General features: G+C 41.3%; 6 protein-coding genes, 6 long non-coding RNA genes and 2 pseudogenes across 16 annotated transcripts; 2 read left to right on the forward strand and 12 right to left on the reverse strand.

Moving 5' to 3' along the window:
* Positions 1 to 5,868: 5,868 nt before the first annotated feature.
* Positions 5,869 to 12,072, reverse strand: LOC145425290 (uncharacterized). The gene is made up of 2 exons (XR_013905951.1): positions 10,127 to 12,072; positions 5,869 to 8,240 (listed from the first exon to the last, which is right to left on the reverse strand). It is a non-coding gene; the product is annotated as an uncharacterized LOC145425290 (long non-coding RNA).
* An 844-nt stretch (positions 12,073 to 12,916) lies between these two features.
* On the reverse strand, positions 12,917 to 36,807 carry LOC145422948 (protein NLRC3-like). Its single transcript, XM_080294962.1, has 5 exons — positions 36,796 to 36,807; positions 35,872 to 36,100; positions 33,170 to 34,937; positions 14,201 to 20,288; positions 12,917 to 13,525 (listed from the first exon to the last, which is right to left on the reverse strand). The coding sequence occupies exons 1-4, from the start codon at positions 36,805 to 36,807 to the stop codon at positions 20,093 to 20,095; spliced, it is 2,205 nt and encodes a 734-aa protein (XP_080151088.1). The 3' UTR covers positions 12,917 to 13,525; positions 14,201 to 20,092.
* Positions 36,808 to 45,733: 8,926 nt separating this feature from the next.
* Positions 45,734 to 46,196, reverse strand: LOC145425336 (uncharacterized). The gene is made up of 2 exons (XR_013906003.1): positions 46,061 to 46,196; positions 45,734 to 45,948 (listed from the first exon to the last, which is right to left on the reverse strand). It is a non-coding gene; the product is annotated as an uncharacterized LOC145425336 (long non-coding RNA).
* Positions 46,197 to 67,830: 21,634 nt separating this feature from the next.
* LOC145422953 (neuroligin-2-like) lies at positions 67,831 to 72,711 on the forward strand. Its single transcript, XM_080294965.1, has 4 exons — positions 67,831 to 67,869; positions 69,504 to 69,737; positions 70,306 to 70,619; positions 70,925 to 72,711. The coding sequence occupies exons 1-4, from the start codon at positions 67,831 to 67,833 to the stop codon at positions 71,769 to 71,771; spliced, it is 1,434 nt and encodes a 477-aa protein (XP_080151091.1). The 3' UTR covers positions 71,772 to 72,711.
* Positions 72,712 to 74,484: 1,773 nt separating this feature from the next.
* LOC145422955 (stonustoxin subunit beta-like) lies at positions 74,485 to 78,306 on the reverse strand. Its single transcript, XM_080294975.1, has 4 exons — positions 78,288 to 78,306; positions 77,480 to 77,630; positions 77,109 to 77,296; positions 74,485 to 75,138 (listed from the first exon to the last, which is right to left on the reverse strand). The coding sequence occupies exons 1-4, from the start codon at positions 78,304 to 78,306 to the stop codon at positions 74,534 to 74,536; spliced, it is 963 nt and encodes a 320-aa protein (XP_080151101.1). The 3' UTR covers positions 74,485 to 74,533.
* A 6,057-nt stretch (positions 78,307 to 84,363) lies between these two features.
* LOC113017624 (protein NLRC3-like) lies at positions 84,364 to 237,675 on the reverse strand (annotated as a pseudogene). Its single transcript, XR_013904110.1, has 10 exons — positions 237,580 to 237,675; positions 237,147 to 237,199; positions 236,271 to 236,383; positions 231,253 to 233,041; positions 228,398 to 228,574; positions 226,477 to 226,653; positions 224,144 to 224,320; positions 221,654 to 221,774; positions 210,502 to 210,675; positions 84,364 to 85,844 (listed from the first exon to the last, which is right to left on the reverse strand). The product of XR_013904110.1 is annotated as a protein NLRC3-like (transcript).
* LOC145426156 (NLR family CARD domain-containing protein 3-like) lies at positions 96,331 to 99,736 on the reverse strand (annotated as a pseudogene). The gene is made up of 4 exons (XR_013906893.1): positions 98,169 to 99,736; positions 97,563 to 98,052; positions 97,350 to 97,522; positions 96,331 to 97,162 (listed from the first exon to the last, which is right to left on the reverse strand). The product of XR_013906893.1 is annotated as an NLR family CARD domain-containing protein 3-like (transcript).
* Positions 105,452 to 109,843, reverse strand: LOC145425271 (uncharacterized). Its single transcript, XR_013905928.1, has 2 exons — positions 109,439 to 109,843; positions 105,452 to 107,008 (listed from the first exon to the last, which is right to left on the reverse strand). It is a non-coding gene; the product is annotated as an uncharacterized LOC145425271 (long non-coding RNA).
* On the reverse strand, positions 117,645 to 142,491 carry LOC145425234 (protein TANC1-like). Of its 3 annotated transcripts, none has more exons than XM_080298212.1 (6): positions 142,367 to 142,488; positions 141,149 to 141,756; positions 138,953 to 139,061; positions 138,593 to 138,715; positions 137,151 to 137,387; positions 117,645 to 117,916 (listed from the first exon to the last, which is right to left on the reverse strand). In XM_080298212.1, the coding sequence occupies exons 2-6, from the start codon at positions 141,634 to 141,636 to the stop codon at positions 117,875 to 117,877; spliced, it is 999 nt and encodes a 332-aa protein (XP_080154338.1). In that variant the 5' UTR covers positions 141,637 to 141,756; positions 142,367 to 142,488; the 3' UTR covers positions 117,645 to 117,874. The 3 variants fall into 3 exon arrangements, with proteins under 3 accessions (XP_080154338.1, XP_080154339.1, XP_080154337.1); XM_080298211.1 differs by lacking the exon at positions 117,645 to 117,916 and adding an exon at positions 128,041 to 128,850; XM_080298213.1 differs by lacking the exons at positions 117,645 to 117,916; positions 137,151 to 137,387 and adding an exon at positions 121,274 to 122,693 and having other exon boundaries at positions 142,367 to 142,491.
* LOC145425243 (protein TANC1-like) lies at positions 147,943 to 151,477 on the reverse strand. The gene is made up of 3 exons (XM_080298269.1): positions 151,358 to 151,477; positions 148,665 to 148,946; positions 147,943 to 148,373 (listed from the first exon to the last, which is right to left on the reverse strand). Exons 2-3 carry the CDS (start codon positions 148,912 to 148,914, stop codon positions 148,141 to 148,143), a joined length of 483 nt encoding a protein of 160 aa, XP_080154395.1. The 5' UTR covers positions 148,915 to 148,946; positions 151,358 to 151,477; the 3' UTR covers positions 147,943 to 148,140.
* LOC145425301 (uncharacterized) lies at positions 153,734 to 158,336 on the reverse strand. The gene is made up of 5 exons (XR_013905965.1): positions 158,204 to 158,336; positions 157,892 to 158,113; positions 156,595 to 157,803; positions 156,277 to 156,413; positions 153,734 to 156,190 (listed from the first exon to the last, which is right to left on the reverse strand). It is a non-coding gene; the product is annotated as an uncharacterized LOC145425301 (long non-coding RNA).
* On the reverse strand, positions 167,658 to 174,696 carry LOC145425277 (uncharacterized). The gene is made up of 4 exons (XR_013905936.1): positions 173,617 to 174,696; positions 172,461 to 172,487; positions 170,197 to 170,227; positions 167,658 to 168,655 (listed from the first exon to the last, which is right to left on the reverse strand). It is a non-coding gene; the product is annotated as an uncharacterized LOC145425277 (long non-coding RNA).
* LOC145425332 (uncharacterized) lies at positions 196,884 to 198,338 on the reverse strand. Its single transcript, XR_013905999.1, has 2 exons — positions 197,971 to 198,338; positions 196,884 to 197,298 (listed from the first exon to the last, which is right to left on the reverse strand). It is a non-coding gene; the product is annotated as an uncharacterized LOC145425332 (long non-coding RNA).
* Positions 237,676 to 251,827: 14,152 nt separating the features above from the next.
* On the forward strand, positions 251,828 to 256,487 carry LOC113035162 (mitogen-activated protein kinase kinase kinase kinase 2-like). The gene is made up of 6 exons (XM_080298262.1): positions 251,828 to 252,071; positions 252,160 to 252,231; positions 252,307 to 252,393; positions 252,476 to 252,546; positions 252,650 to 252,705; positions 254,963 to 256,487. The coding sequence occupies exons 1-6, from the start codon at positions 251,885 to 251,887 to the stop codon at positions 255,048 to 255,050; spliced, it is 561 nt and encodes a 186-aa protein (XP_080154388.1). The 5' UTR covers positions 251,828 to 251,884; the 3' UTR covers positions 255,051 to 256,487.
* The last annotated feature ends 31,871 nt before the right edge of the window (positions 256,488 to 288,358 follow it).

The raw sequence follows: 288,358 nt of genomic DNA on the forward strand, positions 1-288,358 counted from the left end.
GCTTTAAAAAGATTTTCTGTGTATTTAGCAGGTGAAACTCTGTCAGCTGACTTCAGACTGTCAGGAAGCTGAAGAACCTGAGGCCAACCACTGAAACATGATGTGGGCAAAATGAACAGAGGGAGGGATTTTAAAGGTGAACATTTAGGACTTACTGCAAATGTTACTATGTCAAAGTTACTGTGACTCAAACAGAGGAAATTCTGATTTTCTTATTTCCACACCCAGCATGTTTTGGGTGTTATATACTTTTAAATAAATTAAAAAGTATTTAATAGCATATAACACCCAAAATATGCTTCGGTTCACATTTAACTCCAGAAAATCATCAATCAAAACATGGATATTACCTGACCACAGATTCGTGGTGACGTCACTGCTCTTTTAACTGTTCGGTGTCTTTGTTTGTTTGCTGGTTGTAGAAATGGTTTATATGAGCTTTGAGCTGAGAGTCAGAGGTTTCTGTGGACACTGCTCATGTCGGCACTTATATTTCTGACCTTTTCTTATAACCGATTAAACATGATCTCCTCCCTTTTGCCCCCATTTTTGGTGGTGTAGGTACAAATGATCAGGCATGACATTCTCATAATAAATAAGATACTGCAAATAATTATTTCTGCATTTGTGCGATTGAAGTGAATTGAAAATGTGTATGAAATGACACTGTTTTAAAGATTTGGCCTAAATAATTTTGGAGTGAATGAGTCTAAACATGATGACCTAACTAGTGATATCCTGACACACACACACACACACACACACACACACACACACACACACACACACACACACACACACACACACACACACACACAGCATGTTATGCCAGTTTCAGCTGAAACTATGTTTCAAACCATGTTCCGGGCTTTTAGTTCACCATTTATGAGGCTTCAAGAAGAAAATAAAAGACAGATCTGAATGTTTGAAAATGTTTTGGAAAGATTCTGTAAAGATGAGATGAAAAATACTCAAAGGATAAATTTAATTGGTTTATTATTTAGATAAGTTGAAAAAAGTTAAACAAGTAAATGAAGAAACAAGGCAGAGGAGAGAAAAGCCCAACAATCCCCTCTGAGCAAGCAGTTGGCGACAGTGGGGAGGAAAAACTGCCTTTAAACGGGCAGGAACCTCCGGCAGAACCAGGCTCAGGAGGGGACAGTCAACGGCCGGGACTGGTTGGGGGGGTTAACAGAGGTGGAGCAAGACGAGGCTACATCAGGTGAGGAAGCAGTAGCCTCTCTCCTCCGGAACAAGTGGAACCATTTTTTCTTTTTTTTCATGGACTTTTCCACGAGCGCTTTTTTCTCCAGGATGAGATTTCTCAGCTCATCGATGGTTTCTGCGTTTTGTTCTTCAAGTTTCTCACATCTTTGTTCCACCTCTTCCAATGTTGCTTGTTGTTCTTCAAGCTTGTCTTTGAGTTGTTTGGATGTTGCCTCCTGTATCAGCTTGTCCTTGTGCATGTCTGCATTTCTCTGTTGGACCTCTTTGTGCTTGTCTTCTAACTGCTCGTTTCTTTTCTGGATTTCTTGGAGCGTGAGCTGCAGGTCTTCATGTATTTTGTCTTCTTGTTGTTTTTGCGCCTGCATTTGAGTGTTTTCACGCTTCAAGTTATTGAATTCCACCAAAATCCCCTTAACGAGCTCGGAGTTGTTTCTCGCTATCTGATCGATCCTTCTCTGCATCTGTGAGCAGCGTTTCTCCAGTTTGTCCTTTTCTTCTTCCACTTTAGTTGCTTTGTCCTCCAGCTGATTACAAAACTCTTGCAGTTTTAGATTTTTAGACTCAAAGTCCTGGACGATACGTTTTCCTTCTTTCAGTCTTTCTTGCTGTTGATCTTTCTGTTGAAGAAGGTCTTTATTTTGGCGCAGTGTTTCATCCAGGCTTTCTTTCAGCATGCGGTATTTTTCCTGCATGCTCTTCAGTTCGTGCTGCATGTCTCGTTGCTTTTTGTCCTGCTCTTCCTTCTGTTGGAGGAATTCTTTCTTTTCTTCCACAGCTTCATGGAGCTGTCTTTGGAGGAGCCGATTTTTTCGGTCCATGTATTGGAGATCCCGTTGTATCTTATCAGTCATCGTTTTCTTGTCTTGGAGCTGGTTGGTCATTTCTTTTAGTTCTGCACTCTTTTGCCTGTTTTCTTTAATGAGGTGCACAATCTGCTCTCGGCTCTGAGCAAACTTGATTCCCCAGCCCTCATTAATAATTTTTATGTCCGGCTGGCGCTGTTGTCTTTCTTCCAGCTCTTTATTTTGGGCTTCCATTCGTCTACATTTGTCCTCCAGTTGAAGTTTCTCTTCTTCAATTTGTTGCATTTTTTTCTGGAGAAGGTAGTTTTCCTTCCTACTCTCCTCTAACGCCCTTTGGAAGGATGAGGAGCCATTTGGGGAAATTGGCCGGCCACGCCAGGAAGGAGAGGCGGCGTAATCTTTTTGAATTGGTTGTTTTTTCCTTGGAAACATGTTGGAGTTTCTATACGATGACTTTGAAGAGCTTGTGGTGAACGTTTTGTAGGCTGCAAACACAGATGCTGCTGAAACGAACTAAAACTTGCTGTTTCTCACCCCTACTTAAGGAAAAACATCAAAGGACTTAAGATTCTTAAGATCTATGACATCATCACTCCCTAAGCCAATGAGATTGTCACAAGACATTTTGGAATGGGGTGTTTTTTTTTAAACTGTTTTCAAACTTAACTTAAAATTTCAGTGTTTCCTGGTTGTGGACTATTGGTTAGTCCAGCCGATTAAGAAATTAATTGTCACAAACATCCCTAATATTATATAACAGACGACAGAAAACAAGACAGTTTTTTTTTCTACGCAATAGCGGTATAATAAAAGTTTTTTTAATTATCCTACTTTTTAGAAAAGAGAACATTTATTGAAGAATATGTATTTAATTAAAAAACTCTGTTCATCTAAAGCAGGGGTCAGCAACCTTTAAGACCCAAAGAGCCATAATTGGCCTATCTGGGGTTGAAAGGCTCGATAAATGCACGGCGTTTCGCCGGGTACACCGGCTTCCGCGAGTGTGACGCTTATTTTGAGCGATGAAAAAATAAGAAAATATAATTTTATTTGTATATTGCAAAATCACAATAATCTTCCAATTTAGAACTACAAGTTAAAAAAAGAACTAACATAAATAAAATACAGGGAAACAACTGAAATATGAAATAAACACACATGTAAGCTAAGACTCTCTAAAGCATAGGTGTCAAACTCTGGCCCGCGGGCCAAATTTGGCCCGTAGCCTAATTACATTTGGCCCGCAAAGCCATACCAAATTACTATTAGAGCTGGCCTACTGGTATTATACAGCTAATATATATATTGTTTAGTATTAAGCTTTGCTTGTTCCATATTCGGTTTTCCAGCAAAACTTATTTGAGTCCATAAGAAAAGATTCATTCTTATATCTGGAGGAAGATTTGTTTCTCAATAAATATTAATGTTAGCCCGCGACTTTGTTCCAGTTTTGAATTTTGGCCCACTGCGTATTTGAGTTTGACACCCCTGCTCTAAAGAAACAGCATTGTTGTTGTTTGGCTTTTCATTTCGCCATTTGTTGATTCACTCTAAGAAAGAGAAACGTAATATGGGCCAAGTGATCAGTTTGATATCAATCTTTTGTGATAAACCGTCGTATTTACATTATTTGTACAGTACCAATGATTTGCTTTGGTACCTCCAGTTCTCCTCTGTCTGCCTGGCTGCGCTTCTCCAACAGCGCACTCGCCGGTACCACCTGCCCCGCCCCCTCGCTCAGTCACTTAGTGCCTGAGCTCGGATCATACCAATATTAGGGGGGATTTACGCACAGTCGTAAATTCCCACAGTGTGCACTATGTGCTTCGAATATTGTGTGTAGTTTTTGTTTTATAAAGTTGTCAGCCAGGCATCTAACTATGAAAAAATTACACTCCAAAAGACCCCGGGCTTCTGACAAAACAACCCGGGCTTAAGCCCAGTAAGTCACCCCCCCCCCGCTCCGCCACTGATCTACACACAGGGTAGACTCTTGATGGAGTGATGAAGATCGGATATCTGCAGACATACCTAGGGGGTCAGAGGTAGTGATGTGCGATACCACTGATTTTCTTTGCGATCCGATACCAAGTAATATTCAGGGTGGTATCGACGATACTGATCTGATACCAATACTTTGTACAAAAACTTATTTTATTTATTGTATCTCAAATTATAGCGTCATAATGATTACAGGACATCAGATTTCTTGTTCTTATCACTTAATAATGCAGAGTTCATCATATAGAAATAAAAAAACTGAAGTTGTTATAGTTAAGAGTAGTTAAGAATAGTTAAGAATGACTTAGACTACGATTTAATATGAATGAGAACATGTTCATAAATGGATGCAATCAAAGATTTCATCAATCCCTGATTTAGAGACAACAGAACATTTGGTTTGATTTCACAAGATAAGAATGACGACTGAGTTGGAAGATTGTTTTACGTTTAGTCAAATCTTTCATACATAAAGTCGGATTACAAAATCATCCCCTAAATTTGTTGTTTTATTCAAGGAATTGAAATTATAGAGAAAATCTGTGAAATGACTTAAAGAAAACAAACCACAAAAACTCTATGATGCTCTAAACCTCCTGGTTTAGGTCGGACACCTTTCTGATGATGAGTGCATCTAACATTTCCTCAGAAGTCAATGTGCCATATGATTGCATTAGCAATAAATTACACACTATATAGAACCACTTTATAGGATTATATTTGTGCGCAGATGTTTGCAGCTATCAGCGAATATTTATCTGCTATTTTGAAACAAAGAAAGACTTTTTATCCATAACAGCAAATGAAATGTACAACATAAAATACAAATGCTATTTATGGTCTCCTCACAACAATGATAAGAAAAATAAACTGGGCCAATATGTCATGTTTCTTAATACAGAGACACACATGTTAATGTGATCTCTGGTCTCCTCTGATTCATGTTTGTGCTGTAATGTGACAAAATGTGGGAAAGTTCAAGGGGGCCAACACTCGGACCGGCGGCCGCCTCGGGTCTCTGCTCCTCCTGCCTCCCCTTTCCCTCATCCACCTGCTGCCTCTGTGGAAGCTCCGCCATAGCCACCACCAAACAACTGACTTATTTTTACACATCGACCAGCATCCGGACAATCCGCCATCTTTCATTGTTTATACCGTTACAAAAAAATAAAAAAACATCATCAGCCCATAAAAACGAAAAATCATCATCGGTATGCCCGATGGCCAGTCCAGCTATGGTCGTGCCATCAGTTAACCCTTCACGTGGCAGCTGTGACACGCGTGCCCAGGGTTGCCGACCCCTGCTCTAAAGAATCTGATTTGGATTCCTGAGATCAAATATATTTTCCTTTGGCTTTGTTTTCTTCCATTTGTGGCTTTAATGTAGTGTTACATCCTGTTTGTTTGTTTCCCTCTGTATACATGTCCAGATTCACTGTTATGTTTCTATTCTTACATTGCTGTGTGATCACTGTTCCCTCTGCTGACTGATGTGACCTTTTGTATCTCACACTGATACTTGTCATATTTGTATCTGCGCCTAAAAGATAAAAAGTTTTCCATGCTAAAACACAGCTCCACCTCCTGCAGTTCTCCCTCTGAACCACTAGATGTCTCTTGAAGGAAACGGTTTCCAGTGCCTAATCCATGGATCGACTTCCTTCGAGGCATGGACGTCTATCAGCAGAGAATGTACCTTCACCTATCAGCAGAGAATGTCCCTTAGTCTGTAACACAGCCAAATATATTCTCAAGTAATATTCAAGCATGCCATTCAGCGTGTTAGTACGAGCTCGGCAGCAGCTTGGGAGAACAAGAAAACAGAGACTGCTTTAGATTGTCTTCCCAAATTGACTCAACTTTATTCACAAGTACAACAGTTTATATAGAGGGTAAAATTCATGAGACAGCAGATTATCAGTTTAAACCAGTACAGACCAAGATAAGGGAGCGTCTTCCTGCCCTTGGGTGAAGAAGCATCCTTTGTGTAGTTTATCAGTTCAGCTACAATTGTGATTATCTCAGCGACATATTTTCAAGGCACAAAATAAAGAGTTCTTACATTAGTGAATTCTGAAACAAACCATCTGGCCTTCAACAGGCGTCTCCTAAGAGATTAAGAAACTAATGTAGCTGAGGGAGTGATCTCTGTGGTATTTCAACCTTGTACCAGCCTGTGATTCTCACACATCAATTCTTGGGTCAAAGAGAAAAACACTGAAACAAAGGGGCCTTATTGAATGACAGAGTTTTCCTGCATAATGTCACTATAAAACAATATCCAGTAAATGCTCCCATGGTACTAAAATACCTAACAGTTCCCCTCTTTTATTATTTTTAAAAATAATAACTCAATAGAAAGGAAAAATCACAAATGTAATAAGATAATATAAAAAGCAAATCATAAAATGTAACTGGTCTGTCGAGCAGGCTTAATATCAAATAAAAATCCTAAGGTTAATGCAGTAGATATGATTAATAACCTAAATATATAAAAAACACAGTTCTTCAGTCGTCTCCTGGCCTGGTCCCAGGTTCGAGAGACCCCGTATAAGCGTCGTGTGATGACAATGGGCATTTCATTTTCTCCATTATCAGGATGGAATGAGTCTATCTTTATCAGGTTAGACATTGTGTGGTACTCTAGGCTTTCTGTTCCTGCTGGATGTTCGAGTACCTTGTTGTTGTTCAGGCGGGGGATCAAAGGGCTTTCTGAGTCTTGGCTCTTTCCGGCGTTGTGTGTTAATCAGTGATTGTGTGTGTGTAGGTGTATTGAATCCGGGCGCTGGCTCGCCTGAGTCGTCATCTGTAGGTGTATTGAATCCGGGCGCTGGCTCGCCGGAGACGTCATCTACTTGATCCGACGCCTTAGGTGGTTTGGTGGGGCTGGTCTTAACCCTGCTGGCATGAATCCACTGAGGTTGTCCGTCTGTTAGGATGCTGGTTCTCGTCACTGCAAGTACAGTCTGGGGGCTGGAACATGCGCAGCCTCCCCGAATTTCCTTGGTTTTAGCGACTTCACCAACACCGCATCTCCTTGTCTCCACTGGTGGAACTGTGGAGGGGAAAGGCTGAGAGAGACAAACTTTCTGATAGTTATTATTCAGTGTTTCTACCAGGTTATGAACATAGTCAGACAATGCAGTGTCTATGTCCCCTTCCAATAGCGGTGCCCCTCTGGAGGCTGACCATGGTGTTGGAAACGGTCTTCCCATGATTATTTCAAATGGAGATAATTTGGTTGCTGCGGATGGAGTCATTCTAATCTCACAGAGGACTTGAGGAAGTAATTTGATCCAGGTCATTCCTGTTTCTATCATTGCTTTAGTCAGGCGGTTTTTTATGGTCCTATTCATTCTTTCTACAACTCCTGAACTCTGAGGATGGTATGGCACATGATATTTCCAGTCTATTGCTAGAGTTTTAGCACACTTTTGAATTACTTCTGATGTGAATGAAGGTCCTCTATCACTGTTAATTTGGTGAGGTATTCCAAATCTGGGTATTATTTCATTGCACAACTTTTGACAGACTACTTCTGCAGTTTCTTTTGATGTTGGATAAGCTTCTACCCATTTACTAAATTGGTCCACTATTACCAGTAAGTACTTGATGCTTCCTTGTGCTGGCATATGTGTAAAATCGATTTGTAATGTATGAAATGGGAAATCTGGTTGTGGTAAATGCTGATGTTTTGCTTTTGGTTTTCCTACATTAGTTCGTGCACATGTTAGACAGGTTGCTAATATGCGTTTTACTGCGTGTGATGTTTTCTCGATTACAAATCTTGATTTTATTGCTCCTATTACCCCTCTTTGTCCGACATGACTCACACCGTGAAAATGGCAGACAAGGATTGGCAGTAGTGAAGATGGGAGGGCAATCAAACCCTCAAGGTTTTTGTATAAGCCGTCTCTGTTATCTAAGGTACAATTATTACTTTCCCAGTAAGTGTAATCTGAGGCAGAGGCTTGCTCTTGTATGAATTTTAGGTCAACATTTGTTTCTAAATAGTCTGGGAGTGTGACAAGTGGCAGCTGTAAAGGCAAAGATAATACTTCCTTTCTGGGTGGTTGCTGTGAGGCAGCAGCTGCTTTCGCGGTTACGTCTGCAAGAGCATTTCCCACTGCTTCGTCTGTGTCAGCCGTGCTGTGCCCCTTCGTTTTAACAACTGCAATTGCCGATGGCAGCTGTATAGCCTGCAAAAGTCTTTGAACAAGATCAGAATTAGCGATCGATTTTCCATCAGCAGATGTGAAGCCTCTCTGTCTCCACAATGTGCCAAAGTCATGCACCACACCGAATGCATAACGGCTATCAGTGTAAATTGTTACTCGCTTATCCACATGTGGCTCACAGGCGCGTATTAAAGCCATGAGCTCTGCTTTTTGTGCTGAGTGAAACGGTAATGAGTGAGCCTCTAGTATGATGTCAGGCAATGTGACCACTGAATAGCCACAAAGAAATGAGTTGTCATTTGGTTTTGAACAGGACCCGTCCACATAAACAATGACTGAGTCTGGGATTGGTGTCTGCTCTAAGTCTGGGCGTGGTGCTGTGGATTCCTGTATACGTGTCATACAATCATGATCGTCAGGGTCGTCTGAACCATCCTGTCGGTCAGAGGAACACAGCATACGAATAAGTAAGTGTGCTGGCGAATTGGGTGTGCTGTTTGCTTTTATAGTGAGATTAGCTGTTGAAGTCAGTGTAGCTTCATAACCTGAGCGACGTTGTGCGGTCATATGTTGTGTAGTTATGTTTGCTAGAATGGTCGTGACCTGGTGATTGGTGTGTAGAATAGTGTCATGTGAGAGTGTGAGCTTCTCGCAGTCCCTTATCATGATAGAGCAAGCTGCTACTGCTCTCAGGCAGGCCGGCATCCCCTGAACTACCGCAGGCAGAGTCAGGCAGACCCAAACAAGGGGCGGAGGTCAGCGCTCCCTTTAATGCATTGAAAGAGGCAGTCATTTCTGTGGACCACAGTATTCGAGGAGGCTTGTCTTTTTTGCAGCATTCACGCAGAATGTGGTCATGAAAAGAACAGTCTGGTATCCACTGTCTGCAATAGTTCACCATGCCTAGGAAGGACAACATTTCCTTCTGTGTAGTGGGCCGAGGGACGGAGGTCACAGCTTTGACCCTGTCTGTAGTCATGGAACGTTGTCCGTGAGACAGTGTAAATCCCAAATATTGAACAGAAGTCTGACAGTACTGCATTTTCTTTGCTGATGCTTTGTGGCCAGTCTGTTGGAGGTGCTGGAGTAGCATGTGTGTAGCAGTTTGACATAGTTTTTCACTCGGAGCACAGAGGAGGAGGTCATCCACATACTGGATCAAGGTACAGCCCTGAGGAGGAGTGAAGCTGTCCAGGGTAGCACGGACCACCATTGAGAAAGCAGCAGGGCTGTCTATCATGCCCTGAGGCAAACGTGTCCAGGTGTACTGCTTATTTCTATGTGTGAATGCAAATATCGGCTGTGTGTCTTCATGCACAGGTACTGAGAAAAAGGCGGAGCACAAATCCACCACAGTAAAATGTGTAGATGTTGCTGGAATAGCTGTCAGTATGCTGGGAACGTCTGGGACGAGAGGTGGCAGAGGCATAATGACTACATTAATTTGCCTTAAGTCTTGTGTGAAACGCCATACGCCAGGTTTGTTAGGCTTTGGCACAGGATTGACAGGAGTGTTATATGGAGATACTGTGGGCTTTATTACTCCAGCTGTCAATAAATCTCCTATGATGATGTCTAAGGCTGCGGCTTTTTCAGCGGAAATGGGATATTGCTTGACATATACCGGCTTGTTGTTTTTCAGCTGAGCATGATAAGGTGTACAGTCAATAAATCCTACATCATTCTCACCTCTTGACCATAATGTCATGTTCTGATATTCAGCTGGCAATGTGACAGCAGAGATAGTACAGTGTATGGGGTAGGTTAGATCTATGTGTCGACATGGTGCAGTAATGTCATAACCTATGTCTGAGTTATGTGACAAAACCACTGTTTGGCCTTCACTGGTGTGAGCAGTTATCATGTTGTTGAACAGTGTGAGAGAAACAAATATGTGGCTTCCAGGCATGGGGCTACCTGGTAACGGTGTTTGCACATGTTTTTGACACAGAGTGTGACGTGGGATACCAGTCAGATGGATATTGAGTTCATTCTCCGCTGAGGCGTCCAGCTGACACAGAGGCTGTTCCTTCTCCATGGTGTCGGTGCAAAGGGCAGAGAAAACATAAGCTGTTATCAGTATCTGCAAACATTTCACCCTTTGTGTTAAATGAAATACACAAGTTCATTTTTGCCATTAAATCTCTGCCTAATAGATTCACAGGCGAGTTTGGAATAATTATGAATGGATGATATGTAATTTCATCTGGTTTTGGGCCCCAGCGTGTCTTTAGAGAATGAGTTTTGGGGCATTGCACTAGAGTTCCGTTTATTCCCATGGTGTTGATGCACACAGAGGAAACAGGCCCACTATAGAATTTTCCAGACAGTGAACTTTTAGTGGCTCCACTGTCAACTAAAAAAGAATAAATCTTTTCACCTATTTCTATATCTAACATGGGCAAGCTTTCTGTGTTACGGGACAATTGCAAATGCAGCATTGTGTGTAGTGCTTCACACTGTCCCTCATCCTCACCTGGGCCTCCCTATTGTCGGTCCAGCCTTTCGTTATCATATGGGTGGGGATTAAAATGTGGATTATAAGGTTGCTGCCGAAGTGCAAAGGGGCCATTATTTTGATGTGATTCCTGTCTGCGTTGCCAGTTAACTTGTCTGGAAGAGCTCTGCTGACGCCTAGTGGCAGGAGCTGGTCCTGCGTTTTGTGGTTGAGACCCACGTGCTGCTGATTTGCATTCCCTCCTCCAGTGCCCTATTTTTCCACAGTAAAAACATACGTCTCCACTCCTATCTCTCCTTCTGAGATCTCCCTGCTGCGCTTGTTGAGGGGGCGGGGCCCCTGCATACATCATTTTCTCACTTTCCTCTGAGCCTTCAACATCAAAATTCAACATCATCTTAACAGTTTTAGCCTTCGTGCTGTTGGGGAAAAGATCTGCACCGGCTTTCGTTTTGACAAGTGTGATAAAGTTCTTTATCTTCATGTCATAGAGATTATCAGTGGCAGTCAGCTTCAATAGTTGTGAACATTCTGGATGAATATTGTTTAAGAATGTTGTTATGAAAATCTGATCATTTCCACCTTCAGGCATGCATGCCTCATTAGTCCAGCAGTGCATGAAACGTTTCATAAACACTAGAATAAATTCATCTGGCTTTTGCTTGCACATGGTTACTGCATTTAAATCGATTTTATCTCTAGACATTGTGAGCAGAAATTTCTTTAGATTTTGAAAAAAGGCTGTGATTTTGTCATCGTTTATCCACAAAAACGAGGTGGTGTTGGCTGCTTGGTCATTTTTAGGGTCTAGTTCCTCTACTTCTTCAATAAGCTGAGATTCAGTCACACCTGGGATTCGTTGACATAATATATATCTAAAATCAGGCCCACCCAAGTGGTGGTCCGCTATTTGTGATTTTATATTTTATTTTTTTCGGTTTTACAGTTAATTTTGATTTTTTATCGGACCCGTCTAAGGTCTTTGAATTATTCTGACCCATGGTCAGTGATTTCCAGAGGGGTTTAGACGCTTGAAGGATTTAAGTTAGTTTTATTTTGCTGTGGCACACCTGAGGTTACTTGATTTTTTGCTAGCAATTTTATCTTTTTAGTGAGCAACTTCTCACTTTTTAACGAGCAACTTCTCGTTTTATGACCACAGGCAACTTCCTGTGTCCTTTCTGCTGGTGAGCAACTTCTTAGTTTATGACAGCAGGCAACTTCCTGTGTCCTTTCTGCTTTAATTTACAAAACAACAGGCAACTTCCTGTGTTTCTATGTGGGCCACTAAAGAAGGCTCCTCAGTGTATCCCACTTGTTACTATGTGGGCCACTGAAGAAGGCCTCGTCAGCGTATCCCGTTTCTATGTGGATCACTGAGAAAGGCATAACACAGTCTTATAAAATAAAAGACACGTGCCTACCTTCATCAGGATCCCACTTCTGACACCAAAATTGAAGGAAACGGTTTCCAGGGCCTAATCCATGGATCGACTTCCTTCGAGGCGTGGACGTCTATCAGCAGAGAATGTCCCTTCACCTATCAGCAGAGAATGTCCCTTAGTCTGTAACACAGTCAAATATATTCTCAAGCAACATTCAAGCATGCCATTCAGCGTGTTAGTACGAGCTCGGGAGCAGCTTGGGAGAACAAGAAAACAGAGACTGCTTCAGGTTGTCTTCCCAAATTGACTCAACTTTATTCACAAGTACAACAGTTTATATAGAGGGTAAAATTCATGAGACAGCAGATTATTAGTTTAAACCAGTACAGACCAAGATAAGGCAGCGTCTTCCTGCCCTTGGGTGAAGAAGCATCCTTTGTGTAGTTTATCAGTTCAGCTACAATTGTGATTATCTCAGCGACATATTTTCAAGGCACAAAATAAAGAGTTCTTTCATTAGTGAAATCTGAAACAAACCATCTGGCCTTCAACAGGCGTCTAAAAGATTAAGAAACTAATGTAGCTGAGGGAGTGATCTCTGTGGTATTTCAACCTTGTACCAGCCTGTGATTCTCACACATCAATTCTTGGGTCAAAGAGAAAAACACTGAAACAAAGGGGCCTTATTGAATGACAGAGTTTTCCTGCATAATGTCACTATAAAACAATATCCAGTAAATGCTCCCATGGTACTAAAATACCTAACATCTCTGTTATCTAAATGAAGACGTGCAGCACAGCAACCACAGCAGCGCTCAGATCACACGTGTCCTGTTATTATGTATAAAAGCATGAAACAGGTGAGACAGGTGGGATCAATATTAATGTTGTGGAAATATATGAAAAAGCAACAGAAGAGTGAAAACATTTCGTGTTTCTAGAAAGATCTTTCAGCTCACAGCTGCTCACAGACTGTATTTACAAGTGACAAACTGCAACTCTACAGTACATCTACAGTATATATCAAATATATTCTGTATTCAAATCTATTGAGTGATGTTTGAAAGTCTTTCCAGGTGAGTTTGATCCAGGAGGGTCTGAAGCCAGAGTCAGACAGAGACTGTGCAGAGACTGTAGAAGGACAGAGCAGCAGCAGAGCAGTCCAGATACACTGATGATCCTCTGTCAGATCCAGAGGGACACACAGGGATGATGCTGGACTCTACATTGTGTCTGACAGTGGAGCTGTTCTCAGAGCAGTTCACTCTGCAGCACTGACAGTCATCTGCACTTCTTCTCATTCCTCTGTCAGTCACTGCTGGATGAAGCTCTCCTCTCCACCTCCCAGTAACATGGCCCAGTCAGAGCGTCTCTACACACAAGCTGCTGCTGCTTCAACCTCTCTGGATCATCAGGACACAGCTCCTCCTCTCTCAGCACACACACCGTCCTGTTTACCACCATAGCCTCCACCTGCAGAGAGAAGAAGGAAGAGCAGAGGAGATAAACGAGTGTTTCCAGAGACTCTTCATCAGCTGTCAGTCAGTGATGCAGCACATCCAGTATAAAGAGCAGCAGGGACTTCAGTGCTGGGACTGTACTAGGACTCATTGTTGCTTCATTTTTTCTAATCTTTGGATTTTTATTGAAGTTGATGAAAATGTTTTTCCCTCCTAGTTTGAGTTTGGACTTTCATTCATTAGAAGAACCTTGGTGTGTCCACTCTGAGCTCTGTAGGAACCCCAACAACAAGCCCAACAATCCAGATGGACGGTTCCAGCTGTTAACTGGAGGAATTCCATCCAAACATCTGCTCTCACTAAATTCTTCCTCACCTACAGACTGTGTTCTTCACTGCTTTAAACTTGGAAATGAATGCAGTCATTGGTCTGAGTGCTGCTTTGTTCAGAGAGCTGATTGGCTGTTGACAGTGTTTGATCAGAGCGTGTCAGCCGTTACCATGGTGACCATAAAGGTCAGAAACAGGAAGTGTTTGTGTCCAATCCTGAAGCCTGTCACCATTCTCCTCTCACAGCTTCACTGAGAAGCTGCAGCTTTACAGGAAACACTGGATCTTTGTTTCATACTGACTGTGTTTAGTACAATACTGCTGACAGCACCACCCACTCACTCCATCACTCTACTTACTCCAGAGTCTCCAGTCTGTAGTCTGGACTCTGCTGAAGATCAGACAGCTGCTTCACATCTGGATCCTTCAGGTTGTTTCTCCACAGGTGCAGCTCTCTCAGATGGGAGGGGTTGGACTTCAGTGCTGCTGCCAGATAATCACAGCTGATCTTTGACAAACCACAGCTCCTCAATCTGTATAAAGAATGAAAGATGTAAGTTTATTAGACAAAGTGTGAGCTTGAAATCATTCAGTGTTTCATCATCTGTTCAGAGCTGAAGAAGGTTCAGAATGTAGAAGTTTAGAAAATGGAAACTCCAAACAGCTGAAGCCAACAGGAAGCAGCTTCAAACAGGAAACTGTGCAGAGTTTCAGACTATATGTCCTGATACAGCCAGTTGGATTTTGGAGATTTGAATCTCTGTTCTGTGACTAAGTCCTTGAATCATTTCTTCCAGTTGGTCCAACAAGACAGACTAAGTGTTGGACATGTGTTGTGGCTCCATTAGGGGAGCTTCTAAATGTGATGTGATGGCCCCTCTGGGTCTGTCAGGTCACAGGACTGAAGAGAGCTCAAACTGGGCACACAGTTGTTCCAGTCTGGACCAAAGACTCTATACTGGGACTGAGGGACTGCTTTGACTGCACCCACTGGGACTTTTTAAAGGCTCATGTTCTCACTTAGATCATCGATTTCTACTTACATTTCTTTCTGGGAAAAATGGGGATTACTTTGGAAACAGGAAGTATTTTCCCCAATAAGCAGCCCTGGATTAGTAAATCACTCCAACATGTTCTCAGGCAGAAGAAGCTGTCTTGTTATGAGGGAGAGAAGAAAAAGATTGAGGCACAGAAACTTGTTGAAAGAGAGATAAAGCAGCTAAAATCAGGTGTCAAAGTAAAGCAGAGGATGAGCTGAATAAAGGACACTCAAGGCTGGCTTGGAAAGGAATGAAGTCCATGGTGGGGATGCAGAACAAGGAGCAAAGATGAATGTGATGCTGAATCAGCAGAAGACTTGGACTCATTTGATTCCAGCTTTGATATCATTGATTTCAATGAAGAGCTTTGTGATTGTAGCAAAGGGCTGGTAGCTCTGAGAGTCCCACTGATGAGGTGTTTGTGTGGAAATCTCTTAGTGGGACCAAAGAGAGAAAAAGCCCTGGTCCTGATGCTGTGGGAGGGAAATGATTGAAGTGTGCTGTGAGGAACTGACTGGGAGATTTTCACACATTTTCCAGTCCTCCTTGGAACAACAGGAAGTTCCCAGCATATGGAAACAAAGGTTAAGTGTCCTATGGCACTCAGTGATGATGGTGCTGTGGCCCCACCACCTCCACCTCTTTGTAAAGGAACTAACTGTCATCTGAAGCTTCAAATGGAACTAAGACTTCCTCCACTAGGTGGCAGTGTCTGATGAGAAAGTGTTAGTGGAGCTGGCCTGGAGTCAGAAACAGGAAGATGCAGGATTTGGGCTGAAATGGGGAAAAGTGGTTCGCACTAGTGCCTTAAAGCAAGAAGGTTGTAGGTTGAAGCTTGTTGGCCTTTCTGTGGAGGTTGGATGTTCTCCCACAGTCCAATGAAATGCTGCTTAGGTTCATTGGTGCTTCTAAATTGGCTGTAGGTGTGGATGTGAGAGAGTGCTTCTCTGTCTCTCTGTTGGCCCTGTGATGGACTGCTCACCTGTGCAGGTGGACCACGCCTCTTGCCCTATGACAGCTAGGGCACAGGCTGCAGCCCTGTGAGCCTAAGCTGAATAAACAGTTAGCAAAAATGATCCATAGATGGCCTGAAATCCCCCAGTTAGCAGTTTGGTAGATAGCTATGACATGCTAATCCCATCCAGCAGCTGTATTCTACCTGTAAGCTGATCCCTGCTGAGCCAAAGCACTTTTTCATATACAAATTACAACCTTTAATAGAAACCTATTGGTCAGCATCTTATTAGCCTGCTGTTAGCTTCATTCTACAGAAAACTGAGAGAAACTAACAGAGTTGATAAAGAATAAAGAGAAATGTGCTGATTTAAAGCCTTTGAAGTGCTTCAGATGATCTCTGTCCACTTCTGTCCACTCATTCATTCATGTAAGCTTTCTAATGCAGCTTTGATCTTCACAGTCTGCTTCATGAAACTCATTCTAACCCTGAATGTCAGAGTGTTCCTCCTTCTCTTTCCCATCATTCATGCTGGCAGTGGAGGAGATTTGGATGTTGGACTGTGTTTTGGATGATGTGTGTATGTTTGTGTTGGACTGCTGTCTGTAAAGCAAACGCACATTTTGCTTTGGATTTCAGTGTCAGACAGACTTTAAGGTGGAATGAAGAGTTGGAGAGTTTCACAGTGAATTATCCAGTGGAGGATTTTTCTTCTTCTTTGAAGGTTTGAAATGTGAACATTGTTCTGCTGCAGTCAATGGACTAAACCAGAGAAGAAGAAAACAGACTTTACCATGAAGATCCTCAGTGTGGATCAGTATAATATCAGCCTGATGTCTGCAGTTTAGTGTCAGCACAACTTTCACATCATATTCATCTCAGCACAACTAAAACATGCTGACTGACCTCAGAGTTTCAAGTCCACATCCTGGACTCTCCAGGAAACCACACAGATGCTTCACTCCTGAATCCTGCAGCTTGTTGTTGGAGCTCAGCTCCAGCTGTCTCAGATGGGAGGGGTTGGACTTCAGTGCTGCTGCCAGATAATCACAGCTGATCTCTGACAAACCACAGTCCCACAATCTGTATAAAGAATGAAAGATGTAAGTTTATTAGACAAAGTGTGAGCTTGAAATCATTCAGTGTTTCATCATCTGTTCAGAGCTGAAGAAGGTTCAGAATGTAGAAGTTTAGAAAATGGAAACTCCAAACAGCTGACAGAGTTCATACGCCTTTGTCAGGGTCAAATTCAAGCAAGACCATGTGAAAATTAAAACACATCATCCTAGGTGAACTTAAACACCTTTGTTCCCCTTTTGTTAAGACATAGAAAAGTACACCACACAAAAATACTGCAAAAGGAAACGGTCGCCTTATATACATAGTGTATAAACTCAAAATGCACATTTCACTTCAAATTAAGATTAAGGCTTTGAACAGATCACATAGTTCAGTTCAACATATAAGACTTTAAGAATGCACAAGCATCTACTTAAAATCTATTTAATTTATCATCCATGATATTATTTTGTACAATTCCAATGTATTTTGTTCATCTCCCTTAAATAAACAGGCAGTCTTAAAGTATGAAATATTCATATACAAACACATATAAATGTGTGTACTGTCTCAGTGGCTGATAGTACCCCACAGGCCTCAGTGTGAGCTTGAAGACATTTATAATGTTTAAGTAGTTTAATGTGCAGGTGCTGACGATAAACACATTTTGAATGAAAGCCGGGGAACTTTGGTAGCACAGAAACAAGTGGCTATTCTTTGTGACTATATGGATCACTCACAATACCATTATTTCACACAAAGGCACCAAATTAATACTCAAAAAAGCTGCAGCAATACACACAAATATAAACAGTACTTGGTGACAACTTTGCTTTTAGCCTTTAACCCTTCTTGACTACTTTTGATGTGGCCTCTATATTTTACCTTTAAAAACAGTTCATCTTGCCAATCTGTTATTTTCTCATTTTGACCAACTGTATCAGCACAATTTATCTAAATTCAGACAAAATTTAAAATACATGTAGAAAGTGATATTTTGACTGTAAAAACCACACACATGTTTAACGAATCATCTTCATAACTTGAAATGCAAATAGAGATTGTACATTTTTAAAAATACGCACACGTTTTGCAAACAACAAAGTTATATGGTACTATTTACCAAAAAATGCAGCCAAGGCTCAGACGTTTTTCATATAATCATTTCAAACTATTTACAGAACAATCAGGTGTCAAACAATAGTTTGTGTCACTCTAACACATATGAGAACAGCACAGGGATAAACCTGCAGGTCTGACAGCAGGTGTGTCACTCAGCGTTTACACTGCAATCTGCCTTTGTTGGCTTTAAGGCAGCAACTGTGACGATCACTAGTAGAACTGACACACAAAACAAAACAACAGCTACACACTAAATACACAAGACAACAAACTAACTTGAGACCAAACACGGTAAACGTCACAAATCTCTCACGTATCAAAACTCTCTCTCTCTTTCGCTCACTCGCTCTCTCTTGCCGGTCACTCCTAAAACTTCCCCCTTTTGCTAAACAACCAAATGTCATGTTTCCATATCATTTTTGATTGGTCGACATGGTACATTTTCCCACCTATAGGGCTTTGGAGCGTGATGTCACGGGAGATGGGCCATGCCCCCTTCCGCCATGACAGTAGGCCAGCCAAAGGATACCATTTCAGCTATGGATCGTACGTGTTGTGTTGTCGGTTGCAACGTTAGATCACACGATCGTGAAGGCAAGAAGCTGGATAACGGGCTCTCTTTTCATCGTTTTCCGTCCTGGAGGCAACGTGAGGGATCCCATGTATCCGATATTACTAAACAAAGACGTCAGGCTTGGATTGCAGCAGTGAGACGAGGGGATATCGAGTTCTCTGCAATCCCCAGCTTTTTGTTGGTTTGCTCACGGCATTTTCTTTCCGGTGAGTTCTAAATTAATTCATATCACTCTTGAAAAGCTTTTAGTGTGATTTTCAATGTGCTGAGGTCATAGATAATGAGATAAAACATGCTAATGTGTGATGCTGCAGAACCACATCATGTCGACTGAGTAGCTTATGATTTGGCATTATTGCAGGCAAACCAGCATATGAAATGGATGTAACAAATCCAGACTGGGAACCAACACTGCACATGGGGCATGACGACATACCTGTATCAGACTCGGACCGGCACTCAAGGCGTACGCAACGGAAGCGAAAAAGAGCACCCATCGGAGGTAAACAACCCCCCCCCCTCTAAAAACATACTAAATTGCTATCACTGTACACTAATCCGCACATAACTTCCAGATGAATCACACACCTGTCATTGGAATATTGGTGTACATTTACCTTATGTCTAATTTTATCTTACAGGCTTTCGTTATGCAGCTGCAGAGTCTGAAGGTGTGCCCCGTGCAGAAGTGATTGATGAAGATCTGACAGAAGACCAACAGCAAAATCACAATGTCATGGAGGCAGTGGACAGCAGTTGTGTTGGACAAGTGGAGGTTGAGGTACCAGCTGCAAATGTGGATATACTGAAGAAATGTAAACCTTTTAAAATGATGACAGATTACAAACTCTCAGCTGTGTCTGTAATCAAACCTCTGTAACTTTGCTTCACTTCAGCAGCATCAGCTCATGTTCACATGTTGATTCATGGTTTGCTTCAGTTTTTGATGGACTGCAGAATATTTTGAAGGTTATCTGCTATAAAAAGCCAGAACAGGAAAATCTGCTTCATGTGTTTCTGTTTGATCCTCAGTGACTTTGACACAAAGGCCTCTGCTGTGATGATCACACCTCTGATCAAGTCTCACAGTGTCAGCTTTGTTTTTATACATATGGATATGTGCTGATAAATGATCAGAGTTATAATATTTCCCACTGCCTGCTGTGTGCCGTGACCTTTGACCTGCTAAAGACAGTCAGCTGTGGATTATTCATTGTTGTGTCTGATACTTAGAACTGTGAGGAAGAACACTACACAGTTAATCAGGGTCCCCTCTCTCTGAATCAGGAAAGGTGGGCAGGCCGCGTGTGGGCCGCGGGCCATACGTTGAGTCTCACTGTTTGAAATGTGAACATTGTTCTGCTGCAGTCAATGGACTAAACCAGAGAAGAAGAAAACAGACTTTACCATGAAGATCCTCAGTGTGGATCAGTATAATATCAGCCTGATGTCTGCAGTTTAGTGTCAGCACAACTTTCACATCATATTCATCTCAGCACAACTAAAACATGCTGACTGACCTCAGAGTTTCAAGTCCACATCCTGGACTCTCCAGGAAACCACACAGATGCTTCACTCCTGAATCCTGCAGCTTGTTGTTGTAGCTCAGGTCCAGCTCTCTCAGATGGGAGGGGTTGGACTTCAGTGCTGCTGCCAGATAATCACAGCTGATCTCTGACAAACCACAGCGACTCAATCTGTATAAAGAATGAAAGATGTAAGTTTATTAGACAAAGTGTGAGCTTGAAATCATTCAGTGTTTCATCATCTGTTCAGAGCTGAAGAAGGTTCAGAATGTAGAAGTTTAGAAAATGGAAACTCCAAACAGCTGACAGAGTTCATACGCCTTTGTCAGGGTCAAATTCAAGCAAGACCATGTGAAAATTAAAACACATCATCCTAGGTGAACTTAAACACCTTTGTTCCCCTTTTGTTAAGACATAGAAAAGTACACCACACAAAAATACTGCAAAAGGAAACGGTCGCCTTATATACATAGTGTATAAACTCAAAATGCACATTTCACTTCAAATTAAGATTAAGGCTTTGAACAGATCACATAGTTCAGTTCAACATATAAGACTTTAAGAATGCACAAGCATCTACTTAAAATCTATTTAATTTATCATCCATGATATTATTTTGTACAATTCCAATGTATTTTGTTCATCTCCCTTAAATAAACAGGCAGTCTTAAAGTATGAAATATTCATATACAAACACATATAAATGTGTGTACTGTCTCAGTGGCTGATAGTACCCCACAGGCCTCAGTGTGAGCTTGAAGACATTTATAATGTTTAAGTAGTTTAATGTGCAGGTGCTGACGATAAACACATTTTGAATGAAAGCCGGGGAACTTTGGTAGCACAGAAACAAGTGGCTATTCTTTGTGACTATATGGATCACTCACAATACCATTATTTCACACAAAGGCACCAAATTAATACTCAAAAAAGCTGCAGCAATACACACAAATATAAACAGTACTTGGTGACAACTTTGCTTTTAGCCTTTAACCCTTCTTGACTACTTTTGATGTGGCCTCTATATTTTACCTTTAAAAACAGTTTATCTTGCCAATCTGTTATTTTCTCATTTTGACCAACTGTATCAGCACAATTTATCTAAATTCAGACAAAATTTAAAATACAAGTAGAAAGTGATATTTTGACTGTAAAAACCACACACATGTTTAACGAATCATCTTCATAACTTGAAATGCAAATAGAGATTGTACATTTTTAAAAATACGCACACGTTTTGCAAACAACAAAGTTATATGGTACTATTTACCAAAAAATGCAGCCAAGGCTCAGACGTTTTTCATATAATCATTTCAAACTATTTACAGAACAATCAGGTGTCAAACAATAGTTTGTGTCACTCTAACACATATGAGAACAGCACAGGGATAAACCTGCAGGTCTGACAGCAGGTGTGTCACTCAGCGTTTACACTGCAATCTGCCTTTGTTGGCTTTAAGGCAGCAACTGTGACGATCACTAGTAGAACTGACACACAAAACAAAACAACAGCTACACACTAAATACACAAGACAACAAACTAACTTGAGACCAAACACGGTAAACGTCACAAATCTCTCACGTATCAAAACTCTCTCTCTCTTTCGCTCTCTCTTGCCGGTCACTCCTAAAACTTCCCCCTTTTGCTAAACAACCAAATGTCATGTTTCCATATCATTTTTGATTGGTCGACATGGTACATTTTCCCACCTATAGGGCTTTGGAGCGTGATGTCACGGGAGATGGGCCATGCCCCCTTCCGCCATGACAGTAGGCCAGCCAAAGGATACCATTTCAGCTATGGATCGTACGTGTTGTGTTGTCGGTTGCAACGTTAGATCACACGATCGTGAAGGCAAGAAGCTGGATAACGGGCTCTCTTTTCATCGTTTTCCATCCTGGAGGCAACGTGAGGGATCCCATGTATCCGATATTACTAAACAAAGACGTCAGGCTTGGATTGCAGCGGTGAGACGAGCGGATATCGAGTTCTCTGCAATCCCCAGCTTTTTGTTGGTTTGCTCACGGCATTTTCTTTCCGGTGAGTTCTAAATTAATTCATATCACTCTTGAAAGGCTTTTAGTGTTATTTTCAACGTGCTGAGGTCATAGATAATGAGATAAAACATGCTAATGTGTGATGCTGCAGAACCACATCATGTCGACTGAGTAGCTTATGATTTGGCATTATTGCAGGCAAACCAGCATATGAAATGGATGTAACAAATCCAGACTGGGCACCAACACTGCACATGGGGCATGACGACATACCTGTATCAGACTCGGACCGGCACGCAAGGCGTACGCAACGGAAGCGAAAAAGAGCACCCATCGGAGGTAAACAACCCCCCCCCCCCCTAAAAACATACTAAATTGCTATCACTGTACACTAATCCGCACATAACTTCCAGATGAATCACACACCTGTCATTGGAATATTGGTGTACATTTACCTTATGTCTAATTTTATCTTACAGGCTTTCGTTATGCAGCTGCAGAGTCTGAAGGTGTGCCCCGTGCAGAAGTGATTGATGAAGATCTGACAGAAGACCAACAGCAAAATCACAATGTCATGGAGGCAGTGGACAGCAGTTGTGTTGGACAAGTGGAGGTTGAGGTACCAGCTGCAAATGTGGATATACTGAAGAAATGTAAACCTTTTAAAATGATGACAGATTACAAACTCTCAGCTGTGTCTGTAATCAAACCTCTGTAACTTTGCTTCCCTTCCGCAGCATCAGCTCATGTTCACATGTTGATTCATGGTTTGCTTCAGTTTTTGATGGACTGCAGAATATTTTGAAGGTTATCTGCTATAAAAAGCCAGAACAGGAAAATCTGCTTCATGTGTTTCTGTTTGATCCTCAGTGACTTTGACACAAAGGCCTCTGCTGTGATGATCACACCTCTGATCAAGTCTCACAGTGTCAGCTTTGTTTTTATACATATGGATATGTGCTGATAAATGATCAGAGTTATAATATTTCCCACTGTCTGCTGTGTGCCGTGACCTTTGTTTGACCTGCTAAAGACAGTCAGCTGTGGATTATTCATTGTTGTGTCTGATACTTAGAACTGTGAGGAAGAACACTACACAGTTAATCAGGGTCCCCTCTCTCTGAATCAGGAAAGCTGGGCAGGCCGCGTGTGGGCCGCGGGCCATACGTTGAGTCTCACTGTTTGAAATGTGAACATTGTTCTGCTGCAGTCAATGGACTAAACCAGAGAAGAAGAAAACAGACTTTACCATGAAGATCCTCAGTGTGGATCAGTATAATATCAGCCTGATGTCTGCAGTTTAGTGTCAGCACAACTTTCACATCATATTCATCTCAGCACAACTAAAACATGCTGACTGACCCCAGAGTTTCAAGTCCACATCCTGGACTCTCCAGGAAACCACACAGATGCTTCACTCCTGAATCCTTCAGGTTGTTTCCCCACAGGTTCAGCTCTGTCAGATGGGAGGGGTTGGACTTCAGTGCTGCTGCCAGATAATCACAGCTGATCTCTGACAAACCACAGTTGATCAATCTGTATAAAGAATGAAAGATGTAAGTTTATTAGACAAAGTGTGAGCTTGAAATCATTCAGTGTTTCATCATCTGTTCAGAGCTGAAGAAGGTTCAGAATGTAGAAGTTTAGAAAATGGAAACTCCAAACAGCTGAAGCCAACAGGAAGCAGCTTCAAACAAACACAACAAGAGAAAAAACTCTGAATGTTTCACATTAAAGTCGTACATTTATCATAAAAACAGGACAAAGACTTGAAAAAGTCGTGTTTTTCCTTCCAGGAACCACAAGGCTTCACTTTTAAAGGTGAAGTGTGAAAGAAATGGACATATTTGAAGTCCAACACCTTTTTCCAGTCACATTATTAAAGCAGACAAACTACAAGCTCATTTTCATTCCAACAAGTCATCTTCTGACCTGGACTAACAACACTGGTCTCTATGTGCAGCTGGCTGTGAGACCAGTGCTCAGGGACCGTCTACAAAGTGCAACACTGAAAGAACATCGCACACTAGCTGTGTCCCAAAACGTCGGCTGCATCCTTCGGAGGACCCGGTATTCGCGGTCTACGTGGGCCGGGTCCTTCAAAGACCGAAAAGGCTGGAAGTGCGAGGCTGTGAAATGGGACGGTCTAGCCTTCAGATTTGCGTCACCGCTGTCTTTGTGGAGTTTAATAAACTCGGCCGTCTGCTCCTTGCTATCTAAAATATAACAGGACACTGGCGTAAATTCTCGACCGTCTCACACTTCTGTTTAATCAGTTTCCTGTTTAACGTTTATTCAGCTGTGTGAAAATCCCGGAGGAACTTTGATCTCAGCCAAACCGATTTACTCCGGAACAAATAAAACACAGAAAAAAGGCAAACAATTACATTTTTAAGTTCTCCGAGTGACTTATATATCGTGTTTCACCTGAGTAGCGAAAGAGCGGGGTCTGAAAACGATGAAGCCGGGCGTCCGCTGCTCTCGCCGGCTGGAGTGACCATTGAACCCCCCGGCTTGCTAGCGAGCGGGTGGGGAACAGACGTCTCCGAAAACGTCGGCACACTTTTGCAAATATGCGATGTCTTGATAAACCGAGCAGATATTTGAAGTTTACACAGCTACTTTCTCACCTGAAAATATGTTAAAAGTTTATTTTGTGACCCAGAAAGATTAATAAGAGTAATTTGAAAACTTAGTAGCTGCCGCCATTGTTGGCAGCTGAAATTTGGCTGGGCCGCGCTATGAATTCTGGGATATGGTGGGCCACGAAGGACACACCCGACGAATCCTTCAAATTCGGGGAAATGAAGGACGCATTTGTCGGGCACATTTGAAGGAGTCGACAAATACGGACAGCCTTCATCGCCTGGCTGTGACGTAATCGGCCTTCAAATGCAGCCTCTGGAGGATGCAGCCGACGTTTTGGGACACAGCTACTAATTTGCTTCCATCATCCAACCTGAAGAGGAAACAGAGACGCCTCCCCTTCAAAGTAAAAGCTGCTCCTTTTGGACACAGTATCAAAGAAAGTCTACAGTATAACATAGAAAAGACAGAACAAAGTTTTGGTTGTTTTTAAATTGTGCAGAAATGAAACTACACTAAGCTCAATTATGTGACAGACATTTCATCCTATGTCAGTTTGGCCTCATCCTGGGCCGGATTATCCAGCACACACTCTGACCACAGGCCCAGGGGCCACGCACAGCTGGGCTCCATCCAAGAGACAGCAAACAAACCAACACAATAATAAAAAGCACCATGTGATCTTCTTACATCTTCAAGACAAACATAGTAAAAACATGAGCATATTTGTTTCCTGATAAAATGATGTGACAGGTAGAACAGAGTAAAGTGGTGGTGTTACAGCCTTTCTCCCCTCTGCTGCCGAGGCTGTTAGTCTCTCCCAAACTCAGCTACAGGACTTCCAAATGAATGAAAGCAGCAGAAGTGGCTTTACAAATGAAAGAGGAAGAGGAGAAGAAGAGGAGAGGGAGGCCACCCTGACCATCACTCCAGCTGAAAACATCACACTTCCATTAAAGTTGGTGAGAAAATGTTGAGCAGGATGAGCTGCTGGCTAATCTGGAGGCTGTAGCAGCAGCTCACAGTCACAGTGGATTTCCACTCATGAAAAAGCTCTGGCTGCTTCATTTCTCATCTCATATCAGAGACTTTAATGCTTCACTGAAGCTGTACTGTGATGCTTCCATATTCCAGTGAGGCCTCCATAATGATTTCAGCTGTTCTGTACACACACTGTGTGCCCTGTATGGCTCAAAGTCTCTGCAGCCTGTTTTTATCTGCTATCATCAGATCTTCATCATCCTCATTCACATCCCTCACACACTCTACAGCCTCATCAGCACTGACTTCATCTTCACTGACTGATGGAGCACAACATGAACCTGTGGAGGCTGAAACACTGTCCTGTCAAACATCTCCCCGTCACCACTCCACTTCTGTCAGCCTTTAAATGAACCCTGCTCAAGTCTGTCACTTCTGTTTGGAGCCAAAAGAGGTTAAAGATTATGCCACTACATTCTTGTCTAGAAAATATTAAAGTGTATTTGGTGACACACAAAAAAGGGTAAAAGTATAGTTTGGGTCCACACATGTCCAAACCCTGGTGTGTAGGCCTACTTAGTATTGAGAAAAGCCCACTAAAAGAACGCCCACCAGACCAAAGCAATGGTTTTGACTTGGTCAGCATTAACCCCGCCCCCTGACTTTGATGGGTGAAGCTGACAAATAAAATGTATTTATGAACAGCGATGCAGGGCCAGGAGTAGCAACGTGAATTAAATAAATACATCATTAAATAATTCATTAAATGTGTCAGTAAAATAATTAAAATAGAAAACAAACCAACAAAATATGTAATTAACTAATTTGAATTGTACATAAATACTTAATGAATTATTTTAAATGAAATTAACCGATAATTCATTGTGATTTTGTTTTGTGTTTTGATGAGCTAATAATCAGCTCTCTTTTTCTCATTGTTGTTCTAAGCCGCTTATCCAAAGGTAAGGCACTACCTGTTGAATTATTTCCAAAGTGTACCAAATTGGACATTACAAATTAAAGTCTACTCACTGAAATTACTGGGGAATGTCTGCTTTGATTTTGATGAGAATCTCATGACAGTACTGAGGATTTAATGCAGTTGGACTGCTAAAAATGATTGAATGCGGTTGGACTGCTAAAGGATTTAATACGGTTGGACCGTGGAAAGCAGTTGGACTGCTGAGTGATTTTAGTATATTAGGGAATTTGGTTATTGTTTGGGGTGGAGCCCGTATTGGTTATAAGGTTGGACCTGCTTCAGTCTTACACTTTTTTGGCTGTTTTACTGTTGTTCCAAAGTATTATAAATTATTCAAGAACGTCAGTTGGACTGATAGGAAGCACAGTGCTCAGAGGTAACGCTTGCCAATGCCAAGGACGCTTAGGCATTGTCCTCGAAGAGGGATAGTCAGTTGGTCACTGTGGAGCTTGGGGCACTCCAGAATAACTAGGAGTTAGAGTCTCCTTACCGTTTGGAACGGTAGTCTGCGCTTTTTTGGCCAGCAGAAGTTGGACTTCGGGCGTGTAACTTTAACTTAAAACTTCGGGGTAAGCCTTGGCTGTGAAATGCCAAAAATAGAGCTTCAGGCAAAGTTTGGGTTGGTTGACGCTTTTAAATTGAGTTAGGGATTTTAGAGATGAGGCCAGAAACTGTTGGACAGATACTGGTTAATTGATCACAAAAAAGTTGTACTTTATCGGTTGGACCGTTAACTTAAATTTGTCGAAATTGTTTAGGCGCTAAAGCTGACAGATGTGACAGTGGTTGTAAATATAAGACGTCTTTGTAATATAAAATAAGAGATCTCTGTGTGAAAGGAGTCTGAGGCAGTGCTGGAGCTATTTTTAGACTGTGTGTGTGTGAGTGTGAAAATGCAAATTAGTCAGCAGTGAACTGTTTAAACCACAGTTGGTTTTACAAATACTGCTGCAAACATTGTTGAGTGTGTGTTTAAGACGCCATTTATGTTCATTAGAGGGCTATAAATAAAGTTTTGAGTTGCCGTAGTGGATGTATAGTAATTGACTGAGTTTTGATATATAAATATAGTGAGTGCACTGTATATATTTAAGACTAACATATTACTTTTAGGAGTAACCTCTCATCAGCAATAAATGCTGGTGTGTTTTATTTTTTCTATTCTATGTGTGTGCTGTGAGAATTAATAGAGGTTTCAATTGTTTTCTTTGACTTGCTCTTTCTGATTATGAAAGGCATGTCTGAAATACTCTTAGGAAAGCGTGTTGTGAGTATATTCCTCAACTCTTGTCACAGTTTAAGTGTGTGAATGCTGTGAGTAGCAGGTTTTGAGTGATTGGGTGTGATTTGTACAAAATAATAAATAATAATAACACTATGAAAGTTGATAGTAGAGTGAGTGCAGAAGTGGAAGTGTGAGAGAAAAGGCGGTGTGTGTGTGAGACGATCTGACAAACGCAAAGAATTTAGTATATTTAGAAGTGTGTGCGTGAAATAAGGGTGAATTGTTTTAGATCAAGACTTAGTAAAACAAGAGTTTTATTAGCCTGTAAAAAAAACAAAACAGGAGAGATAGAAACAGAAAATATGGTTCTGAGCAGCTGCAAGGTTGACAGGAAATGGTGTGTGTGACAGGAACTTTGCATGCCCATAAAAGGAACTGACTGTGACAAGTGAGCACACAGAGAGAGAAACATACGAGTTAAACTCCAGGCAGATGAAGCAAATGGAGGTTTTAAGAAAAGAAATGAAAAGGATATTAATTGTATGCTTTAGTGTGTCAATACAGGTGGACTTCTTTCAACCTAGAATCTTGAGTACAAAACCATTGATTAACAGAATTGGGAGGAAAACAGGCCAGATTTTGGCTTAAAATTTTACAGCTTGACCTCCCACTTGTCCCGATCCTGAGAAGAAGCTCATAGGACAGTTAATCTCCTGATGAAGACCGACAGAACATCGTGGACTTCAAGAATTAACAGCAGGCAAAAGACAGTGCAACTGAAACTACACTGACGATACCAGCAGCAGCATGGAAGAAAAGCACGTGATGGAAAATGCACGGTGAACTGCAGGCTGGTAAGAACAGTGTGACATAACTGTTTAAAGACACTGAATGGGATATTTTGCCAGGCTGGGATTTAATCTAAAAGGAAAATACTAAAAAGAGCAACGGAGAAGAAACAGAGAAGAAACAGACTGTGTTTGCTGGGGATCACAAGACAACAAAGGACACTAAGAGAAGGGCACAGGGGCCAGTGGGAAGGTGAAACCCAGACGAGTTCGACTGCGAGAATAGAGGGTACAATTGGGTTGAAATTGAAGCCGGAACTCAGGATGGTTTAGGGATGTCCACGTCACAAACAAAGAGGTAAACAAAAAGAAGGTAAAATAAAGAGAGAAAATAACTGACAATTACATTAATGAATAGAAGACACACATACAGATATTACATAGATTTATTTTTAGGATAAAGGGGAGAGCTTATACGTAGAAATGACTTTTTATACACATATTGCATTTTGTGCCTTTAAGGGAGTTGTGGCTCAATTCGTCTCTTGTGGGTCACGAGCCTTTGGCTAGCACTATGATTAGCCAATCTACTGTGAGGATGATATGACTTATTGAAGGATTGCACACGCTTACAGACACAGAGTCCATAAACACACATGACAGTATTGATTCCAGGCAAAAGGCCTCAAATTAATTTAGCGTTTAACTGAACTTGAGCTGGCCCTGTAATAAGTGACAGAAAAGAGGAACTGAATAGGAGTTTCTTGCTTTAGAGAAGGACCAAAGGAAGGAAAGCATATATTTTGGTTAAGTCTGATAAACTAGAATGAGAAGGTATTGTTACATCAAAGGAGCAAGATGAAATAAAAAGGCTGTACCAAAAACAGGTTATAACATAGGAAATGTGAGTTTTAAAATGAAGTTAGTGTTAACACACAGGAGTTGTTTCAAGGCAGCGTTTAGCTGTGATAAAATGTATGCAGGAGTAATTGCTTATATGTTTAAACTTAATTGATTAAAGTGGTTGTTTTTTTTGGATCTTTTAGTAGAATAGGCGCTTATAATGATTTTCTTGTGAAAGGAGATTCTAGGTCAGAGTGGAGGCCTTGCAGCAGCGAGACTTCTGTGTACAGGATGTTGATGATTAGATAAGGCAAGCGACAGGAAACGCATGCAGGGACGTGAAAGCAGCGTTTTAAGAGTTTTAAAATGATGAGTAACGTTGAAGAATATATATAAATACAAGTCAATAAGTCAAGAAGATAATTAGGATCAGGCTTTTGATTAAAGAGTCCCAAAGATGATAAGTTAGGGAGGTGCAGGAAAAGGTGTTTGGTTTGCTTTGCAGAAGATCTCGGTGACCACAGGGGGGTGAGGATCCTGGAGGCCCGAGGCATGATGGACCACAAGAGAGGGACGCAGAAAAAACCTAATCTTATGCATGGAGTGTTCTCGAGGGGGAGCTGGTGTTTATTACTGGACCACTTAGATGACATGAGGTTGTCTGATTTGCTGAGCCAGAGGACAGCTAGAGAGGGTCAGAGCGGGAGTGGTGACCCCGATGTCCATGATGCCATGGATGGACATGGAAGCAGCTGAGTGGGCCGAGGAGTGACCCAACACAATGTATTGCGACCTCTGGTGTTCCAGAGGTCGAGAGAGGGAGTATTGAGATTGGAGAGATATTTTGCTGCTATTGTTAATAATCATCATCATTACCATTGCATTAATAATATAATCTACAGAATTGATATTGCATTCAGATGTTTAAACAGTGTGTGTCTTTCAGAAAGACTAAGTTGCAGGCTGACAGGAAGTTGCAGGTTTGAAGAGTGTGCCTTTTGCAGAACTGAAACCGAAAGCAGAGTCTAAGTGCAGGTTATTTTGAGGAGCCTTTAAGGACGAGACACACACTTAGTTAAAGAGAATCATTTATAGGCAGTGTTGGGACTAACGCGTTATTAAGTAACGCGTTACAGTAACTACGTTATTATTGTGGTAACGAGCACGGTAACTAGTTATTATGCCAAAATCAGGAACGCGTTACTCGTTACTGGGATTTAGATAGGGTCGTTACTCGTTACTTCGTGTGGTGTCATCGCGGAGTTTCCACAGATTCAGTAACATTAGCAAGTGGTGGAGGCAGCAGGTGGATGAAGGAAAAGGGACGCAGAAGGAAAAGAGACCCGAGGCGGCCGCCGGTCCAAGTGTGAACTGAACTTCAGGTAAGAAGTTATGACCTGCAGTCTCTCTGGGTCAGATATGAACCAAGCTTAGGTGGAGTTTATTTTCGTTATTCTGACTTTTTCCGTACTGCGTGCTAGCTAGCATGACGGAGTTTCTATACAGCTGGGTGGGTGCTATGAAGTTAATGATGTTGAACCTTATTTTGTTCATAAGTTATTAGAGTTGCCAACCGTCCCGTCTGGTATTCAGAGAAAATATTACGCGTTTCTTATTGAGGTGAAAAGGAACAGTTTGTCCCGTAATTCAGCTACAATGAAAAAGGCACAAAGCTGGAGTTATTCTGTGTCTTTGCTGCACAGCTGCCTCTTCTTCTCTCATTCTCCCCCCTCCCTCTCCCGTTTCTACTTCAATCATGAAAACTGATCAATGATCAGCTGATCGGCTCTCTTGTTTGTTTATCGCCCACTTTGCACCGAAAGAGGAAACCAGCGGATGTCGCGCTAAACAACAGCAGCACGTTTAAGCTTGATCAGCTGTTGTTAGAATTTATTTAATATTAATTTCTAGTATCAGCTGATGTTTGCTGGAGCCACAGCTGCAAAAAAGCTGCTGGTCATGATATGGTTTGGTTATCTGGTGAGAGGGAAACATGAAGATGAAACCAGGAGATGTCCTTACTGGATCATCAGAGCTGAGCAGGTGATGGAGAAACAGGTTTACCTTTTAGGTGACATGAATGAGTTGAAGGGAAGTTATGAACTGTTTCTGAGAGACAAATAACACCAGGATCCTTTTCTAAGTAGCTGACAGCTGGTAACTGTGCAGGGGCGGGTCTAGCAAAGCGTTGCCAGGGGGGCAGGTAGGGCATTAACAGGGAATGGGGGGCACAAAGAAATACTTTTCTTTCTTATTCTCATTTAAAATGTCTAGCTTTTAAAAAATAATTATCTGAATCTTACAACAAACGATTGATAGATTGATGCATATATACCATCAAAACAGTGTACATCACTGTCACAACAGTGTTTGTTTTCATTCAAAGGCTTTATGATTTTTCCTATAATGGTGGGCCAGTTTCTAGTCAAAATGCCCGGGCCAATTTTCTTTCCCAGTCCAGCTCTGTATGCAGCTCATCTGCAGTCTGGTGTTGCCTACATCTTCCTATTCGGAAGGCAGAATTTCCGAGTTCTGAGTACAATCGAAAGCACCACGACTGCAGTTTTTGTGTTGGATGTAAAAGGCGCAGATGACACTGTGACGTAGGCTAGAATCATGGCAGCGGTCAATGACGGTCCAGGCGTGGGATTTCTCTCGTGGAAATATGCACATTATCTTTTTCTTTCTATTGGTAGGTGGCACAGTGCACTTGTGGCAAGTAAGCAAGCTAGAAGACTGGCAAAGTTATGGAAGCAACACATTAACAAGAGAATTCTGAGTAAAACCAAAGTTACTTTCCCTAGTAACTAGTTACTTTGAAAGTAACGAGTAACTTGAAGTAACTGAGTTACTTTTGAGAGAAGTAACTAGTAATGTAACTAAGTTACTATTTTAAAGTAACTTACCCAACACTGTTTATAGGTGGAAGTTTAATCATGTTTTGCTCGGGGTTGCAAAAGAGCAGTTTGTCGCAGAACTGCTGCTGATGTGTCAAGATGATAAGCGAGCATCCGGCAGTGACAGGAAGTACCTGCCATGAAGATAGGAGATAATGTTCTTTTAAACTGTGTTAAAAGTCATTGTGGTTTTGATTTGACGTATGCATATATTCTGTTTGTGACGTATGAGAGGGCGTCATTAAATTCAAGCCCTGATGGTATAAAATATCTGTTTATGCTTTGATTAAGTCGGAGATCAGCCCGGTCTGCGAACGGAGCTGGTCTTCCCACGCGTGTATTTCATTAAAATCGTTTGACCAAGTTCTGGACCATGGTTGTTTGTACTCTCCTTCCCCAATATTTGAACCTTAACATTAGTTTACTCAAAATAATTTTAAGACATCAATATTAAAGGTTAAGTTATGATAATGAATACATGCAACTATAACTGATGGCATAAGAATTTGGATTTTTTAAGCTAAAGCGAAGGTGCTGACTCACTTGGCATGTTACTCTCAAATCCTCCCTAATAACAAGAACATAATTACACTTTAGCCACAAGAGGGCAGCAGCATTAATACAAGTCACGTGTATATAAAGGTACAGTGATTATATTACAGTGATTTTGACAAAAACAAAACAGAGGTTCATGGCAGTGTGTTTTTCATAACATACCAACCAAATTAAATAATAAAAACTTTATAACTTACAGAGCTTTTTTAGAGGCTTTGACCACTGGCAGCAGCCTCAGAAGAGCCTCCTCTGAAGCAAAGTATTTCTTCAGGTCAAACACATCCAGATCTTTTTCTGATGACAGTAAGATGAAGACCAGAGCTGACCACTGAGCAGGAGACAGTTTATCTGTGGAGAGACGTCCTGAACTCAGGGACTGTTGGATCTCCTCCACTAGAGAACGATCATTCAGTTCATTCAGACAGTGGAACAGATTGATGCTTTTCTCTGCAGACAGATTCTCACTGAGCTTCTCCTTGATGTACTGAACTGCTTCTTGATTGGTCTGTGAGCTACTTCCTGTCTGTGTCATCAGGCCTTGCAAACGAGTTTGATTAGTCTTCAGACCCAAGAGAAAACGAAGGAACAAGTCCAGGTGTCCATTGGGGCTCTGTAAGGCCTTGTCCACAGCACACTGGTAGAAGTATTTCTCTGTCTGAGAGCTTGTTTGTTGCTCTTCCAGCAGATTGAGTCCAGAGTTGATGAAGGTCAGGTGGACATGAAGAGCAGCCAGAAACTCCTGAACACTGAGATGAACAAAGCAGAACACCTTGTTCTGGTACAGTTGTTTCTCCTCTTTAAAGATCTGTGTGAACACTCCTGAGTACACTGAGGCTGCTCTGATATCGATGCCACACTCTGTCAGGTCTGGTTCATAGAAGATCAGGTTTCCTTTCTGCAGCTGATCAAAAGCCAGTTTTCCCAGAGACTCAATCATCTTCCTGCTCTCTGGACTCCAGTGTGGATCTGTCTCAGATCCTCCATCATATTTGATCCTCTTGACTTTGGCCTGAACCACCAGGAAGTGGATGTACATCTCAGTCAGGGTCTTGGGCAGCTCTCCTCCCTCTCTGGTTTCCAGCACATCCTCCAGAACTGTAGCAGTGATCCAGCAGAAGACTGGGATGTGACACATGATGTGGAGGCTTCGAGCTTTCTTGATGTGGGAGATGATCCTGCTGGCCTGCTTCTTATCTCTGAATCTCTTCCTGAAGTACTCCTCCTTCTGCGGGTCAGTGAACCCTCTGACCTCTGTCACCATGTCGACACACTGAGGAGGGATCTGATTGGCTGCTGCAGGTCGTGTTGTTATCCAAAGGCGAGCAGAAGGGAGCAGGTTCCCTCTGATGAGGTTTGTCAGCAGCTCATCCAATGAGGTGGACTTTCTTGTTTCAGTCAGGATTTTAGTTTTGTTGAAGTCCAAATTAAGTCGACACTCATCCAGACCATCAAGTATGAACACAACCTGGAAGTCTTCAAGCCTGCAGATTCCTGATTCGTTAGTTTGATTAAAGAAGTGATGAACAAGTTCCACCAAGCTGAACTTTTCCTCTTTCAGCACATTCAGCTCTCTGAAAGTGAATGGAAATATGAACTGGATGTCCTGGTTGGCTTTGTCTTCAGCCCAGTCCAGGCTGTATTTCTGTGTTAAGACTGTTTTCCCAATGCCAGCCACTCCCTTTGTCAGCACTGTTCTGATTGGTTCGTCTCTTCCAGGTGAGGCTTTAAAGATGTCTTCTTGTCTGATTGTTGTTTCTGGTCTGTCTGGTTTCCTGGATGCTGTTTCGATCTGTCTGACCTCATGTTCATCATTGACCTCTGCAGTCCCTCCCTCTGTGATGTAGAGCTCTGTGTAGATCTGATTCAGGAGGGTTGGGCTTCCTGCTTTAGCGATGCCCTCAAACACACACTGGAACTTCTTCTTCAGTTGGGCTTTAAGTTCACGTTTACAGAGTGGAGCAAATTCTGAAAGTAAGAAATTCAGAAACAAATATTATGTAATAAATATGTCTGTGAAGGTTCTCAGTTATCCAGGTCATCGTAGTCAAAGGAGCTTGCAAAGAAAAGCGTCTGGACTTCTTTAAGTTGCTTGAAGACGTTTCACCTCTCATCCGAGAAGCTTCTTCAGTTCTAAGGTCAAATGGTGGAGAGTCCCAGATTTAAACCTAGTGGGAGTAACCCCCCACAGAGGGACAAAAGGACCCCCTGATGATCCTCTAATCGCCTGAGCCAAGGTGTGAAACTGGGTGTGGGTCCCAATCAGCCAGAGTTTCGGGTGAGTTCATTATGAAACCTGGCCCCACCTTATCATGCGAATTCCTGAGGTCAGATGGCCCAGGATGTGAGTGGGCGTTAAGGCGTCTGGGAAGGGATCTCAAAACTGGATTATAGATGGCAGAGATTTGGTGTTGTAAACCACCGCCTCTGTTCAAAGATGGTCGCTCACAGTGGACATAGATGGCTTCTTTCACTCCTCTTTCAAACCATCTGTCCTCTCTGTCCCAAATATTTTGGACATGATAAGGTGGGGCCAGGTTTCACAATGAACTCACCCGAAACTCTGGCTGATTGGGACCCACACCCAGTTTCACACCTTGGCTCAGGCGATTAGAGGATCATCAGGGGGTCCTTTTATCCCTCTGTGGGGGGATACTCCCACTAGGTTTATATCTGGGACTCTCCACCATTTGACCTTAGAACTGAAGAAGCTTCTCGGATGAGAGGTGAAACGTCTTCAAGTACACCTCTAAAGAAGTCCAGACGCTTTTCTTTGCAAGCTCCTTTGACTATATAATAAATATCATAGCCTTTCAGTACCCTGAAAGGATGAATGTCTATTGGTCCATTTCTTGAGCTATTAGGAAAGATCAATATTCAGTCTTTAGAGAAATTCTCTTACTGCTCTGCAGATGGTCAGCCATCTCATGCTGCTTAAGTCTCCTCAAGAAGTGGAGTGTGATCTTCAGAAATGCTTCTCTGCAGCTCTTTCTTTCATCTTCATCCTCACCTTCAAATATCTCCTCATCCTCCTTCTGGCTTTTTATGGTTTCTGGGTGATCTGGACACAGAACCTTCTTGATTTTCTCCAGCTCATTCTTCACAAATGTTGTGATGTGTTTCTCCAGCCGCTGGAAAAGAAGACTATATGAATTACCCAGTGGTAAATGGACTGGTTCTTATATAGCTCTCTTTGATACTCTGTGCACACAAAGCATTTTATACAACATGCCTCATTCAACCAAGCACATTGTTCTATGCTTAAATACTTTCTTTCACACTCTGATGGATGCATCAGAGGGCAGCTTGGGTTTAGTACGTTACCCAGTACATTTGCCAGCCAGGGTTTGATTCACAAACCTTCTGACTAGTAGCTGACCTGCTCACCTCCTGAGCTACAGTCACCCCAATCTGACTGAAATCATGGAGCCCAAACTCTGATGTATGTTGGACACACTGACAATCCTCTGGTCCACAAAGTGCAGCATAGAGGTGACTGAAAAGAACAAATGTAAACGTAGTACTACAAACCATAACCACAGAGTCCAGGTGTGTTTGATGTTGCTGTGCAGACTGACCAGTGGAAACCTCTGCTCTCTGCTGGTCCACTCTGTGGAGGAGTAATGTATAATTAGCTCATGTTATGTCTGTCCACACACAGACACAAGCTAAAGGTCCATGAAGTGATGTTTGGATGGGTTCAGTCAATCAGATGACTGTCATGGTGAAGCTTTGCTAGTCCTGCTGATCCCACTGAGAATTAACAACTCAGTTTCCAGATGTCTGTAGTTTTCTGCTCAGTTTCTTTAGTCCCAACAGCTCTTACCATCTCCTGCATAAAGCTTTCCCTCCATGCTCAGATGCCCTGGAACAAGGTGCTCTCTTTATATCAGTGACTGGTTTAAAGTGCCAACTTGCAGTGCTCGCCAACCTTTGTGTCAGCAAAAGTAGTTCTAATGTTTCTTACATTTATTACATTTTTACATTTTTACACACACAAATCAATGAACACAAAAACATAAACTTTTCAGACATTTTGTTTTACAATGTTACAAAACTCAGTTCACAACTACACAGTCTGATTTACAAGTACAAAATATTTATGACCACAGTTTGAGCCGATGTATGTCCCGAGTCTGTGGACTCAGTGGTTTTGTTTTGATTGTTATTGTCTTTTGTTACAATTTCATTCTGATTAAGATTTTCTAGTTCTGAGGTTTTGGTTTCTGTGTTCCCTCTGTACTGTGTTAGTATTGTGTCTCTGTGTTCACTTCCTGTTTTATTTTGACAGTGCCATGTCCTATGTTAGTGGCTGTGTCCCAATTCAGGGTCTGCATGCTTGAAGTACGCATTTTAAGTGCAATTACGTCACTGCCACATGACAACGGCTGTCCCAATTCGAAGTGTACTTCAAATTCATACTCCAAATGCGCCATTGATTTTCCCAAATATCAAGCGTGGTCCGGTGCACGCTTCGTGGTCCCATATATCCCACAATTCATAGCGCAGCGGTGGGTGTGGATAATTTTGCCGCAAAATACGGCAGAAGGGAGCGGCCAAGAGTGAACTGTCAAAAGTAAGTACTGAATATGACGTCACTTATTTATGTGCGAATGTTTAATAACGAAGAACATTAAAACATCACTGTTGGCCACATGTCGGCAAAGTTGTGTGACATTAGTGATGTTTGTACTTTCAGCGTTAACTTAGTTTTAAAGCCTCTACTTATTGATATATATATATATATATAAAAAAACACCCAGCACGCCCCTGCGGGCGGTTTATCCTTCAAGCTCGGGTCCTCTACCAGAGGCCTGGGAGCTTGAGGGTCCTGCGCAGTATCTTAGCTGTTCCCAGGACTGCACTCTTCTGGACAGAGATCTCCGATGTTTTTCCCGGGATCTGCTGGAGCCACTCGCCTAGCTTGGGAGTCACCGCACCTAGTGCTCCGATTACCACGGGGACCACCGTTACCTTCACCCTCCACATCCTCTCGAGCTCTTCTCTGAGCCCTTGGTATTTCTCCAGCTTCTCGTGTTCCTTCTTCCTGATATTGCTGTCATTCGGAACCGCTACATCGATCACTACGGCCGTCTTCTTCTGTTTGTCTACCACCACTATGTCCGGTTGGTTAGCCACCACCATTTTGTCCGTCTGTATCTGGAAGTCCCACAGGATCTTAGCTCGGTCATTCTCCACCACCCTTGGGGGCATCTCCCATTTTGACCTCGGGACTTCTAGGTTATACTCGGCACAGATGTTCCTGTACACTATGCCGGCCACTTGGTTATGGCGTTCCATGTATGCCTTGCCTGCTAGCATCTTGCACCCTGCTGTTATGTGCTGGATTGTCTCTGGGGCATCTTTACACAGCCTGCACCTGGGGTCTTGCCTGGTGTGATAGACCCCAGCCTCTATGGATCTTGTACTCAGAGCTTGTTCTTGTGCTGCCATGATTAGTGCCTCTGTGCTGTCTTTCAGTCCAGCTTTGTCCAGCCACTGGTAGGATTTCTGGATATCAGCCACCTCCTCTATCTGCCGGTGGTACATACCGTGCAGGGGCCTGTCCTTCCATGATGGTTCCTCGTCTCCCTCCTCTTTCTTGGGTTTCTGCTGCCTGAGGTATTCACTGAGCACTCGGTCAGTTGGGGCCATCTTCCCAATGTATTCTTGGATGTTCGTTGTCTCATCCTGGACTGTGGTGCTGACACTCACCAGTCCCCGGCCCCCTTCCTTCCGCTTAGCGTACAGCCTCAGGGTGCTGGACTTGGGGTGAAACCCTCCATGCATGGTAAGGAGCTTTCTTGTCTTTATGTCAGTGGCTTCTATCTCCTCCTTTGGCCAGCTTATTACCCCAGCAGGGTACCTGATCACGGGCAGGGCGTATGTGTTGATGGCCCGAATCTTGTTCTTACCATTCAGCTGACTCCTCAGGACTTGCCTGACCCTCTGCAGGTACTTGGTGGTTGCAGCCTTTCTAGCGGCCTCTTCATGGTTCCCATTTGCCTGCGGGATCCCCAGGTACTTGTAACTGTCCTCTATGTCTGCAATGTTGCCTTCTGGTAGTTCAATCCCCTCAGTTCTGACTACCTTCCCTCTCTTTGTTACCATCCGACTACACTTCTCCAGTCCGAACGACATTCCAATGTCATTGCTGTATAGCCTGGTAGTGTGGATCAGTGAATCGATGTCTCGTTCACTCTTGGCATACAGCTTGATGTCATCCATGTACAGGAGGTGGCTGACAACTGCTCCGTTCCGTAGTCGGTATCCGTAGCCAGTCTTGTTAATGATCTCACTGAGGGGGTTCAGGCCTATGCAGAACAGCAGTGGGGACAGAGCATCTCCTTGGTAGATCCCGCACTTGATGGTAACTTGTGCTATGGGCTTGGAGTTGGCCTCTAGTGTTGTACGCCACATCCCCATTGAGTTCCTGATGAAGGCTCTTAGGGTCCCATTGATCTTGTACAATTCTAGGCATTCCAGTATCCAGCTGTGGGGCATTGAGTCATAGGCCTTCTTGTAATCAATCCAGGCAGTGCACAGGTTGGTCAGTCTGGTCTTGCAGTCTCGGCTGATTGTTCTGTCTACCAGTAGCTGGTGTTTTGCACCTCTGGTATTCTTGCCAATTCCTTTCTGTGTCCCGCTCATGTATTGACCCATGTGCCTGTTCATCTTAGCCGATATGATGCCTGACAGGAGCTTCCATGTAGTACTGAGGCAGGTTATTGGTCGGTAGTTGGAGGGGACCGGTCCCTTCTTGGGGTCCTTGGGGATCAGGACCGTCCGGCCTTCAGTTAGCCATTCCGGGTGTCTTTCGTTAACTAGTAGCTGGTTCATTTGTGCTGCCAGACGCTCGTGGAGTGCAGTCAGCTTCTTCAGCCAGTAGGCGTGAACCATGTCGGGCCCTGGTGCTGTCCAACTCTTCATACTGGAGACCCTTTCTTGGATATCTGCCACTGTGATGGTTACTGGACCCTGTTCAGGGAGGTCGCTGTGGTCTGCCCTCAGATCCTCTAGCCACTGAGCATTGCCGTTATGGGTTGCATCCTTCTCCCATATGCTCTTCCAGTATTGCTCCGTCTCCAGCCTTGGTGGTGCTATTCTCTTATTGTTCCCTTGCCACTGAGAGTACACCTTTGCTGGTTCTGTGGAGAACAGCTGGTTTATTCTCCTGCCTTCTATCTCTCTGGTGTACCTCCTCAAGCGGCTGGCCAAGGCTGTGAGTCTTTGCTTGGCAGTTTCCAAGGCCTCAGGTATGGACAGCTTGCTGTATTTCTTAGGCACCTTATTTGTCGCACCTAGTTGGCTAACTTCCCTCCGTGCTACTTTGATCTTGCCCTCTAGCCTCCTTCTCCATGGAGGGTACTGCCCCTTGTGGCTGTTCAACTTGTAGCCAAGCATCTCACTGATCACTGCTGCCGTATTGTAGATCAGCTTGTTAGTGTCGGTAATCGTGGTTGTAGGTATTGCCCGTAGTGCTGCATTAACATCATCTAGCAGACCTTCTGAGGGTACTTCACGTAATCTTGGTAACCGGCTACGGGGGATCCAGGTTTCAAGCTTGGCCATGATCCTATTTTTCAGGTCAGTTCCTCTGGCACTCAACGATCCTTCTCCTATCGCACTTGGGGCTATGTACCCAATCTCGGGTGGGGGTGATGATATCTCCCCCCTGACCTGGCGTCCTGACTCCTCCTTGCCGTAGCATTTGTGTTGTACCTCGTCAATCTCTAGCTGTGAGAGCAGTCCCTTCTTTCGAATGTTGGAACACTGAGCTACTAGTTGTTTCGCCGTCATTGTGGATGTTGGGTATCGAAGAATCCATAGGTCCCTCATCCTATTCATGTAGCCCCTTCCGCCGGGGTTACTTGCGTAGTAGCATTCCAACAACGCCCTGTTTTCGTCCCTTGCCCACCGATGCCTTCTTGTTCCAGTAGCCCACTTTTCGTCAGGGTGCCCTGGTTCCTCAACACCTGACGCGTATTGTGTGTATATATATATATATATATATATATATATATATATATATATATATATTAGAGGGGGGAATCACCATACATCCCACGATACGATATTATCACAATACTTAACGCACGATACGATATTATTGAGATTTTTAAAAAAAATATTTTGCAATATTCAGATTCTGTACATAAAGTTAAACTTTATCAATATTCATTTTATCTAATATCAAAGTCTCGCACTCAGTCTTTCTCTCATTTCAGTCAGTTTTATTGTTGACAAACTGAACGGTTTGTATTACAGTCTAGTCCAACTTAACTGAATGCAACCATCTGGTACAATTATAGCTATTCTGAACTAAGCAATTTATGAAAACTATGCAGCCCATTCAGAAACTGAAGAATTTTAAAGTAAATTAAAACAAAATATATATTTACATTAAATAAAAAAAGTTTTAAACTTAATTAAAATAAAAAATGTCTTAAATTAAAATAAGTAAACTGTCATGTTTATTTGCCAAAAAAAAGTTAAACACATTTGGACAGTGAAGGAATGTCAGGATTCTTGCTCAGAAAAAGGATCAACATGCTCTGAGCACAAAAACCGTTTTTGTAACAAAATATCGATTTCTGCTGTCCCTGTATCGATACATTATTAGCAAACAAAATATCACGATATATATATTAGGGGTGGGGGAAAAAATCGATACTACACAGTATCGATTTTTCCCCCCACCCCTAATATATATATATATATATATATATATATATATATATATATCGTTAGCTTCATAGCATAAGTGCCTAAGTCATTGACTTAGTCAAATGACTTAGGCAATTATGCTATGAAGCTAACGATATATAGCATATTATGCTTACATTACCACAGTGAGATGATTTTAGTCTCATGAACAACATTAGCTAATTGTTATTTACTAACTAATCTTGAAATGACTGTTCAGCACAGAAATGAAGCCCAACAATCATGTTTTACAGTCCCGTGGTCTCAGGCTCAGATACTCAACTAATAAAGTGATGTCATGACAAAAATGAATGACCAACAAAACATTTTTTCTCCTTCATTTCTGTCAAACAATGCTGTATGTAACGTTTCTCGCGGTTAGTATCATGGTTGCTAGGCAACCTGAGCAGCACGGCGAAGGCTAGACCGTCCCATTTCACAAGCCTCTCACTTCCGCACTTCTCGTACTTATAGTACGCACTGTACGTAGTACGCGTAGTGCGCATACTTCAAGCGTGCAGACCCTGAATTGGGACACAGCCAGTGTGTCTACTTTTGCTTCCCCTTGTCTGGTTATGTCCAATGAATCCTGCTGTGTCTCCCTTTTCTCATTCCCTGATGGCTCTTTTGTGTATATGAGCCCTTTGTTTTCTCCTGCTTGTTGCTGGTTCGTCTGTGTTGTCTCCCCGTGCCTCCGTTTAAGGTTTCAGGTTAGTTTTTTGTTTTTTTCAGTAGAGGTTATCTTAGCTTCTGCACAGGCCATCTCCACTGCACTTCACCGTTTCAATAAAGCTCACTCACTTCACAGCAGTGTCGGCATCTTGGGTCCTTTATTAAATTCAACATGGCTCGTCCCGCTAGCCGTGACATAAGATGTGAAAACAATATCCAAAAAACATGAGGGACAAAGAGGGAATAGTTTTAAGGTGCAGGGCCAACAAACTGAGTCTAGCCATGAACTCAGAGTTGATTGAATTAGCATTTTGAATTGGCTGATCTGAGTTACTTCAATCAAGTCTATGTTCACTTTGAGTTAAGATTATACGTGATTGATGTAAAAGAAAAAAGCCATCATCAGCAACTGATTCTGATTTAGCAGGTTTTCAAATCTAAACGGTACCCATCCCTAGCTGGCTGTAGTTAAACCTTTACTTAAAAAGCATCCCTAGACCCAGCCGTACGGCTTATCTACTGAGCAGCGCAGTGTCAGAGTGAACAACACAGGAAAATGATCAGAGATGCCCAACTCAGATATTTCAGTGACGCACACATCCCGCCCGTGGGAAAGCTCCAAGTCTAGTGTGTGACCTTTTTCATGCGTGGGACCAGTAACCCACTGGGTCAAGTTAAAAGAGTCAATAATATTTAAAAAGTCCTTGACCAGAAGTTTAAAGTCACAGCAGACATGGATGTTAAAATCACCAAGGCAGCATCATCAGAAGACATAGCACACCCAGCTCTATCTGTCCATGAAGCCAGATAACACACACCAATGAGTTAAACTGCAGGAATGTCTTAAAGACATAAAGACCTGGATGGCCGCTAACTTTCTGCTTCTTCATTCAGATCAAACTGAGGTTATTGTACTCGGCCCTGAAAAGCTTAGAAATATGGTCTCTAAGCAGATTCTTACTCTGGATGGCATTACCTTGGCCTCCAGTAACACTGTGAGGAACCTTGGAGTCATTTTTGACCAGGACATGTCCTTCAATGCACATATTAAACAAATATGTAAGACTGCTTTCTTCCATTTGTGCAACATCTCTAAAGTTAGAAATATCCTGTCTCAGAGTGACGCTGAAAAACTAGTTCATGCATTTATTACTTCCAGGCTGGACGACTGTAATTCATTATTATCAGGATGTCCAAAAAACTCACTGAAAAGCCTTCAGCTAATCCAAAATGCTGCAGCAAGAGGACAGGGACAGGGACTAGAAAGAGAGAGCAGATTTCTCCTGTTTTGGCTTCCCTTCATTGGCTTCCTGTTAAATCCAGAATTCAAAATCCTGATCCTCACATACAAGGTCTTAAATAATCAGGCCCCATCTTATCTTAATGACCTTGTAGTACCATATCACCCTATTAGAGCACTTCGCTCTCGCTCTGCAGGCCTACTTGTTGTTCCTAGAGTATTTAAAAGTAGAATGGGAGGCAGAGCCTTCAGTTTTCAGGTCCCTCTTCTGTGGAACCAGCTTCCAGTTTGGATTCAGGAGACAGACACTATCTCTACTTTCAAGATTAGGCTTCAAACTTTCTACTTACTTAACGATTAAGTCCCTGTATTCCACCGTTATATGGAAATCAGCCATTATAACTTGTGTCAAATCTACTTGTACCTCACAGTTTTCTAAGTGCACAGAGAGCAGTAAACCTCAGAGCAGCAGCACATCAGACTGTGCAAAAAATCTAGAAGAGAAAATATTTTGACCCATTTCTAAATGATTCTTGTGACCATGCTGCACCACAACACCTGATCTCTGGTTTCCTCACCTCTTCAATCCCACTTTAATACTTGACTAAACTCATTTTCCTGTTTAGGTGTTGAGGCAAAGCCGCCCATCTACAATGCAGGCAACAGCAAACGGAGCTATTTTTGATTCCCTTTGGGTTTTTTCTACTTTTGTGCTACAAAATGTTCAAGCTGATTAAATTCATTAGAATAAAAGTTCAGATAATTTTCTCATATTAATGTTGGAGGTAGAAATTCAGGGAACTTTGCACAAAAACTGGCAGAAATTTCCTTCAAAGATGGAGTTTTTACTTTAATACTGTGAGTACATTTCAGAGCCTGTACTCTTTTACCTTTACTTGAGTAAAGAAGTTGAATCATTATTTCAGCTTTAAGAGGGTATTTTAACACAAACATCAGTCCTTCTACTTCAGTATGTTTGACACTTTGTTTAATCATCATTTTTAATGATCAAATATAATAATTTTTGTTATTTGTGGATTTTAAATGTCCTTGACAGAGACAGATGATGATCATTATCCTGCACTGTGCTCTCAGGTTTGGTCGAGCTAGCACAAAGAATGGCTATGTTGAACTTCCTCCTGGGATCTACACTAAGAAGTGAGTCCAACATTAGCAGGGTCTCTTTCCTTTATCTGGATTCACTTTAGCATTCACAGTCACGTGAAGCTTGTTATTAACTCGATAAGTCAACCCAGGGTTTCAGCTGAGCGCTCACATGAAACACATGGTGTTGGCAGCATCTGATCAATCATATTCATGGAGACGTGTATCAGCAACAGAGCAGCTGAGTTTGCAGAAGGAAGTCAAACTAAACCACAGGAACAATATGAGGAGATTACACACATAATAAAATACTAGCAGTAACACAGCTGCTGCAGACAAATCAGTCGTGTGATCGTGTGTGAGAGGAGAAGGACTGTAAAGGAGTTTGGTGTTAAAAGCTCTGTATGAATGTGGGAGACTTTGAAGGGCTTTAAAAAGGCCAATATAAAATAAAAGGCAGCAAAATTGCTGAGTGTGAAAGTCACCAGACTTATCAGAGCTCTGTGATTAAGACCTGTAAGAACACCTATTTGTACTTGTTGGCATTATATCAAACACACACGTATATTAAGCCTTTGTTTGAACTCTGGTTGAATTTGTTACTTTCAGACTGTGAAACATCACAGAGGCTGCAGCTGCAGATCTTTTATTCACCTGGAAATTTACTTTAAATGTTAGATGGAAAATGTATTGCTCAGTTTAACCAAAGTAAGAACAAGAATCCATAAACCTTCATAAAGACAAACATCTCCCAGAACATTGAGCTGCTGAAGTGTCACTGAAGGGACAAACTATTTGTCCTCCTCCATCCAGCAACACCTGAAACACCTGAGTGGAAGCTCCTCCCTACACTGTGTTTGAAGCAAAGCACAAAGGAGACACCTGCTGGAGCAGCTGGAGTCCTACAGACACTCAGCCTCTTCACTACACAAACACCTCCTACAACATCCACTCTTTCCACTCTGACTGCTGTGTTTGTGGAAACACTCCAACACACACCGCTTCACATACCAACATAGAAATGTGTGAAAAAGAGCTGAGCTGATATTAAACATGAGGATTTATTCAAAAATACAGAGTCAGGAACAACATCTAGACACACATTACCTCTCAGCAGCAGAAGAACAGCCTTTAAAGTAAACACCAGCATACTTCGACCTGTTGCTCTTTAAGGAAACACAGCTGGGTTCAGGTCCAGGCTCTGGATTAGTTTCAGGGTTTTGTCCAGCTGAGCCTGGTACGCCCCACAGCTCTGGGCTTTAAAACAACACACACAGAGGTATGAGTGTGAATAATGATGGAGCAGTGATGTGAGTGCTGAGCTGTGACATGGAGAAGAGTCATGGACAGTTAGAGATGGTCATCTCACCTCTGAGCTTTGGTCTGGCTCTCATGTTCCCCACACAGAGTGCTTTTAGAGGGAAGGACTCCCTCCTCTCTGTCCTCACACTGATCCATGCTGCTCAATTCACATCAGCTCACACACACTTTCTACCTTCACCTGCAGAGGAAACACAAATCATTCATGTGCACATCAACTGAGAGTTGCAGAGGTCGTGTCTGATGTGTTGGACTAACATCCATCTGAGACGCAGCTTTCATCAGTTCACTACAAAAAGTGTCACAGAGCCGAGTTCAGCCTCCAAATCCTCCATTACTGTAGTCCTACAAAGCAGCAGGTCAAACATGGCTGCAGAGAGCAGCTTTATGTCAGTAACCATGTCCAGGACCGAGCTGACTGCTTACAGAGTTCATACTCTAACTGCTAGCTGCTCTGCTAGCTAAGCTAACTCAGTAACAGTGACTCTGACAGCAGTTACTGTGGAACAGCGGCCGAGCTCAGGACACATTCAGTGTGTTTAGTCTGAGTCCTGGACTCTGATTCAATGGATTCAATCCAGCTCAGAGTTTCATGTGTTCATCAGAATAAAATACATGTACTAATATAACAGAAGTAATGCTCTGAATGCAGGACTGTAATGGAGGATAAATAAGGTTTTTACAGCCTGAAAGAAACATTCAGTTCATATATTTGTAGACAGTGAAGCAGTTTTTAATACTGCAGCTGTTTCCTTCACCTGTGTGTGTGTGAGCCACACCTTCATGTGCTGCTTTAGAAATATGTGGTCTGACTGCTCAGACTGAGTCTAGGAGGAAAGTTCACACGCTGGAGAAAGTTTTGTTCCTAACTTTGTCAGAGTTCGGCTCCAAAGACAAAGAAGACGGAGCTCACAGTCTGTAGATGGTCCTCAGTGTGTGTGTGAAGCACACAGGAGTGTGTTTATGTCAGCAAATCAGTGTGTGTGAAGAGTCTGAGGGAGTGTGTGAATGAGACTAAACACTGAAACCAACAGTCCAAGAAAAGCGTCTGGATTTCTTTAAGTTTAACTTAAAGAAGTCCAGACGCTTTTCTTTTTGTCTCCATAATGTCTCCATAATGCTGCAATGTTATCTGCCCCAGAAACACTGTGCAGAAGCTCTGATGGTGACACAGAAAAGTCACAGTGGAGATACTTCTGTCCACCTTTGATTAGACTCATTATAAAAAGGAAACAAAGTTTGAACACAGTCATGTTTCCAGTTCACTGACTTACATTTATTCCATGGACACTCACTCTAACCTGAACCACAGCTACAACCCAACATTGTTGAGGCCTCATCTCCTCCTTTCCTGACTGTAGAGGTTAAATATGCAACAACCAACAAATAAAAGAATTTGGTTCATTTCAAAGAAATTCACACGGTGACCAAGTAAAGTAACCGTAGTAAAGGAGACAACATCCCGTTGATGGTGGGATTATTTGAAAGATTTGCTTTAGTCACGTCACCAAATGCAGTTGAACCACCCGTGGATCCATGTTTGACCATTCTACCACTCTGAGCTCTGCTTTTGAATCATTTTATTATTATCATCATTCATTTATTCATTCTTTGGAGGGGGGCTATTTCCTAATGCCGCCCTAATAAGCTGATGTTCAAGGGGAAATATAACAGAAACTCTTTCAGTGTTATTCATTAATAAATTAACAGATAAACTGTGAAGAAGAAAAAACTGAGATTTAAAGGAGAGAGTGAGAAACTTGATCATCCATCCTCATAATACATGTTTATCAGTATCTGCTGTGACCATACTGCAGTAATAACTACAAGTCTACATTTCTGTGACTGTTGATCAATCACAGCAGGAATCTGAGCTCATCTCTGCACACAGAGCAGCTTCAGCTCTGGGATAAACTGCTCGCTTCACGTCCTTCTCAGCTCACAGACACTCATCCTGATATTTTCCTTTAACATTTGATGGTATAATTCATCTGAGTTTACACTTTATCTGCATAAATACAGAAAAACAGACCCAAACACCAGAAACCATCAGTTTCACGTTCAACGGGAAGTGGCTCAAACGTCACAGTTTCATAACGTCACCCTGAACTCCACTCACGGAGTTTCTGTCGCCATTGTAGTTTTTAAAGTCCCGTGATAAAGGCGGGTCTTTCTGTGAATCCGCACGCTCATTGGCTAATAGCTCGAGATTGACACATCGTTATCCAATGAGCGTGCGGGAACTTCCGACATAAAGTTGTTTCCTTTGAAAAACCAAAGTCTGATTATTTTTGCCTCCACTGACGGAGCCTGTTGTTCCCGCCACAGAGACACAGTAATGTCAGAGCGGTGTTAACACTCACCCTGCCTCAGCACAGCTCTCACTCTCCTCCTGCTCTCTCACACTAAACGGAGGCTCAGCTAAACTCACTTCCTCTCTACTTACAGGAAACCAGCGCTCAGAGGAGCCGACCGGCCTCACATTTCACCCACAGACACGAACAGCGTGGAATTATTTTATGTCATAAGAAGAAACATATTCATGTTAACACTCACCTGCCTCAGCTCCACCTTCCTCCTCCTGCTTTCACTTTCACTGCTGCTCCCTAAACACAGAGGATGCTGGGACTTGTAGTTGTTTCCTTCCGGTGCGGTCTTCCTCTTTGTTTGTTTGTGTTTGTGTTCAAGTTATTTCGATCATGTAAACATCAACAGAACACGTGAAGCCACACAGAGTTTGTATGTCGAGGTGGGTAGGAGGGTTTGAGGGTTTGGGGAGGGGTCAGAGGGAAGAGGTCTCTCAGTCTTGACAATCCACATTGATGGCATTGCATCTTTCAACGTGTTTGTGGGTCGATTTGGATGCTTCAGGTGTGAGAGCAGCCACTCAGCCTCTACTGCAGATGTGTGTCACAAGTTCATCTAGTAGTGAGACGGTGGCGCAAGATGGCGAGTTGAGCAGTCGCACGAATTAGGAGCTCGTTGAACTTGTCCCAGAATTTACTTTGTGTTCGTTATTGTTTCCACTCGAAAGTAGTAAAATGACTGCCCCAAGTATAGTTAAACCTGCTAAATTCAAACTCGACCTCAAAAAACAAGAAACAACATCGCCATGTGATGGAAAGGAAGACAGCAGAGAAGGAACGGATCATGACTACGTAGAAAAAACCTACCTTGAAAAAAGAGTGGACGAGCAGCTAGCTGACCTGAGTGTGCAATGCAAGCAAGCTAGTACGATGCTAGCCAGCCTAGCCAAAGCGGTTCAGTTCAACTCGGAGGAGGTGAAAGAATGTAAACAAAAGGTTAAAGAGTTGGAGAGACGAAACGAGCAGTTGACCAAAGATAACTACGATCTCAAGGAGAGAGTGTGAGAGCAAGAAAGGTACAAAATGAGGTGGTGCCTCCGGATTAAAGGATTAGAAGAGAAAAGAGATGAAGGTGTCAGATCGCTGGTTATTGGAATTCTTGGCAAGATCGCACCTGATATGATATCAAAGCTTGAAGAATCTGTGGATGTGGTGCATAGAGTTGGGAAGAAGATTGAGAACAAGGTCCGACATATCATCATTCTGTTTGCTCTGAGACACGTGAAAGAGGAGATTTGGCGTCGCACCAAAGATTCGGCTGTCTGTAAGAACGGGGGTTTCCACTTCGCTGAGGTACTGCCGCGGGAGGACTGGGAAGAGAGGAGGCGGCTGTGGCCGCAAATTGAACAAGCCAGACGGGCTGGGAAACGGGCCTTTTTCCGGGGTCTTCATGGATACATCGAAGGACGGAGGATCATCGACGTTGAATGAAAGACTTGATGTAAGACTGTATACAGTGGAATATTATTAATGGGACAAAAGAGTTCTACTTAAAGTTAAAGGTTATTAGTCACTGAGTTGGTGACAAGTGTTACAATTTAAACTCATGTTTATATATTTTTCTTTTCTTTTTAAAAAAAAAGTTATTTTCTTAGCATATTCTTATTATGGTTCACTCAAAAATTTCTTTTGGTTCATTAAACGTTCGGGGTTTGAAGGAAATTGTTAAGAGAAAGGCACTTTTTTTATTTTGCAAGGGGCAAAAATGTCACTGTCTGTTTTTACAAGAGACTCACTCTGTGGATGCCGATGTTACCTTTTGGGCTAATCAGTGGGGAGACAAGATTCTTTTCAGTCGTGGATCTAACAGATCTGGAGGTGTGGCGATTTGTTTTAATAAGTTCCCAGGGGAGATTATAACATATAAAGCTGATAGTGAGGGTCATTGGTCAACTGCAGCTTGAAGAGCGAATGTATATTTCTAATTGTTACAAATCTTTATGGACATAATAACGAAGGTCAAAATAAACGTCTATTGGAAAATCTAACAAATGTTATTTCAGAGTTTAAAGTTATGTACCCCACAGATTACATCCTAATAGGAGGAGACTGGAACATGACCTCAGATGAATGGATGGACAGATGGCCTCCTCGCTTAGGAAGGAGGCAACAGAATAACATTATTGAGAACTTTTCTAGTGATAATAATTTTACAGACATTTGGAGAAGTTTGAATCCTGGAGTTAAGAATTATTCATGGTTTAAACCTAATGGAGAAAGCAGGTCAAGAATTGATTATTGGTTAGTGAGCGATGACATTTTGAGGTGTACTTCACCATCTAAAATCTCCAAAGCACCCCTATCTGATCACTGTTTCATTGATCTTGTCTTAGAACCAACAAGGATGAAACGTAGTAGCAGGGGATATTGGAAATTTAATGCCAGCCTTTTAAATAAGGACAAGTATTGTGATAAAATTAGACATAAAATTACAGATATAAAAAATGATGACTCAGTAGTGGGTAATATACAGAAATGGGAACTTATTAAATTCAAAATCAGAGAATTCACTATAAAATTCTGCAAAGAACTGAACAGGGAAAAACGGGAATATGAAAGTAATTTACTTCGTGAAATAACTCAGTGCTGTAGTAAAGAAAAACTAAACGTGCAAGAAAAGAATAAATTGATGGAGTTACAAACTAAATTAGACGATCTTTACCTAGAGAAAGCCCAGGGTGCCTTTATAAGATCGAGAGCCAAGTGGATTGAGGCAGGTGAAAAGAACTCATCATATTTTAGTAAGCTGGAAAAGTGCAGACAGCAGAGAAATCTAATCTCAAGCTTGTTGATAAATGGGACTGAATGTAAAGATTTCAGAAAGATTGAAAAGGAAGTCTTCACTTTTTATTCCAAATTGTACTCCTCAGAATATTCAGCAGCTGATTCTGATAGTTTCTTTGATAAGATTCATAATCTCATCCCATGTATTGACAAGCCGTTCAAAGATCTGTGTGATTCAGAGCTTAAAATTGAGGAACTGGATTTGGTGGTCATGAAAATGGCATTAAACAAGTCCCCAGGGACAGATGGACTCACTACTAATTTTTATCAATTCTTCTGGAAGGACCTAAGAACTTTATTGTTTGATGCATTAAAGGAATCGATAGAGAAAAAAGAAGTGATGCCGAGCACGAAACAAGGGCTGATAACCCTGATCCCTAAATCGGGTAAGGATAAAAGAATTTTAGACAATTTAAGACCCATCACCTTACTAAACACTGACTATAAGATCCTGTCTGGAGCTGTAGCTGAGGCTAAAGAAAGGCATCTCAAACATTATCAGTGAAACACAATCAGGTTTTTTGAAAGGAAGACTAATTCATAACAATATTAGGCTGGTTTTGGATCTCCTTGAATACAGTGAATTAATCCAAGAGAGAGGGTACATCCTGTTCTTGGATTTTTACAAAGCATTTGACTCAGTTGAACATACGTTCATATTAAAAACTCTGCAGTCTTTTGGTTTTGGAGAGGAATTTATCAATGTTATAGAGATGCTATATAATGACATTAACAGCTCTGTTTTGCTAGAACATGGTACATGTTCAAGGTTTGAGGTTAATAGAGGGATAAGGCAGGGATGTAGCAGCTCACCACTTCTGTTCATCGTGGTTGCTGAGCTGTTGTCTATTTTCATCATCATCATCATCAACTTTATTTATAAAGCACTTTAAAACAACCACAGCTGACACAAAGTGCTGTACATTGGAACTGTAAAATAAAATTACATGAGATATAAATAAAAAACAAATAAAAGAAGAGTGAAATCATTAATTAAATAACTACTGCATTAAAAAAGAAACTAAGTCTCACTGAGGTTAAAAGCCAAGGAATAAAAGTGGGTTTTAAGACGTGATTTAAAAGTGGACAGTGAAGGGGCCTCTCTAACATGCATGGGCAAATTATTCCATAATTTTGGAGCCACAATAGAGAAGGCCCTGTCCCCTCTGAGCTTCCTCCTGGATCTCGGTACCTCCAGGAGCAGCTGGTCAGCTGACCTGAGAGACCGACAGGGTATGTGGGGATGAAGAAGCTCAGAGAGGTAAGGCGGGGCAAGACTGTGTAGACATTTAAAAACAAACATAAGAATTTTAAAATTAACTCTAAAAGACACAGGCAGCCAGTGCAGAGAGGCCAGCACGGGGGTTATATGCTCTCTTTTTCGAGTTCCTGTTAGGAGTCGTGCAGCCGCATTTTGAACCAGCTGCAGACGTGAGAGCAATGACTGACTGACCCCCACATAAAGTGAGTTACAGTAGTCCAGGCGGGAAGAAATAAAAGCATGGATCACTGTTTCAAGGTGCTGCCTCGAAAGAAAAGATTTTAGTCTTGCCAGTCGCCTTAAATGATAAAAACTGGACTTCACCACTGCTCTGATTTGGTTGTCCAATTTAAAATCACTGTCCAACTTAAAACCAAGGTCAGTAACAACAGATTTAAAATAGACTTCCAGGGATCCTAAAACAACAGAGGAGGACTCACAGGGACCACTGGGTCCAAACACCAACACTTCTGTTTTCTTTTTATTAAAATTTAAAAAGTTTCGAGCCAACCAAGCTTTAATGTCATCTAGACATGTCAAGAGAGGTTTTATGGAGATGGCATCCTTGCGTTTTAGTGTCAAATAAATTTGGCAGTCATCGGCATAACAGTGAAATGAGATCCCATGCCTTCTAAGGATAGAACCCAGAGGCAGTAGATACAGAGAAAAGAGCAGTGGCCCTAAAATTGAGCCCTGTGGGACACCACATGACAGAGGAGCAGAAGACGATTCGTAACCGAGAAGGCTGACAGAGAAAGTTCTATCTGACAAATAAGACCTAAACCAATTGAGTGCAGTGCCACCAATACCCACTACATCATGTAATCGAGAAATTAAAATATTGTGGTCTACTGTGTCAAAGGCAGCAGTTAGGTCAAGCAAGACAAGAACAACATGGTTACCAGAATCACATGCCAGAAGGATGTCATTAAAAACCCTTAGTAATGCAGATTCTGTGCTGTGAAGGGTTTTAAAACCTGACTGAAAAACCTCAAAGATTCCATTTTCATCTAGAAAATCTTTCAGTTGACTAAAAACAATTTTCTCTAAAACCTTGGAGACTAAAGGCAGCTTGGAAATAGGCCTATAGTTCGCTAAAACTGTGTGATCAAGGCCAGGTTTCTTAAGCAGTGGCTGTACTACTGCATGTTTGAAATTTGCAGGAACCACACCAGAAGACAGACTGCTGTTAATAATGTCAAGGACATACTGTTGTATACTAGGAAAAATTTCTTTAAAGAATTGTGGAGGGACAGGATCCCGTGGGGAACCTGTGGGCTTAATATGGCGAACCACATCCTCTAAAGAGGAGAGCGTCACAAGCTCAAACTGAGTGAAAACAGCAGCGCAAGGGACAGAGACAGAGGGGTCAGAGTCAGGAGCTGTGATAAGAGCCCTGATGGTGACAACCTTTTCAATAAAAAAGTTCAGAAAATCATTGCAAATCTCAGGAGAAACTTCCAAACAGACATTCAAAGGAGTATTAAGAACAGTGTCAATGGTCCTAAATAACACACGTGGGTTATGACAGTTGGAAGAAATAATATTTGCAAAATATTCCCTTTTTGCCTCTTTAACAGTGTTCTGGTAGCGATGCCAGCAGTCTTTGAGAATTTGAAATGATACATGCAGTTTATCCTTTTTCCACCTCCGTTCTGCTCGACGACATTCCCTCTTAACAGCACGACTGCTCTCATTAAACCAAGGCTCAGGTTTAGCCTTAAGCTGCCTGGTTTTTAAAGGAGCCACAGAGTCCATGATTTTTTGACAGCAAGAATTAAACCAGGAATGTAGGTCTTCTGTGTCAGAGGAATTATTTTGATTAAAAACAGTCACATTAAGGGGTTAACTGTGATGGGTGAACAGATAATAATCAGTCAGCTGGCAGATGATACCACCCTGTTTCTAAAAAATGAGGACCAGATTCCTTTAGCCTTGCAGGCGATCAACCATTTCTCCAAAGCTTCTGGCCTACAGCTGAATATTAATAAATGCAAAATTCTAGCTCTGCATGAGTGTCCCCTGCAAGCAATAAATAATATGCAGATCAAAAAAGAGGTGAAGTATCTGGGCATTGTAATTTGCAAGGATAAGACATCAACAGAAAATAAGAATATCTGTACCAATATAGAAAAGTGTAAGTCAATTTTAAACATGTGGCTGCAAAGGGACATAACTCTGTTTGGGAGAAGCTTGCTAACCAACATGGACAGTCTGTCCAGACTCATCTATCCAGCCTTTTCTCTGCCCATACCTCCAAAACTAATTAAATCTATAAATACTCTTAATTTTAGGTTCATATGGAGGAACAAATGTCATTATATAAAGAAAAATGATGTGATTAAGAATTATGAAGAGGGTGGGGCTAATGCCACTGACTTTGATGTTATGAATGGTGTACTAAAATTGAAATGGTTAAGATCTTTCATTAGGAACAAAAATTCCTTTTGGAACATTATTCCCAATGTGATTTTTGGCAAAATGGGTGGAATAGACTTTTTGTTACGTTGTGACTTTGATTGCAGTTCGTTACCTGTTAAACTCTCAGCTTTCCATCAGCAGGTCCGTCTCTACTGGAAATTAATCTATAAACATAGCTTTACTCCTCACAACACCCCTATATGGAACAACAGGTATATCCGTTTGTGTAGGAAATCTGTGTACGTGGATGAATGGAGATCTAAAGGGATTTGGGCTGTAGCTCATTTTATGGATGATAATGGGGTCTTACTAAAACATGAGACGTTTTGTGAGAAATTTGATGTAAGATGTACTGCTAAGAGATATAAATCCCCAGTGAAAGCCATCCCAGTCCCTTTGAGATCAATGATAAAAGAAGATATTGTGCACTCTAAAATTTCTCCTGGACTGAGGCAGCTCTGCATAGCTGGAGTTGAATTTGGTGACAGCAGGTTTACAAACAAAGTGATCAGGAATATTTTGATAAACGAAATTTGCCCAAATCCGGTTAAAAGAAATTATATCCTGAAAGAATTTGAGAGGTTAAGGCGATAAGAAAAAAGTATATTTCACTTCCTCTTTCCCCTAAAGTAAAAGAGGTTCACTTTAAAATCATTAATGAGGTTTATCCAACCAATGAATTCTTAAGACGGAAATTTAACTTAGATGTGAACGCCTGCACATTTTGTGAAAATGATATTGAAAGTCTGGATCACTTGTTTTTCTACTGTGAATCAGTGCACTCCTTCTGGACTGACATGTGGAGCTGGCCATTTACCATTTACCATTTAAAGAGTTTAATCTATGTTAAATAAAAAAAATAAAAACCTCCCTATTTTATAAGCATGACTGCCCTTTTTTGCTCATGTTATTTTTTGCCTTTGGTTCAAATCCTTCAATGACTGTTCTTTCTTTTTGTGCTAACTCTTTTAGCTTTGTGCTTATTGTTTTTTTTTTTGTTTTTTTTTTTTTCTTGCTATAATGCTCAACCGAGGATGTAACATAATCGGTTTAATGACGGTGCTGTGTATGTTATACTGTTGTTTGTAAATAAAGTTAAAATTTAAAAAAAAAAAAAAAAAGTTCATCTAGTAGTAGGCTATGGCACTTGGCCACAGGTGGCAGCAGTGGACTGGCCTCCATGTGAGACTGCTCCAGCTGCTATGTGATAGTCCAGCTGCAAACTGAAGATCATATGCAAGTTTTGGAAATTAAACTGTACAATATAAAGCACCTTGAGGCGACTGTTGTTGTGATTTGGTGCTATATAAATAAGATTGAATTGAAATTCAGAATATTCTTAACTTAGCTTTAAAACCAACCCAATCTAACTCTCCTCCACACTCACAAACAAAGACAAACCAACTGACACATCTGAGTCCACACAAAGTAAACTGCACACTTTAGTTGTGAAGCGAAAACGCTGAAATCGCAGTAATAACACGTACGAGGGGAACGATAACGAAGACAAGATGCTCCTGATCGTTACTCTTGCTGTCCTGTGAACAGCATCGGCGTGGTGTTAATGGTTTGCTTTTGTTTTGGCGAGCGCCCCGTGAATGAGAATATGACCAGGTAAACCCGCGACATTTTTAAATAGTTTGTCGTTCAACAGCAACAAGACTGACGGAGTGTGTTTGAGGAAACCTCACAAATGTCACAGATGAAATATTTGGTGTTTATTTGCTGGTTTGTCGGTAGCAGCTCCTTCAAAGTAAGTCTACCACACATCTGTTTGACCAACGCCAGTTGATTTGGATCACCGGTCCAAACAATTTGAACGATTGTTGTGTTACCTTTGTGTTGAGTTTGACTGATATTTGCTGGATAGCAAATGTTTTAAAGCTATGCAACCTTTATCTGCACATAGCAGTTAAACTGTTTAGATCAATCTTTATTGATAATATACATTATTTATTTATGAATTACTGTGTACACAAGAATAAGTTAATGTATTAAGTTAAACTGGCTGAAAGTTTTTGTATTATTCTTGAGATTTTTTTTTTATTGGCCCTGTTTATTTACAGGCCAGGTGACCCTTTAGGGGTTTAAAATGCCGAGCCAATGAACGGCTGGGAGCAGGAATCTTTCTTCACTGAAGCTTCCACTTCCACGGGTCTGGTAGGAAGTTGTCCAAGCCAACAAAACAAACAGACAAAAAATCAATCACCTGGATCACCTGTTGAGAAAGAAAAAAGAGAAAACAAGCAAACAAAAGAGAGCAATATAATAAACAACATCACCGCGATGATCTATGTGAATATAACTGTAAATATTGAATATTATTGTGCAGCACGTAAGATCGACAGAGTGACCGAGCCCCAGGCTGAGAGGCCAAAGGCACCCCACCCCCGAAGGAGCCCGAGCGAGCCCCAGGCTCCAGGCCCCGACAAGCAGTACCTGGACGCCCATCCCCGGACACAAAGAACCACCAATGCACCGATGTCTGAGGGCGTCTGCCACTGGCAGGGGGAGTGGTGGGGGAGATAGGCCTCCATACCTTGGAGGGCCTGAGATGTCCCCAGAGAGGTGGCGTCTGATACCCGACCTGACATATGGACACAGACAAACAGGCACACACAGATACAAACATCCATTCCCACCCTCATGCTCTCATATGCAATTACTCAGCAGCAGGTAAGCGCATAGCCCCTCCTGATAGCCCTCAATGTCTACGTGGATTTAAAATTGAGAGGTGGGCAACGGCGCCAGGGGTGAGGTCGTACACCCTGATGGTCTTCTGGATGCCGTGTAGCGTTCCCACCCCCAAGGTCCTATATGTATGTGTTATGAGAATGTGAGTAATGTGAATGTCTAAGTTGTGGGATAAAATTGAGGCAGAGGCAGCCAAAAGGGGACAGAGGGGGGGATGCCTCCTCTGCACCCTGGTGACACACCTTTACCCCAAGGCCCTGCATGTGTGGGTGATTGTGGTGGAGCGGGAAGAGGGAGGCAGCTGGAGATGGGGAGGGAAGGAAGGGAAGGGCAAGGGGGCCCAAGCCCATCTGGACTGGGGCCCAGTTCAGCAGCGCCGCCCGGCCCCACAGAGCCCAGGACGGCCCACCCGATCCCACCACAGAGAAAACTGCACCCACCCCGTCATCCAAATTCAAATTCAAATTCAAATTTTATTTGTCACGTACACAGTCATACACAGTACGATATGTAATGAAATGCTTGGACAACTGCTTGTGACCTAAAGAAAACAAAAAAGGAAAAGGCTATGAATAAGATAGGAAATAAATAGGAAAAATTAAAAAGGGTAAATTTAACTAGGAGGGAATAAGATATAAATTAAGGTTAAAAATGAAATAACTGTACAACACAAATTAGAATGAAGGGTAAATTTAACTGGGAGAATAAGATAAAATATATAAATTAAAGTTGAAAATAAAATAACTGTACAACAAAATACACAATATAGAACTATATAAGAATGTATGAAGAAATATAAATAAATAAATATATACACAATAACAGCAGCTGTACAAGTATTAACTGGAAATGAAGAATATAGTGACCAGTGTTGTGCAATCCACATTATGTCTTGTGCAGTGCAAATATGCTTAAAGTGATTTAAGTGATGAAGTGAAAACAATGTCCAGAAAGTCCAGTGTGTGTGTAAGAACTGTATGTGTGGGTCAGTACTGTGTGGTGGTGTGATTGAGAGACCGTATCGCCTGTGGGAAGAAGCTCCTCCTCAGTCTCTCTGTGTTGGTCTTCGGGGAGCGGAATCGCTTCCCTGACCTCAGCAGAGAGAACAGTCTGTTGTTGGGATGGCTGAGGTCCTTCACGATCTTCCTGGCCTTGGTCCAGCACCGCCTGCTGTAGATTGAGTGCAGGTCAGGGAGCTCGGAGCGGATGGTGCGCTCAGCTGACCGCACAACCCTCTGTAGAGCTCGTCTGTCCTGCATGGTGCTGTTCCCGAACCAGGTTAAGATGTTTCCCGTCAGGATGCTCTCTATGGTGCACGAGTAAAAGTTCCTGAGCACCTTGGAGGGCAGTTGGAAGTCTCTCAAGCGTCTGAGGTGGTAGAGACGCTGTCGGGCCTTTTCACCACGGTGTTGATGTGACAGGACCATGACAGGTCCAGCGTGATGTGAACTCCGAGGTATTTGAAGCTGTCCACTCTCTCCACTGGGCACTCGTTGATGATGGGGGTCTGGTAGTTCCTCTCCTGCTTAGTGCTGAAGTCCACTATCAGCTCCTTTGTCTTACTGACGTTTAGAAGGAGGTTGTTCCTCTGGCACCAGTTCTCCAGATTCCTAATCTCCTTCAGGTAGGCCGTCTCGTTGTTATCAGAGATCAGGCCCACCACGAGAGTGGTGGAGGCTGAGACATGTCCGCCCATCCTTACTGCCTGTGGTGTGCCAGTTAGGAAGTTGGAGATCCACTGACACATAGATGAGCTGAGTCCCAGATGCTCCAGCTTGGTGGTGAGTGTTGAGGGAATTATGGTGTTAAATGCAGAGCTGTAGTCTATGAAGAGCATTTTAACATAATTCCCCCTTCTAATGTCCAAGTGAGTGAGTGATGTGTGGAGGAGATGAGAGATGGCATCGTCTGTGGAACGATTTGGACGGTAAGCGAACTGTAGTGGGTCCAGTGTGTCTGGTAGTGACCAGGCGTTCAAAGCACTTCATCACTACTGAGGTGAGGGCTACAGGGCGATAGTCATTGAGAGAAGCAGGGTGGGGTTTCTTCGGGACAGGAACAATGATGGACTCTTTGAAGCATGTGGGGATGACCGACTGAGATAAAGAGATGTTGAATATCTCAGTGAACACAGGAGCTAGCTGGTATGCGCAGTCTCTTAGGATACGACCTGGGATGCCGTCTGGTCCTGCTGCTTTCCTGGTGTTCACTCTTTTGAAGGCTCTCCTTACTTCATGCTCGGAGATGACGAGCACGTTTCCGGTGCTGGCAGTATGTTCCTGTCTGCAGCCGTTAGCGCCGCTAGCACTAGCATTGTTGGAGTCCTTAGCTGCAGCCTCGAAGCGAGCATAGAAAGTGTTCAGCTCGTCTGCCAGAGTCACGGCCGCGTTCGTCATACCGGTTGTTGGTGCTTTATAGTCCGTTAATCCACTCATCCTCCAGACAACACAAGACATAGACACCCAGGCTGAGTTCTTCCTCCACCTCTCCTGTATCTCCCCCACCTGCAGAGTGAGTTCCTGGAGAGAGGAGACCTCCTGCAAGATGTAACAGCCTCCCCCACCAGTCTTCCATACAAACGTTAGACATGCAAACACTTAACACAGCAACACTGAAAGCATTTGAGTGTAAATTTCATTCAAATCAAACTTTATACACAATTACAATAATGGAAAAAAGTCTAAATATTAAAACACTACAACCACCGAAGAAACAAATAAAACCAATCACAATCAACATCAAAATATGATCATAGAAAAATAGAAGAAGAAGATGACAGCTCCAGCACCGCCCACGACCCTGAAAAGGAGATGTGGAAGCGAACGGATGGATGGAAAAATAGAAGAGACATATCATACAATTCATACACGTTCATGTGATATCTTTGGGTTCAAAAACCCAATAACCTTGAATCCTTCTTTTAAATTACATTTAAATTTCAGCTGGCAGCAAAGAAATTAATCACAAATTAACCACAATTAATCTGCAGCTTCATCAATGTGATGCTGAGTTTCTGACTGAAATTCAGTCTGAACATGTCTGACTCTGTGAAACAGTCAGAGTGTTTCTCTGACAGCAGGAGCCTCTTTACACTCAGCTTCACACAGACGATCAAGCAAACTTCTTCTTCTGTCATTTTTTTTTTCTTTTGTGTGTCCCGTTTGGATCTTTAGCCATCAGAATTGTTGTCTCAAGGCCAAGAAAGATGCCAAGCGGATTTATTTTACCAAGTGGATCATCATGGCCTTGCAATATTGGTCCATTTGATTGACCTTTATTATAATTATGTATTTATTTTATTTTCAGTTGTTACAAACGGGACAGACATGACTGGGGAATAGGACAGGGAGAAAGGATGAAAGAAAGAGAGGGAGAGAAAGAAAACCAAAAGGGAGAAGAGACGGTGAGAAGGGGGGGAAGAGAGAAAAAAAAACCAAAACTCCTGGGTCACCTGTATGGAGAAAAAAAAAACAGAAGAGAAAGCAAACAACAAAGAGCAACATAATAAAAAAAAACCATCACAATAAACTAGCTAGCAGTAGATATCAGTAGATACTAAATAATAAACGATATTGTGCAGCACGCAAGATAGACAGCGCACAATGTGCTTTGAGGCAGCAGCCAAGAAAGCTGTAGTCCGCGTCTGTGAATACCCGTGTGTACACCTGTGTGTATACCTGTGTGGATCAGCATGCTTGCATTCCAAAGGTTTCTCCATGTAACGATCTGCTAGAGGGTGTGGGGAGCCACAGCCCCGTCCTCCAGGGCATGAAGCAGGTATGGAGGAGATCAAAACTCCAGACATCCAGAGGCCCCCAGAACACAAGAGACCAAGGAAGACCAACAGAGGGGCAGCCGCGCCACTGTCCCAGAAAGAGCTGAGGAGAGTCCCAGATGAGGGGTCACTCAGCAGCCGTGGAGCAGAAGCCAGGGGGAGTTGCAGTGACGCGCCCGTGAGCTCCGCCGGCAGCCAGCTGTGCCTGAGTGACCGAGCCCCAGGCCGAGAGGCCGGGGGCACCCCACCTCCGAAGTGGCCCGAGCGAGCCCCAGGCTCCAGGCCCCGATAAGCGGCCGCCAAGGAGTGAGCCGGTGTGTACCCAGACGCCCACCCCCAGACACAAAGAACTACCAACACACCAACACCTGAGGGAGTCCGCCACTGGCAGGGGAAGTGGTGGTGGGGGGAGATAGGCCTCCAAACCTTGGAGGGCCTGAGATGTCCCCAGAGAGGTGGCGTCTGATACCCAACCTGACATATAGACACAGACATACAGGCACACACAGACACAAACATCCATTCCCACCCTCATGCTCTCATATGCACTCACTCCACAGTCAACCAACGTGGAGACAGACATAAAGAGACGCTGTACACACGATCACACTCCCCAAGCGTACTCTACTAACTGGGTCTAGGTACCCTTGCCCCTGGAGGGGGGAACTGCACCCAGACCCAGGTGGTGTTACCCTTTTCCCTGCAGTGGGGAGAGGCAGACCACCCCGACTCCGCAGCAGCAGGGAGGCCCCACACTCCAGACCGCAGTCGGACGGCCAACTCCTCCTAGCCCCCCCGGCTCCAGCAGGCCGCAGAGAACGGGGGTGAGAGAAGACTCCAAACCTCCCTCCACCCGCTCATTGTAGTGTTGATGCATGTGTGTTCTAAGGTGTAATTAAAACCCAGGAGGGCATGGAGCTACCTGCCAGAGAGCAGCAGGTAAGCGCATAGTCCCTCCTGCTAGCCCTCAATGACTACGTGTATTTAAAATTGAGAGGTGGGCAACGACGCCAGGGGTGAGGTGTACACCCTGATGGTAATTTGGACTCCGTGTATCGTGCCCACCCCCAAGATCCTATATGTATGTGTAATGAGGGTGTGAGTAATGTGAATGTCTAAGTTGTGGGATAAAATTGAGGCAGAGGCAGCCAGAAGGGGACAGAGGGGGGGGGGGGGGGGAGGGTAGCCTCCTCTGCACCCTGGTGACATACCCCTACTCCAAGGCCCTGCATGTGTGGGTGGTTGTGGTGGAGCGGGAAGAGGGAGGCAGCTGGAGATGGGGAGGGAAGGAAGGGAGGGGCAGGTAACCCTTCCCTGGGGCCAGCTCCCCCGCTGACCCCAGTAGGCACCCACATACTCCGCGACCCGCCAGGGAAAGGGGACCCAGGCCCATCCAGAAACAGTCAGAGTGTTTCTCTATCAGCAGGAGCCTCTTTACACTCAGCTTCACTCAGACGAGCTGAGGAACGATCAAGCAAACTTCTTCTTCTGTCATTTTTAACAGCAGCTTGCATCCAAAGATGTTGCACTACTGCCATCTCCTGGCTTTTACTCTTACTTCTCCTCCAGATCCTCAGATCCTCTTGATGACATCAGTATTTCTCAAAAATGAAAAACCACTCCTTTCACCTCATCAGGACTTAACTGATTAACCACTTTTTCAAACGTAAGTTTCATTTCACCACCAGTTCCCACCCTCAACACTCTCCTTTGACTTCTATACTTCAACTAATAACCACATGTTCAACCGTCTCCATAGCATTACACCATCACATAACCCAGTCGGATGTTTCCCCATCATAAAAAGAGAACCATTCAGAAAGCAGTGACCTGTTTGTATTCTCCTGCTGCCTATTTAACCCACTACTCCTCTTAACTTCTATTGTGTTTTGTACCCCATGTCTCCCTTTTGTTCCATTATCCCATGCCATTCTCCAGAAATTCTTACTTTGTGTCCAAACTATTCTTTTCCCTCAGATTTCAACAATGGTATCTGCACATCTATGTCTACTTTTTTAACAGCTGCTTTAGCCAACCTATCTGCTCTTTCATTACCCACAATACCTCGGTTGAGGGCGTCAGACCAGCACAGTCTCTTTCAGCACACATGGATATTTCATCAGTCTCATAGACACTGAGAACAATTTGTGTATGAGACTAAAGAAACAGTCCACACATAATTGAACAAAAGGCCTCTAAAGTTCTGTGGTTGCCACATTTCCACATGACTGTTTAATTACAGCAAAAACCATCATTATAATTATCTTGATTGATATTGTAATCTCAGTTTTCAACACAATTGTTCATTAACTTAAACAATGTTACAAGATAAATATATATTCTTAGTGCTTATTTTCTGGATAGATTGTTTTATGTATTTTAATAAGAGAGGCCTTTATAAACCAATCGCAGTGTGTGTCTGGCAGGAAGTGAAGCAGGAAGTCTGAATATAGCTTGTGAGCTTGTGAGAGACGTTTCAAAATGAAAACAGAGGAATTAGAGAATGAAAGTGCAAAGTAATAGTAATGAAAATGATATTAAATAAATGTCTTAGTGTGTTAATACAGGTGCCCATGGACTTGCTCAACCTCCTGGAAGAATACAGCAGAAAAATGATAGATTAACAGAATTGGGAGGAAAACAGGCTTTGGTTTAAAATGTCACAGCTTCACCTCTCATCCTGTCCTTATCCTGAGAAGAAGCTTAAAGGACAGTTAATCTCCTGATGAAGACAGAAGACAGACAGAACAACACCGTGGACTTGAAGAATTAACAGCAGGCAAAAAGACAGTGCACCTGACCTACAACACTGAAGGGTCCAGCAGCATGTATGTTGATGGAAACATGCGCTCTGAATTACAAGCTGGAAAGTGTACCAGTGACATGACTGTGTGAAACCACTGGATGGGACTGTCTGAGTTCATATTTGCCATGCTGGGAGTTAAGCGCCAAGAAAAGACTGAAAAGAGGAAGAGAGAATGAAGAGAGAAGAAGAAACAGCTGATTTGGGCCTGTGTTTGATTTGGGAGGCCACACAGGAAGTTGAGAGAAGAGGGGACGAGGACCGGTGAGAGGTGAAGGTTGGACGTGTTAAAGTGACAGCATAGGAAAGTTGGGTTGAACGTTGAGGCTGAATTTGTGGGTTTAGAAACATCCAGAGCATCACAACAGAAAGGTAAATAAAAAAAGAAAGAGAGAGAGATAAAGAAATAAATAAACTAATAATACATAAATGAATAGAAAAATATAAAATACACATGTAGAAATTGTCACATGTGAAATTGTTTTTGGAGAGAATCAGAAGTGAGACAGTTTGAATCCACAGTTCAGCGCAAAGATGCAGGAATTAAATCTGATTATAAAAACACATCGAGGCAACAAAGACCAGCTTACACTCAATATTAATATGAACACACAACATACACGCAATGAAGACATGCTTACACTCATGAATGTGAATACATGACATAAATGCTGAATGGTGTAGATTTAACACACTTAAAGGCTGAAGCTGAGGAATAACTCAGGAAGTTGCAGGACAATAGAGCGACTTTTGTGACAAGGAAAAAGAGACTGGGAGGACCAACCAGTGATTAGAAGCTTAAAGCAGGTTTAAAATAGTGAATTAGAAGTGGTTTCCAGCTGATTGAGCAAAAGAAGTGACGACTGTAGAAATAAAAATAAAAGAATAATAATTGAATTATGCAGCAATGTTTTGAATATGCATTTCTGTTGTCAGGGCAACTTCTCGAGATGTGACTCAATATGCAAATTAGTTGAATGAGTGGGGACAGAAAAAAAAGAAAAACTCAAGTTTCCTGTCTGAGACATGAGTGAAGTTTGCATTGAGAGAAATATATCTGTGACTGTGTGAGAAGAACTGTTTGGTAAAATATATGATAGCAGCCGCAGGACAATTAAATAAAGTCTGTGACTAAGTGCAGTCGTGCAGATCTGGAGAAGAAGTTTATAATTTAGTGATGACACATTGTTATAAAGTGTTTAGAAAGGGCTTAATGGGAATATTACTGTTGGGCAAACTGTGCGGCTTTAACAAGATTTTCTGTGTATTTAGCAGGTGAAACTCTGTCAGCTGACTTCAGACTGTCAGGAAGCTGAAGAACCTGAGGCCAACCACTGAAACATGATGTGGGCAAAATGAACAGAGGGAGGGATTTTAAAGGTGAACATTTAGGACTTACTGCAAATGTTACTATGTCAAAGTTACTGTGACTCAAACAGAGGAAATTCTGATTTTTTTTTTCTTTCCACACCCAGCATGTTTTGGGTGTTATATGCTATTAAATACTTTTAAATAAATTAAAAAGTATTTAATAGCATATAACACCCAAAATATGCTTCGGTTCACATTTAACTCCAGAAAATCATCAGTCAAAACATGGATATTACCTGACCACAGATTCGTGGTGACGTCACTGCTCTTTTAACTGTTTGTTAACTTTGTTTGTTTGCTGGTTGTAGAAATGGTTTATATGAGCTTTGAGCTGAGAGTCAGAGGTTTCTGTGGACTCTGCTCATGTCGGCACTTATATTTCTGACCTTTTCTTATAACCGATTAAACATGATCTCCTCCCTTTTGCCCCCATTTTTGGTGGTGTAGGTACAAATGATCAGGCATGACATTCTCATAATAAATAAGATACTGCAAATAATTATTTCTGCATTTGTGCGATTGAAGTGAATTGAAAATGTGTATGAAATGACACTGTTTTAAAGATTTGGCCTAAATAATTTTGGAGTGAATGAGTCTAAACATGATGACCTAACTAGTGATACCCTGTCACACACACACACACACACACACACACACACACACACACACACACACACACACACACACACACACACACAGCATGTTATGCCAGTTTCAGCTGAAACTATGTTTCAAACCATATTCCGGGTTTTTAGTTCACCATTTATGAGGCTTCAAGAAGAAAATAAAAGACAGATCTGAATGTTTGAAAATGTTTTGGAAAGATTCTGTAAAGATGAGATGAAAAATACTCAAAGGATAAATTTAATTGGCTTATTATTTAGATAAGTTTAAAAAAGTTAAACAAGCAAGTAAATGAAGAAACAAGGCAGAGGAGAGAAAAGCCCAACAATCCCCTCTGAGCAAGCAGTTGGCGACAGTGGGGAGGAAAAACTGCCTTTAAACGGGCAGGAACCTCCGGCAGAACCAGGCTCAGGAGGGGACAGTCAACGGCCGGGACTGGTTGGGGGGGTTAACAGAGGTGGAGCAAGACGAGGCTACATCAGGTGAGGAAGCAGTAGCGTCTCTCCTCCGGAACAAGTGGAACCATTTTCTCTTTTTTTTCATGCACTTTTCCACGAGCGCTTTTTTCTCCAGGATGAGATTTCTCAGCTCATCGATGGTTTCTGCGTTTTGTTCTTCAAGTTTCTCACATCTTTGTTCCACCTCTTCCAATGTTGCTTGTTGTTCTTCAAGCTTGTCTTTGAGTTGTTTGGATGTTGCCTCCTGTATCAGCTTGTCCTTGTGCATGTCTGCATTTCTCTGTTGGACCTCTTTGTGCTTGTCTTCTAACTGCTCGTTTCTTTTCTGGATTTCTTGGAGCGTGAGCTGCAGGTCTTCATGTATTTTGTCTTCTTGTTGTTTTTGCGCCTGCATTTGAGTGTTTTCACGCTTCAAGTTATTGAATTCCACCAAAATCCCCTTAACGAGCTCGGAGTTGTTTCTCGCTATCTGATCGATCCTTCTCTGCATCTGTGAGCAGCGTTTCTCCAGTTTGTCCTTTTCTTCTTCCACTTTAGTTGCTTTGTCCTCCAGCTGATTACAAAACTCTTGCAGTTTTAGATTTTTAGACTCAAAGTCCTGGACGACACGTTTTCCTTCTTTCAGTCTTTCCTGCTGTTGCTCTTTCTGTTGAAGAAGGTCTTTATTTTGGCGCAGTGTTTCATCCAGGCTTTCTTTCAGCATGCGGTATTTTTCCTGCATGCTCTTCAGTTCGTGCTGCATGTCTCGTTGCTTTTTGTCCTGCTCTTCCTTCTGTTGGAGGAATTTATTCTTTTCTTCCACAGCTTCATGGAGCTGTCTTTGGAGGAGCCGATTTTTTCGGTCCATGTATTGGAGATCCCGTTGTATCTTATCAGTCATCGTTTTCTTGTCTTGGAGCTGGTTGGTCATTTCTTTTAGTTCTGCACTCTTTTGCCTGTTTTCTTTAATGAGGTGCACAATCTGCTCTCGGCTCTGAGCAAACTTGATTCCCCAGCCCTCATTAATAATTTTTATGTCCGGCTGGCGCTGTTGTCTTTCTTCCAGCTCTTTATTTTGGGCTTCCATTCGTCTACATTTGTCCTCCAGTTGAAGTTTCTCTTCTTCAATTTGTTGCATTTTTTTCTGGAGAAGGTAGTTTTCCTTCCTACTCTCCTCTAACGCCCTTTGGAAGGATGAGGAGCCATTTGGGGAAATTGGCCGGCCACGCCAGGAAGGAGAGGCGGCGTAATCTTTTTGAATTGGTTGTTTTTTCCTTGGAAACATGTTGGAGTTTCTATACGATGACTTTGAAGAGCTTGTGGTGAACGTTTTGTAGGCTGCAAACACAGATGCTGCTGAAACGAACTAAAACTTGCTGTTTCTCACCCCTACTTAAGGAAAAACATCAAAGGACTTAAGAGTCTTAAGATCTATGACATCATCACTCCCTAAGCCAATGAGATTGTCACAAGACATTTTGGAATGGGGTATTTTTTTTTAAACTGTTTTCAAACTTAACTTAAAATTTCAGTGTTTCCTGGTTGTGGACTATTGGTTAGTCCAGCCGATTAAGAAATTAATTGTCACAAACATCACTAATATTATATAACAGACGACAGAAAACACGAGTTTTTTTTCTACTCAATAGAGGTATAATAAAAGTTTTTTTAATTATCCTACTTTTTATAAAAGAGAACATTTATTAAAGATTATGTATTTAATTAAAAAACTCTGTTCATCTAAAGCAGGGGTCAGCAACCTTTAAGACCCAAAGAGCCAAAGAGCCATAATTGGCCTATCTGGGGTTGAAAGGCTCGATAAATGCACGGTTTTTCGCCGGGTACACCGGTTTCCGCGAGTGTGACGCTTATTTTGAGCGATGAAAAAATAACAAAATATAATTTTATTTGTATATTGCAAAATCACAATAATCTTCCAATTTAGAACTACAAGTTAAAAAAAGAACTAACATAAATAAAATACACTTCAGCTAATTTATTTCCCCAAACCACGCGGAGCCGCACTATAAGGACTAAAGAGCCGCAGGTTGCCGACCCCTGATCTAAAGGGTTTAACAAAAAGGGGGAGCTTCCTGCTGGAAATTGAAATGTCCCCATGTCCCCACTGGGCGATCGTGGCTCAAGAGTTAGGAGTTCGCCTTGTAATCGAGCCCCGGCTTGGACAGTCTCGGTCGTTGTGTCCTTGGGCAAGACACTTCACCCGGCAAGACACTTCACCCGTTGCCTACTGGTGGTGGTCAGAGGGCCTGGTGGCGCCCCAGGGTGGCTGTAGCTACATCACCAGTGTGTGAATGTGTGCGTGAATGGGTGGATGACTGAACGTGGGTGCTTAACTAGTTAAAAAAACAAACAAACATCTGTCTCTTATTTTTTATGTCACACAGGAAAGAAGCTTCAATGTCTGATGAGAAGACATTAATTTGTTGGTGTTTGTGGTGTTTGGTGCAGTTTTCTTGTTTTCTGGCTTGTTGTTTATTTACAGTGGAGATGAAGATCTCTAACAAGTTGATTTGTTCACATTTGCGCATTTTTAAGAGGAATGTGTTTTTTGAGTTTGTACACTATATGCATGTAAGGCAACCGTTTCCTTTTTCTGTATTTTTGTGTGCTGCTCTTTTAACAAAAGGGGAACAAAAGACATTTAAATCGACCTCAGATGATTTGTTTAAATTTTTACAAGGTCTTACTGAGGTGATGCAAAGTGAAACATGCTTCTTTTTTGGTAATGTGCTGGAAAAGCTTGAAAATTGACCTTGAATGTGCTTAAAAAGTGCTTGAATTTGACCCTAAAAATGTGTATGAACCCTGCATATATTGCAGTATTTACAGTTTATAGTAGGAATTTCATGGCAACAGCTAATCTTTATTTTGTTTACTGGGAAATGAAATGCTGCCAATTCACAAAGCTGTGCTTCAGCTGCACTTCCTGTTGTAGACTTGTGATGCACACAGGCTCTGTTCCAGCACTCAGCATGTTCTTCCTTATTTGCTCCACCAGGGGGAGCTCCTAAACTATGACATCTTGATAGGAGTGAACCAGGGAGAGGGGCTGAAGTTTGTGGACGACAGTGAGGACAACGACGGCATCTCAGCTGCGGCGTTCGACTACACCATCTCCAGCTTTGTTGACAACCTCTACGGCTACCCAGAGGGTGAGGACGCCACCTCTGTACACTGCCACTTTTTCAGTTATTCCATTTTACAGCCTCCTCTCACTTAACTGCATTTTGCAGCATCATCAGGTTTTGTCTTATTAGGAGCCGCGTTTGTTGATTTGTTCGTTTTTTTCTGTTTGCTGTATTCATTAAAATAAACGGATAATCGTCAAGATGACAAATGTGGACAATTATCAAAGCTTACATTACAATTCTGACAGCTTGAGTTCACATGAATTTTCAAAAGAATATAAAAAGCTGTGAAAGTGCTTTAAGCGTTTAAAACATGCGAGTAAAGAATGGAATCAGTAACATGTGAGCCCAGTGAAGTGCATCAAACAAGACAAGCGTGCTAAAGAGAGCCACTCATCCACATCACGGCGTGTCTGCGCCTTAACCTTTGAGGCTCTGTGGGCAGTAATGCTATCATCCCCCAGGTAGTGGGCTCCCAATCTCAGTGTCGGTGTTTCTGACAGATCGGCCTGCGAACCCCTCACAGCCGGACCACAGTCACAGTACAGACATGTTTGGATAATGCAGTCACGCTTCCTCTCTGCTGCCTGTCACTCCTTCTGTTATCAGAAAGACTTTTTTTTCCTCTCTAGATTTCTCACTCACTTCCTGTTTACGGACCACCAGTGGGTGGCACCAGCTGTGGCCACTGCCAAACTCCATGCTGAGTTTCAGTCCCCAGTTTACTTTTACACGTTCTACCACCACTGCCAAACCGAGACGCGGCCCGAGTGGGCCGACGCCGCGCACGGAGACGAGATACCTTACGTGTTCAGCGTACCGATGATCGGTGCCACGGACCTGCTCCCGTGCAACTTCTCCAAGAACGATGTGATGCTGAGCGCTGTGGTCATGACTTACTGGACTAACTTCGCAAAGACTGGGTAGGCCTCATGTCACAGTAGTGTAAACTGTACACGTTACTGTATGTTCTCTGATAGCCTTCTAGTCATCTTGAATACTTGAATCTAGGTTGCTAGTTTAATTTCCGTGTGGCTTTGAAGAATTGAACATACTGGTTCACCAAAAGCATCCAGATCCCAGAGCAGCCGGTTGGTCTTAGATAGTTTAAAGGTTGCACAGAGAATGGGCCTCCTGTCTGTATTCAGTGTATTGATGCCACATGTTACTTATAATGGAGACTGAATATAACTTTGAACTGAAACGTTTAACCTTTATGCTCCACCAGGGACCCCAACCTGCCCGTCCCTCAGGACACCAAGTTCATTCATACCAAGCCCAACCGCTTCGAGGAGGTCATCTGGACCAAGTTCAACTGGAAGGACAAGCAGTACCTTCACATCAGTTTGAAACCTCGTGTCAGAGACAACTACAGAGCTAACAAAGTGGCCTTTTGGCTGGAATTAGTCCCTCATCTTCACAGCCTGCACGACGTGCTCTTTCCCACCACTACGCGCTCCCCCGCAGGCCGTGACCCCGGCACCATGAGGCCCAGAAACAACGTTCCTCGAACCACTCGTCATCCTTACCCTACCTTCCCATCAGATCCTGAGCCCGAGGGCTCAGAGCGCCCGCCCCAGGACCTCTTTCACAGACACACCCGCGACTACTCCACCGAACTGAGCGTGACAGTTGCAGTTGGAGCGTCGCTCTTCTTCCTCAACATCCTGGCCTTCGCCGCCCTTTACTACAAGCGTGACAAGCGGCACGAGATGCGCCGGCACCGGCTGTCCCCTCAGCGGGGCGGCCCTGCCAACGACCTGGCTCACAGCCAGGAGGAGGAGATCATGTCCCTGCAGATGAAGGACTGGGAGCACGACGCTCACCACGACATGGAGCCCCTGCGACCCCACGACATCCTGCGGCCCGCCTGCCCTCCCGACTACACCCTGGCGCTGCGCCGCGCCCCCGACAACGTGCCGCTGATGAAGCCAAACACCATCACCGTGATCCCCAGCACCATCACCAGCATGCAGCCTCTTCACGCCTTCAACACATTCCCCTCCACCGGCCACAACAACACCCTGCCCCACCCCCACACAACACATTTTACTTCAAACACACAGATCAGGTAGAAAACTGTGGATTAGAAAACAAATTGATCAAGAAGGTCCTGAAGCAAGAAGTTCATCATTGCATAGAGAAAGAAAAAGGACATGAATCATCCCACGGGTCTGTGCAGTCGTTATGTTATCATCAGCTAAATCATGTCTGCATACTGTGTGTGTGTGTGTGTGTGTGTGTGTGTGTGTGTGTGTGTGTGTGTGTGTGTGTGTTGCTTTTTTAAATCTTCTACTTAGAGTTCAAACTTGGATAGTGATAAAAACATTGCACTGCTTCATTTAATATCTAATTGAACACATCTGTGATTGAATTTGAATCTTAAATGTTTTGATTTCAAAGATGTGGTTCTGATATGAAGGAACAGGAAGTAAATTGTTGCCATGGATACAGTGAGACAGACGCCTCAGACCCTTATTTTTTATTTCTTTGACTTTTTATTTTATTGATTTATTTCTTTATTTTTACATTTTAAAAAGTGTATTTGTCTGAATGAACTAATCCCCATTTCCCATGCTTTGTATCACTGGTCATACTGGGAACAGCCATAGAAAATGTTTGTAAAGAAGAAATCTTAAACATGAGCAGATTCTCAGGCGATTTCTGTTTCCTAACCATTGTTTCAGTGCACACGTCCCATCACTACATGTGTGTTAAAGATTTCTTTGGGATCAAAATCATCCACTGACAGTTATCAGTACAAACAGGATGCAAAAATCCAAAGTTCAGACTTCAGAGTTACTAAAACAGAGATGTGAGGAAAACTGGTTCTTCACACGACGTTTCATGTGTGAACAGTAGAGGTGGTTTCATTTTCACATGTAGGTGTTGCAGTGAGGATTGCAGGGAGACATTTGCTGAATAGCTGCAGCTCTGCTCCTGTAGACTGCCTCTGAATGTGTGTGTGGTGATAAAGTCACTTTAATTAAATGTCACCTGTCAGGGAAAACTTTGTGTTGACTGAAGAAAGTTCACTTCTCTTTCATTGCAGCTCCACTCTTATTTTTGATGCACTCATTTGTTTCATAAATGATTTCAATGATTTTGCCACAGCTCTGCATTGTCAGGTCGGAGCATGTGTGCTTTTGATGAAATGCTGATATGATGACGCTTGATTGGGGAAAGATTTCCACAGGTGGTGTTGTTGGTCTCCTTCTTCCAGTTTTCTTGTTGCTGCCTCTCTCCTCGCCTCAGTTGCTGCAGCTGTATCATGTATGTTGTTATGTTACATACAAAGAGGAATTTGTGACATTAAAGAGTAAAGATTCTTCTAATTGTTTTCATCTCATCTCCTACTGCTTTAGTCTGCGTGGACAATATATGAGTAAATCATTACCAAGCCAGATTATATTTGGAATATTTCAAACAGAGGACATTACAGTGAAATCTGCTTTCAATGTGACATTTACTTTGATCCTTTAAGACACAGTTTATACATCAGACAAGCTGTTTGCAGAGCGATTAAATGTTTGATATTGTTGTTAAAGTTGTACAGATGAGCGTTAATCACCAACAGCTTCATTAATGTGGATGAACTGGACGGTTCCAGGGAAACTATCAGGATCACACGCCTCCAGTGGTCACTGTGAGTAACTACAACTCTGCACATACAATAATTAAGATGAAGAAATGTTTTTATTGTAGAAAGATGAACCAAATGTAGTTTGACTCTCTGACAAACGATGGCAAGATAAAAGTAGTTTGTTAAAAAAGACACAAAAATGGTAACAATGCAAACAAATACAAACAACAGCATATCCTGATATGAGGCTCACAGATCAGGATCAGTACAATACGTAGCAACCGACATTGATGTTGCCATGGTGACCGCTGCCATATACAGTATTTCTGTTACCTCACTTGTCTTAAACATCAACGCTGGCTGTTTTTCATTTTACTAATGAGTCCACTCTCTTCCCTCACTTTCGTCTCTTCCTCGTGTTTGAGCTCCTCTCAGAGAGGATTTAAGAAAGAGCTTTGATGATGGCTGTAGCTCAGGAGACAGAGCAAGGCATCTAATGATCAGAAGGTTGGTGGTTCAATCCCTGACTGCTCCAGCTGGCACACAAAGTATCCTTGAGCAAGACACTAACCCTCTCCGATGCATCCATCAGAGTATGAACGTGTTAAACAAGAATCAGTCCATTCACCATGGAAATATCAAAGTAGAAAGTGATGGCAGTTATGATTGGCTGCACAGCTGGATCACATGACCAGGTGAGTGGTACAAATAACAGGAAGCTTCTCTTGTGGCTTTAATAATCATTTGAATTGATAACTTGTGATTTACAGACTGTTCTTTATCTTTTCATTGTCGTCTGAAACACAGAAAAATATCAATGTTGGAAAATATGACATTTATATCTAGTTTCTACAGGATGGTTTAATTCTCCAAAGGCCACCACAGACATGACAAAGTTATTTCATCATTATAATGCACAAAAACAAAAAGCAGGATGAGCCCTGCTGCTCACCAAACTTGTGCTGAATAATAATTTGTGAATCATTTAGTTTAAAACATCAACTGACTGAATCCATGAATCTCATCATGTGCCTCTGTCAGTGCGCCCCAGGGTGGCTGTGGCTACAATGTAGCTTGCCATCACCAGTGTGCGAATGTGTGTGTGAATGGGTGGATGACTGGATATGTAAAGCGCTTTGGGGTCCTTAGGGACTAGTAAAGCGCTATATAAATACAGGCCATTTACCATTTTACCATTTTCTGAGTGAAAGACACAGACATGAACAGACTGAACTGTTTCTCTACCAGGTAAGACTAACTACACAGAGTCACTGACTCAGGGCCAAGGAAAAATCTTCCTACAGTCTTCTTCATAAGTTTGAAAGGAGAAATCTCAAAATCAGAAGTGTTTCTCAACCCAAATCCAGGATAAAGAGGTTCAGTGAATGTGGTGTGGAAGGTGTGGAGGTGGATCAGAGAGTCAGAGGAGACTCTGTAGAAGGACAGAGTGCCAGCAGGACAGTCCACATACACTGCTGCTCTGTTAGAGACAGAGGAGGAGGAGGAGGAGGAGGAGGAGATGGGTGTTTGTCTGTTATTGTGCCACACAGAGGAATAATGATCAGAGCAGCAAAGACTCCAGGACTGATCATTTCCACCAAACACACACTCATCACTCCTTCCTTTCCTTTTGATTCCTCTGTAACTCACTGATATCCGAGCCCTCCTCGTCCACTCGACCTCCCAGTAACAGCGACCAGTCAGACCATCTCTACACAGCAGCTGTTCACAAACATCAAATCTGTCTGGATGATCAGGATGTGACTGAACCTCCTCCACATGTGTCACCTTCCTGTTGTTGTCAGACAGTTGGAGCTTTGTGTTCACTGTGTTTGTGTCGATTGTGAGTTGACAGGAATCTGATGGAGAGAACAAACACAATCCAGCTGCAGTTATTGATCCATCATCTGTTCATTGATTGACACTTTGATGATGACTCCTGACATCAGAGATGTGAATGATTAAGATGGTTGAATGTGTGCTGCTTTGTTTTCATGAATCCCATTAAAAACACACTTACACTTCCTCAGACCTGGTCTCAACCATCGGCCTCCAGCAGGCTCCACCCTGAAAGGAGGAGGGGGGTCAGAGCAGCACAGTCAGCATGCACACATGGACATTACATGGCTCTCATACACACACTGTTACACACTGATAAAGGAACAGTCCAACATTTTGACACATAAATGTTTCAACTTCAAAAGAGCAAAACTCATAATCACATCACATTTAATCTCCTTTATTAAGCACGATGTCCAGGGAGCATTGACATGTGCCACAGTCAAGGTCCAACACACTGTGACATTCATGCTGTCAGGGAGTGGCTGCATATTAAATGTAAAGACTGGGACTGGCTACAAAACTGATTCAGTACAGGTAGAGTGCAGCAGCCAGTGCATCACATATTTTGAGCTAATGCAGCGGTCATCACACCACATACTGCTTTCTATGTAAAGGAGCCTTCATTCTCAGATTAGGGCTGTTTGTGACCATAAAGTCTGTCTCACAAGGGCAGCCACTGGTCCAGGCGAGGATGCCTCCACAGTGGGATGTCTGAGGGTGCAGACATGGGTGAAGTTAGGACCAGGTGCCAGTGGACCTGTGTGCCTCTGGAGATAGGAGTTATTGTTTCACTCCACCAAAAGCAGGAGAGAAAGATGTTTATTAATAATCCTTCTAATTAATAAATGCTCTGTAGAGCAAATTTGTTCAAGGTAAACAAACATAAAATATGGAAACAGCATCAACCAATCACAATGCTGCACTCTTGCAGGAGGAGGTTGTGATTTGATGCATGTGATGAATATATTTATTTCTTATTCTCCTAACAGGAAAATTATCCTTTATTTTTGTATATTTATACTAACATAAGTGCATTTAAAGGCTCGTCATCTTGATTTATTTATTCAGAAATGATGTCAAACAATAATACAGGGAAACCCTGAATTAAATGACACAATTCTTGGTCATTGATGGTTACAGCTAACAGTGTCTCTGGGACCACTTTGGACAGCATTTGACTGAAGTGCTGTTTGGCTGCAGGGCCACCATGAAGGCTCTTTCTGGAGCTCTCAGTGCTGCAACACATATCCTGCAGTGCAGGCTGCAGGGTACCAGGACCAGTGGTTGTTAATGCTACATCCACTTTACAGTCAAAAACACCCACTAGTCTGGGCCTAACACCCAACCAGTGACCCGGTTTCCTCCACCAGCTCCATCCCTTTGTTTCTTAATCTCTTCTTTCTGTTGGAATGATTATTTCTTATTATAATTTGAATTTCAAGGTTGATCGACCAAAGTTAATTCACTTTGACTGCATTCTATTTTTCTGTTGTTTTCTACTAACTATTATCACAAAGTCCAGAAGATCAATTTGATATTTTAGCACAAACAAGTTTCAGTAGTAAACGCTCAGAAGCAGCAAACTAGCAGTGCAAAATAGCCCATTTTAGTAGGCGGCCAGTTAAGTTGAGTGACCTAGTAATCCATTTACTTTTACTAATATGTTTTTCTAAGCTGGGGAAACAACTTCCCCCTAATTCTAGTTTATGCTGGGCCAGGCTAAACATGTCCTGGACATGGTCTCTGCACACAGATAAAGCTTAAAATAAATAAAGAGAGTGAAAATGTCAGTTCCTTTCCAGAGATCAGTTTGAACAGGCTGCACCGTTGTTGCTGACAGAGATTTTGTCCTTTGAGACCACATACAGACATCTACTGTTTAAGTTAGAGCAGAATGGAAAAATGTTCCTATATGTGTGATTGTTCAAATAACACTGGTTTCCAGCGTTAAGTAATCAGACAGAGCCAGTTTCCTCATCTATCAGACACTGTTTGTGGCTGTAACGGCCATCTACATTCCTCAGAGTGTCCAGTCTTAGCTGCTCAAGCATCTTCACTGCTGCCTCTCCTGGGTTATTGTAGCTCAGGTCCAGCTCTTTCAGATGGGAAGAACTGGAGCTAAAAGCTGAGACCAGAGACTTGCAACCTTCCTCTGTGACCAGGCAGCCTGACAGCCTGCAGACATGACAAATACTCTTAGAGAAGAGAAAAATAGCTAAATGCAAACAGGAAATCGCAGCCAAAAATCATTAAGAAATGGCATGACTGAAACAGGAGTTTAAAATGGCCATTAGTCAATCTAAACCTTAGATTGTAAACCTCTAAACCTTATATACTGAACATTTCAAGAACGCTGACCTGAGTGTTTCCAGTTCACAATATGGACTTTTCAGTCCAGAAGACAAAACTTTCACTCCAGAGTCCTTCAGGTCATTGTTACTCAGGTCAAGCTGTCTCAAACTAGAGGGCTGGGAGCTGAGTAGTGAAGGCAGAGTTTCACAGCTTCTCTCTTAGAGATTACAGACACTCAATCTGAAGAGACAATAATGAGAAAAATAACAATGTTAAACTTTCTGGTCTGAACCTTTGAAAAATACATGATCTAGATAAAATATCATCTCTATAGAGGTTAAATCATGTGGAGGGTTAATTAATCATCAATAATTAATCGATGAATCATCATTAAATAATTTATTAAATGTCATTAATGGATTAAGTTCAAAATACTTATTAAATATATACATACATCATTGATTTAATGCCAAATAATTTCTTTTCCAACATTTACAATAAATTAATTAAAAATTTAATGATTTTTAAATAAATGTAATTAATCAATTAATAACACATTTAATTAATTATTTAAGAATCTATTTATTTAATTCATTTGGGCCCTTCTAGCCCTGCAGCTGTGCATGTGCTTACATATCCACTGGTATGTGTCCTACAGGTATTCTCACAGCAGTGCTGCTGAACATTAAATGACCAGCAGATGTCAGTTCTTCATAATAAGCAGTTAAACTTTGTGTGATCTGCCTTTGGGTGAAGCAACAAAGCCAGAAAAATTGGACACATTCACAGAGCTTTACCACACCATCACTAGACAACAATGGAATTATTTTAACTAAAAACAAATAATCAGAAAGTCTTCTGCCTGGTCTCGTACCTCTGTGTTTCTGTAACATGAATAATGAGCAGGGGTCGGCAACCCAGGAAGAGTGTCAGCAGAGCACATGTGGAACTGAACCATTCGCTTGTCTTAATTATCTGATGTTTATATGTGTTACACTTTTTTAATCTTTAATTTTAAATTGAAACTAACATTTAAAAGCATTTGGTACAATGTGGAAAGAGGAAGAGTATTTCCAGCAGGAGCAGAAACGTCTGACTCAGCATGACGATGCTGTTGGTGGATACTGAAGAGCTCAGCCTGTCAAGACAGGATTAGGTTATCGTTTTCAAAAATGTTTATTCAATTATATTCTGAGGCCAGTTATCTGGTATAATCTTTGGAAGTCTATTAAAATAAAAATAAAATCAGATGTGTGGTCTTTTGGTTGTTTTTGTTTTGTTCAATAAGCAGATGTTGGTGTTTCAGCAATGCAGTAACTTAAGTTTAAAAGGCTTGTTAGAAACTATGAAACACATCATACAGACTTGTGGACATTAGAAGACGACTAATAATCATCATGAATAAGACTAAAGGCAGGAAGGTGTCCTTTATAACTAATAATATTAATAACTAATAATATTAATATCATAGTCTGTCTGCAGCTGAGACAATACAAACTCAAACTGTGGGGAGAAGATTATATCACTTCAGTTTAAATTGACCTTAAATGCCACATTTTCACAGACTTCTTTATTTACAGCATTTTTTACGTGCTGTATAGATTATACAGTTAGGTCCATAAATATCTGGACAGAGAGAACTTAGTTTCTGATTTTGGTTCTGTACATACACTAAAATCAATTTTAAATGCAACAACTCAGATGTGTTTGAAGTGCAGACGTTCAGCTTTAATTCAGGGGGTTGAACAAAGAGATGCAGAAAAATGTGAGGAACTAAAGCATGTTCAACACAATCCCTTCATTTCAGGGGAAATGTAGAGGAAAAATTAGAAAAATTAAATAACTTAATTAAATTAATTAAATCATAAGATTGTCAGCTGATAACCAGCTTCATGCGACCGCTTATCCTGGTCCCAGTGTTAGGGTCAGTGAATCCAGTTAACAGAAAGATATCCTGGATATACTCGACTGACTTTTTAGACCCAAGATTAATAATCATAATAAAAATGATAGTCTAACATCCAGAAATCTGCACGATGTGTTTCATTATGTCTAACAAGCCTTGTACAGTTAAAGCTAACAGTTACTACATGCATCAGAACATTTCTATATTTTTATATCTATAAAAAGAAATCTGACACTTGCGAGACTTTATCAAAGGTGTGAGCATCACAGCAGATGCCTTTGTGTCAAAGTAGCTGAGGATCAAACAGAAAAACATGAAGGTTTTCCTGGCCTGGGATTTTATACAAATATTCTGCAGTACATCAAAAACAAAAGAAAACCATTAATGAACATATGAACATGACCTGATGCTGCTGACGTGAAGCAGAGCAAAGTTACAGAGGTTTGATTACAGACACAGCTGAGCATTTTGCAATTTTGCATCATTTTAAAAAGTTTAAATTTGTTCAGTATTGAACGGCAGAAACGAGGCTTTGTTTTCAGAAGTAAGTAAAAGAAAAAAAAACAGCGTCCGACAGGCTGTAAGAACGGTAGACTTGTGCATAACAAGCAAGCGAATAATGCAGAAAACAGGAAACTGTTCTTGAAGTACAGAGAGAGAGAGAGAGAGAGAGAGAGAGCTGTGCATGAAGTGTGATTTTATCCTGGTGGCAGCAAAACAATCAGAGGGAATTCATGACGATGTTTATGTGAAGCGTAGTTTGGAGCTTCTTTTGCTGCTGGTTTACTCAATATTGTTTGGAGAGACATCAAACCTGCAGCTTCAGAATCAGCGCAAAAAGGGCGTAAACACAAAGCGCGGAGCCGCCGCAACATCAGAATCAGCGAGCTGTCGGCTTTCAGCTCGTGTCCGTGCAGTCAGGTGAGAAAGTCACATCTCACTGATTCTGATGCGTCGGCGGCTCCGCGCTTTGTGTTTACGTCTTTGTGCAGAATCCGTGTTCCTGCTCTCATTTACTGTTTTAGCTGTTTGGTGGTTGTTGAAACTTTGGGAGGTTTAACCTGAGATTCTGGCGTTTTGGCCAAAATAAATTTATATTAAAAATCGATTCAGGATTTTAATGAATCGATATCACGTTATCCAAGCCAGAATCGATTTTAATCGATAAATCGATAATCAAAACCACCCCTGATGCATATACACGGGTCACACTGCTTATTGAAACCCCCCAAAGATCAGATCTTAATCAGACAGGTTTCTGTTTTCAAAGTTTAGACTTTGCTTCTATTGGACTTTTTATCAGTAACACGTGCTTACTTTTTGCAGGAACAGTTGAAACTAACATAAATAAATAACTCCAGAGCTGATAGTCAGCAGGGGGTTTACAAGTTGTGGCCGCGTTGTCGGCGGTATAAGCTCGACCACTTGCAAGGTGAGCTGGCAGACATCACTGAACTCATCAGAGATGATTAGGTTCATTTTGACAAAGTGAGCAGATATTTAACCTCCTAGGACCTGGCGTCCACATATGTGGACATCACAATTTGGGTTGTTTAGACCAAAATACTACATTTTGCTCTACAAGGGCCTGATATCCACTTACGAGGATGTTACACTGCCACTGTGCTATCAAAATTTTAGACAAATATCCTCATATGTGGCTCTCATTTTTCTCAGAAACAAAAAATGTGGTAATTCTTTGTTTTTACATTCATCAGGTCCCAATCAGCCCAAATATCAAAGAGAAATTAAAAATGAATGCCACGGAGGAGTTTGGGTCTTAGGAGGTTAAAGATTGTGCCACTACATTCTTGTCTAGAAGATATTAAAGTGTATTTGGTGACACACAAAAAAGGGTAAAGTTTAAGTATAGTTTGGGTCCACACATGTCCAAACCCTGGTGTGTAGGCCTACTTAGTTTTGAGGAATTGTCATGGGACCGGGGTCTGGGTGACCCAGGGCCTGTAAGAAGTTATGGACATGTGTGTTTTTGGTGCTGCTGTCTCCTGTTTCCATGTTTGTGTATCTAGGTGTGTGTGTGGGTGTGTCAGCCAGGAGCCTGGCCACACCTGCGGAGGAGAATTACTCACACCTGCAGCTGATCAAGCCTCGTCAGAGGAGCTACTTAGGAGTGTGGTGGAGCTGTCTCCGATGCTGGATCATTGCGTAACTTCACGTTAGTCTCTTGGCGAGTTAGTTAAGGTTAGTCTGCTGCATTGTGGCGTTGCTGACGGCTGCCTCTTTGTTATTCCCCAGGAGGAGTGTGGAGACGAGAGGGCAGCGAGCACGGGGTGCTCAGACACTGAGGAGCGGAGACAAAGAACACTAACACTGGCAAGAGGACATGTCAGAGTCGGGAACGCACTGGGGATTTATTGTTGTTTGGATTATTTTGCATCACTGTAAATAAACGCACTGACCTCATCAAAGAGTCCAGCATTTGGGTCCTCCTTCCCCTCATCATAGACTGCCACGCAGGCCGTGACAGAAAAGCCCACTAAAAGAACGCCCACCAGACCAAAGCAATGGTTTTGACTTGATCAGCATTAACCCCGCCCCCTGACTTTGATGGGTGAAGCTGACAAATAAAATGTATTTATGAACAGCGATGCAGGGCCAGGAGTAGCAACGTGAATTAAATAAATACATCATTAAATAATTCATTAAATGTGTCAGTAAAATAATTAAAATAGAAAAACAAACCATTAATTGATTAAATATGTAATTAACTAATTTGAATTGTATATAAACAAATAATGAAACATTTTAAATGAAATTAATGGATAATCTATTATTAATATATTTATTTAATTGATTATGTACATTTTTAAATTAATTACTGAAATAATTAATTCATTAGTGATGCATTAATTTAATACAACCATTTGACGAGCCATCAGGCAGCCTTCATATCTCCAACGACCCCAACAATAGAGACACTTTGGACACTCATTCCCCCACCTCTCCCCCCTCCATAGAGCCATCACCACCTTCAAACTGTTCACCTGCAACACCCGCCTCCTCACCCCACACAAAAGAGGATTTCACACCACCTCCTCCGACCACAACTCTTCATATTCATGAAGCAGGTGTGAGGAAGCAGTTTAAGAGTCTGAATGCTCGGAAAGCTCCCGGCCCAGACGGCGTGTCTCCTGCCACCCTCAGACACTGTGCAAACGAGCTGGCCCCAGTGTTTTCTGGCATTTTTAACTCCTCACTGCAGGCATGTCATGTGCCTGCCTGCTTCAAGTCCTCCACCATAATCCCTGTCCCCAAGAAACCTAGGATCACTGGACTAAATGACTACAGACCCGTGGCTCTGACATCTGTGGTCATGAAGTCATTTGAGCGCCTGGTTCTCTCCCATCTCAAGACCCTCACGGCCCCCCTCCTGGACCCCCTGCAGTTTGCATATAGAGCCAACAGGTCTGTAGACGACGCCATCAACATGGCCCTACACTTCATCCTGCAGCATCTGGACTCCCAAGGAACCTACGCCAGGATCCTGTTTGTGGACTTCAGCTCTGCCTTCAACACCATCCTTCCAGACCATCTCCGAGACAAGCTTTCCCAGATGAATGTGCCTGATCCCATCTGCCGGTGGATCACTGACTTCCTGACGGACAGGAAGCAGCATGTGAGGCTGGGAAAGAATGTCTCGGACTCCCGGACCATCAGCACCGGCTCCCCTCAGGGCTGTGTTCTTTCTCCTCTGCTCTTCTCCCTGTACACCAACTGCTGCACCTCCACCCACCAGTCTGTCAAGCTAATCAAGTTTGCAGATGACACCACCGTTATTGGGCTCATCTCGGACGGGGATGAGTCTGCCTACAGGAGGGAGGTTGAACGTCTGGTGTCTTGGTGCAGCCACAACAACCTGGTGCTGAATGCCCAGAAGACAGTGGAGATTATTGTGGACTTCAGGAAGCACACAGCCCCACTCCACCCCATCATCCTGACTGACACCCCCATCACCTCTGTGGACTCATTCCACTTCCTGGGTACCACCATCACCCAGGACCTGAAGTGGGAGCCCACCATCACCTCCGTCATCAAGAAAGCCCAGCAGAGGATGTACTTCCTGAGGCAGCTGAAGAAATTCAACCTGCCAACACGGACGATGATGCAGTTCTACACTGCAATCATCGAGTCCATCCTCACCTCCTCCATCACCGTGTGGTACGCTGGAGCCACTATCAGGGACAAACAGAGACTGCAGTGTGTTGTGCGCTCTGCTGAGAAGGTGATTGGCTGCAGACTCCCATCTCTGCAGGACCTGTACACCTCCAGGACACTGCGGCGTGCAGCCCGGATCTCAGCTGACCCTTCTCACCCTGGACACAGTCTGTTTGACCTGCTCCCCTCAGGCAGGAGGCTCCGGTCCATTCGCACCAGAACCTCTCGCCACAAGAACAGTTTCTTCCCCTCTGCTGTTGGACACATGAACAATAACCACATGACTGTCCCCGCCACTAACACATGACCCTACGCTGTGTTCACTGCATCATTCCATGTTTGGCACTGATCACCACCTGCACTCATGTATATATGTTTCTACGTAGCACTCATAATTCTTATTCTCATGTATATATCTCATGTATATCTCATGCACATATCTTTCTTTCTACATAGCACTTTAATTCTTATTGTTTGCACTGAAGCACCGCAGCAATTTCCTAATGTTGTAAACCTCAACATCTGGCAATAAACCCCATTCTGATTCTGATTCTGATTCTGAAATACCATAAAATTGCTAATTTACTCAAAATCTATTTAAAACATCAATATTAAAGGTTAAATTATGATAATGAATACATGCAACTATAACTGATGACATAAAAATGAGGATTTCTTAAGCTTCATGTTACTCTCAAATGTTTTCCCTAATAACAAGAACATAATTACACTTTAGCCACAAGAGGGCAGCAGCATTAATACAAGTCACGTGTATATAAAGGTACAGTGATTATATTACAGTGATTTTGACAAAAACAAAACAGTTGATGGCAGTGTGTTTTTCCATGATAGAATAATTACGCACACCCCACTTTGCAGTTATTTATTTGTAAAAAATGTTTGGAATCATGTATGATTTCCGTTCCACTTTGTGTTGGTCTTTCACGTGGAATTCCAATAAAACTGATTCATGTTTGTGCTGTAATGTGACAAAATGTGGGAAAGTTCAAGGGGGCCAACACTCGGACCGGCGGCCGCCTCGGGTCTCTGCTCCTCCTGCCTCCCCTTTCACACATCCACCTGCTGCCTCTGTGGAAGCTCCGCCATAGCCACCACCAAACAACTGACTTATTTTTACATATCGACCAGCATCCGGACAATCCGCCACCTTCCATCGTTTATACTGTTACAAGAAAATAAAAAAACATCATCAGCCCATAAAAATGAAAAATCACCATCAGTATGCCCGATGGCCAGTCCAGCTATGGTCGTGCCATCAGTTAACCCTTCACGTGGCAGCTGTGACACGCGTGCCCAGGGTTGCCGACCCCTGCTCTAAAGCATCTGATTTGGATTCCTGAGATCAAATATATTTTCCTTTGTGTTTGTTTTCTTCACATTTGTGGCTTTAATGTAGTGTTACATCCTGTTTGTTTGCTTCCATCTGTATACATGTCCAGATTCACTGTTATGTTTCTATTCTTACATTGCTGTGTGATCACTGTTCCCTCTGCTGACTGATGTGACCTTTTGTATCTCACACTGATACTTGTCATATTTGTATCTGCGCCTAAAAGATAAAAAGTTTTCCATGCTAAAACACAGCTCCACCTCCTGCAGTTCTCCCTCTGAACCACTAGATGTCTCTGTTATCTAAATGAAGACGTGCAGCACAGCAACCACAGCAGCGCTCAGATCACACGTGTCCTGTTATTATGTATAAAAGCATGAAACAGGTGAGACAGGTGGGATCAATATTAATGTTGTGGAAATATATGAAAAAGCAACAGAAGAGTGAAAACATTTCCTGTTTCTAGAAAGATCTTTCAGCTCACAGCTGCTCACAGACTGTATTTACAAGTGACAAACTGCAACTCTACAGTACATCTACAGTATATATCAAATATATTCTGTATTCAAATCTATTGAGTGATGTTTGAAAGTCTTTCCAGGTGAGTTTGATCCAGGAGGGTCTGAAGCCAGAGTCAGACAGAGACTGTGCAGAGACTGTAGAAGGACAGAGCAGCAGCAGAGCAGTCCAGATACACTGATGATCCTCTGTCAGATCCAGAGGGACACACAGGGATGATGCTGGACTCTACATTGTGTCTGACAGTGGAGCTGTTCTCAGAGCAGTTCACTCTGCAGCACTGACAGTCATCTGCACTTCTTCTCATTCCTCTGTCAGTCACTGCTGGATGAAGCTCTCCTCTCCACCTCCCAGTAACATGGCCCAGTCAGAGCGTCTCTACACACAAGCTGCTGCTGCTTCAACCTCTCTGGATCATCAGGACACAGCTCCTCCTCTCTCAGCACACACACCGTCCTGTTTACCATCACCAGCTCCACCTGCAGAGAGAAGAAGGAAGAGCAGAGGAGATAAACGAGTGTTTCCAGAGACTCTTCATCAGCTGTCAGTCAGTGATGCAGCACATCCAGTATAAAGAGCAGCAGGGACTTCAGTGCTGGGACTGTACTAGGACTCATTGTTGCTTCACTTTTTCTAATCTTTGGATTTTTATTGAAGTTGATGAAAATGTTTTTCCCTCCTAGTTTGAGTTTGGACTTTCATTCATTAGAAGAACCTTGGTGTGTCCACTCTGAGCTCTGTAGGAACCCCAACAACAAGCCCAACAATCCAGATGGACGGTTCCAGCTGTTAACTGGAGGAATTCCATCCAAACATCTGCTCTCACTAAATTCTTCCTCACCTACAGACTGTGTTCTTCACTGCTTTAAACTTGGAAATGAATGCAGTCATTGGTCTGCGTGCTGCTTTGTTCAGAGAGCTGATTGGCTGTTGACAGTGTTTGATCAGAGCGTGTCAGCCGTTACTATGGTGACCATAAAGGTCAGAAACAGGAAGTGTTTGTGTCCAATCCTGAAGCCTGTCACCATTCTCCTCTCACAGCTTCACTGAGAAGCTGCAGCTTTACAGGAAACACTGGATCTTTGCTTCATACTGACTGTGTTTAGTACAATACTGCTGACAGCACCACCCACTCACTCCATCACTCTACTGACCTCAGAGTCTCCAGTCTGTAGTCTGGACTCTGCTGGAGATCAGACAGCTGCTTCACATCTGGATCCTTCAGGTTGTTTCCCCACAGCTCCAGCTGTCTCAGATGGGAGGGGTTGGACTTCAGTGCTGCTGCCAGATAATCACAGCTGATCTCTGACAAACCACAGAAACTCAATCTGTATAAAGAATGAAAGATGTAAGTTTATTAGACAAAGTGTGAGCTTGAAATCATTCAGTGTTTCATCATCTGTTCAGAGCTGAAGAAGGTTCAGAATGTAGAAGTTTAGAAAATGGAAACTCCAAACAGCTGAAGCCAACAGGAAGCAGCTTCAAACAGGAAACTGTGCAGAGTTTCAGACTATATGTCCTGATGCAGCCAGTTGGATTTTGGAGTCCTTGAATCATTTCTTCCAGTTGGTCCAACAAGACAGACTAAGTGTTGGACATGTGTTGTGGCTCCATTAGGGGAGCTTCTAAATGTGATGTGATGGCCCCTCTGGGTCTGTCAGGTCACAGCACTGAAGAGAGCTCAAACTGGGCACACAGTTGTTCCAGTCTGGACCAAAGACTCTATACTGGGACTGAGGGACTGCTTTGACTGCACCCACTGGGACTTTTTAAAGGCTCATGTTCTCACTTAGATCATCGATTTCTACTTACATTTCTTTCTGGGAAAAATGGGGATTACTTTGGAAACAGGAAGTATTTTCCCCAATAAGCAGCCCTGGATTAGTAAATCACTCCAACATGTTCTCAGGCAGAAGCTGTCTTGTTATGAGGGAGAGAAGAAAAAGATTGAGGCACAGAAACTTGTTGAAAGAGAGATAAAGAAGCTAAAATCAGGTGTAAAAGTAAAGCAGAGGATGAGCTGAATAAAGGACACTCAAGGCTGGCTTGGAAAGGAATGAAGTCCATGGTGGGGATGCAGGACAAGGAGCAAAGATGAATGTGATGCTGAATCAGCAGAAGACTTGGACTCATTTGATTCCAGCTTTGATATCATTGATTTCAATGAAGAGCTTTGTGATTGTAGCAAAGGGCTGGTAGCTCTGAGAGTCCCACTGATGAGGTGTTTGTGTGGAAATCTCTTAGTGGGAGCAAAGAGAGAAAAAGCCCTGGTCCTGATGCTGTGGGAGGGAAATGATTGAAGTGTGCTGTGAGGAACTGACTGGGAGATTTTCACACATTTTCCAGTCCTCCTTGGAACAACAGGAAGTTCCCAGCATATGGAAACAAAGGTTAAGTGTCCTATGGCACTCAGTGATGATGGTGCTGTGGCCCCACCACCTCCACCTCTTTGTAAAGGAACTAACTGTCATCTGAAGCTTCAAATGGAACTAAGACTTCCTCCACTAGGTGGCAGTGTCTGATGAGAAAGTGTTAGTGGAGCTGGCCTGGAGTCAGAAACAGGAAGATGCAGGATTTGGGCTGAAATGGGGAAAAGTGGTTCGCACTAGTGCCTTAAAGCAAGAAGGTTGTAGGTTGAAGCTTGTTGGCCTTTCTGTGGAGGTTGGATGTTCTCCCACAGTCCAATGAAATGCTGCTTAGGTTCATTGGTGCTTCTAAATTGGCTGTAGGTGTGGATGTGAGAGAGTGCTTCTCTGTCTCTCTCTGTTGGCCCTGTGATGGACTGCTCACCTGTGCAGGTGGACCACGCCTCTTGCCCTATGACAGCTAGGGCACAGGCTGCAGCCCTGTGAGCCTAAGCTGAATAAACAGTTAGCAAAAATGATCCATAGATGGCCTGAAATCCCCCAGTTAGCAGTTTGGTAGATAGCTATGACATGCTAATCCCATCCAGCAGCTGTATTCTACCTGTAAGCTGATCCCTGCTGAGCCAAAGCACTTTTTCATATACAAATTACAACCTTTAATAGAAACCTATTGGTCAGCATCTTATTAGCCTGCTGTTAGCTTCATTCCACAGAAAACTGAGAGAAACTAACAGAGTTGATAAAGAATAAAGAGAAATGTGCTGATTTAAAGCCTTTGAAGTGCTTCAGATGATCTCTGTCCACTTCTGTCCACTCATTCATTCATGTAAGCTTTCTAATGCAGCTTTGATCTTCACAGTCTGCTTCATGAAACTCATTCTAACCCTGAATGTCAGAGTGTTCCTCCTTCTCTTTCCCATCATTCATGCTGGCAGTGGAGGAGATTTGGATGTTGGACTGTGTTTTGGATGATGTGTGTATGTTTGTGTTGGACTGCTGTCTGTAAAGCAAACGCACATTTTGCTTTGGATTTCAGTGTCAGACAGACTTTAAGGTGGAATGAAGACTTGGAGAGTTTCACAGTGAATTATCCAGTGGAGGATTTTTCTTCTTCTTTGAAGGTTTGAAATGTGAACATTGTTCTGCTGCAGTCAATGGACTAAACCAGAGAAGAAGAAAACAGACTTTACCATGAAGATCCTCAGTGTGGATCAGTATAATATCAGCCTGATGTCTGCAGTTTAGTGTCAGCACAACTTTCACATCATATTCATCTCAGCACAACTAAAACATGCTGACTGACCTCAGAGTTTCAAGTCCACATCCTGGACTCTCCAGGAAACCCCACAGATGCTTCACTCCTGAATCCTGCAGCTTGTTGTTCCAGCTCAGTTGCAGCTCTCTCAGATGGGAGGGGTTGGACTTCAGTGCTGCTGCCAGATAATCACAGCTGATCTCTGACAAACCACAGCCCCCCAATCTGTATAAAGAATGAAAGATGTAAGTTTATTAGACAAAGTGTGAGCTTGAAATCATTCAGTGTTTCATCATCTGTTCAGAGCTGAAGAAGGTTCAGAATGTAGAAGTTTAGAAAATGGAAACTCCAAACAGCTGAAGCCAACAGGAAGCAGCTTCAAACAGGAAACTGTGCAGAGTTTCAGACTATATGTCCTGATGCAGCCAGTTGGATTTTGGAGATTTGAATCTCTGTTCTGTGACTAAGTCCTTGAATCATTTCTTCCAGTTGGTCCAACAAGACAGACTAAGTGTTGGACATGTGTTGTGGCTCCATTAGGGGAGCTTCTAAATGTGATGTGATGGCCCCTCTGGGTCTGTCAGGTCACAGGACTGAAGAGAGCTCAAACTGGGCACACAGTTGTTCCAGTCTGGACCAAAGACTCTATACTGGGACTGAGGGACTGCTTTGACTGCACCCACTGGGACTTTTTAAAGGCTCATGTTCTCACGTAGATCATCGATTTCTACTTACATTTCTTTCTGGGAAAAATGGGAATTACTTTGGAAACAGGAAGTATTTTCCCCAATAAGCAGCCCTGGATTAGTAAATCACTCCAACATGTTCTCAGGCAGAAGAAGCTGTCTTGTTATGAGGGAGAGAAGAAAAAGATTGAGGCACAGAAACTTGTTGAAAGAGAGATAAAGCAGCTAAAATCAGGTGTAAAAGTAAAGCAGAGGATGAGCTGAATAAAGGACACTCAAGGCTGGCTTGGAAAGGAATGAAGTCCATGGTGGGGATGCAGAACAAGGAGCAAAGATGAATGTGATGCTGAATCAGCAGAAGACTTGGACTCATTTGATTCCAGCTTTGATATCATTGATTTCAATGAAGAGCTTTGTGATTGTAGCAAAGGGCTGGTAGCTCTGAGAGTCCCACTGATGAGGTGTTTGTGTGGAAATCTCTTAGTGGGACCAAAGAGAGAAAAAGCCCTGGTCCTGATGCTGTGGGAGGGGAATGATTGAAGTGTGCTGTGAGGAACTGACTGGGAGATTTTCACACATTTTCCAGTCCTCCTTGGAACAACAGGAAGTTCCCAGCATATGGAAACAAAGGTTAAGTGTCCTATGGCACTCAGTGATGATGGTGCTGTGGCCCCACCACCTCCACCTCTTTGTAAAGGAACTAACTGTCATCTGAAGCTTCAAGTGGAACTAAGACTTCCTCCACTAGGTGGCAGTGTCTGATGAGAAAGTGTTAGTGGAGCTGGCCTGGAGTCAGAAACAGGAAGATGCAGGATTTGGGCTGAAATGGGGAAAAGTGGTTAGCACTAGTGCCTTAAAGCAAGAAGGTTGTAGGTTGAAGCTTGTTGGCCTTTCTGTGGAGGTTGGATGTTCTCCCACAGTCCAATGAAATGCTGCTTAGGTTCATTGGTGCTTCTAAATTGGCTGTAGGTGTGGATGTGAGAGAGTGCTTCTCTGTCTCTCTCTGTTGGCCCTGTGATGGACTGCTCACCTGTGCAGGTGGACCACGCCTCTTGCCCTATGACAGCTAGGGCACAGGCTGCAGCCCTGTGAGCCTAAGCTGAATAAACAGTTAGCAAAAATGATCCATAGATGGCCTGAAATCCCCCAGTTAGCAGTTTGGTAGATAGCTATGACATGCTAATCCCATCCAGCAGCTGTATTCTACCTGTAAGCGATCCCTGCTGAGCCAAAGCACTTTTTCATATACAAATTACAACCTTTAATAGAAACCTATTGGTCAGCATCTTATTAGCCTGCTGTTAGCTTCATTCCACAGAAAACTGAGAGAAACTAACAAAGTTGATAAAGAATAAAGAGAAATGTGCTGATTTACAGCCTTTGAAGTGCTTCAGATGATCTCTGTCCACTTCTGTCCACTCATTCATTCATGTAAGCTTTCTAATGCAGCTTTGATCTTCACAGTCTGCTTCATGAAACTCATTCTAACCCTGAATGTCAGAGTGTTCCTCCTTCTCTTTCCCATCATTCATGCTGGCAGTGGAGGAGATTTGGATGTTGGACTGTGTTTTGGATGATGTGTGTATGTTTGTGTTGGACTGCTGTCTGTAAAGCAAACGCACATTTTGCTTTGGATTTCAGTGTCAGACAGACTTTAAGGTGGAATGAAGACTTGGAGAGTTTCACAGTGAATTATCCAGTGGAGGATTTTTCTTCTTCTTTGAAGGTTTGAAATGTGAACATTGTTCTGCTGCAGTCAATGGACTAAACCAGAGAAGAAGAAAACAGACTTTACCATGAAGATCCTCAGTGTGGATCAGTATAATATCAGCCTGATGTCTGCAGTTTAGTGTCAGCACAACTTTCACATCATATTCATCTCAGCACAACTAAAACATGCTGACTGACCTCAGAGTTTCAAGTCCACATCCTGGACTCTCCAGGAAACCACACAGATGCTTCACTCCTGAATCCTGCAGCTCGTTGTTGGAGCTCAGGTCCAGCTGTCTCAGATGGGAGGGGTTGGACTTCAGTGCTGCTGCCAGATAATCACAGCTGATCTCTGACAAACCACAGCAACTCAATCTGTATAAAGAATGAAAGATGTAAGTTTATTAGACAAAGTGTGAGCTTGAAATCATTCAGTGTTTCATCATCTGTTCAGAGCTGAAGAAGGTTCAGAATGTAGAAGTTTAGAAAATGGAAACTCCAAACAGCTGACAGAGTTCATACGCCTTTGTCAGGGTCAAATTCAAGCAAGACCATGTGAAAATTAAAACACATCATCCTAGGTGAACTTAAACACCTTTGTTCCCCTTTTGTTAAGACATAGAAAAGTACACCACACAAAAATACTGCAAAAGGAAACGGTCGCCTTATATACATAGTGTATAAACTCAAAATGCACATTTCACTTCAAATTAAGATTAAGGCTTTGAACAGATCACATAGTTCAGTTCAACATATAAGACTTTAAGAATGCACAAGCATCTACTTAAAATCTATTTAATTTATCATCCATGATATTATTTTGTACAATTCCAATGTATTTTGTTCATCTCCCTTAAATAAACAGGCAGTCTTAAAGTATGAAATATTCATATACAAACACATATAAATGTGTGTACTGTCTCAGTGGCTGATAGTACCCCACAGGCCTCAGTGTGAGCTTGAAGACATTTATAATGTTTAAGTAGTTTAATGTGCAGGTGCTGACGATAAACACATTTTGAATGAAAGCCGGGGAACTTTGGTAGCACAGAAACAAGTGGCTATTCTTTGTGACTATATGGATCACTCACAATACCATTATTTCACACAAAGGCACCAAATTAATACTCAAAAAAGCTGCAGCAATACACACAAATATAAACAGTACTTGGTGACAACTTTGCTTTTAGCCTTTAACCCTTCTTGACTACTTTTGATGTGGCCTCTATATTTTACCTTTAAAAACAGTTCATCTTGCCAATCTGTTATTTTCTCATTTTGACCAACTGTATCAGCACAATTTATCTAAATTCAGACAAAATTTAAAATACAAGTAGAAAGTGATATTTTGACTGTAAAAACCACACACATGTTTAACGAATCATCTTCATAACTTGAAATGCAAATAGAGATTGTACACTTTTAAAAATACGCACACGTTTTGCAAACAACAAAGTTATATGGTACTATTTACCAAAAAATGCAGCCAAGGCTCAGACGTTTTTCATATAATCATTTCAAACTATTTACAGAACAATCAGGTGTCAAACAATAGTTTGTGTCACTCTAACACATATGAGAACAGCACAGGGATAAACCTGCAGGTCTGACAGCAGGTGTGTCACTCAGCGTTTACACTGCAATCTGCCTTTGTTGGCTTTAAGGCAGCAACTGTGACGATCACTAGTAGAACTGACACACAAAACAAAACAACAGCTACACACTAAATACACAAGACAGCAAACTAACTTGAGACCAAACACGGTAAACGTCACAAATCTGCCGCCATTGTTGGCAGCTGAAATTTGGCTGGGATATAAATTCTGGGATATGGTGGGCCACGAAGGACACACCCGACGAATCCTTCAAATTCGGGGAAATGAAGGACGCATTTGTCGGGCACATTTGAAGGAGTCGACAAATACGGACAGCCTTCATCGCCTGGCTGTGACGTAATCGGCCTTCAAATGCAGCCTCTGGAGGATGCAGCCGACGTTTTGGGACACAGCTACTAATTTGCTTCCATCATCCAACCTGAAGAGGAAACAGAGACGGCTCCCCTTCAAAGTAAAAGCTGCTCCTTTTGGACACAGTATCAAAGAAAGTCTACAGTATAACATAGAAAAGACAGAATAAAGTTTTGGTTGTTTTTAAATTGTGCAGAAATGAAACTACACTAAGCTCAATTATGTGACAGACATTTCATCCCATGTCAGTTTGGCCTCATCCTGGGCCGGATTATCCAGCACACACTCTGACCACAGGCCCAGGGGCCACGCACAGCTGGGCTCCATCCAAGAGACAGCAAACAAACCAACACAATAATAAAAAGCACCATGTGATCTTCTTACATCTTCAAGACAAACATAGTAAAAACATGAGCATATTTGTTTCCTGATAAAATGATGTGACAGGTAGAACAGAGTAAAGTGGTGGTGTTACAGCCTTTCTCCCCTCTGCTGCCGAGGCTGTTAGTCTCTCCCAAACTCAGCTACAGGACTTCCAAATGAATGAAAGCAGCAGAAGTGGTTTTACAAATGAAAGAGGAAGAGGAGAAGAAGAGGAGAGGGAGGCCACCCTGACCATCACTCCAGCTGAAAACATCACACTTCCATTAAAGTTGGTGAGGAAATGTTGAGCAGGATGAGCTGCTGGCTAATCTGGAGGCTGTAGCAGCAGCTCACAGTCACAGTGGATTTCCACTCATGAAAAAGCTCTGGCTGCTTCATTTCTCATCTCATATCAGAGACTTTAATGCTTCACTGAAGCTGTACTGTGATGCTTCCATATTCCAGTGAGGCCTCCATAATGATTTCAGCTGTTCTGTACACACACTGTGTGCCCTGTATGGCTCAAAGTCTCTGCAGCCTGTTTTTATCTGCTATCATCAGATCTTCATCATCCTCATTCACATCCCTCACACACTCTACAGCCTCATCAGCACCGACTTCATCTTCACTGACTGATGGAGCACAACATGAACCTGTGGAGGCTGAAACACTGTCCTGTCAAACATCTCCCCGTCACCACTCCACTTCTGTCAGCCTTTAAATGAACCCTGCTCAAGTCTGTCACTTCTGTTTGGAGCCAAAAGGAAAAACTGTTGTTCAGTCGTTTGGAAAGACAACATTTCTGAAAGCACTCAAACTTCTTCACATTTGTCTTCAGACACATCCTGAACATTTAGGAACTAAAGAAAGTTTCAAACATCAATCAAAGACCTGAAATATAGAAAAACAACAACAGCCGCAGTCAGTGAACTCACCTCAGAGTCTCCAGTCGACAGTTTGGACTCTCCAGTCCAGCACACAGAAGCTTCACACCTGAATCCTGCAGGTTGTAGTTTCTACTCATGTCCAGCTGTGTCAGATGGGAGGGGCTGGACTTCAGAGCTGAGGCCACAACTTCACAGTGAGACTCTGAGAGTCCACACCCAGTCAGTCTGTGATGATAGAAAATATAAAATGTGTTATTATAAAAGCAGAAAATCTGCATTATAAACACAGACTGAATGTATATGAAGACAAAACAGAGTGAGGTCATAATCTGATGAATCTGCTCTTCACATCTGTGCTTCAGCTCCTCTTACTGTGTTTGACATGACACAACGATTGAGTCTCTCTCAGACCTGCAGACTTTTAATGAGAATCTTTGTTTGGCTTTAATCTGCAGATGAAGGAGGAAGATGGTGTCACATTTAGGCTTCCATAATGTCCACAGTCTGTCACTGAGATCTGATCCAGAGTCAGAGTGAAGACACACATTTGGACTGTTTCCTGTTTTGACTCCAGAACATTTTGAATGAGTTCAGCTCAGTGAAGAGTTCCAGCTGGAAAGATGATCTCTGTTTGCTACCTGCTGTCAGGTACGACTGTTCACGTCCACACGCAGGAAAAACCTGCTGACTGTTACCAAACGGAGCAGAAATCTCATCACTGGACAATAATGATGAATGAACTCAGAGCTGCTGATATCAGATCTGATTTCAGGGGAACTAAACACAGAAATGATTGGCTCATTTTAGCTTTCTGAGCCATTATCTGCTGCTGTGTCGCTAGTTGGCAGAAAATGATTTGTATTCCTGTTCAGGGCTTCAGTGTTTATGAGTCCAGATCCAGGTGACAGCAAGTCAAAATGATGTTACCTGTCTGTGTCCAGCAGCAGCCTGTATTCACTTTGAATATTGTTATAACCTGACATGGATCAGTTTGTCTTTGATTGGTTTGTAAATGTCACTGTTTCCATTGGACCTGAGTGACGTACAAAGACAGAGAGGGAGAGAAAGGAGAGAGAGGATGGAGACAGCAAAGAGAGAGCAAACACAAACAGGTGAGAGTGGACAGGTGACCAAGGTCAGCAACCAATCAGAGAGCTTCTGTTTGACCCACAGTCACTGATGATGACTGCACATAACCAAGCAGTGTGTTACTCTGATATCAAATATGGATCCTGCTCTTATAATAATGATCATCAGATGATATTATTGTGTTATTTTGTAGCTGAATACGATGTTTGTGTGATTATCAGTGAAAGAAGCAGTGAGGAGGATGGAGAGAGAGAGAGGACAGAGGGTGAAGTTAGAAACACTAAAAGGATTTTTCATGGATTTCATGGATGATTTGAGTGATTTCCAGCAGGACACTTAAACATGTCAGTGGACGTCCTAAAGAACATATTCACTGATATGAAACGTGTCATTGAACAGGATTAATATCAGTGGAAACATGGTGGAAACAGCTGTGACTGCATGGATGTGACACACTTCAAATCTGTTCTCCACTCTTGGATTTGGGATCCATGGAGCTGCTGCTGAGTCTGTACAATAAAGGAATGGTGTGGAAGGTTGCAGCGTACGGACACAAACACTTTGTGGTTACAACCTGATTTTATTTTCAACATTAAGCTACTAACCTACACTGATCAATGATGTTAATGATCACATCTGGACTCACCCAGCCTTTCTGCAGTTCCTCACAGCTGGAATCAGTCTCTGTCGTCCCCGCTTTGATGTTTTGTACTTCTGCAGGTCCAACTCATCCAGAACCTCCTCTGACATCTGCAGCATGAAGGCCAGAGCTGAGCACTGGATGTCAGAGAGTTCCTTCTCTGATCTGTTCTCTGACTTCAGGAACTCTTGGATCTCCTGAAATAATGTGAGGTGGTTCATCTCCATCAGACAGTGGAAGATGTTGATGCTTCTGTCAGGAGAGATTTCATCACTGTTCATCTCCTTCAGGTTGTTGATGACTCTCTGGATGGTTCCTGGACTGATCTCTGTCTGACCCAGCAGACCTACTAAGAGTCTCTGGTTGGACTCCAGACAGAGGCCATGAAGGAAGCGAACAAACAGGTCCAGGTGGCCATTTTCACTCTGGAGGGATTTATACATGGCTCTGTTCAGGAAATCATCCAGAGAGGACTCGTTGTATTTTTTTCCCAAAAAGTTCTTCAGCACCTCTGTCTTCCTGTTGGTGTGACAGTGGAACATGTAGACAGCAGCCAGAAACTCCTGAATGCTCAGATGAACAAAGCAGTAGACTGGTTTCTGGAAGATCACACACTCTCTTTTGAAGATCTCTGTACAAACTCCTGAGTACACCGAGGCCTCTGTCACATCCAGACCACACTGCTCCAGGTCTTCTTGGTAGAACATGATGTTTCCTTTCTCCAGATGTTCAAACGCCAGCCTCCCCAGCTTCAGAAGAACTTCCCTGTCAGCCTCCGTCAGCTCCTGTGGACTCGTCTCATGTCCCTCATGGTACTTGTTCTTCTTCCTCTTTGTCTGAACCAGCAGGAAGTGTGAGTACATGTCAGTCAGGGTCTTGGGCAGCTCTCCTCTCTGCTCTGTAGTCAACATGTGCTCCAGAACTGTAGCAGTGATCCAGCAGAAGACTGGGATACTACACATGATGTGGAGGTTCCTGGATGTCTTCATGTGGGAGATGATTCTGCTGGACAGCTCTTCATCACTGAATCTCCTCCTGAAGTACTCCTCCTTCTGGGCGTCAGTGAAGCCTCGTACTTCTGTTAGCCTGTCAACACATGTAGGAGGGATCTGATTGGCTGCTGCGGGTCGGGAAGTTATCCAGACGAGAGCGAAGGGAAGCAGATTCCCCTGGATGAGGTTTGTCAGCAGTTGGCTGGCCGTCAAAGATGAACAAAAGCTGAGAGACAGCCAGCTTCTCTGCTGTGACCTTCTGTAATGTTGGATGGAAAACATGGAGCAGCTCCAGAAGACTGTACTGCTCATCTCTGATCAGGTTCAGCTCCCTGAATGAAAGCAGAACCACCACACTGACATGTTGGTTCTCCAAGCCCTCTGCCCAGTCCAGAGTGAACTTCTGCACTGAGAAGGTTTTTCCAACACCAGCCATGCCGTTGGTCAGAACCACTCTGATGGGTCTCTGTTGGTCAGGTAAGGCTTTAAAGATGTCCTGGCACCTGATTGGAGTGTCATGGAGGGCGTCCATCTTGGAAGCTGTCTCCAGCTGCCTCACCTCATGTTGGGTATGAACCTCTTCACTCTGTCCCTCTGTGATGTAGAGCTCAGTGTAGATCCTGTTCAGTAGGGTTCTACTTCCTGTTTCATCACTTCCTTCAGTCACACGTTCACATCTCCTCCTCAGACTGATCTTATGTTCATCTAAAACCTCCTGCAGACCAACATCTGCTGAAAGAAAGAAAAACAATGAGACTAAAGAGAAAGAAAACTCTTCAATGTCTGAACAACACAAGAAGTCCAGTTTTCAGAAATGAGTCCATCAGCAGACAGATGTTCAGTCTTACTTTGTACACAGCTGCTCTGACTGGCTGTCTGCAGTCCAGCTCTGCTTCTGGATCTTTCTCCACACTGGGGACAGGAGGAGTCTCCCGATGAAGCAGACTGGTCCCAGTATGAGGAGATGCACTGTCTGCAGAACCAGTGTCCACAGCTGGTAGAGACTGGATCCTTCAGGACGTCCTGACACAAAGCACAGCAGGACAGCTGCTCCTCCTCACAAACACCACTCCTCTTCCTCTTCCTCTCTCTGTGAACACATTTCTTCATCACTAAAACATTTACTGTCAGTGAAAAACATCCAGATGTGACCAAACTGCAGTCCCTCACAGTTCCTTTGATTTCATCAACACTAATGAGCTGCTCTTCCTGTCTGCCTGTCTCATTAAACACTGAGTGATGAATACAAACTCAACACTTCCTGCAGACTTCCTGACTTCACAATAAAAGCTTTCCATCAGAGAGACACAGTTATGACTTTCACTGTTTTACAGCCGCTGTGTGCAGATTATCTGGGTCAGTTCACTCTGAAGCAGCTTAGAAGTGTCTGTGTAGAGCCATGGTCTGACACACAGAGACTTCTGATTTTCTCTGTTTAAACAAACATGATGAAGATGAGCAGGTTTCTCTTCTAGTATAAACTCTGTGTCTCTCTGGCTGGCTCATGATGGCTTTTCAGGTTTTATGTTTTGCTCTCTCCTGCTAGCGTTTTGCCTGCCTGGGTGGAGCTTGTAATGGCCTCTCGCTCTTGGTCCACACAGCTATGATGATTACACCACCTGTTGCTGATTCACCTGGGTAACCATTTAACGCTGCGGCATGGAGCAGTTTGTCGCTGGGACATTGACCCTCCTGTGTTCATGATCTCAGCTCCTTGCTAAGAAATCTCTCTCTAAATTCACCAGTTGGGTTAACTTTGTGTATACTTTGAGTAAATATTTCCCCGGACCTGGTTACAGACGCTTACCTGTGACTCCCGTGTGTGGCTGTGTGAGTGGAGAGCAGGACAAGAGTGACTGAAGAGGAGTGAGTGTGGACTCCCTTCCCTCTTTTCCCTGGAGCCCTGGACCCCCTCCCCAACTCACTGTACATATATAGAGCACTGTGGTTCACCCCTTTGGTAAATAACCTGTCACCTTTTTGTTTGTCAGAACTCAGTCTGTGCTTGAGTTCCTCTGTTAGCCATGACATCTTGTTGGTTCTCTCTCTTCAGGTCCCTGTAAGTGTTTGATCTAAAACATTATATTTATTCTGCTTTGATTGTTTTGTGTGCTGAGGGACATTGTTGCACGATCCACTTTTTCTTATCACTCAAATATCCTGATACTTTCAGAAAGTTGGAGAGCTCTCCTGGCTTGCTTAGTCTTTGCTCTGTACTGCAGTACTTGCACTGGTTTCACTGGACAAGTCTGCATGTGAATCTACAACTGATCTGACATTGTGGCACAAACACAGTAAACAAACACTACGAGCACCTTGTTTCATGTGCAGTGGCTTTCTTCTCATTCTGCTACTGAACACTGTATGAAAAGCCTCTCACTGCCAGCATCCTTCCAGCCCCACGACAACAAGACCAACTCACATCTTCACAACACCAAGAATATTTCCCCTTTTCTTTGGAGAAACTGAGAAGCCAATAGGATTGTAGCTCAAACTTGCCCACAGTCCTGCTTCATCACTGCTCACTCCTACCTGTGTTGGTGCTCAGTGGACAGTCATTAGGGTTGCCAACTCCCTGAAAAATAAATAAGGGACACCTCGTGGCCAGGGCCGGGCAACCTAGTTGTCTTCACCCTTCCCAGTGTGGTGAATTTTTTAGCTCTTTTTTGTGTGTGTGAAATTATTTTTTAACCATTTGACTTGAATTTGATTTAAGCAGATGCATATTCTATTCTTTGTGATATGACCATATGGGAAACAAATGATCATTTAGCCATTTATTTTTAGCTCAAAATGACAACATTAACACAGTAAAACAGGTCTCTTTCTTAAGCAGAAGCCTGTCATGCTTAACTTTTGAGAATAAAAGTAAATCTTTCTTTAAAAGAACTCTGTCCTGCTTAACTTAAAATTATATAAATTAATAGAAAGCAATAGAACGAAAAATATTCTTGTAACAGTGCACATTTAGTGCATTTAGTGCAATTGGCTTCAGCTGAGGTATTATTTCAGCTTTTCTAATGCTAATCAGCTGCTCCTGTTTGTAAACCCGCTTGTTCCCATGATTACGCATCATAACTCATCATCATTATTCATCTATGTATTACTTTTATGTATTAGTCATCTATTTGTTGTAATCATCTATCCTTGCAGTTGTTTATTACACAAAATAAATTATATTATCACACTTCTGGCCACATAGCGCTGATATTCACTGCACATGCCCATATTAACTTTTTCCAGCCAGGTGTTTTCCTTTTCCCATTCCTCCCTGTACTTTTGCAGCCTTTTTTTCTTTCTCTGAGCGAACAAACATTGCTGCTCTGATGCTGGGCTCACACTGTGCGATTTTTGGCCCATTTTGAGATGATTTTTGAGTCATGCGACCGATTTGGCGATCGGCCCAATTTTGGCCTTCATCGTGCATCGTGTAGTATACGTGGGGTAACGAGAAGCGATTAACACCTCACGACCAGCTCCCGATCATCAATCGCTCGTGAGCGTGTCACCACAGCCGCTCACACTGCTCACGCGCAAACACGTAAACGTTGGTGAAAAAGACGGAGCAGCACGGCTGTGCAGCGTGTGATCTGGACACAAGTGATGGAGGCACAACTGTAGAACTGTAGAGCCTTTTCGATGTGGCATCACAAAATTATCACGACCACAACAACCGTGAAAATAGTTGGATTTACATGCTGCTCAATCACAGCTGCCTGATCAATGTTTTTCATTAGCAATTTAGCAAAGTTGATGGTGGTGTGCGTGTCTGTGTGAGTGAAAGACAGAGAGAGCGACAGATTTTCTGTTATAGCCTTCATTTTATGGAGGCACAGTGTGAGCACTCAGGTCGCATCAGAGCATCGGGCGGTATAGTGTGAGACCTGCATCGTGACCTACCAACTGCGAGTCAATCGTGCAGTTTGAGCAGGAGCTGAATAACGTGACTGAAAAAAATCGCACAGTGTTTGCCCAGCTTTAGGTGTACTGTCGTCCGAGACTTGCACCGCAGTGTCGGCGTTTGTTTCCCTGTTGGCCATGCTTCTTGTTGTGGTCATCTGTTGTCTTCCGGTATTTTCTCCGCAAGCGACCTTTCCTCGACCAATGAGATGAGCGGTAATCTGAATTGTCATAAGTGTGCTGTCAGCTCATTGGTCACAAAGCAGGAGAGGGGCTGGGAATTATGTTTTCAAACAAAGCGTTAATTCCATAAACATTTATAGACTACTTTTGATTCTCACTGTATTACGGGACAAAGTGCGTCCCTTATTAGCTCAATACGGGACAAAGTGCGTCCCTTATTAGCTCAATACGGGACAAAGTGCGTCCCTTATTAGCTCAATACGGGACAAAGTGCGTCCCTTATTAGCTCAATACGGGACAAAGTACGTCCCTTATTAGCTCAATACGGGACAAAGTGCGTCCCTTATTAGCTCAATACGGGACGTGTGCTTTTGTTTCTACAAAAAAACGATTCCGATTTTTAAGGGACGGTTGGCAACCCTAACAGTCATAGCCTGCTGCTAGCATGAATGCTAAACGTACTGCTGTGGATGATCAGCAGAAAAACATGTGGTCAGTTTGACTGTTTGCTGTATTTAAAGTGTTTTTCTCAGTTCGTCTGTATTCAAAGTGCATTCGGGGCTTTAGCTGACAGCTCTTTGTGCTAACAAACTAAACTCTCTTAGTTTAAGCCAGCAGACTTTACCAAACACAAAGCCTGCTGCTGCCTCCATGGGTTAGCTTGTGTGACTGGTGTTTACACCAATGAAATCTAAATCACACTAATGTGTCCTCCAAGGTGTTTGGTGGGAGCACTGAGTGAAACATAAGAGCTCTGGTTAAGCCTCATCAGCTGGATAGGCTGTCCACCCTAGTCCAGGCTTTAACTCAAATCTCTGATTGGCTTTCTAACAGCTACCTTGTTAGAACAAGACAGAGACCATGATCATAGCTCCTCCTGATCTATGTTCTAAAATCAGTCAAGTTGTTGCCCCTTTCTGTTCTTCTGCTGAGCCAAATATTCGAAATCTTGGAATAATATTTGACTCTTCTTTGGGCCTTGACTCACATGTAAAGTCTCTGTCTCGTTCCTGTTTCTTTCATTTAAGGAATATTTCTAAACTGCGACATATGGTCTCCTTAGCTGAACTGGAAAAAATTGTCCATGGATTTGTGTCATCGCGTTTAGATTATTGTAATTCCCTGTTTACCAGCTTGGATAAATCATCTCTTTCTCGCCTCCAAGCTGTACAAAACGCAGCAGCCAGACTACTAACTCGCTCTACCCAGCGAGCTCACATCACTCCTATTTTATGTTCTTTACATTGGCTCCCAATAGATTTTAGAATTCGTTTTAAATGATTGTTTTAACGTACAGAGCACTAAATGGCCCCAGATTATTTATCCAAGCTTCTCACTAAATACACTGCTGCTCGCTGTCTCCGCTCACAGACTCAGAGTTTGTTGGTTGCTCCCAGAACACGTCTGAAGACGAAAGGGGGCGGAGCCTTTCAGTCTGTGGCACCAAGGCTGTGGAACAGTCGACCTCTACAACTACGTTTGGTTGACTCTGTGGGATCCTTTAAAAAACAGTTAAAAACTTTACTGTTTAAACAAGCTTTCTGTTGACCAATGCTGTTTACATTTTTATATTTTTCATTTACATTTAAACTCTATATTGTGTATATTGTGCATTTTGCTATTTATCGTACTGTTTATTTTAATCTCTGTGTGCAGCACTTTGTGACTACCTGTCTATGAAAAGCGCTTAATAAATAAACTTTACTTACTTACTTACTAAAATAACAAACAGGGCTGTGAGAGCAACTGAAGTGATAAAAATACTGTTTAAAGATAAAAAACACTTTGATGTTCTCTCGTCACCTAACAAAGTCCAAACCCTGTGAACTATTTTAGCTTTAATAACTGTGGATTCAGGTATCCTGAACCCATCTTTGGACATTTGTAATTAAATATTTTAAAACTCCATCAGAGACTCCTGATGTGGCTGTTTGGAGAAGGAAAAGAGGGACAAAGTGCAGCGTCGAGCTGAGGCTTCATTCACTGCAAACCTACAGTTATGTTTCCTTATTTCTGCTGTTTGCATGTTCACAGCTGAAATAAAGCTGCCTCTTTGACTTCATCCTGTTGTGTTTGGGTCCAATCCTGCCTGCCACACAGCGCTACAGGACAAAGTCTAAGATTTTTATCTTTTTAATGAATCTTCGGTCATATTTATGCAGGAAAACACAAACATGTAAAGGAGTCATCACAGGTCTCTGACCTCACTGGTCCAGGTTCAGCACTGAAGTGTGGAGGTTGACCTTTGGACCCATCACTCCTCACAGACGGACAGCTGGATCCTGCAGACTGTGACCTCTGACCTCTGCAGACACAAACATGTTTTATTCAATGATCAATTCTCTGATGAAGTGATTGAAGCAGCTGTGATCACACAGACTGCAGATAATGCAGCTGTTTCCTGTCAGTAACAGTCCTCTTAGATTAGAGTTCAGCTTTTTACAGGAAAACAAATGTCCCTGAATGCAACAGTGAGACACAGTCTGCCTGTGTGGCTGTGATAGCTGCCGTTAGGAGCGCTCATGTGTTTGCAGTTAGACGAGGAGATGTTACCATCATGGACACGTTAACAAATCCTGCAGCATCACGTGGCACAAACACTTTGTGTTCCTGTCATCTGCAAGCAACAGGAAGTTCATTAATAAAGGCGGGATGGAGACGTGACTGTGATAGTTCTCCTTCATCCAGCTGTTACACACATCTGGGCTCACACGACGAGCCTTTGTCTAATACAGCAGCTGCTCTCTGAACACTTTTCTGAAGAGGAGCTGCACAAACTTTTGTTTGCTTTCTAGAGCAGCGTATCAAAGTCAAACTACCCACTGCTAGCAGCTGTTTCTATCATAGTTTAGGATCCAGATGTGTGAGGTCTAGATTTACACCTCTGATTAAAATAAATAGTTAAAAACAGCCAATTGAGTCCAAATGTGTCTTAAACCAGATAAACTGACAGTTACAGCTGAGCCTGTGTGTCCTTGGAGACACTGCTTTGCTACAGAGATGCAGAAACCAGGAAACATTAAAATCATTTAAATCAGAGAGTTCTTGTTCCTAACAGCTCACCTCTCTGCAGCAGAGACTTTAAAATCAATGATAAAATCTTACGCCTAAATTAACTTTACTGTTAACGAGTTTTCATGTTTCTGTAATCCACCAGTGTGCTCATGCTTTTTTAATTGAAAACATATTTTTAATGATCAAATATAATTATGTTTGTTATTTGTGGATTTTAAATGTCCTTGACAGAGACAGATGATGATCATTATCCTGCACTGTGGTCTCAGGTTTGGTCGAGCTAGCACAAAGAATGGCTATGTTGAACTTCCTCCTGGGATCTACACTAAGAAGTGAGTCCAACATTAGCAGGGTCTCTTTCCTTTATCTGGATTCACTTTAGCATTCACAGTCACGTGAAGCTTGTTATTAACTCGATAAGTCAACCCAGGCTTTCAGCTGAGCGCTCACATGAAACACATGGTGTTGGCAGCATCTGATCAATCATATTCATGGAGACGTGTATCAGCAACAGAGCAGCTGAGTTTGCAGAAGGAAGTCAAACTAAACCATAGGCTATACCACCTGAAACACCTGAGTGGAAGCTCCTCCCTACACTGTGTTTGAAGCAAAGCACAAAGGAGACACCTGCTGGAGCAGCTGGAGTCCTACAGACACTCAGCCTCTTCACTACACAAACACCTCCTACAACATCCACTCTTTCCACTCTGACTGCTGTGTTTGTGGGAACACTCCAACACACACCGCTTCACACACCAACATAGAAATGTGTGTGAAAAAGAGCTGAGCTGATATTAAACATGAGGATTTATTCAGAAATACAGAGTCAGGAACAACATCTAGACACACATTACCTCTCAGCAGCAGAAGAACAGCCTTTAAAGTTTATACCGATATCCTTTGACTCGTTGCTCTTTAAGGAAACACAGCTGGGTTCAGGTCCAGGAGATTCTGGCCTCTTATTGATCCTAAAAGAAAAACAATCGTCGCGTATTATTGAGGATGAGAACAAAACAACGAAGGTCCAGAAGAATTAGGTCAAACGATGATTTTAATGAACACATGCGTAGGGAGATGAACACCGTTACACAATCAGCGTCGATCTCCGCCCAAAAGCACACAAGCAGTTGCTTTTATAACATCAGGATATTATTACGCCCCCTCTTGTGTCAGAACAGATACTTGCATGAGTTAAAAACACAAATGTTCTGTTGACAACTTTTGACACAGTTTGAAAAGAACATCGTCTCCACGCCAGGTGCTTCCTGTAGCTCGTCTTGCTTTCACTTATCCCTGGAACATCAGACGCACGTCCTGCAGCAAACTATCACTTATGCAGGCACAAAATGCAGTTACAAGCAAAATATGTCTGAACTCTAACCTAGAATATAAGTCTACCTACGGTGTGTGTGTGTGTGTGTGTGTGTGTGTGTGTGTGTGTGTGTGTGTGTGTGTGTGTGTGTGTGTGTGTGTGTGGATGTCTCGACCTCAATTGCACTCTGTCTCACCTCTCGCCTACTAAAGCTCACACCCAGACTCTCATATGTGTAACAATTTAACTGAAACTATATGTGTAATATATTGAATAAATGCTTTAATCAAATGCCACTACTCAAAGCTCAATAAAAAGGATATAAACGAATAAAAGATAATAATGAATACTTGTATCATGTGTGTTTTGTAAGCGTGTAGGCAATCCTTCCATACCTCTAAGTCACTTTGCACAATAGATCGGCATCGCGACATCGCGCCAGACGAAGCTTCTGACCATCAATTATCAGACTGAGCTTAAACTCTTTAAAAGCACAAACTGCAAGATGTGTATAAAAATAGTTATAACTGCACCTGGAATAAAGGTTAATATGGGATTATGATAACACCTGTAAAACAAGTTTTAACGTAATACCAACAGCATCAATAAATGCTTTGATGAAATGATGATTAATGCAATGGTAATGATAATGGTTATGACAGTAACAGTAACATATCTCCCTGATCTCCACACAATAAATGTAACAGCTTCATGTGACAGGAAGGAAAAAAAGGAAATGTTAAATTAAAGACATGATGAACAATCTGAAACTCATAAAAATAATGTACTTACTCTTTGTCACATAACAGTCTTTTGTTAAAGTTTACAATAATACCCTTTGACATGTTGCTCTTTAAAACACACTTTTACTCCCTGACCTTTGACCCAGTGTGACATGTTGACTCACTACCTCAGACAGCTTAAAAATAGTCTTTTTGTTTTTTGGTGCTGCCTAAAAGAACCGTAAATATCTGTCCTATATACAGTTATGTTCATATATTTTTGTACTACATCAGGAAACTCAAAAACATAGTTTGTAACATTTTAATCCTTATTTTTAAAACTGTTTTTGTCATTTTTCTTCTCCCATTGCATCAAAAATCATTATTTACACTGAATAAATGAGTCAGCAGCTCTCTTACATTGTTGCTGCAGGTTCATTACTGAAGTCTGGAGGTCTTCCTTTGGACCGGTCACTCCTCACAGACACACAGCTGGATGCTGCAGATCCTGCTCCATCCTCTTCCTCCATCTTCTTGATGTCAGGGTGGAGTTAGTCTGAGAGGCAAACACACACACTCAGAGGTGCTGTTGTACTGGAAGCATCACACTGACGGGTTTCTAAAGTTCTCATTGATCATTTCATGGAGTTTCTGTGGTAAACACTGTCCTGTGACGTATGTGTTATGGTGAGGGTCATGAGGGCTAACCAGCCCCACTCCTTACTCCTCATATTTCAGCCTGAAGCACAATAACAGCCTAAACCTAACCAGGGCCCTATTTCAGGAAGCCGGTTTAGAAAACTCAGAGTGAAAAACGATACTCAGGGTTGAGTAACCCCGAACTGTCCAACTCGGAATATTCGGTTTCAGAAAGGCTGATAACAATTAGTTCAATCAACGCGGAGTTGCTTTAACCCCAAGTGAAGCGCGCGCACGAGGATACATAAAGCCCTGATTAGTGGAGCACAGATTAAGCGAGTCACCATGGAGACAGAGGGAAAGAAGGCGCGGTCAATGTATTTCACAGCGCTTGAGGCCGAAATTCTGATGGCAGCATATGCCGATAACATGCAAATTTTGCAGAAAAAAAGTAACACAGCCTCAGCTGCAAAAGAAAGGGAGCATGCATGGCAAAACATAGCCGACAGAGTCAATGCGTGAGTGTTAATTTAAACATTGATCTAGGGATTTCCACCCATTTAACATGTTATTTCATTTTTTATTTTATACATTTTATTTTGTGATGTGATGTGAGCGCAGGTGCAACCCAACAGGCCCCAAACGTTCCTGGCAGCAAGTAAAAATGAAACATAAAAATATAGTCCAAACAGGTAAGGTGTAATTGAGCCATAGTGCTTGGTCTGTTTGTCCCATGTAAATCAATTGCAGTTAGAGGCTACATTAATTTTCTTTCTGTAAGCACTTATTGAAATTATCTGAGCACATTACAAGTACATATTTGCTTACTCTGTATGCTCAAATGTGACCCGTTATGGCCACTAGAAAAAAAAGCGGAGGCCCGAAAAACAGGTGGGGGTCCTCCACCACCACCACTCACAGAGCCTGGCCACTTGGCTTCCACATTTGTGATAATGTTGGCAGCATCACATATGATCTTCACAGTGCAGAGAACACAAATTAGCATCCATTACTATAATGAAATGATTTGTTAGTTTGAAATGCTACAGGGAACTATGTACCTGCACATTAATGCTGTGGAAAGACTTCCTGTTCACATAGTCTCCTTCATTTACTGAAGGAGCAATGATTGGAATGTGAGTGCCATCTATACAGCCAATCACGCCTGGGAACCGTGAGAATAAATGTAAAATTTAAGTAGTAGTTCAAGTATCACCACATCATGAATTAAGTTTTGTTCATCCTGCTACCTGCAATTTTGTGGAATCCCTCTTTGATGAATCTTGTGGGTCTATGACCGGGGAACACCACAAACGAGTACAGGAGACGTTTCAGTGCAACTGTAACATTCCTGACTGCCCGACAGACGGTAGCCTTGGAAACGTGCTCAGCGTCACCAATATTATACAGAAAGCTCCCGTTTGCAAAAAACCGAAGTGCAATACAAATAATATGTACAGAACTGAGAGAATGTCCACGATGTGTCCTATGAGCAATATTAGGCCTGAGGATGTTATTCAAATAACTTATAGATTGTGCTGAAAAACGGTAACGTTCACACAGGAAATCATCAGGAAATGATAAAATGTCCGAACGCGCTCTAATCACTCTCTCCCGGCGGAGAGCTCTGCAGAGAATTTGGGCTTCAACATCTACTGGCTCTTCAAGGAAGGAGCACGCCATGTCTGACACTTCCTACAGTCAGGTTTCCGACACAGAGGCGGAGAACGTCAGGGTTAGTTGAAGTAAACCTGCTAGGGGGCAGGTTAGCTTCACGGAGTGTGTCGTCATAGTAACTCACTCAGGATTAATCTAAACTCGCTTTGTGAAACCGAAAACCCAGAGTTTTCGTTAACTCAGGGTATACTTACTCAGAGTTTGCACTAAACCGGCTTCCTGAAACAGGGCCCTGAACCCTGAACGAACCCACCTGTTCTCTGATTGGATTGTTAAATTTGTGATTGACATGACATTGGCCAATCAAATGAAAGGCAGAAAAATAGGGACGTACTTGTAACTTGAAACTTGAGTGCAGAGTTTCACACGTATTGCTTGGCTAAGTCCACACACAAATCTTTTTTCCACCTACAAATCCTGGTTTACAAGTACAAAATATTTATGACCACAATTTGAGCCCATACAGCCACAGACTGACGGAGGCAGGAGAAGCTGCCTACAGACATCAGTCAGTGGATCCACAGTAACATCGAGTTCAGCTGCTGATCATCAACTGTTTCTGTCTCGTTCCCAGACTCTGATCTCACATAAAACGAAGCAGATTTATGCTGAAACTGAGCTGCACACAGCTGATGTCAGCCAGGAAAACAGTACAGACTGCTAACGTTACCTTAACATGGAGACGATCAACTGCGCCACAACATTCACGAAAGCGAAAGTAAAAGCGACGGAAGGAAACGCCCAGAGAGGCGTTTGAGGGACGGTCAGAGTCAGGAACCTCAGAAACGCATCAGGCTGGAGTTTAAGTTTTAATCTGTAGTCTCACACACCACTTGTGCAGAGCACTTTTTTGTTTTGGTTCACATCGGTTGATATTCTGCTGCAAACAACTAATGAGGACATTTTCTAAAAGCTTTGAGTGTCCATCAGGATCCTGTAGAAACAGCTTCTGGCTGCAGCTGCTGTGGAGCTCCACAGTAACCGGAAACACGTAACTTCAGTTAAATCGACTTTGACAGCGAAAACTAAATTGCGTTTTTGTTACTATTGATGCTGCTGAGAAATAAAAATGGTTTTAAGTTTTTTTTAACACTCTGGGTTTGTTCATAAAAATTCCCCTAAATTGTTCGTGGCCAAAAGTGACACTTGCTGTTTCGCTGATTCATTTATTTTTTTTACAGTACATCGCGTTGTGCGTTCTGATTGCTGTAGACCATTGTCAATCAATCTAGTCCAGTGTCTCCTGTACAGGAGCGGTCCCTAATAGGCCCACGGACCGGTCCGTGAGTCTTTTGGTACCGTTCCGCGAGAGTTGATCCTCCGGTGTGAAATGTATGGTTGTAGTTGTGTGTCTTATTTTGAAAGAACTATTTACGCGTTACCATAGTGACCAGAGAGCATTAAAAAGCAGAGAGGAGGATGTCACTGTCATTGTTGTTGGCGCACAGCTCAAGTCACGTTTATTATTATATTTACAAAACACCACAGTTTCTTTTTTTTATTCTTTTGTTGTATTTATCCGCGACACCTTAAAGGTCGTTCCCTGAAAATATTGTCTGACATTAAAGTGGTCTGTGGTGCAAAAAGGTTGGGGACTCCTGCTGTACAGTACAGAATGCGTTTAGCTGTTGAATTTACATAAATCTTCGATCGCTAGCAGTGTAACTCTGAAGTGCTGCACTGTGTGTTTGTACGTTTTCTCCCAAACAAACACAACAATGCCGACGAAACGTTTTGCACCCTCAAATGCACCTTCAGGTTTCATTCCATGATACTGGACTTATGTTTCTACGAAGGTTTGAACTCTAAGAGTGTTTAACATGATAGTGATTTATTGATTCTAACCCTAAATCTATCCAGTAATGTCTGCACATATTTTCAGTACTGATTTTAAAGTGTTTTAATCCTTCTGTCACTCAGGGAACCCAATAAGGATTCAAATACTTCAAAAGTCAACCAATGACATTGATGTGTAAGACTATTTAATAATTATTTATTGTTTATATTTCATTTATTCATTCATTCTTTGCACTGTGATTTAACCCATCTTTGTGTAAAGCAGGGGTGTCAAACTCCAGGCCTTGAGAGCCAGCGTGCTGAAGCTTTTAAATGTATCTCTGCTGCAACACACCTGAATAAAATTATTAGGTCATTAGCATGACTCTACCCTACTCAAGTAAATTTAAATAAATGTAAGTACATACCACCAGGTAGCTCCACTTGTACCCAGTGTAACGGGAAGTGAGAGGGTTAGGTTTTGGCGCTTTGAATGTTCAGTTGTGTGATGCAGCGATTAACGTTTGAGTAAAATATTGGGCTCCCTCGTGTCTTCCCTACATTCCTCCACAATGTCCGTTTTTGCAAAAATGTACTTCTAGAAGTACTTTTATTGCACGATGTTCATTCACTCATGAGCTGCTGCAACATGAATCAAATGGCTGAACTGCCACCTTGGCGTGCAGTCAAGTTCTACAGTCTGCTAATGATCTAATAATAAGTATTAATATTCCTCACTCACCTTACTAAATGTTTGTGAACACAGCCAGAAACATTTGCATCACAAACACAGACTAGTGTTTATTAGCAGAAGCTTTTGGGTGGTTGCTCTCAAACCTGTGTACAAGTTGAAGCATTAATGGTCCCTTCACTGATTTCCAGGTATCCAATGTCAGGGCTAACAGATGGATTCAGACGCAGGCAGCGTTCTGGCAAGCAAAGGGTTGACAATTTATTAACACAGAAGGGAAACCACAGTGATGTGTATATACAGTGCATGGGGCAGGGCTTCAGGGCTCCAGGGGAAGGAATCCACACTCGCTCCCCACTCGGCCCAAACTCCGCCACTCCTCTTCTTACGCACACTCGCTTCTCCACAGCCACTCTCGCTCCAATTTCCACTTATGTTCCACACAGGGATCACAAGTCAGGGTCCGCCACCAGTTCCGGGGAGATCTAAACACAAAGAGTCCAATTAGATCAATACGCCACACAACACTGAGAGAGTTTGTCTTAGGAGAGCTGAGAGCACGAACATGGGAGGTTCAACGTTCCAGTGCCGAATACTCCGTGCCGCAGCGTTAAATAGGCAAGGGGGACGCCGCCTGATCAGCAACAGGTGTAGAAATCACCGCAGATACGTGGGCCAAGGGTGAGAGCCCACAATGAGCTCCACCCAGGGAAGCAGGAGAGAAAACAAAACAAACCTGTGGCCAACATGAGCGAGCCGGAGAGGCACAGGGACCATGACAGCCAATACCAAGTGCACAAGTTCACCCCAGATGGTTCCTCTTCTCTGTAACTTGGAGGATGTGGAGTAGGCTGTATTTTAATCAAAGACATATCAATCAATCAATCAATCAATCAATCAATCAATCAATCAATCAATAACCATGTCTAAAAACAACACAGGTTGACCAAAGTGCTGTACACAGTAAAAGAAAAAGTAAAAAGTAGAAACAAATACACACAATGAACAAAACAAAAAATAATCCCAAATTTCTTTTTTTTCCTGAAGGGGTCAAACACTTTTATGCAAGAATGACAGCGAGGTGAAAAACCTTCACCCACAAGAAAACTCGAGCTGTGACTCATAGTACGAACACACACCTCACAGTAACACACTTTGTTTAATGTGAACTTTTTGCCAAGCTAGCTAATCCTGACCAACACACCAGACACAGAAGATAAAGGAACGATGTTTTACTGTTAGAGACAGAAAGGTTCAAACATTTTGGCAGAGGGCTAAAAGGGGCTAAAATTACCCAAAAAGAAATTCCATTTGACCAAAAACACTTAATTTTTAAAAAATTAAGTATATAGTTATGAATAATGAACAAATAATTAACAAACTGGGGTTTATAAATCGTGTAACACATCCTTATGGTAAGAAATTTTACCTTAATGCGTTACATGTGTTAGAAGTCAATGTATCTTTAACAATATACTCCTTATTTTATATCTCCTGATCCTTCACAGAGCTGCATGAACCTGTTGTTGATGTCAGAGAGTCAAACTCTGCTGAAGAGTGGGTTGTTTCCTGTTCAGCCACTGGTCGACCTGCTCCCACTGTAACACTCTCACAACAAGACCTCAGCTTCTCACAGTACAACACTGTCAGTGTGTCCAACACCAACGCTACATTCACTGTCACCACTACAGCTGTGCTCTCAGGTTCACGTAAACACAGCACACAGGTGGGATGTGCAGCACGAGTGCTCTCTGCTCCTCACAGAGAGGTGATGGAGACGATTCCTGAGGTCCAGCAGACGTCAGATTATCAGTGATGGTGAGAAACTGAGATGCAATAACAATGCATTGTGCTAGTATGCATTTTCTCTTTGATCAATAATTGATGTATTCATTTTGATCAGTGTCACATTTTTCCTGCTTTTTCAAGTTTCCTCCTGGATCATTGTATTAGCTGCAGTATTGGTGATGATGGTGTTTGTCAGTGTTGCTGCTCTGCAGTAGGCTACTCTTTAAAGAAAAAGACCAGATAACTTTCATTTTTCATTTCTTGTCATTTTTTTCTACACCAAAATCTATCCAATAATATCTGCATAACATTTTCTACTTGTGATTTAGTTATTAATTCTTTGCTTCAGGATTCAATCGGTCTTTGTCTAGTATTAAATTTTATGTCTCCCATTTAATCCCACTGGCTTTAAAGTGTTTCACCAGATTTTTACGAAGTATTTCCAGTCTTTTGTTGTCTCTGTCCCAAATGTTCTGAAATGTGTTGCATGTATTAAAAGAAGTTGGACCAAAAAATGTACTATGTACTTATAAACTTACATTTATGAAAGCTGAACAAACATTGATGTACTTGACTTTTGTAACAGTGAAAAGGCGATCTGTTTTTATTGATAAATATATATGTTTGCATTACTGTTATTTAGATTGCCATGTTAGAACGTAGCAAACAACATTGTTTGTTCCTCTATGGTTTCTTTATTTTTACAAATCTAAATGTTTTTGGTCAAAAGATTAATAATTTCATATTGAGGTCAGATGGTCAGCAGTTTTGATGTTTTTGCAGAGATTTTATTTTTTGCAAAATAGCACAAGTAAACATTAAAAGTAGTTCCTAAATCAAGGCATTTATTATTAAGGCGGCCATTATTATGGCCCTGTGTGGAAAAAGTGATTGCCCCCTAAACCTAATAACTGGTTGGGCCACCCTGAGTAGAAACATCTGCAATAAAGCGTTTGGGATAACTGGCAATGAGTCCTTTACGAGGTGGTGGAAGAATTTCTGCCCACTCATCTTTGCAAAATTGTTGTAATTCAGCCACACTGGAGGGTTTTTGAGTATGAACCACCTTTCCAAGGTCACAGCACCTCAATCAGATTCACGTATGAACTTTGGCTAAGCCATTCCAAAGTCTTTCTTTTGTTTTACTTAAGCTGCTTAGAGGTGGACTTGTTGGTGTGCTTTGGATCAAGTGCACTTCAGCTTGTGGTCGTGAACAGATGGCCAGACATTCTCCTTCAGGATCCCAGAAACTGGATTCTGTTCATCTTGACGTTGCATCTCCAGACTGAGAGATCTCAATTACTTTGTTTCTTATTTGCTTCTGAATTTCCTTGGATTGCGCCATGATGTGTAGTTTTTGAGGATCTTTTGGTCTACTCTACTTTGTCAGACAGGTCCTGTTTAAGTGATTGATTCAGCACAGGTTTGGCAGTAATCGGGCCTGGCTATGACTATGGAAAAATTGTATATTTTCTATTGATAAATGCAAATATTTTATGTCTGTTATGTGCATTGCCGTGTGGAGAATATAAGGAAAACAATTGTGTGGTTTACATTGTTTCTTCCTCTTAGATTTCTTGATTTTTTTTTAAAATTGCAATAACTTTATGTTAATTTCAGTGCACTTTCACATTTCTTTAAATTCAAACTACAGTCCTGTGAATAACTAGAAACACTTCTAGCAGCACAAATGTGAGCTAATTGTTTTCTGCTTGACTTTATCAGTCTCTCATATTGTTGTGGAGGAATGTTGGCCCACTCTTCATTACAACGTTGCTTCAGTTCTTTGAGCTTTGTGGGCATTTATTTAAGCACAGCTCTCTGAATGTCCCAGGTTGAGGTCTGGACTTTGCTTTTCAGCTATTCTGCTGTAGATTTGCTGCTGTGTTTGGGATCATTGTTCGACTGCAAGACCTAAACTTTACCTATTAAACAGTTAACTCTGTATTTTACACTTTATGTGAATATTGTTGCAGATTTCAATTATTAATGTTTTTATAACTTTGTTCTTTCTTATATTTAATATTATACAATATTTATACTTCATGTCTCTGTCTTCTTTTGAACACTCCAGCACAGCATCACTATAACTTTGTCCTCACTGACAATAAAGCTGTTTTATATATTTCATTGCAAATGTTTCAAGCAATTTGTAGCTGTATCTTAAGATATTTTGTTAATAATATAGTATTTTATATTGTTTTTTTCCCCATATTTGAGAAATATTTAACATGTAAAAGTCTGTTTATGTACAATTTGGTGATATTAGCCCTGATTATTGGAGGAACTTGTACATGAAGCAGATTTCTGAGACTTCAGATTTGAAGGTTGTTGTCATATAATCTAAATGATGGCAGATTAACGTTCCCTACCTCTGTCCTACAACCACAGGACTCCTTTGCATTCGACTGATAGAAATTTCAAGCTCAGTGTTAATGAAGATTTCAAAGGCCTTAGTGCAGGGGTAGGGAACGTCTAAAACCTGCAGGGACACCGGCCCTCGAGGCCTGGAGTTCCCTACCGCTGCCTTAGTGTGAAAGGAATGAAGCTGTAGCGCCTCCCAGTGGTTGAAAAGAGGTACACAAGAGGTTAGAAATAAGAGGCTGTAGAAATAACATTACAGAAAAGCAGGACATGCTCAAGCAAAACATTATAGAAAGTCTGTCACGGTTCTGGGTCAGTTTGACCCAGTATTTTGAGTTGTCATGTTTTTGCAGGTTTAGTTTAGTTCCATGTGTCATTTTCTGTCTCTCTCTCTATGTCGAGTCTGCGTCTTACTGTGATGGTTTCTTGTTCCTGTTTTATTGTGAAGGTCTGCGTCTCATGTGAGTGTGTTCAGAGGGAGAAGTGTCTCTTTACACTGTGGAAGCCAGCCTACAACACCTTATTTCCAGTTACCCCTGGTTATTGGACTCACTGCGTCCGCTCGTACAGAATTTTGTTCTTCACGAGCTTCACCTACACCCCCCCGCCGCTACCGCTCGCCTGCTCATGCAGTGATATCATCAGTGACAAGTCAGGTGATAGAGGCTAATGCAAAATGGTGTTTCAGTGAGGCAGAATTTATTATGACAATACATTTTTTTTAAATACTCAGTATGAATTAAACAGGTTAAAGGTCAATGCTCTGTTGTAATATAAAGACAAAATGATTGACAGCAGCCCAGCAATATCAGTAAAACGCAAATTAGCCACATGGTGCTATGTAAGGAGCTCTGTGATTGGTTAGGAAAGGACAGACTGGCCACCTCGATTTTTCTTCACTGCACATTGATCCATAGCTTTGCTCTGTAAAGGCTAACAAAGTGCTTTTGCTTTACAAAGACATTCAGCGTCGGTATTCACTCTTTTAAAATGCCACTGAACACTGGAGTGAAATGGAGCCCTGATCCTCAGAGTTTTATTGTTGCTAACATTTCTTATAGATAGCACAGATAGTGCCCCACTGCAGTAATCACTCATGTCTAGATATTCCTGTTAAAAAGGAGTTTTTCTTCCCCACTGTAACATGGCAAACATAGCAAACGGATAATCCAGCTGAAGCTTCAGACAGCCGTCAGACAGTGAAACACTGCCATCTGCTGGACGCGAATAACAAAGACGCTGCTTTGACGGGTGAGGGAGTTTCAACAAGTCTGCAACGACTCAAGCATCAAACTACAGAACTATTCTAGCGGACATGGTGCTCTAATGACTGCTTCATTAACGCAGGTCAGAAAGGATAATAGAACCTCAATAAATTATGAAATACAAAACTTACTGGTTCACTGCGCACACAAAACGTCTCTTATTAGCACAACACTGCTCAGGGCTCAGAGGATATTCCTTATAACCTATTAAACCTTAGCATGTTATTTTGAAGTGTTACAGGTGAAACAGCCAACCAGTGAAGTTACCTGTAATTTCAACATTGAGCTACAAAAATGCTTTTTTTTTTTTTTTTTATTTTTTTATTTTTTTTTTACAGTTTTGCAATTTTACACAAGTTTTATCATCAGTGTCACAATGACTGCTGCTAAAATTGAGTGTGAGCTTGTTGTTGGTCTGATTAAAAGGTTAAATGTAAAAGCATAATTTAAACATGTGATGTGAGGTCATTAATTACAGTGCAGGTGTCCTGCTTTAGGATCATAAATTAATACTTCCAAAACAGTAAAGTTGTAGAGAATCTATGTTCATTATCGTTGCTAATCATGGAAAGACAAAGACGTCAGACTCTGCTGAAAAATATTACACCCTCCTACTCTCTGCACACAGCGGTCTGAGGGACCTTCCAGGATCGGGGATTTTATTTATTTTGTTCTTTTTTGGTCTTACTGGTTAGTAGGTGGTGATTTTGTACCTGGTGATCTCACATTTGGAACAAAAATTGCTGTGGAGCAGATTAGGTTCAAAGGATAACTTGGCTCTTGAAGTTAGCCGGATAAGACAGCGTTCTGCTTCACAGTTGAGGCCTCAGAGAGTTGTTGCTAACCAAAGTCTATCTTGTACGGCCATGCAGCATCTAATGACATTTTGTAACCTGAGCAGTGAAATGATTGCTGTTTTAGTGCACATACACAGTGTGGGGATCAGTATCAGGACAAAGTTATGGTGCAAAAAGCTGCATCTGGTCAGAAGGAAAAGCACACACACTTGGAAGACTTGACCATTTGCACAAAATGAATGGCTGACACTGGACAGATGAGAGAATGTGGATGGTCACACCCTCGTGCATTAAAGAGGGCTTTCAGTTCATTGAAAACACAAAACCAAACACACAAAAGACACAATGAGACAGCTGATCAGTTTGCTTCACTAAATCATCGACACAAGCCGTGTTGTAGAGGGTACTGCAGCCGTGGCAGGTTATCATCTTAATGTGGCCCTGACACTCCATCGTACGCCACAAAGCTGTGAATAAATGAAAAGCAAAGAGGCATCATCACTAACATAATAACTGTAGAAGTTATCCCGCTGCATTACATTTATCAGGATATCGTAATAAATATTCATCATATGTTGCTTTGACCCATCATTGTTGTCATTAATATCGCTACGTGACACTGGACACTTCCTGTCATTCATATGTCCTGACTTTGTGATCAGTGTAGCAGCTTGAAAATAACTGCTTGGTTAACAGCAGGTGTACAGGCAGGTGCTCTGATCAAATAACATGTTTGGCTAAAGAAACAGAAAATAAAAACATGTAAATAGGAACACCCACATCTCTACTTCTTCTTCTATTTTCCATTTCACACTTACAAAAAAGTTCTCCTGCGTAGGTGTTGAGACAAATATATGTCAATTTAATACTTCAGACAGGCCCCAGAGCAGGTCTGAACAATTAGTCCACTTAAAATCAAAACTGCAATTTGAAACCATGCAATTAGCAATTTTGCAAAGAAAACTTGGCTAGGCTAAGCTAAGCTAACTGTTAGACAAAGTAGAGGAGTTGGAAGAGTAAAGGATTCTGGTTAACTCCAGTTCAACTTAACATTAAATTAAACTGACAAATATCATGTTTATATTCATATCTTAGTCTTTTGATGAGCTCTATCTTATAAATCTATTAGACTCAGACGAGGTCGGCACAGGGACAGGCCTCGGGGGTCCAGGCCCACCCGGTGAAGTCCTTCTTCCCCAACATCTTCTGATGTACTTCATTTATACATTTTGGTAATGAAGTACTTAAACTACTACCTCACTGATTAGTTATTGCAGTGTGAGCTCAGTTCAATTAATCAGGTCACAGTAGTTTAGCACTTCTACAGCAATCATGCAACCAGCATGACTGAGGAGGACACTGGGTGGACGGGCTTTGCAGGTCAGACTTTGAAACTATCTTTTATTGTCATTATGCCAAAAGCAGTGAAATTATATGCTGTCCCATTCAGTGCAAATAAAGAATCTATGTTTACTGACAGGACAAAGCACTGAACATGATTTCATCTGTTAACCTGGACAAATTCCAAAACAATTCCTTATTATTTCTTTTTCTTAAGTAAAACCAGTAAAAGCTTCTACTTCAAAAATATGGACTTAACACTGAGATCCTGATATTTTAGACCAGTTGAATTTAGATGATCTTTTTTAGTTCGTTCAGTTTGCTGGTTCTAACGACGACGGTCTTCATCAGTTTTAATGTCACTGTGACTCATATCTCTGCATGGCTGTTTTGTTCTGAGTGCACTGTGACAATGAAGTTAAGATCCGGTGATCAGCACAGCAGCCTGGGAGTGACTGCTTGGTTAACGACAAGGTTTACAAGACCTGATCAAATGTCACACTGGAAATATTTTGCAAGTGAAACAGCAAATGAAAAAATGTAAATATGTTAACTGGACCACCTACATTGTTTCGAGAGCAGAACTAAAGAGTGCGACCCATCACTTCAGTTTCAGCATATAATTTCTATTTAACACTCAAAAAAATCTGTTGTACAAGTATTAAAAATATATTCACAAATGAAATTGACATGCCTGAGATGAAAACATTACTCATACAAGTTGTCAGGTAAAGTCTATAGCACTGTTACATCTAAATATGGACACTGAGCTGGGACGATGTCACAGATCTGAGCCTCTGCACCTTCACTATACGTTTGTGTATGTCAGGCCTGTCCTGTATCTCTCCACCACCTGATCCAACACACCACCAAATCCTGATCAGCTGATCATCTCTGCTCCTCTAATCACCTGAATATCCAAGTATCCGAAAGTGTCCATCCATCTGACAATACAATTGTAAAACCGATCATTGACCTGTGCCCTAATGTGTTCTGTGCACTTGTGAACACACTTCCTTATGGAGTACGTTTATTAAGGACACTCTTTCATTAGCACACAGGTTCAATAACACAACAAATAACCTCCAATAAACCTTTTAATAAACTGTCATTGGAGGCTGATGTGTTCTCTCTTGGCTTGTTTTCTTGTTGTGTGCCACACAGAAAATAAATGCATGGTGTCTTAACTCACTGATACGGGGATATCAATGAGCACAGAGTCCAGCCAACGATGGCACAAAGTCAAACCTCCTTCAAGGAAACTGGAGAGTCCAACACTGGCATTGAGGCTACCCCAACAATATCAATATGGTGTAACTTCCTGCTCTAACTCAGGCTCCTTCCCCACAAGAAAGATGATATTTTATGTACTCGAAGTCAGACCTGGAATCTGCGGGTCAGACTTCCTGGGCCCCCGACCCCTGACCTCTGAGATTTTCATGTCTTGTATTTTATAATATTTATCTTTTGTTCTCCTGCCAAAATTGCAAACACTGTCATCATGCCATATTGCACTGTTGTTCGATCAGCTTCATTAAATATACTTTTATATATACTTTTATCCTTTGTTTTGTTATACATCCATTTAAATCCTCATATGAAATTATTACAACCAACTGGTAGTAAAACAAAAATAAAAAGATTGTTCAACATTTTAACTGCAAATGGTCAAAACACTCACTTTATTTGCCAAAAATTATACTTAAAAAGGGGAAAAAAGAAGTGTTAATAGTTTATTTGAAAGGTCAAAATATACCAACACATCTTTTTATTTTAAATCTATTTGTTTGTGCATTAATTTTTTTTCTAAAGCCAGATGTGGAAAAACAGGCTGCATCTACATGCAGGTTCTTGTGGTCAGTGGTCATCATATTTGCATTATCTTTCTGAGTCACAAGCAGGGAAGTGTTAAAGTTTCCTAGAAGTGGTGGGCCAGTGATGTAGGTGTGGATGCAAAGGATTATTTGAGGTGGTGCTGATCAGAAGTATAAAAATCAAAGTGTCCAGATCCAAACACACTTTGTTCCTCTGTGACAGAAGTGAACTAGAACTCACAGCAGCATCTGAACTGCAGAAGAGATCTCTGCTCATCTCCGTCTGCATTCCTCTTTTGCTAAGAACTTATTATGTATCATTTAAAATGATTTTCCTTTTAAAGCTGGGCAGCAGGCTCACGTTGAACATCTCCATAAACTGTCATAATTCTGCTGCTACACTAAACACTGCATTCGGTGAGCACACTAAACTTACGTAAGCTGTATATTTGCACGGTGAGAGACCTGTTTTTGCTGATTTGTGTTCAAATACAACAAGATCTTATTTAAACTGACTGTCAGATGTTGCCTATCCAGTTATGTAATGAACCCACTATATACATGAACCACAGACCCTTCACCACATCTTCATCACCTGCTGTTCCAGACAACCAACTTATACCTGAACCACTGCAGGTTAATCATCATCATTAGTAAAGGAAAAAAAGGTGAGTGTCTTATTATTTTTATTTTGCAGTGTGTCATTGTTACTACAGAGCACACTGAAACATGTGACAGGAAAGAATAACTGAGTGCAGAAAGGCTTTTATATTAAATCGGATTTAAACTTTGTTCTTAATGAACCAGATCTATTATGACCTGGACTTTTATCTATAAAATGGGCTTGTGAAACCCAGAGAAAAACTCTCTCAATATATCTGTAGATATAAATATATATTTATCCAAATCACATCAAGTAAAAAAGGCAAAATGACAAAATTAAAAAAAAGAATAACAAAAAGTATAAATGAAAACACAAAATTTTAAGGCAAAAACAAATATCTTGATGTCTTAATACGATGAATATAAAATATAAAGTAATACAACAAGGTTAAATATCTAAACATTTAAACTACTTCAGCTTTTCAAAGCTTCTTTTTCCAGTTGAAAATGACATCATCACGCCTGAATCTGCTTCCAGGAGCCGTCCAGATCAGGCTTGTTCAGGATATTTAGAAATCGTCCTAACAGTTGAAAAATAAAAAATCAACTGAGAACAAAGTAATATATATGATTAGAAATAAATAAAAAAGAAAACTATAAATAAAACGACTTCTTTCATTTAAAGAAAAAGGTCTATCAGTCCTCTTGTCGTGTGTGTTTGCAGCTCACAAAGACGACTTACTGAGCTTCAGGATCCAAAAGGATGTATCTGCCAAATTCTTAATGTGGAAAAATGTCCATGTGTTTTCTTCTCCAGGAGACGATGAAGACACTGTTTGTCTGCACGATGCTCGTGCTGCTCTTTGCTTCCGGATTTTCCAAAGTGAACAATTTTCAACCAAGCGAGCACCGACCTGAAGAAACACCTTATGAAAAGTTTAGAAGACAGCATGTAGATGCTAAGATGACTGAAAAGCTGTGTAACACAGAAAGATCAAATAGGAATATCTACAAACTTGACAACAGTTGTAAGGAAACCAACACGTTCATCCTCAGCATTCCAGCAAAGGTCAAATCCATTTGTAGAGGTGATGGGAGCTACGATGAAAATAGCGGCATGACGTATAGTACCGCAACGTTTCGCATAATTAAATGTAAGCTAAAGCATCAGGGAGCCAGGAAACCCAGCTGCCAGTATGAAGGCAGGCTTCTCACCAACAGGATCATTGTGGTGAAATGTGAAGGGAAGTTACCTGTGCACTTCGATCGGGACCTTCTGCCCTCTGAGAGCAACGATGGCGAGCAACTATGAGGAAAGAGTGGTGTGGAGGGGGGGCGTGGTCTGCGATGCTGCTGCAGGTCAGATGGATGTACCTGCGCTGCATTTGCTATCACGCCTCGCCAACTTAAAATGCTTTGTGCTGTCTGAGTTGTTGGTGTTGTGGATGTGTTGGCTGGCAGTCCACAGACAGACTGATTTACACAACTGTGGAAAAAATAAAATTAATAAATAAAATAAATTGGAAAACATAGATGTGTCATTATTTCATATAGATTTCAAATAACATACCATTTGATGTCAACATGGTTTAGTTGCATTTGCAGTGCTCGTGCTGTTATATTCTTATGATTCTGTTCATTTTATGAGTGTATCCTTCAGCCTTGCTTCACATATTTACTGCTGCTTGATCAGCTTTAGTCCTGCTAGCATCAGCACAGGTAGAAACAGATCACACATCAGAGAATCGGCCGTGCATCTAAATGCAAATGGAAACTAAACAGAAAAGAGTGGCTGAAGAACCCAGACGACCGATTACTCGGGCGTATGCTCGGGCTCTTCTAGAAGCCCAAAACAACGTGGCTGATGGAAGCAACCTGAGAAATGAAGAAGTGTCAGGAAACCCTGAAGGAACCTCTGAAAGGGAAAACCCTGAATCCCTCCCTATGTCAGAACCAAAGGACGACGTGAATATGGAGACAGAGGCAAACATGAATAACGCCAGTGGACAAAACCCTGGGCCAAATGGAGGGACGTGGCAACATCAGCCAAATCCCAGATTTATACCCCATCATGGCAGAGTCCAGTATGATTCATGTTGTGAGATTGCTGCTCTCAGGCATCAACTACAAGCTTCCCAAAACCACCAGAACGAGCTTTACTGGAAACTGGTAGCTGCTAATAAGAGGGCTTCTTATTACCAGTCTAAGGTGACCAAACTTCATGCACAGATGATCGCCGACAAAAAACAGCATGAAGAAACAATTAAAGAGCTCATAGAGCAACTGGAGGAGGCTAATGATAATAATAAGCCTGATAAGAGCAAAACAGAGGTTCAAGCAAAGGACAACCAAGCAGTTGTCATGCTGGATGACATGATCCGTGTCCTGCACGAAGACGTCAGCGACCCTACCACAGAGCAGTGTGTGGATTCTTCTACACAAACCACAGAGGCTTCACACACGGACTGTGTAGGTCTGAAGGAGGCTCAATTTGAAGTCCAATACAAGACTCAACAAGAGCAAATAGGAACACTCCAACAACAGCTCCTAGAAGCTCAACACCAACTCAAGGAACAGGAAGACAAACATAGGCAGGACCAGGAGACACTGAACATGGAAATCAGTGAGCTTAAATCCCAGCTCTGCTCCAACAAGGAGCTTCATGACATGAAAGTAGAGACTCTTTATCAAGAGTTGAAAGAAGTCAAAGCGTCCTACATTAAAATCACACAGGAGCAAAATGAACAAAATTCCAACACAGCAAATGGAAAATCTGAGCTTCTGGTGGAAAAAGACACCAAAGAACAGGACAAGGAAGAAGAAGAAGACTCCCTGACATCAACTGAGATGTCTCTGCATGACTCTCTACAACAAACAGAAGACAGAGAGAAAACGATAACTACCAATCCAGCTGAACTCGAAACTGAAGCTAAGACTGTGCCAGAGAAAAAACCCAAGAAGAAGAAGAGGAACTGGCTGCGTCGGCTTTTCAGCTGTACCAGTCCACAGACAGACTGATTTACACAACTGTGGAAAAACTAAATAAATACAAAAAAAATAAATAAATTGGAAAATATAGATGTGTCATTATTTCATATAGATTTCAAATAACATACTATTTGATGTCAACATGTTTTAGTTGCATTTGCAGTGCTCGTGCTGTTATATTCTTATGATTCTGTTCATTTTATGAGTGTATCCTTCAGCCTTGCTTCACATATTTACTGCTGCTTGATCAGCTTTAGTCCTGCTAGCATCAGCACAGGTAGAAACAGATCACACATCAGAGAATCGGCCGTGCATCTAAATGCAAATGGAAACTAAAAATGAAAACATAGATAACTGAGCTGAACTTCATAGATCTGAAAGTTGACCAATGCATACATAGTGCTAAAAAACAGGTATCGGGAAAACACATTATTTTATATTATGCTGATGTCAGGGCTCTGAGTGCGGGCAGGTGGAAATGTGGATCCAAATGCAGGACTCCGAGACGAAATGTAACTAAAACCACAGCTTTTATTGCTGGCATGAAACAAAAACAGAAACCAAACCATGAAACCAAGCAGGAACACACAGGCAGGGTCTGAGGGTACAACGCGACACCAAGCGTGGGAAAACACAGGGCTTAAATACACAGGGTAGCAATGAGGGAATGGGCCACAGAAGGGAGACACAGCTGGGGGAGCTGAACTTCATAGATCTGAAAGTTGACCAATGCATACATAGTGGCAACACATTATTTTATATTATGCTGAAGTCAGTTTTTATCCAATTTTATAACTATATCATATAATAAAGTCTGTTTTGAAGTTTACTATGGTAACAATGCATCTTTTTAGGCTTTTCAGAAACACTGTAACTTCATAGGTATGAACCAACAAACCATTTTTCATCATGAAAATAAAAAATAAATCTAAAGGAGATAAACATCACAACTGTTCAACCAAGCATTAAGTCCATTTTGAAACAAAGAACGATGTACACTCAGCCAATCACATGGCAGCAACTCAATGCAGTGTAAAAGGTGAGATGTAAAATAAAACAATTAAAAATATTAATTAATCTTAATCAATCTTAAAATATGAAGCAATCTTCTAACTCCCCTTTACATACAAAGCTGTGGCCAACCTTACAAACCATTTTGAATTTTTTCCAGCCGAGGCGTTCAAAATAACCAAACTGCTAATAGTCACGGTTTAATTTGGGCAGCTGCCTGCCTAATATAATGTAAAATCATCACAATATTTTACACAAAGAGAGTAAATGTATCCTTGTACTCAGCTAAGACAGCTGGGCTGCTGTGGCTTGTGTTTATGTTCAGAGTGACATCTGATTTAAAAGCAGACTGTCATGGTTGCGGCTGTGTGCAGGCAGGATGAGGACCCAAACGCAAGCTCACGGAGGCAGGAATGAACTCAAAACACAGCTTTATTGCTGGAGAGAGAAACCATACAACCTAAACGAGGAAACTATAACGTAATACACAGAGAAACACGCGGCCATGAATGAGGGAGAACGCGACACAGAACTGAGGGAGACGCAGACATAAATACACAGAGGGTTAACGAGGGAAGTGGGAGCACACGGGGAACACAGGTGACACTGATAATCATAACAAGACACGGCAGGAGTGAACGCAACACTGACGGGAGACTGTCAAAGTAAAACAGGAAGTACACGGAGGTTCAGAGAGGAGGAGAGACAGCACGGGGAGAGCACGGACATAACGGGCTGGGAAAACATGGAATAAAACTCAAGGAGGGGAAACGAGGGCTCACAGATAAACAGAGGGGCACACAGGAGGTAATCAAATAAGGAACATCTTAACAGAAACCATGGCATAAATAAAGAACAACACACAAAACATATGAAAACTAAGAATGCTGGGCCAACATGGCCCAGGATCATGACAGACAGCAAAAGACACTGAGCAGCATATCAGTCAGCATGGGAAAAATGCCATAGATTTAAGGAACCAGGCTAAAATAATTGGTTTCTAGTGGGTTCTATTGTAAGTGCTCTATATTTCAGCATGACATACTGTATGCATCCTACACTGAGAACCCTTGAAGCTGATCATCAGGGTATGCTGTGTACTTCTTACACAGAAGATAAAATAACATGCAAAGATTTTTAGATGGTTGTGGTTGGTCCTTACACACAGATGTAAGGTCAAAAAAAAAAAAAATCACCCACAATGGATCGTTCACAGACGCTGGTCCAGTGGAACCCACTTCCACAAAGGCTGCACCTGCTCTGGCAGAACAGGAAGCATCAACTACATAGTAGCTATTTTCATAATTAAGACATCAACTATAGGTGTTCCCAAAATGTGCCATGTTGTCTGCACACCTGACAGCTCAATAAGTCCTGTGTTGATTACAGATGGTGGTTGTTTCCAGAAACAGCACTTGCATAAAACAAGTACAGAGCACTTTATGAGCCAACCTGCTTCTTTAATGAGCATTTAGGTTGTTTGTATTCAGTGTTCACAGATAATATGCTCATTAAAAGGGGGGATCCACTATGTCCTTCTTCACAATCCTGTCTGCCAACTTTAAGAAGAAATCAGAGTGACGCAGAAGCTTTAAAACAGTGTTCAGAATAATCAGTGATGCTTTTATCTGAACTGATGACAGATAAAGATGAACGTGAGTGTGGCAGAAGAGTAAGTTCTCCCTCTTTCTTGGAAGTATACAAAAGTCTGTTGTTTCTAAAAAGTTCATAAACAAACAACAAGTTCTTACAGAATGAGACGTGAAGCCTGGAGACGAGCAGTTCAGACACGCTGTTATTAAATTCTACCTGAGCAGGTTATAGTTCACCTCAGTTACGGAAGAACAAATAACACTTGGCTCTGGGAGCTTCAGTTTTTATACACTGTCGTAGCACCACCCTAAGCCATCATTTGCATCAACACCTACATCACTAGCCCAGCAGTTCTAAGAAACTTCTCTGTTTGTGGTTCAGAACCTAATGTGACACCAATGAGCACAACAGCATGCAGCTGCAGGTTGTTGTTCATACCTGGCTTTACAATAAAGAGCCATGTTTGCAGGCAGCTGTTTGAAGTTTTGTGTAAAATATCATTTTTATAGAAATAAACCAAATGTGTCTAAATATATTAAGTAAACAATCAGAATAAGAACATTTTGAAATAAAATCCAAAAACTGCATCTGGCTTAGTTTTTGTTGAATAAATAATGACTCTGTGTAATATGTCATGTGTTGTATATGTAAGTTGTATTTGTACAATGAAGCCAGGCTTTCTTTGTGTTAGCTGCCTGACAGAACCTAAAACTCTAGTCAGAGATTGCAGGTGTCACAACAGACATGATCAGCTTTCTCTGTCGATCCTATCTTTCTGTTTCACACTCTGTGCACTCATAGAAATAAATCTTTAAAAAAACAAACAATCACATGACTCTTCTTCCACACAACATGATCCCTGAGTGCCGCCTGCTCCAACCAGACATGTTATCACAGCGACGATGGTGATAATTAAAATCTACAAAGAACGTGATAAACATTATTAAAATGCAGCACTGTTAAAGCAACGTGATTAATGCTGCATTAAAATGAGCCTTTAGCACATAGAGATGATTCAACAGTTTCATTTGACTTCATTGTTTCTAAGGCAGATGCTACACCAGTGAAGGTGCACTTAGTTTTCACACACTGCTTCTGCATTGTGTCTTAGTTTTAGTGGATTAAATAATGACACAGTGTTTGTTTGTTTTTCTTTAGTAACAAATGACCTCAGACCAGCTTATAATATTTTATAAACAAATAAGCATAAATGCATAAACTCAGCCTGGAATCACATGGGATAAACATGGGATGTGCATTTTTTTATTTGTTTTGTGTTACTGAGTCTTGCAAGAATGCCAACCTTACCAGCAGCAGCTTGGTTTTTTTGTTTGTTGTTTTTTTAATTGAATGAGTGCTGAAAGTTGAGCAACAGCTGTGACAACGAGAGAAGATGGAGCCAATCAGAAACAACTGTGAAAATGTACAATATGCAAGCTAAGAAAGCAAAGTGTAGCAATGTTGCCATCATTTTTGTTGTTGTGGGATTTTTTTCAACATTCACTGAAAATCACTTCTCTCATATTTCCTCTTTATTATTTTCATCACTGTTTAAGAAACGTAACAAAGTCTTATAAAGCATCTAAACCAGCATCATGAAGTGATGTTTAAAGATGGTAGCAAGCTCACAGCATCTCTCAACTCAAGAGCAACATTCAAAGTGCACAGGCTGAAGGAAAGTATTGATTTTATCACATGCAATTACAATACGCCTTTTCATCTGTATCTGGATGTACAATGGGTATCGTTGTTTGTCCCAGCAGTTTACAATACAGAATGTGCACGTCTGTGGGGCTTTTATAAAGATTTCTATTTGCATTGATACAATTGCTTGGATCACAAATTGTTCTAACTTGATTAAAGTCACCAATGATAAAGGTATTCTTGCGCTTACAGTTACCATTATTATCTCTGTTTGCTATCAGATCATCACATCCCCCTTGTGGGATCATGTTGATGATCTGCTGGTTTTCTGAACACGTCCGTTAGTCATGCAGAGCACAGTGCCAGAGAGCGCCACCAGCAGGAACATGGAAGTCTTCATTGTATTTCTATATCGAAAAAGTAAACAGAGTGAATATATAAATCAGTATTATTTCATTTCATTTATTAACTTGTTTATTTTTCCATTTTCCTAAATGTTAATCGTGCTTAACTATTAAAGTAAAAATACAGATAGATAGGAAACTCTCTGAAAAGTCAAACTGTTTTCAGTGAGTTCATATATTTGCCAGAGGAAAGGTCAGAATCTGCATATCTGACCACTTTGAATCAATTTATATCTAAACAGAAATCAGTAAAAGTTCAAATCAGTTCATCACTTATGAGGATATTGATATCCGTATAACTGGAGTTATTATAGATTTTCATACATGACATTTGTGAAAAAGGCGAGGGTGTCAGGGTCCCTGTGTCTACCCGCTCGCCTCAGTGTGGCTACATGTGTTTTTTTGTTTTGATTTTGTCCCCGCTCTCTCCCTCCCTCCTTCTCTCACTGCCTGGGCGGAGCTCATCTGTGGGCTCCTGCCCTTGGCCCACGCACCTGGTGACACCTGTGGCTCATCACCCAACAGTGTTCCAGTCCCCTTATAAGATGGCAGCCCTGTATTTCTCGTCGCTGGACCGTTGCCGACTCTCGTCAGTGTTAACCCCAGCTCAGTTCGTTCTCGTGTTTCCCTAGCGATCTTCTTACAGTAACCTTTTGCATCTCTGCGAATAGATTTCCCTGGATCTGCCCCTGTGTTACCTGAGCGATCAAGTGTGTGAGGATTGGAGCGAGCTTTTGTGTTTCTTGTGGAGTGTGAAGAGGAGCGTGGAGCGTGGATGGAGTGAGGACTTTGGAGCGTGTGTGGACTGCAAGTGTCTTTCCCCCCTCCTGTTCGTGTGTGGATTCCCGGAACCCGTCTTTTCCCCACTGTGTAAATAGATCACCTGGTGCTTCTGTAAATAAAAAACCTTTATTGTTCCCTACTCAGAGCCTACGCGTGAGTCCGTTCAGTCCCGTTGTGACAGAGGGTAAGGACGTAAATCGACTGGTAAAGAGGGACTGGTGAAGAGTCTGCAGCCGCAGCACCGATCCATCTGTCCATCTCCTGTTCCCTTCTCTGATCACTCGTGAACAAGACTGCGAGTTTTGTAACTTAATAAAAGCAGTAATTTGTTTGCCAGAGGGCCCCTTCCACATCACACCCTGTTCTTTCCTTCTTGTCTTATATGAAAATTCACTTTGTGTAACTTTTTGGGAAATTGTTAAACTTCAGGAAGATTCTGAACATGCCCCATCGTTTAGCCAGCTCTTTGGAGCTAAGCAGGTTCAGGCCTGTTGTTGTAAGTTTTATAAAACGATCTCATTTAAACGGATAATCCAGCTGAAGCTTCAGACAGCCGTCAGACAGTGAAACACTGCCATCTGCTGGACTCGAATAACAAAGACGCTGCTTTGACGGGTGAGGGAGTTTCAACAAGTCTGCAGCGACTCAAGCGTCAAACTACAGAACTATTCTAGCGGACATGGTGCTCTAATGACTTCTTCATTAACGCAGGTCAGAAAGGATCAAACATATCAATAAATTATGAAATTAAAAAATTACTGTTTCACTGCACACACAAACCTTCTCTCATTAGCACAACACTGCCCAGGCCTCAGAGTGTATTCCTTATAGACTATTAAACCTTAGCATGTTATTTTAAAGTCTTACAGGTGAAACAGCCAACCAGTGATCCTAACTGTAATTTAAAATATTCAGCTGCAAAAATGATTTAACAAATAGTTTTTTATGACTGTGCTAAGATTCAATACTAGATTTTTGCTGGTCTGATTAAAAGGTTAAATGTAGAAGTTTTGGGATCATATATTAATACTTCCAAAACAATAAAGTTGTTGTAGAGAATCTATGTTCATTATTGTTGCTCATCATGGAAAGACAAAGACATCAGACTCTGCTGAAAAATTTTACACTCCTACTCTCTGCACACAGCGGTCTGAGGGACCTTCCAGGATCGGGGATTTTATTTATTTTGTTCTTTTTCGGTCTTACTGGTTAGTAGGTTGTGATTTTCTACCTGTTGATCTCTCATTTGGAACATGATTTGCTGTTGAGCAGATTAGGTTCAAAGCATGAGTTGACCTGGCATTATGTCTTGGATTACAAAAAAATCCCACATTAAACCTTGAAGTTAGCCGGATAAGACAGCGTTCTGTTTCACAGTAAAGGCCTCAGAGAGTTGTTGCTAACCAAAGTCTATCTTGTACAGCCACGCAGCATCTAATGACGTTTTGTAACCTGTCACTACAAAGGAGCAGTGAAATGATTGCTGTTTTAGTGCACATACACAGTGTGGTGATCAGTATAAGGACATTAAAGTGATGTTGCAGAAAGCTGCATCTGGTCAGAAGGAAAAAAAACACGCACACTTGGAAGACTTGGCCAGATTTGCACAAAATGAATGGCTGACAGTGGACAGATACAAGGATGTGGATGGTCACACCCTCGTGCATTAAAGAGGCCGTTCACAAAACCAAACACTCAACAGACACAATAAGACAGCTGATCAGTTTGCCTCACTAACTCATCTACACAAGGCGTGTTGTAGAAGTAGAGCAGGGCGATATGGCCAAAAATATTCATCACGATATAAATTTGAAAATGTGCGATAACGATATAACTGACACGAGACAAAATACTTTACAACTCCACTTCATTTGTGCAAAAAAAAAAAAACAATCAATGTATTTTCACTTAAATAAGCAGCTGCTTTTCATGTGCATTAAACTTATATAAAAATGTAACAGTGCAAATGCAAATTCCTCCCTGACAGTTTAACCAAAAGGCATTTCCAGTGGAAACTGGCCGATATATCCTCAGCACAACCATGTATAATATCCACAAAACTTAAAAAGAGGTTAAACAAACACACAATACAGTGATATTATGTTGAAGCACAGTACGTATCACTCCGCGAGGCTCCTGCCTACGATAGCCGTAATGCTCCAACAATCCATCAAGCGGTGCGGCTTCGTAGCTTAGCAAAGTCGTACTAAAACATTTGACAGATTTTCGAGCGCCGTGCACATAAAATCGTTTCCAGGTCAGTAAACACAACCAGGATTCATACAGTGGCTTGCAAAAGTATTCGGCCCCCTTGAACTTTTCCCCATTTTGTCACATTACAGCCACAAACATGAATCAATTTTATTGGAATTCCACGTGAAAGACCAACACAAAGTGGTGCACACGTGAGAAGTGGAACGACAATCAGACATGATTCCAAACATTTTTTACAAATAAATAACTGCAAAGTGGGGTGTGTGTTCAGCCCCCTTTGGTCTGAGTGCAGTCAGTTGCCCATAGACATTGCCTGATGAGTGCTAATGATTAAACAGAGTGCACCTGTGTGTAATCTAATGTCAGTACAAATACAGAAAACATGTGGAAGAAGCTGCTCTGGTCAGATAAGACCAAAATGCAAAATGCTCTGTGTGGAAAACTAACACTGCACATGACTCTGAACACACCAGCCCCACTGTCAAATATGGTGGTGGCAGCATCATGCTCTGGGGGTGCTTCTCTTCAGCAGGGACAGGGAAGCTGGTCAGAGTTGATGGGAAGATGGATGGAGCCAAATACAGGGTGATCTTGGAAGAAAACCTCTTGGAGTCTGCAAAAGACTTGAGACTGGGGCGGAGGTTCACCTTCCAGCAGGACAACGACCCTGAACATAAAGCCAGGGCAACAATGGAGTGGTTTAAAAGCAAACATATCCATGTGTTAGAATGGCCCAGTCAAAGTCCAGATCTAAATCCAATCAAGAATCTGTGGCAAAATCTGAAAACTGCTGTTCACAAACGCTGCCCATCTAATCTGACTGAGCTGGAGCTGTTTTGCAAAGAAGAATGGGCAAAGATTTCAGTCTGTAGATGTGCAAAGCTGGTAGAGACATAAGGCAAACCGGATTATAAGGAGCACTGTCAATTTCCAGAAAAATCAAAGGACTGATTTTTAGAGTGCCTTATTTTCCGAAAAGCACAGTAATAACATAATAACAACGGCCCGCTAGCATGCTCTTGGTTGCTGAGGGCTATGCTGTGGCTGAGCTGCAAGATTAACTCTGCAAAACCAACTTTCATCAAGTAACAGGGCTCTAGAGTGCAACCAATTTGGTCGCAAATGCGAATCCGTGTAAATGAGAGCAGGTACACTGATTCCACACAAAGACGTAAATACAGAACGGACCGACGCATCAGAATCAACTTTGTCTTTCTCGGCTTTCTCACCCGACGGCTCGTACACGGACACGCTGTCGGAGCTTAGCGATCCTGATGCGTCCGGTCCGCGCTGCGATTACGTCTTCTTGCGCTGATTCTGAGCTGCAGGTTTTGTCTCTCCAACCTACTTGGTAAGATTTTGAGTTTTTGCAGTGCATGTGACAATCTGATTGGCTTAGGAGTGATGATGTCACAAGGATGTCACAAGGATGTCACAAGGATCCTTTGAAGTTTTTCTATAAATAGGGGTGAGAAACAGCAATTTTCAGTTCGTTTCTTCGCAGCCTTTGTGTTTGCAGCCTTCAAACGTTGACTACAGAAAAATTTGGAAACCTCTCAGAGTCATCGGATACAAACGCCAACATGTATCCAAGATTACGGCAACCGAGACAAAAAGATTTCGCCGCCTCTCCTTCCACGCGTGGCCGGCCAATTTCTCCAAATGGCCTCTTATCCATCCAAAGGGCATTACAGGAGAGTAGGAATGAAAACAACCATCTCCAGAACAAAATTCGACAAATTGAAGAAGAAAAACGTCACCTGGAGAAGAAGTGCTTACAGATGGAAGCACAAAACAAACACCTGGAAGAAACACTACAGCGCCAGCCCGACATCAACATTATTAATGAGGGCTGGGGGATCAAGTTTGCTCAAGCCAGAGAGCAGATTGTATCCCTCATCAAAGAAAACAAGAAAAAGAGCGCTGAAGTTAAAGAAATGTCCGAGCAGCTTCAAGGCAGGAAAGCGACGATTGATAAAATGGAGTGGGATCTGCAATACATGGACCAAATGAATCACCTGCTCCAAAGAAAGCTTGATGAAGCTGAAGAAAAAAATAAAGAAGTCCTCCAACAGAAGGAACAACAGGACACAAAGCAAAAAGACCTGCAGCGCGAGCTCCAAGGCATGCAGGAAAAGTACAGAATGGTGAAGGCAGAGTTGGAACAAACATTGGTCCAAAATAAAGACCTCCTTCAAGAGAAAGAGCAACAGAAAGAAAGACTGCCAGAAGAAAAGTGCATTATCAAGGACTTTGAGAGTAAAAATCAAAAGTTGCAAGGATTCTGTGATGAACTGAAGGTCAAAACAAGTGAGCTGCAGGGAGAAAAGGAAACACTAGAAAAACGATGCTCACACATGCAGAAAAAGATTGATCACATGGCCAAAAACAACTCAGAGCTCATTAAGGGGATATTGTTGGAATTCAACAACTTGAAGCGGGAAAACACAGAAATGCAGGCCCAAAAGCAAAAACAAGACAAAACGCATGAGGACCTGCAGTGTACGCTCCGCGATATCCAGAAAAGAAATGAGCAGCTAGAAGGCCTGCACAAAGAAGATCAAGTGAGAAATGCAGACCTGCAGAAGGCAAAGCTGATACAGGAGGCAACATCCAAAGACCTCAAAGAAAAGCTTGAAGAAACACAAGCAACATTAGAACAGGTGGAACAAACATGCAAGAAACTAGAGAGGCAAAACACAGAAACCATCGATGAGTTGAGAACCCTCATCCTGGACAAAAAGGCGCTCGTGGAAAAGTCCATGAAAAAGAAGAAAAGATTCTTCAGCTTTTTCCGGTAGAGGGACAATACTGCTTCTTCAACTGATGTAGCCTCGTCTTGCTCCACCTCTGTTCACCCCCCCAACCAGTCCCGGCAGTTGACTACCCCCTCCTGAGCCTGGTTCTGCCGGAGGTTTCTGCCCGTTTAAAGGCAGTTTTTCCTCCCCACTGTCGCCTAGTGCTTGCTCAGAGGGGATTGTTGGGGTTTCTCTCCTCTGCCTTGTTTCTTTATTTACTTGTTAACTTTTTGCTCTTACCTCATTTAACCTTGTTTCTTTATTTGCTTGTTAACTTTTTGTTCTTACCTCATTTAACCTTGTTTCGTTATTTACTTGTTAACTTTTTGTTCTTACCTCATTTAACCTTGTTTCGTTATTTACTTGTTAACTTTTTGCTCTTACTTCATTTAACCTTGTTTCGTTATTTACTTGTTAACTTTTTGCTCTTACCTCATTTTACCTTGTTTCGTTATTTACTTGTTAACTTTTTGCTCTTACTTCATTTAACCTTGTTTCGTTATTTACTTGTTAACTTTTTGCTCTTACTTCATTTAACCTTGTTTCGTTATTTACTTGCTTGTTTAACTTTTTTTTCAACTTATCTAACAAAATAAAACAGTTGAATTTATCCTTTGAGTATTGTTCATCTAATCTTTACAGAGTTTTTCCAAAACACTTTCAAACATTCAGATCTGTCTTTCATTTTCTTCTTGAAACCTCATGAACGGTGAACTAAAAACTCTGGAACATGGTTTGAAACACTGAAATTGTTTCAGCTGAAACTGGCAAAGTCATACGTGCGTGTGTGAGTGTCACAGGTGATATGGTGTCATTAGTCCGGTCATCATGTTTAGGCTCATTCACTCCAGAATTATTTAGGCCAAATCTTTAAACAGTGTCACTGCACACACATTTCAATCACACAAATGCAGGATTAATTCTTTGCAGTATTTTATCTGATTTATTATGAGAATGTCACGCCTGATCATTTGCACCCACAACATCAAAAATGGGGGCAAAAGAGAGGAGATCACGTTTAATCGATTATAACACGAGGTCAGAAATATAAGTGCTGACATGAGTAGTGTCCACAGAAACCTCTGAATCTCAGCTAAAAACTCATGTAAACCATGTCTACAAACACCAAACAAAGAGCAAAGACACCAGACAGTTAAAAGAGCAGTTACGTCACCATGAATCTGTGGACAGGTAATATCCATATTTTGATTTATGATTTTCTGGAGTTAAATGTGAACCAAAGCATATTTTCAAAGGTGTTATATGCTATAAAATACTTTTAAATATTAGGTGAGGGAAATAAAAAATCTATTTTTCTATGTTTGAGTCACAGTAACTTTTAAAGTGTTTGTGCTAATAACATCATGTACAGTAAGACAGGCATGGAGAACAGCACTGACTGGGAGAGCCTTTGAACAGATGACATTCAGTTCAATTCAACATATAAGACTTTAAGAATGAACAAGCATCTAAGTAAAATCTATTTATTTAGTCTATCATCTGTGATATTATTATGTATAATTATAATGTATTGTTCACCTCTCTTAAATAAACAGGCAGCCTTAATGTATGAAATATTCATTCATTAAAACACTAAAATTTGTCTGTTGTCTCAGTGGCTGATAGTGCCCACAGGCATCAATAGCTTGAAATAGCTTGAAGCTATTTATAATTTTTATGTTTAATGGGTGGGTGCTCACGATAAACAGATTTTGAATGAAAGCCCGGGAACTTCAGTACCACAAAAAGTGGCTATTCTCTGTGCCCATATGGATCAGTCCCTCTTATTACCATTATTCCCTTAAGCCTCAAGTTGGCTAGTTAAGTATCAGACTAACGTTTAAAGCTTTTACTTGAGTGAAGTAACTCACATTACTGCTACTGCTAAGTAATGTTAGCTATGTTTACAGCATATACCATAAATCACCATGCCATAACCAACTACTGTACTATCACACTCAGTGCATTTCTCCAGCACGTTTGATAGCTAGCAAAATAATAATAATAGTTTTAAAATTAGCATGTGTTATGTACACATACTCGAAAATTATTTACTAGGACTCACCTGTCATGTGACTCAGAGTGCAAATTCCACCAGTGTCGTTTTCCATCAAACACTCATTAAAACAGCAACGTCAAGTTAGTGCACTCATCCCCAGGGGGAGGGCGGGGTCACACATTGAAACAGACTGGCACGCAGAGGTGCAAGGCAGACCAGATGGAGAAATTTTGCTTTCACACTTTGTGACTCATTCAGTTATTTGTGGTGAATGAAATATGGTTTCAACCACGTTTAAGCACCACATCTAAAATTCAAGCACTATTCAAACCTTGAAAAGACAATATTTAAATTCAAGCCTTTTTTAATGATTTCAAGCACCCATACAAACCCTGCATATGAAAAAGCCAGAAATCCAGAAAGATGGCCAAATGAAACCAAATGTCTATGATCACAAGAAAACTACATCAGTAGAGTTGTCAAGTAGTCACAATCTGAAAAGTCCTCACCTTAGCCTCCTTTTTACAGAGCAGCATGACTTGTCCCAAGTGTCCTGCAGCAGCTGAGAAGCAGAGGGGGCTCATGCCGTTTTCTGAAACAACATCCACGCTGGCGCCGAACTCGAGCAGCAGTGAGACAATTTCCTGGTGACCGAGGTGACACTGGACGCAAAGCACTGGTGCGTTGTTCAGGACTTCTGTGCGGTAATTCACGTTTGCCCCTCCCAGCATCAGGAGACGGCTTACCTGATCATACAAGCAAAAAAATAAATAAAAAATGCAGAAAGCATTCACGTTTGAATATTTATTTCAAGGTCTTTGCAAAGAAGTGAATTTTTTATCACATGTACTTAAAGGTGAAAGAAATCTGAATTAAAAATAAATGTTATTCTCTTAAGAAGAGATGACTGTTTAACTATTTTACTCTTTATTGGCTAAATTATACACTTAAAAATGTGAACTACCACCCATGTTTGAGCAGCAGAATTGTTTCCATTACTCATTTTATGGCTCATACAGAGATCAAACTTCTTATTCTCATCTTCAGATTTTTCAGACGGCAAATGAAACGGCCACATTCTAGCGAATGCAATTATCAAGTGTGGTATTCGCTTTCATTACGAGTAAATCAATAATAAAGGCCTAGTCAAACAAAACCAAAGAGTGAAATGAGTGTTTGACGACAGGAGATGAAAGTGTGTGTTATTTTCTGGATCCTCTGTAGCATAATTAACCCCCCCACCCCTCCCCCAGAGGAGAGAATAAGGTCATTTTGTAAATGTCTGTTTGACTAATACTACACATTTATACAATAACTCACAAACAGACACCAGGTGATGGAACGCCCTCTGAAACAATAACACTAACGGCAAAGAAGTACGGAGGATAATTTTTCTTCGAGCCAGAATGCATCATGCTGGCAGAACAGCCTTTCCAGGAAAGGCCAAATGATTATCGCCCTTCGAAACACGACTGAAAAGCAGTACACAGGAAGTTGGCTCGTGCGCGAAGCTTATTAACATTTACCTGTCAAATTATAATTGGACACATTAACAATATAAAAGGACAGCGGTTATTAATAAAACATTCTCTGCGTGGAGCAACATTCGGGGATTAAAAGTGTAACTAAAATCTAAAGAAAGTTGCAGTTATTTCTGAGATGCATTTGCTTTAAAATGACCTAACCAGTGTATATGATTATATTACTCCAATGTAACAAAAGGGTTATGAAAATGCTGAAAATTGGATACATATACTGTGTGTTTAATATATAGTGTTTAAAGGTTTCCTATATCCCCTCAAGAAGCTTATACTTTGCATTTCAACAAAAGCAACCTGTTGCATTTAGGCATTTCAGGTTATCAATAATGTGTTTTTTTCATCGTTAGCTAATAAGCCGATTGTTCTGCATTCAACAGACGCGCAGGAGCAAACCTGAAGCAAAGGCTTACCTTGACATTAGGTGTGTAGAGGTTCCTCAGGGAGGCCAGGGCTGCAGAAAGGCCGTCAGTGCTGCAGTTTATCCACAGAGCCTGAAGGACACTGGATGACACGCCTGTCTTCTTGCTCAGACCCTGCATGCACGCCGATGCATAAATGCATGAGTAAATACACAAACACACATATGTAAAAACCAGCGAATCTGAGGGGCATAAGCTGTCAATGTTGCTTTCCACATCCCACGGCTTATCCTCTGGTGAACCATTGTCACAGTGCATAAATCAAGAGAAAGTGAACACCAAGAAATTCCTGCAAGGGATGGATTTCAAATAAAGATGAATGCATAGACCACGTAGGTTCCACATCTATACCTTGAAGATGTGTGCTTTGAGTATGTGGTGTCCCAGCTCCATTGTCTGCTGCCGATTCAGTTTCCCCTCTTGGCGCGATAACATGAAAGCCATGAGAGCGTGACCGGTCCTGGGTTAGAAAACAAGGGAACAGATAGGATACTCAGTCGTCAACAGTAGGAATGATTGTTCCTCTGCTTCAAACGACATGAAAGTACTGATTCATTCTGCTGATGACGAGGAGCCTGGCACTGTCATGGAGAACTATTGTATTCTGGAGCTAGTGTGAATAAGCTAAAAATGTTTGGCAATGACCCTCTGAACAACAGGGGGGAAGAGTGTCACTGAGGCACTAATTAATGCAGAACTTCATTAAAAAGGCATGCATGATTGCGAATCCCTTTGATCTGGATAAAAATCCTCTCTAGTTGTGCCCAGGCACAAACAGAGAGGCAGTGCAGGAGGCTTTTGTCTCTCTGTGCATCTCCTGCGCCAGACTACAAGCCTTTGTTTTTTTAATGATGGAGCTGGAAGGCTGTGAATGACCAGAATACGAAGCTCAGCTCTCGTCCGTTTGGAGGCATCGCCGTGTGAGCAGAGGTGAGCAACAGGGAGGAAAAAAGTGACATCATTCAATTTATGAAGTGTGAATGACTGAAATCTCTCATTTGCGTGTGGCTCCAGCATTTCAATTAGGTAAGCACTGCAAGTACTGCTAAAAGAGATAAGCCTGCCTCGCATTGCAACATGCAATATCTGCAAAATGCATAGGTCAGTACCCCCCCTCCCTCACAAAAAGCACTATTTATTAAAACAGGGCAAATCAGTGTGAGGCTGCAAGACAACAAAAAAAAAAAGCACTGATCAGGAGTCAAAAGTTGTGCGGGTGATCTACTAACAAAGCACAAATTCATGAGCACAGACGCAGCAGTTCATTTTACCGATGACCAATGCAAGCTGCCAACAGCAGCGCAAATTAGTGGGTTGCAAACAAGCAGATGAGGGAGCGAGTAATCCACTAACAACGCTGGTGCGGCTTGTTATTTGAAATTTGACAATTATAATACGGTACCAGCACATGTGAACAATTCAGACCGGGGAGAGGCAGTGGAAGGAGAATCGATGTGTTTGATATGAGGGTGAAGTCTGCAGTCAGGCATCTGAACTCGGATGAATCCTGACAGCTCCAAAAGAGCACAGGATTTATCTGCAGAGGTGCTGCTTTATTACAAACAGCTTCACTGTATCAAAGGTGCATTCTGAGATGACCTTTTGAATGTGCTGTACGTCGCAAACAGGCCTTGTGCTAATGAATTTAGTGCTGTGATGTGTCTGTAAATGCTCACATCATCACATCACTTCACACTCAATTTTTTTTCTGCATGCCGTGTGTATTTTTTCCGAGACAAAGGAAAGACTTTGGCATGCAACAAGCTGACACCAACAAACAGGACTTCAGGGAGTCTAATGTTTCTGCAAAATCTCAAATTACATTCAGTGAAGCCTGAATGTCATTGTTGCAAGATTCGAGCATTAATCTAACATGCTTCACTTCCACAGCTGTATTCTCACATTCTCACAAATGTTATGCAATGGAGTCATTATGCAAGAGAAGACGACTCGAAGAAGTGAAACAGCCTGCTTGAAATCTGATCTATGATGTTGCAGGGCTGCGTATGCAAACTGCTGACTAAAGGGGTTTATTTACAAATGGAAGCTTTGGTGCAGTCTGCAGTGTTTATTATGGACCGATTTCTGCGCAGATATGTGAAGAAAAACACTGAATTACTGCCTCTAATACATCCAGAGCCAGCTATTCTCCCCTTCTGCAGACATATCCCACGTTAAATTCTGCTCTCCTGCATTAAAATTGAGGACCGGAAATAAGCAGGACACTGCTTTAAACATTTTAGGTAAGAACTTTGTGACAACCGACAGGATGGACACCAAATTTAGGCATGATTAAAGCTGTCAGAGACCTAAAACAACTAATTCAGAAGCACTCTGAGATGCAAAACTTCATTCACATGAAGACACGTTTATCATATTATTCTGCAGCATTAGTTGTACTTTTCTTACTGTCCTACATGCCTATTTGTGCAATTCAAGAACCTTTTCTAAATGCATTACTGAAACATACGCAAACTCTAAATGCATTACAGAAGCCTGCAAACCAAATTGAGAGCTGCGAAGTTATTGCATTAGCAGAAAACTGACCTGGGGTCACAAAGGAAGTCCGTACTCTCTCCATCAGCTCTCCACACCAGCCACTCTCTGAAGGAAGGGTGACAAAACATGCGCGTCTTGTCCCTCCGTTTGATGAGAAAGCACGAGAGCAGCTCCATGCGTTGCTGAAAGTCCTCCCATTGTAGCTCCCCCTGGACGAACCCCGCGTTGATGGCGTTGAACAGCTGCTCGTCAGTCAGGGGGTGCAGCGAGGCGAGCGATACGTTGAGGATCGGCAGTGAGCGCTCAAAGGCTGAATTGGTCATGAATTTCATGTTACACTGTAACTGGTACAGTTCTGCCAGTGAAACAGGCACGACTTTGTAACTGGCACTTTTGATCACGAGGTGGCCTCTTTCAAACAGATCCAGGGTGAGTTTGAGATACAGGTAGGACCCTTGGCTGCGGGAGATCAGGTGGCTACTTAGCTTGCCGACTGTGATAGGATCGGCCTTGCCGTTCAGGCTAATATTGTTCATGATGTCCTTGCTGCCGTTGATACGATACTGGATATATGCGTTGAGGTCATTGCTGATCTCTTTGTTGTCAGAAAAGTCATCCAGGGAGATTTTGGAGAAGGGCAGGAGGCTGGTGATCTCCTATTGAAGACAAGATAAAGACAGAGCGTGACATAAAAACATACATCTGAGCTTCAATGTACTATTAAAGTGTCAATGCATGAAAAAAAGTAATTTGGTGCAGTGTTTGCATTACAGACACAGCTGTATTACTCAATACCACAGCCAATAAATAAATAATTTAATTAATTAAAAGCAAAAATATTCTTTGCATCCTGAGCTGCCATTAAGAAAAACAAAATCTGCCTGTGTACGTGTATTATCAGAAGAGTTTCTTTGAGCAGTGGGGAAGCAAGCATGCTGAGCTATCAGGCCAAAGCAGACACTTGTTACTGTTCAAAATGTGGCTGTGAGGAAAACAGGAGTGGGGAAACTGAGTATTAAGAGGCAGGGGATGGATGGGATGGTAGCTAGCGGGCAAGCAGAGGTCTGAACTAGGGCTCACATTTCAATCTGTGTCCCAGGGGTTGGAGAAATCAATGCACCTTAATCCTCCAATCCTCTGCCTGTCTGAGGCTAGAGAAACATTGCCTCCGCAAGATAACATTTTTCCTCTCCCTCATCATGAGAAGGCAGCGCAAACAGACAAACACACACAAGCACATGTATGCACACGCTCAATAAAACATACCGAACACAATCCACAAGATTGGGGGGAGGGGGTGCAAACAACACCTCAGAGATTGTCCAGATATTAGTCTAGCAGGCAAGGGCCAATATATCGAACCCTTCCTCCGAGGTGAGATGCTATTTGTCTGTTCAAAGCACAAAACAATAGCGTGACAATTTCATCTCTATGCACAACTCTGATTCTGTCTGCAAATAAGAAACATTTCATGCCTTCATATTTTCTTGTCTTAACAATGCTATCTTGATTATTCTTCCATGATTCATTTTTGCTATGCCCCGAGTTAGTCGGGCAGTAAAGCAGATAAGCTTTATTTATTCACTGAGGGGTTTTTTGCAAGAGACACCTGAGTACAAGCGACAAGTACAAATGTACACGCATAATATTACAAGTATGAAGTGATAATGCTTTAAAGTCGATCATTTAGTGCTTCCAATTTCAAGCTAAATTGCAGCTTATACAAACACTAAGCTGCAGAGTTTCTGAACTTGTAGCCGAAAGCTTAGATAGCAAAGCCATACACACACAGACGCAGGTTTACCGATGGCTTTTGCATATTAATGATGGCCAAATGGTTCAGATAACTTACAAAGCCGAATGTAACCACTGTCTGCACTGAATGGCAATGCTGCTGACTGCTGTGTCCAGAGCTTTAATGTTAGGGGAAACGGTATGAGAATACAGCATGGAGCGTACAGTTTGTGCTTTTGATCTTTTGTAGGAACTTGCTCTAAAAACTTTTGAAGGAAGTAGGAACCATCATCATTAGCTCATATTTCAGTTTCAAGAACCTTTGAGTAATGCAAGTGTATGGTCATTATAGTCTATTGCATGGAGCAGGACTGACAACCATCATGTCCAAACAACATTTTATATACATTTTCTTTATTTACTGTATTTATTTCTCTATTTATTTTATTTTGAATGCTGTGCATGGTCCAGTTATCGTAGAATATCTTCAGTTTATCATTAATTCTGTTATTAAGCATTGTGCTGTCGTTATGTGTCATGGCATGTGGTTGTACGCAGCCCTGTTTGTTCATTGTTTTCATTTTGAATTCTGCTTTTGTAATATTTCTCATCACGTCCCACCGGACATAGAGAATTCAATTTTGGAATTTCTTTGTGATTTTGCAACCATTTCCTGCATCTTACCCAAATATGTGGACTCGTAGCCCCCCCCCCCCCCCAAAAAAAAATAAACAATAAAAAGAGAGGACATACAGGGTTTTTCTGCAAAAGACTGCCAACTCTCTTAAAAACTATTTAACTGACTTCTGTTACATTTTTGGAAAATTAGACATTTTCAGTCAGTGACTAACAGCCTTTCCATTGCACTTAAAGGGAACTTACTGAACATCATAGGAGCCTGATTTACAAAAACATTGTCAAACCGACTCCGAGGTTTTCACATGCGGAGTCGTCATATAGCTCCCATTAAAACAACAGTGCCATTTGATTCATTACTGCAGACAACTGCTAAGTGGTTACAGTGGGAATGTGAACAAAACAGAAATATAACAAGAAAAATATGATTACAAGAAAGTAAAAGACACATATGGCATGGTTAACAATGTGCTATCCTTTGCCACAGACCAGCATGTGCACAGGATTCACTAACAGAGGTTATAAAAAAAACAGCTACTGTTACATATGCCTTAAACCACACGTTTCCTTTCCAGCACAGTTGTTACTATGAAATCTACCACACGGACAACAAAAACACATAAATGGTAAATGGCCTGTATTTATATAGCGCTTTACTAGTCCCTAAGGACCCCAAAGCGCTTTACATATCCAGTCATCCACCCATTCACGCACACATTCACACACTGGTGATGGCAAGCTACATTGTAGCCACAGCCACCCTGGGGCACACTGACAGAGGCGAGGCTGCCGGACACTGGCGCCACCAGGCCCTCTGACCACCACCAGTAGGCAACGGGTGAAGTGTCTTGCCCAAGGACACAACGACCGAGACTGTCCAAGCCGGGGCTCAAACCGGCAACCTTCCGATTACAAGGCGAACTCCCAACTCTTGAGCCACGATCGCCCCACATCTCCGATAACCGACTGCAACCTTGTTGTTGTTGCTGTTCTTGCTTTGCCAGCCTCCAGGTGGCTAAAAACGTCACCCTAGCAAATTCACACAAACAGTAACTCCCTCTCATTAAACACTGTTTCACTTTGTCAGAAGACATTACAACACATATGTTGCAGTGTTCTGCTTATGGATGGATGGATGGATGGATGTTGCAGTGTAGTCGAAATGTATTACTTTAAGTGCAGTCACCTGGAACATCTTTCCACGTCAAAAAACCAATTCTAATGCATTAATAGAAGAGCATAAGAGGTGAATACAAAATATCAGCGCTACAATATATTGATTCACCACACTGACAGGGCCTTGCCTGAATTCTTAATAGCTAGGCTGAATTCACTATATAGTACAGCCCACACTGATGGACAACACTCGACCCTGGCTTCTGACTGAGCAATAATAACTCAAATTCCAGATGTCAATCAAAAACCACATTATTATCCAAGGCTCAGTGCTTTCTTTTTTCCCCCAGCAAGGAAAATAAGTTTTCATGTAGTTCATCAGTAGTGTCAAAGCCTCAGTTGTCAGCAGCGTGAATTTAATCCAAGTCCATAGCATTTCTGGAACTGGTCAACCTAGTGTCAGCTCAAAGTGACTGACTCATCTCTCTCCTGCCCTGCAGGTCATGTGTCTCAATTCTTTCCTGAATGTTGCTGGATATGCCTGACTCTGTAAAGAGTAGAATAACAAGCGGGAGCAGCTCAGGAAACACTTGTCAAAATGTAAAAATGTGCAGGGTCTGGTGACAGTGAGTGAGTGCCTAGAGAGGTGACGGCATGTCCAGCTAGACATTTGTTAAAATGAGAGAATTTTGATTCATTTCTTTTCTAGGGTTGCCACAGTGTTAGATTTTCCGATTTAGGATATGAAATGTTCTGGTCAACAAATCAATAAATGTGTTTTACAGTGTTTTATGGATTGGGAAACAGGGCCAGTGTGAACTGTAAGTGCAGGAGGACTGTTGGCTACAACCGGCATACTTTTTTTTCCTGCACTATAAGCCGCACTTAAAATCCTTTAATTTTCTCAAAAATCGACAGCGTTGATGCTTTATCAGGTGTAACTATTAAGTTCAACATCCAAGCATCCATGAAAACAAAATTTATTAAATTTAACGGAGAACTTCTCCCCACAGCACAGATCTAAATGCATATTTATGGTTCTTTCTTTTTCAAATAATAACATATAACTCACATGCCAATAAAGGCACAATTAAAGCTAGCGCAAATTAGAAAAGAGGGAGGTAAGATTTTAAAAATTATAGCTGAACTCCCTGGATGTATATAACCCATCTTTAGTAAGGAAAACATGTGACATCCAGTCAGAAGATGGACCAACTGAAACAATAACACAACCACTGATTCACATCTTCTCCAGAAACTGTCAAAAATCACGACCACCAGAATTTTTCTCTGATGTTATGCTTTACCCTAAAAGCAGCAAACGTCTGAGAGAAGTCCGAACACTCCTTTCTGTCATTTTTGCGTCACGCGTTTTTTGAGCTTCATCACAAATGTGACATAACAAAGAGGGAAACTGATATATTGAATGCCTATTATTGTACAAAGTCAAGTAACCTGCTGTGTGCATGAACACAACTCTTAATAAGCCCCCTACTGCAGTGATGATTTAATTTAGCATACAAGTCACGCAGACTACCGCCTCATCAATGAGCAATACGAATCTCGACACACGATGATGCAAGGCTCTGCAGTCAAACCTCGGTAGCTCATCTGCTGGCAAAACAATAAATGCATTTTCAGAAATGTTACCTAAAGGCACGTCTCGATAATAAGAATAAAGCAGAAAGGGTAGTAGCCTCAGTGCTCCTGTTATGAGACCACTTTTAAATCAATGATTAAAAAAGCACTGGCAGAATCTGACAGAAGCTGCTCAGCGTTGCATCACACATCACAGGAACAGAGCCCCTGTGAAGGCGCCTATTGGAAACACTTTTCACCATAATTGGCTCAAGAGATACTGCTTGAGTTTCACAGACATTTACATGAAGCTCACTGCATTACCCTAGCTGTCTGGTGCATGAACTGTCCCCTTTGACAGGGTCACTAATTAGGAGGCCTCCCTGACAGGATAAGAGTATTAAATTCTAAAGGTGTTAGAAGGACAACAGGTTGTAATCAGTACCATTAAACGCAGCAGAATCAGTAGGAGACGTCACATCCACTGAGAAAGTCCTTCACAAAGCTGCCACCTATTAAATTACCTTACAACCTACCATCACAGCACTATTCAAACTCAACTGACTACAACAGTGGATCACAAATCTTCTCTGAATCCCGGTGGCCCCCAATCATCTTTATTAGACCTGCTACAAGGCAATAGCAGTGCCAAAGTCATCAAATGGTGCTTTTAGCAAGCAGTATTTCCAAAATGTAGTGAACGTGCACCTGCTATGTGACTGAACCCTCAGCAACACAAGAAGAGGTGGTGCGAGTAAAGATGCGGGAGTGAAAAATCGACAGAGAAATTTCAGTGGAAACAGAGCGAACAATTCCAAAACTAAAATAAAAGAGTCGTAGGCAAAAACCGCACACTGCTTAGTCGGCGTGCATCGAGAGAGGAACATTTTAAAGTGAAACATCGAGGACTTGTCTGTCCACTTCACAAGTCTGAAAGAGAAAGATGTGCAGAAATATGCTCAGTGTCTGGTATGCATGTTTGGGGGGGGGGGGGGGGGGGGGGTTTCGGTCACAGACAAGTGGTTAACAATGTTACTGACGGTGTGGGGGAGTAACAGAACACATGTAAAGCTGTTACCGTGCAGTACTTTATATCTTGTGAAAAATGTTGACAAGCTTATACAAGAAAACACTTAATCTTCTGCTCAACAGCGCTGACACGTAAACTTCCCAGAGAGGCAGTATTTAGACTTTATTTTGCGATCCTTGTAACGCCAGAAAAATCAACAGATGGAATATTCATCTGTCAAAAAAGTAAGCACTGTCCTCAGTAGTCAGTGTTGCTCCGCTTCATGGAATTTTGAGGATCCTTATCATGTTCAAACATCCCAGTTCAACACTTGAACAGGCGGCCTTACAATATATTTAAGCACCTATTTGAAGTTGACACAGGAACGGATACCAACCAGTAATTAAGCAGTAGTAGTGCCATACATGTCGGTATAACTGATAGCCGCCTAGATAAATGGTGTTGCTATTTGAAACGTGTGTTGATGTTTGTAAATTCCTAAATGACGTCTAATATTGATGAAGCTGGCTCTGTTTGACGTTGGTGTGTGTTTACATTCTGTGCTCTCAGGTCATGGCTGACAGGGCTCGCTGTGGGTTGTTGCTCCCTGAGGAGGTTCTAATCACTGACTAGTAAACTGCAACCTACCCTTATTGTTATGTATAATTTTATGCATCATTCAACAGAATATATCACAATTATCTGTGGTCACTATTAAAGAGGAGTTTTCAGAAGTCAGACTGAAGCTGTTGTAGAAGTACTTGGTAAAACCTGAGATGCTTTTTGGTCGATTTTCCTTCTTTTTCCTTTTTCTTTTTTTTTTTTTTTTTAAAAAGAAAGGAAGAAACAACAAATCCATCCATCAAAAACAAAAAATAATCTACTCACTGTTGAAAATTGTTAAAATTACTTTTTTTGATCCAGTGCACACACCAAACATTTTTTCCCTGAGTAAACACCACCATAACTAGTGCAATCTTTTTTCAGCTTCTTTGATTCCTGCTTCTTTGTTACTGTGAGCTCTCTTAGATGTTGAAAGGCGCACCTTTGCAGCCAGGCGTTTGACAGCCTCCTCCCTGTGCCGCTGCATCTCGGGAGTTCCTGGGCAACTGCTGGTCCTCAGTGTGTTGGCAGCACTGGATGGTGGAGTGGGCTGTGGAGGCTGGCTGAGAGGAAGTTCTGTGCTTTGTCCTGGGCCAGCTGGAAGACATGCACATGGTCACCAATATATAAAGTTATTACATTAATATAAACTAACATCTCTCTATATATGTATATGCTAGCATTAATAACATTAGTTGTGTGTGAGGGCATTCTTTTGTAAGGTAAATGTAATATTAGTCAACTTGATTTTATATTGCCAACGAATATATAATTACTTCCCTCCCACACTTTGCAAGCTAATGTTGAAATGAAATTATAATAACATTAGCTAAACACGAGCAGTTAATGTAGTGCTCACATCCAAAGGCAAATACTAAAACTAATTACTTTTCGGGGAGGCGCTGGGACTGTTGGAGGCGATCTGACGCATGCGTCCTCCATGGCAGCTCAGCGCCACAAGTCGGGAGATGATGGCCGTCTTCCCATACCCCACGCTGCCCACCACCACAGCACCGTGGTTCTCTGTGGACTCGCCGGCCTTCAGGACATCTTCCAGATGCTGAAAGAGCCAATCTCGGCCCACAAACACAGAATCTGTGGTGATGCTGGGAACCTCGAACAGCAAAGGTTTGAGCATGATGTCCACGGGTTTGTAGGGAGCAAAACGCGCTGAAGGAAACGGGAAAAGAAATGAAACAGATTAAAATTGTTTACACTACTTCTATTTTTTTTCCCCATGTCTCCGGGAAGTTAACAAATGATTACTTCTTTTAAATGCTGGAAACTTTACTGTAATAAATCGTTTTCCGTTGCAGTTAACCTACAAACATGCTTTGAGCATCTCCCGCATTCTTCTTCCCAGAAGGAGCCACATACATGAAAAACCCTGAACACTGTAGAGGATACATTTTCAATTAAGTGGAATCAGAGTGAAGACCTGAAAGAGGACTCTTATCTGGTCTACTTCAGCACTAATTAGATCTCATAACACTTGTTAACTAACATCACTAAATGACTGCTACCTTTAGTGCTAATGCACCTTTCAACATTACAACTATCACTGCTGTTAGCTGCTAGTGTTTTCACCTTGCGAGTTTGCCTGTGTTCACAAAAGCCTATTGTAATTGGAGGGGCAGTTGAGAGTGTTTATATTGGCAGGTGTAGGTCTGTTTATGTTTCTAGTGCCCTACAATGAAACCAAAAAGCGAACGAGCTGGTTCTGAGACACTTGAAATGATCACCACCTTCTACTATACCAGCAAAATAAGTACAGTGTTTGAAAAACTCTAACTTGAGCAAAAGGAGTATCGACGGGAACTAGAAAAAGAGTTATCTTTTATTAACCTCTCTTTATTGGATCCCCTTAGATTTCAAATCCATCTTCTTGAATATAAAGCCCCTAATGACCATGACTTGCTTTTTCAGTATCCTAAGCCGGAATGACAAGCAGAGGCTAAAGCTGCTTCGCTCCTGTGGAACCAGCTGGCTGTTTAGGGTTGGGAGCCAAACCCAATCTCTAATTTTAAGATTAGCCTCAAAACCTTTCATAGATTTATAGTTAAAGCTCGCTCAGCTAACGTCTGAATCACCCCTTACTTATTATGCTGCGACAGGCCTTTGCTTTCAGGAGGCCTCACATGGTGCACCGACATCCTCACCTCTTCTCCATTTCATTGTTCATGCATGTCAGTTTGTGTATTCTCTCTCCCACAGTTGAAGCTTTTCTCCTTCTCATCTTTTTTCCCCCTTTCTTTTCACTCTCCTCTCATGGCAATCAAACGAGTGCTGCTCATCCCGAGTCTAGTTCTGTCGGAGGGTTCGCCCAGTCAAAAAGGAAGTCACTAAATGTTGCTCAAATCAGAACTGTAAGGTCCTCAGCGTACTAGGTTGAGTTTCCTAAGATGGCACATGTTGGGATTTTTGCAATATATGAATACAACTGCAATGAACTGCACTGAAATGTTGACCTACTGTTGCAAAATTTAGGTAAAGGTGGTGCCATCACACCCAAATCTGAAAAACAAATACCATAAATCATATAGATAGGGCTGGATCAGCTGACCCTGAATCCTCCCTTAGGTATGCTGCAATAGGTGTAGGCTGCTGGGGGATTCCCATGATGCATTGAATATTTCTTCTTCAGTCACCTTTCTCCCTCAAGATGTGTTAATAGACCTCTCTGCACTGAATCATACTTGTTATTAATCTCTGGCTCTCTTCAACAGCATGTATGTTATCCTGTCTTCCTTCTCTCTCTCCAACCGGTTGCTACAGATGGCCGCCCCTCCCTGAGCCTGGTTCTGCCAGAGGTTTGTTCCTGATAAAAGGGAGTTTTTCCTTCCCACTATTTCCAAAGTGCTTGCTCATAGAGGGTCATATGATTGTTGGGTTTTCATCTGTATGCGTTATTGTAGGGTCTACCTTACAGTATAAAGTGCCTTGATGCGACTGTTGTTGTGATTTGGCGCTGCATAAATAATACTGAATTGAGTTGAACTGAATCTCCCATAAAATTTATAGAAAAGAATCCAATTGTTTAAGATTGTTGCGTATGTACGAATTCATGTAGAAAAAACCTGCTCAGAACCACTGACCATATGCTTATGTATCAGCTTCATGTTTGAGACTGAGTGAAAATGAAAGAGGACATTTTCAAAAGGAAGACTAAATAGTCTGAGTATATATCCAGTGATGACTTATTCAGTAATTCATGTTCCCATGAAATATTTAATCTGCAGGATCTCTCAGAGGATTCAAAACACATAACCAAGATAAAAGTTAGCTGGGAAAAAAGGCATGATTTAAAAGCCAAAAAAAGGCTTTTGAGGATAATGTTAATACCCATAAGTGCTGCATTGTTTACATTGCAGTGTTCAAGTATTTGCACAGTTTTGTTGTTGGCTCTGCACTCAGACGTGGTACTTTGGAAACTTCAGAACTACCGTTGGCTGCCTATTAACTTCAGGGTTTTTCAGAGTCATACCACATAACATTATCCTATGTACTGCGATATTTTACACGTTTATTTTACAAATATCTCCCCTGAGTGCCTACAGCAGTAGTATGAATAGCCCAGTCACCTTTAGCGTCCTGAGGGGGCCTTCCTCCTGTATTATGCCAGGGTAGGCGAATGGATGTCCGGAGGGGGGTATTGCGCTGTTCATCAAGAAAGCTCAGGTCTTCAAGCTTTGTGGAACTGGTGGCTGTAGACAAGAGAGAAGACATACACACACACACACACAAAGAGTGAAGCTGACAGTCTAGTACCTCCCGAGTACATTTGTCATCACAACTATAAAGAGAAAGACAGAAACACACACTAGAGTAAAACCTTGTGGCACTTATGCCATGTCTGAGGGTGGATGAGTGAGGAAAGAACAAAGCCAGTGCGCTCTGACATTTGCAGGGGCAGTGTGAGCAGCTACCAGCATATACTGTGGCAGGAAGAATAGCAGTATTCTAAAGTCAAGAGCAATATGCACCGATTCTCTTTGATTTGAGCTGACAGCTGGACACGATATAGCAATGAGAGGTCCATCCCCACAAGCACGCCTGCTAGGCTGTACGGAGAGGGCAGATTACCTTTACCTTTCATAAAACTACAACGAGTTATAGAAATGCTTCACCGCGGGTTTGGCACTCATCACTGTCAATCTACAGGACGCACAGGTGTAATCTCAGGACTTTTGTGTACTACAAACTACAATATCTGTAAGTCATTTGACGTGAAATGAAATAATAAAATTAACTAGAAAGTGCATTTTCTGAAGAAACTGCAGTGTGAATGCTTGAATCTGAATGTATGCACTGAAATGAATTAATTACTGAATTTAAGTTAAAAATCTTGAATGAGATAAAAAAAAAAACCCGAATTTAACCTGAAAATAAAAGTGCTGAACTGCTAAAAGCTGAAGGTTACACAGAAGAAGAAGTTGGAAAAAAGCTGAAAATGTTTTAATTGTAAATTAGAAAAACCTAAGAAATGAGAAAAGAACATTTAGAGTCAGAAAACATCTGAAAGAATATTAAAAGGTCATATTCTTTGAATCACTGAATGACTCAAATGTGATCCCTCCACTTGGACCCACACAGTTTAAAAAGTTTACATCTCTGAGCTTTGAAAGACAAGATGTTGGAAAAAGAACAACGATGGCGACGTTTTGAGGGTAAAATGATGGCTTTAACACTGTGGACACAGCAGCAGTTGAAAGAGAAGTGCTTAAGATGAATTTTGGCAGAGTGGCAGAGAGAGCTCGTTAAGCAGGCAGGTGTGAGCCTGGTTGCTATAGTGACCGCACCCAATGGCTCCATACACACGGACACAGACATGCACCTCACTTTTGCTGCTTAAAATGAACAGAAAAGTCAGGCCGAAACAAATCGCTCCCAAATGAAAAGTAAAAGTCGTATTGACAAAATTCTTTCACTGTGAGCGACAGCAATGTCTAGTCTACCAAATTCTCAGTTTTCATGTCTGTGGAGTTTATTATATGGACGTGGTGACAGTGGAAAGACACCATGCTCTTCTGATTTTCAAACGAACCTTCTGAGCCATTTTAACATTAGAGTCTATGGAAGAGTTGGAGGGAGGAGGCTGTGCATTGGTGACATTTATGAAAGAACCATAACACCTAGTACAATAGTAAACACATTGGATGAAAGAGGACAGCGATGGCTACGTTTTGAGGGTAAAATCATACCTGTAGAGCAAACGCTGCGGACACAGCAGCAGTTTTAAAAAAGATTTTAAGATTAATTTTTTTGCTCCTCTCACTCTAGTAGTTGAGCTGCCTCACTCTAGCCCCAACATTCCGTCCCATACACACCCATTATAAACTCTGAAACGGGTGAAAAAACATCATGAAACTTAAACTGGAACTGAAGAAAAAGTATAATAGATATTGAAAAGATAAATGCAAGTTGAATAGTTGAATGTCTTGTCTTCGTTTTAAAGTTTGAATGGTGGCTCTATGTCAATGTATGTGGAAGTAGTAAGAGTTTAAAAATGAGTAAGTTGAATGAGGATTTGAAGGGTCTCCCCATTGAAATACATTATAAATTTTTGTTGAATAAAGTTGAATAAAATTAAAAATATAAATGTTAAAAATATGAAAAATGGAAGCAGTGTTGTCCAAAAGAATAGGAATCTAACGGTGTTTGAATGGTTTTTCTAAGTTGAACGGTTTTGAAGGAGTAGGATTACAAAAAACGTACGGAATACAGAATAAAATATAACTAGAAAAATTTGCATTTCCTGCGAAAATGCAGTGTGGATGCTTAAAGCTGAAGCTGTATGCAAAAAGTAGCTGAAAAAGCTGAAAAGTTGCAGAAATTGTAAAAACTTTGCAGAAGCAAAAGAACTTTTCTAAAATGTAATAACTTAGCAGAACTGCAATCACTTAGAGGAAACTGTAAAGCTGAAGCTGTCTGCTGAAAATACTTGAAAATAGCTGAAGAAGCTGAAGAAATCAAAGTCAGTGTTTAAAAAGTTGTTGAAATTTTAATAACTTTGCAGAACAACATCAAGTTAGCAAAAATGTAATAACTTAGCAGAAATGCAATAACTTAGAAGAAACATAACAATTCAGCAGAAATGTTGTAATTTACCAGAAGCTACAACTTAGCAGAAATGTAATAATTTAGTCAAAAATTAATAACTTGGCAGAAATATTACAACTTACCAGAACTGCTATAATTTTGCAGAAATGTAATTATTAGGAAAAAAATGTATACAGATAACAGCTGAAAACGATGACGTAACCTCAAAGTTACTTGTTTAACTGTGAAAAATGACCAGAAACATTAGAAAAGAAAGAAAACCAATTCAATTCAATTTATATAGCACCAAATCACAACAAAAGTCACCTTAAGGCGCTTCATAGATACAGAGAAAAACCCAACAATCATATGACATATGACCCCCTATGAGCAAGCACTTTGGCGACAGTGGGAAGGAAAAACTCCCTATTAACAGGAAGAAACCTCCAGCAGAACCAGGCTCAGGGAGGGGCGGCCATCTGCTGCGACCGGTTGGGGTGAGAGAAGGAAGACAGGAATACCAGCCAGCAGATAAACTGATGTGAAACAAAACCAAGGTAAAATTGCAGAATTTACACAGTTGGTGAAAGGTAAAAATGGCAACAACAACCCCCAAACAAACAAACAAAAAAAACAAACAAACAACATTTAGTTAATAAGTGCACAAGATGATTCGATGATAAATATGGTACCAATCTACAAAATACTGTCGAAATGAAGTCCACATTGTGATATATTTCAGGTGTGGAGAGTCACAGAGCTAAACAATCGATGTGCATATTTAAAGAATCAAATAAAGAACATTGTTGTGGAATAAATTACAGTGAATAATAATCACTGCCCTGCGTTAGAGAGTGACTTATGATGATGTATTAATTGGCTTAACTTTACCTCTAACAGCTTTTCACATAGTGCTGTGACCAGGGTGAAATCCATCATAAAGTAACTGTAAACAGTAGAACCATTAGCATGAATGTTATGGTTCTACTCTGATCAAAACTCAAGTCAGCTGTGTGACCTGATATAAAATGATAAAGAGGAACACATATAAATGACCTTTATGAACTTTTCAAAATGACTTTATATGTCTGACCCATTATCTATATATATTAGAGCAGATGTGGAAAACCACTGTTAGACCTACTCTATACTAACACAAACACAGTCAAAAATTCATTGCTAGTGTGACATGTGGTCCTTTTTGCCTTTGACCAATGATATGCTGGTTACTTGGACCAGTTTAGTATTTGCTGTCACAGAGGAATGTTAACCATAAATCCAAAAGACAAAACTGAAAAAACATGTTAATTGCAAACATGTTTTTGCTTAGTAAAAGGATTGAAATTACATGGAAACTGTCACCTTAAAGCCTCATTGTAAATATCATCACAAACAGATGTTTTCCACACGGTTAACAAAGCTCCACCACATCCAATCACTGCATATAAATCTAAAAGAAAACAACAACAAATAAAATGTAATTAACACAAGTGAAATCTAAGGAGCTTGGAAAGAAAAGCGTCTGGACTTCTTTGAGTTCCTTGAAGACGTTTCACCTCTCATCCGAGAAGCTTCTTCAGTTCTAAGGGTCAATGGTGGAGAGTCCCAGATTTAAACCCAGTGGGAGTTTCCCCCCAAAGAGGGACAAAGAACCCCCTGATGATCCTCTACCTAATAACATGAGCCAAGGTGTGAAAGTGGGTGTGGGTCCCAATCAGCCAGGGTTTCGGGTGAGCTCATTGTGAAACCTGGCCCCACCCTATCATGTGATTTCCTGAGGTCAGGAAATCACCCACGCCCACTCCCAGGATGTGAGTGGACGTTACGGTGTCTGGAGAGGGAACTCAAAACTGGATTATAGATGGCAGACAGTTGGTGTCGTAAACCACCGCCTCTGTTCAAAGATGGTCGCTCACAGTGGACGTAAATGGCTTCTTTCACTCCTCCATCTGTCCAAAATGTGAACATTGGCATCCTCAAAGACTGACCTTTGTCCTTTAGATGCAGATGAACTGCTGAGTCTTGTCCTGTGGAGGTGGCTCTTCTATGTTGTGCCATGCGCTGGTGAAGTGGCTGTTTGGTCTCTCCGATGTAGAAGTCTGGGCATTCCTCGCTGCACTGTACAGCGTACACCACATTGTTAAGTTTGTGTTTAGGAGTTTTGTCTTTCGGGTGAACCAGTTTCTGTCTGAGTGTGTTACTGGGTCTGAAGTACACTGGGATGTCGTATTTGGAGAAAACTCCTGAGTTTTTCTGATACACCGGCTACATAGGGGATGACAATGTTGTTGTGTCTGTCTTTCTTATCCTCCCTCGCTGGTGTCTGATGTTCTTTTCTGTGAAGCTGGAATGCAGGCACACTGGACGAGCTTGTTCTAAAAAATACAGAAAAAGGAACATTTTATTTGTGTTAAGGCCTAAAAACTACAAATAAGTTATACAATGAACAATATTGAAATACCTTATAGGTGCTGTGGGCCACATAACCAGAATCCAGAGCAATCTCACACTCCCATGATGGTGAGGAAAGACATGAGCTCTGCAGGGAGGTTTGAATGTCTCAGTTGGGACACTGAAGAACTCAGAAGACAGCAATACCTGCACAGAGAGACAGAGTAGAAAAAGCATAGATATGTAATCTATAATGTCAATTAAAACTCAAAAAGTGTCAACAAGTATAATCATTTGAGTGTGGAATTATTTATGCAATAAACAGGATTTTAATTAATTAATTGAATTAAAAACACTGACATTTTTTATCAAAGATAAAGAATCATACCTCTCTCTGCTCTGAGGATCACTGAGCATCTCTGACAGGAAATACAGTTTCCTCAGTATGAGTCATCATTGATGGTCTCAGAGGTTGTAGTGTGGCAGCATGATGATGGTCTCCAGATCAGGCAGGAGGTCAGGTGATGGGTGTGTCATCTTCTCCATTGAAGACACACTGGTATGGCAGTTCATAACACAGCAGTCTCCCTGTGGCATGTGGTTATCTGTGCAGTCCAGCACTGATGGATCAGGTTTGGCTCAGCAGTTTATGAAGATGGTGTTAAGATGTTGTTGTTTCAGCTGAGGATGGTGAAGTTTGAAGGTTTTGCCACAAAGGAGACTGTGCCGTTTCTGAAAAAATATATCTAACAAAACAAGTGCTTTTAACACCACCCACCCAGCTCAGCCCCCAAGTGTCTATGTAATGCTGGTATGGGGTGTCAGTTACTAAGTCTAATTAGTACATGGGGGATGACAATGTTGTTGCATCTGTCTTTCTTATCCTCCCTCGCTGGTATCTGATGTTCTTTTCTGTGCATCTTTGCTGACTTTATAAACGCCCAATTAGGATAGCCACATGTTTTAAGTGCTTCATTTACATGTTTGTGTTCCTTCTTTTTCCCTTCAGGCTTAGAGGGAACATGTTCTGCCCGGGGGGGTGTCCTAATTACTCCAAGTTTGTGTTCCAGAGGGTGATGGGAGTCAAAGAGGAGGTACTGGTCCGTGTGTGTGGGCTTCCAATAAACTTCAATGTTGAGGTTGCCGTTCTCTTCAATGTGCACAGCACAGTCCAGGAAAAGCAAACAGTCGTCCTTTGTGTCTTCCCTGGTGAACTTGATGTTTTTATCCACGGCGTTAATGTGCGCAGTGAAGGATTCCACTTCTTGAGTTTTGATTTTGACCCAGGTGTCGTCTACATATCTGTACCAGTGGCTGGGTACTCTTCCTTTGAAAGAGCCAAGAGCCTTCCTTTCCACTTCCTCCATGCAAAGGTTGGCTACAATAGGTGACACGGGGGAGCCCATGGCACAGCCATGTTTTTGTCTGTAGAAACCCTCGTTGTATTTGAAATATGTAGTGGTAAGGCAGAGGTCTAACAGTGTGCACATCTGATCGGGTGTGAAGTTGGTCCTGTGTTCCAAGGAGCTGTCTTCTTGTAGTCGTTTTCTGACAGTCTCCACGGCCTCCGTAGTGGGTATGCAAGTAAAGAGAGAGACTACATCAAAGGACACCATGAGAACCTTCACAGACATAACACAAGAGAAGACTTTTGATTTAATAACTAAGCTTAAAATAAATGTTACCTTTGAATATTTGTGGGAAAAATCTGATGCTACCCCAAGAATACAAAGCCACACTGGAAATGATGACAGGCTTGCAGCCCTCTGTCTTCCTGGATGAAGTGCCTGATCAGTAGCAGTGAGTTGACAGAAGTCAGTGTCTGTAAGAGTGGTCAAACACTGATACTCTGTCCACTTGCGTAGAGTCTAAGAAGCTGGAATGCAGGCACACTGGACGAGCTTGTTCTAAAAAATACAGAAAAAGGAACTTTTTTTTTTGTCTGTAGAAACCCTAAAAACTACAAATAAGTTATACAATGAACAATGTTGAAATACCTTATAGGTGCTGTGGGCCACATAACCAGAATCCAGAGCAATCTCACACTCGCATGATGGTGAGGAAAGACATGAGCTCTGCAATGAGGTTTGAATGTCTCAGTTGGGACACTGAAGAACTCAGAAGACAGCAATACCTGCACAGAGAGACAGAGTAGAAAAAGCATAGATTTGTAATCCATAATGTCAATTAAAACTCAAAAAGTGTCAACAAGTATAATCATTTGAGTGTGGAATTATTTATGCAATAAACAAGATTTTAATTAATTAATTGAATTAAAAACACTGACATTTTTTATCAAAGATAAAGAATCATACCTCTCTCTGCTCTGAGGATCACTGAGCATCTCTGACAGGAAATACAGTTTCCTCAGTATGAGTCATCATTGATGGTCTCAGAGGTTGTAGTGTGGCAGCATGATGATGGTCTCCAGATCAGGCAGGAGGTCAGGTGATGGGTGTGTCATCTTCTCCATTGAAGACACACTGGTATGGCAGTTCATAACACAGCATCTCCTTGTGGCATGTGGTTATCTGTGCAGTCCAGCACTGATGGATCAGGTTTGGCTCAGCAGTTCATGAAGATGGTGTTAAGTTGTTGTTGTTTCAGCTGAGGATGGTGAAGTTTGAAGGTTTTGCCACAAAGGAGACTGTGCCGTTTCTGAAAAAATATATCTAACAAAACACGTGCTTATAACACCACCCACCCAGCTCAGCCCCCAAGTGTCTATGTAATGCTGGTATGGGGTGTCAGTTACTAAGTTTAATTAGTGCATCAGAAAGCGGGGGCTACACCTAAAGCCCACACTTTCTGATATCTTTGTTTATTTGCAGCTTTTTCCAGCTGCTCAGAGAATTCTGACTTGGCCTTTATCCACCCAAACCCAAACCCACCCGGATAAAGGCCAAGTCAAACTCACACACCATACCAGCATTACATAGACACTTGGGGGCTGAGCTGGGTGGGTGGTGTTAAACTGTAGTCGGGAACTTTCAGAAAACTATCCATTTACTTCTACATCAGTTTTTATACACATTATGTAAGCTGTACTAATGTTTTTCTCTACATAATGTATCATTATAGACATCTCTGGTAGCCTAAAGATAGTTTAAAACTTTTGACATTTTTTACCTGTAAAACATGATAAGCAAAAACTCATTCATCACAAAAACTTTTGATTCTACAAAATCTACTATAATCAAGAAAATATAATTGTCTGTATTTATTCATGTGACCCATAATAAATACCTGCATTTATCTGGGATTTATTTATTTACTATTTCATATTTTAAAGCCCTTGGAGGGGAAGATCTCGTTTGTTGAGCTACATACGTCATAGTAAAAAGATTTAGTCATTTAAAACATGATGTTGGTTTATCAAATGTTGCAGCACATTTCAGATCAGAGGTGCATGATAGCAGATGTTCTCTGCTCTTCATGAAGTTCAGCAATGATTTGGTGAAATGATTAATAACATTGCAATAAGAAAGGGTCTTCTGACAGACAGAGTAGGGAAGACCCTTTTTTCAATGAAAAATCTTTTTCATGCTCTACAATCAGTAAACTCTGTAACAAACATGATCTGTAATTGTTTCAAAACTCACCAGACGACTTCATGATTGGCTCGAGGACAGGACACAAAAGACAGGGTTGTGGTAACTGTAATATGATCTCAGAACACCTGAATACAGACATTTCTGTGGCTGAGAAATAAAAATGAGGTCAAGCAGGGTGTTCTTGTCTGTAGTGGCAGAAGTGATCAGCTGTGAATACCCTCTCGACTGAAACTGCTCCAGAATCTGTTTTCTTCCACTCTGCAACTGGTTTTCATTAAAATCTCCACACACAATGATTGGGTGACAGTCCATGATTTCAAGTGAATCTAAAAGACTTACCAGGTTTTGCATGAATGGTGTCAAACTGTAGTCAGGGGGTCTGTACACAACAGCAATGAGCGCAGGGAATGGAGCCTGAACCTTCAACACTAAAAACTCAAGATCAGTGACATTATGCAGATACTGTTTTACCTGAACCTGAAAATGATTCCTCAAATACACAACAACTCCCCCACCACTTCTGCTGGCCATGTGAGGAAAGTTTGTGTAGGACACATGTCTGTTGCGTTTGAACATGGTGTAGCCGTCCAAATGAAGACTGTCTGCAACAAAGGAGCCTTGAAGGTGAGACTCAGTGAGACACAAAACATCTGCTAAACACATTTCATGATGACTCTTGATGTCACTGATGTGAGATGGCAAACCCTCCGTATTGTGATGGATCAGTGTAAGAGTGTCAAGTCTGCTGGCTGTTTCTCTGACCTGAAGAAGAGGCATCATTTCCTCAACACTGGCTTGTCTCATGGTTTGGAGCGCTGCAGTTACCTCGGGATTGGCGTAAATCTTTTTCTCATCCAAGTCCTGCAAATAGAGTCCACTGAGAGACGTCACCCTGCTGAGAGCAACGTAAGCCATACCTGGTTCAAAAATGTTCTTCATTGAAACTACAGCTGTCTGTGTTGTAAGACCCTGAGTTTTGTGAATTGTGCAAGCGAATGCTAGCTTTACAGGAAACTGTCTGCGTACCGCTCCTTTAAACTTCAGACTCTCCTCTGCTCTCTCAATGTAAACAAGATCATCAGATGCTGCATTAGCACTGCGGTTGTGTCTCATAGGCTGCCGGTTGTCCATCCTGAGCCCCAGTTTAATTATGTGTCCATCATTTTCAGATCTCACCACCTTTATCAGTATACCAAAAGCACCGTTGACTAAACCGTTTAGTGTGTCCAAGTTTCTGGTCAGCATGACTCGAGCTCCTTCAGCAACATTCAGAGTGTCAGGTAAATCATTTCGCCCACCTGTAAATGGTTTGTCTCTTCGTTCCATTCTGCCTGTACATTTATCCTTCTGGAAATCGTCTGCATTGATGATTATGATGTTTGAATGAAGCTTCTTCAGGGTATCTGTGTTGTGGGATTCCACATTCTTGTTGGTGGCATAAATGTGTAAGACCTCAGTTGGACATTCTTCTGGTGCAGTCACAGCCTGTGACAGCAAATCTCTGTCGCACTGAGAAAGCTCATCTGTCTTTTCTTTGACTCTAATCCTGTTCAGCATCTCTGCAAAGGCCACATCATCTTTCTGACGCATGATCTCGGTTAGAGTGATCATCTGAAAATGCTCCTGCCATAGGTCAATCTGTTCTGGATCGTAAACACAGAGAGGTTTAGACTGTCGCACTGGTGGCAGCTGGTAAAAATCTCCAACAGCTAAAACTGACATTCCACCAAAAGGTCTCTGAGTGCCTTTGATTTGTTTCAGTCTTGCATCCACATAGGCAAAAAGGGGTTTTGAAACCATTGAAATCTCATCAATAACAATAATTTCAGCATTCATCAGCTCAGATCTGACTTCATCCAGTTGGTTACCAAGTCCTTGAATGGGTGGTTTCAGACTCCTGGGTAGTTTCAGTAGAGAATGTAACGTAGAGCCACTGATAGAAAAAGCTGCTGTACCGGTAAATGAAGTCAGTAAAACAGTTGGATTTGATATGTCAGCTTCTTCTGCATTAGCAGGCAGTCTGCTCAGGATCTTTGATGCTTCAGAATGAATACACTTAATCAGATGTGACTTTCCAGTTCCTGCACCACCGTTGATATAGAAGAAAAATGGATCTGGGTTCAAACCACAAACTCGCTGAATACACCAGTCTCTTATGGCATAGAACACGCAGGCCTGCTTCTGGTTCAGATTCTGATACATTACACGTACCACGGCTGGATCTACTGCAGGTTGTTCTCTGACGGCTCTGATCTTTGTTACAGCATCAGACTGACGACTGTAGTCGGGAACATTCTCCTGTTCGTTCTCATCATCAGAATGTCTCTCAGGAAGATTCTCATCACATTGCAGCCTCACAACTTCAGATTCAGGAGCAAGATTACACCATTCATCGATCACAACATCCCTATTTTGTTCAAACTCTTCCAGTGCACTCTCAATATCCTCAGAGTTCTTCTCATACTTGTCTTTATTTCTTTTCACAACCCTTTTCACAGACTCACTGTGGTCTGAACATGGAAGTCGTACAAAACCTGAGTTGTAGAAGGACTGATAGGTTTGGAACCCTTGTGGTTTCAGTTCCTGCTCTGATCTGTGTGGAAGGTAAAGTCTCAACAGTCGACCATAATATTGCTCAGGATCTTTTTCCTGTGAACAGTGGTAATACCTGATTATAGCTGGTTTATCATTCTTTCGCCTTTGTACAAATCCAAGCTGGTTTAGAAGAGGAAGCACATCTTTTCCTTCATTTGGACCACTCACCAACCTGCACAAGGCAGCAAAATCAGCCAGTGACATTTCCTCATATTCTGGGGTCTCAGGTCTGCATTTGTATTTATCACTCAAACTTGTCATCCAAATATTACAACTGTCATGTGTTGTGGTTTCCAGGAAGCTCATGGGCCGACTCATTTTTACTGGGTTATCATCTGTTGGTACAAATACAACACTGCGGGAACATTTTTTCATTTTTAGGCCACAGACTCGAGTCACACACTCCTGTGCGCTGATTTCTCTCTTTTTTGAGTAAGCCTGCATCACAGCTCTCATTTCATCACATTCATTGACGGTGTTCTTATCAGAGTTGTCAATAACTGTCTTCAGGTATTCAGAGAGGCCAGATTCTTTCTTTGTTATATATTTACAGAGGTATTCTATACATGAATAGGCATTCAAAATGAATGAGACATCTAAATTAGAGTTCCAGGCTTCAAGCAGGTCTGGGTTGTAATTGTTGATCCAACACTCATTTGGGTCACGTTTCAGAATCAGAGCTGTTTTCTTGTTTATGTCTTGGAGGCATTGTTCATACTCATCCATTGTCAAGTTGCATCGTGACAGAATCTGCTCTATGGTGAGGGAAGCAGCTTCAGGTTCCTTCAGCAGGTTCAACAAAGGTCTGAGTTTGGCTTTTGCAGCTTCAGTGTCTGAATCCTCATCCTGTCTCACAATCATTGTTCTTGTGGCTGGTGGTTTGGGAAACCCAAATCTACAACCAGAGTTCACACTCTTAAAGCATGTTTTTGTGTGGTTTTTGCTGTGCTTTTGTAGCTCAGTGACTTTTTTGTGCAGTTCAGGTTGTTTTTCTGGATCAGGGAGTTGAGCTGAGATGTATCTGTCAACAAAGTCACAGACAGTTTGGTCGTCATCCACATCTGCTTCTACCTTTTCTCGAATCCACAGCAACATGTGTATATGTGGACTACCTCTGTGCTGGAACTCAACTCTGTAAAAGTAATCAATGATCTCACCAAGGGGCTGTGCAGGAGAAAAAAGCAAATCTCTGAACAAAGCCTCAACACGTTTATCAAACATTCGCATGGTGGTTACTGGATTTGATCTTAGAATTTCACACTTTTCTGACCAGTCCAGGGCTTCAAAATCAACCTCTTCACCTTGCTGTCTCTTTATTGCTTGAATCACTTCAGGCCATCTCATCTCAGCAGCAGAGAAAGTGACAAAGAACTGAGGTGTTCCTATTTGGCGAACCATGCTGAATAGATCTCTGGTAGTTTTCTGCCAGTAAGCTGGAGTTCCTCTGAGTGGCTGCATAAATCTGATTGCATCTTTATCTCTTACCAGCTTCTCTACTTCTGTCTTACTTTGTAACATTCCTGATGTGATTTTGCGTCCATCTTTCGTCATAGTTTTACCTTTCCTTAGCTGTATTGTCATGCTGGAATTAGCCAAGTGTATTTCAGTGACAAACTGTGAGAAAAACAGGTAATTTGTGTCTTTAGCAAATCTTGCATCAATGTTGAAAAGCCTTGACTTGAAGTATGCACTCGGTGTGAGCTTGAGACGTCTCATTTCATCCAGTGTATTCTGACCAGTAGGAAACTGCACAGGAAATGCCATGGCTTCCAAATGAGGAGTTCTGAAGAAGCTAACAGGATTGTTTCTTTCTGCAGGAGCCACACAATATGTGTTATCAGTGAAACAGAGAATCTCTTCTGAAATGTCAACAGGCTGCAGACAACTTTCTAGAGCAAAACCTCCATTGTTCAAATCACTTTCTGGTTCATCTGGATTTTGTTCCTCTGGTTGTTCATCACAAGATTGCATATTAATATCTTGGTCACTTTGAGACTCACTTTCACACAAAAGGGCATCTTTTTCATAGTTGTCAATTTCCATTAAATCTGCTTCATTATAATCATCACTTGCCATGCTGGCTTCATCACTGCTGTCATCATCAGGTAACGTTGGATCACAAAGCAATGCATCATCTCTGATAACAATATCTGTGTACTGTGGATGAATTTGTTTCAGTTTACGCAGAGCTTGAATGAGTTTAGACCAGGTGACAGTCTGGAACAGCTGATGGCCTTTGTAGCACAGTCGTCTTTTCAATTTCACCCTCATGATCTGTGATTGGCTTCTGATCCTCGGTAAAGAGTCAACTGTTTGTTGGACTTCAGATGGTACACACACCACATTACCACGTATGAGTCTCTGTCTCCCCTTTGGAAGAGGAATAATCTTAGCAAATGGTATGCATTTGGCAATCAGATGTCTCTCCAGAATGTTGAGATCACAAAGTTCAGCTGGAATATCCTGCAGTTCTAAACCATTAACAGCAGCAAGCCTGGGCATGCATCCACTTTTGAGGGAACTGTGACACGTGTGACAGATATACTCTTTTTTTCTCTCAACAGGAAAGCTGCAGTGATCATGACATGCTTCATCACACACATGAACATATTTACCAGTTAGACACTGATGAGCTACAGTCTGGTGTTTTGAGTAATTTTGTCTTTTGCAGATTTTCACCTGATTAGGAAAAGAAGCTTTTAGACAAACAGTACAAACATAAGATGGTGCTGACTTAATGTTTGATCTGAAACGAGATATGGCCTCATTCATTAAAGTGTTCTCTGGATGACTCTGTAAACTCTCAGCTGGTCGATGCATCTGGCGATATTTCCGTTTTATATTCATTGCACATCTGATATTATGCATCTGTCTGAAAGAAAAACCGTTCCAATATTTTACTCTCATTCGTTCTCTCATATTGTCCTTGTGTTGTTGCTGAAATTGTTTCTCTTCTCCATACCGCTTAGTCATGTAAAATCGTTTTTTCTTTTTAAATTCTTCGCTTTCTTTATATAGGTTATATACATATGACCTCATGTAAGCTTTATGTTTTTCTCTGAATCCAGCACAAGTTCTGTATATTCTTCTTATACGTTCCTTCTGCTTATCTCTGAATATGGGAGACTCTCTATATGTTCTTGTTACACGTTCCTTCTGCTTTTCTCTGAATATGGGAGACTCTCTATATGTTCTTGTTACACGTTCCTTCTGCTTTTCTCTGAATATGGGAGACTCTCTATATGTTCTTGTTACACGTTCCTTCTGCTTATCTCTGAATATGGAAGACTCTCTATATTTTCTTGTTATACGTTCCTTCTGCTTATCTCTGAATAGGGGATTGTCTTTATATGTCCTTATGACACGTTCTCTTTTTCTATCTCTAATTTCAGCACTTTCTCTATACATCTTTCTCAAATGTTCTTTCTTTTTCTCCTTATAGGTAGCATTTAATTTATACAGTTCATTTCTGTACAGAATCCTTTTCTGTCTGTGATCAGGATCATCAGACTTCCGAGCTGAGTTTTTTTTCTTTGCCTTGAAGCTTTCATCAAACCTGTACATCTGCCTTTCTTTCGTCTTCTGATTTTCCTTTCTCTGTGGTAGCTTTTGTTGGGTCAATAATCTTCTCCTCATTTTTTGCCTTTCATGTTTACTATATTTCAGCAGTTTATCTGAGAGTCCCTCTGTTATCTTAGTTGAACTGGAGGCACTGTTTGAATCATTCTGAGGAATAGAATCTGGTGTTACCTGAGTTTCTCTCACAGAGGATGCAGAGGTTTCCTTTTCAAAATAATCAGAAGGATGATGGTTTTTTCTGGGAGCAGCTGTCTCATTTGAAGAATCAACTCTGGATGACATTACTTCACTGGTTAAATCTTTGGTCACAGGTTTCCGTGTCTGCTCAGTGTATATTTCAGAGTTTAATTCATGAACACGTTCATTTAAAGCTGGTGCTGGTGCACTTGTAGCTGTTTGTCTGTATTCGGTGGTTTGATTAGCATCTCTTTGGTCAGCAGCGTTTTCACTGTGAAACTCGATGGGCTGTAGCTCATAAGTGCAGCTTGGTGCGATGCTGAACATTCTGTACAAACGTTTGATCCTGTCAATCATGTCATTAAGACGTGTGAATTTCAACATAACTGCAGTTCCACCACTTACACTTAGCGACAATGGCATACCAGTAGACTTACGTGGGTGAGGGTCAAAATATGCATATTCACCTGAATTCAGCCTGCTAACAGCGATGACTGTTCCTCCCATGACTAGCAAAGCATAGCGAACGTCTGAAGCCAAACACTGTAATCCCTGTTCAAGGCTCGGAAAGTGATCTGTACCATCAAATGTGCCGTAATGAGCAAACTGAGACATGTCGACTTGATACTCGTGTCTGCGGCTGGTAACAACTGAGGGAAGTTCATCGCAGGCTAGAAACACGCTGTTCACAAACCTCAGTCTGGCATCTGAATAGACAGCATGGCCTTTGTCCAACACACGGTTTAGATCTGCTCTGGTAATAAATTCATCCTCATGTAAGAATGACAGGAAAACCAAGCTGTTAGCCATGCATTGCTGATTCCGGTACTTTCCATACCTAGGAGCGGCCTGGCTTCGGGAAGCACAGACGCTACTCACTCGTGGACTTTCACTGTTTGTAACCTGTACATGAGACTGTCCTGGAGCTTGTCCATCATGCTGTTTGTGTACAGTTAGCTGGGGTTCAGTCTGGATTACCTGCATAACTTCAGGCTCTGGGACAGACACTGAGGGAACACTTCTCTTTACCACATCTGCATAAGATACTTTGGCTGTCTCTCCATCATGCTGTGTTTGTACAGTTAGCTGGGGTTCAGTCTGGATTACCTGCATAACTTCAGACTCTGGGACAGACACTGAGGGAACACCTTTCTTTACCACATCTGCATAAGACACTGTGGCTGTCTGAACACTGCTCTGCACTTCTGTGCTGGGAAAAGCTGAAACACACACCTTTACCTGCTCACTGCTCTGAGAAACATTCACCTGTTCTTTCTGCTTTTGCCATCTAAGCTTTAGGGACTTTGACCTTTGACCTTTTCTTGGCATTTTGCTGAAGTACAATCTGGAGCTTATATGTGGTTATACACAAATATAAACAAAACTGAACCTTGAAACACAGAAAAACGTACAACTCCTCAAGTTACTGTTAAATCTGAGAAATGTACTATTATACTGTAAAATGTTTTTATGAATATATGAATAGATGTTAAAAAGCTGATTTGTACTCCAAATTCAAAATAAAGGAAATTCAAAGTTCTCTGGAAACAATTTGGTCCGTTTTATTGTAGCTCTTAGAAACTGTATAATTTTACTTATATTTTTTTTAACCAGACTGGTAAATAATTACAACTTCTATAAAATGATATGCAGAATAAATCTCAACAATCAACAGGCTATAATAAAAGTCTTAGCTCTTAGGGGAGTTTATGTAAATCTTTCAGATATCTAAAATTGAAATCAAATATATGGAGCTGTGGTGGTGTGGTGATAAGATGACAGGTGATGAGGATTCTTCAGCTGGATTTTCTGCAGCAGTCAGGAAACAGGAAGTCTGGGTCCTCAGGCACTTCTCGATGACAATACTAACTGAATACTTACACTGAGTGACAAAATGGGTTTGTCCTTAAATAATAGTACTATAAACTTGCAGTCAAATGTTATAGCCAATGAAACAGACTAACAGACTGGATCTAATTTATTATTTATCTGAATGTATGTATTACAAAATAACCAGATTATCTTATTACAAGTAAACTTATAAAGAGGTGATATTTTATACAATTGATCAAAGTAAGCCAAACTAGAAGTGTTAATTCCAAAGTGTAATGCAAAATTAAAATGACAAATGTAGGGCTGTGTAAGTAGTTTCTACTATAAGTTCCACTGTACTGTAATTCTACTACTGTATATTCAACTTGTAATTTCCAGCAAAATGACTGAATGTGAGAGAGCTTAATGACAGGAAAGAAAGAGCAGTGAGAGCAGAGATCTCTCAGAATTCTGTAACAGATAGATCAAGTTCTGGTAACTTGGATTTCTGAAAATTGGATTCTGAAAGGATTCTCAAAACTTGGATTCTCAAATTAGATAGAGCAGTAGAGATAGAGGGATACAAGATGGAATGGCTTTCAAATTAGAGAGCGGTAGAGATAGAGGGATACAAGATAGAATGGCTTTCAAATTAGATAGAGTTGGGAGAGTGATAGGATAGACAGAATTGCTTATAATGATAGAGAGAGAGGATCTTCTGCAGCAGGTCACCTGTAAGACACAAAAGGCATGGAATTAGTCATATTTCCAACATGCTTGGATTTAACATATTCTTCAGACTATATGGCACACCTAAAACCCTGTCATTTTCTCAAAAACATACAATGTGCCTAGTGTATCGATTCTGGTTATGCTTACTGACCTAGAACGGGATTTCTGTGGTACACAGCGCTCAAAATTCTGTCAAATATTTTAGTAATACTTTGGTAAGCTACAAAGCTGCGCTGCTTGATGTATTGTCAGAGCATTATGGCTACCATAGTCAGGACCCTCGTAGAGTAATTTGTACGGTGCTTCAACATAACATTATGGTGTGTGTACAAGGACCTGGCACGTGCTAAGAGACATGCTTATGAAGCAGATTTCAACCTGATCAACCCATGAAGAGTTTGATGGATTTGTAGATGAGGAATGAACTGAAAAAGTGAGTGTATTGGTCTGTATTTTATGTGTTACAACTGAACAGTGTTGAGAGTTGTTGTGAATGACTTGAATAAAGTTTGACTTATCTGACTGTTTGTTTGGCTTAATCTGCCTTAAAAACAGAATTGTTTATTGACGTTATGCCTTATAATTTCAAAAATACAGTACATGTAGGGCTTTAAATACTAAAGACTTCTACAGTAAATTATTGGAGTGAACAGAATGACAATGTTTAACAAATGATGGTGGAACTGTTATAAGGACATTTTTACGTTCTATTAAAACAATAAACTAAGTCTATAAACTCAAACCAAGACGTGCTGCTACAGTAACTTACTGTAAATATTATATGGTCCAAATAAACCCGCACACTGAGGTTACAGCAGAGTTTCAGGCCTCCTGCTTTAAATACTTTATATCCATTAAACTCAAAATTATTTATTGACTGGCCAAAAAGAACACAAACCTTCTCACATTTGCCTAAAAACATCTTGATGATCAGCAAGAGCTGTGAAATGATTTCAAAACACTATTTTGGACCTTAATTAAGACAATTGAAATTCAAACAGCAGTCGCTTTCTAAAATATCGGATTTGTGCCGTTCACACTGTCATACCATGATACCATCACTGATACCAACATGACAAAAAAATCTGATTTGATGCGCTTTCGCCTGCAGTGTGAACTGCACTCAGGCCAGTCACTCAGGAAAAATACTTCTAGCGTTTTGACTTCATGCTAATTCATAAGTGGAATGAGAGAGACAATAAAAATCGATAGCTGTGGTGCTCTTAAGTGTTTAAGGTACCACCTATACTCACACTTAAATCCACAAACATAAGGAGAAATCAAACAACTGCATAAAGATGTCTCTGACATTTAACTATGTTTGGACTTGATAAGCCATCAAAAATTAAAATCAGACATTAATGGGCTATTAAACTTCATTGACATTTTCTGGGGCAGTCAGTGGTCCTGTGTGGGGGCTTTGCTGCTACAGATTCTAAATCCTGACTATTTGTCTTTGCCCATGAGTGAATGGCAAGATAACACAAATAGCCAAACTACTGTAAGTAAATTACTAAACATTACCATTACTGTCTACTTACCAGCAAAGGCAAAGCCAAAGAGCTGTTCACTCTGTGTAACAAAAGACAAAGAACAAAAATACAGGCTCAGACAACTCCAATCAGCATTAGACAGCAACAACTCTCCTCTGTTTTCTTTTTCCGCACCCTAATAAAGATGATCATCTTCATAAAAGGTAATATGTAGTTTTATCCATTTGCAATAAGCCACACAAGTTTCTGAGTCATGTAATGCTCCAAAATTTAGGTTCAGTTACATAAGAGAGTAGAGATCGTAACCAATGATTTGCTTCACCTACTACTACACACTTTATCAAATGGTGATGTCACAATTTAAAAGTAGGCAACAATCACAAATGATAGCTTGTATGGAATGTTTGTAGGCTTTGACATTTGAGGTGGCCTGCATTCAAATTCTATTAACACAATTAAAAAAAAAAACACACTATAAACTTACACCAAGACGTGCTGCTACAGTAACTTACTGTAAATATTATATGGTCCAACAAAACCAACACACTGAGGTTAGAGCAGACAGTTTCAAGCCACTCTGTATGTATTTTGGCAAAATGAGAAATTTGGAGACAGCTAGTTTCTACACAGCAGTTTCTACATATTTCAGTCACATTTGGGGCATGTTTGATACACAGCAATAAGCACTACACTAAATCTATGATAAACTTATCATAGCTGATATTAAGGCCTAATTAGCAAAATTTAGTATGATGGTAATTTCTTTGTAGATCATTTCATGATAAAAAGAACAGAAGTGAGTGCTGTATCTGAGCTGTTGCATGTAAGATCTTTGCTGGACATTCCCACATTTCTTAAACAAACAAACATGACTTTCAGACAGTTCATCTTTTGTAAATTAAGCCAGGATTATTTTCAAAAAAACAGCCTTGATAAAAATATCAGGCCACTATAAAATGTCTTATGTTTATGTTTTCATCCCACCTATACTTTGCAAGTCATTATGACAAATTACAAAAAGCAGTTTCTAGGCAGTGATTTAAGGGAAGAAGCTTTTGAAATCCACAATGCCCTACCACCAGTGGTCTCAAACTCTGGTCCTTAAGGCCTGGTGTCCAGAAACTTTTCTATGTGTCCCTGTTGCAACACACCTGAATAACATTAGTAGGTCATTAGCAAAACTCTACAGAACCTGACTGCATGCTGAGGTGGTAATTCAGCCATTTGATTCATGTTATAGCAGCTCATGAGTGAATGAACATGATGCAATGAAAGTACTTTTAGAAGTACATTTTTCCAAACACTTAATTACTTAAATTTGAGTAGTCTTAGGGGATGCCACTTCAGCACACAGTCAAATTCTATACTCTCACTAATGACCTACAAATGTTATTCAGGTGTTTTGTAACAGGGACACGTGGAAAAGCTTCAGGACACCGGCCCTTGAAGAGTGGAGTTTGAGACCCCTGCCCTATGTGAATATTTAATCGTCCCTAAACTGCCAGTCGTGAGCTGCTCTAATGTGAAACAAACACATATAGTTCTGTAAAAGTTTACAAATAGATTTCTAAGGATTTGGAGACCCCAGAAAACAAAAACCCTCCCAGATATTGTAGCTGAACAGGCAAAAACAAGTTGCCTAATAATATCTCGATGATAACCAACAGCTGTGCTGACGAACTGCACTAAACTGAATCATCTATAGTGAGAGAAAAATACCAGCATTAAAGTCAAACATGGTGCTGTTACTGTGATGTCCCAGAGTTCCTTTACTACTTCAGGACCATCAACTCATCAGGTCCTGGGCTTAAGTTTAATCACACTTAGGATCTGAAGCACACAAGCAAGTCCAATTGAATGAATGAAACAAAACACTTGGTATAAACTAATCAGTCTGGACTTTAATGAAATTAAGATACGTGGTATGACTTGAAAACCCTATATTGGGCCTTAATTACGACTTTTTTCTTTTCTTGCCTGCCCTGTTTGGATCTAATTAAGACAATTCTGAAATTGTAGTGGACCAAAATCAACCAGTGATGTAAACCAGTCATTACCAGTTACTGTAAATGCTTGATGGTAATTGTTGCTATCAGGGCATCCACAGCTGGGTATTAGAGACCAACATGTTTTTACATTAGACCAGGTTGTTCTGGTTCAAAAATGAAATCATCACTTTAAAACTGCTTTTTGTATTTATCCAGGTCATCCTTGTTAGATGATTTGAAACGTGAAAAAAGCATAAACAAAATAAATCTGCAAAGAAGAAAGACCTTTCTCAGCACTGTACTGCAGACAAAACCTATACTTACCAGACTTGCGACGATCAGATCAGTATCCTAGAGAAAGGAAACAACACATCAGATCACTGTTTAATGACTTACACTGTTGAACCTCTTCGCACACAATCCAATTTACTGTGACATGAAATAACTAGTAAAATCCTCAATTTCTTCAAGCCTTTATGAACTCACTGTAGTCTGAAGAGGACAAACTTCAGTTACAGAGTCTCACATGGTGATAACATGTGTAATAAAGGCATGCATACTACAGAAGTGCAAAGAAGAGGCACCAATATTTGTTGGTACAGATTATGGCTTTTTAGCTCCATCATTTTCTATCACAAGTCAGTGCTTAATAAAGTGTGGAAAAACCACAACTGTTAGAATCAACGGAAAACCTCATCAGGTTTTAGTTCTGATCTGAATATGTAAATCCTAAAATACATGTAAATTTTGACATGTCATAGTAACAACAGTGGCACACCATTTTTGCAATTACAAAAATTATAATAAAGAGTCCTTCCATTGTACCTGTTGGCAGGAATCTTTTTGTATTTTGCAATATTTCCCTTTTGTATAAAATTTTCAAACACATTGTATCGAGCAAATTATTAAGAAACTAATTTAAACTTAGTGTACATAAATTACACACAGGCTTTAACATACACAACATTGCCTACTCACAACTCTGGTTCTCTTAGTCTTTTATTATTGCTTAAATGTTTAAATGCTTTTTTGTATTTATTCATATCATCCCTGTTAGATGATTTGAAACATGTGACAAAAAAGCATGAACAAAATAAATCTGCAAGGAAGAAAGACTTTTCCCAGCACTGTACCTCAGACAAAATGAACTCACTTTAGTCTAAAGAGGGCAAAATTTAATTGCAGAGTCTCAAATGGCCTTAACATGTGTAATAAAAACAATAATTACTACAGAAACGCTTTGATAAGCCTTTAAAATTAAAATTAGACATAAATGGCCTATTAAACTTCAGGGACATTTTTAGGGACACTCACAGGTCTAGTGGGGGGGGGGGCTTACTGCTTATAAAACCTAAATGTGTTTTTGCCCATGAGCAAATGGCAAGATATCACAAAAAGCCAAACTATTGTATGTAAATTGCTAAACATGTTACACAATCCCAGTTTCATATTGCTTCAGTTACAATCACTGTTTACTTACCAGCAAAGGCAAAACCAAGCTTCTATTTCACTCTGTGTAACAAAAGACAAAGAGCAAAAATACAGGATCAGAAAACTCAAATTAGCATCAATACTGCATCACTCTCTGTTGTCAAAAAGATTCACTAAACTTCTTTGTTTACTACAGCTGGAATACAAACAACAACTCTCCTCTGTTTTCTTTGGTCTACCTCTCAGTTAAGATTGCAAAACACTCATACATGAAAAACTGCACGATATATTTTTAAGGCTTTAATATTTGAGGTGGTCTGCATTCAAATTCTACTTCCTAAAATATTATTAACTGCACATAGTATCATAGTAAATATACTGTATTTTTAAAATAAATATCTATGTACCATACTAATAATAATATACTGCCATATTTTATTTATGTGAAGGTGGGCTGTTGTTTGTTTCATTAATTTTCCACAAAGTGAGAATTTAAACTGTGCAGCAGATTTAGGTTGGCACAAACAAGCCTTTGTTAAACAGTTCTTAAAAATTAAAGTCTACATATTAGGAGTTCTTATTATTCTTGGGCTATGTCCACACGTACACAGGTACTTTTGAAAATGGAGATTTTTCTATGCGTTTGCGGTCACTGAAAACGGAGATTTCTAAAAACGCTTGCCAGGATATCTTTTGAAAACTCCATTTTTGCATTTATGTGTGGACATGGAAACGGAGAAAACGCAGCGCCTTTTTTGACGTCACACTGTGCGCCACGTTATTGTTTCGGTGAAATGCATTTCTACAATACTGTTACTGTTAATTGTTCTCTCTGCAGTGTTTAAATGCTTACACACACAGTTACTGTCCCTCCACACATATGACTCGGTTCTGCTTCTATGCCCCATCTTTGTTTGCCATTTCCCACCGAGGTTTCTAGACTTCTGATTGGCCAACATTTCTACACGGTTAAGAATATAGCGCCACCTGCTGCTTTGGCATGTTCCTAGCAGTGTTCTCCTTCATTTCTGCATTTATGTGTGGACGGGATCGTTTTTTAAAACGGAAACGGAAAATCTCCGTTTTCAAAAATACCGGTGTATGTGGGGACATAGCCTATGATTAATCCTCAGTTCCCCCCCCCCTCCTTTGTCTTAATTAACCCACAAGACCTGCACACACGCGACTCTTTTTCTCCCGTGTTCGGTCAGAGGCGGTAAAATGGCTCCTTTGATCTTGCCGACAGCTGACACTGAATCTAAGATGGCGGTTGGTTAAAAACTTTACAGCATAAAGAATGAGGCTGTTTTAACCAACTGATTTGTGAAGAGAACTAACTGCACCTTATGTAACAGACTGACAAACACACCAAATGTAATTAATAAAACAACACGATAACCGTGGTTCACAGTCAAATTTTCATTTCACACTGGGCTCAAAGGAGCGCTAGGCATTAGCATCGGGTTGTTAGCTCATCACACTCCTTTTACATACAAAAATGACAAAGTTTCACTAGGAAAAATCAACCACTGTGTTACTCTAATATGAGTTATACCTCGGTTGGCTTTATAAATCACTAAAAGAACTCGTTAAATTGCACAAACAGAGTATAAACATTTAGGAGAAAAGAAGAGAAGCAGAGCAGCGGCACTCACCCAGAGCGGACTCAACGAAGTGTGCGGAAAAGCGGATGTCCGGCAGTCAGGTAAAAGATGAGGCGTTCACAGTAGTAGGAAATTCCAGTATTACACACAATGGGCATTGTAAACATCAAAAATGTAGGTGATTTTAAATATTCTATACAATATTTATTTGCTAAAGAAAATACTCGCAGAACTTTAATTCTATAAGTTGAATAAATATTATTAGAAGGCTCTACTCCTGAACACCAACACCAAAGAGCTGAGTTCACCAGACCTGAAAAAAAAAACCCAACCAGTCCAGGACAGTCAGTCTGCAAAGATGTTTTAAAGACAAAAAAAAAGTATATACATATATATATATATATATATATATATATATATATATTAGGGCTGAACGATTATGGAAAATAATCTAATTGCGATTTTTTGCCCCAATATTGCGATTGCGATGCGATATGCGATTATTTTTTAAGGTCTTTGTCTTCTGTATTATTAAACAAAGACAAGCAATACATCATATAGTATGGCCAATACTATATTACATTAATTTTAAACTGTTCTTTCCTGGAAGACAGACCTCTGTTATGATGACATGAGGTGATGCATGAATTGATGACTGACATTTTTATTTAACTTCTTCAATCACAACAGTATATTTGAACATACACAATAGTTTATTTTTAGCTTACAAACATCTGAGCATAAAGTGCTGACAAGGAACCCTGGTGTAAACATTAAAATGAAAGTCAGTACAATGTGCAGATTGCAGAAATATACATAAAAAAAATCAGTGGCTTTACCACACTCAGTTTTTCGACATCTGTGAACTACTAGACAGTCATTCAATTAAAAAATAATATTAAATAAATAAAACTAATAAATAAAAAATACACACATCTTACTGATCTCTGCAGTCAGTAACATTACACATAAAGTGCAAACATAATAGCAATTATATAAACACACACACAAACACGCCTTTAAAATTTAAAGGCGTGAAATTGGACGGTCTAGCCTTCTGATTAGCGTCACCGCTGTCTCGGTGGAGTTTAATAAACTCGGCCGTCTGCTTCTTGCTATCTAAAATATAACCAGACACTGGTGTAAATTCTCGACTGTCTCACACTTCTGTTTAATAAGTTTTCTGTTTGACGTTTAGTCAGCTGTGTGAAAACCAAGGAGGAACCCACCCGGGGGATTAATAAACTTTTATTTTATCTAATCTAATAACTTTAATCTCAGCCAAACCGATTTACTCACGAACAAACAAAACACTGAAAAAAGCCCAACAATAACATTTTTAGGTTGTCTAAGTGACTTATATATTACGTTTAACCCGAGCAGCGAAACTCCGCGGTGATCTGAAAATGATGTGCCGGGAGTTGTGCCGTTCTCGGCCGCATCAGTAACCCTCGAGCTGTCGAGCTGGTGGGTAGCAGACGCCTCTGAAAACGTCGAAGCACTTTTGCACATATGGGATATCTTGATAAACCGAGCAGATATTTGATGTTTACACAACTACTTTCTCGCCTGAAAATATGTTAAAAGTTTATTTTGTGACCCAGAAAGATTAGTATGAGTAATTTTAAAACTTAGTAGCGGCCGCCATTGCTGGAAACTGGAGTTTGGCTGGGCCGCGCTATGAATTCTGGGATATGGTAGTAATTTGGACAACCTTCGGCGCGTCGCTGTGACGTAATCGGTCTACAAATGCGGCCTCAGGAGGATGCAGCCCATGAATTTGGACATGTCCAGAGTATAATCGCAGCCTCTGCGGTTAGAAAATTGCACTTGATCATGTCGCGATATTATCGCAAATGCGATATATCGTTCAGCCCTAATATATATATATATATATATATACACACACACATATATATATACATATATATACATACACATATATACACATACACATATATACACATATATATATATATATATATATATATATATATATATATATATATATATATATATATATATATATATATATATATACACACACACACACACATATATATATATACATCTTTTTACACACGCAGCACAGAGAGGCACAGGATTATTGCAGCCTATTTCTCATAGTGAGGACTCCCCTCAAACAAATGACCATAATTTCCAAACCGTAGGGGCTAGAGCGGTCATTCTTACACCGTTTTGTTCAGAAGAGATGGGGGAATCTTCCAGTGTTAACAATTTATCATTAAAATGTGAAATTTTAGAGATATATGACATGGATGACTTGTTGACTTAGAAGCCACGAATTCCCCCAATATGCAAATTTGAATGGCTGAGGCCACATATATGATTGGCTGCCTGGGAAGCCGTGTGTGGCGTGGGTGTGGTCCTTGGCCAGCTGCAGAGGAGGCGTGACGCAGTGAGCTCCCGGGGCGGCGCAGGGGCGGGGTGAACAGGTGTGCTGGGATCTGACAGTGATTGTGTCTCTTTATGTGTTGGCAGTGACAGACGGAGACGGAGGTGACAGCAGAGAAAGAGAGCGCGGAGTATATGTGTCTACGTACAACCCCGAGCTTAATAAAAAGTTCTGCACTGTCAAAGTCGCTCCGGCTGGTATTTCTTGGGTCCACCGTTACACCGTGCAGGCCCTGATTTGTGGATTTGAATTCCTCAGCCCTCAGATATGATTGGCTGGCTTAGAAGCCATGAAGGCCCCAATATGCAAATTTGAATGCCTCAGGACACATATATGATTGGCTAGGAAACCGTGCAGACCCTGATTTGAAAATTTGAATGTCTAAGTCCTCACAGAGGATTGGCTGCCTGGGGACCTGGCAGAAATATATAGAAATACTATAATTAAGCATAAATACTACATTTAGTAGAAATACTATGTTTTAGCACAAATACTATAAAAAGCAGAAATACTATAATTTAGCAGAAATACTATATTAAGCACAAATCCTATAAAAAGCAGAAATACTATATAATGCAAAAATCCTATAAAAAGCAAAAATAGTATGATTAAGCATAAATACTACATTTAGTAGAAATACTATATTTTAGCACAAATCCTATAAAAAGCAGAAATACTGTACTATGATTTGGTAGAAAAAACTATAATTAATCAGAAATACTATATTTGGCAGAAATACTGTATTTAGCACAAATCTTATAAAATAGCAGAAATAGTATGATTTAGCACAATAGTAATAACTTAAACAGAAAAATTGGAAAAGCAAAATGGATAGCTGAAAAAATGCTGAACATGCTGAAGGTCCCTCAACTATACTTGTTAAATGAAAAAAATCAGCAAAAAAATCTATAACAGCCATACAATCACAAATATGTACACATAAGGAAACACACATGGACAGAGAGACACACACACAAGATCAAATTCAGTCACCCAGTCTAAATATATTGAATTTGAATCTTAGAATGAGATCATCCCATTAAAAGGCTTTCTCTCTCTCTCTCTCTCTCTCTCTCTCTCTCTCTGTCACACACACACACACACAGACACACAGGGAGAGAGAAGTAAGTTTCTAGGTCAGCCTGGGAGCTGCTGAATTTGAATCCACCAATCAGAGAGCCTGTGCACTTTTTCCCTCCAAAACAGGTGCTTCTATTTACACACGCAGCAGAGAGACACAGGATTATTGCAGCCTATTTCTCATAGTGAGGACTCCCCACAATCAAATGACCATAATTTCCTAACCGTAGGGGCTAGAGCGGTCATTCTTACACCGTTTTGTTCAGAAGAGATGGGGGAATCTTCCAGTGTTGACAATTTATCATTAAAATGTGAATTTTTAGAGATATACGACATGGATGACTTGTTGACTTAGAAGCCACGAATTCCCCCAATATGCAAATTTGAATGGCTGAGGCCACATATATGATTGGCTGCCTGGGAAGCCGTGCAGGCCCTGATTTGTGGATTTGAATTCCTCAGCCCTCAGATATGATTGGCTGGCTTAGAAGCCATGAAGGCCCCAATATGCAAATTTGAATGCCTCAGGACACATATATTATTGGCTGGGAAACCGTGCAGGCCCTGATTTGAAAATTTGAATTTCTCAGTCCTCACAGAGGATTGGCTGCCTGGGGAGTTGGCAGAAATATATAGAAATACTATGATTAAGCATAAATACTACATTTAGTAGAAATACTATGTTTTAGCACAAATACTATAAAAAGCAGAAATACTATAATTTAGCAGAAATACTATATTAAGCACAAATCCTATAAAAAGCAGAAATACTATATTAGGTACAAATCCTATAAAAAGCAGAAATACTATATTAGGCACAAATCCTATAAAAAGCAGAAATAATATATTAGGCACAAATAGTATAAAAAGCAGAAATACTATAATTTAGCAGAAATACTATGTTTGGCACAAATCCTATAAAAATAATAAATACTATAATTTAGCAGAAATACTATATTAGGCACAAATCTTATGAAAAGCAGAAATAGTATGATTTAGCAGAAATACTGTATTTAGCACAAGTACCGAAAAGTACCAGAAATACTATGATTTAGCAGAATAGTAATAACTTACAAAATTACAAATATGAAGGCATATTGAAACACAAATGCACAGAGGGACACACAAACACAGGCTCTAATCCAGTCAACCAGTCTAACTATATTCAATTTAAATCCTACAATGACATGCTGCCAAATAAGGGCAGGGTCCTCTCTCTCCCACTAAACACACACACACACACACACACACACACACACACACACACACACACACACACACACACACACAGAGGGAGAGAGCTGCCGAATTTGAATCCACCAATCAGAGTGGCTGTTTACGTTTTCCCGCCAAAACAGGTGCATCTTTTTACACACGCAGCAGCACAGAGAGGCACAGGATTATTGCAGCCTATTTCTCATAGTGAGGACTCCCCTCAAGCAAATGACCATAATTTCCTAACCGTAGGGGCTAGAGCGGTCATTCTTACACTGTTTTGTTCAGAAGAGATGGGGGAATCTTCCAGTGTTAACAATTTATCATTAAAATGTGAATTTTTAGAGATATATGACATGGATGACTTGTTGACTTAGAAGCCACGAATTCCCCAATATGCAAATATGAATGCCTGAGACCACATATATGATTGGCTGCCTGGGAAGCCGTGCAGGCCCTGATTTGTGGATTTGAATTCCTCAGCCCTCAGATATGATTGGCTGGCTTAGAAGCCATGAAGGCCCCAATATGCAAATTTGAATGCCTCAGGACACATATATGATTGGCTGGGAAGCCGTGCAGGCCCTGATTTGAAAATTTGAATTTCTCAGTCCTCACAGAGGATTGGCTGCCTGGGGACCTGGCAGAAATATATAGAAATACTATGATTAAGCATAAATACTACATTTAGTAGAAATACTATGTTTTAGCACAAATACTATAAAAAGCAGAAATACTATAATTTAGCAGAAATACTATATTAAGCACAAATCCTATAAAAAGCAGAAATAGGATGATTAAGCATAAACACTACATTTAGTAGAAATACTATGTTTGAGCAAAAATCCTATAAAAAGCAGAAATACTATATTAGGCACAAATCCCATAAAAAGCAGAAATAGTATGATTAAGCATAAATACTACATTTAGTAGAAATACTATGTTTTAGCACAAATAGTATAAAAAGCAGAAATATTGTAATTTAGCAGAAATACTATATTAGGCACAAATCTTATAAAATAGCAGAAATAGTATTATTTAGCACAATAGTAATAAGTTAAACAGAAAAATTGGAAAAGCAAAATGGACAGCTGAAAAAATGCTGAACATGCTGAGGGTCCCTCAAATATACTTGTTAAATGAAAAAATCAGCAAAAAAATGCACAGGGAGAGAGAAGTAAGTTTCTAGGTCAGCCTGGGAGCTGCTGAATTTGAATCCACCAATCAGAGAGCCTGTGTACTTTTTCCCGCCAAAACATGTGCCTCTTTTTACACACACAGCACAGAGAGGCACAGGATTATTGCAGCCTATTTCTCATAGTGAGGACTCCCCTCAAACAAATGACCATAATTTCCAAACCGTAGGGGCTAGAGCGGTCATTCTTACACCGTTTTGTTCAGAAGAGATGGGGGAATCTTCCAGTGTTTACAATTTATCATTAAAATATGAATTATTAAAGATATTTGACTTGTAATGCACCATAACTGAGTAGAGCGAAGCAAAAACTGCCTTGACTTGCCCTCAAACAACGCTTTCTAACTCGAAATCTATTTGGAGTATCGATATCATTCTTTCACCGTAAGAGACAGCAGGCTTTGGTGAACAATCATGGAAATTTTCAGGTCTCTGTGGAAATCCAACAAAAAGTTATGACGAGAGAAAAAAGTGGTTCATTTCCACAGTTTGAAATCTGAAGAAATCTGAGCGAAGGACGAATTTCCTACCCTCAAACAAGTCCAACTCATTTCAGAACGGTAATAGGTGAGAAAGAAATTCTTGAATTGTGAGCGTCAGGGGTGTCTGAAGATATTCGGGGACAAGCCTCATGTCTTAACTTTGCTTCGTTAAGGAGATATGACGATTCGAATATGCCTCTCATTACAGAAATCCAGCGGTGATTTTGAACAAGCTCTCCATTCACTTTATATGGAGAGTTTTCTGACCTTGTGTTAGTCTGAGGAGATTTGCAAAAATTCTATAAATCCCACAACAATGATGGTGACATTTTCTGAAAGCCAGCAAAAATACCTACGTTTTGATGTATAATTTGTGGAAGTTGAGTGAAAATTGAGCAAGTAGCAGGAAGTTGTTCGGACATGAAGTGAAAATTGCAAAACCTTCAGTGGCACACTGGAAGCCAAGAGCATAGCAACCATAACAACACATGTATTTTGTGAAAAATCACAATTTTGCAACTCAAAACTTTAAGAGGCATAAAAGTAAAACAGTAGAAGATTTGAAAAAGCTGAATCATACCTGAATAGCCAAATAATTTGTGAACATTTTAAAATTTGAATGGTTGTTCTAGGTGAAAATATGAGGAAGTAGTTAAGTTTCAAAAACAGGCAAAATTTAGCAGAATTGCAGAAGTTTCTCATTCATTTCAATGGGACAAATTAAAGGAAAAAAGCTTAATATTTTAAAAAGTATAATAGTTAAAAATAGCAAAAATCGTAGCAGGAATTAGCAAAAATAGCTGAATAGTTTAAAGTTTGAACGGTGAAAATAGCACAAAAATTGTGGAAGTAGTTAAACGGCGAAAAGTGTACGGAAACACCCGGAATAATAATAATAACTAGAAAAATTTGCATTTCCTGCGAAAATGCAGTGTGGATGCTTAAAGCTGAAGCTGTATGCAAAAAGTAGCTGAAAAAGCTGAAAAGTTGCAGAAATTGTAAAAACTTTGCAGAAGCAAAAGAAGTTTGCTAAAATGGAATAACTTAGCAGAACTGCAATATCTTAGAGGAAACATAATACTTGGCAGAAATACAATAGCATAGCAGAATTTAGCAGAAATATTGTAACTTACCAGAAACATGATAACTTCTCAAAAATACAAGAATTTAGGAGAAATAGTATAAGATAACAGAAAGAATATATTTAGCCAAAAATACTTAAACATTACAGAAACACTATGATTTAGAAAAATAGTACAACAGAGCAGAAATATTGTGATTTACCAGAGACACTGTGATGAACTATGAATATTGTAATTTTAAATTGAGACTATGTTTTAGCACAAATATTATAATTTGGCAGAAATACTATAATTTAGCAGAAATACTATATTAAGCACAAATCCTATAAAAAGCAGAAATGGTATGATTAAGCACAAATACTACATTTAGTAGAAATACTTTGTTTTAGCACAAATCCCATAAAAAGCAGAAATACTGTACTATGATTTAGTAGAAAAACTATAATTAATCAGAAATACTAAATTAAGCACAAATCCTATAAAAGCAGAAATAGTATATTAAGCACAAATCTTATAAAATAGCAGAAACAGTATGATTTAGCACAATAGTAATAACTTAAACAGAAAAACTGGAAAAGCAAAATGGACAGCTGAAAAAATGCTGAACATGCTGAGGGTCCCTCAAATATACTTGTTAAATGAAAAAAATTAGCAAAAAAATCTATAACAGCCACACAATCACAAATATGTACACATAAGGAAACACACATGCACAGAGAGACACACTACCAAGATCAAATTCAGTCACCCAGTCTAAATATATTAAATTAGAATCTTAGAATGAGATCATCCCATTAAAAGGCTTTCTCTCTCTCTCTCTCTCTCTCTCTCTCTCTCTCTCCCTCTCTCTGTCACACACAGACACACACACACACACAGACACACAGGGAGAGAGAAGTAAGTTTCTAGGTCAGCCTGGGAGCTGCTGAATTTGAATCCACCAATCAGAGTGCCTGTTTACGTTTTCCCGCCAAAAGAGGTGCACCTTTTTACACACGCAGGCACAGAGAGGCACAGGATTATTGCAGCCTACTTTTCATAGTGACGACTCCCCTCAAACAAATGACCATAATTTCCTAACCGTAGGGGCTAGAGCGGTCATTCTTACACCGTTTTGTTCAGAAGAGATGGGGGAATCTTCCAGTGTTAACAATTTATCATTAAAATATGAATTATTAAAGATATTTGACTTGTAATGCAGCATAACTGAGTAGAGCGAAGCAAAAACTGCCTTGACTTGCCCTCAAACAACGGTTTGTAACTTGAAATCTGTTTGGAGTATCGATATCATTCTTTCACCGTAAGAGACAGCAGGCTTTGGTGAACAATCATGGAAATTTTCAGGTCGCTGTGGAAATCCAACAAAAAGTTATGACGAGAGAAAAAAGTGGTTCATTTCCAGACTTTGAAATCTGAAGAAATCTGAGCGAAGGAGGAATTTCCTACCCTCAAACAAGTCCAACTCATTTCAGAACGGTAATAGGTGAGAAAGAAATTCTTGAATTGTGAGCGTCAGGAGTGTCTGAAGATATACCGGGACAAGCCTCATGTCTTAACTTTGCTTCGTTAAGGAGATATGACGATTCGAATATGCCTCTCATTACAGAAATGCAGCGGTGATTTTGAACAAGCTCTCCATTCACTTTATATGGAGAGTTTTCTGACCTTGTGTTAGTCTGAGGAGATTTGCAAAAATTCTATAAATCCCACAACAATGATGGTGACATTTTCTGAAAGCCAGCAAAAATGCCTACGTTTTGATGTATAATTTGTGGAAGTTGAGTGAAAATTGAGCAAGTAGCAGGAAGTTGTTCGGACATGAAGAGAAGACTGCAAAAGCTTCAGTGACACACTGGAAGCCAAGAGCATAGCAACCATAACAACGCATGTATTTTGTGAAAAATCACAATTTTGCAACTCAAAACTTTAAGAGGCATAAAAGTAAAACAGTAAAAGATTTGAAAAAGCTGAATCATACCTGAATAGCCCAATAATTTGTGAACATTTTAAAGTTTGAATGGTTGTTCTAGGTGAAAGTATGAGGAAGTAGTTAAGTTTCAAAAACAAGCAAAATTTAGCAGAATTTTGGAAGATTTCCATTCATTTCAATGGGACAAATTAAAGGAAAAAAGTGGAATATTTTAAAAAGTATAATAGTTAAAAATAGCAAAAATCATAGCAGAAATTAGCAAAAATAGTTGAATAGTTTAAAATTTGAACGGTGAAAATCGGCTGAAAATTGTGGAAGTAGTTTAACGGCGAAAAGTGTACGGAAACACCCAGAATAATAATAATAATAATAATAATAATAAAGAATAAAGAGAAACAGGAACTCTATAGTGTGGATGCTTAAAGCATCCACACAATAATAAAGAATAAAGAGAAACAGGAACTCAATAGTGTGGATGCTTAAAGCATCCACACAACTAGAAAGTGCATTTTCTGAAGAAACTGCAGTGTGAATGCTTGAATCTGAATGTATGCACTGAAATGAATTAATTGCTGAATTTTAAGTTAAAAATTTTGAATGAGATGAAAAATACAGAAATTTGTACCCGGAAAAAAAAGTGCTGAACTGCTAAAAGCTGAAAACCACACAGAAGAAGTTGGAAAATAGCTGAAAATGTTTCAAATGTAAAAGAGAAAAATCTAAGAAATGAGAAAAGTAATTTAGACTAAAAACTAAAAAGAAAACATCTGAAGGAATATTAAAAGGTCATATTCTTTGAATCACTGAATGACTCAAATGTTATCCCTCCACTTTGATCCACACAGTTTAAAAAGTTTAAATGTCTGAGCTTTGAAAGACACAGTGTTGGGAAGAGAACAACGATGGCGACAATTTGAGGGTAAAATGATGGCTGTAACACTGTGGACACAGCAGCAGTTGAAAGAGAAGTGCTTAAGATGAATCTTGGCACAGTGGCAGGCAGAGCTCGTTAAGCAGGCAGGTGTGAGCCTGGTTGCTATAGTGACCGCACCCAATGGCTCCATACACACGTACACAGACATGCGCCTCACTTTTGCTGCTTAAAATGAACAGAAAAGTCAGGCCGAAACAAATCGTTCCCATATGAAAAGTACAAGTCGTATTGACGAAATTCTTTCACCGTGAGTGACAGCAGCTTCTAGTCTACTGAATTCTCAGTTTTCATGCCTGTGGAGTTTATTATATGGACGTGGTGACAGTGTAAAGACACCATGCTCTTCTGATTTTCAAACGAACCTTCTGAGCCATTTTAACATTAGAGTCTATGGAAGAGTTGGAGGGAGGAGGCTGTGCATTGGTGACATTTATGAAAGAACCATAACACCTAGGACAATAGTAAACACATTGGATGAAAGAGGACAGTGATGGCTACGTTTTGAGGGTAAAATCATACCTGTAGAGCAAACGCTGCAGACACAGCAGCAGTTTTAAAAAAGATTTTAAGATTAATTTTTTTGCTCCTCTCACTCTAGCAGTTGAGCTGTCTCACTCTAGCCCCAACATTCCGTCCCATACACACCCATTATAAACTCTGAAACGGGTGAAAAAACATCATGAAACTTAAACTGGAACTGAAGAAAAAGTATAATAGATATTGAAAAGATAAATACAAGTTGAATAGTTGAATGTCTTGTCTTCGTTTTAAAGTTTGAATGGTGGCTCTATGTCAATGTATGTGGAAGTAGTAAGAGTTTAAAAATGAGTAAGTTGAATGAGAATTTGAAGGGTCTCCCCATTGAAATACATGGGAAATTTTTGTTGAATAAAGTTGAATAAAATTAAAAATATAAATGTTAAAAATGAGAAAAGTAGAAGCAGTCATGTCCAAAAGAAGAGGAATCTAACGGTGTTTGAATGGTTTTTCTAAGTTGAACGGTTTTGAAGGAGTTAGATGCCAAAAAACGTACGGAATATATAACTAGAAAGTGCATTTTCTGAAGAAACTGCAGTGTGAATGCTTGAATCTGAATGTATGCACTGAAATGAATTAATTGCTGAATTTTGAGTTAAAAATATTGAATGAAATAAAAAAAAACCAAAAAAAAAAACCAAATTTAACCTGAAAACAAAGGTGCTGAACTGCTAAAAGCTGAAGGTTACACAGAAGCAGAAGTTGGAAACAAGCTGAAAATGTTTTAAATGTAAATTAGAAAACCCTAAGAAATGAGAAAAGAACATTTAGAGTCAGAAAAAATCTGAATGAATATTAAAAGGTCATATTCTTTGAATCACTGAATGAAGAAAATGTGATCCCTCCACTTTGATCCACACAGTTTAAATGTCTGAGCTTTGAAAGACACTGTGTTGGAAAGAGAACAATAATGGCGACATTTTGAGGGTAAAATGATGGCTGTAACACTGTGGACACAGCAGCAGTTGAAAGAGAAGTGTTTAAGATGAATCTTGGTACAGTGGCAGGCAGAGCTCGTTAAGCAGGCAGGTGTGAGCCTGGTTGCTATAGTGACTGCACCCAATGGCTCCATACACACGTACACAGACATGCACCTCACTTTTGCTGCTTAAAATGAACAGAAAAGTCAGGCCGAAACAAATCGCTCCCAAATGAAAAGTAAAAGTCGTATTGACGAAATTCTTTCACCGTGAGCGACAGCAGCTTCTAGTCTACTGAATTCTCAGTTTTCGTGCCTGTGGAGTTTATTATATGGACGTGGTGACAGTGGAAAGACACCATGCTCTTCTGATTTTCAAACCAACCTTCTGAGCCAATTTAACATTAGAGTCTATGGAAGAGTTGGAGGGAGGAGGCTGTGCATTGGTGACATTTATGAAAGAACCATAACACCTAATACAATAGTAAACACAATGGATGAAAGAGGACAGCCATGGCTACGTTTTGAGGGTAAAATCATACCTGTAGAGCAAACGCTGTGGACACAGCAGCAGTTTTAAAAAAGATTTTAAGATTAATTTTTTTGCTCCTCTCACTCTAGCAGTTGAGCTGTCTCACTCTAGCCCCAACATTCCGTCCCATACACACCCATTATAAACTCTGAAACGGGTGAAAAAACATCATGAAACTTAAACTGGAACTGAAGAAAAAGTATAATAGATATTGAAAAGATAAATACAAGTTGAATAGTTGAATGTCTTGTCTTCGTTTTAAAGTTTGAATGGTGGCTCTATGTCAATGTATGTGGAAGTAGTAAGAGTTTAAAAATGAGTAAGTCGAATGAGGATTTGAAGGGTCTCCCCATTGAAATACATGGGAAATTTTGGGAAATTTTTGTTGAATAAAGTTGAATAAAATTAAAAATATAAATGTTAAAAATGAGAAAAATAGAAGCAGTCATGTCCAAAAGAAGAGGAATCTAATGGTGTTTGAATGGTTTTTCTAAGTTGAACGGTTTTGAAGGAGTAGGAGTACAAAAAACGTACGGAATACAGAATAAAATAGAATAAAGATTCGAATAACAATACTGTGAATGCTTTTCAAGCATTCACACTAATAATAAAGATTTGAAGAACAATACTGTGAATGCTTTTCAAGCATTCACACTAATAATAATAATAATAAAGATTAGAAGAACAATACTGTGAATGCTTTTCAAGCATTCACACTAATTAAAACCAGATCACAACTTGAGTTGTTATGGAGTTCAAATCTACTGAGATTTCATTAGGATTTAGCTTCATTTTGAAGCAGAGAGAGAACAAGTCTCAAAGCAGGCAATGATTTCCATCCCCAAACACAGGATATCTCCTGAAACTACTAGTCTACAGATTAAAACCACTTGATGAGCCAGTGATTACAACTCAGCTTTTAATTTGAAGTCTAAGACACGGTCTGTTAACATAATAAAAATGTGCATTAGTGCGGCGAGGCCTCTCCTCCAACTGCTGCTCGTTTTTCAACTATGCTATCGCCGTTGCGATCCACGCTCTCCTGGGCTTAGTGAAGAGCAGAATCAAAGCCTCTCTTCTTCTTCTTTATCAATATCAGCTGGGAAAGACTGTCACTAACGCTCACTTCACTCCCTCACTCGGTCGCTAACTTACTCTCCGGAATGTCCCGCTAATTAAAACCGGTCTGCTGGCAACGGGAACTGAGGAAGCTGCCATCAACGCAACTTTGACTGGAACAGGAGAAGGGCCTGATGTTACTTTTACTGCAGTGCATTGTGCATACACAAACATCTACACTGGATAAAGCTTAAGGAATTGCAAACACAGTCACCAGATCTCAATCCAATAGAGCACCTTTGGGATGTAGTGAAACAGGAGATTCACATCATGGATGAGCAGCAACTATATCATGCCATAATTTCAATCACTCTGAGGAATGTTTCCAGCACCTTGTCTTTTTGGTGGAGATAATCATAAGATAAAATTAAAAACTAATAGCAATACTGTAGCATGAAGCAATTATGCCCTAAATGAACTCATGATTATTTGTTTGCTTCTGCCTTTAATCTCTGTGCTCCTATTTAATATCTATCAATAAAATAAAGAGAAATTTATAGATTAACCAGACAGCTCATTATCTCAGATGCTGTTTCACAAACACAGGACAAACAATAGTCACCAAGGTTCTGGCACAGAATGAATGCACTAATGATGAATACATATTATGTTTCGCCGTGGTAGCTTCTTTTCTCTCATTGCTTCTTTAGACTCGTTACTTTTTGGGGGTTTTTACCGAATACAATTTCCTTGAACAGAAGTGCCGTCTCTGCTATGCTGTGACCCCAAGAAAGATTTTACACTGTGTGACGAAACCCTGGGAGAGAGCATCAAGGACGCGATGAGACAACTTCATTTATGGCCTGAACCAATCTAAGGTGCGTGTTCTGCCGGTCTCAGAGGGCAACACTGCATAACTATGACATCAGCCCATAAACTCTGGGAGGACAGACAGACACAAGCACACCGGTGCTCACACGCAAACCAACACACATAAACAGCCAAACATTTTCTGGTCTGTTAAGCTTTATGAGCCACTGTGCGCCTGGACCGTCCAGGTTTATGTCACACACAATAATGATGAGATGTAAAAATGGTACGGACTCTTGGAACAATAGAATCATCAGGGAACAACACATCCAACTGTGGGCTGCAGAAAATATCAAAGCAGTGGCCACTGTGTAAAATACATGCGCAAGCTATGAGCTATGGTATGCAAGGAAATATCAGTACCGTGAGCCTACCATGTACTACTCCTTACTTCTTCTATAGCTTGTCCTCATCCCATCTTACTCCATTACTGCCTTCACAAGTTAAATTGCTTAACTGCTACTAATTGTAAGGGCCTAGAGTGGACATTACACAGTTGCATTTCTCTGGTATGTTGAATAGGAACTGGGACTAGATTTTATCAAAGAGAGAAAACAGTCTAGAAGTAGACACACGGGAACTGTTACTATATTTCATCAAGAATAAACCCAAGGGAGGCAGGAGTCAAGTATCTGAACTTCAAAACATTGGCAGCTGCTACATACAGACTAAAGAGGTAAAGCAAAACAACATATTCAAGGAAGATTCTAGAGGAAAAAGTCTCATGAGGTCTTTTAAACTTTGAGTCGTCTCTGTCTAGGCCAGGTGTTTGACCTGAGTCACTCATGTTTTTATGCTTCTTTTCACAGCTCAGCCCAGGTTGCCCCTGCTGTGATTTTCCCTCACTGGCAGAATTGTCTGCTTTCAAAATTCAATGTAACAAACATTTCATCTGTGCTCTAAACTGTTTGTCTTTTCTTCTCTTTCTGTTTGCTCCTTTGAGTTGGACTCTAATGTAGTCTCACTCTTTTGTTTCTACAGCCTTACAGTTAACATACCACTCTGGTCCGTCAACGTTTATTCAAGTGTACATTCATTCTATCAACAAGCATGGGCAGCCCTGCTAATTATGGAGTAAAATCATTAGCATAAGCTTGCATTAACATTTGAGCCATAAAATATACTCCTGATTAGTTCAAGATTCACTTACGTGTCAAAATACAGATGCACCGAGTCTATGTCCATGCGGAACATGTACACGGCGGTGCAGGCAAATAGTCGCAATCAAACTTATAGCTACATGCTAATATGTTGCTAGTGTGAAGTATGTCAGGGAAAGCTGGGTATAATTCTTTGTGCCTCTTTGCAATAGCAGAGCACTTTATTTTCAACTAAGTGTGAGAAGATCTTGCAACTTACTGCAGCTTGAGGGAAAGTTTGATCATGTCTTTTGTAATAAAAAATAATATTTTGCATTTGAAAGGTAATTTTTTGGGGGGGGGTCCTGCGCATCTCTAGTCAAACCTGTCCAGGGCGTACCCCACTAGGATAAACTGCAGGCAACGCCTCCAACCCTGAATGGGATAAGGAGTAAAGAAGGGAGGTGGGTGAGTGAGTGGATGATAAAAGCTGTACATGACTCATACTGTCAGCTTAGCTACAAACTGCATTTAGGCAAAATTATATATAGGAAAATGCTAAACGTACTGCTGTTTGATTCACCAAAAATAGGCCGAGGTCAAAAGCAATAAGGTATGAGGAGACCTGGGAATAGTATGGGTGAAAAGACATAAGGGAAAAGGGGGTGAAGGGGGAAATATCAACAACTGTGACAGCTGTGTGGATATGGTAAGCTGAACCACAACAGGGAGGCTCCAGGGCAGGAATGCAGAACAGATCAGCCAGACCGGAGCGTGTGCTTAGGTTTGACATGGCGAGGCAGTGGCGAGCCACACCACACAGCAGCTGTCTAATCCCAAACTTCTGCCTTGATACTCCTGTTCTGAAAAGCACAGTCCGTTCTTTGAACTATTGACTTCTTATTTCTTCTAAACCTACTACAGATGCTCTCACTCTTCGGTGTCTATCACTCGCTTGGATTAAACTGGCATGCCACATGTCAGCCTCTGGCACGCCACATGTCAGCCTCTGGCACAGGTCGTATCTCACGGTTACGATCTTGACAGGCAACACAATGCAGTCACAGATGAAAAGTATACAGAGCATTTCCTGTATACTTCTTGAGCTCCAGATGTCAAGACCTCAAAAACCAAGGAGTCTTACCTGCTACAGAGTTTGGCCTCGGCATCATGAGGGAAGCTGATGTCTGTGGCGGGTACGCAATGGGTCCCTCAGGTGAGTGACTTGGAGGGTGTGGTGGCCCTGGAGCACCCGCAGATATGTTAGGGTGCTGCTGGTCTGTCCTGGATGGGGTGTCTGCAGGTGTTGCTGTGGCACTGCTGGAGTCTTCTTCGGCCACAGGAGAGCAGGTGTCCGCCCGCACGCTCTGTGCCAGGCCATGGCGACCGCTGCCTCTTAGGCTGCCATCTTTACTCCACTCCAGGCTGGAGCCGCTGCGGTCATCATTCTCTGAAGAACTAGTGATGGTGGCTGAGAGCAGATTTAAATTTAAAAAAAAAAAAAAAAAAAAAAAAGAGAGAGAGAGAGAGAGAGAGAAGGGATTTTCAGCAAGTGAGGGAGGTGAAATGAGGGGAAGAGGCACAAGATATATCTGAGTAATGGTCTTTATGTGCGATGAACATTTATCCGTCTTAATCTCTAGTGAGACACCGAGCTGTAATGGAACTTTCAGCTTTGAGTGGCTTGGTGGTTTTGCTGATTGCCCTATCAACAGTTCTCAGAAGCTCATTTTATATTTACAGCGATCGTCTTCCTATACTCGTGAAACTCGGAAAGTAATATTGCACAGATTTATAGAACGTAATGTATTGTTATTGTTAAGAATCAGCGTTTGAATGATTTGGAATCATCCAGTGCAAACAGCAACTGCAACTGCAACAACTAGTCGGAGGGGAAAATGCAAAAGAGCAGGAATAACAATATAAAACCAAACATGGACATTTTTTTTTTACCCCTTCAGTTTAGACAGGTGTCTCTTCTAGAAGAAGAACTCCTTTAATCTCCCCTCGAGCCAACACAGCGACCTACCACAATCTTAAAAGCAAAGGAAAGGACTAACTCTCCATGATGACAGGCAGCTGGATACAGGAACATCAGCACTGTTAGTGGACTGGAGCCGGCCAGCCAGCTGGCCATGTTTGCATCACACACTACTAATCTGGATTTCATAATGGCGCAGCACGTTGCATCACCACTAATATTAATACAACAAACACATCTTGGACCCTGTGATTCCTGCGCTGGTTTCCTGGGCAAACATGAAGTCCTCTCATGGCAGCAGTCACGATAAACCCTGCTCGGACCACGGCATTAAAAGTCATCGTGATCTGACTGGCTAAACTACAGGACCTTGCTAAGAAGAATATGTAATTATTTATTCAAGCTTAGTGAAAATTTGAATTTTTATTTTATAAACAACTACATGCAGTCAAGTCCAGGCCCCTCGTGAAGGACCTTCTGAGGGAGCTGTTTTGTAAATGTTAAGACATTGCAAAGTCTCACTAATTCCATCAAGGAGCTTTTAATGCAAAACAAAGCCAAATTAATGTGCTTCTGAAATCAGAGTCAAAGTGAAACTTCAAAGAACAGAGAACATTAATCACAGGCATCAGTCTGACTTGTGGACGCACTGTGACTTTGTTCTTTCTTTTCCTTCCTGCACAATTTTATTAAGGAGTGTGGGTGGGATGTTGTAGACCAGTGGTACTTTACACCCCCTTCCCAAAAACACTCCACCCGCCCACTCAAGTACATAGCAGACTAGCATGCCATAGTCACCGATGTAACAATTTAATTTAACATCACTCTGCTGCAGATTTAAAAGCCCTCTGCTGCAGATACAGCTCAAGAATCTGCTGTTAGCAGTGAAGCAGCCAGTCAGTCACAGCTTCAAAGGATAGCTAAACACAGCTAATTAGACTCGAAAATTACATGCACATGGCATTTCATAGTTTGTAATGGGTGTACAATAAAGGGGTCGTAGAATTAGGGATCAAGAAAGGAAAACAAGCTGACCATAGTTATAGCACATGCTGCATTTCTGCAAAACTGTGTTCTGTCCGTTTCAAAGTTCAGGTGTTTGATAGTTGCTCATAACGTCTTCATTACTGACAGATTTTGATGCACAACTAGTGTTACTTTCTGCATGTCTGTGTGGGTCTGTGGGTTTGAGCAGCTACTGCACCCTCCCAGCAATCTGTCTGTGACCACAGCAAAGAGCTGAGAGAGACGGAGGCACCGATTTCCATTAAGAACTGGGTTTTATGCAGCATGACTTTACTTCATACCAGCTCGTTTCGCTAACTTTCCTGAAACCTGCTTACTGAAGTTAACAACCACACTTGCAGAGATGGCATTCTCTCACAAAACTCATTTTGAGTTAACTAAAGTAACGTAATTGCGTGCAACTGACAGCAACACATTTGGCACCAGTGCACATCTTATCCTGGGTGGTGTCAAAGCTGCAAGCTGGAAGATACTATATCGCAGCTTACATAAATTATTCAGCACGTTAGCAATGATATTGCTTTGGGGGGCAGAATGACTGAATCATGGTAATCATTTATGTCAACTCTGGAGTATTGGAAATCCAAATTGTTGTGTTGGATCTTGCTTTGGCATGCATTACTTTCTCCTGCATAACTATAATTTTCATCAGCAAGTCCGATATTCTTATTAGTTCAAGAATATCAGACAAATATAAGGGCAAGGGAAAAGTTTAAAATCTGGCACCCTGTCCTCTAGTCTAGGAGTGCAGTCAGGGAAAAAAAAAAAAAGGGGGGGGGGGGGGGGGGTTCAACAGTGGATAAATACAGCATCATAGAGTTACAATTTGCTATTCATTCCTCACTCAGAATGGAATCCCAGCATTTTTATAGGCACTGGAGGCTTTGTGAGTAGAAACGGCAGTTGAATTAATGCATCAATAGACTATGCCATCTTCCTGTCAGCTTGAGTAAATCCCCTGACGTCTTTTAGGGCTATTATTACAGATACAGCACAACGTCACACTGTGGCAACTGTCACCTTAACGCCGTCTCATGCCGATACAGCTCTGTCTAAACCCAAAGACGTACATGGGGAAGGATGAATATAATGTGACACAGATGGTATTCGATCCCAAAAGGTTTCACACAACGAGTAGTGACTGACACTGCACAGGTGTGTTTTCTTTGTTCTAACTCATAGTGCAGATGAAGCAAGTCAGATTGCAAATTAAAATTAGAAGAGCTTCACAGGAAGTGATTAGTGATTATAAGCAATGCTGCAAAGGGGACTGGGTGTCCATGCTAAAGTGCAAACTAATAGACTACTAAGGAATCAGCAGAGCTGTTGGTATTATTAATGTTCTCATCAAACCCAGAAACCAGTGTAGGCACTGGTAAGCTACAAGTGATAAATTGGAGGCTGGTGTTACATTTTTGTCATTGCTATGAGCTGTGCTACTAGTGCATCTCGCACCAAGCTGCTCAGTCATGCAGGACACATGGTTGAAAGGGTGAGGTGGGGACTAATTTGCACAGGTCCATGCAAACTAAATGAGGAGGCAATGGTGAGGCCATATTTCTGAGCTATGCACAAAAGAAATTATTTTCACTGAAAATTTCTTTTTTAGATTTATGTAATTTGGATTAAAAGAGATGATGTGAAAAGTAACAGTTTAATCAAAGACCATTCATTTAAATGAAATTTAAGTGCCACCTACTTCCACCTCTGACCTGTGTATAGCTGCTAGATTATGAACAAAGTAAGACATTTTTAAATGCATACAGCGCAACCCTGAACTTCTGTACACATTACCCCGTAAAGAGTATTCAAATATCCTTCAAAGTCGACATTAAATGTTGTTTAATCTGTCAGATCCTTAGTACAAAGTACAAATGGACCGATCAACTGGCCAGGGATCGGAATCAGACGATATTCAACTTCTCGACATGGAGTAGTGACTGGCTGATCAGCTTCCAGTATGTCTGATTACAAGCCAGCTAGTTTCATATATGTGCACAGTGCCACAGACATATAGGCACACACACTCACAGACACACACTAACCTGTTGTTAGAGGCAAACCGCCTCACTGTGTTTCCAACATCAAACTCCACAGACCCTTAAATCACCCTCACCCAGCTGAACATTGAATATTTTAAAGAAGGTAAGGAAGAAGAAGATGTTGTTAAAGTTAAAGCTATCCAGAGCTCATAGCCAGCCCCAAGCCAGCAGCCTTGGTATGAGTAAAGATCAACACAAAAGAAAAATTCCAGAGATGAGTAAAAAAAAAAAGCGAGAGAGAGAAAGGATCAATGCCCTGTGATCTGGTGAAGTTCCTGACATTTGTTTTGGTATATGAATCTGTTGTACCTGCTTTATTTGTAAAGGTAAAATATGTCAGGCAGTGTGGATGCACAGCAACTCATTATTAGACAATTCTTTGAACTTGTTTCCAATAGACACATCATGCTCATCTGATCTGATCTTCTTTTGCTTCCTTAAAAAACCAGTCAGCTGCAGACCTTTTTGGCCAGAGCGGCGATAACGACGCCCAGGTTGGACAGTGAGCTGTTGATGGCGGTCATCTCTTTGAAACGGTCACCCTGAGACTGGCTCTTCACCATTCGCTCACTGCCAGCCAAGTCCACCAGGCACAGAGTGGCTACACACACAGAGAAAACCAACTCTTATAGGAAGCAGTGATCCGTTTTTCCTTCCATTAAAGGTAGTTTTAATACTTTACAAAACACTTCTTTTAGCGCTCAGGAGCTCAAACATTAACGTTGAGTCATCAGAGCAGATTTTGCACTGGTTACAGTAACAATAACTAACCAGACTAAATATTATAGATCCAAAAAGAAGAAACCACATTCCTGATGCTGGTACTTCCAGTGTGATACATTTGCACTTGACATCCCTGCCGGCATTAACTCCCTCAATATCCAGCTGGAAGACTGAGTGGGAGCGAGACGAGCGGTCATTCTGGGCTGTATGGGCAGTGGAGCGATTCTGATTGGCCAAAGCAATCAGACGGAGAACCTGAGAGGACGAGGGAACGTTTTAAAACATAGAGCATCGATAAAGTTTGATGTATTTTCAAAGTTTGGTAACAATTTGTCAGCAGATTTGAAATTAATTTGTTCTGAGCTACAGATGTCTGTCTGCTGTACCTGATCCTCATTGGAGACCCGCTCATAGGTGAGATTAGTGATTGTCAATTCGTTGCTGGCTGTCTTGCGGATCTCATGCTCAGGTCTCTTGCTGGACTTGCCGGTGAACACAAGGTCCCTCAGGCAGGCCCGGCCCTAACCAATCTGGCGCCCTAGGCAAGATTTTAGGTGGCGCCCCCCTACATCTGCAGTGCAGTGTATGTACTCACAAGAAACCGAATAGCTTTGTCTTTGACCTTTTTTTTTTTACTTAAAGAAAGCAAATTCACAATCAGAATAATTAACAAGATAAAAAAATATATGAATAAATAAATGAATACAAAAAATAAAAAATGAATATATGAAATACAATAAATTTTACATACATAAACACAATAAAACGTGTCAACAAGTTGGATAAAATAAATTAAAAATATAATATAAATAAGGCAACAGGAACACCGCTTGATGCTGCTGCAAAACTGGTGGGTTGTGCTGCTGAGGTGGAGGCAACAGGAAGACCGCTTGATGCTGCTGCATCATGGCTGGGTTGTGCTGCTGATGCTGCATCACTGGTGGGTTGTGCTGCTGAAGTGGAGGCAGCAGCGGTAGATGTGGTAGATGGCCCAGGGGTGGGATTTAGAAACTTCAACAGTGCATCTGAAGAGAGGAGTATGTGACACCACTGAGTCTGATAATAAAAACAGATGATTCCAGGAATAAAATGAAATGATATAATATAAATGAAAAACCAAAGAGATATATGTATGATGTTAACTGATATGCAAATTAGATTAGATTCAATTTATTGTCATCATTACAGTGAAATGCTGAATAGCAGAATGCAAAGTAACAGTATAATATCATATGAGAATGTTATGTTATGATTATCTTTGACCGAATCACAGCAGTGCTCATATTAAAAAACAGCATTCCCTCTCATGTGATATTGCTTAATTAACATTAATGATGTGCACTTTAACAACTAGGCTTACAACTATAATATATACAGGGGTGGAAAAGTGACTATTACCTGCAGGGTAAACGTTAGCTAACCAGAAGGCAATAACAATGTAAACAAAAGACACCTGCTTAAAAGATGAATACAAATGAGGAATGGTGGGAAAGGTGGGTGTACTGTAATTACCTAACGTTACATTATTATTTTCCATAACAATTTAGCCCCCTCCACAATATTAACTGACGTTAAAACAGTTAACTAGCTATTTATTGATTAGCAATTAGCGAATCATGTAACATTAGCTTAATGCTAAAAATTTAGGTTACTTTCACATTCAGACAAATAATTTCATGTAGGCTAACGTTACCTACCTCTGTCTTTTTCTCGTTTCTCCTCCTCTTCTTCTCTCTTTTTTCTTCCCTGGGCACCTGACAGTTTTGGCCTTTTTGACATCTTGTGTTGATTTTTTGATGTGGTGACGTCCAAAAGGAACCATGATACGGGAAGGGAGGGGGCGCACCGTGCGGGGAGGGGGGGCGTAATGTTGTAACAAATAATATTTCTATTAAATAAGCTTTACTTTGCATTTTAATTAACGTGGGATTATTTTTTGTATTTAGAAATAATAGTACCAACTCTTTTTTTTTTTTTTTCAACATTTGTGGCACTGGCGTGGCGCCCCCTGATGGACGGCGCCCTTAGCATTTGCCTATACGGCCTATGCCACGGGCCGGCCCTGCCCTCAGGGTCTCATTGTAAATTTCGACGAAGCTCGCTGTGAACGTGAACTGTGAAGTGAGTGGGGGTTAATGCCCCACACTCTTTTCTGTCACTGCTTTGAATGCACAGACTGGTCTTAATGTTGATCTTTGTAATCTTCAGTGTTACGACCCGGCTCAAAAGCCGCAACATAAAAACAGAGATGAATAGCAGAGTGTGGGTGAGAAGAGGTTTCATCCTAAAATGGAAAACCAGGTTGGCCAAAATGGCTGGTGCCACCAAGGCAAAGACTAGTGCACTGCTGGGAAGCTTGCCTCAGGTATGCTTTTATCCACACCTGACTAGGTGTGGCCAATTAGCACCAGCTGAAAACACTGAGACGATTAGAAGCTGCAGAGGGACGTAACATTCAGTATTGATATTTGTAAATGTAAACTATGAGGATTTATTTATTTTTAATTCTTTTCTTTTTTTTTCTTTTTTCCCCCTCTTTTTTTCTTTTTCCAAATAAATGTCCCGATTGAGTAATGAAACTAACCCAAAGGAGAATTCTAACAATATTAGACAGGCCATTCAATATGCTTTATCGTGGACAACTCGTGGCTAAAAACCCACACACACACACACACACACACACACACACACACAAACCTCTAATCAAACATGAAAACGGATAATCCAGCTGAAGCTTCAGACAGCCGTCAGACAGTGAAACACTGCCATCTGCTGGACTCGAATAACAAAGACGCTGCTTTGACGGGTGAGGGAGTTTCAACAAGTCTGCAACGACTCAAGCATCAAACTACAGAACTATTCTAGCGGACATGGTGCTCTAATGACTGCTTCATTAACGCAGCTCAGAAAGGATCAAACATATCAATAAATTATAAAACACAAAACGTCTCTTATTGCCCAGGGCTCAGGAAGTGAGTGTGTTCCTTATAGCCTATTAAACCTTAGCAGGTTATTTTGATGTGTTACAGATGAAACAGCTATCCAGTAACATTCAGCTACAAAAACGCTTTTTTATAATTACTTTTTTACAGCTTCGCACTTTTACACAAGTTTTATCATCAGTGTCACAATGGCTGCTGCTAAAATTGAGTACAAGATATTTGTTGGCCTGATTAAAAGGTCTTGATGCGTGCTCAATCATCAGGGAAGTAAATCTCCAAAAGTTGATTCTGTTCTTCTGGACGTAGCGTTTTCAGTCAGAGAAACCAGCCGACTGAAGGAACAATGGGCTGGGAGGTCAGTTCCTTAATCATGATTATGCAAATTCTCATGACCATTGATCAACAACCACTGATCAATGGTCCTGAGTACCATTCACAGAGAGTTGGAGAACGGCTGCAATCACAGCATTGTAAGATGGTGACAGATGTACCCTTAGGCCCCCTCCTTGATTCAGAGAGGGTCTTTCCCTTTTCACGTAAATGGCCTCCTTGACTCCGCCCTCAAACCAGCGTTCATTGCAGTTATTGTTGACAATCATATTGTGTCATGTAACCATCCAGCTCACATATTCAATGTAAATGATTTGTTGAACTGAAGACATGATGAATGTTCCTGCATTAAAACACATCCAGCCTAGTGTTCTCACTCTCCCTAAATGGATCTGTTACATTAGTGATATATGGGAGTTGTGTTTCAGTCTTTTCCACATGAGGACATTTACATTTAGTTTTTGCTTTACTGATGAGTGGCTGGTTAACCTGCAGTGGTTGAAGCATGTGTCGGTCGTCTGGAAGAGTAGGTGTAGAAGACGTCTTTAATGAATGTAATGCTCTGAAGGTGTCAGTGATTACTGTGAATTCATTATAAAAGTGGATTTCAGTGAATAAAGTGAATAAAGACAGGCCCTCATGGTGACGCTCAGGTGTCCATAAAGTGTAACAGGAGAGCTTTGTCATACTTTCAGAGATTTTACATGAGCCAGTCTTTCAAAAATTACATAAATAAATAATTCATTCATTCATCCACAGGAAACACAATGCTCATATCTGAAAGTAAACTCTGATATATATCCCCGACTAGAGTTACTACTAAATAAAGGATCGCCCCAAAATGACTAAATATATAAAGACACTCTCCAGAAGAAGTTAAAGGGATTTTATTTATTGTACAAGCAATATCTTCATAAGAATTACAAATTCTGCAGACATATTACCTTCTTACTGAACCTGAACAACTCACACACAGACGTGTCTGCTGCTTATCTTTGTTCAAACATGATGTTTTATCTTCTCTTCAAAACACATTACTCATCTTTCTGGCATCGTGTTACATGAAAACACCTGCATTCTACCTGTGTCATTGTACCACAAAGACAATGATTGCAACACTGTGCTTGCAAAATAGAAGAAATAAGACGACCAGCAAATACATAAAAGATGGTAAAAGTGATTCCATCTTTGTGTCTCCTCCCATTGTTTCCCCAGTCTGTCTAGTTCCCATATTCCCAGGACACCGCTGGACAACAAGTGGGTATTCCAAGACTGAGAGACAGCCAGAGTTGGCAAAAGATCAGACATTCTCCACTTAAGTAGAAGTAAAAATACTATTGTTCCAGTGAAAGTTAAAGTACTGATTCAACTTCATTACTCAGCTAAAGCAAAAAAGTACAGGCTCGAAGCGCTTACAGAGAAAAGCAGACAACAGAATACAACAGAATGCTGATGGCAGCAGTAACACACACTTGGAGGAGAGGCTCCAGCCGTCCATTCCAGCCCTATCCCTAACATTAACTCTAACCATAACTTTAACCTTAACCCTATCAGGTCTTGTTTTACAAAGCGATTCATGATTAGAACAAAAAACACATTTACACATACCGATGATTTGTCACATAGCATCGTTACCTGTTGGGATGAGAACGTGTTGTTTCCAGAGCACCACAAATTGGGGTGTCTGTAGCTCAGGTAGAGCAGGAAACCTACTAATCAGAAAGTTGCTGGTTCAATCCCCGCCTGCTCCAGCCTGCATGCCAAATATCCTTGGGCAAGATGCTAACCCCAAGTTGCTCTCCGATGCATCCATCGGGAGGATGAATGCGTATTAATGTTAGATAGAAAGCACTTACAGAGAAAAAGCATAGAAAAAAGTGAGTGCATGAATGAGGCAAGTTGTAGAGAGTAGAAAGGTTTTATACAAGAACCAGTTCATTTACCGTTATATTTTAGTTTCATTTTCAGTTCTGTACTTTTTACATGTAATATTGATTCATTAGATTGACTACATGCATTAGACCTAACTTGCTGACAGCAAATTTAAACAACCGTAATAATTTATTTTCAGCGTCTGAAATATTTATTTAGTTTGTTTTTTGTTTTCTTTTTGGCTCCTGATATTAGTCAACTACTATTTGTCAATGTTGAACTAATAATGAATCTAAGAAAAGCTATTTGTCACGGTTGGCCAGCGTCAACCGTGGGGATGTGAGGAAGGAGGAGCCAGGCACGGAGCTCTGAATGCAAGCAGTGCGTTTATTTACAGTGAATGGAAAATAACAATAAATCCGCAGTGCGTTCCCGACTCCCGTGAAATGTCCTCTTCCCAGTGCTAGTGTTCCTTGTCTCCGCTCCTCAGTGTCTGAGCACCCCGTGCTCGCTGCCCTCTCATCTCCACGCTTCTCCTGGGGAGATAACAAACAGGCAGCCGTAAGACACATACAATGCGGCAGACTATCCGTACTGACTGGCCGAGAGACTAACGTGAAGTCACGCAATGATCCAGCGTCAGAGAGAGCGCCACCGCATTCTTAAGTAGCTCCTCTGACAAGGCTTGATCAGCTGTGTGATGGTCTTCAAGTGTGGCCAACCACCTGGCAGGGCCACACCCACCAGGCCTGAAGGTGCCTGTAAACAGGTGCTCTCAGAAACTCCGGCATCCACACACACACACAGATATACCTGCAAGCAGGGAGAACGAGGGACAGCACACCAAAAACACACATGTCCATAACTGCTGGGTCGTTTAGACTCCTGAGCTGTGCACGAGGGGTCGAACACCCACTGGAAGGCCGGGCACTCGTTTTCAACCGTAATATACCTGATGTGCTCAGGTAACCTGTAGCGCCATGAAACCACTGTCACACCAGGGCGCATAAGAAATGATGCTTTAAGAGACTGATGGGATCGGGCAGCAGGGAAAACATCCACAAAATGCTACTTTCAGTTTGACTCCCTAAGACTACCTAAACTAAGTAGAGTCATTACATGCTTGTTAAAAGCAAACTCTCATATAGTTTTTAATGTGCTTCTTTCATTACAATGACTAGATAAAGAATGTGGCCCTGTCTCTATTTAACACTGGCTACCCCAAAATGTTTCCAAACCTACAACCGTAACTTTCACTGAGAGATTTTTAGATACGGTTATTGAAGCTGTGGGGTTAATTTTTTAAGTAACATGAGAGAGAGGCAGCAGCATACTGTTAGATTATAATATTATTTTATGCCATGTTATACCCCTAACTAAAGATTGTGAATTATTATGTAGTTTTAGTTTGCATTATTCTCCTGAATTAGAAGAAGCTGACAACTATTGCATTAGTTAAACTGATTTGCATTACATTAGACTGCTGATTTATTGTGGATGAATGATATTGTTTTATGATGCATAATACTGCTGCAGAAAGTCATCGCCTTATTTGTCTGATTAGAAGAGAACAGAGCATGCTGGAGTTTTCTGCCCCAACTCAGCAGGAGCAGATAAACGGGGAGCCAAGGTCGTAGCTTAGGCGCCGTGTGAGAGAAAAGCATGTGAATGTTTAGGCTTTTATGATAAGGTGGGAGAACCAGAGGCTATAAGAGTTTGAGCAATGCTCCACCATTTTGAGATCTGAGGCTGTCTGCATCAGTGTCCATCTCCCACGCGTGTGATCATTAAAATCATCGTTTGACTTAACCCGGCCGGACCAGTGTTGTTATTGTGGTTTTTTCTCTTGTCTCTTGTCTCCATCCCCATATTTTGAACCATAACAATACACACAGAGCATCAGTGATAGAAAGCTAGGCTAACATAGGGTAGCTACCTGTTCAAGGAGAAACATGTATAGGCCCATCTCAAGTGCCAGTGAACATCTAAATGATTCAGGGAAGACTTTGGAGAAAGTGCTGTGGGGAGATGAAACCAAATTCCAATTATGTGGCTTTAACTGACCTTTTGAAATAGGAGTGTGATGCAAAAAGTAGCATCCCCGCAGTCAAGCAGAGAGATGGAAACATTATGATGTGGGCTACAGGACGACTTAGTCGGGGTTCCAAGCAGTCAGGAAATGTGACATCGTCAGACTGCAGGCCACGGATTGGCTCGTCAGTCGCGGCACTCAATGAGTCATGAGACGGTGTCTTTCACTAAAATCAAAACTGCAGTTTTTTAAAAACCCTGCAACAAGGCAAATAGCTGCACAACACCGTGGTTTCCAAGTGTGACAAAAAGCCACAGATACATCATTCACACATTCACACACTGGTGATGGCAGCTACATTGTAGCCACAGCTGCCCTGGGGCGCACTGACAGAACATTGCAGAACCTTCAGCACCTCGTATGAAAAATATTTGACTGTGTGCATGCTTTTAGCACTGTTTGGATTTGAGAAAATCTAAAATAAATCGAAATTTGCTTTTAGAAGTTGTTTTATAAAGTTCAGTGGTATATTATGCATACAATAGGACATCTATTTAGATTTACATCTTCCACAGAAAAAACTGCACATTACTGAAACTTAGTATACTGGACTTTGTTGTTGTCCCACACAGGTTCAATTTCGAGTGGTAGATGGCTCAGTGCTCAGTCAACCAAGATTTTATGATAGTGGGCACAATGAGATAGATAAGCTGCTTGTAAACAGTACTTTTATGCTCTCTTTTTCCATTTGGATAAGAAAGAAAGAACCAGGAAACAAAGGCAAACAAATAATCTGTGCCTTTATCCCAGATTCACATTATAGGAACAGCTGCTCAATGACCACTGTAGTCTTTGCTTACAGCACTTTTATCTAGATCTATGCAAAGTGATCCACTACACCTACTTTTACAGTTAAATCATTTTATGAGCACTGATGCCATTTTAATCTGAGTTTCTACTCAAATACAATCAGTAAAGAAAAACACAGTCTGTGACGTTTGTTTTGAAGGAAAAGGTATTCCCTGCAAATGTTTATCTGTGTGAGACTATTCAGAAAACAGTCATTTTGTTTTATAGGTGAGACACTTGGCCTCTTTTTTCCTTGTTCTACGTTTGTCTTTTGTCCGATTACTCTGGAACACAAGATGGAAAACTGATATTCTCATGTTAAAAATATAGAAAAAGGATTTTATCACCCATAAATGTTAACTTCTCATGCCTCTAAGCACAAGCAGGAGCAGAAGTGCCCTCTGCAGTTTGTGTGTGGAAGTGCAAAAGCTTACAGCACCTGGTTTTCCCAGGCGGTCTCCCATCCAAGTACTGACCAGGCCCGACCCTGCTTAGGTCACGATATCAGGCAAGCAGAGCTGAAGAGGAGGATGCAGGAGGCCTGTGTGTGTTCAGCAGCCTGCTGCATTGGAGTTTGCCTGGTAACAGATGACTCAAACAGCCCACACACCCGCTGGACGTGACCGCAAACATGCCCCCCTACACCTTTTACATAGCCCGGCTGCTCGAGTTCTTTTGCTGGTTTTTCCCGCGACCCCCCACCTTCTTCAAATCCAACAAAAGTGGTATCAAACGTTTATGCTACGTTTATGCTGTAAAAATTTTTGTTTGTGCTGCTATCATTTTAAAGATATTCAAGAAAATTTCTAGAGGTCCCCAGAGGTCAACCAGCCCCCCCACATTAATTAAATCAAACAAAACTGGTGTCAATCAACTGTGCTACGCTTGTGCTGGTTTGTGCTGCTAAAGTTCTCGTTTCTGCTGCTTCTGTTTTAAAGATATTAACGAAAATGTAAAGGTCAAAAGGTCTCTTCAGTATCCTTCCTGATGGCAGCAAACTGAAGACGCTGTTGAAGAGATGAGTGGAGTCACCTGTAATGAAGAGGACCTTTCGAATGAGGCAGGCACAGTAGATCTCCTGGGGAGGGAGGCAAGAGAGGACCCTGCAATCCTCTCCACTGCTCTCACTACCCGTTGTCATATTTTTCCTGCAGGACCCAGTGCAGGAGTCATACCACACAGTGATGCAGTTGGTGAGGATACTTTCAATGGTGCTCTTTAGAAGGTGCTCATAGTGGGGGTTGAATCTCTTGTCAGCAGAGTGAAGAGAATTGTTATGTGCATTATTATTCAGCCCCCTTTGGTCTGAGTGCAGTCAGTTGCCCATAGACATTGCCTGATGAGTGCTAATGACTAAATAGAGTGCACCTGTGTGTAATGTAATGTCAGTACAAATACAGCTGCTCTGTGACGGCCTCAGAGGTTGTCTCAGAGAATACTGGGAGCAGCAACACCATGAAGTCCAAAGAAACACTCTGATGGACGTGTGGACAGCAATGCTGCCTTGAACAGTACCGATGTTTCAGGGCTGGGTGACGTTGTTGGGTGGGACATCTACATCCTGACATATCAAGGTTACTTTACTTTTAGGTCAATTTGCTTTACAGAAAAATAATAGCATTTGTCATCAAGATATTTATATGACTGCACTTGCTCAGGTTTGTCCGGATTTCAAACTGTTCTAAAAGTCTTTTGATTCAAATCTGGGGCTGTGTTATTGAAAGAAGCAGAGAAATCGATGAACTGAAGTCCTTTACTCTCTACATGTTTGACAATCAGGTGAAGTAGAATCAAAAGCACGTCCTCCACTCCTCTATTGGGCTTATGTGCAATCTGCATTGAATCAAGCTGAAGTTCAGTGTCTTCCATAATCACATTTCTGATGATTTTTTCAAAGACTGAGGTGAGGGCAGCAGGCCTGAAGTCGTTTAGAACTTTTGGACGACTAGATTTAGGACCAGGAACCACGACAGCTTCTTTCCAAAGAGAGGGCATGAACGATTTATTCAGAATAACCTAAAATATGGGACTGAGTTGTCTGTGACGGTTCTCAGTCATCCAGGTCATTGTAGACTAAGGAGCTTGCAAAGAAAAGCGTCTGGACTTCTTTGAGTTGCTTGAAGACGTTTCACCTCTCATCTGAGAAGCTTCTTCAGTTCTAAGGGTCAGTTGGTGGGGAGTCCCAGATTTAAACCCAGTGGGAGTTTCCCCCCAAAGAGGGACAAAGGACCCCCTGATGATCCTCTACGTAATCACATGAGCCAAGGTGTGAAAGCGGGTGGGGGTCCTAATCAGCCAGGGTTTCGGGTGAGCTCATTGTGAAACCTGGCCCCACCCGATCATGTGATTTCCTGAGGTCAGATGGCCCAGGATGTGAGTGGGCGTTAAGGCGTCTGGGGAGGGAACTCAAAACTGGATTATAGATTATTTATATTATATATTGATATTATTTATCTGAATATTTATTTATCATAACTCTGTTTCTACACTCACTTTATATGAGTGCTTGTTGTTTCTTGTATATTTGCTGCTATGACAACTCAGTTTCCCTCCTGGATTAATAAAGTTTCTCTGATTCTGAAATACAGTGAGCCATTATATTTGTAGTTTCTAACTAACAATATAAAGGCTCTGCAACCGATAGTGCCACAGCACGTCCCACTGGCAGCTGAAGGAGCTTTTATACAAAGGACTTTGTAATTGAAGCTTTATTTATACAGGTCGGCTCATTGAGACTCAATGTCTCATTTACAAGAGAGACCTGTTCCAGACACACATATTAAAATTACAACAATAAGAGAAAAGTTTGTGTAATGTACTCAGTCACATTAAAAACGAGAACAAGTTCCCAGAGATGGTTTCACAAAAACATGTGTACGTCTTTTGAAGTCTGCAAGTGAAATCAGCGGAGAGCCTTAAATCCTTCGGTTATGTTTTCCATGAAGACGGAGCAGAAAAGGAGAACGCCTTCTTCCCAAGCTCTGCATGAACTGATGGAACAGTGAATGTAATGATGTCCTGAGACTGCAGGCTGTGACTAAACTGACACCACATGTAGAGTTTAAGTTCACACAGAGACGATGACATTTTTCTAAAACCAGCAAACAATAAACAAGAAATGTAACAAGAGTTTCAGAAGAAGCTGTTTTACAGAGAAATGATTCCCTGAAGACAAAATTATTATTATCATCTTTATTTCTCCAGGTGAAAATTTAATTGAGATTAAAAATGTGGTTTTCAAGAGAGACCTGGCATCATGGCAGCAAGAGTCAGAAATACATCATAATTCAAACAAATACAAAATAGGAGAAACATCCTACATAAACTTCATAAAGTTTCATTAACAGACTTTGAACAATGGACTTCAAACTTCCCCCCAAAACAACAGAAACACATTTGAAGATAATGAATGACATTTATCCCTCTAAAGAAGGACTTAGACTACTATTTAATATGAATGAGAACATGTTCATAAATGGATGCAACCAAAGATTTCATCAATCCCTGATTTAGAGACAACAGAACGTTTGGTTTGATTTCACAAGATAAGAATGACGACTGAGTTGGAAGATTGTTTTATGTTTAGTCAAATCTTTCATACATAAAGTCGGATTACAAAATCATCCCCTAAGTTTGTTGTTTTATTCAAGGAATTGAAATTATAGAGAAAATCTGTGAAATGACTTAAAGAAAACAAACCACAAAAACTCTATGATACTCTAAACCTCCTGGTTTAGGTCGGCAACCTTTCTGATGATGAGTGCATCTAACATTTCCTCAGAAGTCAATGTGCCATATGATTGCATTAGCAATAAATTACACACTATATAGAACCACTTCATAGGATTATATTTGTGCGCAGATGTTTGCAGCTATCAGCGAATATTTATCAGCTATTTTGAAACAAAGAAAGACTTTTTATCCATAACAGCAAATGAACTGTACAACAGAAAATACAAATGCTATTTATGGTCTCCTCACAACAATGATAAGAAAAATAAACTGGGCCAATATGTCATGTCTCTTAATACAGAGACACACATGTTAATGTGATCTCTGGTCTCCTCTGAGTGGGAGTTATTATAACTGACTGTAAAAAGTCAGCACAAGGAAAATAAACTGCACCTAAACTTGGTTTATATCTGACCCAGACAGACTGCAGGTCATAACTTCTTACCTGAAGTTCAGTTCACCTGACACTCGGACCGACGGCCGCCTCAGGTCTCTGCTCCTCCTGCCTCCCCTTTCCCTCATCCACCTGCTGCCTCTGTGGAAGCTCCGCCAAAGCCACCACCAAACAACTGACTTATTTTTACACATCGACCAGAATCCGGACAATCCGCCATCTTTCATTGTTTATACCGTTACAAAAAAATAAAAAAACATCATCGGCCCATTAAAAACGAAAAATCACCATCAGTATGCCCGATGGCCAGTCCAGCTATGGTCGTGCCATCAGTTAACCCTTCACGTGGCAGCTGTGACACGCGTGCCCAGGGTTGCCGACCCCTGCTCTAAAGCATCTGATTTGGATTCCTGAGATCAAATATATTTTCCTTTGTGTTTGTTTTCTTCCCATTTGTGGCTTTAATGTAGTGTTACATCCTGTTTGTTTGCTTCCATCTGTATACATGTCCAGATTCACTGTTATGTTTCTATTCTTACATTGCTGTGTGATCACTGTTCCCTCTGCTGACTGATGTGACCTTTTGTATCTCACACTGATACTTGTCATATTTGTATCTGCGCCTAAAAGATAAAAAGTTTTCCATGCTAAAACACAGCTCCACCTCCTGCAGTTCTCCCTCTGAACCACTAGATGTCTCTGTTATCTAAATGAAGACGTGCAGCACAGCAACCACAGCAGCGCTCAGATCACACGTGTCCTGTTATTATGTATAAAAGCATGAAACAGGTGAGACAGGTGGGATCAATATTAATGTTGTGGAAATATATGAAAAAGCAACAGAAGAGTGAAAACATTTCGTGTTTCTAGAAAGATCTTTCAGCTCACAGCTGCTCACAGACTGTATTTACAAGTGACAAACTGCAACTCTACAGTACATCTACAGTATATATCAAATATATTCTGTATTCAAATCTATTGAGTGATGTTTGAAAGTCTTTCCAGGTGAGTTTGATCCAGGAGGGTCTGAAGCCAGAGTCAGACAGAGACTGTGCAGAGACTGTAGAAGGACAGAGCAGCAGCAGAGCAGTCCAGATACACTGATGATCCTCTGTCAGATCCAGAGGGACACACAGGGATGATGCTGGACTCTACATTGTGTCTGACAGTGGAGCTGTTCTCAGAGCAGTTCACTCTGCAGCACTGACAGTCATCTGCACTTCTTCTCATTCCTCTGTCAGTCACTGCTGGATGAAGCTCTCCTCTCCACCTCCCAGTAACATGGCCCAGTCAGAGCGTCTCTACACACAAGCTGCTGCTGCTTCAACCTCTCTGGATCATCAGGACACAGCTCCTCCTCTCTCAGCACACACACCGTCCTGTTTACCATCATCACCACCACCTGCAGAGAGAAGAAGGAAGAGCAGAGGAGATAAACGAGTGTTTCCAGAGACTCTTCATCAGCTGTCAGTCAGTGATGCAGCACATCCAGTATAAAGAGCAGCAGGGACTTCAGTGCTGGGACTGTACTAGGACTCATTGTTGCTTCACTTTTTCTAATCTTTGGATTTTTATTGAAGTTGATGAAAATGTTTTTCCCTCCTAGTTTGAGTTTGGACTTTCATTCATTAGAAGAACCTTGGTGTGTCCACTCTGAGCTCTGTAGGAACCCCAACAACAAGCCCAACAATCCAGATGGACGGTTCCAGCTGTTAACTGGAGGAATTCCATCCAAACATCTGCTCTCACTAAATTCTTCCTCACCTACAGACTGTGTTCTTCACTGCTTTAAACTTGGAAACGAATGCAGTCATTGGTCTGCGTGCTGCTTTGTTCAGAGAGCTGATTGGCTGTTGACAGTGTTTGATCAGAGCGTGTCAGCCGTTACTATGGTGACCATAAAGGTCAGAAACAGGAAGTGTTTGTGTCCAATCCTGAAGCCTGTCACCATTCTCCTCTCACAGCTTCACTGAGAAGCTGCAGCTTTACAGGAAACACTGGATCTTTGTTTCATACTGACTGTGTTTAGTACAATACTGCTGACAGCACCACCCACTCACTCCATCACTCTACTTACTCCAGAGTCTCCAGTCTGTAGTCTGGACTCTGCTGAAGATCAGACAGCTGCTTCACATCTGGATGCTTCAGGTTGTTTCCCCACAGCTCCAGCTCTCTCAGATGGGAGGGGTTGGACTTCAGTGCTGCTGCCAGATAATCACAGCTGATCTCTGACAAACCACAGCTCCTCAATCTGTATAAAGAATGAAAGATGTAAGTTTATTAGACAAAGTGTGAGCTTGAAATCATTCAGTGTTTCATCATCTGTTCAGAGCTGAAGAAGGTTCAGAATGTAGAAGTTTAGAAAATGGAAACTCCAAACAGCTGAAGCCAACAGGAAGCAGCTTCAAACAGGAAACTGTGCAGAGTTTCAGACTATATGTCCTGATGCAGCCAGTTGGATTTTGGAGATTTGAATCTCTGTTCTGTGACTAAGTCCTTGAATCGTTTCTTCCAGTTGGTCCAACAAGACAGACTAAGTGTTGGACATGTGTTGTGGCTCCATTAGGGGAGCTTCTAAATGTGATGTGATGGCCCCTCTGGGTCTGTCAGGTCACAGCACTGAAGAGAGCTCAAACTGGGCACACAGTTGTTCCAGTCTGGACCAAAGACTCTATACTGGGACTGAGGGACTGTGTTACAGGCCTTCGATGGGGTCTGTTTTTAAACTGTTTTTTTTAACAGAAATGCAGAGACAGGAGACATCAGTTGCGTTCGGTCTGCAGGCTCTTCCTCGTCTAGTTTATTAACAGAATTTAACAACGTCCTTTTCTTTTCATTTAGACACACAGATTTGTCTTTTAACAACACAAACATTCAATTAGGTCCATAGCTCAAACCCTTTTGGTTACCTTGCACTCTCGCAAGAATAAACTTACAAAATAATCATTGTATGAGTGTCCTTATTTACAATAAATCTGTAACCAATTCTACTGCATTTCAGCATCCAAAACATTTCTGTGCAGCACCACTAACACTGCAATTAACCCGCTTATATACCATTATACATTCCTTATCAGGGCTCGCAAAATCGCTAGCCCGACGTCCCGGGGCTAGTGATATTCCCAGTCGGGCTACCAAAATCTATCTCAGCCCTGCCCGTTGGGCTATCATAGGAAGTAAAAAATATATGACAATGCCTTTGCTTTCTTTCGCAAATGTAGCTGAGTAATTAGCTCAGTCCTCATCAAAGAACAGTGCTCTTTAATGAATGCAGCACATAACTTTACATCATAGAGGTAACAGGGAGACATATCGAGTTATCAGATAGCTGTCTTAACTATATTCTAACTCTACAATTTCCCGGCTGCACTTTCCTCTTATTTCACGACACCACCCTCTAGTGGTGCAATATGGTATAGTCAGACAGGACACAACATCACTCACTAGCTTACTCTTCAAACGTGGCACGTGAAATCTCCCGCAGCAAGCTTAAACGTGCTAGAGGTTGACTGCGCAGAGAATTAAAAAAAAAAAAAATCTCTGGCATGTGTAAAGACAGATGGATTTACGCAGGTATTTTAGTTCTGCTGAGCCAAAAAAGACAGGTCAGGATGAAGAAGGGACAGGCAAAGAAAGGCCTACCACAAAGCGGAAAAGTTATGATAAATCAGATTACGAGGCAAAAAGAAAGCGCAGTTTTTTGGATTCATGGACAAAAGAATTTCTGTGGCTGGAATATGACAAGGTAAATAACATGATGTTCTGCCGGGTGTGTCGTGAGTTTCCCTCTATTGCTGAGTCGACAAGCGCCTTTGTTACTGGCACCAGTAATTTTAGGAAAGACCCCATCAGAACTCATGAGAAATCTCTGCATCACAAGAAATGCATTGGTGCTCAGTCTGCAGCATCTGTCCCAGAACAAACACCAATTGCAAAAACCATACTAAAAATAAACCAAGCACAACAAGAAGTCCTGAAAAAGCTGTTTAGAACTGCGTACTATGTTGCAAAGAGTGAACTACCACTGGCAAAATTTAGCAGTCTTTGCAAACTTCAGAAAGCAAATGGCCTAGATCTTGGTTCCACTTACCTCAATGACCATGCTTGCAGAGAGTTTATTGGAGCAATAGCACAAACTTCAAGAGACCAGATTGAAAAGGAAATTCAAGAAAGCAGGTTCTTATCCATTCTTGCAGATGGCAGTACAGACACTGGTATAATAGAACAGGAGTTGGTTCACATCAGGTATGTGAGGGATAATGGTGACATAGCCACATACATGATCAAATGTCAGCCAGTCAAGAGTGCAAATGCTGCAGGTATTTTAGAGGCTATTGATGAAGCAGTGAACACCATGGGTATCAGAGAGGACACATGGAAAAAGAAAGTAGTGTGTGCAAATTTTGATGGTGCTGCAGTGATGATGGGTGAGAAAACAGGAGTAGCTGGGAGACTGAAACAGAGGATACCCCACATCATAACAATCCACTGTGTGGCACACAAACTAGAGCTAGCCGTGCTGGATAGCGTGAAAGGCTGTGAGTACCTGGTGAAATTTGAAGATACACTGAAATCCATCTTTAAGATGTACTACTATTCCCCAAAGAAGCGAAGAGAGCTGACAGAAATAAGTGAACTGCTAAATGAGAGGCTGGCACATTTCAGTGGGCTGAAGAGCACACGGTGGCTTCCAAGCCGGCTGAGATGTCTAAAGGCTATGGAAAAAAATTACACTCCCACTGTTGTTCATATGGAGAACATGGCAGAAGGAAGTGATGTCAAAGCCGAGGATGCAGCCAAGGCTAAGGGGGTGGTGCAGGAGATGAAGACTGAGAAATGTGTTCGCTTCCTGCATTTCATGTTGGACTACAGTACCATCTTATCCAAGTGCTCTACTGATTTTCAGCATGATAACCTAAACATCACACGAACAAATCAGTTAGTTGAGAGCACAACATCACGCTTACTCAGCCTGAAAACAAAACCAGGAGAATATCAGAAAAGCTTGGACACAAAGTTCACAGCGAACCAGGATGGTAGCATTTGCTACTGTGGAACTCAGCTAACAAAAAGTCAGCGACCTGCTAGAAGAGGTGAGGGAACAGACAACGACACCTTTGGTGCAGAGATCCAGAAGATTATTGACAACACAGTCAAGTACATGGACAACAGATTTAAAAATCTCCATGAAAAGCCTCTCTCTTGTTTCAAGGTTTTTGACCCTTCCACTCTTCCCTACCCCAGAGAAGAACTAGCAAATTATGGGGATGAAGAGGTGGATTATCTTGTCACACATTTTGCCTGTTTGCTAGATGCAGAAGAGAAAGAGAAAATTCCACAAGAATGGATGGATCTAAAAGTGTGGCTTGCAGAACGCCGGGGTCGCAAAGTAGATTGCTTGTACAGAGATCTCCTCTCTGAGAATCCAGAACATCTCTCTCATATCTTGTTGCTGGTGAAATTAATGCTGACACTTAGTCTAGGGCTGGGCAATATGACCCAAAATTCATATCTCGATATTTTTTAGCTGGATGGCGATATAAGATATATATCTCGATATATTTTTTTAAAGCCATAAAGTAAGAACAAAAAGAGAGTTCTTAGTCAAAGCTGTGTCCCAGATGTCACACAGGCACTTTTATTAACATAGAGCAGATGTACATAAAATTTACTCAAAAATAAATTATGAGCATTTATTAAATAATAATGCTCCATAAATAAAAGAAAACAATGTTTTTGTGCATAAAAAAAAAAAAGCTCACAATTGTGCAGTCAAAATGTAAACTAAAAGACGCTGAGCACAATAACAAAGACAGATTTCACAGCTGCTCTGTTCCCAACTTGTACCGCGTGACTGACAGCCTGGAGTTTGAAATCCGCTTCGCAACCACGTCTCTTAACAGGTGCCATTTATGGTCCTTATACACAGTAGGGTAATATTACGTTGAAGCACAGTACGTATCACTCCGCGAGGCTCAGCCGTAATGCTCCGACAATCCATCAAGCGGTGCAGCTCCGTAGCTTACCAAAGTCGTACTAAAACATTTTGACAGATTGCTGAGCGCCGTGTTCCACATAAAATCGGTTTGCGGCCATCAAGCACAACCAGAATTCATACATAAGGCGCGCTGTCAACTTTTGAGAAAATGAAAGGATTTTAGTCCGTGCAGCACCTCTGGGCTGCATGGCGTTAGCGTGGTTAGCTCGTTAGCGTGGTTAGCTAGCTAACACGTTGACGCCGTCCAGCCACACGCACGGGGCGATGCGCAGTAACTCGTTAACGGAGATTTGCCATGTCCATCTTGTCGCTTCCTGCAGGTGAAGCGATGGGGGAGGAGGGGGAGTTCTGTTCAGTGAAGGAGAGGCGAGGCCGAGTAACGTTGCGTAAAGACAAAAGTGGACGAAAGAGAGGCAAACTTGAATCTTTTTGCCCTGACAAGTCGATTCGTTTCTGGATGTTTTCTGGAAAAGGTTCAAGACACCTGGATCATAAAACCCCAACAAGAACAAAGAGCAGTGAAATGGAGGGCAATGCACAGGAAGAGAAAGCTGATGAAGGAGATGCTATGCCCTCAACGTCGAGTGGCATTTTCTCATCCGAGACTTCAGTGGAAATTTCAGATTCAGGATCTGACACAGACTAATTCATGTTCTACACAGTTCTAACAAGTTCACAGAAAATTCTGTTTAATTAGAACCAGATATTTTAGTTGATTGTAATGTTTACACAGTTGTTGTAATTTGTGTTTTAACAATTTTTTGATTGATGTTTTGTTTCCTTTACAATATTATACAATAAAAATAATCTTTTTTTTTATTCGGGCTACTCAAATTTATTTCGGGCTACCAAAAACTAAAGAGTGCCTGCCCGAAGGGCTACCAGGGATTTTAAAATTTTGCAAGCCCTGCTTATACTTTAACAGATTCAACAATATATTACATTTGTAACCAATAAACAAAAATATTCTTCCATTCCTCACAAACAGTTCACAATCATCCACAAACAGTATACATCAGACTATTTACATTTGACACATAAGAACTGGGTAGGTCCTAATCAACTGTAACTTCCAATAATGCCAGGATAAAAGAAGCGTCTTAAGAGCTGCGTTTGTCACAAAATAAAACAGGTAATAAGACCAGCTGCCTATTTAGACTACGAGTGAAATGGCGGCTGCCATTACAAATGGCGGTATAGTTAGCTTTCTCTCAGTCAGTGAAAACACTCTCTCATAACATTTGCGGTCTTTAAACTAAGACAGAAAAAGGTTTCTTGCCTTTATATGTACATTGCGGTGAGCAAACTTGAACTACTGACCTGTTTTTTAACAGAAAAGCAGAGACAGGAGACATCAGTTGCGTTCGGTCTGCAGGCTCTTCCTCGTCTGAGGCAGAGACGCGTTGCAACGGCCTATCGCACTCACCACTATCTCCCCCTTGTGGCAATGCCACGCAATTACATTGTCCATAACGCTAAATGAAAAGTACAATACCACCATAAAATCAGGTCTTTTACATCAAAAACAATTCACAAAAAAATTACAATTGTGACCATACACTTGTGGGCGTCACAACTGCTTTGACTGCACCCACTGGGACTTTTTAAAAGCTCATGTTCTCACTTAGATCATCGATTTCTACTTACATTTCTTTTTGGGAAGTATTTTCCCCAATAAGCAGCCCTGGATTAGTAAATCACTCCAACATGTTCTCAGGCAGAAGAAGCTGTCTTGTTATGAGGGAGAGAAGAAAAAGATTGAGGCACAGAAACTTGTTGAAAGAGAGATAAAGCAGCTAAAATCAGGTGTAAAAGTAAAGCAGAGGATGAGCTGAATAAAGGACACTCAAGGCTGGCTTGGAAAGGAATGAAGTCCATGGTGGGGATGCAGAACAAGGAGCAAAGATGAATGTGATGCTGAATCAGCAGAAGACTTGGACTCATTGGATTCCAGCTTTGATATCATTGATTTCAATGAAGAGCTTTGTGATTGTAGCAAAGGGCTGGTAGCTCTGAGAGTCCCACTGATGAGGTGTTTGTGTGGAAATCTCTTAGTGGGACCAAAGAGAGAAAAAGCCCTGGTCCTGATGCTGTGGGAGGGAAATGATTGAAGTGTGCTGTGAGGAACTGACTGGGAGGTTTTCACACATTTTCCAGTCCTCCTTGGAACAACAGGAAGTTCCCAGCATATGGAAACAAAGGTTAAGTGTCCTATGGCACTCAGTGATGATGGTGCTGTGGCCCCACCACCTCCACCTCTTTGTAAAGGAACTAACTGTAATTTACTATGTGCACGAGACAATGCTAACTTCCTGGTTTGAGACCGGATGTGGGGTTGTGCATTTCAGGTAGCTTTACTTTGCAATCGGATGTCACTAAAATCAATATTGAATCGGTGTGTAACTTTGCCAAAACAATGTCGGACTCTGTAGTTTTCTCTGGTCCCCTCCCCAATCAATCAGACCAGGAGTGACATGTTTAGCCCCATGTTCTCCTTAAATTGCTGGCTGTCTGAGTGGTGTCCCAGAAACGATGTGGGCTTCATGGATAATTGGCAAACCTTCTGAAGGAAACCTGGTCTTGTTAGGAGAGACGGCATCCATCCCACTTTGGATGGAGCAGCTCTCATTTCTAGAAATATGGACAAATTTATTAAACCCCCCAAAATATGACTATCCAGAGTTGGGACCAGGAAGCAGAGTTGCAGTCTTACACGCCTCTCTGCAGCTTCTCTCCTCCTGCTACCCCCCCAAAAACCCATCTCCATAGAGACTGTGTCAGCTTCCAAAAAGACAAATAACAAACTAAAAACCAGCAACAAACAACTTAAACATAAACAATTACAAAGAAAGAACAATACAGTATCCACATCTGAACCAAAGAGTAAAACAGTGAAATGTGGATTATTAAATATTGGGTCTCTCTCCTCCAAGTCTCTGTTAGTACATGACTTAATAATTGATCAACAAATTGACTTACTCTGCCTTACAGAAACCTGGTTGCAGCAGGATGATTATGTTAGTTTAAATGAATCAACACCCCCGAGCCATTCTAACTACCAGAAATCTCGAAGCACAGGCCGAGGGGGCGGTGTGGCAGCAATTTTTCACACCAGCCTATCAATTAATGAAAGACCAAGACAGACTTTAAATTCATTTTAAAGCCTGATGCTTAACATCGTCCACCCCAGCTGTGAAACTCAGAAACCAGTCTTACTTGTTATCATCTATCGTCCACCTGGGCCTTACACAGAGTTTCTGTCTGATTTCTCAGACTTTATATCTAATTTAGTTCTGAGCTCAGATAAAATAATTATTGTGGGTGATTTTAACATCCATGTAGATGCTAAAAATGACAGCCTCAACATGGCATTTAATCTGTTATTAGACTCAATTGGTTTCTCTCAAAATGTAAAAGAACCCACCCACCACTTTAATCACACTCTAGATCTTGTTTTAACATATGGCATAGAAACTGAACATTTAACAGTGTTTCCTGAAAACCCTCTCCTGTCTGATCATTTCCTGATAACATTTAGTTTTACAATAATTGATTACACAGCGGTGGAGAGTAGACTTTATCACAGTAGATGTCTTTCTGAAAGCGCTGTAACTAAGTTTAAGAATATAATCCACCCACTGTTATCATCTTCAATGCCCTGTACCAACACAGAGCAGAGCAGCTATCTGAATGCTACCCCAACAGAGGTCGATCATCTTGTTAATAATTTCACCACCTCACTACGTACGACTCTGGATACTGTAGCTCCTGTGAAAACTAAGGTCTCTAATCAGAAGTACCTGACTCCATGGTATAATTCTCAAACACGTAGCCTAAAGCAGATGACTCGTAATCTGGAGAGGAAATGGTGTGTCACAAATTTAGAGGATCATCATTTAGCCTGGAGAAATAGTTTGCTGCTTTATAAGAAAGTCCTCCGCAAAGCCAGAACATCTTACTATTCATCACTGATTGAAGAAAATAAGAACAACCCCAGGTTTCTCTTCAGCACTGTAGCCAGGCTGACAAAAAGTCAGAGCTCTTTTGAGCCAACCATCCCTTTAACGTTAACTAGTAATGACTTCATGAACTTCTTCACAAATAAAATTTTTATCATTAGAGAAAAAATGACCAATAATCATCCCACAGATGTAATATTATCTACAGATACTCTTAGTACCATTGATGTTAAGTTAGACTCTTTTTCTCCAATTGATCTTTCTGAGTTAACTTCAATAATTACTTCCTCCAAACCATCAACGTGTCTTTTAGACCCCATTCCTACAAAACTGCTCAAAGAAGTCCTGCCATTAATTAATTCTTCGATCTTAAATATGATCAACCTATCTCTAATGATCGGCTATGTACCACAGGCCTTCAAGCTGGCTGTAGTTAAACCTTTACTCAAAAAGCATCTCTAGACCCAGCAGTCTTAGCTAATTATAGGCCAATCTCCAACCTTCCTTTCATATCAAAAATCCTTGAAAGAGTAGTTGTCAAACAGCTAACAGATCATCTGCAGAGGAATGGTTTATTTGAAGAGTTTCAGTCAGGTTTCAGAGCTCAGCACAGCACAGAAACAGCTTTAGTGAAGGTTACAAATGATCTTCTTATGGCCTCTGACAGTGGACTCATCTCTGTGCTTGTCCTGCTAGACCTCAGTGCAGCGTTCGATACTGTCGACCATAATATCCTATTAGAGCGATTAGAACATGCTGTAGGTATTACAGGTACTGCGCTGCAGTGGTTTGTATCATATCTATCTAATAGACTCCAGTTTGTGCATGTAAATGGAGAGTCCTCTTCACACACTGAGGTTAATTATGGAGCTCCACAGGGTTCAGTGCTAGGACCAATTCTGTTTACATTATACATGCTTCCCTTAGGTAGTATCATTAGAAGACATAGCATACATTTTCACTGCTATGCAGATGACACCCAGCTCTATCTGTCCATGAAGCCAGATGACACACACCAATTAGTTAAACTGCAGGAATGTCTTAAAGACATAAAGACCTGGATGGCCGCTACCTTTCTGCTTCTTAATTCAGATAAAACTGAGGTTATTGTACTCGGCCCTGAAAATCTTAGAAATATGGTATCTAAGCAGATTCTTACTCTGGATGGCATTACCTTGGCCTCCAGTAACACTGTGAGGAACCTTGGAGTCATTTTTGACCAGGACATGTCCTTCAACGCACATATTAAATAAATATGTAAGACTGGTTTCTTCCATTTGCGCAACATCTCTAAAGTTAGAAATATCCTGTCTCAGAGTGACGCTGAAAAACTAGTTCATGCATTTATTACTTCCAGGCTGGACTACTGTAATTCATTATTATCAGGAAGTCCAAAAAACTCACTGAAAAGCCTTCAGCTGATCCAAAATGCTGCAGCAAGAGTCCTGACAGGGACTAGAAAGAGAGAGCATATTTCTCCTGTTTTGGCTTCCCTTCATTGGCTTCCTGTTAAATCCAGAATTGAATTCAAAATCCTGCTCCTCACATACAAGGTCTTAAATAATCAGGCCCCATCTTATCTTAATGACCTTGTAGTACCATATCACCCTATTAGAGCACTTCGCTCTCACTCTGCAGGCCTACTTGTTGTTCCTAGAGTATTTAAAAGTAGAATGGGAGGCAGAGCCTTCAGTTTTCAGGTCCCTCTTCTGTGGAACCAGCTTCCAGTTTGGATTCAGGAGACAGACACTATCTCTACTTTTAAGATTAGACTTAAAACTTTCCTTTTTGCAAAAGCATATAGTTAGGGCTGGACCAGGTGACCCTGAATCCTCCCTTAGTTATGCTACAATAGACGTAGGCTGCCGGGGGATTCCCATGATGCATTGAGTTTTTCCTTTCCAGTCACCTTTCTCACTCACTATGTATTAACAGACCTCTCTGCATTGAATCATATCTGTTATTAACCTCTGTCTCTCTTCCACAGCATGTCTTTATCCTGTCTTCCTTCTCTCACCCCAACCGGTCGCAGCATATGGCCGCCCCTCCCTGAGCCTGGTTCTGCCAGAGGTTTCTTCCTGTTAAAAGGGAGTTTTTCCTTCCCACTGTCGCCAAAGTGCTGCTCATAGGGGGTCATATGATTGTTGGGTTTTTCCTCTGTATCTATGAAGCGCCTTGAGGCAACTTTTGTTGTGATTTGGCGCTATATAAATAAAATTGAATTGAATTGAATGAAATGCTGCTTAGGTTCATTGGTGCTTCTAAATTGGCTGTAGGTGTGGATGTGAGAGAGTGCTTCTCTGTCTCTCTCTGTTGGCCCTGTGATGGACTGCTCACCTGTGCAGGTGGACCACGCCTCTTGCCCTATGACAGCTAGGGCACAGGCTGCAGCCCTGTGAGCCTAAGCTGAATAAACAGTTAGCAAAAATGATCCATAGATGGCCTGAAATCCCCCAGTTAGCAGTTTGGTAGATAGCTATGACATGCTAATCCCATCCAGCAGCTGTATTCTACCTGTAAGCTGATCCCTGCTGAGCCAAAGCACTTTTTCATATACAAATTACAACCTTTAATAGAAACCTATTGGTCAGCATCTTATTAGCCTGCTGTTAGCTTCATTCCACAGAAAACTGAGAGAAACTAACAGAGTTGATAAAGAATAAAGAGAAATGTGCTGATTTAAAGCCTTTGAAGTGCTTCAGATGATCTCTGTCCACTTCTGTCCACTCATTCATTCATGTAAGCTTTCTAATGCAGCTTTGATCTTCACAGTCTGCTTCATGAAACTCATTCTAACCCTGAATGTCAGAGTGTTCCTCCTTCTCTTTCCCATCATTCATGCTGGCAGTGGAGGAGATTTGGATGTTGGACTGTGTTTTGGATGATGTGTGTATGTTTGTGTTGGACTGCTGTCTGTAAAGCAAACGCACATTTTGCTTTGGATTTCAGTGTCAGACAGACTTTAAGGTGGAATGAAGAGTTGGAGAGTTTCACAGTGAATTATCCAGTGGAGGATTTTTCTTCTTCTTTGAAGGTTTGAAATGTGAACATTGTTCTGCTGCAGTCAATGGACTAAACCAGAGAAGAAGAAAACAGACTTTACCATGAAGATCCTCAGTGTGGATCAGTATAATATCAGCCTGATGTCTGCAGTTTAGTGTCAGCACAACTTTCACATCATATTCATCTCAGCACAACTAAAACATGCTGACTGACCTCAGAGTTTCAAGTCCACATCCTGGACTCTCCAGGAAACCACACAGATGCTTCACTCCTGAATCCTGCAGCTTGTTGTTCAGGCTCAGGTCCAGCTGTCTCAGATGGGAGGGGTTGGACTTCAGTGCTGCTGCCAGATAATCACAGCTGATCTCTGACAAACCACAGCCCCTCAATCTGTATAAAGAATGAAAGATGTAAGTTTATTAGACAAAGTGTGAGCTTGAAATCATTCAGTGTTTCATCATCTGTTCAGAGCTGAAGAAGGTTCAGAATGTAGAAGTTTAGAAAATGGAAACTCCAAACAGCTGAAGCCAACAGGAAGCAGCTTCAAACAGGAAACTGTGCAGAGTTTCAGACTATATGTCCTGATGCAGCCAGTTGGATTTTGGAGATTTGAAACTCTGTTCTGTGACTAAGTCCTTGAATCATTTCTTCCAGTTGGTCCAACAAGACAGACTAAGTGTTGGACATGTGTTGTGGCTCCATTAGGGGAGCTTCTAAATGTGATGTGATGGCCCCTCTGGGTCTGTCAGGTCACAGCACTGAAGAGAGCTCAAACTGGGCACACAGTTGTTCCAGTCTGGACCAAAGACTCTATACTGGGACTGAGGGACTGCTTTGACTGCACCCACTGGGACTTTTTAAAGGCTCATGTTCTCACTTAGATCATCGATTTCTACTTACATTTCTTTCTGGGAAAAATGGGATAACTTTGAAAACAGGAAGTATTTTCCCCAATAAGCAGCCCTGGATTAGTAAATCACTCCAACATGTTCTCAGGCAGAAGAAGCTGTCTTGTTATGAGGGAGAGAAGAAAAAGATTGAGGCACAGAAACTTGTTGAAAGAGAGATAAAGCAGCTAAAATCAGGTGTAAAAGTAAAGCAGAGGATGAGCTGAATAAAGGACACTCAAGGCTGGCTTGGAAAGGAATGAAGTCCATGGTGGGGATGCAGAACAAGGAGCAAAGATGAATGTGATGCTGAATCAGCAGAAGACTTGGACTCATTGGATTCCAGCTTTGATATCATTGATTTCAATGAAGAGCTTTGTGATTGTAGCAAAGGGCTGGTAGCTCTGAGAGTCCCACTGATGAGGTGTTTGTGTGGAAATCTCTTAGTGGGACCAAAGAGAGAAAAAGCCCTGGTCCTGATGCTGTGGGAGGGAAATGATTGAAGTGTGCTGTGAGGAACTGACTGGGAGATTTTCACACATTTTCCAGTCCTCCTTGGAACAACAGGAAGTTCCCAGCATATGGAAACAAAGGTTAAGTGTCCTATGGCACTCAGTGATGATGGTGCTGTGGCCCCACCACCTCCACCTCTTTGTAAAGGAACTAACTGTAATCTGAAGCTTCAAATGGAACTAAGACTTCCTCCACTAGGTGGCAGTGTCTGATGAGAAAGTGTTAGTGGAGCTGGCCTGGAGTCAGAAACAGGAAGATGCAGGATTTGGGCTGAAATGGGGAAAAGTGGTTGGCACTAGTGCCTTAAAGCAAGAAGGTTGTAGGTTGAAGCTTGTTGGCCTTTCTGTGGAGGTTGGATGTTCTCCCACAGTCCAATGAAATGCTGCTTAGGTTCATTGGTGCTTCTAAATTGGCTGTAGGTGTGGATGTGAGAGAGTGCTTCTCTGTCTCTCTCTGTTGGCCCTGTGATGGACTGCTCACCTGTGCAGGTGGACCACGCCTCTTGCCCTATGACAGCTAGGGCACAGGCTGCAGCCCTGTGAGCCTAAGCTGAATAAACAGTTAGCAAAAATGATCCATAGATGGCCTGAAATCCCCCAGTTAGCAGTTTGGTAGATAGCTATGACATGCTAATCCCATCCAGCAGCTGTATTCTACCTGTAAGCTGATCCCTGCTGAGCCAAAGCACTTTTTCATATACAAATTACAACCTTTAATAGAAACCTATTGGTCAGCATCTTATTAGCCTGCTGTTAGCTTCATTCCACAGAAAACTGAGAGAAACTAACAGAGTTGATAAAGAATAAAGAGAAATGTGCTGATTTAAAGCCTTTGAAGTGCTTCAGATGATCTCTGTCCACTTCTGTCCACTCATTCATTCATGTAAGCTTTCTAATGCAGCTTTGATCTTCACAGTCTGCTTCATGAAACTCATTCTAACCCTGAATGTCAGAGTGTTCCTCCTTCTCTTTCCCATCATTCATGCTGGCAGTGGAGGAGATTTGGATGTTGGACTGTGTTTTGGATGATGTGTGTATGTTTGTGTTGGACTGCTGTCTGTAAAGCAAACGCACATTTTACTTTGGATTTCAATGTCAGACAGACTTTAAGGTGGAATGAACAGTTTGAGAGTTTCACAGTGAATTATCCAGTGGAGGATTTTTCTTCTTCTTTGAAGGTTTGAAATGTGAACATTGTTCTGCTGCAGTCAATGGACTAAACCAGAGAAGAAGAAAACAGACTTTACCATGAAGATCCTCAGTGTGGATCAGTATAATATCAGCCTGATGTCTGCAGTTTAGTGTCAGCACAACTTTCACATCATATTCATCTCAGCACAACTAAAACATGCTGACTGACCTCAGAGTTTCAAGTCCACATCCTGGACTCTCCAGGAAACCACACAGATGCTTCACTCCTGAATCCTGCAGCTTGTGGTTGTAGGTCAGCTCCAGCTCTCTCAGATGGGAGGGGTTGGACTTCAGTGCTGCTGCCAGATAATCACAGCTGATCTCTGACAAACCACAGCCCCTCAATCTGTATAAAGAATGAAAGATGTAAGTTTATTAGACAAAGTGTGAGCTTGAAATCATTCAGTGTTTCATCATCTGTTCAGAGCTGAAGAAGGTTCAGAATGTAGAAGTTTAGAAAATGGAAACTCCAAACAGCTGAAGCCAACAGGAAGCAGCTTCAAACAAACACAACAAGAGAAAAAACTCTGAATGTTTCACATTAAAGTCGTACATTTCTCATAAAAACAGGACAAAGACTTGAAAAAGTCGTGTTTTTCCTTCCAGGAACCACAAGGCTTCACTTTTAAAGGTGAAGTGTGAAAGAAATGGACATATTTGAAGTCCAACACCTTTTTCCAGTCACATTATTAAAGCAGACAAACTACAAGCTCATTTTCATTCCAACAAGTCATCTTCTGACCTGGACTAACAACACTGGTCTCTATGTGCAGCTGGCTGTGAGAGCAGTGCTCAGGGAGCGTCTACAAAGTGCAACACTGAAAGAACATCACACACTAATTTGCTTCCAGCCCTTTCACACAAACATCTACTGTCATCATTGTCACCAAACTCTGTGGATCCTTTATTGCAAATTCAAATGGGATCAAATGGTCAGACAAAAGAGGGTTATGAGGAAATATGATGAAATGTTGTGTATTAGCAGCAAGTTATTGAATCATTTTCCTCAGAAACCAAACAAAATGATTGACAAACATGTTTTTACAAACTCAGTGTTGGACTTGGATCAGCAGGATAAGCTGATGTTTAAAGGCATTTGAGTCTCGCTGTATGAGAGTCCAGTTATTACTCAATATTTATGGATGATGTTCTTTCAGTGTTGCACTTTGTAGACGCTCCCTGAGCCTCACAGCCAGCTGCACATGGACCAGCTGACATTACCCAGCATTAGAGGCGGCTGTAAAAAAATGGATTTTCCTATTTAAATGGTTTTAATTTGAATAAAGCGATGTTGATTCATTCAATCCTGAATCGATTTTTAATATAAATGTATTTTGCCAGAATCTCTGGTTAAAGCTCCCAAAAGTATTTCAACAACAAGCAAACAGATAAAACAGTAAATGAGAGCAGCTAAACACACAAAGATGGAAACACAGAGCGTGGATCGTTCACTCGACGGCACGTACACGGACACGCCGTCGGGGCTGAAAGTGGACAGCTCACAGATCCTGAAGCTGCAGGTTTCATCTGTCTCCAACCAAAACTGACTGAACCAGCAGCAGAAGAAGATCCAAACTACGCTTTACGTTTGATGAACATCGTCATGAATTCTCTCTGACTTTGACGTTTACTTCCTGCACAGCTCTCTCTCTCTCAGTGTACTTCAAGAACAGTTTACCTTCAAAAATCTGTTTCCTGCATTATTCACTGCTTATTACGCACCAGTCTGCTGTTGTGTTCACTGCTGTCGGCCTCCCAAAACAAAGCCTCATTTCTGCTGTTCAATACTGAAGAAATGTAAACCTTTTAAAATGATGACAGATTACAAACTCTCAGCTGTGTCTGTAATCAAACCTCTGTAACTTTGCTTCACTTCAGCAGCATCAGCTCATGTTCACATGTTGATTCATGGTTTGCTTCAGTTTTTGATGGACTGCAGAATATTTTGAAGGTTATCTGCTATAAAAAGCCAGAACAGGAAAATCTGCTTCATGTGTTTCTGTTTGATCCTCAGTGACTTTGACACAAAGGCCTCTGCTGTGATGATCACACCTCTGATCAAGTCTCACAGTGTCAGCTTTGTTTTTATACATATGGATATGTGCTGATAAATGATCAGAGTTATAATATTTCCCACTGTCTGCTGTGTGCCGTGACCTTTGACCTGCTAAAGACAGTCAGCTGTGGATTATTCATTGTTGTGTCTGATACTTAGAACTGTGAGGAAGAACACTACACAGTTAATCAGGGTCCCCTCTCTCTGAATCAGGAAAGGTGGGCAGGCCGCGTGTGGGCCGCGGGCCATACGTTGAGTCTCACTGTTTGAAATGTGAACATTGTTCTGCTGCAGTCAATGGACTAAACCAGAGAAGAAGAAAACAGACTTTACCATGAAGATCCTCAGTGTGGATCAGTATAATATCAGCCTGATGTCTGCAGTTTAGTGTCAGCACAACTTTCACATCATATTCATCTCAGCACAACTAAAACATGCTGACTGACCTCAGAGTTTCAAGTCCACATCCTGGACTCTCCAGGAAACCACACAGATGCTTCACTCCTGAATCCTGCAGCTTGTTGTTGGAGCTCAGGTCCAGCTGTCTCAGATGGGAGGGGTTGGACTTCAGTGCTGCTGCCAGATAATCACAGCTGATCTCTGACAAACCACAGTCCCACAATCTGTATAAAGAATGAAAGATGTAAGTTTATTAGACAAAGTGTGAGCTTGAAATCATTCAGTGTTTCATCATCTGTTCAGAGCTGAAGAAGGTTCAGAATGTAGAAGTTTAGAAAATGGAAACTCCAAACAGCTGAAGCCAACAGGAAGCAGCTTCAAACAAACACAACAAGAGAAAAAACTCTGAATGTTTCACATTAAAGTCGTACATTTATCATAAAAACAGGACAAAGACTTGAAAAAGTCGTGTTTTTCCTTCCAGGAACCACAAGGCTTCACTTTTAAAGGTGAAGTGTGAAAGAAATGGACATATTTGAAGTCCAACACCTTTTTCCAGTCACATTATTAAAGCAGACAAACTACAAGCTCATTTTCATTCCAACAAGTCATCTTCTGACCTGGACTAACAACACTGGTCTCTATGTGCAGCTGGCTGTGAGACCAGTGCTCAGGGACCGTCTACAAAGTGCAACACTGAAAGAACATCACACACTCATTTGCTTCCATCATCCAACCTGAAGAGGAAACAGAGACGCCTCCCCTTCAAAGTAAAAGCTGCTCCTTTTGGACACAGTATCAAAGAAAGTCTACAGTATAACATAGAAAAGACAGAACAAAGTTTTGGTTGTTTTTAAATTGTGCAGAAATGAAACTACACTAAGCTCAATTATGTGACAGACATTTCATCCCATGTCAGTTTGGCCTCATCCTGGGCCGGATTATCCAGCACACACTCTGACCACAGGCCCAGGGGCCACGCACAGCTGGGCTCCATCCAAGAGACAGCAAACAAACCAACACAATAATAAAAAGCACCATGTGATCTTCTTACATCTTCAAGACAAACATAGTAAAAACATGAGCATATTTGTTTCCTGATAAAATGATGTGACAGGTAGAACAGAGTAAAGTGGTGGTGTCACAGCCTTTCTCCCCTCTGCTGCCGAGGCTGTTAGTCTCTCCCAAACTCAGCTACAGGACTTCCAAATGAATGAAAGCAGCAGAAGTGGCTTTACAAATGAAAGAGGAAGAGGAGAAGAAGAGGAGAGGGAGGCCACCCTGACCATCACTCCAGCTGAAAACATCACACTTCCATTAAAGTTGGTGAGGAAATGTTGAGCAGGATGAGCTGCTGGCTAATCTGGAGGCTGTAGCAGCAGCTCACAGTCACAGTGGATTTCCACTCATGAAAAAGCTCTGGCTGCTTCATTTCTCATCTCATATCAGAGACTTTAATGCTTCACTGAAGCTGTACTGTGATGCTTCCATATCCCAGTGAGGCCTCCATAATGATTTCAGCTGTTCTGTACACACACTGTGTGCCCTGTATGGCTCAAAGTCTCTGCAGCCTGTTTTTATCTGCTATCATCAGATCTTCATCATCCTCATTCACATCCCTCACACACTCTACAGCCTCATCAGCACTGACTTCATCTTCACTGACTGATGGAGCACAACATGAACCTGTGGAGGCTGAAACACTGTCCTGTCAAACATCTCCCCGTCACCACTCCACTTCTGTCAGCCTTTAAATGAACCCTGCTCAAGTCTGTCACTTCTGTTTGGAGCTAAAAGGAAAAACTGTTGTTCAGTCGTTTGGAAAGACAACATTTCTGAAAGCACTCAAACTTCTTCACATTTGTCTTCAGACACATCCTGAACATTTAGGAACTAAAGAAAGTTTCAAACATCCATCAAAGACCTGAAATATAGAAAAACAACTACAGCCGCAGTCAGTGAACTCACCTCAGAGTCTCCAGTCGACAGTTTGGACTCTCCAGTCCAGCACACAGAAGCTTCACACCTGAATCCTGCAGCTTGAGGTTGTTACTCATGTCCAGCTCTGTCAGATGGGAGGGGTTGGACTTCAGAGCTGAGGCCACAACCTCACAGTGAGACTCTGAGAGTCCACAGTGAGTCAGTCTGTGATGATAGAAAATATAAAATGTGTTATTATAAAAGCAGAAAATCTGCATTATAAACACAGACTGAATGTATATGAAGACAAAACAGAGTGAGGTCATAATCTGATGAATCTGCTCTTCACATCTGTGCTTCAGCTCCTCTTACTGTGTTTGACATGACACAACGATTGAGTCTCTCTCAGACCTGCAGACTTTTAATGAGAATCTTTGTTTGGCTTTAATCTGCAGATGAAGGAGGAAGCTGGTGTCACATTTAGGCTTCCATAATGTCCACAGTCTGTCACTGAGATCTGATCCAGAGTCAGAGTGAAGACACACATTTGGACTGTTTCCTGTTTTGACTCCAGAACATTTTGAATGAGTTCAGCTCAGTGAAGAGTTCCAGCTGGAAAGATGATCTCTGTTTGCTACCTGCTGTCAGGTACGACTGTTCACGTCCACACGCAGGAAAAACCTGCTGACTGTTACCAAACGGAGCAGAAATCTCATCACTGGACAATAATGATGAATGAACTCAGAGCTGCTGATATCAGATCTGATTTCAGGGGAACTAAACACAGAAATGATTGGCTCATTTTAGCTTTCTGAGCCATTATCTGCTGGTGTGTCGCTAGTTGGCAGAAAATGATTTGTATTCCTGTTCAGGGCTTCAGTGTTTATGAGTCCAGATCCAGGTGACAGCAAGTCAAAATGATGTTACCTGTCTGTGTCCAGCAGCAGCCTGTATTCACTTTGAATATTGTTATAACCTGACACGGATCAGTTTGTCTTTGATTGGTTTGTAAAGGTCACTGTTTCCATTGGACCTGAGTGACGTACAAAGACAGAGAGGGAGAGAAAGGAGAGAGAGGATGGAGACAGCAAAGAGAGAGCAAACACAAACAGGTGAGAGTGGACAGGTGACCAAGGTCAGCAACCAATCAGAGAGCTTCTGTTTGACCCACAGTCACTGATGATGACTGCACATAACCAAGCAGTGTGTTACTCTGATATCAAATATGGATCCTGCTCTTATAATAATGATCATCAGATGATATTATTGTGTTATTTTGTAGCTGAATACAATGTTTGTGTGATTATCAGTGAAAGAAGCAGTGAGGAGGATGGAGAGAGAGAGAGGACAGAGGGTGAAGTTAGAAACACTAAAAGGATTTTTCATGGATTTCATGGATGATTTGAGTGATTTCCAGCAGGACACTTAAACATGTCAGTGGACGTCCTAAAGAACATATTCACTGATATGAAACGTGTCATTGAACAGGATTAATATCAGTGGAAACATGGTGGAAACAGCTGTGACTGCATGGATGTGACACACTTCAAATCTGTTCTCCACTCTTGGATTTGGGATCCATGGAGCTGCTGCTGAGTCTGTACAATAAAGGAATGGTGTGGAAGGTTGCAGCGTACGGACACAAACACTTTGTGGTTGAGATTAGGAATCTGGAGAACTGGTGCCAGAGGAACAACCTCCTTCTAAATGTCAGTAAGACAAAGGAGCTGATAGTGGACTTCAGCACTAAGCAGGAGAGGAACTACCAGACCCCCGTCATCAACGAGTGCCCAGTGGAGAGAGTGGACAGCTTCAAATACCTCGGAGTTCACATCACGCTGGACCTGTCATGGTCCTGTCACATCAACACCGTGGTGAAAAAGGCCCGACAGCGTCTCTACCACCTCAGATGCTTGAGAGACTTCCAACTGCCCTCCAAGGTGCTCAGGAACTTTTACTCCTGCACCATAGAGAGCATCCTGGCGGGAAACATCTTAACCTGGTTCGGGAACAGCACCATGTAGGACAGACGAGCTCTACAGAGGGTTGTGCGGTCAGCTGAGCGCACCATCCGCTCCGAGCTCCCTGACCTGCACTCAATCTACAGCAGGCGGTGCTGGACCAAGGCCAGGAAGATCGTGAAGGACCTCAGCCATCCCAACAACAGACTGTTCTCTCTGTTGAGGTCAGGAAAGCGATTCCGCTCCCTGAAGACCAACACAGAGAGACTGAGGAGGAGCTTCTTCCCGCAGGCGATACGGTCTCTCAATCACACCACCACACAGTACTGACCCACACATATGGTTCTTACACACACACTGGACTTTCTGGACTTTGTTTTCACTTCATCACTTAAATCACTTTTAGCATATTTGCACTGCACAAGACATAATGTGGATTGCACAACACTGGTCACTATATTCTTCATTTCCAGTTAATACTTGTACAGCTGCTGTTATTGTGTATATATTTATTTATATTTCTTCATACATTCTTATATAGTTCTATATTGTGTATTTTGTTGTACAGTTATTTTATTTTCAACTTTAATTTATATATTTTATCTTATTCTCCCAGTTAAATTCACCCTTCATTCTAATTTGTGTTGTACAGTTATTTCATTTTTAACCTTAATTTATATCTTATTCCCTCCTAGTTAAATTTACCCTTTTTAATTTTTCATATTTATTTCCTATCTCATTCATAGCCTTTTCCTTTTTTGTTTTCTTTAGGTCACGAGCAGTTGTCCAAGCATTTCACTGCATATCGTACTGTGTATGACTGTGTACGTGACAAATAAAATTTAAATTTGAATTTGATTTGGTTACAATCTGATTTTATTTTCAACATTAAACTACTAACCTACACTGATCAATGATGTTAATGATCACATCTGGACTCACCCAGCCTTTCTGCAGTTCCTCACAGCTGGAATCAGTCTCTGTCGTCCCCACACTGATGTTTTGTACTTCTGCAGGTCCAACTCATCCAGAACCTCCTCTGACATCTGCAGCATGAAGGCCAGAGCTGAGCACTGGATCTCAGAGAGTTCCTTCTCTGATCTGCTCTCTGACTTCAGGAACTCTTGGATCTCCTGATGTACTGAGAGGTGGTTCATCTCCATCAGACAGTGGAAGATGTTGATGCTTCTGTCAGGAGAGATTCCATAACTGTTCATCTCCTTCAGGTTGTTGATGACTCTCTGGATGGTTCCTGGACTGATCTCTGTCTGACCCAGCAGACCTACTAAGAGTCTCTGGTTGGACTCCAGACAGAGGCCATGAAGGAAGCAAACAAACAGGTCCAGGTGGCCATTTTTACTCTGGAGGGATTTCTTCATGGCTCGTTTAAGGAAATCATCCAGAGAGGACTCGTTGTATTTTTGTCCCAAGAAGTTCTTCAGCACCTTTGTCTTCCTGTTGGTGAAACAGTGGAACATGTAGACTGCAGCCAGAAACTCCTGAATGCTCAGATGAACAAAGCAGTAGACTGGTTTCTGGAAGATCACACACTCTCTTTTGAAGATCTCTGTACAAACTCCTGAGTACACCGAGGCCTCTGTCACATCCAGACCACACTGCTCCAGGTCTTCTTGGTAGAACATGATGTTTCCTTTCTCCAGATGTTCAAACGCCAGCCTCCCCAGCTTCAGAAGAACTTTCCTATCAGCCTTCGTCAGCTCCTGTGGACTCGTCTCATGTCCCTCATGGTACTTGTTCTTCTTCCTCTTTGTCTGAACCAGCAGGAAGTGTGAGTACATGTCAGTCAGGGTCTTGGGCAGCTCTCCTCTCTGCTCTGTAGTCAACATGTGCTCCAGAACTGTAGCAGTGATCCAGCAGAAGACTGGGATACTACACATGATGTGGAGGCTCCTGGATGTCTTCATGTGGGAGATGATTCTGCTGGACAGCTCTTCATCACTGAATCTCCTCCTGAAGTACTCCTCCTTCTGGGCGTCAGTGAAGCCTCGTACTTCTGTTAGCCTGTCAACACATGTAGGAGGGATCTGATTGGCTGCTGCGGGTCGGGAAGTTATCCAGACGAGAGCCGAGGGAAGCAGATTCCCCTGGATGAGGTTTGTCAGCAGCTGGCTGACTGATGACTTCTGTGTGACATCAGACAGCAGCTTCCTGTTGGTGAAATCCAATGAAAGTCTGCTTTCATCCAGGCCGTCAAAGATGAACAAAAGCTGAGAGACAGCCAGCTTCTCTGCTGTGACCTTCTGTAATGTTGGATGGAAAACATGGAGCAGCTCCAGAAGACTGTACTGCTCATCTCTGATCAGGTTCAGCTCCCTGAATGAAAGCAGAACCACCACACTGACATGTTGGTTCTCCAAGCCCTCTGCCCAGTCCAGAGTGAACTTCTGCACTGAGAAGGTTTTTCCAACACCAGCCACGCCGTTGGTCAGAACCACTCTGATGGGTCTCTGTTGGTCAGGTAAGGCTTTAAAGATGTCCTGGCACCTGATTGGAGCGTCATGGAGGGCGTCCATCTTGGAAGCTGTCTCCAGCTGCCTCACCTCATGTTGGGTATGAACCTCTTCACTCTGTCCCTCTGTGATGTAGAGCTCAGTGTAGATCCTGTTGAGGAGGGTTCTACTTCCTGTTTCATCACTTCCTTCAGTCACACGTTCACATCTCCTCCTCAGACTGATCTTATGTTCATCTAAAACCTCCTGCAGACCAACATCTGCTGAAAGAAAGAAAAACAATGAGACTAAAGAGAAAGAAAACTCTTCAATGTCTGAACAACACAAGAAGTCCAGTTTTCAGAAATGAGTCCATCAGCAGACAGATGTTCAGTCTTACTTTGTACACAGCTGCTCTGACTGGCTGTCTGCAGTCCAGCTCTGCTTCTGGATCTTTCTCCACACTGTGCAGAAGCTCTGATGGTGACACAGAAAAGTCACAGTGGAGATACTTCTGTCCACCTTTGATTAGACTCATTATAAAAAGGAAAACAAAGTTTGAACACAGTCATGTTTCCAGTTCACTGACTTACATTTATTCCATGGACACTCACTCTAACCTGAACCACAGCTACAACCCAACATTGTTGAGGCCTCATCTCCTCCTTTCCTGACTGTAGAGGTTAAATATGCAACAACCAACAAATAAAAGAATTTGGTTCATTTCAAAGAAATTCACACGGTGACCAAGTAAAGTAACCGTAGTAAAGGAGACAACATCCCGTTGATTGTGGGATTATTTGAAAGATTTGCTTTGGTCACGTCATCAAATGCAGTTGAACCACCCGTGGATCCATGTTTGACCATTCTACCACTCTGAGCTCTGCTTTTGAATCATTTTATTATTATCATCATTCATTTATTCATTCTTTGGAGGGGGGCTATTTCCTAATGCCGCCCTAATAAGCTGATGTTCAAGGGGAAATATAACAGAAACTCTTTCAGTGTTATTCATTAATAAATTAACAGATAAACTGTGAAGAAGAAAAAACTGAGATTTAAAGGAGAGAGTGAGAAACTTGATCATCCATCCTCATAATACATGTTTATCAGTATCTGCTGTGACCATACTGCAGTAATAACTACAAGTCTACATTTCTGTGACTGTTGATCAATCACAGCAGGAATCTGAGCTCATCTCTGCACACAGAGCAGCTTCAGCTCTGGGATAAACTGCTCGCTTCACGTCCTTCTCAGCTCACAGACACTCATCCTGATATTTTCCTTTAACATTTGATGGTATAATTCATCTGAGTTTACACTTTATCTGCATAAATACAGAAAAACAGACCCAAACACCATAAACCATCAGTTTCACCATGTAGAATATATTGTTGTTTCCTTGCTTTTAATTCAGAGAAAAACTCTGATCTTGATTTTCTCTGTTCTCTTTGCCACAGCCCATCCCAGCAGCAGCTGAAGCAGCTGACTGTCACAACACTGAATAACACTTTAGGAGGAATTTCAGAGGTCAGTAAAGCTCCAGGTTCAACATCAGTTAATTAATCATAGTTCATCATAAATGTTAACCTGGCTGGCACACATGTTAATGTTAGCCATTTAAATATTAGCAGTTAGCTGAGGCCACAAGAAGAAGAGGCCCTAGAAGAACAATGGATGATAAGATTAGATTTTCAAGACTAGGCAGAGACGTGTTTTCCTTTACTGTCTCTTACAGAGGAGGGAGCAGATACCAGACGAGGTCACGGAGGTACGGGGAGGATTCGCAGCAGACAGCAAGACTGCCACGTCCATGCGAGAGAGCGATGGCTACGATAATCTCTGTTTTTGTCTCCCTATATAATGTTGTACAGCCCATGTGAGGGTTAACACAGACATCAGTCCTTCTACTTAAGTATGTTTGACACTTTGTTTACGCCTAAATTAACTTTACTGTTAACGAGTTTTCATGTTTCTGTAATCCACCAGTGTGCTCATGCTTTTTTAAGTGAAAACATATTTTTAATGATCAAATATAATTATGTTTGTTATTTGTGGATTTTAAATGTCCTTGACAGAGACAGATGATGATCATTATCCTGCACTGTGCTCTCAGGTTTGGTCGAGCTAGCACAAAGAATGGCTATGTTGAACTTCCTCCTGGGATCTACACTAAGAAGTGAGTCCAACATTAGCAGGGTCTCTTTCCTTTATCTGGATTCACTTTAGCATTCACAGTCACGTGAAGCTTGTTATTAACTCGATAAGTCAACCCAGGGTTTCAGCTGAGCGCTCACATGAAACACATGGTGTTGGCAGCATCTGATCAATCATATTCATGGAGACGTGTATCAGCAACAGAGCAGCTGAGTTTGCAGAAGGAAGTCAAACTAAACCACAGGAACAATATGAGGAGATTACACACATAATAAAATACTAGCAGTAACACAGCTGCTGCAGACAAATCAGTCGTGTGATCGTGTGTGAGAGGAGAAGGACTGTAAAGGAGTTTGGTGTTAAAAGCTCTGTATGAATGTGGGAGACTTTGAAGGGCTTTAAAAAGGCCAATATAAAATAAAAGGCAGCAAAATTGCTGAGTGTGAAAGTCACCAGACTTATCAGACCTCTGTGATTAAGACCTGTAAGAACACCTGTTTGTACTTGTTGGCATTATATCAAACACACACGTATATTAAGCCTTGTGGACAGTCATAGCCTGCTGCTAGCATGAATGCTAAACGTACTGCTGTGGATGATCAGCTGAAAAACTTGTGGTCAGTTTGACTGTTTGCTGTATTTAAAGTGTTTTTCTCAGTTCGTCTGTATTCAAAGTGCATTCGGGGCTTTAGCTGACAGCTCTTTGTGCTAACAAACTAAACTCTCTTAGTTTAAGCCAGCAGACCAAACACAAAGCCTGCTGCTGCCTCCATGGGTTAGCTTGTGTGACTGGTGCTTACACCAATGAAATCTAAATCACACTAATGTGTCCTCCGAGGTGTTTGGTGGGAGCACTGAGTGAAACATAAGAGCTCTGGTAAAATAACAAACAGGGCTGTGAGAGCAACTGAAGTGATAAAAATACTGTTTAAAGATAAAAAACACTTTGATGTTCTCTCGTCACCTAACAAAGTCCAAACCCTGTGAACTATTTGAGCTTTAATAATTGTGGATTCAGGTATCCTGAACCCATCTTTGGACATTTGTAATGAAATATTTTAAAACTCCATCAGAGACTCCTGATGTGGCTGTTTGGAGAAGGAAAAAAGGGACAAAGTGGAGCGTCGAGCTGAGGCTTCATTCACTGCAAACCTACAGTTATGTTTCCTTATTTCTGCTGTTTGCATGTTCACAGCTGAAATAAAGCTGCCTCTTTGACTTCATCCTGTTGTGTTTGGGGCCAATCCTGCCTGCCACACAGCGCTACAGGACAAAGTCTAATATTTTTATCTTTTTAATGAATCTTTGGTCATATTTATCCAGGAAAACACAAACATGTAAAGGAGTCATCACAGTTCTCTGACCTCGTTGGTCCAGGTTCAGCACTGAACTCTGGAGGGTGAGGCATGGACCAGTCACTCCTCACAGACGGACAGCTGGATCCTGCAGACTGTGACCTCTGACCTCTGCAGACACAAACATGTTTTATTCAATGATCAATTCTCTGATGAAGTGATTGAAGCAGCTGTGATCACACAGACTGCAGATAATGCAGCTGTTTCCTGTCAGTAACAGTCCTCTTAGATTAGAGTTCAGCTTTTTACAGGAAAACAAATGTCCCTGAATGCAACAGTGAGACACAGTCTGCCTGTGTGGCTGTGATAGCTGCCGTTAGGAGCGCTCATGTGTTTGCAGTTAGACGAGGAGATGTTACCATCATGGACACGTTAACAAATCCTGCAGCATCACGTGGCACAAACACTTTGTGTTCCTGTCATCTGCAAGCAACAGGAAGTTCATTAATAAAGGCGGGATGGAGACGCGACTGTGATGGTTCTCCTTCATCCAGCTGTTACACACATCTGGGCTCACAGGACGAGCCTTTGTCTAATACAGCAGCTGCTCTCTGAACACTTTTCTGAAGAGGAGCTGCACAAACCTTTGTTTGCTTTCTAGAGCAGCGTATCAAAGTCAAACTACCCACTGCTAGCAGCTGTTTCTATCATAGTTTAGGATCCAGATGTGTGAGGTCTAGATTTACACCTCTGATTAAAATACATAGTTAAAAACAGCCAATTGTGTCCAAATGTGTCTTAAACCAGATAAACTGACAGTTACAGCTGAGCCTGTGTATCCTTGGAGACACTGCTCTGCTACAGAGATGCATTTTAGAAACCAGGAAACATCAAAATCATTTAAATCAGAGAGTTCTTGTTACTAACAGCTCACCTCTCTGCAGCAGAGACTTTGAAATTAATGATGACATCTTTAGACCAGTCACTCTTACAGGACACAGAGCTGGGTGGAGGTCCAGGCGGGTTCCTGTGAATAATGATGGAGCAGTGATGTGAGTGCTGAGCTGTGACATGGAGAAGAGTCATGGACAGTTAGAGATGGTCATCTCACCTCTGAGCTTTGGTCTGGCTCTCATGTTCCCCACACAGAGTGCTTTTAGAGGGAGGGACTCCCTCCTCTCTGTCCTCACACTGATCCATGCTGCTCAATTCACATCAGCTCACACACACTTTCTACCTTCACCTGCAGAGGAAACACAAATCATTCATGTGCACATCAACTGAGAGCTGCAGAGGTCGTGTCTGATGTGTTGGACTAACATCCATCTGAGACGCAGCTTTCATCAGTTCACTACAAAAAGTGTCACAGAGCCCAGTTCAGCCTCCAAATCCTCCATTACTGTAGTCCTACAAAGCAGCAGGTCAAACATGGCTGCAGAGAGCAGCTTTATGTCAGTAACCATGTCCAGGACCGAGCTGACTGCTTACAGAGTTCATACTCTAACTGCTAGCTGCTCTGCTAGCTAAGCTAACTCAGTAACAGTGACTCTGACAGCAGTTACTGTGGAACAGCGGCCGAGCTCAGGACACATTCAGTGTGTTTAGTCTGAGTCCTGGACTCTGATTCAATGGATTCAATCCAGCTCAGAGTTTCATGTGTTCATCAGAATAAAATACATGTACTAATATAACAGAAGTAATGCTCTGAATGCAGGACTGTAATGGAGGATAAATAAGGTTTTTACAGCCTGAAAGAAACATTCAGTTCATATATTTGTAGACAGTGAAGCAGTTTTTAATACTGCAGCTGTTTCCTTCACCTGTGTGTGTGTGAGCCACACCTTCATGTGCTGCTTTAGAAATATGTGGTCTGACTGCTCAGACTGAGTCTAGGAGGAAAGTTCACACGCTGGAGAAAGTTTTGTTCCTAACTTTGTCAGAGTTCGGCTCCAAAGACGAAGAAGACGGAGCTCACAGTCTGTAGATGGTCCTCAGTGTGTGTGTGAAGCACACAGGAGTGTGTTTATGTCAGCAAATCAGTGTGTGTGAAGAGTCTGAGGGAGTGTGTGAATGAGACTCAACACTGAAACCAACAGTCCAAGAAAAGCGTCTGGACTTCTTTAAGTTTAACTTAAAGAAGTCCAGACGCTTTTCTTTTTGTCTCCATAATGTCTCCATAATGCTGCAATGTTATCTGCCCCAGAAACACTGTGCAGAAGCTCTGATGGTGACACAGAAAAGTCACAGTGGAGATACTTCTGTCCACCTTTGATTAGACTCATTATAAAAAGGAAAACAAAGTTTGAACACAGTCATGTTTCCAGTTCACTGACTTACATTTATTCCATGGACACTCACTCTAACCTGAAGCACAGCTACAACCCAACATTGTTGAGGCCTCATCTCCTCCTTTCCTGACTGTAGAGGTTAAATATGCAACAACCAACAAATAAAAGAATTTGGTTCATTTCAAAGAAATTCACACGGTGACCAAGTAAAGTAACCGTAGTAAAGGAGACAACATCCCGTTGATGGTGGGATTATTTGAAAGATTTGCTTTAGTCACGTCACCAAATGCAGTTGAACCACCCGTGGATCCATGTTTGACCATTCTACCACTCTGAGCTCTGCTTTTGAATCATTTTATTATTATCATCATTCATTGATTCATTCTTTGGAGGGGGGCTATTTCCTAATGCCGCCCTAATAAGCTGATGTTCAAGGGGAAATATAACAGAAACTCTTTCAGTGTTATTCATTAATAAATTAACAGATAAACTGTGAAGAAGAAAAAAACTGAGATTTAAAGGAGAGAGTGAGAAACTTGATCATCCATCCTCATAATACATGTTTATCAGTATCTGCTGTGACCATACTGCAGTAATAACTACAAGTCTACATTTCTGTGACTGTTGATCAATCACAGCAGGAATCTGAGCTCATCTCTGCACACAGAGCAGCTTCAGCTCTGGGATAAACTGCTCGCTTCACGTCCTTCTCAGCTCACAGACATCTGAAGATTAAACCGCTACATTTTCGGCTAAAAAATATTAAAACGGTATTTGGTGAGACACAAACAGAGTTTTTCAAAGTTCAGTTCTGTTAGTTTCCACATGGCAGTTGTTGGTGTGCAGTAACGCCTTCTAAAAACAATGGCCACCAGGCCAAAGCAATGGTTCTGACTCGATCAGCATTAACCCCGCCCCCTGGGTTTGATGGGTGAGGTTGACACATAAAATAAATTTATGGTGAGACCTGAAGGAGTCAACTGTGCCAAAATGAATTAATTAAATACACCATTAAATAATTATTTAAATGTGGCAATAATTAATTAAAACGTGAAATAATTAATTAATTAATTAAATGTGTCAAAAAATGTTTATTTAATTATTTATTTCCCATTTTAATTAATTATTTCAAATTTTAATTAATTATTGTCACATTTAATTTATTATTCAATGGTGCATTTAATTAATTCATTATGGCACTCCTGGTATTCCATACTGTGGTTGGGTCGACTTTACTATATAGATGTTTCACATGTTTCCATCTCAGCAGCCCCGTTGACAGATCACAGTATTATTACTTTTAAACTTAACCCTGAAAATAAAACACAGTTTAAAAAAGATTACTGGAAATTAAATGCAGATCTATTAATTGATGACGGGTATGTTAAGATAGTTAAAGAGCTCCTCCATAACATTTACAACAACGTAACAATTGGCAATTACATACATAGATGGGAATTTTTTCATTTAAAGTTAGAGAATTTTCAATTACGTTTAGTAAAATGAAAAGTAGACAACAGAAGGAATTTGAAAGTAAATTACTTTACGATATAAATAACTATTGTAATAGACATTTTATGTCAGAGGCTGATAAGAAATCCCTGTTGTCTTTACTCAATTAGATGATCTATACAAGAAAAAGGCTCATGGAGCTTACATTAGAGCTCGTGCAAAATGGATAGAAGAAGCTGAAAAAGTGCTTCATATTTCTACAATTTGGAGAAACAGAGGCAAGAAAAGAAATCTATTAATACATTAATCATAAATGGGGAGGAATGCACAAATCATAAGACTGTAGCGGAAGAAAAACATAAATTTTACTCAAATTTATTCTCCTCAAAATATTTAATTGCTGATTCATTAACTTTTTGTGATCAGATTGAACCTTATACTCCAAAAATCGATTCTGCATTCAGAGAAATTTGTGATTCTGATATATCACTGGATGACTGAGATCAAGCCTTAAACAAACTGAAAATGACAAAGCTCCTGGTCAGGATGGCTTGACTGAAATCTTTTATAAATTCTTCTGGAAAGAAATAAAAGAATTTTTCTTCAAAACTATTACTGAAATCATTAGTAATGAAATGTTAGCAACAACAATGAAACAGGGTCTTATCTCCCTTATTCCCAAACCTGGTAAAGATAAAAGACTAATCGATAATCTACGACCAATAATATTAGATTGGTTGTAGATCTACTGGATTCTAATCACTTAATTGAAGATGATGGTGTGATTCTTTTTTTAGACTTTTATAAGGCATTTGATACGGTCGAACATCCTTTTATTTTAAAAGCTCTACCCTATTTTGGTTTTGGTAAACAAAACTTCATAGATTTAATTTCTTTATTATACTCTGACTCAATAGTTCTGTTTCTTTACCTTTTGGAACATCTAAACGCTTTAATGTTAGACGAGGAATCGTCAGTTTTTATAGAACATGAATGAAATTTCACTTTTCTCAAAGGCTTCTGGTTTGTACCTGAATATTAGAAAATGCAAATTATTAACTATTCGTGATTGTGACCTAGTAGCTCTCTTAACATAGCTGTTAAAACTGACATTAAATATTTGGGTATTATAATGTCAAAGAACACAAATAATAGAGAAAATCTACATTTTGAGCAAATTACCCAGAAATCAAAAAGATTACAGGCTACAAAGACACCTCTCCATCTTTGGACGTGTCTTGCTTACTAAAACAGAAGGTATCTCTCGATTGATTTATCCATCACAATGTTTATATGTTTCCAATAGTCTAATCAATAATATAAATCAAATTAATTTCAATTACATTTGGAGAAACAAGCAACATTATGTTAGGAAGAATGATATAGTGAAGTCATTTGAAGAAGGAGGTTTGAATGCGATTGATTTTGAAGCAATGATGGTTCCATCAAACTCAAATGGTTGCAATCTTTCATAAATAATTCAAACAGTATTTGGTTTTATTTTCCCAAAGTAATTTTGGAGAAGCTGGGTGGCATTGAATTTCTTATAAAGTGCGACTTTGAAATTTCCAAATTAAATTATCCAATTTTCACAAACAGGTTCTCCAGTACTGGAAAATGATACACAAGCATATTTTTTCTCCACATACAAATTCGATTTGGAACAACAAATGTATACGATAAAAGAAAATCCATCTTTTATAAGGATTGGATGGATCATGGCATTTGGACGGTTTTACACCTTTTAGACAATGACGGAAATGTGTTAACATATAACAAACTCATAGATAATTATGGCATATCATGTACTCAGAGTAAATTCATTAAAGTTGTGAAAGCCATTCCCCCCTGCAATGATTCAGATGTCTTCCCCCGATCGTGGGCGATCGTGCCTCAAGAGTTTGGAGTTTGCCTTGCAATCGGAAGGTTGCCGGTTCGAGCCCCGGCTTGGACAGTCTCGGTCGTTGTGTCCTTGGGCAAGACACTTCACCCGTTGCCTACTGGTGGTGGTCAGAGGGCCCGGTGGCGCCAGTGTCCGGCAGCCTCGCCTCTGTCAGTGCGCCCCAGGGTGGCTGTGGCTACAATGTAGCTTGCCATCACCAGTGTGTGAATGTGTGTGTGAATGGGTGGATGACTGGATATGTAAAGCGCTTTGGGGTCCTTAGGGACTAGTAAAGCGCTATATAAATACAGGCCATTTACCATTTCCCCCGACTGAACAACAACCCGTCAACAACATGCTGAGCTGTGACTCTTCTTCCCTCTAAAGTCCTGGTGTTAACACTCACCCTGCATCAGCTTCACCTTTTTTTAATTGTTTTTACTTTTCAAACCGACGGATCATTTGAAGCCAACCATCCAAAAACTGCTTCGGCTGTGTTTGATGTTTATGCTACAGCCTGTTTACCAATATAATCAATATCAGATATCAGAGCAACAGAAACCTCGGTGATCAGGACGCTGGGACTGAGAACAGGAAGTGGCTCAAACGTCACAGTTTCATAACGTCACCCCGTGATAAAGGCGGGTCTTTCTGTGAATCCGCACGCTCATTGGCTAATAGCTCGAGATTGACACATCGTTATCCAATGAGCGTGCGGGAACTTCCGACATAAAGTTGTTTCCTTTGAAAAACCAAAGTCTGATTATTTTTGCCTCCACTGACGGAGCCTGTTGTTCCCGCCACAGAGACACAGTAATGTCAGAGCGGTGTTAACACTCACCCTGCCTCAGCACAGCTCTCACTCTCCTCCTGCTCTCTCACACTAAACGGAGGCTCAGCTAAACTCACTTCCTCTCTACTTACAGGAAACCAGCGCTCAGAGGAGCCGACCGGCCTCACATTTCACCCACAGACACGAACAGCGTGGAATTATTTTATGTCATAAGAAGAAACATATTCATGTTAACACTCACCTGCCTCAGCTCCACCTTCCTCCTCCTGCTGCTCTGAACGGAGGCTCAATACTTTCACTTTCACTGCTGCTCCCTAAACACAGAGGATGCTGGGACTTGTAGTTGTTTCCTTCCGGTGCGGTCTTCCTCTTTGTTTGTTTGTGTTTGTGTTCAAGTTATTTCGATCATGTAAACATCAACAGAACACGTGAAGCCACACAGAGTTTGTATGTCGAGGTGGGTAGGAGGGTTTGAGGGTTTGGGGAGGGGTCAGAGGGAAGAGGTCTCTCAGTCTGGACAATCCACATTGATGGCATTGCATCTTTCAGCGTGTTTGTGGGTCGATTTGGATGCTCCAGGTGTGAGAGCAGCCACTCAGCCTCTGCTGCAGATGTGTGTCACAAGTTCATCTAGTAGTAGGCTATGGCACTTGGCCACAGGTGGCAGCAGTGGACTGGCCTCCATGTGAGACTGCTCCAGCTGCTATGTGATAGTCCAGCTGCAAACTGAAGATCATATGCAAGTTTTGGAAATTAAACTGTACAATATAAAGCGCCTTGAGGCGACTGTTGTTGTGATTTGGTGCTATGTAAATAAAAATGAATTGAAATTCAGAATATTCTTAACTTAGCTTTAAAACCAACCCAATCTAACTCTCCTCCACACTCACAAACAAAGACAAACCAACTGACACATCTGGGTCCCTCACTTTCTTCAATCCACTCACTCTCACAAGCTCCACTTAGTCACACTGGCTCTGTTTATTACTAATTACTATTGTCTCCCCAGAAACACTTCTGTTTTCGTTTTTTCCTATTTGTGTTTTCGTTTTTTGTATTTGTGTTTTCGTTTTTTGTATTTGTGTTTTCTTTTTTCCTATTTCAGTTGTGTTTTTTGTGCTTTTGCAGCGTTTTTTTTTATTGCTGGTGTTTTCTTAAGTTGCAGTCCATTTGGCCTCTCAGGGCCACCGTAGATAAGGGCCAAAAATAAATGCATAACATCATTTCAAATCAGTTTAAAGGTTTATTTGCAAGACACAAAAACAGAAAAAATTAAAAGTTACAAATGTATTGTGTGTTTGAGGAAACCTCACAAATGTCACAGATGAAATATTTGGTGTTTATTTGCTGGTTTGTCGGTAGCAGCTCCTTCAAAGTAAGTCTACCACACATCTGTTTGACCAACGCCAGTTGATTTGGATCACCGGTCCAAACAATTTGAACGATTGTTGTGTTTCCTTTTGTGTTGAGTTTGACTGATATTTGCTGGATAGCAAATGTTTTAAAGCTATGCAACCTTTATCTGCACATAGCAGTTAAACTGTTTAGATCAATCTTTATTGATAATATACATTATTTATTTATGAATTACTGTGTACACAAGAATAAGTTAATGTATTAAGATAAACTGGCTGAAAGTTTTGTATTATTCTTGTGATTTTTTTTATTGGCCCTGTTTATTTACAGGCCAGGTGACCCTTTAGGGGTTTAAAATGCCGAGCCAATGAACGGCTGGGAGCAGGAATCTTTCTTCACTGAAGCTTCCACTTCCACGGGTCTGGTAGGAAGTTGTCCAAGCCAACAAAACAAACAGACAAAAAGTCCATCTATCAATCACCTGGATCACCTGTTGAGAAAGAAAAAAGAGAAAACAAGCAAACAAAAGAGAGCAATATAATAAACAACAGCATCGCGATGATCTATGTGAATATAACTGTAAATACTAAATATTGAATATTATTGTGCAGCACGTAAGATCGACAGCGCACAGTGTGCTTTGAGGTAGCAGCCAAAATGCAAGGCAAGTTTATTTATATCGCACAATTCAACAACAAGGTGATCCCAAGTTCTTTACAGAACATTAAAAAACAAAAACAGATAAAAAGCATGATTTAAACGTGACGTGCCCGTGAGCTCCGCCGGCAGCCAGCTGTGCCAGAGTGACCGAGCCCCAGGCTGAGAGGCCAAAGGCACCGCACCCTGAAGGAGCCCGAGCGAGCCCCAGGCTCCAGGCCCCGACAAGCAGTACCTGGACGCCCATCCCCAGACACAAAGAACCACCAATGCACCGATGTCTGAAGGCGTCTGCCACTGGCAGGGGGAGTGGTGGGGGGAGATAGGCCTCCATACCTTGGAGGGCCTGAGATGTCCCCAGAGAGGTGGCGTCTGATACCCGACCTGACATATGGACACAGACAAACAGGCACACACAGATACAAACATCCATTCCCACCCTCATGCTCTCATATGCAATTACTCAGCAGCAGGTAAGCGCATAGCCCCTCCTGGTAGCCCTCAATGTCTACGTGTATTTAAAATTGAGAGGTGGGCAACGGCGCCAGGGGTGAGGTTGTACACCCTGATGTGATTCTGATCTTGGAAACATTAAAGATATTCATAGCCAGACTGCTGACTTTGTGTTTTTATTCAGTCGCCTAACAGAAGTGCAGTGAGAAACGATTTACCCCATCCTGATTTCTTAGCTATTTGCATATTTGCCACACTTACGTGTTTCAGATCGTGAAGCAAATTTTTATGATAGATAAAGATGACCAGAGTCAGTATAAAATAAAGCTTTTACATGTATTGCTGGGAGGTCGGCAGCTCCCTCCACTGCTTGGCCCTCTGTGAAAAACAACTGGGATCCAGCTTCCCTGTGATGCTGAATTATATAAGTGGACAAAAATAAATAGATAGAAGGATGGATGATTGTATTTTGTGTACAATCGTTGAAGTGTAAAAAGGGTTGGCCCTCCGTGGTGCCCTAAGCAAAGTTTGATTTTTGGGGCCCTTTAATAGTGCCAATAATAGTGATTAATGATCACCTACTATAAATGTATTTCATTTTCTAATGTTGATGTTGTTGTAATCCACAGTGAAAAATGTCATAAAAACAGATAACAAATTTGCAACTTTCATGAAAAATGTTTTCATTAATATTTAAAAAAAAAAAAAAAAACACCTCCCCCTGCTGGCCACACAGAGAAACAATAGATAAAACCTGAGAGCTGCACAGTTGCAGCAGTGTGGTTTACGTCATTCTGTTGTCAGCCTGTTTTACACATCGGTGGTTTCTTATTGACGTGTAAAAAGATCTGAAATCGTAGTAAATTCAGCTGCTATTGTGGGCTGGGGATGATTTACACTTAACATTTTAATAACTGGGTATTGAATGTCATAGGCCCAATGTTCCCTCTAATTTTTCAGGTGTCTGAGCGAACACACAAACTCCCTGAGCGGTTCCTTGGACCACTGTGAGCGACAGCAGACGTGTGCACTGTGGTCACACCGGCATCGAATCCATCCAAGTTTCATGGTTTATTAAAATAATCAAATTACAGCGTTTACATTTATGTTAGACTACTTTTAATAAACTGCTTCAGCCCATTTACAATGAAAATGTAAAAGAAATCTTGTTCATGACCTGTGTAGTATGTTAACACTATTGGAAGTACAAATAACTTGAACTCCAATTTAGAAAACACAACTTTTTTTTTTTTATAAAGCTCTGACTTGTATTATGAGTCCGTGGTCTGGGAGAGAGTCTGTAACTCTCTGTCTCCAAAATACTGTATATAATGACCAAAGCTGGGAAATTAATCAATCAATCAATCTTTATTTATAAAGCACTTTTCATACAAAAAAAGTAGCACAAAGTGCTTTACATGGTTAAAAGCACCCCACCCCGCCCTCCAACTAACCCCCCACACTCTCATTAACATAAACAATCATGAATGCACCCATATCCCCCCCCCAGCCAGGCTGAGAGGACCCCCAGAGCCCCAGCAGCCACGGTCGATCACAGCCCCGGTGCAGAGAGCCCCCTCCGAGGAAACACTGGAGATATGTCACAATAGGATATATACAGGGTAAAAAGATAAAGTAAATAAGAACGGGATACAATAGAAATAGTAAGAAGATAAAAAATGAGTAAGAATAAAATCAATAAATATTAGGTAAAACCTAAATTAATAAATAGAATAACAGGATAGAATAAATAAGCATAAAATAAATAAACGTTAGGTGAAAGATAAATTAAAAAGGTGGTCTTGAGCCTGTTCTTAAAAACATGTACGTTCTCTGCGGCCCTGAGCTCCTCCGGCAGACTGTTCCACAGACGAGGACCATACCCCTGAAAAGCTGCCTCTCCATGAGTATGTGTGCTGTCTTTGGGAACAGTCAAAAGGCCAGTACCAGAGGACCTCAAGGTCCGCGAGGGTTCATATGGTAAAAGCAGATCTGAGAGATAAGACGGCCCAAATCAAATTCAAATTCAAATTTTATTTTTCACGCACACAGTCATACACAGTACGATATGCAGTGAAATGCTTGGACAACTGCTCGTGACCTAAAGAAAAAAAAAAAAGGAAATAAATAGGAAATAAATAGGAAAAATTAAAAAGGGTAAATTTAACTAGGAGGGAATAAGATATAAATTAAGGTTAAAAATGAAATAACTGTACAACACAAATTAGAATGAAGGGTAAATTTAACTGGGAGAATAACATAAAATATATGAATTAAAGTTGAAAATAAAATAACTGTACAACAAAATACACAATATAGAACTATATAAGAATGTATGAAGAAATATAAATAAATAAATATATACACAATAACAGCAGCTGTACAAGTATTAACTGGAAATGAAGAATATAGTGACCAGTGTTGTGCAATCCACATTATGTCTTGTGCAGTGCAAATATGCTTAAAGTGATTTAAGTGATGAAGTGAAAACAAAGTCCAGAAAGTCCAGTGTGTGTGTAAGAACCATATGTGTGGGTCAGTACTGTATGGTGGTGTGATTGAGAGACCGTATCGCCTGCGGGAAGAAGCTCCTCCTCAGTCTCTCTGTGTTGGTCTTCAGGGAGCGGAATCGCTTTCCTGACCTCAGCAGAGAGAACAGTCTGTTGTTGGGATGGCTGAGGTCCTTCACGATCTTCCTGGCCTTGGTCCAGCACCGCCTGCTGTAGATTGAGTGCAGGTCAGGGAGCTCGGAGCGGATGGTGCGCTCAGCTGACCGCACAACCCTCTGTAGAGCTCGTCTGTCCTGCATGGTGCTGTTCCCGAACCAGGTTAAGATGTTTCCCGTCAGGATGCTCTCTATGGTGCACGAGTAAAAGTTCCTGAGCACCTTGGAGGGCAGTTGGAAGTCTCTCAAGCGTCTGAGGTGGTAGAGACGCTGTCGGGCCTTTTCACCACGGTGTTGATGTGACAGGACCATGACAGGTCCAGCGTGATGTGAACTCCGAGGTATTTGAAGCTGTCCACTCTCTCCACTGGGCACTCGTTGATGACAGGGGTCTGGTAGTTCCTCTCCTGCTTACTGCTGAAGTCCACTATCAGCTCCTTTGTCTTACTGACGTTTAGAAGGAGGTTGTTCCTCTGGCACCAGTTCTCCAGATTCCTAATCTCCTTCAGGTAGGCCGTCTCGTTGTTATCAGAGATCAGGCCCACCACGACGGTGTCGTCAGCAAACTTGATGATGGTGGTGGAGCTGGTAGTGGCCACACAGTCATATGTGTACAGAGAGTACAGCAGGGGGCTCAGAACACACCCCTGGGGGGCTCCAGTGCTGAGAGTGGTGGAGGCTGAGACATGTCCGCCCATCCTTACTGCCTGTGGTCTGCCAGTTAGGAAGTTGGAGATCCACTGACACATAGATGAGCTGAGTCCCAGATGCTCCAGCTTGGTGGTGAGTGTGGAGGGAATTATGGTATTAAATGCAGAGCTGTAGTCTATGAAGAGCATTTTAACATAATTCCCCCTTCTAGTGTCCAAGTGAGTGAGTGATGTGTGGAGGAGATGAGAGATGGCATCGTCTGTGGAACGATTTGGACGGTAAGCGAACTGTAGTGGGTCCAGTGTGTCTGGTAGTGAAGAAATGATGAAGTCTCTGACCAGGCGTTCAAAGCACTTCATCACTACTGAGGTGAGGGCTACAGGGCGATAGTCATTGAGAGAAGCAGACCATTAAGACATTTAAAAACCAATAAAAGAACTTTAAAATCGATCCTGAAATACACGGGGAGCCAATGCAGCGATTCTAAAACCGGTGTACTGTGGGCCCACCCTCTGGTCTTCGTCAGCACACGAGCTGCAGTTTTGTAAAAGTTGTAAGGGTGATATATTCTTTTTGGGGAGACCAGAGAGCAGGGCGTTACAGCAATCAATGCGACTGGTAATAAAAGCATGCATCAACATATATAGCTGAATTTTTTTAATATTTTGTACACAATAACAGAATAATTTCAGAAAAACACAAAATGACTGGTGTCAATATTATTTGCCCCACAAAAAAGGTCGAATATAAAACAATATTGCAAATATTGCACAGTTGAAAAAAAAAAAAGCACTACAGCTCAGTTGTTCCCGCCATCCTTTGTCCTCCTGTTTCCCCTCCCTCTCCCCTCCAACGACGAGTTTGATGGTGTTACGGATTCAAATGTTGGGGATGGATACAAGAGGAAAAACCACAATAACAACACTGGTCCGACCGGGTTAAGTCAAACGATGATTTTAATGATCACACGCGTGGGAGATGGACACCGTACGCAGACAGCATCAGATCTCAAAATGGTGGAGCATTGATCAAACTCTTATAGCCTGTAGTGGCCCCCACCTTATCATAAAAGCCTAAACATTCACATGCTTTCTCTCACACGGCGCCTAAGCTACGACCTTGGCTCCCTGTTTATCTGCTCCTGCTGAGTTGGGGCAGAAAACTCCAGCATGTTCTGTTCTCTTCTAATCAGACAAATAAGGCGATGACTTTCTGCGAACAGTATTTCTTATAACTCAGCAGTATAATGCATCATGAAACAATATCATTCATTCACAATAAATCAGCAGTCTAATGTAATGCAAATCAGTTTAACAAATGCAATAGTTATCATCTTCTTCTAATTCAGGAGAATAATGCAAACTAAAACTACATAATAATTCACAATCTTCAATTAGGGGTCTAACGTGGCATAAAATAATATTATAATACCACACTGGCAAACTTCTCCCAATGTTTCCACTGAAGGGGTTGAAAGTTAAAAAGCGCCGAAGGTTAAGTTAGGTTTGGAGTAAATCATGGATGTGCGCACGTGTTTGTGTGCAGCTTGTAGTGCAAACGTGCGTGCAGAATTCATGCAGACATGTGTAACTGGTCGTTTTGAGGTAGAAAAGAGTGATGCGCGGTCAAGCTGGTAGTTGAAAGTGTCAGTCAGAGTAGAAGAGCATTGTGTAAAAATGCAAGTAATAACAAAAAGGTGCAAGTCATTAATCGCATCACCCTGAAAAACCTGAGTAAGGAGTGCAGCTCCTGATGAAAGGAGGAGCTGTTTCTGGAACAGTCTGATGACTGAAGCTGGATGTTTGAAGTCTCAGTGAACTGCTTGTCTTTTCCCCACAGCTCCTCCCTCAGCGATGTATATGGCTATATGTTATGAACAATGTGCTGATGTCCGTATCAGGTAACAAACAGCGTGACACAAACGGAGAACATTGTGTCCACTCGATAATATGCTGCTCTAAAAAGGCTCCATCCTGCAGGCAAGTCGGCCCAGCTTTACTCGCACAGCCTGCCAGCTCTGTTTGAACAGAAAGGACATCTGCACAAGAAACACAGCAGCCTGTCGCTCAGCACCAACCGCCTCACTGAGCGGATCAGTCTCAGGTACGACACGCCATCACAGATGCAGGGAAACAGGAGCTGTAGGTGCAGCAGTGTTAATTATGTCATGTATGATGCTACCACTTGATTTTGAGGAAGGAGGATACTGTAAACCCAATTTTGTCTGCTTGTTCTGACCTGGATATTCTCTGTTGGCCACAGAAAGTTTACCATATCTGTAAAGATTCCTGACACTAAAGGTTGTAGGAGGTGCAGTGTAGGTAAGCAATGCCGAGTTACTCTGGTCAGTCTGTTTGTTCACGGAGAACAACTGCAGACACTTAGTCCTGCTCTCTCTGTTTCAGCAAGAAACCCATACACAGATAGTACATATCTGTGCGGGGCTGTCCCATCTGGCCTGGTTTTACTCTTGTGGTATGAGCCTCTTCAAAAGTTCATGCATCTAAAGGTTTGTACAGATATGTCGAACTTGCCACCTGAATAAATGCCTTCCTTTCTAACTCTAACCCTATTTCCACAATGCAAACCAGTCATTAGACCTGAATTACATAAAAGTAGACAGACAGCATATCAAAATCTGAAGCTGAAGAATGTAATTGATTTTTTTTAATAACATATGCATACTTTTTATTCAAGCCCAACAAGATTTTAGAGACTAAATAAAAGAAACGTTGTATAAACGCCGTCCAAAAACACCAACAGCACCTTCTCTGGGTCCAAGCTCGTGTAACTGAATGGTTACCATGTGTTTTCTGTGCTACAGGAACAGTGTTATCAGCACACAGTTCAACGCCAGCATGCACCATTAGATCACATAGCACAGATAATTGACAGTTTTTTTGTGAATGTCTCGCACATTTCATAACGATAATGTATGTACTGTGAGAACAGAGCTCTGTGTTAAGCCTGTCTGCAGTCCTAACACAGTGCTGCTTGGAGAAACACGCCTGTGCCACAACATTATGGAAAAGTGGCATCAGTCCAAAGACGTGCAGTTAGGGGATGGATGGATGGATGGATGGATGGATGGATGGATGGATGGATGGATGGATGGATGGATGGATGGATGGACGGGTGGATGGATGGATGGACGGCTGGATGGATGGATGGGTGGATGGATGGATGGATGGATGGAGGGATGGGTGGGTGGGTGGATGGATGGATGGACGGATGGGTGGACGGGTGGATGGATGGATGGATGGATGGATGGATGGATGGATGGATGGATGGATGGATGGATGGATGTTTGGACGAACAGATGGACGGGTGGATGGATGGATGGATGGATGGATGGATGGCATCGGTTTATCTTTAATCTCAAGATTTAATAATCATACAAGAATTCTGTTGTGCTGTTTTTGACGGTTGTATGAACAGGTTCAGCTCAGGTTTAACAAGCATCACTTAACCATCCATGAGAATTTATTTAGTTTTTTTTGTTTTCCTTGGTGACTGTTTCACAGCAACTCGCCATCAGACTCCCAGATTCTCTTCTCAGCTGTGTGTTGGAGTGAGAGACTGTAGTAATGATAAACCACCAACCGGCCAACAGCTCAGGTTTGATATTATAGAGCTGAACGGCGCTCCTGTTCCAGTGCCAGGTAGGACCGTTTCTGCGTGTCTCTGCTGACTTCCTGAAGCTTCAAGCTTCAACTTGTTGCAACAAGCTTCCTTCTTTCCGTGCGTCAGGAGATAGTGGAGCACTCAGAGTCGTGCAGGTAACCCAGCTGGACCGAGACACTGTTCTCATCACCTTGGAAAGTAAGTCCCCTCGCATATTGTGAATCCTTCAAATGTCTTTCATGCTCATTCTCAATCTGTGTACTGTTTGGACAGGAACTGTAAAGATCGTGAACCTGCAAGGACTTCCATCCAGACAGCTGGCTGCAGAAATAGTCTTTGACTTCCCCATTGAAACACTAGGTAGAAATGATGATGTGACAAACAAAGTGAATGAGAGCTGATGTGTGTCCTGAAAGCTGAGTGACACCTCCTGTTCTGTCAGTCTGCTTGCAGGATAGTGTGCTGGCGTTCTGGAAGCATGGCCTCAAAGGGAGGAGTTTCCATTCAGATGAGGTGATGAACTAGTAAATTCATCCAACGTTGGCTGAGCTCGTATCATGTGCGTATCATATTTGTTCTAAGTCATTACACATGTGAATTTTCACTTTATGTGCAGGTAACACAAGAAATTACAGATGAGAGTCGTGTGTTCAGAGTTCTGGGAACAAACAGGTATGTTAACTGTATGCTGACAAGAGCTATCAATCACTGTGAGAAACTAGTAATCCTAGTACATCAGAAGTAATCAGGATAGTATTTTTCTTGATACTATTGTTAATAGACCTGGAAGTGATTTTCAGAGTAGCATGTGGAAGTAGCATGAATACTGCTAGCATTAATGGTAGCATTAAAGCAGGAGTCACACTAGAGTGTTTGTTCTGTTGGTTACTCAGATCCAAGGATTTAGGAAATGCAGCCTATGTGTTTGCATGCAGCCCTCCAAAGAAAAACAGCCATTAAAGTTACCAACTACCGTCTACCTGACACTTTGTACAGAAAACTACTTTCCTTAGTGCTAATTTTCTTTATGCTAGTACCAAATCACAACAATAGTCACTTCAAGACACTGTATATTGTAAGGTAAAGGCCCTGCAATTATGGTGCACAAAGGTGAAAAACTCCCTTTTAGCAGGTGAAAACCTGAACCAGGCTGGGGGAGGGGCGGGCATCTGCTGCGATTGGTTGGGGGGGTGAGAGGAGGAAGACGGGACAAAGACAATCTGGGGAAGAGAGCCAGAGAATATTCTCAACTAATGATTGAATGCAGAGAGGTGTTTAAATAGATAGTGAGTGAAAAGGGCGACTGAAGAAGAAACACTTGGTGCATCACGGGAACCCACCAGCAGCCTAGACTTAGGCTAACTAAGGGAGGATTCAGGGAAGAAAGGAAAGTTTGAAGCCTAATGTTAAAAGTAGAGAGGGTGTCTGTCTCCCAAACCCAAACTGGAAGCTGGTTCCACAGAAGTGGTGGCTGTAGTTCAGGTGGGGGAGCAGGTCACCTACTCCCCGTCTACATGCCAGATATCCTGCATGAAAGTTGCTCTTCGGTGCATCCGTCAGAGTATGAATGGGTGTGAACGGGTGAATGAGGCAAGCTTTGAGTGCTCAGAGTAGAAAACCACTATATAAGAACCGGTCCATTTACCATTTACCAAGAGGGGCCTGGAAACCGAAGGGTCTGGCTCCCATTTTACTTTTAAATACTTGGAACGAAGTGCTCTAATGGGGTGATATGGTACTATAAGGTCATTAAGATAAGACAGGGGCTGATTATTCAAAACCTTTTATGTGAGGATTTTGAATCTTTTATTCTGGATAAAACAGGGAGCCAATAAATGTTCTGTTTCTAGTCCCTGTCAGGACTCTCGCTGCAGCATGTTGCTCAGAGCAGTCTGGAATTGATTTTTGACTAAATAATTAAAACTAATAATAATATATTACTATATTATATTACTAACAAATCCAGGACACCCCTGTTGATCCAGCAGCTCTTAATGAAGTTTGAAATAAGAATCGTGGTGAGTTCATTAGAAATATTTCACTTTTCTTTTTTAAATCAGTCATTACTGGAATCATCTGAAGTGCAAAAACAGTGGGATTATATATGAGAAGGACGGACTCAAAGACTGTCGTGTATCACATATGTATTACATCGATGTCCAAAATCAATGCATCATTAATGAAACTGAAACAAAAGTACTGAATTTCATGTGGAAGACCAAACCTCAGCATTCAGGAAAGTCTTATACAGGAGCAAAGATAATGGACGTTACCCGGAGTTTTCCACTGTGAAACCAGGAATAACAGCTTAAAAATGTTTCTGTGATCTAAATCATTGTCAGCCTGGCAGGCAAATAGCGTGGACACCAAAGTTTGTGAACGTGATAACCTGAGAACAAAGACATGTAGGATTTTAAATCGGTACCATAGGTGTGTCTACTGGGAGGCTGAGGCTTAGCGCTGCTGGCTGCCAGTACTAAGTATTATTATACAACCCTTATTTTAGTTGATCTTATCTTCTTTCCTTGTGTTTCAGTTAGTTTTTACTCAAACTGGGTGTAGAAGGAATCCCTGCAAAGGTTTCTTTTTCTTCTGTGTTATGTTTTATGTATTTCTCAGCTCTTTGCTTCCTTTACTTTAAACTTGTTTGTATGCTGGTGTGTAAATGTTCACACTTATCATAAAGTTTAAAAAAGTAGTAGGCGTGGTGATGAGCAGGAACAGGAGTAAAACTCCAGTAAGTGTACCAGTACTGTACCAGTGTGTAGCATTAAAGTCAAACTACAGTGGTTGTAGTATCAGTAGAGTAGTGTTAGTACTAGAGGTGGGAGGAGTAGAAGCAGGTGGAGGCACTGGCTTTAGGTTAGTACTGCCTTTCTCTGGCTCTCCTTTACAACTCATCTCCTTCTCATTTGCTGACAATGTGCAGAGACATCATCCTTCAGAGCACACCGACTGATGACCCGTCAGCACTGAGCAGCCTGTACATCCTGACAGGACACGAAAGCAGCTACTGAGAGAGGACACGGGGCTCATTCGACGGTGTTACCAAAGAAAAGCACAGCCTGTCTGTAACTGTGGGGTGGAAACGATGCTCTGTTTCACTGAGGCTGTGCCAGGAAACGGTTCAATGCTGGGAATGACAAATGTTAGGAAGGTATCCTGCTGACTGTCCAGCCTTCACCTGTACACAAGACACCTGTCAAGGTCCTCGCTGGGGTTATAGTTGATAAAGCTTTCTAGCTTTTCTTGTCTATTCAGCTTACCTGCTTAAATCAGACCTTTCTGTTAAAGCTAATGCAGACTCCACTGATCCGCCCGCTCAGTGTGGACGGGAGAATAACCTGAACATGGCCTCTGGGACATCATCGTACTGATGTTATGAAGCGCTCAGTCAGGTTTTCTTCTTGATCAGACTGAGGGGCAGACTGAGTGTGTTTTGGTGCCTCAACATTCAGTCATATTCTGTAAAGCCATTTTCTGTCTGCATGCTGCACATAACCTCTTTGGACCAGAGTGCTGTGACACCTACACCTTACACCTGCAGGAGCTGCTCGGCCATAGAAAGCTGCTCTGTGAAGTGCACGGCTTTTTTGCCAGTGTTGATTTTATGGGTTTAATGTAATAACTAATTTTTCACATCATCGTCTGAGTCGTAATCCCAACGAGGAAACCTGGAATGTAAAACTTGATGGACGCTCCAGCTGAAGAGTGAAGTGTCAGACTTTTAATGGATCTTTCAAGCATTAGCGTACTTACAATGGCAGAAACAGTGCCACGTCTAAAGCATAGGAGCCATCTTCATCTCATTCTTCCCATTTCATGTAAGTTTCTTCTCATCCTCAGATGGACAGAATTTGGTTTGCTGACTTCATTCAGTCACACCATACTAGAGCATAAAAAGTGGAAATAAACTGGCCAGTAAGAAAGTGTGATGCTTGAAAGTATAGCGTAAGGACAGCAGCAGCACTGCATTTACAGCTGATATGATGACTTCAGCATCTTTAAAGAACTGTGAAGGAATTATCAGTGCTAACACAACCTTAAGCACGTGATGTGACCGTATACACTGCTTACACTTTCAGTATCCTTACTTAAAGAGAACATCTCAGAAAAAAGTACAGTTAGCAAGAAGCTTTGAGAACAAGGCAGTGTTATTGTATGCTAACCACCGTGGTGGTGTAGCTTGTCCTGATAAAAAGTGAATGTGGTCACATTATACTTGTTAACTAAAATGAAAAAATACAATAATTCCACTACATGGGTAAAGATATTTATGATATTTATGGAAAGGATACTATAAAAGTAACACTGGCCTTTCCATGAGAGAAACTTGAAGTACAGTATGCATGTTGAGATTAATGTTTGTTTAATATGTTTTTGCTACTATGTGAAGATGTGATGTTATTAACAACACAGAATAGACAGAAATAAAGATTTTCATATCTCTTGGAGTTTTATGAAGAGTTTGTTGGGTTGTTCTTCTTTGAATGTGTGGATCGATGCTTCTGCGATTTATATCTTAATCCTTCAATTTGTAAAAAACATTTTGAATTCCGTTTGAGAAGATAAATGAAGGTTCTTGCGTTCAAGTGGAGGCTCTAGCAGACTGAGAAAGTAACTGCATAACTGGTCAAAGGAGCTTGTAAAGAAAAGCGTCTGGACTTCTTTAAGTTACTTGAAGACGTTTCACCTCTCATCCGAGAAGCTTCTTCAGTTCTAAGGTCAAATGGTGGAGAGTCCCAGATAACTGCATAACTATGTTATTCCTGCACCCATAGCAGCAAGTAAGTGAAGGCAGTGATGAGGGCTGATGAGTTCTCAGATCACTCAGTCAGTCTCTGAGCGTCACCTTTATTGTGATCGCGCACTTTAAGCTTTCATGCCTGTATTTTTGCACAATTGTGATAATACTGTATTGAAAGAAATCTGTGCATAGACGAACATGGGGTGGCTTTGCTCAGGTAGTAGAGGAAGGTGCTTCAATCCCCGTCTGCATGCCAAATATCCCTGGGCAAGATACCAACCCAGAGTTGCTCTCCGAATGTGTGTGAACATTACACAGAAAGTGCTTACAGAGAAAAGTGCTTGCGTACACCTGAATGAGGCAAGTTCTTTAAAGTGCTTTGAGTACTATATAAGAACCAGTCCATTTACATCGCCAAAGCACTCAATACTCTCTTTACGAAGTTCTCTGTAGTTTGTTTCTCCAGCACCATATTTGACCGCGGTCAAGTGAGCCCTCACTTACGACCACACAGTCAAGCCAGCCGCACCTAAAATGTTGTTGCACTATTCTTATGCATATTACGGTACGGGTGCCGACTGGCTTAGAAATGCAGTCTTTTGTGTCCTGACCAGAGATGGGCAGTAACGCGTTACTTGTAATCCGATTACTTTTTTCAAGTAACAAGTAAAGTAAGGGATTACTATTGCAAAAACGATAATTAGATTACCGTTACTTTCCCGTAGGAACGCTGCGTTACTAAAACAGTGATTTTTTTGCGAGAATGTCTCATGACAGTGACGTAAGCAAGTGCAACGTCCGTGACAACAGCTGTGTGCAGATCAACAATGGATAATATATCGAGTGCGGGAGAGAGTATGAGCGTGCAGCGTTTAAAGCGTGGAAGTACTGACCTTACTTTGAGTTTGATTCCATAAAAAGTGACAAAAACATTAGTGTCCGTTGTGCGTGGGAAGAAAACTTCTTTTTACGGCGAAAAAACCCCCTAAACTTCCAAGCAAGCACCGAGTGCGCTACGACGTAATGGGAAAGTCACAGAGAAACTCGCGGATTCTTCAACTGACCGCGGCACACCTGCACCAGGGTAAACCTCCGCCTACCCTACTCCTGCTTTACAGGTGAAAATAGAGCCAAAGGACCGCTAGTCTTTGATTTTATTTATTTTCTGCTGTGTTTTACTTGCATCTATTTGAAAGAGTGAGTGTAAACACAAAAAATATTTTATTTTATGTGCTGGAATGGGCAGAAAATAAGTTTAAATATTAAACAAATTTCTTCCAGTCAGAGAATGTTGCATATAATTCAATTTTTGCTTGATGCATAAAGTTAAAAGATTAAAACTAATTAAACAAGTTTTAAAAAGAGAGACTTTTCCATTTGATTACATTTTATATGATGAATTATGCAGAAAAAGTAGAATTGGGCTGAAAGATCTATCGCTTTATCACCTATTCAGGTTGTAAATCGTGTTTTTAAAAAGTAACTAAGTAATTAATTACTTTTGAAAATAAGTAATCAGTAAAGTAACAGGATTACTTTTTGGGGGAAGTAATCAGTAATTAGTTACTGATTACTTTTTTCAAGTAACTTGACCAACTCTGGTCCTGACACTACTGTACTTCACAATCCACTCCCAGTTTTGGTTCATCTCCACTTTTCCACTTTTTCCACTCCACCCTGTGATCCACAGCCCAAATTACTGTACGATTCAGAGAAAATTAACAGTAAAATTTACCCAATTTACTGTACTGTACTCTATATTTTCTCATATTTGAGCTCAGATTACAGGAAAACTGTAAGAGGTGACACTGATATCTCACTAGATTCTGACTCTGGGTGACCCCCACACACCCAAGATTACTGTACGGTTTCTGAGATTGCTTTGTTAACCCTCTCAAGGCAGGCGTTGCAGATATGCAACAGTTAAAAGCTAACAACCTGATCACCCCACATACATATTTCATGAGTTTTTTACTCAGAAGTACCACTGCAGGTATTCTTTTGTGCATTAGCAACAAAAACTTAATTTGAGCCTGAGAGGGTTAAGCATGAGTATGACAAAGGCTAAGAAAATATACTGCCTACAATAATATCAAATTTAAACAACAAATTACAAAATTGCCACACCTGCTGTTATTGCCAGGTGTTCGATAGAGCATTATTTAGTCATAAAAAATACATATCACTGAAATATCATCAGTAAAAGAAACACTCTGTCATGGTCCTGGGTCAGTGACCCAGTGCTTTTAGTTATCATTTTCTAGTTTATTATGATGATGATGATTATTATTATTGTTTGAGTTCTATGTGTGATATTCGGTCTGCCTTTGAGTCTGTGTCTCTGTCTGTCTATGGTGTCACCCCATCTGTTTGTGAAGCTGTCTGTTTAGATCTGTGTCTTGTTTGGTTCCCCGTGTCTGAGTTTCCTGTTTTATTGTGAAGGTCTCTGTCTGATGTGAGTATGTTCACTTTACATTTCCCCTGTCCCATCAGCTCTGATTTCTCCCAGCTGTGTTGCCCTCCTGTCTCTCATCCCCTGATTACTGGTGTGTGTGTATTTAAGCCCTGTGTGTTCTCCTGCATGTTGCCGGTTCGTCTGTATTACTCAGTGTATCCACCGTGCCTTCTCCTTGCTTTTCATCGTCATTCTCCTCTGCTCGTTTTCAATCAGGATTGTGCTCTGTAGTTTAGTTGTTTCCCAGTTTAGTTTAGTTCGAGCCCCGTTTGCTGTTTGTCCACATTCTTTTTGTGTTCAATAAATCACCTTCACTTCTCCACGACTGCCTGTGATTGGATCCTCATTTATTCCGCACGGCTCGCCTCGGCAGCCGTGACACACTCACTATGTAAGACATGTTAGCAAATTCAGTTAATAAATAATGTATCAAATCTATACAGATGTTTGAAGGTATATTGCAAAGCATGTTTGTTTCTTATGGCTTACAAATGTGTTTGCCTTTAACATAATTTACATTTTATTTATACAGTTTCACAGACGAAACAAAATAGGTTTCCTGAACTGTTCTTCGTGGCCTAATTTTGAATCCTTCTGAGGGGGATGCATTATCCATGAAGGTGGGCAATTTGTTCGTCGATCTCTGACCCTCGCTGACTCTGACGCCTCCTAATTCTGCTTCCAGCCTCGCTGATTAATTTGTTGTCACTGATGCTGTCACCAGTTGTACACAACATCTCTGTTTGTCCACCAGTCTAATCTGTAATTCAGGTGAACCCAGAATTACCTGCATCTTTGTAATGTTTCAGAAAATATACACTATATGTTGATGGGCTTTGTCCCACTTTTCTTTCCTTTATAAGTAAGAATCTCTGTGGTTTTAATGACAATTCATATACAGATTGTGGAGGACATTTTATTCAACACTCAAAAAAGTTCCTCACCAGCAGACTGTAGTACAATTTCAGCCCACAGTTAATAAACCCATCCAATGCAGCGTTATCAGAGAAATTATGCAAGTGTTATGTTTGTATGTACTGGTAATCTATTTATCATTTATCATGATTCCTGCTCTGATGATTACTTTCTTCTCCTTCTGTAATTTTAACAGATAAAGGATGTTGAACATTAAGCTCCAAACAGGATGAATGAGGAAGACCACAGAGGAGAATCGTGGATGTAGTGAAAGAATATATGCAGATGGTTTTTTTCATGGTGGAGGAGCAACTTCTGATACCATCTTAAAGAAAAAACACATAAAATTGAAGAGTAAAAATAATGACAACAATATGTCTAAATTTTTTATTAAGTTTTTAGAGCAAATGCAGTCTTGTCATGGTCAGAGTTGCCCACTCATGTTTAACTAATTCAAATACAATTACTGCATTTAAATGCTTATGTTCTAATAAAAGGCATCGTTTAATACTTCTGCCATGACAACCCAAATAAATCAATGAGAGGGAAACGGGAAGATTAGTCATCAGGCAAGGTTTACTGTTCATTTACCATGCCTTGATAACAGTAAGCTTAACAAAAGAAAAATGTTGGCGACGAGAACCGGTGTTCTGTCAAAACATCCTACCGTAGCGTAAATTTATAGTCTTGTCTATCAATCCGTGCTAACTTATCAGAATATGCTACCTTACGTGGTTAATGGCTCCGTTGTATAGGTAGCGTGTTCAGATGACCCAATCACACTATTAAAACATGCTTCCTGCTGGGATTTATATAGGTAGCATGTTCAGATGACCCAATCACACTATTAAAACATGCTTCCTGCTGGGATTTATATAGGTAGCGTGTTCAGATGACCCAATCACACTATTAAAACATGCTTCCTGCTGGGATTTATATAGGTAGCGTGTTCAGATGACCCAATCACACTATTAAAACATGCTTCCTGCTGGGATTTATATAGGTAGGGTGTTCAGATGACCCAATCACACTATTAAAACATGCTTCCTGCTGGGATTTATATAGGTAGCATGTTCAGATGGCCCAATCACACTATTAAAACATGCTTCCTGCTGGGATTTATATAGGTAGGGTGTTCAGATGACCCAATCACACTATTAAAACATGCTTCCTGCTGGGATTTATATAGGTAGCATGTTCAGATGGCCCAATCACACTATTAAAACATGCTTCCTGCTGGGATTTATATAGGTAGCATGTTCAGATGGCCAAATCACGCTATTAAAACATGCTTCCTGCTTGGATTTATATAGGTAGCGTGTTCAGATGGCCCAATCACACTATTAAAACATGCTTCCTCTGTTCTAGGATGCCCTCTGGACCCAGTGGAGGTGGTGAGTGACAGGAGAACGGCGGCTAAGCTGTCATCCCTGATGGACAACATCTCCCACCCCATGCAGCAGACTGTGACAGCACTGAGCAGCTCCTTCAGTGGGAGACTGCGGCACCCACGGTGTGGGACGGAGAGATTTCGCAGGTCTTTCCTCCCCACTGCTGTCAGACTCCATAATAAAGACTTTAACTGATCAAGCACACACATCCATACATATGCAATAATACTAAGTGCAATAATCCTTTCTGTCATCGTTGTATTTTTACTCAGTTGTATATAGTATTTGTATTTGTATTCTATTTTTATCTTATTGTATATTTATTTTATTTTATTCTACTGTATATAGTATTTTATTTTATTCTATTCTGTACAGTTGTGTACTGTATTTATTCTTATTGTATTCTAATTTTTGCCTCATAACTCTTGCACTGTCTACTTCCTGCTGTGACAAAACAAATTTCCCACGTGTGGGACTAATAAAGGTTATCTTATCTTATCTTATCTTATCTTATTTATATAGGTAGCATGTTCAGATGACCCAATCACACTATTAAAACATGCTTCCTGCTGGGATTTATATAGGTAGCGTGTTCAGATGGCCCAATCACACTATTAAAACATGCTTCCTGCTGGGATTTATATAGGTAGCGTGTTCAGATGGCCAAATCACACTATTAAAACATGCTTCCTGCTGGGATTTATATAGGTAGCATGTTCAGATGACCCAATCACACTATTAAAACATGCTTCCTGCTGGGATTTATATAGGTAGCATGTTCAGATGGCCAAATCACACTATTAAAACATGCTTCCTGCTGGGATTTATATAGGTAGCGTGTTCAGATGACCCAATCACACTATTAAAACATGCTTCCTGCTGGGATTTATATAGGTAGCGTGTTCAGATGGCCAAATCACACTATTAAAACATGCTTCCTGCTGGGATTTATATAGGTAGCGTGTTCAGATGGCCAAATCACACTATTAAAACATGCTTCCTGCTGGGATTTATATAGGTAGCATGTTCAGATGGCCAAATCACACTATTAAAACATGCTTCCTGCTGGGATTTATATAGGTAGCATGTTCAGATGGCCAAATCACACTATACATAACATAAGTGGTGGCTCGTCCGGGATCTTTGGACATTTTAGTGGAGACTGAATGTCAGTTTGTTTTGCTTTTAAGTGGGTGAGTGATGGTGTTCAGTGTAATTGAGCAAACTCCCTTTAGTGTGTTTCAGCTGGGTGACTGTGCTGCCCTTCCATCGAAGCACTTGTTTGTTGTTTTGCTTTATTGTTTTAGTTTTTGTTTGGTGGCTATCCTGGGTGGGGGTACGCTTCAGAGTTTGGTAGGAGACTATATCTCTGGTCTGCTGCCTGCTCTCGAGTTCGCGTTTAAAGTTGCCTCGAGCCTGGTACACCACTGAAGACTAGGGTAGGGAAAGTAAGGGATTTGTTGTTTTTAGTGTACTTTTGGTTTTGTGTTGTAGCAGGTCAGGTAATCATTTTGGGTTTGACTGTTGTGCTCCTTTGTGTTGGTCACATGTTACTTTTTGTGCGTTCAGTGTGGCAACTTCAGATCCTCATGTAGGGGCATCCATGCTTAAAGATGCCAACTTGCTTCAGAGGAACTTTTAATTTGTTTAGGGGTCCTAGAGGAACCCTTTTAAGGGAGGAGGTGTTACGTCCCTCTGCAGCTTCTAATCGTCTCAGTGTTTTCAGCTGGTGCTAATTGGCCACACCTAGTCAGGTGTGGATAAAAGCATACCTGAGGCAAGCTTCCCGGCAGTGCACTAGTCTTTGCCTTGGTGGCACCAGCCATTTTAGCCAACCTGGTTTTCCATTTTAGGATGAAACCTCTTCTCACCCACACTCTGCTATTCATCTCTGTTTTTATGTTGCGGCTTTTGAGCCGGGTCGTAACACTGAAGATTACAAAGATCAACATTAAGACCAGTCTGTGCATTCAAAGCAGTGACAGAAAAGAGTGTGGGGCATTAACCCCCACTCACTTCACAGTTCACGTTCACAGCGAGCTTCGTCGAAATTTACAATGAGACCCTGAGGGACCTTGTGTTCTCCACAATTCTTTCCAATTCCTTCCAATTCTCCCAATCCTCTGCTGTATCATCCATGTGCTCTCTGGCAAACTTCAGACGGGCCTGGACATGCACTGGCTTCAGCAGCGGAACACGTCTGGCACTGCGGGATTTGATTCCCTGCCGTTGTAGTGTGTTACTGATGGTGACCTTTGTTACTTTGGTCCCAGCTCTCTGCAGGTCATTCACCAGGTCCCCCCGTGTGGTTCTGGGATCTTTGCTCACCGTTCTCATGATCATTTTGACCCCACGGGATGAGATCTTGCGTGGAGCCCCAGATCGAGGGAGATTATCAGTGGTCTTGTATGTCTTCCATTTTCTGATGATTGCTCCCACAGTTGATTTTTTCACACCAAGCTGCTTGCCTATTGTAGATTCACTCTTCCCAGTCTGGTGCAGGTCTACAATACATTTCCTGGTGTCCTTCGAAAGCTCTTTGGTCTTGGCCATGGCGGAGTTTGGAGTCTGACTGTTTGAGGCTGTGGACAGGTGTCTTTTATACAGATGATGAGTTCAAACAGGTGCCATTCATACAGGTAACGAGTGGGGGACAGAAAAGCTTCTTACAGAAGACGTTACAGGTCTGTGAGAGCCAGAGATTTTCCTTGTTTGAGGTGACCAAATACTTATTTTCCACCCTGATTTACGAATAAATTCTTTACAAATCCTACCATGTGGATTCATGGATTTTTTTTTCACATTCTGTCTCTCACAGTTGAAGTGTACCTCTGGTGCAAATTACTGACCTCTGTCATCATTTTAAGTGGGGGAACTTGCACAATCGGTGGCTGACTAAATACTTTTTTGCCCCACTGTATATCTGTGTTTGTGTGTGGATGCCGGAGTTTCTGAGAGCACCTGTTTACAGGCACCTTCAGGCCTGGTGGGTGTGGCCCTGCCAGGTGGTTGGCCACCAGGGCCGTGCAGAGAGGTTTAAAGGGGCGGGTGCTCAAAGTTAAAAAGGGGCACATTGAACCAGGCTGAATAACAACAACACACATTCATCAAGAATCTAATATGGGAAGGGCAGGGCTGTGTTGATCTGAGACTGTAGACATTAAAGAGTCCATAGGAGAGATGGTAGCTGATTAAACAAGGGTCATGAGATAATAACAAAATGCAAAGATTGGTGACAGCGCTTGGAACCATAAGGCAACAAAAACTGTGAGAAATAATTTAGGCTCTGCCTGTGAATCACTCTTTGCTTCTCTTCTTCCTTCCTTCCCATCATTTCATATATCACTCTCCACTTGCTGTCTATCTGAGAACAAGGCACAACTTGCTATTGCAATAAACTATAATCTAATTATCCACACCTAACAACTCTTGCACTTAATCTATAATAAAATGATGACAGAAAAATGTTATAGCCCTGCCTTTAGTAGCCTCACACAGCTCCTGCTGTTTCCTCCTCATGTCCTTACCAGCCATGTCTGCACAATGTTATATCATGAGTAATATTTTTAAAAAATCCATCTAAATAAAACACACACATGCACGCACACACAGTGACATTTTAGACCTTCTTCAGAATACTGTATATACTATGGGCATCATGGTGCCCATAGTATATACAGTGGTCCTGTTGTAGTCAGACAGCTGGAGCTTTGTGTTCACTGTGTTTGTGTCGATTGTGAGTTGACAGGAATCTAAGTTCAAAATACTTATTAAATATATACATACATCATTGATTTAATGCCAAATAATTTCATTTCCAACATTTACAATAAATTAAAAATTTAATGATTTTTAAATAAATGTAATTAATCACTTATTGACACATTTAATTAATTATTTAAGAATCTATTTATTTAATTCATTTGGGCCCTTCTAGCCCTGCAGCTGTGCATGTGCTCACATATCCACTGGTATGTGTCCTACAGGTATTCTCACAGCAGTGCTGCTGAACATTAAATGACCAGCAGATGTCAGTTCTTCATAATAAGCAGTTAAACTTTGTGTGATCTGCCTTTGGGTGAAGCAACAAAGCCGGAAAAATTGGAAACATTCACAGAGCTTTACCACACCATCACTAGACAACAATGGAATTATTTTAACTAAAAACAAATAATCAGAAAGTCTTCTGCCTGGTCTCGTACCTCTGTGTTTCTGTAACATGAATAATGAGCTGAAATTCTCCTCACGACACCACCGATCAGCTCGAAGGGCCCTCGAGTTTACCTGCATGCATCCTGTTCACCTGTCAGCTGTTTAACACCTGCTGGTTATTCAGGAAACACACCCACATTACCTGGTGACAGTCACAGTTTAATGCGGGCCGCTGTTTGTCAATATAAAATAGTTTAGTTCCAATATTGTGCACTTTTGCAAATGCACCATATTTTACAGACCATGAGGCTCACTGGATTATAAGGCGCATTAAGCGAAACAAAAATGTCGCATGAGTCAAACTTTACTCAGCTCATTCTTCTTGCTTCCTCCACTTCCGTACCGTTGATTCATTCATGTTTAATTCTCTCACAGCTGCTTTATTCCCATGTTGGGAAGGGCGATGGACACTAAGATAACTACAGAATACTTTATAAGTGAACCTGATGCTTTAATCAGGATTTGGGCTATTTGCATTTAAATTAAATCAGTAATATAGTTCTGCCACTTATCTGCTCTAATGACTGGAAATCTGATATCCAGTCACCAGCACAGCTCACTCACTTACAGTCACTGACTTCACTGTTTTTGCTCCTGAGCAAATCAGTTTGTTTTAGATTAAAGTTGTTTCATAACTGCATCATTTTACTGAAGTTTAATGTGTCAGCGGAGCACATGTGGAACTGAACCATTCGCTTGTCTTAATTATCTGATGTTTATATGTGTTACACTTTTTTAATCTTTAATTTTAAATTGAAACTAACATTTAAAAACATTTGGTACAATGTGGAAAGAGGAAGAGTATTTCCAGCAGGAGCAGAAACGTCTGACTCAGCATGATGATGCTGTTGGTGGATACTGAAGAGCTCAGCCTGTCAAGACAGGATTAGGTTATTGTTTTTAAACATGTTTATTCAATTATATTCTGAGGCCAGTTATCTGGTATAATCTTTGGAAGTCTATTAAAATAAAAATGAAATCAGATGTGTGGTCTTTTGGTTGTTTTTGTTTTGTTCAATAAGCAGATGTTGGTGTTTCAGCAATGCAGTAACTTAAGTTTAAAAGGCTTGTTAGAAACTATGAAACACATCATACAGACTTGTGGACATTAGAAGACGACTAATAATCATCATGAATAAGACTAAAGGCAGGAAGGTGTCCTTTATAACTAATAATATTAATAACTAATAATATTAATATCATAGTCTGTCTGCAGCTGAGACAATACAAACTCAAACTGTGGGGAGAAGATTATATCACTTCAGTTTAAATTGACCTTAAGTGCCACATTTTCACAGACTTCTTTATTTACAGCATTTTTTACGTGCTGTATAGATTATACAGTTAGGTCCATAAATATCTGGACAGAGAGAACTTAGTTTCTGATTTTGGTTCTGTACATACACTAAAATCAATTTTAAATGCAACAACTCAGATGTGTTTGAAGTGCAGACTTTCAGCTTTAATTCAGGGGGTTGAACAAAGAGATGCAGAAAAATGTGAGGAACTAAAGCATGTTCAACACAATCCCTTCATTTCAGGGGAAATGTGGAGGAAAAATTAGAAAAATTAAATAACTTAATTAAATTAATTAAATCATAAGATTGTCAGCTGATAACCAGCTTCATGCGACCGCTTATCCTGGTCCCAGTGTTAGGGTCAGTGAATCCAGTTAACAGAAAGATATCCTGGATATACTTGACTGACTTTTTAGACTCAAGATTAATAATCATAATAAAAATTATAGTCTAACATCCAGAAATCTGTACGATGTGTTTCATTATGTCTAACAAGCCTTGTACAGTTAAAGCTAACAGTTACTACATGCATCAGTACATTTCTATATTTTTATATCTATAAAAAGAAATCTGACACTTGCCAGACTTTATCAAAGGTGTGAGCGTCACAGCAGAGGCCTTTGTGTCAAAGTAGCTGAGGATCAAACAGAAAAACATGAAGGTTTTCCTGGCCTGGGATTTTATACAAATATTCTGCAGTACATCAAAAACAAAAGAAAACCATTAATGAACATATGAACATGACCTGATGCTGCTGACGTGAAGCAGAGCAAAGTTACAGAGGTTTGATTACAGACACAGCTGAGCATTTTGCAATTTTGCATCATTTTAAAAAGTTTAAATTTGTTCAGTATTGAACGGCAGAAACGAGGCTTTGTTTTCAGAAGTAAGTAAAAGAAAAAAAACAGCGGCCGACAGGCTGTAAGAACGGTAGACTTGTGCATAACAAGCAAGCGAATAATGCAGAAAACAGGAAACTGTTCTAGAAGTACAGAGAGAGAGAGAGAGAGAGAGAGAGCTGTGCATGAAGTGTGATTTTATCCTGGTGGCAGCAAAACAATCAGAGGGAATTCATGACGATGTTTATGTGAAGCGTAGTTTGGAGTGTTAAGATTCAATATTGAGGAAGGGTACAAGAGGTGATCGAAGAATAACCACACTGGTCCGGCCGGGTGAAGTCAAACGATGATTTTAATGAATACACGCGTGGGAAGAGAACTCTGTACGCAGACAGGAAGTAGTCTTCGACTTAATCAAAGCATGAACAGATATTTTATAGCATCAGGGTTTGTTTACTGACGCCCCTTCATACGTCACAGACACATTTTATACATAGATCAGATCAACATCTTCATGACTTTTCACCTAGAAAATCATCTTCTATTTTCATGGCTAGCCCTTCCTGTCTACCTTTCAGTTCTTGTCTTGTTCCTCTTTCTTGCCGAGACACCAAGGACGGTTCCTCTAAATAAATTTAACTCTATGTGTGTGTGTCACGACCTCACATGCTCTTTCTCAATTCACCTGTTGCACTTCTGACCTTTTACCAGACCAGAAGCTCACTGAGACTATGTGTATGTCTTCTACTAAATAAATGTTTTAATCAAGAACCTCTACTAAAACCTTAATATAAAATGATCTGATCTTAAGGCCTTCTTAAAGCTATCTGTTACATTGTTAAAGCCTCGTCTTAGCCTGCGGCTCAAAATAACTTCCTGGTTTCACTTCTGCATACAACTTCCTGTCAGCCTGCAACTCAGTCTTTCTGAAAGAGACACTGTTTAAACCTTGGAATGCAATATCCATGCTGCAGATTATATTATTAATGCAATGACAATTATTTAACAATTTAACAATAGCAGTAAAATAATTTCCCTCCTCGACACTCCCCCTTTTGACCTCTGGAACACCAGAGGTCACAATACATTGTGTCCTCACGCAGACCCCTCTCTGGTGGTCTCGAACCTCGAGATCTCCAGGATCCTCGCCCCTCCTGTGGTCGCCGAGATCTTCTGCAAAGGAAACAAAACACCTTTTCTTGCATCTCCCTAACTTATCCTATCTGGGACTCTTTAATCAAAAGCATGATCCTAATTATGCTCTTAACTTATTGTCTTGTATTTATGTATATTCTTCAACGTTACTCATCCCTTTAGAACTCTTTAAGCCCTGCTTTCACGTCCGATTGCTCGCTCTATTTTCCCTTATCTGATCATCAACATCCTGTGCACAAGTTGTCGCTGCTGCAAGTTAATCTACTCCAAAAGAAAACAACCACTTTAATCAATTAAGTTTAAGCATATAAGCAATTACTCCTGTATACATTTCATCATAGCTAAATGCTGCCTTGAAACAACTCCTATGTGTTAACACTAACTTCATTTTAAAACCTCACATTTCCTATGTTATCACCTGTTTTGGTATAGCCTTTTTATTTCATTTTGCTCCCTTTAATGTAACAATACCTTCTAATTCTAATGTATCAGACTTAATCAAAATATATGCTTTCCTTCCTCTTTGGTCCTTCTTTAAGTTCAGTTAAAAGCTAAATGAATTTAAGGCCTTTTGCCTGGAATCAATACTGTCATGTGTGTTTCTTAACTCTGTGTCTGTAAGCGTGTGCAATCCTTCATGAACTCATATTATCCTCACAGTAGATTGGCTAATCATAGCGCTAGCCAAAGGCTCGTGACCCTCCAGAGACAAATTTGAGCCACAACTCCTTTAAAAGCACAAAATGCAATATGTATAAAAATCATTTCTATTTATAAGCTCCCCCTTTTATCCTAAAAATACCTCCTATGTAATATCTGTATGTGTAAGCCTACATTATAACCACTTCTTCTAAAGATCAAAAAATCAAACCTGTTCTACCCCTTCAACCCTCACTAATTTTCCCTCTAAGAATTATTCACAGCTTTGAAAAACCGGCATTGTATCTTCTAAACAGGATTCATGGTCCTGGGCCATGTTGGCCCAGCATTCTTGGTTCCTTGTATTTTCGCTCCTTATTTAGGCCAGGTTTTCTGAGGTGTCCTGTTGTGGTGTTCCCTAAGTATTTTTCCTTTGTGACTCTTACCCCTTTGTGCCCCTCTGTGTATTTATGAGCTCTCGTCTCTCTTTGTGTTTATTCCATGTTTCCCCCAGCCTGTTATGTCTGTGTTCTCCCCGTGCTCTGGGTGTATTTAAGTTGTGTCTTCTGATATTGTAGTTCCTGGTTCGTCTATATTGTTTCCCCTCGGTCTCCCTGCGTCTCTTGTGTATTTCCCCGGACCTCCCTGCATCCTCGTTTCTGGTTTGTGTTATTAGCTTACCCAGTTTAGGTTTCCGGTTTCTTGTTTTTCCACCAGTGCTGTTTTGTGCCCACCGTTGTAAATAAATATTCACCTGCACCAGAGCTGCCGCCTTTTGGGTCCTTTTCTACAACTCCACACGGCTTGCCTCGCAAACCGTGACAAGTTCACTTTTAATCCTTTAACCTTAACTTAAAAATACCAGTTTCAGTTTTACCATATCCAAATGATCAAAAACCCAAAAGGTCCTAAAATGATCCTAAATTATTAAACAATTAAATTATTAAACCCTAAACCCCCCTTTATCTTGATACATTTCATGTGTCAAGATACTATACAAAACTTAAAACTGCTCAGTTTTCCCCACTCATGATCCAATCTATGTCATAAAAATAAACTTAAAACAGAACAGTTATCAGTCATGTGCTTCTACAATTAATGGTAACTGAGTTACATCAAAAAATATTTCCCCTTTAGCATTTGGCATTCTCCCAACAATATACTATAATCCCATAATCTAACCCCAGTCAACAAAACAAAAATTTTTCTGGTAAAAGCAAATTGTTTGTCCACGTTTATTCACCCTCACATTCACTCACATGCAGTCACACCATATATTTGCTGATAGTGGAGCTTCCCGCACGATCAGATACTCCACCCTCAGCAAAATGAGCTCAGTCATTTTTTATTTTCCATAGGAAATATTTCTTTATGCTTTTGGACTGGATTGACTCGCATAAAATCCTTTTTACAGGGACTTACGACCTTGATCAGTCCCCACAGGTAGCTTTCTCCTCAGCCAATTGTAATCTGGAAAGCCGCCTTATATTTGCTCCTCCCGATAATTTTCAGCGCCGTTATTCACTGTTGCAGGCCTGCTTAAAACAGAAATGAAAAATAGAGCTGATTGTTAGCTCATAAAAACAAAACAAAATCACCTGACAGGTTTTCTTTAAGTGCACTGTTACAAAATAATGGGCCCAATTTTAGACATGTCCATGTTTCCTAAAACTCCCTCCATTTAAAAACAAAAATAACAACAACAACCTACCTGACCGAATCAACCCATCACCACAACAACCTTAAACACACAAATCTTGCCACCACATAATTTCACCTCCTCAATACACCAAAAGTCCCATTAAACCCACTCAATTTGCACACAAAAATCACCCCCTTATGCTCTATAACATACTTCAATTCAGCATAAAACCCCCTTACAACAACATATCACTAAACTATAAATTTCCTACCCCAATCTGCACTTCTCGTCTCTGCTATGCTTCCTCTTCCTGAAAGTCACAGTCACACACACACTCCAGCTAATTTGCATACTGAATCATCTCTCAAGAAGCTGTAACAACAGAAACATATGTTTAAACATTCCCAACTCATTAAATCATTTTATTTCTTCCAACAGTGATCACTAGTGTTGATCACTCAGTACGAGAGCACTCCTAAGTCACTCTTTTTTAAAACTACTTTAATCCCTTTTTCGTTTTCATAACTCCCTTTGTCATATGGCTTATTCTATTCCTCAATTACAAACTCAAATGTATTTTATTAAGCATTCACACCCTTGTATCATTCATACAAAATAGCAAGCTGTTCTTCATTGCCTATGTTTGTGTTCTTAGCCAGGTTTAATCAGTGTCTATGCATTAAACTCCATGAGCTTGTCTTGTCTTTATAAGTTTAATGCATTTTCTGTTTGTGTGTGTGAATTTGCATATGGTGCTTTTACAGTGTGTCAGACTCCTTCATAATTTTGCCTTTAAACAGTCAATTTTCTCCTCCCCAAATTTACTAACCCAAATTCTGATTTCCTACCTTAAATAGCAGCATTCCTTGTCCTCAGCCAGAAGGTAGGGCTCCACTTGCCACTTTCCACCTCCACCCTAGCCCAGCGGCCTTACCCGTCAGGTCCTGTCTTCTTACTGAAGCCGAGTATTCGTGACTGTGCCTGCCTTAGGTTGTCCCAGGGTTTCGAGGTGGGATCTTACCCGTCATGGGCTATCCAGCCTTCCATACTCGCCTGATACGGGGCCCAAGTGGGCAGGGGAGGGAACACACTGGCTCTGGGAATTAAAGGAATGTAAGCTGCTTCCTTCATTGCATCTTATGTTAAACTATCTCTATAATAAGCTATCTCAATTCTGACTCCTTCCCAGAATAATTTCACATATGGCACTTTGTGTATGTGTGTTTTCTATTCATTAATGTAATTGTCAGTTATTTTCTCTCTTCATTTTACCTTATTTATCTATTTGTTTGTGACATTCTACTTTAGCTCTACTAAACCTTGATGTAAAAACAATACTCCCTTATTTCACGCACACACTCTGCCTTTTGCCTACACACACACTTCTCTCTCAGACTTCCTCTGTCCACACATCACCTTATATGGGCATGCAAACTTCCTGTCACCCACACCATTTCCTGTTACACACACACCGCACGCAGCTGCTCAGAGCAGCTCAAGCTGCTTTGCTGTTTCTCCAGGCTAATCAAACTTATTTTGTATTTACAATCTACAAACCCTCTGTAATTCTACTAACTTTTGACCTAAAATGTAGCATCATTCACACAATGATTTCATGATCCTCTCACACACACCTTTTAAATAAACTAAACTCTTATAACATCACTCATGCCTCTCTCAAATTAAAAACACTTTCAAACTTTAAGACATCCTACTTTACATCACCAAAGAAATACCTCTCACACCTTTATTCATCATTCAAAACCTTCTAGTCACCGCATTCACACTTAAACTGTGACTAGAGTTAAGGAATATAACTCAACACACTTTCCTAAGAGTATTTTAGACATGCTTGTCATAATCAAAAAGAGCAAGTAAAAAACAAACAAACAAAAATTGAAACCTCCATTAATTCTCACCGCACACACAAGAAATTGAAAAAATAAAACCCACCAGCAACTAATGCTGGAGAACAGTTACTACTGAAAGTGATGTATTAGCCTTAAGTATATACAGTGCACTCAATATATTTATATATCTACATCCAAACTCAGTCAATTACTATACATCCACTACGGCAACTCAAAACTTTATTTATAGTCCTCTAACAAACATAAATGGCATTTGAAACACACACTCAACAATGTTTGCAGCAGTATTTGTAAAACCAACTGTGGCTTAAACAGTTCACTGCTTACTCATTTGCATTTTCACTCACACACACACCTCCAAAAATAGCAGCAGGCAGTCAGTGCATTACTGACTCGACACACAGAGATTTCTCACACCAAATTTTATTATTCTATATTACAACGACGTCTTATATTTACAACTACTGTCAGATCTGTCAGCTTTAGCGCCTAACCAATTTCGACAAATTTAAAATAACCGCCCACTAATTAACCAGTATCAAGACTTTAACTGTTTCTGGCCTCATTTCTAAAATCCCTAACTCAATTTAAAAGCGTCAACCAACCCAAACTTTGCCTGAAGCTCTATTTTTGGCATTTCACAGCCAAGGCTTACCTCGAAGTGTTAAGTTAAAGTTACACGCCCGAAGACCAACTTCTCCTGTCCAAAAAAGCGCAGATACCGTTTCAAACGGTAAGGAGACTCTAACTCCTAGTTTAATTCCAGGCTGCCCTGTACCCCACAGCTAAACCACACTGAACTAACCCTCTTCGCCGAGAGGTCAATGTCGCGCGTCCACGACAAGGAGGGAGCGTAACCTCCGGGCTCTGCGCTTCCTAGCAGACTCGAACTGCCGTTCTAGAATAATTTATAATATTTTGAAACAACAATCAACACCCGAAACAAGTGTATAACTGAGGCAGGTGCAACCTAGTGGTCAATGGAGACTCCAACTCACAAAATGACCACTCAGGTCCACTCTTATGACCAAATTTGGACTCTAACCAACACAATAACCAATTCCCTACCAAACTACTTGAGACTCTAACTCAATTTCTTTGGGACTTCAACCCAATATTTAAACTTTTTCCTGGCAGACTCAAACTGCTTTAGCAGACTTTACTGCTTTCATTTCTTCTTAACAGAACTCTAACTGTTTCAACTCATGAAATTTTCATCAAAATCAAAACAGACACCCACCAGTAACTTCAGTGAGTAGACTTAAATTTTATCATGTCCAATTTGGCACACTTTGGAAATAATTCAACAGGTAGTGCCTTACCTTTTGAATAAGCCGGCTTATGCCCACTCACTTAGACCACTGGAATTCACGTCTGCCCGTCAGACCACCCAAGACCACCAAATTTCTCCATCTAAACCTCCAACTCACCTTCCCCAATAACCGGACGAAGCCCCCAAATGTTAAGATTCAATATTGAGGAAGGGTACAAGAGGTGATCGAAGAATAACCACACTGGTCCGGCCGGGTGAAGTCAAACGATGATTTTAATGAATACACGCGTGGGAAGAGAACTCTGTACGCAGACAGGAAGTAGTCTTCGACTTAATCAAAGCATGAACAGATATTTTATAGCATCAGGGTTTGTTTACTGACGCCCCTTCATACGTCACAGACACATTTTATACATAGATCAGATCAACATCTTCATGACTTTTCACCTAGAAAATCATCTTCTATTTTCATGGCTAGCCCTTCCTGTCTACCTTTCAGTTCTTGTCTTGTTCCTCTTTCTTGCCGAGACACCAAGGACGGTTCCTCTAAATAAATTTAACTCTATGTGTGTGTGTCACGACCTCACATGCTCTTTCTCAATTCACCTGTTGCACTTCTGACCTTTTACCAGACCAGAAGCTCACTGAGACTATGTGTATGTCTTCTACTAAATAAATGTTTTAATCAAGAACCTCTACTAAAACCTTAATATAAAATGATCTGATCTTAAGGCCTTCTTAAAGCTATCTGTTACATTGTTAAAGCCTCGTCTTAGCCTGCGGCTCAAAATAACTTCCTGGTTTCACTTCTGCATACAACTTCCTGTCAGCCTGCAACTCAGTCTTTCTGAAAGAGACACTGTTTAAACCTTGGAATGCAATATCCATGCTGCAGATTATATTATTAATGCAATGACAATTATTTAACAATTTAACAATAGCAGTAAAATAATTTCCCTCCTCGACAGGAGCTTCTTTTGATGCTGGTTTACTCAATATTGTTTGGAGAGATATCAAACCTGCAGCTTCAGAATCAGCTGTCGGCTTTCAGCTCGTGTCCGTGCCGTCAGGTGAGAAAGTCACATCTCACTGATTCTGATGCGTCGGCGGCTCCGCGCTTTGTGTTTACGTCTTTGTGCAGAATCCGTGTTCCTGCTCTCATTTACTGTTTTAGCTGTTTGGTGGTTGTTGAAACTTTGGGAGGTTTAACCTGAGATTCTGGCGTTTTGGCCAAAATAAATTTATATTAAAAATCGATTCAGGATTTTAATGAATCGATATCACGTTATCCAAGCCAGAATCGATTTTAATCGATAAATCGATAATCAAAACCACCCCTGATGCATATACATGGGTCACACTACTTATTGAAACCCCCCAAAGATCAGATCTTAATCAGACAGGTTTCTGTTTTCAAAGTTTAGACTTTGCTTCTATTGGACTTTTTATCAGTAACACGTGCTTACTTTTTGCAGGAACAGTTGAAACTAACATAAACAAATAACTCCAGAGCTGATAGTCAGCAGGGGGTTTACAAGTTGTGTGCCGCGTTGTCGGCGGTATGAGCTCGACCACTTGCAAGGTGAGCTGGCAGACATCACTGAACTCATCAGAGATGATTAGGTTCATTTTGACAAAGTGAGCAGATATTTAACCTCCTAGGACCTGGCGTCCACATATGTAGACATCACATTTTGGGTTGTTTAGACCAAAATACTACATTTTGCTCTACAAGGGCCTGATATCCACTTACGAGGATGTTACACTGCCACTGTGCTATCGAAATTTTAGACAAATAGCCTCATATGTGGCTCTCATTTTTCTCAGAAACTAAAATTTGGTTAAAAAAAAAAAAAAAAAATCTGGTAATTCTTTGTTTTTACATTCATCAGGTCCCAATCAGCCCAAATATCAAAGAGAAACTAAAAATGAATGCCACGGAGGAGTTTGGGTCTTAGGAGGTTAAAGATTGTGCCACTGCATTCTTGTCTAGAAGATATTAAAGTGTATTTGGTGACACACAAAAAAGGGTAAAGTTTAAGTATAGTTTGGGTCCACACATGTCCAAACCCTGGTGTGTAGGCCTACTTAGTTTTGAGGAATTGTCATGGGACCGGGGTCTGGGTGACCCAGGGCCTGTAAGAAGTTATGGACATGTGTGTTTTTGGTGCTGCTGTCTCCTGTTTCCATGTTTGTGTATCTAGGTGTGTGTGTGGGTGTGTCAGCCAGGAGCCTGGCCACACCTGCGGAGGAGAATTACTCACACCTGCAGCTGATCAAGCCTCGTCAGAGGAGCTACTTAGGAGTGTGGTAGAGCTGTCTCTGATGCTGGATCATTGCGTAACTTCACGTTAGTCTCTTGGCGAGTTAGTTAAGGTTAGTCTGCCGCATTGTGGCGTTGCTGACGGCTGCCTCTTTGTTATTCCCCAGGAGGAGTGTGGAGACGAGAGGGCAGCGAGCACGGGGTGCTCAGACACTGAGGAGCGGAGACAAAGAACACTAACACTGGCAAGAGGACATGTCAGAGTCGGGAACGCACTGGGGATTTATTGTTGTTTGGATTATTTAGCATCACTGTAAATAAACGCACTGACCTCATCAAAGAGTCCAGCATTTGGGTCGTCCTTCCCCTCATCATAGTCTGCCACGCAGGCCGTGACAGAAAAGCCCACTAAAAGAACGCCCACCAGACCAAAGCAATGGTTTTGACTTGGTCAGCATTAACCCCGCCCCCTGACTTTGATGGGTGAAGCTGACAAATAAAATGTATTTATGAACAGCGATGCAGGGCCAGGAGTAGCAACGTGAATTAAATAAATACATCATTAAATAATTCATTAAATGTGTCAGTAAAATAATTAAAATCGAAAACAAACCAATAATTGATTAAATATGTAATTAACTAATTTGAATTGTATATAAACAAATAATGAAACATTTTAAATGAAATTAACTGATAATTCATTATTAATATATTTCTTTAATTGACTATGTACATTTTTAAATTAATTACTGAAATAATTAATTCATTAGTGATGTATTAATTTAATACAACCATAAAATACCATAAAATTGCTAATTTACTCAAAATCTATTTAAAACATCAATATTAAAGGTTAAATTATGATAATGAATACATGCAACTATAACTGATGACATAAAAATGAGGATTTCTTAAGCTGAAGCCAAAGTGCTGACTCATTTTTCATGTTACTCTCAAATGTTTTCCCTAATAACAAGAACATAATTACACTTTAGCCACAAGAGGGCAGCAGCATTAATATAAGTCACATGTATATAAAGGTACAGTGATTATATTACAGTGATTTTGACAAAAACAAAACAGTTGATGGCAGTGTGTTTTTCCATGACAGAATAATTACGCACACCCCACTTTGCAGTTATTTATTGTAAAAAATGTTTGGAATCATGTATGATTTCCGTTCCACTTTGTGTTGGTCTTTCACGTGGAATTCCAATAAAACTGATTCATGTTTGTGCTGTAATGTGACAAAATGTGGGAAAGTTCAAGGGGGCCGAATACTTTTGCAAGCCACTGTAAAGTTCACTATCAGTAACATCATAGCACCACCCAGCTGTATAGAAACTCCGTCATGCTAGCTAGTACAAAGTATGAGTTATTGTAACTGACTGTAAAAAGTCAGCACAAGGAAAATAAACTCCACCTAAACTTGGTTTATATCTGACCCAGACAGACTGCAGGTCATAACTTCTTACCTGAAGTTCAGTTCACCTGACACTCGGACCGGCGGCCGCCTCGGGTCTCTGCTCCTCCTGCCTCCCCTTTCCCTCATCCACCTGCTGCCTCTGTGGAAGCTCCGCCATAGCCACCACCAAACAACTGACTTATTTTTACATATCGACCAGCATCCGGCCAATCCACCACCTTCCATTGTTTATACCGTTAGAAAAAAATAAAAAAACATCATCAGCCCATAAAAATGAAAAATCACCATCAGTATGCCCGATGGCCAGTCCAGCTATGGTCGTGCCATCAGTTAACCCTTCACGTGGCAGCTGTGACACGCGTGCCCAGGGTTGCCGACCCCTGCTCTAAAGCATCTGATTTGGATTCCTGAGATCAAATATATTTTCCTTTGTGTTTGTTTTCTTCCCATTTGTGGCTTTAATGTAGTGTTACATCCTGTTTGTTTGCTTCCATCTGTATACATGTCCAGATTCACTGTTATGTTTCTATTCTTACATTGCTGTGTGATCACTGTTCCCTCTGCTGACTGATGTGACCTTTTGTATCTCACACTGATACTTGTCATATTTGTATCTGCGCCTAAAAGATAAAAAGTTTTCCATGCTAAAACACAGCTCCACCTCCTGCAGTTCTCCCTCTGAACCACTAGATGTCTCTGTTATCTAAATGAAGACGTGCAGCACAGCAACCACAGCAGCGCTCAGATCACACATGTCCTGTTATTATGTATAAAAGCATGAAACAGGTGAGACAGGTGGGATCAATATTAATGTTGTGGAAATATATGAAAAAGCAACAGAAGAGTGAAAACATTTCCTGTTTCTAGAAAGATCTTTCAGCTCACAGCTGCTCACAGACTGTATTTACAAGTGACAAACTGCAACTCTACAGTACATCTACAGTATATATCAAATATATTCTGTATTCAAATCTATTGAGTGATGGTTGAATGTCTTTCCAGGTGAGTTTGATCCAGGAGGGTCTGAAGCCAGAGTCAGACAGAGACTGTGCAGAGACTGTAGAAGGACAGAGCAGCAGCAGAGCAGTCCAGATACACTGATGATCCTCTGTCAGATCCAGAGGGACACACAGGGATGATGCTGGACTCTACATTGTGTCTGACAGTGGAGCTGTTCTCAGAGCAGTTCACTCTGCAGCACTGACAGTCATCTGCACTTCTTCTCATTCCTCTGTCAGTCACTGCTGGATGAAGCTCTCCTCTCCACCTCCCAGTAACATGGCCCAGTCAGAGCGTCTCTACACACAAGCTGCTGCTGCTTCAACCTCTCTGGATCATCAGGACACAGCTCCTCCTCTCTCAGCACACACACCGTCCTGTTTACCATCATCGCCACCACCTGCAGAGAGAAGAAGGAAGAGCAGAGGAGATAAACGAGTGTTTCCAGAGACTCTTCATCAGCTGTCAGTCAGTGATGCAGCACATCCAGTATAAAGAGCAGCAGGGACTTCAGTGCTGGGACTGTACTAGGACTCATTGTTGCTTCACTTTTTCTAATCTTTGGATTTTTATTGAAGTTGATGAAAATGTTTTTCCCTCCTAGTTTGAGTTTGGACTTTCATTCATTAGAAGAACCTTGGTGTGTCCACTCTGAGCTCTGTAGGAACCCCAACAACAAGCCCAACAATCCAGATGGACGGTTCCAGCTGTTAACTGGAGGAATTCCATCCAAACATCTGCTCTCACTAAATTCTTCCTCACCTACAGACTGTGTTCTTCACTGCTTTAAACTTGGAAACGAATGCAGTCATTGGTCTGCGTGCTGCTTTGTTCAGAGAGCTGATTGGCTGTTGACAGTGTTTGATCAGAGCGTGTCAGCCGTTACTATGGTGACCATAAAGGTCAGAAACAGGAAGTGTTTGTGTCCAATCCTGAAGCCTGTCACCATTCTCCTCTCACAGCTTCACTGAGAAGCTGCAGCTTTACAGGAAACACTGGATCTTTGTTTCATACTGACTGTGTTTAGTACAATACTGCTGACAGCACCACCCACTCACTCCATCACTCTACTGACCCCAGAGTCTCCAGTCTGTAGTCTGGACTCTGCTGAAGATCAGACAGCTGCTTCACATCTGGATGCTTCAGGTTGTTTCCTTGCAGCTCCAGCTCTCTCAGATGGGAGGGGTTGGACTTCAGTGCTGCTGCCAGATAATCACAGCTGATCTTTGACAAACCACAGCCCCACAATCTGTATAAAGAATGAAAGATGTAAGTTTATTAGACAAAGTGTGAGCTTGAAATCATTCAGTGTTTCATCATCTGTTCAGAGCTGAAGAAGGTTCAGAATGTAGAAGTTTAGAAAATGGAAACTCCAAACAGCTGAAGCCAACAGGAAGCAGCTTCAAACAGGAAACTGTGCAGAGTTTCAGACTATATGTCCTGATGCAGCCAGTTGGATTTTGGAGATTTGAATCTTTGTTCTGTGACTAAGTCCTTGAATCATTTCTTCCAGTTGGTCCAACAAGACAGACTAAGTGTTGGACATGTGTTGTGGCTCCATTAGAGGAGCTTCTAAATGTGATGTGATGGCCCCTCTGGGTCTGTCAGGTCACAGCACTGAAGAGAGCTCAAACTGGGCACACAGTTGTTCCAGTCTGGACCAAAGACTATATACTGGGACTGAGGGACTGCTTTGACTGCTCCCACTGGGACTTTTTAAAGGCTCATGTTCTCACTTAGATCATCGATTTCTACTTACATTTCTTTCTGGGAAAAATGGGGATTACTTTGGAAACAGGAAGTATTTTCCCCAATAAGCAGCCCTGGATTAGTAAATCACTCCAACATGTTCTCAGGCAGAAGAAGCTGTCTTGTTATGAGGGAGAGAAGAAAAAGATGGAGGCACAGAAACTTGTTGAAAGAGAGATAAAGCAGCTAAAATCAGGTGTAAAAGTAAAGCAGAGGATGAGCTGAATAAAGGACACTCAAGGCTGGCTTGGAAAGGAATGAAGTCCATGGTGGGGATGCAGAACAAGGAGCAAAGATGAGTGTGATGCTGAATCAGCAGAAGACTTGGACTCATTGGATTCCAGCTTTGATATCATTGATTTCAATGAAGAGCTTTGTGATTGTAGCAAAGGGCTGGTAGCTCTGAGAGTCCCACTGATGAGGTGTTTGTGTGGAAATCTCTTAGTGGGACCAAAGAGAGAAAAAGCCCTGGTCCTGATGCTGTGGGAGGGAAATGATTGAAGTGTGCTGTGAGGAACTGACTGGGAGATTTTCACACATTTTCCAGTTCTCCTTGGAACAACAGGAAGTTCCCAGCATATGGAAACAAAGGTTAAGTGTCCTATGGCACTCAGTGATGATGGTGCTGTGGCCCCACCACCTCCACCTCTTTGTAAAGGAACTAACTGTAATCTGAAGCTTCAAATGGAACTAAGACTTCCTCCACTAGGTGGCAGTGTCTGATGAGAAAGTGTTAGTGGAGCTGGCCTGGAGTCAGAAACAGGAAGATGCAGGATTTGGGCTGAAATGGGGAAAAGTGGTTCGCACTAGTGCCTTAAAGCAAGAAGGTTGTAGGTTGAAGCTTGTTGGCCTTTCTGTGGAGGTTGGATGTTCTCCCACAGTCCAATGAAATGCTGCTTAGGTTCATTGGTGCTTCTAAATTGGCTGTAGGTGTGGATGTGAGTGAGTGCTTCTCTGTCTCTCTGTTGGCCCTGTGATGGACTGCTCACCTGTGCAGGTGGACCACGCCTCTTGCCCTATGACAGCTAGGGCACAGGCTGCAGCCCTGTGAGCCTAAGCTGAATAAACAGTTAGCAAAAATGATCCATAGATGGCCTGAAATCCCCCAGTTAGCAGTTTGGTAGATAGCTATGACATGCTAATCCCATCCAGCAGCTGTATTCTACCTGTAAGCTGATCCCTGCTGAGCCAAAGCACTTTTTCATATACAAATTACAACCTTTAATAGAAACCTATTGGTCAGCATCTTATTAGCCTGCTGTTAGCTTCATTCCACAGAAAACTGAGAGAAACTAACAGAGTTGATAAAGAATAAAGAGAAATGTGCTGATTTAAAGCCTTTGAAGTGCTTCAGATGATCTCTGTCCACTTCTGTCCACTCATTCATTCATGTAAGCTTTCTAATGCAGCTTTGATCTTCACAGTCTGCTTCATGAAACTCATTCTAACCCTGAATGTCAGAGTGTTCCTCCTTCTCTTTCCCATCATTCATGCTGGCAGTGGAGGAGATTTGGATGTTGGACTGTGTTTTGGATGATGTGTGTATGTTTGTGTTGGACTGCTGTCTGTAAAGCAAACGCACATTTTGCTTTGGATTTCAGTGTCAGACAGACTTTAAGGTGGAATGAAGAGTTGGAGAGTTTCACAGTGAATTATCCAGTGGAGGATTTTTCTTCTTCTTTGAAGGTTTGAAATGTGAACATTGTTCTGCTGCAGTCAATGGACTAAACCAGAGAAGAAGAAAACAGACTTTACCATGAAGATCCTCAGTGTGGATCAGTATAATATCAGCCTGATGTCTGCAGTTTAGTGTCAGCACAACTTTCACATCATATTCATCTCAGCACAACTAAAACATGCTGACTGACCTCAGAGTTTCAAGTCCACATCCTGGACTCTCCAGGAAACCACACAGATGCTTCACTCCTGAATCCTGCAGGTTGTAGTTCCTGGTCAGGTTCAGCTGTCTCAGATGGGAGGGGTTGGACTTCAGTGCTGCTGCCAGATAATCACAGCTGATCTCTGACAAACCACAGCCCCCCAATCTGTATAAAGAATGAAAGATGTAAGTTTATTAGACAAAGTGTGAGCTTGAAATCATTCAGTGTTTCATCATCTGTTCAGAGCTGAAGAAAGTTCAGAATGTAGAAGTTTAGAAAATGGAAACTCCAAACAGCTGACAGAGTTCATACGCCTTTGTCAGGGTCAAATTCAAGCAAGACCATGTGAAAATTAAAACACATCATCCTAGGTGAACTTAAACACCTTTGTTCCCCTTTTGTTAAGACATAGAAAAGTACACCACACAAAAATACTGCAAAAGGAAACGGTCGCCTTATATACATAGTGTATAAACTCAAAATGCACATTTCACTTCAAATTAAGATTAAGGCTTTGAACAGATCACATCAAAATGGGCTACAGGGCCAGACCTTTGCCACATCTGGGTCAGTCTGACCACTTGTCACTGTTTTTAATCCCTGCATATGCCCCCCTCAAGAAAACTGCTCTTACCATCACAAAGAATATTACCATATGGCCAGAGGGTGCCTCTTAGCAGCTGCAGGACTGTTTTGACAGGACTAACTGGGATATCTTTGAACATCAGGACTTGGAAATGTTCACAGACGTTGTCCTCTGCTATATAAAACACTGCATAGACACTGTTACAGCAGTCAAACGGATCCGGGCTTATCCCAACCAAAAGCCCTGGATGACCCGGGAGGTCAGGCAGCTGCTGAAGGAGAGGAACATTGCGTTCAGGTCTGGCAACAGGGATTACTACACCACAGCCCGATCCAACCTGAAGAGAGGCATCAGAGAGGCAAAGGGGGACTATAGGAGGAGGATCGAGGACCATTTGAAGAGTAATACCAGCCGGCAGGTGTGGCAAGGCATCCAGCACCTAACCAACTATAAGATCAATCTCGGAGCTGCGGACGGTGACCTGGAGCTGGCAGAGGAGCTGAATATCTTCTTTGCCCGCTTTGAGACCAGGGTACCGGAGGTATTGGAGCCACAGCAGCAACACGCCACCCATAGCAGCACCACCCTCACCCTGGAAGAGCACGAGGTGAGGCGCATGCTGCAGGCTGTTAACCCGAGGAAGGCGGCGGGTCCTGATGGTGTGCCAGGTCGAATATTGAGGGATTGTGCAGGACAGCTGGCTGGGATCTTCACCAGGATTTTCAACAAATCCCTCGCACAGGCGACTGTCCCACTCTGCCTGAAGTCCTCCACCATAGTCCCCTTGCCTAAGAAGCCCCACATCACCGGCCTGAATGACTACAGACCGGTGGCACTCACCCCAGTGGTAATGAAATGCTTTGAGAAGCTGGTCCGCAGACACATCACAGCAGCCCTGCCCCGCAGCCTGGATCCACACCAGTTTGCCTACAGAGCAAACCGATCCACGGAAGACGCTGTAGCCACAGCACTCCATGCTGCATTAACTCACCTGGAAGAGCATGGTAGCTATGTGCGGATGCTCTTCGTGGATTACTGCTCAGCTTTTAACACCATCCTTCCACACAAACTGGTGGCCAAGCTACAAGACCTGGGGCTTCCATACAGCACCTGCATGTGGATCAATAGCTTCCTCTCGGGCCGTAGACAGAGAGTCAGAGTTGGCCATCACACATCCTCAGCCCTGAGTCTCAGCACTGGCTCACCCCAGAGCTGTGTGCTCAGTCCACTGCTCTACTCTCTCTACACACACGACTGCACTCCTCGCCACCACAGCAACATCTTTGTGAAATTTGCAGATGACACCACAGTGGTGGGGCTCATTTCCAAGGGAGACGAGTCTACGTACAGAGACGAGGTGGAGCAGCTGACGTCATGGTGTAAGGCCAATAACCTCCTCCTCAACACTTCAAAAACCAAAGAACTCATAATAGACTTCAGAAGGAAAAAGGCAGAGATCCAACCACTATTCATAAATGGGGACTGTGTAGAAAGGGTGGCAAGCTTCCGCTTCCTGGGAGTCAATATAGAGGAGAACCTTTCCTGGAGTGTGAACACCTCCGAGCTGCTGAAAAAGGCCCAACAGAGACTGTACTTCCTGAGAATTCTCAGGAGGAATAACATCACACAGAGACTGCTGGTGTCCTTCTACAGAGCCACCATTGAGAGTGTTCTAACTTACTGCATATGCATCTGGTACACTAGCTGCACAGGGGCTCAGAGGAAAGCACTCCAAGGGATCATTAACACCGCCCAAAAGATCACTGGCTGCCCTCTCCCCACACTGGAAGTTCTACACAACGCCCACTGTTTTAAAAAGGCCCAAAACATCATAAAAGACACCTCACATCCTGGCCACTCCCTGTTCGAACTGTTGCCCTCAGGCAGACGATACAGGGCAATCAGAGCAAGGACTAATAGACTCAAACACAGCTGTTATCCAACTGCAATAACACATCTGAATACTACAAAAAAATGTCCATCACGCCACTCTTGTGTTAATCTATGCACGGTCTGAAGCATGTGTGTGGGAATGTATGTGAATGTTTTACTGTTATATCTTATTAGTATTTTAAGTATTCTATCTATTTTATTTATTGAATTTTATTGTTTTATTTATATTTTGATATTGCTAGGGATGATGCAATGATCGGGGACCATTCTTAATTTCGTTGTTCTCATGACAATGACAATAAAGTTTCTGATTCTGATAGTTCAGTTCAACATATAAGACTTTAAGAATGCACAAGCATCTACTTAAAATCTATTTAATTTATCATCCATGATATTATTTTGTACAATTCCAATGTATTTTGTTCATCTCCCTTAAATAAACAGGCAGTCTTAAAGTATGAAATATTCATATACAAACACATATAAATGTGTGTACTGTCTCAGTGGCTGATAGTACCCCACAGGCCTCAGTGTGAGCTTGAAGACATTTATAATGTTTAAGTAGTTTAATGTGCAGGTGCTGACGATAAACACATTTTGAATGAAAGCCGGGGAACTTTGGTAGCACAGAAACAAGTGGCTATTCTTTGTGACTATATGGATCACTCACAATACCATTATTTCACACAAAGGCACCAAATTAATACTCAAAAAAGCTGCAGCAATACACACAAATATAAACAGTACTTGGTGACAACTTTGCTTTTAGCCTTTAACCCTTCTTGACTACTTTTGATGTGGCCTCTATATTTTACCTTTAAAAACAGTTTATCTTGCCAATCTGTTATTTTCTCATTTTGACCAACTGTATCAGCACAATTTATCTAAATTCAGACAAAATTTAAAATACACGTAGAAAGTGATATTTTGACTGTAAAAACCACACACATGTTTAACGAATCATCTTCATAACTTGAAATGCAAATAGAGATTGTACATTTTTAAAAATACGCACACGTTTTGCAAACAACAAAGTTATATGGTACTATTTACCAAAAAATGCAGCCAAGGCTCAGACGTTTTTCATATAATCATTTCAAACTATTTACAGAACAATCAGGTGTCAAACAATAGTTTGTGTCACTCTAACACATATGAGAACAGCACAGGGATAAACCTGCAGGTCTGACAGCAGGTGTGTCACTCAGCGTTTACACTGCAATCTGCCTTTGTTGGCTTTAAGGCAGCAACTGTGACGATCACTAGTAGAACTGACACACAAAACAAAACAACAGCTACACACTAAATACACAAGACAACAAACTAACTTGAGACCAAACACGGTAAACGTCACAAATCTCTCACGTATCAAAACTCTCTCTCTCTTTCGCTCACTCGCTCTCTCTTGCCGGTCACTCCTAAAACTTCCCCCTTTTGCTAAACAACCAAATGTCATGTTTCCATATCATTTTTGATTGGTCGACATGGTACATTTTCCCACCTATAGGGCTTTGGAGCGTGATGTCACGGGAGATGGGCCATGCCCCCTTCCGCCATGACAGTAGGCCAGCCAAAGGATACCATTTCAGCTATGGATCGTACGTGTTGTGTTGTCGGTTGCAACGTTAGATCACACGATCGTGAAGGCAAGAAGCTGGATAACGGGCTCTCTTTTCATCGTTTTCCATCCTGGAGGCAACGTGAGGGATCCCATGTATCCGATATTACTAAACAAAGACGTCAGGCTTGGATTGCAGCGGTGAGACGAGCGGATATCGAGTTCTCTGCAATCCCCAGCTTTTTGTTGGTTTGCTCACGGCATTTTCTTTCCGGTGAGTTCTAAATTAATTCATATCACTCTTTTAGGCTTTTAGTGTGATTTTCAACGTGCTGCGGTCATAGATAATGAGATAAAACATGCTAATGTGTGATGCTGCAGAACCACGTCATGTCGACTGAGTAGCTTATGATTTGGCATTATTGCAGGCAAACCAGCATATGAAATGGATGTAACAAATCCAGACTGGGCACCAACACTGCACATGGGGCATGACGACATACCTGTATCAGACTCGGACCGGCACTCAAGGCGTACGCAACGGAAGCGAAAAAGAGCACCCATCGGAGGTAAACAACCCCCCCCCCTCTAAAAACATACTAAATTGCTATCACTGTACACTAATCCGCACATAACTTCCAGATGAATCACACACCTGTCATTGGAATATTGGTGTACATTTACCTTATGTCTAATTTTATCTTACAGGCTTTCGTTATGCAGCTGCAGAGTCTGAAGGTGTGCCCCGTGCAGAAGTGATTGATGAAGATCTGACAGAAGACCAACAGCAAAATCACAATGTCATGGAGGCAGTGGACAGCAGTTGTGTTGGACAAGTGGAGGTTGAGGTAGCAGCTGCAAATGTGGATATACTGAAGAAATGTAAACCTTTTAAAATGATGACAGATTACAAACTCTCAGCTGTGTCTGTAATCAAACCTCTGTAACTTTGCTTCACTTCAGCAGCATCAGCTCATGTTCACATGTTGATTCATGGTTTGCTTCAGTTTTTGATGGACTGCAGAATATTTTGAAGGTTATCTGCTATAAAAAGCCAGAACAGGAAAATCTGCTTCATGTGTTTCTGTTTGATCCTCAGTGACTTTGACACAAAGGCCTCTGCTGTGATGATCACACCTCTGATCAAGTCTCACAGTGTCAGCTTTGTTTTTATACATATGGATATGTGCTGAGAAATGATCAGAGTTATAATATTTCCCACTGTCTGCTGTGTGCCGTGACCTTTGACCTGCTAAAGACAGTCAGCTGTGGATTATTCATTGTTGTGTCTGATACTTAGAACTGTGAGGAAGAACACTACACAGTTCATCAGGGTCCCCTCTCTCTGAATCAGGGAAGGTGGGCAGGCCGCGTGTGGGCCACGGGCCATACGTTGAGTCTCACTGTTTGAAATGTGAACATTGTTCTGCTGCAGTCAATGGACTAAACCAGAGAAGAAGAAAACAGACTTTACCATGAAGATCCTCAGTGTGGATCAGTATAATATCAGCCTGATGTCTGCAGTTTAGTGTCA

Source organism: Astatotilapia calliptera, chromosome 3 (genome assembly GCF_964374335.1).
Source record: "Astatotilapia calliptera chromosome 3, fAstCal68.1, whole genome shotgun sequence".
Taxonomy (NCBI): Eukaryota; Metazoa; Chordata; class Actinopteri; order Cichliformes; family Cichlidae; genus Astatotilapia; species Astatotilapia calliptera.

Coding starts and splice junctions, on each gene's coding strand:
- LOC145422955 (XM_080294975.1), bottom strand. Junction 77,297..77,479: donor TGTGAACTGGAAACACTCAG/GTCAGCGTTCTT, acceptor TCATGTCTGCAG/GCTGTCAGGCTGCCTGGTCA. Junction 75,139..77,108: donor CCGTTACAGCCACAAACAGT/GTCTGATAGATG, acceptor TCTCTCCATCAG/ATTCCTGTCAACTCACAATC.
- LOC145425234 (XM_080298211.1), bottom strand. CDS start 141,636: ATGAACAATATTAGCCTGAACGGCAAGGCCGATCCTATCACAGTCGGC. Junction 139,062..141,148: donor GACTTCCTTTGTGACCCCAG/GTCAGTTTTCTG, acceptor TTTCTAACCCAG/GACCGGTCACGCTCTCATGG. Junction 128,851..137,150: donor TCTGTAAAAAGGAGGCTAAG/GTGAGGACTTTT, acceptor TTTTCGATATAG/AAATACAATGAAGACTTCCA.
- LOC145422948 (XM_080294962.1), bottom strand. Junction 34,938..35,871: donor GGCTGACCATCTGCAGAGCA/GTAAGAGAATTT, acceptor TCTTACTTTCAG/AATTTGCTCCACTCTGTAAA. Junction 20,289..33,169: donor AAAGCCTCTAAAAAAGCTCT/GTAAGTTATAAA, acceptor TTCTTTATACAG/ATTGAGTCGCTGTGGTTTGT.
- LOC113035162 (XM_080298262.1), top strand. CDS start 251,885: ATGAGAATTTATTTAGTTTTTTTTGTTTTCCTTGGTGACTGTTTCACA. Junction 252,232..252,306: donor TGTTCTCATCACCTTGGAAA/GTAAGTCCCCTC, acceptor CTGTTTGGACAG/GAACTGTAAAGATCGTGAAC. Junction 252,706..254,962: donor AGAGTTCTGGGAACAAACAG/GTATGTTAACTG, acceptor GACAATGTGCAG/AGACATCATCCTTCAGAGCA.
- LOC145425243 (XM_080298269.1), bottom strand. CDS start 148,914: ATGCTCAAACCTTTGCTGTTCGAGGTTCCCAGCATCACCACAGATTCT. Junction 148,374..148,664: donor TCCCAGCGCCTCCCCGAAAA/GTAATTAGTTTT, acceptor CATGTCTTCCAG/CTGGCCCAGGACAAAGCACA.
- LOC145422953 (XM_080294965.1), top strand. CDS start 67,831: ATGTTGGAGTTTCTATACGATGACTTTGAAGAGCTTGTG. Junction 67,870..69,503: donor ATGACTTTGAAGAGCTTGTG/GTGAACGTTTTG, acceptor TTCCTGTTGTAG/ACTTGTGATGCACACAGGCT. Junction 69,738..70,305: donor AGGGTGAGGACGCCACCTCT/GTACACTGCCAC, acceptor TTCTGTTATCAG/AAAGACTTTTTTTTCCTCTC.